The 266334-nt window shown below is 41.9% G+C and overlaps 7 protein-coding genes and 1 non-coding gene across 17 annotated transcripts; 7 read left to right on the top strand and 1 right to left on the bottom strand.

Moving 5' to 3' along the window:
* The first annotated feature begins 8103 nt into the window (after positions 1-8103).
* LOC116317870 (nuclear factor 1 B-type) lies at positions 8104-73331 on the top strand. Of its 6 annotated transcripts, none has more exons than XM_031736777.2 (12): positions 8104-8484; positions 12679-13210; positions 46872-46928; positions 48797-48865; positions 51530-51650; positions 52227-52345; positions 55276-55410; positions 55518-55702; positions 57876-58014; positions 58670-58752; positions 62754-62842; positions 66285-73331. In XM_031736777.2, the coding sequence occupies exons 1-12, from the start codon at positions 8467-8469 to the stop codon at positions 66415-66417; spliced, it is 1680 nt and encodes a 559-aa protein (XP_031592637.1). In that variant the 5' UTR covers positions 8104-8466; the 3' UTR covers positions 66418-73331. The 6 variants fall into 6 exon arrangements, with proteins under 6 accessions (XP_031592637.1, XP_031592638.1, XP_039465382.1 ...); XM_031736778.2 differs by having other exon boundaries at positions 8105-8484; positions 55279-55410; XM_039609448.1 differs by lacking the exon at positions 8104-8484 and adding an exon at positions 9537-10092.
* Positions 73332-109895: 36564 nt separating this feature from the next.
* On the bottom strand, positions 109896-134636 carry LOC116317881 (B-cell scaffold protein with ankyrin repeats). Its single transcript, XM_039609447.1, has 17 exons — positions 134574-134636; positions 133729-133819; positions 133041-133436; positions 129516-129649; positions 129296-129434; positions 128889-129031; positions 127800-127914; positions 126833-127029; positions 119753-119816; positions 119259-119480; positions 117520-117579; positions 115744-115931; positions 112663-112726; positions 112477-112506; positions 112153-112232; positions 111938-111990; positions 109896-111787 (listed from the first exon to the last, which is right to left on the bottom strand). Exons 2-16 carry the CDS (start codon positions 133739-133741, stop codon positions 111958-111960), a joined length of 1878 nt encoding a protein of 625 aa, XP_039465381.1. The 5' UTR covers positions 133742-133819; positions 134574-134636; the 3' UTR covers positions 109896-111787; positions 111938-111957.
* Positions 134637-136140: 1504 nt separating this feature from the next.
* On the top strand, positions 136141-201018 carry LOC116317864 (serine/threonine-protein phosphatase 2B catalytic subunit alpha isoform). The gene is made up of 13 exons (XM_031736763.2): positions 136141-136455; positions 162624-162824; positions 174213-174337; positions 174805-174916; positions 175310-175455; positions 176113-176252; positions 179805-179882; positions 180803-180897; positions 188032-188157; positions 189277-189348; positions 191827-191911; positions 192209-192306; positions 199170-201018. The coding sequence occupies exons 1-13, from the start codon at positions 136395-136397 to the stop codon at positions 199370-199372; spliced, it is 1542 nt and encodes a 513-aa protein (XP_031592623.1). The 5' UTR covers positions 136141-136394; the 3' UTR covers positions 199373-201018.
* Positions 201019-203515: 2497 nt separating this feature from the next.
* LOC116317895 (leucine-rich repeat extensin-like protein 5) lies at positions 203516-210816 on the top strand. The gene is made up of 12 exons (XM_031736809.2): positions 203516-203742; positions 206534-206680; positions 207058-207174; positions 207362-207418; positions 207533-207559; positions 207667-207687; positions 207923-208009; positions 208103-208138; positions 208972-209070; positions 209195-209219; positions 209312-209391; positions 210079-210816. Exons 1-12 carry the CDS (start codon positions 203682-203684, stop codon positions 210090-210092), a joined length of 771 nt encoding a protein of 256 aa, XP_031592669.1. The 5' UTR covers positions 203516-203681; the 3' UTR covers positions 210093-210816.
* A 4906-nt stretch (positions 210817-215722) lies between these two features.
* On the top strand, positions 215723-218122 carry LOC116317889 (DNA damage-inducible transcript 4-like protein). Its single transcript, XM_031736800.2, has 3 exons — positions 215723-215876; positions 216101-216248; positions 216736-218122. The coding sequence occupies exons 2-3, from the start codon at positions 216158-216160 to the stop codon at positions 217224-217226; spliced, it is 582 nt and encodes a 193-aa protein (XP_031592660.1). The 5' UTR covers positions 215723-215876; positions 216101-216157; the 3' UTR covers positions 217227-218122.
* A 5000-nt stretch (positions 218123-223122) lies between these two features.
* On the top strand, positions 223123-243726 carry spag17 (sperm associated antigen 17). Of its 5 annotated transcripts, none has more exons than XM_039603014.1 (49): positions 223123-223360; positions 223815-223955; positions 224452-224511; positions 224643-224771; positions 225150-225276; positions 225380-225595; positions 225724-225878; positions 226073-226216; positions 226788-226857; positions 226986-227104; positions 227273-227473; positions 228771-228875; positions 229002-229152; positions 229256-229450; positions 229574-229611; positions 229721-229837; positions 230114-230268; positions 230442-230554; positions 230649-230716; positions 231010-231270; positions 232620-232734; positions 233039-233179; positions 233308-233418; positions 234510-234667; positions 234795-234897; positions 235235-235383; positions 235493-235607; positions 235739-235893; positions 236144-236306; positions 236473-236927; positions 237062-237247; positions 237461-237600; positions 237983-238113; positions 238337-238470; positions 238566-238754; positions 238878-238991; positions 239158-239209; positions 239335-239443; positions 239539-239589; positions 239882-239975; positions 240073-240184; positions 240360-240399; positions 240515-240579; positions 240893-241020; positions 241510-241688; positions 241896-241956; positions 242153-242300; positions 243367-243499; positions 243580-243726. In XM_039603014.1, exons 1-49 carry the CDS (start codon positions 223253-223255, stop codon positions 243587-243589), a joined length of 6414 nt encoding a protein of 2137 aa, XP_039458948.1. In that variant the 5' UTR covers positions 223123-223252; the 3' UTR covers positions 243590-243726. The 5 variants fall into 5 exon arrangements, 4 of the variants coding, with proteins under 4 accessions (XP_039458948.1, XP_031592612.1, XP_031592611.1 ...); XM_031736752.2 differs by having other exon boundaries at positions 230646-230716; positions 236144-236288; XM_031736751.2 differs by having other exon boundaries at positions 230646-230716.
* Positions 227575-227645, top strand: trnag-gcc. Its single transcript has one exon. It is a non-coding gene; the product is annotated as a tRNA-Gly (tRNA).
* Positions 243727-244048: 322 nt separating the features above from the next.
* Positions 244049-265819, top strand: LOC116317882 (transmembrane protein 151B). Its single transcript, XM_039599564.1, has 7 exons — positions 244049-244605; positions 252742-253062; positions 253697-253831; positions 254102-254241; positions 254340-254379; positions 254557-255550; positions 265815-265819. Exons 1-7 carry the CDS (start codon positions 244537-244539, stop codon positions 265817-265819), a joined length of 1704 nt encoding a protein of 567 aa, XP_039455498.1. The 5' UTR covers positions 244049-244536.
* Positions 265820-266334: the final 515 nt, after the last annotated feature.

The raw sequence follows: 266334 nt of genomic DNA, 5'->3' as shown, positions 1-266334 counted from the left end.
ATGCTTTTAGCATACTCTGAACCACACACACATACATACACACACATACACATAGCCATCATGCTTTTGACCTTCAGCTGTCTACAGCTCCAACAACTAGTCATCGTGGATGGATTTAAAAGATGAGATCGAGATTGTGCATGTGCATGTGTCTTTTCTTTAATTTTTAATGACATTTGGGTTTTAAAGAAATTGAGCATGCATACTTGTTTGCAATAATTTGTCAATATGGTTTATTTTGCTCACCTATTATAATCATCCCAATTCTAAGAAAGCACCCACCAGGATTTTCAGATATGACTTAGTACCAGCTTCCTGAGTGTGCTTGGGGCTTGATATAAACTTTTTATGGTATTTTGGAATAGATTTCAAAATAAAAGAAGCATCCTGTGTGTTTTAATGATGTGAAAACTGCAGCAGAAACTAAAAAGTCTAGCCAGTTCCTTCTTCACCAAGAAGAAGAGGTATTTTACATTTCATTTAAACGGCACTATCGCAAGAATGCCGCATTGGTTTCAGTAAGCCTTAAATTTAATTGGTGAGTTTGGGCTTTGGGATGTTAATTTAAGCGGACCAGTCTGCAGCAGCCAGGGTCAAATGTGCTCCTAATCTCTGCTACTAGTTGGTCAGCTGGACTAATTAGATATGGGACCACCTGCTAGTCTCATGGTCTATGACATCTGGCTGAACAAAAGAAATAATTAGCCACATGCTTCATAAAAATAAACTGTGCTTGGAACAGTTATCATATAAGGATGTTTACCTGTCTAGGATTAGAGTTAGTGGCTTGGCGTGTTCTGCTGCTATGTTGCCCAGGCTAAACTCGGATTAAGTCTACGCTAAGGAACACCGAAATTTATTACTGGAACACTAATTATGAGGCACACGATCATTTTCAGAATTCTATCCATATGGGCCTCGTATCCGAAATGGCATAATGAGCAGAATCACCCCCATCATTAGATATACTTTGCTTCGATTGCTGGTTCCAACATGCTTCCCTACCTGTTGGGGTCTCTTGGGTCTTTTTATCCAGAAAAGTGGACACAAAGCAAACTTAATGTCTTTTTGAGACCTAAAATGACAATTCTTACTTCCTGTCTAATTGCACTCTGATGAAGAAAGAAGTTATTTGTGCAGATTTTCCCCTGTCAGTAACAAATACATGCTAATTAGATTTGTTAGACCTCACTGACTCATGTGCACGCCTCTCCAGTAGCAGGTGTCTGCTACGTTCCTCCATTTTCAGCACCACAGCTGAACTTTCTGAACATGGAGGTATTGATTGGCGTATTGATTTTCAAATGAGCTTTCATTGTAGAAAGTAGAAATCCAATTAAAAGTTGAAGTTAATCCACTCAAGACGATGAAATGTATCGATTTTGACCTCAAAATCAATAAGGTGCACGCCGCTCTGTGAGAGCTCAGTCCTTTCTCCGAAAGAGTGAAGCGCACGCTTTGCATCAACTGAGTAATAGCTCTGGAATGCTGTTGGTTTTTTTTTTTATCTGCCAGGATATCAAGTTACTGAAAGAAAATTCTTTAAATCCATCCAACTGTGTCAATGCTTGCGCTCTGTTCAAATATATGTAAATCCTACTTTTCCTATGACCCAACTGTTGAAAAACCCATAATTACGCACATAAAAATACCTCATGTCTCTATAGAATATACACCCACTGCCACTTTATTAGGTTCACCTTGCTAATCTCATGCCGGGCCCTCTTTTGCCTGCAGAGATGCCTTAATTCTTCGTGGCATAGATTCAACAGGAAACATTCCTGAGAGATTTTTGGTTGATATTGGCGCGATAGCATCACACATTTGCTGTAGAGTTGTTGGCTGGACATCATGATGCAAGTCTCCCAAAAGGTACTCTGTGAGATTGAGATCTGGTGACTTTAAGGCCACCTTAAAGAAATCAGTTTAAGATGATATGGGTTTTGTGACGTGCTGGAAACATCCATCAGAAGATGAGTACATGGCGGTCATAAAGGGATGGACATGGTCAGCAGCAATAGGTAGGCTGTGGTGGTGTTTCAGCAATTCTTAATTGGTACTATGAGCTACAAAGAAAATATCCGCCACATCGTTACAGCACCACCACTGGCTAAGCTATTGATATAAGGCAGGATGGATCCATGCTTTCATGTTTATGCCAAATTCTGACCAGCAGACCAGGGAACTTTTTTGGTGTGGCCAAAATTGGACACTGCTTGCCCAGTTTAGTTTTTTCCTGTTTTAGCCGTCCTTCTCATTGTGGCCTTCTGCTGCTTTAACTCATTTACTTTGATTGCCCTTCTACCAGCTTGAAGCGGTCTGGCTATTCTTCTCTGATCTCTGTCATGAAAGAGGCATTTATTTTCACCCTAGAACTGGTGCTCACTGGATATTTTCTCTTTTCTCTATAAACCATAGAAATGGTTGGGTGGGAAAAATCCCAGCAGATCAGCAGTTTCTGAAATACGAACATGCCGCAGTCACTTAAATCACCTTTCATCCCCATTCTGATGCTCTTTTCGGCCAATGCCTAAATACATTAAATTGGTGCCAAGTGATTGACTGATTAGATATTTGCATTAATGAGCAAGAGCTGAAGAGGTATACCCAATAAAGTGGTCAGTGTCTTGTTTGATTTTTTTTTTGTGTGTCTTTTTTTACTTGCACAGAGCAAATGAAGGAACATATACTGAGTTCAGTCTCCTAAAAAGACAATCTCAGATTGAAAACATGCACACTGAACACAGAAACTCCACAGTATTTAACAGCTGGGGTGTCCAAACATAGGTGGTGCGTACTTTTCTGCAAATGAGAAAAAGTCACGCGGTGTCGAGCTACAATGTTAAGTGTGTTGCTGAGCTAAAGATGCAAACCACATTTCAGTTCACAGGCCTCCTCTCAGCTGGGGCACATCAGTAAAGTCAGTGCACAATAACCTATAACAAAAATCATCTTCCAACTTCTGTTTCCTCATTTAAAGAGCTACAACTTGATCGGCCTGAGATCTCTCAGCTTTTTTCACAATCAGTCAGTCTGCCGTCATTATATGTTCATAACTATTTGCAAATATCAGAAGTTCAGATTTCTTTCTGTTCCTTTCGCATGTAAACCACAGATTTCACTGACACCTTACATTCCTTTGTCTTAAACTCTGAGTGGACATTCGCCTTCCTCTGCTCACTGTCTCCTTGTTGTTTAGGTCACCTCATTTATTTGTTGTAGCTAATGCTAAGTTACTGTTGCTAAGTCCACCCACTGCCCTGTTGTTGGGAAATCCAGCTGCCACGGAGCGGCCTCAGTGAGGAGGATTGGAATGTGGCAGGAGGAGAAAAGGTCTTTTCAGCTGGCATTCAGATAACATTTACATGGACACGCCTAACATCTTAATATATGGATCAAAATACAGTGGGTTCCATTAAAGCCCAGAGACTCTGAAAGGAGCTTTAAAGCAACAGGTCTCTTGATGACTACTTGATATTTATGGCTTTTTTGCTGCTTTTGTTATAAACTGAGGCAACTTTCAATAGGAACAGTGACATCTGATAATCCTTTACCTTAAAATCCTCATAGCAGAGGACCTCAGTATTTTCAGATACCCACACAGTGACATCAGACCGCCTCTGTTGTATTGATAGGTGATTCCCAGCACTGGCAGGTTTGACCTTGGATGAAAATGAGGCTGAGCGAGGGGGGAGGCCAAAATGTCAGCACTGGGTCACGATCAATTTGCTTCTTAACTTTTATGTTCTTCCAAAAATGAAAACGTTTGACTCGGTCCAGATTTTTATTTTGGCAGATGATCATTTTACATGGCAGTAAATTGAGCGGCAAATTTCTTTTTGCATGTTGCTGCAATTCATCTCCAGCACTTGGTGCAACAAATGTAAGAGAGGCAGAGGGGAGGGAGTAAGGGGGGTTAGTGTGGGAGGGGGGGATGGTGAGGGTTACTGGGTCATGGCTCTTGTAATTACCACAGTCAGGTTCAAGTCACTGGTCAAGCTGTTGCTGATTTTTTTTTTGTCTTCCCATAATGCAACATCATCAAGGACTGTCCTACACGTGGCTCAGCATGCCTCTACTGATGCCCCTTTGATTAGGTGTCTCACCCACCGCCGAGCTGAGTTTGATTGGAGCTGAGAGCCCTGTGATGGCTGAGAAACTGACTGAGAGATCCATTAAGTGGCAGCTTTGCTATGATATATCAGCCAGGACGTGGTGGATGGTAAGTGCTCTTTTTGCTCTTTGCCCTGTGCTCTCCCGTCCATGTTCCAGTCTGCGTCTTTCCGTGTCTGCTTCCAAGTCAGGATTTGTGGGAGAGAGCAATATAGTGAGGATATAGTGAGGAAAGCTTTCCTGATAAAAGATTTTGGCTGCAGAGCAAACTGTCTCGTCAAGTTCCTCTCACAGCCTTCATTTTGATCCATTTTTTAAGAGCATCCTTGGCACTGACGTTCGTTTCCTTCAGGCCTGCAGTTTTAACTCAGATCATTGTAAATTGAGTTATGCTTCAGTTTAGCTGCACACAATAGAGGATTTTAAGGTGAGGATGGACTAGAACAATGTTTTTTGTATTTTTACTGGGATAGCTAACTAAAGGAAGTATTCAACCTGCCTTTGAGCATAAGAGCGCTCCTCAAGTGCACCTCTCTGTGCACCCTCAGCAGTGTTAATTTAGTGTTGCACAAAGAGCCCTTGTCCAGCCCGCGCCTTTCCCATGCTGAAGAGGCAACACAGGCTGACATTTCTTTCTGAATATTTATTTACTTGTCCGGGCACAGGCGAGCTTTTATTGTGCCCCATCTCCAGGGTTTAACTTTGTGTGTTTCAGTGTATACGACCCCCCCATTCTTTCCTCGGTTTTTACTTTATTTTCTCCTGTTTTCACTCGTGGTTTGTGAGTAATTTTAATTGGACACTGCACAGAATTACATTTACCTCACGCCGTTATGAAGGATATTAAAAAAAGAATACGTGCTTTTAAGAGTTCGGGATTCATTATGAGCACAGTTCCAAGCAAACAGGGGACAGAAGATGATGTCAAGTACATCACTGCCAGGAACAGCAGTTCATTAAATGTGCATGCTGAAGGCTAGAATAGTGAAGGATTTAGCTAAGATACACTGAGCTGCTCTCTTGCAATAAAAACCGATGTTATGAAAGTAGGAAATTGTGCAATTGGTAGGAAGTTGCAGATCCAACCCATTTAAGCACAAAATCTGTATTGTTTTTCTTGCTTTTTGGGTTTTTTTTGTTTGGTTTTTTTGCAGGAAAAATGCACAATTAAATACACAGAAGCAGAAATAGCAGTAGCAGCGCCCTATATTATATATAGGGATATAGGGATATATGGGGATATATTTTTCAAACTTTTATCGATTCTGTTCCTACTTTGAATGATCTTTTCACCCAAACAACCTCTTACTGACACCAAATGTTTTTGGAAGGGGTAAAAAAGGTCATATAAAAAGTTACAATGCAAAAACATTCTGTCTGTCATGTACAGTATACCACATAAGATCTGTTCCTGGTTTGAAATGTCATATCTCTGCTGCTTTATGTCAGTGATTTAGTGTTGAGTAATATGACATGAATTTCACAACTCTGGGTCTAATAAAGGTCATCTTATCCTATCTTTAAAATTTCCTTCCAAACCATCTTTCTCTTTTTTTTAATTTCTTTTTTAGCCACAAGTCTTGAGAGACTTACATGTTGAGCTTTGTAAGCTAAAGCCAGTAAAATGTGGTGCATTGTCTCAGTATGTGGAATAAGAGGGAAAAGGGATAAAAATCCATATAAAGTAAAGTAATTAAGTACAACCATGCATTCCCCTGATTATAGCCCTTTATTCACACTGCAGCTTAATTAAAATAAATCAGATTATGTACATTTCAAAAATTGTGTTTTGTGTTCTTGTTTCCTTAACTGTGGGACCGGCTCGAGTTTAAAACCATTTGTATGTATATGGTAGACCCAATGGTAGGTCCATGATAACACTGTTGTACTAAAAAAGTATGTTTAGAGTTTGTCTTTCAAAGGTCTAACAATGCTCTATGAATAATAAATGAATAATAAAATGAAAGATGGCTGGATTGCAAACGGCTGACATGTTCATAGAACCGCTGTTAATAATTAATGGTTACATCTGCACTTTTTCTACTGTGACAAGTCAGAGCAGAGCTACAGTAAATTAGACTTTTACTAAGTCAAAGACAATACTTGTGGGTCCTGTGCATGCTTGTGACAACCCATAAGACGACCACAGCATTTGGTCGTCTTATGTGGCCGCAAACAAAACCTCGCAGTTTTGTTTGCGGCCACATGGGGGCGGTAGCTCCATGTTGAGAGTGTTGAATCTGTGAGGGCTCCTGCCATGTGCGCCGGTGGATCGCACGATACAAGGCTGGATTAATGGAGGCAGAGAGAGAATGGAGTCATTATGAGATAATGATTCAGCCTTTTATGGTAACATTAACAGCAAATAAGAAGTAAAATGAACAAAGACTAAAACATTCTAAGAAACACGGGATAATGTGAACTGAACGTATCACAAATTATTTATTTACTTTTATTTTAAATATCTGTTTAATAATGATCTGAAGGAGGGCTTTTAAATCCAAAGGCTAATAGTCAGAGGGACTAAATCTATTCAGCCTCCAAGGAGAAAATAGCACAATGCGAACTGACACACTAACATTATCAGACCTGATTTATCTTTCAAATGGTTATCGATCAGTCACTTTTACTACAGCTGAGTCCTCTTAGTCTTAACAATACAAACAAGCACTGGATACACGTGACTGCAGTGACATTTTTGGATGTTATAAGCAGTGTGTTAATGTCAGCACAGCAGTGATGACAGAGGCACTAAAAATCTATTGTGAGACTTTCCATTCAATTTACGATCACATTTTCTGCTATTGTTGTGGACTGGATGCTCTGTGTACAGTAATGGGCATCCACTGAATGATTATTCACGAGTTTAGTCTTTTGATATAGGGAAGATGTGCAGTCTTTTAAACACACCGAACAACATGTGTTGTTAGTGTTTCTCTGTGGGAACAATTGGATAATATTAATAATTAAAATGTGTTCATATATTTTCTTAATGAGTATTAACTGCATGTCTCATGAACACGATTTGATCTTGTAGGAAGAGCTTTATTTTCTAGAGGTTGTTCGTTTTTCAAGGTCACTCGAAACAAGCCTGATCTGTCTCCCTTTGTCCGATGAGCACTAATAACCCACACACCTTGTAATGACTATTGCTTCCTTCATGTGTGCCTCCTCCACTACTCGGCCAGCCCTCGTGGGCACATCTTAATATGTGAAAACGTTTTCCAGCTATACTTTGCTGTCATTTTACACTGATAATAGCACTACTGCCACCTCCTCTAACTGCAAATATTGAAAATATGAATCTAATTTTCATTACCACAGGAGACTGAATTTAGGGCAATAACCGCTGCGATGCAGTGCTTTCCATCATCACTCAGTAACTATCGCTATTCAGCCCTGCCGTCCAGCAGCAGCCGCTCTGTCAACCCCAAACATGCACGTCAGAGGAGCGGAAGTGAGGGGCCCAGGGTACAGAGTCCCGGGGCCACGGCTGCTGGCCAATGAGAGGCAAGAATGTAAAGGCTATTACAAAACTGCGCTCTGACAAGCTGCAGATAAACGGGTAGCTCGTACCGGAAATTGTAATGTTTTAATTTCAAAATAAGATGCATCACGCCAGCGTATGAGCCGGAGTTGATCTGAATTTGATATTTCATACAAAAATATTAAGAAAATCGGTGATATAATTCACAGTAGGACAATACTTTAAAAAATATGCTGCCACCTATTTGAAGTACTTTTTTTTCAGGAAGACCTTATATTTTTGATAAATTCTTGATTTTGTGAAGAGCTTTAGCGGCCCCCTAAAATGCGCGAATATAGAAGAAATTGAGAATAGCTCTCAAGGTATTTTATATATTATTACAATGCTACTGGATAAATATTTTATGTCAATTTGTTGTTCAATTAATAGTTTTAAGCGTGAATTGTTTTATTTTGAAAAGTCGTATCGGAAATGGCGCTGTTTAGGCTATGTGCGGTTTGACGGTTAGTGCTGAGAGCCGGAGGGGCGGCAGCCAGCCAGGCAGTGAAAGTGAAGGCGGAGACCAACCCAGTGCCGAAAACTCAGCCTCTTCTGGATCACGTTCAAGTTCACTGGACAACCCTAAAAAACGATCCAAAAAAGTAAGACTTGAAGAGGAAGGAAGACAAGAAAAAAAAGAGAAAAAAACGCGAGGTGCTCCTAACTTCTTCTCACCGCTATCTGCCAAGAATTGTCTTCCGGTGTTGACTTTTTTTCTTGCGAGCACTACAAGAGAGAAAACCCTTCAAAGCACAAAGTTGAGCGTGAGAAATGTGAAGCTACCGGCTTGTGTGTTTCAACCAGGCTCCAGGATTCCCCATTAATCCATGCAGTACAGTGCAATGGTACGTGAACGTGGATCATTACTACTTTCAAATGTTGTATAGCAATCCTTGTGTACCATTTTTTTAAAATATACTGTCCCGTCCTCGCGGCTGGTGGGGGGAGAGGAGAAATGTGGAGAAGTGGGTTGACTTTGCAGGGACCACAACACAGGCACGGTCGGGCCAAAATTGTTGTAAACTTGGCACAGACTGTCCCGCAGCCTATGTTAACATCCCAGTCCCCCTTAATCTGGCAAATGAGCTCCGTGTAGACTGTTAACAGCTCTGTAGGGCACACACGTGCGCGCGCACTGTAGCGGCACCGTAACAATGTTTAACTTTGACTCCTTTTAGCTCTACTACCATAATGTTACTGTACACCTACCCACCAAGCTTCGCCCTAAATGAGCACTTCCTAACGGCGTTATTAACGCTTTTAAGTCAGGGAGTTTTATTTTGAGGAGAAGTTTCTGAGAGCACAATATAATTTAATAAATTAAAAACATTTAATACCTATAAACTCATTTAACGGGTGCTAAAGTTTAAGCTAGGTGTCCCTTTTACCTATTGTTTCTAGAACAATGCAGGCTAATTGTGTTGGAAATAGGTTTAAAAAAAAGTTTAATAAAATGTACCTCCCTTTATTTCTGTCCCCCCTAAAAAAAATCATATTTTAAGAAGTTCTCCAGCAGACGTTAACAGGCTAATAAACTACTGCTGCTTGCTGTGTAACTGACAAGCTAAAAGGTTTGTTATCACTGTGAGCCACCAACACTGCGTTGAATTATCTGAACTGGAAACGCAGAGTGCGTGTGTCTTGTTGACACGGAGCTCGGTGGTTAAAAAAGGGTGGCAGCGGGACGTTTTTCCCCCTGTTTGTTTACGTTCGTGTATGTGACCGAGGCTGTGGTCCAAAGTCCCAGAAGGTCATAAAATAATTCTGGTGAAGGAAGGAAGGAGGGAGGTGTGCGTTTATGTGTGTGTGTGTGTGTGTGTGGGGGGGTTAATGAATTTTATGCGGTGTGTTCATATAAAGCCGAGAAGGAGAAGAAGGTGCTTGGAGGGGTTGGATATGGTGTGTGTTTGGAAGGGGGAGGAGGGGGAGGAGTGTGACTGTGCAATTACGTGGGTGAAAAAAGTTGGGTCTGATTTGCTGGAATCGCGCAGGACCGAGGGCGCACTGGTCGATTTCATATCAAGTTTGGTTAAAGCAGGGGTGAACATCCCACACTCGGCGCCCTCTGAAGCTCCCCGTAATGCTTTCATGAGATAACGCCGCACAGAGACGCGCGCAGAGCCCCGTGCAGTGCAGGAGTACGGCAGCGGCAGCCTCGTTTCGCACACCGGCTCTACGAGTACAGTCCGTGCATGTCAACTTAAAAACAGAGAAAAAAAAAATCGCCTGCAGAAAATCTGTATTTCTCTGCGGTGAAGACAATCTCTGGATTTGCAGAAATTCATGGATGTTATTGGATAATTACTTTTGGTTTTTACGCGGATCCACAGAGTCTCGCATAGCGCACAGCGGATCCAGGAATGGCGCGATAAAGTGATCAGAGGAATCGCTCCAAGTACAGTCACTTTCTGTGTAGCCGTCTCGTCATGTATTCCCCGATTTGTCTAACTCAGGTAATTGTGTCTTTTTTTAAAGTTATGCATCTTATCGCTGTGATTTTTAATTTGTATAAAAATTGTCACACGGTTTGTTTGGTTTTTTTTGGTTTTGTTTTTTTTAGCCCGGGAATAGAAAGTTGAGTGTCTGCGCTGTGAATTGCTTTCATAATTCTTATAAATAATACAGACTTTCCCTTGTAAGTAAGTAAATGAATAAAAGATATGGCATTAAAGCGAGGCAAAAACTTCTCGACTGAGATTATATGTTTTTGTGATAAAGTCGTGACATACACACATATATATATATATTTAAATTTCTTTTCTGCGAAAGTCCTAACGAAAGATCGGCTGTGTCCTGTTGGCGCTTGAAGTGCAAATCTTCACACGTTCTTCGCTCTTTACAAACTTTTGCGTAAAGATGAGTTTTAAGATATAACCAAAAGACTCTGTTCTTGATAATCCTTTGTAACTGGTGCAGGTATTTTTCTCTCAGGTTTAATTAGCTTATTTGCGTCCTCCAATAACCTCTCTCTCTCTCAGATACACACACACACACACACACACACACACACACAGGCGCGCACCTCCCGGCCCTGCTTGAGCTGTGGCTATATATATATATATTTATGTATATATATTTTCCAGGCGTATATTTTTATTTAGAATAAAGCCCCCATACTTTAGGGAAGTGAAGTTGGAAGAAGATAAAGCCACTTGCACTGTAGAAAGATCAAACGCGTGATAAGGTTGATTCAGCGGTTGGACAGAGTAGCTGACTGTTTTGGCTGACTCAGTTTTACTGTTTATATTTTACTTGGCATAAGTAAGTGATTGACTGAGATGTGGTTTAGCTTGTACTTAAGAGGATTGTGCTTTTATGGCCCCAGCTGAAGTGCACTGCATAGGCCCTGGCCAAGTCATTTATCTTTACAGCATTTGGCTTTAACCTGGCTAGAAAAAAAAAAATTAACAGAATATTTAAAGTGATTTTGAGCAGGAGTGAAAAAAGGATTTGAGAAACAGTTGCGAGCGAACACATTTACTAGCATTTACACTTGCTTTTGTCATTTTAATTGGCAGCTTTATAGTGAGGAGATGACATTAAAAGAAGTTCTGAATGGATTTTTAACCTCTCTAAAAGACAATGAGGAGCTATACTATTCACAGTGAATATAATACATTTACAAGCTGTTAATGGAATCTGCAACGTACACAGAGTTACCTCTTTCAGTATAATAAATGATCATAATTTGACATTAGTGTACTGGAGCAGAGTTTTATCGGCCAATGGAGCCTGAGACCAGAAATGTGGCTTTTTAGAGGAGCACCAGCAGCAGCCACAGATAGAGCGGGGATTTCTGTGGTTTGCTATAGCCGGCTTGTTGCCTGACTGCCTACAAAAAGAACAATAACTCTTCAAAAGTCTTCCCACCCTAAAAACGCCTGTGTATACTTATTAAATCTGGCATTTTAATGACCTCAAACAAAGATAATTTAATGTTTCCATCCCTCAGCTGCAGTCCTTTCTGCTGATTCCTAGAATTCCTAGAGATTCCCGGAGAACAAGAATTAAGAAATTATACAAATATAATTTATTGTTGAATCAGTGAACCAGTATTAATATTAGCCATTTAATTGCTGAGTTGTTGTAGGAATAACCGCATTTAGTGTCTTTTTTTTTTGTATTTTTGAAGGGGAAAAAAAAAGAGTGTCAAAAAGTTCATAATGACGTGTTTTATTCAAAGGTAACGATTTTGTAATGCAACACAAAGTAGTGTAATATGATTGTAATACGAAATGAGTTAAATACAAATAAATAAATAAATAAAAGTGAGATGGAACATTTTAAAAGTAGGCCGGGCTGCCTAACCTCAACTTTTAGGAATGAAGCTGGGCAGGTGCCATTCCATGTGTTAACCTCAAAGCTTGAAACGATTTGGCATGAAATCCTTTGAGTCGTCGATCAACCTTTGCAAATACCTTTCACACTATTGCTTCATTTGATGTGCCGTCTCTCTCGCCTGCCTGTGTTTTATTCCGTTTTGTACATGAAGCTGGCGTGTATACACGAGGCCGTGTGCATCGTGTCTGAAGGAGTATCTCTCTGACTTCCTTTTTTTGTTTTTTGTTTTTTTTAATGGTTGCATCCCACTTCCAGATTATTGTATTGGATAGTTTGATAAGAGAAATGCAACTGTGTGGGGCGCATGCTCCCTGCAGCAGCAGCAGCAGCAGCAGCAGTGTTACAGGAGTCCCACTCAGAGCATGCTCGTGAAATGCGAGCAGAGCTGCAAGTGCATTCAGTCACCGGGCTTTGACTTGATATAAACGGTGGAATTTCCTTGTCACACCTGCAGCATATCTAGGATGGTAAAGCTAGTGTTCCTAATATAAAGAGATCATTCTTAGCTTGAAGAAACTGCCAGTGACATTATGTGACTGATTATGAGGGATTTTAAAATTGTGGTCTGACTTCCCTTCTGCTTTAAATTAGTAGCTGGGTAAACACATATTTCTTCATGTTTGATGACATGAGTTTCTGATTACGTTTCTCTCCTCTCTCTGTCTCTTTCTCCACACTGTGCCCCTCGGATGCTCCAGGATGAGTTTCATCCCTTCATCGAGGCACTTCTTCCTCACGTCCGCGCCATCGCCTACACGTGGTTCAACCTCCAGGCCAGAAAACGCAAGTACTTCAAGAAGCACGAGAAGCGGATGTCCAAGGACGAGGAGCGCGCGGTGAAGGATGAGCTTCTGAGCGAGAAGCCCGAGGTTAAGCAGAAATGGGCATCCAGGCTGCTAGCCAAGCTGCGTAAGGACATTCGGCAGGAGTACCGGGAGGACTTTGTCCTCAGCGTGACGGGCAAGAAGCCCCCGTGCTGCGTGCTATCCAACCCGGACCAAAAGGGCAAGATACGACGAATCGACTGTTTGCGGCAGGCCGACAAAGTATGGCGTCTGGACCTGGTGATGGTCATCCTCTTCAAAGGCATCCCTCTGGAAAGTACAGATGGCGAGCGCCTCGTCAAGTCTCCACATTGCACCAACCCAGCACTTTGTGTCCAGCCACACCACATAACAGTATCAGTCAAGGAGCTGGACTTGTTTCTAGCATACTATGTCCAGGACCAAGGTAGGTTTCAAGTTCATACTGATTCTCTGTGTGTGTGAGAGAGAGACAGTTAACATTGTGCATGTGCGTGTGTGTGTGAGAGAGAGTGAGTGATGATTTAGCAAGGTCAAGAGTCGCATGAGTTATTTTCTGGCAATTCTAAATCTGCCAGAGGAGCAAATGTACGACTGTGACGGTCAGTACTGTGCATATATTTATACCACAAACATTTTTATTTTTCTAAGCAAGCCTCATTACAAAAACAATGTCATCAAAATTAGATAGGACCATGTATTAACTGTGTTTGCTTTGCTGAAATCCAGCAGCAGCACATATCCCTGTAATTCTCCTGTAATTATTCAGTTACCTTGTACACACACACACACACACACACACACACACACACACACACACACACACACACACACAGGATTGCACAACTGCACACACACTGCATATCTGTTCCATTTGTTTGGAAATCAAGTGGTGGCATTTGTGGAAAGTTTCAGTCTTAATTTTCCAAATGCTGAATATATGAAGGAGTGTTATGTTTTATTAATTCAATTATAAATAAATAAATAAAATTTAATGCAACCTAAGATTAAAAAAAACTTTCACTTGTTAATCTCAATATTTTAAAAACATTCATGGCATTTGTCCCTTTTAGTTTTCATTCCACCATAAAAATTTTAAACTGGGTTGTCTGCAAACACTGTTGATTTTCCATCAATTAAAATGGTAATACATGTGATCAATAAAGAGATTTCTAATAGTAAGTCACATTACAGACATAAAAACACTTTCAGTTATAAAATTTAAAGTTTCAGTTTTTTCTGTTTTCTTCCTTGTGTGTCATGTTATTGCATGTTATTTTCCTGATCCCTAAAAAAACTGGATTCTTTTACATGAAAGATTTAGAGGACACATTTTACACAGTTTAGGTAGTGTACTTTATAAGAGGGTAATAGTTCGTTAAATTAGTTAGAATAGTTTTTGTCATGCATATATTTTAAATTGATGTTTTAATTTATTTCTTTTTCTTTCCAGAATTAATTTACTAGAATTTCTTTCTTTTTTTTCTTTAATAAAAAATAGTAAACATGGCCGTAAAAATAAAAAAAAGTCATTTATGAAAGTCCAGAACAGAAACGGTGTTTCTAGTGTATATATCACCAGAAACTGGTTTACATAGTCAGTCATGCAGACTGTAAACTGGGAGATTTTCACTCAGAGCATGATCAGAGCAACGCCGCATTCAGATCTGATATCTTCCAGGTTCAATGAGTTCTACAGAAAACACTTTTCACAGAGATACTGTGAATGATGTGTTTTTCTTACTCGGATCTCGAATCAGATAACACCTTTAAAAAGCCTTTGAAAATGAAATTCAGGTCTCCTCTGACTGCGAGTAAACACATTTCAGTCATATACATCCCACACTTTTAAACCTCCCATGTGCTGCCCTTAAATCTGCTGCAACCACACCGAATAGCCGCCACTACACTGTGCTCCCATTGAGGGGTAGTGGTATAGCTAGCTCATTATCATCAAACCCTGAGCGCCATTTTGTGTTTGATAAGTGCCAGGGAAAGCAGAAGGCACAGCACAGAGACAATAATGGTTGCCATTGGCACCGGGGTTGGCATCAGACCCTCTTTTGTGTCTTTTGTAGGATGCCACCGCTTCTCTGGTTTACATCTGCTGCATTTTGAACTGCTCGGTACCAACTCGAGAAACGGCATTTAGTGCTGTTTTTTCACAAAACTCACTTTATAAACCAGCCGCTGTTTTAGTAAACTGTATCTGAGTAGAGAGGAAGATCATATTGAAGATTCGTTTCAGTGTTTATAATAAAAGGTTAAAATAATGTCATGTTTTTCTATATGGGAACGATCATTTGCCGCCATCCTCAAAATTCCCATTGAGTGAAATGCTTGGCAAACACCGAATAGCGGGGATCACTCAGACGGCCATCTTTTTCTTTTCCTTCTCCAGTTTTTGCAAACTAAAGCGTCGCCTTCTTTTCTTTAAGTTACCGAGCGGTCCGCAAACCCAGACAATGCAGCCATGTTGTGGTAGCGTGCGGCACGGCGCCATTTTGTTTTACACGGTGCCAGGGAGGCAGGCGAAATCACCAGTAATGGTTGTTAGAGGTTTGGAGGTTGGCATCAAACTCTCTTTGTCTGCTTGCAGCGTGCCTTTGATTCGTTGGTTGGCATCCGCAATGCAGTGGGCACGTTGGGAAAGTTTTTTGACAGTGGCAGAATGGAAGCCGCTGCCTTTGTTCTGCTGCAACTGCACGAAACAAACAAACATACAATCAAACACAAAGAAAGTAGCAAACGGCTCGGGCTGCAACAGAATCTGGTTATTGTGCGAACTTTGTGGGGGGAAAAAAGAGCGAGTTCGGACTGTGATTTTTAATGTAGTTCTGCTTCTGCCGTGTTTTCTAATCCGTTATTTCGCTGCTGTTATTTATTCTGGAAAATCTTTTTTTGTGTGTTACTTTTCGTGAGAAAAAAATGGGGTTCATAGAGTGTTTGTTTTTGATTCTGGTGGGCTGCTGCCTGAGAAAGGTCGGCGGGTTGGCAGCGAGTGTACCGGGTGAATTTTGAGAGGGCACTCAGCTCCCTTGTTCTGGGGCACAGACGCGTTTAGCCAGGCAGAGCTGTAGCACCCATGTGCATGCCCAGATGAATGCCCGCTGGGAAGTAGGCTGGGGGCTGGGAGTGGGGGTTGTGGCATCCATTGTGCCAACTGGCAGGCCGCGTTCAATGCAGGGCCCGGGCTTCTCACACTCACACACACATACTGCCGTGGTAATCCACTGCACCATTTTATCATTTTCCAATAAAACAAGAAGGGGAATTCTTATTTGTTTTTGTTCTTTTTAAATCATCAACTCTCACCTCCTGGATTCATATTTTGCATATCCAGTTTGACAGCGTGATGGAATAGTTGCAATGGGGCATGTAGATAATCATCGTGTCGGGACATGTTGGGACTCTCTAGGCCTCGTTTGTATGTGGTTTTTGTTAGGCTGCTCATCCCTGTTTGTTCAAGCAACTGCAGAAATATACTTATTGTGTTCACTTGTTCTTTCTGGCCATGTATGGAAAAAAGGAGAAATCAGAGAATAACATTGTAAAAAGGCTTTTTTATTAAGACGCATGCGTAATGTATAAAATCGTTCAGTGACTAATCCCTAAAAAGATTTCTGAGAATTTAGAAAGTTGGCAGTGTATTTCCTTAGAAACCGTGAGAGTCGAGGATTGCTGAGGTAGTCCAAATCGGGATGAAAGAAGTCAAGGTCAAGCAGCCTTCCCATTAGTCGTGTGCTGAAAGTTAACGTGGCCATAAAACATCATTACCTTTACTCCCACCCACACACCCCCTGTGATGTAACTTTTTTTTTTCCATGATAGTTTGTAGAAATGGATGGATTACCTCCGGATACAAGCCGCCATGTTAATCAAAACCTTGTTTTACAATTGCCAGGCTTAACCTCTGCCCCTAAGGTCACGACCTTTACAAAGAGATGTGACAGGGTGTCCTCTGAAGTTTAATTGAGCAAAACAGATCAGTGAAAACATGCCTGTGCCGGCCCGGGGCACGTGGAGGAGGAAGACTTTTTGCCGTGGGGGTGGGGGTGGTGGTGGTCAGCAGAGCTGTTAGGGGAAGGGCGGCTTCTCTTAAGCCCCTCTCGTTGAACTCTTCAATCGGGGTCAAACCACAGCGGTCGTGGGATCACCGATGGTCTCTTGGCAACTGTTTGTCTCCGCTCTTCTGCCACTTCTTGTGGTATAGCCGGTGGTCCCTTGGTTCACTGGCCTAAGTGAGGGGGAGTAAGTCCTTGTGATTGTCTCCCGCACACACCCCTCCACCCAATGAACCAGTCTCTCAGGCTGGGTAGTCTGGCTGGTCGGTATCTTCAAGACTCTCCACTGCCTGCTCGCCACACTGCTCGGGATCGCTGTTTGCATCTTGTTTTCCGCCTGGCTGCCTCAGAGGCTTTGGTCAGGCGGCCAGTGCGGAGGTCTGACCTTCTGGGTCACAGTGGAGGTCTGTGACTAAGCACAACATCTAACCCTCCCTGCCTCTCTCCCCCCTCGTATCCCCTTATCCTCCTCTGCCATCAGGAATCACCCCTGCGGCACACTGCCCGGCCAAGTGACTCTCACTCCTTTTCTCTCCCGTTCTCTTTTCTTTTCTCAGTCCCTGGCTTTCCCTCAAGCCTGAGACTCCGACCATGACAGCTGTCCCAGGCCCAGGCGCTTGGCCAGAGAAATGGCTGCTGGGTTTATGCCAGAAACGTGAAACAAAACTTGTTGTAAGGAGGAGCGCATTAAAGACACCGCTGTCAAGTTTAACTACAGTTACTCAACTCCTTGTAAATTTTGTGCCATGATGTTAGAACAAGTCTGGAGAATGGCTCTCATTGCTGTCGAGATGGAGTTTTATTCTTGAACATGAATTTAAAGGAACAAGCTAAACCCCAAACCCTGGGAAAAACCGTAACCACTGATGCCAGAGATATATAGAAAAAAATCTTCACAGTGAACTGCACAACCCTGTGCTTAGCTTCCATGCTGGCTCCCTTATTAGTATGCAATAGAGCCTGCGGTGTCTGGCTACCTCTCTCTCAGAGCCATAACCTATCGAACACATTCTCTCAATCTAATCCACTTAGAACTCCCTCCCAGCTTCACCGCTTGCCTTATTGATTTCCGCTTCCCACTAAATGTCTTCCCGATCCTTTTTCTCTTAACCCGGCAGCTATTTATGTTTTGCAGTGCAGCCTTTCTTTCTTTCTTTCCTTTTCTTTTTTTTTTCGCTTGCTTTCTTGCTCTCTCGCTTATTTTCTTTCTGTATTAATGTCTTCACCCCCTTTCCAGGATCTTTGGTTGTTTTGTGATCTCCATCTGACTTCCTTCTGCCTTCTTTCCTCTCCTGCTCTTTCTCAAAAACTAACCTGGGTGCATTGCAGCCAGGTTGCCTGGCACAGTATGAAGCTTGTGTTATTAGCAGCGGGGCTTTGCTCGAGCAAATACCTCAAGGCTTAAACAGGCCGTGTTACCTCCTTAGCCCTCTTTTGTGTGCCATGTGTACATAAATCTCCATGGAAACAAGGCAACTCGGAGCAGAGGCCACAGAGAAATGTGGATGCTTTCTTTCTCAACAAAATTTACAACTCCCTCCTTTGCTCCGCTACAGTATGTTTAATTTGCTTGTGTCACAGTTTGCGCTGTTGCATCTGTCAAAAAAACGGGACGAGGCCTTTCTTCTGCATTGTGAGGCTCGGGCATTGTGTTGAAAAGGCTTTTCTTGTGTATTTCAGCAGGAGACTCAGTTTTGCGTTCGTGGCTACACTTGGTTAAGGTCTGCAGTTTGTGTCATTAGTCTATGGTTAAGATCTCAGCTTCCCCACACTTTCCCAGGCTTTTTTGGGGAGGACCCCAAATGCATTTCAAATCCCCCCGAGGCCACTTGACTGGAGGACCGGCACCTCCCACTTCACCCGGATAGATTCCCCACCCCCCATCCTGTCTGCCAGTCCTACCAAATGAAGACAAATGGGTACATTCACCCTTATCCCAGACCTTATCACTGTCCTGCCTTACAAAGCGGGCCCTCCCTGCTGCCTGAGCTTCTCCATCCAGTGGCTGCGCCCTCTTCTTCGCCGTTGTACTAGCGTAACTGCTAGAAAAACCTACTGTTGTCCCATCTGCCTGCTAGACTGGTCATGTAAGACAGCAGAGTCTGGAGTGAAAAGAAGGATAAGAAGGTTTAGAGGGAAGACAAAAAGTCTTAGTTAGAGAATTTGTGTGAAGATGTTCTTTGACCTTGCATTTTTTCCAGTCAGTCAGGAGAAAAGCACCCTCGAGTATCAGAATGAGACTTTTATGCAAAAGCCAGTCCCCTTCACCCAGGATGGAGGCTTGTGAACAACCAATGAAGGGAAGAAAAAAAAAAAAGGAAGGGGTAGTAGGTGGGGTGTTATTGGGAACTTTGGGCAGGGACAGACAATCGGAGTGGTTGCCCAGGAGACACTGACTTCTCTGAGCAGCACCCCCCACTCTGCTTTTCCCCATCAAAGTCTTTTCAGGCCAGACAAGGCCGATCAGTGGCCTAGAGTGATGGTTGTCTCTTCCTTTGTCTGGCGTTACAGTACGGCCCATCACTGTGACGGCTCGACAAGACCTGAGTGGAACAGAAAAAGAGGGGCCCGCCATCACAGCGCTGTGCGAAATGTACTTTTGGGTGGGCATGTTGTTGTTTGGGGTGGGGGGCGAATCCCCTGAGAATTTCTTTCTAAAGTCAGTGCAGTGGGTCAGAGAGGGGATATGGTGTCTGGGGCTTGGGAATGGCCTGCTTGGGACGGATTCATCAGCACCCCATTGAGTTGTCAAAGCAAGCAAAAGGAGCTGCACTCCTCCCTCACATATGTTGGGTTGACTTTCCCCCCCCCCCAAAAAAAAACCCTCCCAAATTTAGAAACCAACTGTTAAGCAGCAGAGCAATAAACAATAAACACAGAGTGCATATGTATTATTTTTACTGGCTCTTACAGTAACTTTTTAGTAAGAAAAGTTATATAGCAAAAGAGGGGAAAAGAAGTCATTTACATTTGTAGCATGTACAGCAACACGCTATCTTTTCACGAAAGACAGCATCTTTGAGCAGCAGGGCTGTGTTTGATTAAAGTGAGCCATACACGGAGTAGACAGGAGGAGAGGAAATGTGGACGCTGTTGTTTGTAACGACATGAAAATCTCATATCTCAGGATCACCAAACTGCAGATGTTACACATTTTCCACAGAGGTACTTTCTCCGCTGTCACAGGCAGTTCTGTTTCTCTCTTTACATCAAGGCATTAGTAAAACAAACTCAGTGATTCAAAAGGAGAACAGAAAAGTGCACATTTCCTTCATATTTTCTGTGGAGATGTGCATAAATATGGGAGAATTGCACCGGCATAAACGCAGCATTCACAACAACCCAGCAACTTAAATCAGAAATGAAAATAAACTCTTCCTATTTTAAACCATACTACAAATTGTAATCACAAAATGTAGCTATTAATTATAACTTTTTCAAAATGAAATGAGGGGAATTTTGATGTTGTAGTAATGATGAAATTGTTTGCCCAAAGTGCTAATACTTGTGTTAGGAATGCACTGGTCCAGTGCCGTGTGTGCTCCCGTGATTAAAGCCAGCAGGAGCACTAACAGGATGGTTAATGAAGTCCATTATTTTTCCTGAAGAAGAAGAGGCTTCGTTACCATGGTGTCCACTAAAAGTCTGTGTGACGATCCGGATCCCAACAGCTTGAGTTCTTCTCGAATTGTCCCGCTCTCTATGCTGGCACAAAGCTCCAGCTGGTTGTTTAGCTCACAGGGACTTTCAGAGAAGCGTCCCTAAATTTGACATGCAAATCCAAAAATGTACACATGGAGACCTGCGTTCTCACTTTTACGCCCATATGCACATAGAAACTGCAACAAATCCGACTTGTGGTTACTCACCTGCACTTCTCCTCAAAAGACTGCGTTTAGTTTTGGTGAGCAGCAACTCCTCGCCACTCCGGCAGCTGTCAGGCATAAAAAAGAAAAAGCTGAAAGTGGGATTCCTTTTTAAAAGCTTGTTCCAGATTTACCAAGTCAAGATTGTAATTAGGCCTCCAACATGTGCGCATACCTACAACCCACAATTACACTGCACATTCCTACTCGCCCCCTAAAAAAAAGCCTCTCCTCCACCATCCGTCTCCTAAACCTAATGCTGTATTCTACATTAGTAGGGAAATTTGGCTAACAGGAGGTCATCAGGCTCTTGTTATCTGTGTTGTATCCCACTCTTGCTCGTTGAACAAAACCCAGACGCTGACTAATTTGAGCTCTGCCCAACAGGGCCGTGATGTAATCGCAGATCTTCCCTCATAATTTTCACCGAATTGTTTGCAACCTGTGGTCTGGGATCTGTGCTGGTTTAGCATAGTCCTTTTGAGCAGTTATGATAATGACTCTAGTTGACCTACAGATGGCTAAATGAGTAATGCTCAAGCTCATCATCTCTTATGGGATCCCCGCCGAGTCTGCTCGGTGTTTCCCAGGAACATCTTCATCTGCTTATGCGGGCCCTGTTCTGCAAACTGTTAGACGCTCGCCTGACATTTTTTATTCCCCTTTTTTTTCTGCAAAACTTCTGGCTGTAACTTGCGTTGCCATGTGTGTCTTGTTAAGGGCAGTTATGACAAATGGCAGCAGCTGTACAAACTAATCTCTCTGTAGCTTTCACACATGGCGCCCAATTAACAATGGACCACTGTGGGGCCCTAATCCACGGTGCAGCCATCCTCTGGTCCCGCTTGCTGAGCCAACTGCCCCAGGAGACTCTTCTCCTCTCTGCTCCTGCTAGCCAGCCTCTTAACTCCATTCAGATGGGAGCCGAGGAACACCGCCTTCAGTTGGAGACACGGCAGCCATCTTGTTTGTTTCCATGTTGGGAATCCAGGTTCCTAACGGTAAAGAGTCTGGGTTTTTAATGTCACATTGGAGTGCTTTGGGATCGGGTTGCAGCCCCAGAGAGAAGACCTGTACGTTACATTTGAATGTTTGGACTCATGCACATGCAAACGCGTGTGCTTTCTGCTTGTGGGGCTGTGTGGTATGGAATAAAATACATGCAAGCAGATGAAGTTGATAGATTTAGCAAAATGTCTCATGAACAGGTGGGTGGGAAGAGTTTTTTTTGTTTTTTTTTAAAAATATGTGTGTGATGGTGCGATCCAGATTCCCTGTCAGTGGGCATATTTCCAGTAGTTGCATGATGAAATGCTGTTTCTCCGGGCCTCAGATTGTTGAACGCACTGTGTAATAGACTTAAAGTTCTGGTGGAGAGCGTATTACTCAGTGCGCTCACTGCTTGTGCAAATTTATGGGATAAACTGTGTGAAGGCAAGGGAATGGTAGCCCACAGTCCTTAATGGTTCTTTTTAACTTTGGAATTATACCAACACACACATACATAAACCATATTCATTCAGTTTCCCAGGAAAAGTTTTATTATGACTTTCTTTTCATCCAAGGGCATGTCAGCAAAGCTTCATATGGCTTTGCTAAAGTATCCCTTTTTCAGTTTTACATTACAATTAATAATTCCAGTCCTGAAATACAGTAAGACAACAACCCTTGGATACGAACCAGCATGAAAATTTTTTTCCACATTTTCTCCGCTCTTATCCAAAACAAAGCCACAAACGGGAGTTTGAGACTCAAAAGGAGGGTGTTGAAGGGTCGGCGGCCATCAGGAAAACGATGCAGGCCCCTGCCAAATCTATGACATGAATGAAACAAATGGATGAAGGAAAATGAAAATGGTTGGGGTGTGATCTCTGGCAGGCAGAGCGAAACCAGTGCCAACTATTATGAATGGGAAACTGCTGCTGAGCTAATGAAAAAAAGAACAAAAAAAAAAAAGAGAGAGAACTCACTTTTTTTTCATCCGCCATCCAAGAATAATTAACCGCGGGCAGGCCTTCTGGTGAGGGTGGAGAAAGCCACAAGACACTTGACTAACATCTCACCGCAAAGGAGGACAGCGACACACAAAGAGGGGGGGAGAATAGGAGCAACAAAAGGAGGTTTATAGGGGGACAAAGTAGACTTCTCAGTTACTTTAAGCTGTGAAAAGAGAAGCTAAAGGTGGCGTTTTTTTTAAAAACCTTTAACTGTTTTAAAGGAAGGAATACAACATCAAGTCAAAATGCCCATAAAATCCTAGTTAGCTATTGATGCAGAATAAATGCATATAATGATTAAGCAGTTGGGTGTTTGGCTTCAGTACATGTACTGTATCAGTTGATCAAGAAAAAGTTAGTTCAGCTTAATTTAGATTCATTAATCATCATTTACGAAGCGAAAAATGTCAAACGTTTCTTATTCCCAGCTTTCAGCCTGAGCATTTTTTTTCTTAGTATATGCATCTTTAAGTTGAATTTGCTTGAATCTAAACCTACTTGTCAAGCAAAAACCATAAAAGAAAGATTTCCTTTTGGCTCTGGGAAGCCTAAGACCAGGCGTTTTGACATTTAATAAAAAAGAATCGGTCAAAAAAAAAAAATGAAAACAATAATTTCTTCCAGCCCTACTGTCCTGTCCTGTACTGTACTGTATGTATCTCCCACAGCCTGCTCCCATGTAGGCAGGATGACATGATGGAAAGAGCAGAATGGGGGCCAGATGTATGTTTATATATAGGACCTGACAAGGATATAGAGCATGACACCAGGCAGAGGCGTTACATATCACATGCACACTATCACGTACACCATATCCTATAGTGATAAGGTCTATATGTACAGTATGTTTAGCAAAAAAAAAAAGAAAACCTGGTAACGATGCACGGTGGATAGAGCTTTGTGAGACCGGACGGATTAATGCTGGAAGAAGGTGCAGAGGCTAATTACAGGAGTTAGTGTGTGTAATCAAAGAAGAAGCACTTTAAAGTCTCAGTTTTAGTTGTTTAGTTGTATTTTTTTGTGTGTTTTGCTTCCCTCGCTGAGAAGCCCTAAAGTGCCGGCTTTTATTTTAATCCTTCAGACGCCGCCCTGTAGCCAAGAACAGCAATAGTTTTGTTTTACCTTCAACCCTTGTCGAGTTCGGCGTCTTGTATGCCGCAAACATCGCCCGAAGGCTGACAAAGCATGCACTGTTTTTAGGCAAATGCTCAAAACAAAACGCGGTTTCCCCATTATGGCAATCAAAGCGCCGTTATCGGCGATCAACATATTCTCACCCAAACACAGAGAGGAGAAGAATGCCCCATTGACTGATACTGCCTGCTAGGCTGGTTGCGCTGATCTCCTGAAGAAAAGATCAGTGTCGCTGGTGGACCCCACACTCCTCCCAACTGCCTCCCCTCTCTTTGCCTTCTTCCTGCTATATATGTCTCAATACTTGGGGGTTCTTAGAAAGGGGGAGCTGAAGAAGGCTGCATGTGTGTAAGTGTATTGTCGAGGTGCTGCCTAGGGAGACTATCCCATGCTGGCGGTGTGTGTGTGTGTGATGGTGGTGGGGGGAGCTGAAAAGACGGAGCCGTCACCTGCCAGACTGCTGGAATGTTAATGCCACGGCTCTGATAATTGGATTTTGTACACACCGTCTGTGAGGAACGTCCAGCAACTTTCCCCCTCTTATTGTTCGACCCAGCCCCGGACCCTCAATAGAGCTTGTCTATGTTTATACAAGCACTCACGTCTCAATAAAGACTGTTTACAATGTGTGTGTGTGAGTGAGTGCGGTGTTGGACTTCTGAATCACAGAGCAATTGTGTGTGACGGGTCGGGGGGAGAGAGACTGTAAATGAAAACAAGTCAGTGTCAGATTATCAAAATGTGGCAAACATTTAAGATATTAAGAGATTTGTTGGGGCTTAAAATCAGATTTTTCAAGATTTTGGTGGTGTTGCAGAAAGATTTTCTCGGATTAAAGCCTTTCTTTTTTCAAACCTCATAGATGAACTTGCCACTAACTATTCATCAAATCACTCTAGCAACATTCCTGATCTGCATGTCAAGTCGAAGGTAGACACACCCACTCTGAGGTCAAAGGTGGAGAGGAAGCGCTTCCTATTGGCGAAGTGTGTGTGAGGCGTACATGATCTCAGATCATTAGGGAAGTTATGGCTCTTGTTTGCATTGGGGAGGTGGGGTGCGGGGTGAGCCTGGATTCAGGCCGGGAGCTGTGACGCACTGGTTTCCCCCTCCGTGGCCTCCCATGCTATTTCCACCCAGGCTGCAGCGGCTTGATCTGGTTAAACGTCTCGGCTGCACTGACCTGAATTCCTCGTATTCACCTCAGAAGACCCTTGCCTTAGCCAGCCAACCATCCAGCCATATTCTTTCCCTGCAGCCTTGCTGTGCAGTTAGCCTATGCTTTGTTTGTGTGTAAAAGTTCCTTCCTGTACATAAGGAAGCTATGTTTAAAAAAAAAAAAAAAAGTTATCCTATTTCCAGCTTAATCCCTCGGAGCAGAACTGCTAGGAACAATGACAGCGGTTTTTCTTTTGGCAGAGTGACTTGTTGTGATTAGATAAACAGCCTCTAATTGTATTTAATCTGTGTTAAAATAAGGCATTTGGAACAATTACTTTGGTATGTTTACCAAACAGCTGTTGTGTGGATCCTTTCTCCTTTTTTTCCACATCTTTCGAAGATATAATGGATTTGGTTCACCTCATTGATTAGTGGGGAAAATAAGATAGGCGCTACATTAACTTACGCATGGGTTTGTTTTCAGGCTTCAACTGTTACAGAAATAAAAGCACAAAAATCTATTTAGTTTGGGTAAGATTTCATTAAATTTAAATGGCTGTTAGTTAAGGTCCTGGTTTTCCATTTTGTGTCATTTCAAGAGTGTTCCTCTTTTAGAAAAGACAGTAGGTTATCTAAAGCATAGTATTTATAAATTTACAGGGTTATTCTCACATATGTGCAATTTGTGAATTAACTTCCTTAAGATATTGGCTCCAGAAAAGAAAAGAAAGAGTTGTAATAATATTCTTAAAGTGTCTCACCATGTGTACAAAGACAGAAGCTTATTTCTGCAGGTAGGAGCCCTTCATTTCCCTCCACTGTTTTGCTCTTTTTCCATTTAACCTGGCAGTAGTATACTGTTGCATAAACAATGGCCCCGGCAGCTACCTTTGGGCTGTTGTAGTCTTCCACAGGGCTGAACTCTGGCCAAGTGGATGTTGTTGCCGAAGACGGCCCAAAAGCCAAACACACAAGGCAACCGGAGGCATCCTTTCCAAGAGGCTTGCAGTTGGCGGCCAATACGAGGGGACAGTAGCGTTTGACAGCTCTTGGGTTGTGTGAAGGAACTTGACTTTGAAATTTAAACAGAGAGGGATGATTTGGCCACTGCCCACAAAGTGACGCATTCCCTGCAAATGTCACAACTTAAATGAAACTTGAACCACTCTTAGGAGTGTGGGTGAAGTGCTTGTTTGTGTGTGCGCTGTGCGATTTGACATGCTGCTTGTGTTTAGTATTCATAATGAGGTGTTGCAAAATGCATGCTCTCTGCATATCTCGCTCGACTCACCCACCACCTGTATAAACAACAGTGCTATTGCGAAACGGTTCCAAGGAAAGACTCTTCCCGGGCTTGTCAGAATGAGGTCAGCGAACACTACTCTTTTTCTCTCTCGTTTTCCTCGTTCTCCCTGCCTCGCTCGACCCTGCTCTCTTAGTTGTTCTTTGTCCTTGTAGAGCACAGGAGGAATAAGGCCACTGGATCATCCTGCTGGGTGGAGATGCTCAATTATTTCCATAGTACATCTAATGACAGGACACTTTTTTACTTAATATCCAAAAGGGCGTTATTGTGCAACAAATGTGAATTTTAGTAGTTACAAAAGAAAAGTAGTTAAGTAGCTAAAGGCAGAATTTACTTGGAGGACCCTTGGATCGTCTTGTATGTTTTCTGTTTTTGGTAATGAGGATGGGAGGGTCACTTTATCCGAATTCTCACAGCATGACATCATCTGACCCCCCCTGATCATTTTACCCTGTCGCGGCACAAAAGCATGCTCAGGGACGTAAGAGGAGTTCACATGTATCATATGCTTGAAGTTGAGGAAGCAGCTAATCACACCGCCCCAACCAAATGCCGTGCTCCCAGAGGCACTGGTGACGGACCGCGTCGTGTCTGGAACGCTGTAACAGGATCTCCAGAGAGGAGCACAAAATGGGTGCTTTGTGTCCAAGATTTGTCCAGACAAACTCCGATAAGGAAACCCAACAAGGGCGAGCCAAAGGAGCAGCCTCTGTGACTTGAGCAAATAACCTTTAATCTAGGTCATGCAGCCAGATAGCGTCCACGGCAGAGATAGCCTAACTGCCAGCGGTGATGTTAGTGCTGATGGGAGCAATAAAGAAAAGGTTAACGTGGCCCTTCCTATGACGGCTCATAAAAGTTTTGTTTTTAATGTAAATACAATTTTTTCGTCCGCCATTAGGCTAAATGGGAAGCTGACCTAATTATTAATGAGTTCTCCATTTGGTCAAAGTTGGGGTCGATTCCTCATATGGTCATGCATAAAGTGTTTTTGGGAAGGATGCAGCTGGTGGCATTTTTAAGAACCTCCTACACATTATTTTCAGAAAGGCCCAAACCTTAAACAAGTACTGTTTGGTTAGTTCTGCACGTTGTGGCAATGGACTGATTGCAGCGGTGGCCCCGCTGAGACCAATTCTCTTGGCAGTCATAACAAGACCCGTACACGTCTCCCCTCATAACTGCGGCCAGCCCCTGGGGCTGTGTCAGTCTCCTTCTGCCCACATCTCCGTGCACGTCCCAAAACGATCTACAGGGGAGGAGGTGGGGGGGCAGAACTGGTTCTGCTACACGGACCATATGTGTCGGCAGACCACAAAACGCTGAAGCCATTACTTGGCCCACTCTTGAAATTGAAAGCAGGAGCCAGTAACAGCAGCAGCAGCAGCAGCAGCAAGAGCTAGTTTTGGCTGAGTGTATGGGGGCAGTGTTGGGAAAGCCCAGTCAGATGGTAGTGCTCATGCTGACTTGTTGACGGCAGCAGGCTGCAGACGGCTAATGTCTTGTTGTCATAGTGCCAGCTCCTCCCTCTCATGACTTCTCAGTGATGACGCTTGTCTGCTTCTCTCTGTTTCAAATTTGCTAATGCGTCTACATGTGTGTATGGTTATTGAATCCCTGAAATGGGCTAATAGAGATCTGCTAACAGTGCCTTTTGGATGCTGTAACAGTTCAACAGCAAACTTTTATAGGGAAAAAAATAAATATAACAGAATATACGCGCAAGTGGGGTTGCCATGTTTAGCCGGACTGGTTCCAGTATTTTCCCGCAGTCATTCCAGCTAGAAATGGAAGCTTACCGTGTACAAGATCGCATTACACGCGCTGAAAAAGAGTATTTAAGCAACTCAGCGAGCAGCTCTTATATTAATGATGAAAAATTCGCTCAACAGCTGCCAAGTAATTCTGCTCTTGCACTTGGCATTTAAAAAAAAAGAAAGAACAATATCTTCTCAGCATTAGTTAGCGTCCCCCCTTTTTCTTAAATGTTCATGCTGCTGTGTACCGCACGTATCTAATGCATTAGTTCAGGGTATTGTTTTACTACCGCATACATTATGCATTGTAATTGTTGGTAATTTATGTACAAGACAGGATGATTTGTGGGAAATTTGCTTTTTTGAAATTTCTCATGTGAAAGATGCTGCGCTTGAGGCAGCTGGTTGATTTTATTAGTGATTTATTGCTCGCAGTTAGGTTTGTGCTTGAACATTAACAGGCTTTTTATTCACTGCGCTGTCTTTGCATCTGCATGCATGTTTGTCCTCCATTCTTGACTTAATTCCCATCAGCTGAGTTATGGTTCACTTACTCAACTGGGCCTCGTCCGGTGCCACTTGGTTTTAGGTATCATCTCGAGGCACCATGTCGGGGACGTAACACTGACGGACAAAATAACAGCCTTCTCCTCCCCCACTGGTGCCTTTTTAGAGGTGGCACCCAGTTCTGTTGTGTGTGGCGTTTTGTAATGCATTTATTTATTTCTTTATTTGCTCAAACGGCGGGTGTTCGCAGGATAAGGGCTCACGCAGAAGACTTATCTTCAAGCGCGCGTCTGTCATCTGCCGCCGCAGACAGAGTGTTCTTTCATTCGCTCGAGTGAATGAGGGTTCACAGAGATTTAAGGGCCAGCATTGTTTGTGCTCTGCGATGCTTAATCACTTTTGATTGGACACCATATTAAAACTTGGGCTCTAGAAGGGAGAGAGGCTCTTCGTCTAGAACAAGTACCCGTGCTCCACAAGGAAAAAAAAAAAAAAAAGGAGGAGCGCCGCCGCCTCGCTGGGTGGATGACGAGGACAAAGACACGCTGACAGAGTAAAGCCAAGAGATGGATGAGATGAAGATAGATGAGAGCGAAGGTCTTAAGCAAAGTGAAAGTTAACACTAAGTTAACAGTGCTACTTGCATAAGGCTTGCTGATTTTGTTCATCGAAAAATGCACGTGTTCAGCATTTGCAGCAGTTTTCAGCAATGAGTGTTTTGTTTTGCAACAGTAGCATTACAGGTTCTGCAGCTTTGCTTCCAGCGCCTTATCTTTGCTTGAGCTCAGCGAGTAAAGATGTCGACTTATTCCTAAAGTGCTTCACTTTCCCACACAGCCCCTGCACTCCATTTCACTGCGGCACTGATTACACGTAGTGTTTACATATTCCATAGAGCGCTGTGACAGAGATAAACCTCTCCTGATGCTTATCCCCTGGCCACAATGTGGAAACCACTAAGATATAATGTAAACCAAAAGTCGCAGCTGCCCTTTCATGTCTCAAGTGCCAGTTCTGCGTGCTGAGCTAGACTTTTGAGAGCTTGGCTTTAAGTGGCATTGGTTAAATTGAAGTTAAAACCATCATACTTTTTTTTCTCCTTCTTTTTCTTCTTCTCCATGGAAAGCTGCTTTCATAAGTGCATTTTCAGTCTTTTCACGTGGTATCGCTCAGAAATAGAAGTATGGAGGTGTTTCAACTTAGAAGGTATTGCATTAAACATTTTAAACGTTTAGCCAGCTCCTTTTGCTTTATAATCAGATGTGGAAAGTTTGAGCCGCTCTTTCTGGTAAAGAACAGTGTTTGACATGCATCGTTTAGAGATTTGGGAGTGAATATTTGTGGCTAGGGATATGCATTTGATATGAAATGTGATTAATGATGCACACATCAGCGCAAGAGGGGAGTGTTCGCCATAAAGTAGGTTGTGGGATTATACAGAGGGCTGCACTCAGAGGACGTCTTGCCATTAATTGGCCTGTCTCTCCTGTGGCTCCAAGTATTGCTGTCGCTCTCCTCAGCAGACTGCAGTTTGTACACGTTATCACTCTTGAGGTCCTTCGCAGTAAATGTGTCACAGGGAAATTGTGCTGGCCTAAAAATACCCTCGCATCGTCTCGCATATGGAATTCTGAGTGTCTTGGGCTCGGGGCTCTCAGGACCAGGCGCCGTATTAGTCCGTATAGTCAGCGATGAAACCGCTGCTGGAATAATCAGCGCATTAAAGGATCTTTCCATCTTCTTGAATTCAAGAAGCTTTGCATTCAAAGATTCCATTTAAACATTCATTCATAGTTGACATAAACGTGCCTCATATCCTTTACAGTTGGACTCCTGAGTGTAGGGCTCGCCTCACCACCCTCTCACAGTCAGACACTAAGGGTAGACTTTAGAGAAGATGCTATGCCACAGTTGCCTGTGCTAACTAAGAGAAATGATGTTGCAGTCTTCTTTAATGATAGTGCTCTGTCAAGTCGAGCCGGTTTGTTATGTACCTCAGATCTTCTTTACATGAACACCTCCATAGTCAAATAACTCTACAGTGAGTCTTACATAGCGATCGTCGCTTGAACTTAAATGTGTAAAGGTGCTTTTTCTCTTCACAGCTTTGACAGAGTTGTGTACTCTTTGCTTTGCACTGGCTCTAAGTTGTCCTCATAAATCTAATACTAATCCACCAAGTGCGAGCTCATCCCTCTTAATTTGTTTGCCCGCTTTACATCCATGGAGATGTTCTCCAGTGACATCTAAGCCATCACGTTGACAACCCCTAGTGGCGTCTAATACTCTGACTGATTCTCTTCTATAGCTGCTTTGATGCTCCCTTTTATTATGTTGGATGGGGCTATTTTTTCCCCTCCTCCTCTTGTTTATAAAAGAGGCCCTGATAAGGCCTTCAGTGCACAAAGCTGAACTTGCAGTCTGCTGCTTGGCCACTTGGGCAAAGCTGAGGCCTACTTTAATCAAGACATGAGAATGACCCACTTCATCTTATGCTAATTTGTTTTTTTTTTGTTTTTGTGGGGAAAATTAGCTCAGATTGACTGTGAAGAAATGTTTTTGGTTTGTTTAATAAGCTTATATCAAAGTAATAAATGTGCATTGAAGTGGGCTATGTAGACTTAATTCCTCTGTGTCTTTCTGCCGTTATATACCAGGAACCCTGTTTCCCTAACTCTGTCACTGCATTGAGTATCTTTGCTTCGCTATTTGTGTGAAAGCAGGCCTAAGCTGTTGTAAAGCATAGAAGTGGCCCTTTTACAAGGTGCTAATGGACTGCTAATTCTTGAGGAAAGGCAAAGTGACCGATTCATTAATCCCAGTGTTTACTACCTGTTGCCCTTTGACCTCTGTCAGTCATGGTGAAGTCAAATACAAGTTGTTGTTGTTCCAGCTTAAGCACCATGTTTGTCTTTACTGACATGTTGAGTCAAATCTCCAAATGTTTGTCATCACATATCTGCATCAAAAGGGAAACTGGCACTGTGTTATAACATCTCAAATAATCTGAATGACTGACCTTAAACTTTTCTGTGAAAGTGTCAGAGAAGTTTTGTTTTTTTAGGCTGGACAAGCATGTTAAATTGGAGCCATGCCATGCAGATAAAAGATTGGATTTTGAGTGACATCACCAGCTTCTTAAAGAAAATAAACAGATCTCCTCCCTTTATAACCGGAAAGGTTGTGTGCTCAAAATCCAAAAAGCTAAAATATAAGCCCAGAATAAGGCTGTAAAATACACTTAAAAGCAATGGCAACGATATGCTACATAAGCTAACTAATGCTGATCTCAGAATCAAAACAATCTCTGCTGTTGTTTTGCTGCTCTCCTATGCTCTCTGTTGCACTGTGTTTGTTTTGGAGTCGAGCAGACACATGGTGAAACAGAGCAGAGGAGCGCAGCAGAGACATAGGCTAGGCAAATGCTAATAAATGAATTGTTTGATAAACATAACGTAATATGTTTGGATCACTTTTTTGGGTCATTTTTCTTTCACTTTCACTCTTGTCTTTTTATAAACATTGGGATTGGCAACTTTAACCTCCTAAGACCCGAACTCTTTCATGGCATGCATTTTTAATTTTTCTTTGCTATTTGGGTTGATTGGGACCTAAAGAATGTAAAAACAAAGAATTACCAGATTTTTTTTTTTTTTTACCTAATTTATTGTTTTTGAGAAAAATGAGATCCAAATATGAGGACATTTGTTTCAAATTTTGATAGAACGGTGGCAGTATAATGTCCTCGTAAGTGGATATCAGGCCCTTGTAGAGAAAAATTAAGTATTTTGGTCTAGACGTCCCAAAATGTGATGTCCACATATGTGGATGCCAGGTCCTAGGAGGCACTGACATGAGTGCGTGGCCAAACCTGCTACCAAAACACTGAATGGAGAGGCTCAGATGACAACACAAAGAAAGTGACTACATTCTCTCCTAAGCATGCCATTACTCCTCTAAATCTCTGCAAAGGAAAGACTGGTTATGTCTATATTAATGTTTGACTTGTAGGACCTTTGTGATTTTTTCTCTTCCAATATATTATGTGGCATTATTATGTGATATCACGTCAGACTATAACCTTAGTTGAGGATGAGTGTTAATGAGTCAGTGCCTTTCACACAGTAAAAGTTAATATTTACCAAGATAGTTGTATTTGTTCCACCTCTATCAGACTTGGATTAAAGTGTGCAAGCCTTGTGAATGTATTCCTTGAAAATGTTTCATGGCCTAACTGTCCATGTAAGGCAGCTTTTGTAGTCTCCCTTCTTTCCAGCAATCATCCTCAGATGTATTTACTCAGCCTTGTTGTCTTTATGATTTCCTCTGGTGAAATGTTCGTAAATAGCGGTGGATAAAACGAGCGGTGATTTAGTGACCTCGTCACAATGCGCCCCGCTCCAACGGCCGCTTCCTACCTTTGTGTGGTCGAGGGCTCAGGGGTGCGGCAGCGGATACATGGCCCGAATCCCGGCAGGCTCCGAGGAGGGAAGGAAACCTGGTGTCAAAGGCGATCGCATGCCGCTTCTGTTATCCGAGCAACAGACACTAGCGGTTTGACTCTGCCACAGGTTGAATGCCCGGCTGAGATACTGTTGAATGGATGTATGATACGTTTGGCAACGCGTTTTTAGATATAACAAGTTTTTTGCGTTAATTGGAAACTTAAAATACGGCATTTCTCCAAAATGAAAGCAGCAATAGCAACAAGAGAGCAGAGTCCAGTGAAAAGCGTGTTGCATGTGGACTGCTACTGCATGATTTCTTTCTCCTGCTCCTCTCCGTACAGGCCTCTCCTGTAACCTTGAGAGAAGCCTGCGCAGGCCCCAAGTTCAACGAGTGCATGAGGCATATTTTCGCTGAGCGTGCTTGGACCGCCCCACTAAACCCCTCGACCCCCCATCCCCACCCACCCCTCCCTCCTCACCATACATACAGCTTTTTTTTTCCTCCCCTCCTCCTAAAGAGGACTCCCTGTAGGCCTTGCCTTTCACAGCGGCTGCAAAGGAAATACATTATGTGTAAAAAGAATTCCATATGGTGTCATATGATCTGTGTAATTCTCCCTGAAATGATAAAAAAAAAGTCACCTTGCACTCACAATTGTGTCCCTTGTGAAAAGTTCTGTAGCTTCTATACTGCCCTAAAACCTTCAGTCAACTTTTCTCAACCAGTCACAAACAAGTTTTTTAACAATTAATATATATTATACAACAATTGATGGTGACAAACAAGAGGAACTGGTAACAGTGATGTATTATTCAATAACAAAGTACCTGCTGGAAAGCAGCAGCTTAACCTGCTCAGCGGGGAGTTACTTGGGACCTGTTCAGTTTGATTTAATAACAAAAACAAAACAAGAAAAGGGCACTGCTTCCTTCTTCCTTGATAAACACCTGCAAATCAGTTGCAGCCAGCTTTCTGGAGGTGTGGCTGAAATCAGCTGTTATAGTTTACAGTGAGCCTGGCTGTGTTGGCTGAAGGGGGAGAGTCTGTGGCAGTCCTACGGGTAGGCTGTTCCAGGTAAGCCTTGCCAAGTTCAAGTGGCTTGGACCAAGCCCCACACCACAAATGGGAAGTGTTTCTGCAGGGCTGCCAACCTTGCTCGAGCTGCGACTGCAACAAGTCTGTTGTGCCGTCAGTGTCAGCAAAGAGATAGTGTTTTCTACATGTACATACACATTCAAGCAGGCCCTCAGGAGGAAAAAAAAAAAAAAAACTTTGGCAAGGTCGAGTGTATATATGTAGATGCTTGCCAGGAGGAGGATTACAGAGTCTGCTCCAATGGTGGCCCTTTGATATTCCTTCCAGTTCCCATGATGCAACTGTAGCTAGTGTCAGGAGATAATTTTTTTATGACCTTTAAAGAGATTCCACAGCAAATTAGGTCCAATTACAGTTTGGAATAACTGAAATTCTTAAATAATTGTAGGCATAATATGGCATTAGTTTCTGTTTGTAAGTTTTACCTTTTTAATTAGAATAAAATGATGAATTTGCAAGTTGATGATTCACCATGTGCATTCGGTCTGACTAATTGTTAAAAAAAAGGATGGATGAAAGGCAAAATGAGGACACTGAGGAGTTTGTAGGACTCCAGACAGTGAAAACACCTTGAGGAAAACTTTCTGTGAATATAAAAACCACCTCATCAGCAATTATGAGGTAAAATGGGAAATGCTTGTGAGTGTGTGCACACTTTAGCCTGTTTTGTGTGTGTGAGTGCAGTTGTGTGCAGTTGTGATGAATGATAGAGTTAAGTCAAATGCAAACACGATCACGTTTCCAGAACTTGCTGCTCTGAAAAATGACTCTCCCAGAAACATAAAACATAAAGAAAACAGCCACGCTTGCCTTCCTAAGCTGAACTATAGGGCACTAAAGACACTACCTCTTATCTGCACCTGCAGAATTTACCCCAACCCTGATTGCCCTCTCACCCACCCCCGATCTCAGTTAGTGAACTTTTGGCATCTCAGATAAAGTGGGAAAGAAAAAAAAAACATGCTTGCATGAGTGGAAAGCAAGGGTTGCAGGAGCTGGCTGCAAGGCGAGTGTAAAGGCCCCTGTGGAGTGGCCCTGAGTGGACAAATGCTAGCAGGCTGAGGAAGTGGAGGAAGGAGTGCTGGGAGGCTTGTACGGGGTGGTGGGAGGCGGGTGAGTTACAAAGAAAAGCGGCAAAAGGGGAATTCCTGTTCCTGAACTGAAAAGTGATGGAAAATGTGACTGCTAGATCTTGCTCATGCCGCTCCATGTCAAAACAGCCGAGTGCTGCCGTCATCTGTGCAAATATTTCAAGAGATTATGGTTTGGGAGCCTCGTGGGAAAGGCTGAAGCAAAGAGGAAGGCCAGACTTAACTGAAAGCCTTTCCTTCTTAACTCTATCACAGCAAGAATATAATCACAAAACCACAATATATACGATACCTGCAAACAAACAGAAACCTGCCAGGTGAGGCCCGATGACATTGTTCCGTGTATGATCCTAACAATTTGGCAGCAGCCCATTTTAAAACAAAGGTCCTTTACATTTCCCTTCTACATAGCAAGACTGGGAAAAGCCTCACAATGCCTGGGGACACGGCATGCTTGTGTGCAGGCTACACACAATTGTTTCAGACAGTACGCTCAGCATAACCACAGTTTACTATGTAAATATGATTTGTAATGTTTCAGTGCTCACTGTGATGATAATCTATTCCCGAAACCCTACAACGCTGCTGATGTAACATTCTCTAATCATGTGACCAAACACTGTGGCCACCTCTGTGGATGTCATGCCTCGCTGTAGCATTGTTTATGACTTTCAAAAACAGAATCTGAAATTAATTTAGCGCCTCTCCTCTTCCCACTGTAAGCTGGCGCTGCACAGCCAAACCACATGTTGTTATTGCTGCAGTGGCAGAGGGGGCTGCCTCAGCAGGCCTCAGTCACAGAGAACAGATTTGCTGTCTGTTTTTTTTCCTCGACTAAATGTGTAAGAGAGTTCTGCCTTGCTTACTCATTTCAGTCTGTCTGGCTGTGAATATCTTGCTTAGCGTGCACTTAAGAGCGATTTATAAATCGCGCACTTGTGGTGCAGCAAAGGGAGTACTCTGTTAAACCCGAAAGATCAGATTTGCATTTTGATCTCCTGTAAGACCAAGATGTTTAATCACGATTATGTGGCGCTTTGTTGTGGTAGCGGATGGGCTGTTGAAAGCACTGAGCCTCTGAATGTTTGTGTTTAAACCCTGCATCGGGGACCTGCAACCACAAAAGATGTTTTGCACCTTGACTGCTGTTAGCCGGATATCTCCAGACAGTCGGAGGGTCCACGAGGAGGTGAGGAGCTCCACTGACTCTGGATCACTGCCAAAGCGTTGACCTTGTGGCGGGCAAGGAGCTGTCACTCCCTTTTGAGTTACGTGAGAATCTGTTTTATGACGCTGTTTAATTTAAACCACTGCTCTGCATCTGACCGTGGCTCACCGAGTAAGAATTTAAGCGGTGCAGCGTTTCCACAAGAATCACTTTTCTTTGCAAGAGTAGTGGTTTTGTGAAATCACTCCTATAATTTCCCTCACTCCCCCTAATAGCTTCATTCAATGGTCTTGTGCCAGTGGAGACACCGAAACCCCATTCCCCCAACTCACCCTCTTGCCCCCGAGCCTTGATCCCCACGGCTGCTTTGATTCGGACCAGCTCTGATGGGGCTGAGGGGTGGGGGCTCTGAAAGCACCGTCCTCCAGGCTCATTAAAAGGAAAGGAGGGGTTTTACTGGCAATGCAGCATGCAGCCGGTTTTTAAACCACCAACAAACTCCTCAGTTCCCCTGCTGCAACTGAGCACTCTTTGGAGTGTTGAGAGTTAAAACATCTTTCTGTCATTATTGCACTATTTGGAGTGAGACATTCAAGAAAGGTGAAAGCATTATTAAGCTTCAGGTTCTTAAAGAGAACTTAGCCCATGTGGTGTTTAAGTGAAATCTAAGTATCTAAAAGTTGGATGGAGAGGACAAATGTAAACCATGATTCAGAGTTTGATTGGTGCCAAAGGCACTGAGCCCTCTACCCATGATCCATGTCTGAGTAATAGATCAAGAGACATGATGATGCAGCAGCACAGTAGCTGGGATAGTAAAGAAGAAAGCCCCATTTGCACCTGCCGCTTCATTCCCTACTGGAGTTGTAATGGCAAAAATAAACTGGCTCGACATCTGTTGGCAATGTCAGTAGTCTGTTTTTATGCTTGTAATGACACATTAAACTCTGTGGTTGTTCCCCCCCCCCCACCTCCTTCTCCACCCTATGTCCCGTTCCAAGGGAGCAGTGCCAGCAAAATCGTCTGAATGAGTGCACGCTTTGTTTTCCTTGTCTGTTTTGGGCCAAGATCTGGTCTTAGATGTGGTGGCATTCTATGATCGGATAATTCCTTCCACGTCCCCACTTTAAGGTGTGTGTGGGCGTGTGTGTTTGTGTGTGTTTTACTGCCGCTTGCTTGGCAGACCTCAGGGAGTGCAAACAGTGGCAATGGGTGGCAGGGATCCTCGGTGGCCTCTCATCCAGCTGGAGGAGAGCCATTTTGCCCTGTGAGGGAGCACCCAGTCACCCTGACGCAGCCCGCGGCCCTCGCCAGTGGGAAGTCCTCTTGGCTGAGGCCTGACGTCGTCGTAAGCGCTGACAATCACCGACACATCACTGGCAGAGGCAGAAACGGGCGCAGAGAGTTGCCCAGGCCTGAGTGAAAATTTGTAACCCAAAGGAAAAATTCTTTCACATGAATCACTTTTGATTTCAAAGTGCTCTTACAGATTGGCACATTGATTTTTATTTGAATTACCAGTCAAATAAAGCAGTATTTTGCATGTGTGTTTGCTTCAGGGATAAGGCCTTCAGGGTTTGGTGGTTGGTGCAAGATAAAGATGTAGGTAGCATTGCTTTTCCTAACTGTATTGCCTTATCAGTGCAGACCAGAGCAACATCAATTACATTAATAAAACAACATGTTGTGCATGGATCAGTCTAACTGAGCCAGCTACAAGTTAGAAATCTGGCAGCGTTTTTCCAAAGTTTTCTTTTATACATTTTTTAAAATAAACCGTAAAAGTGTGATACTTTTTAACTGTGTGTGTGTGTGTGTGTGTGTGTGTGTGTGTGTGTGTGTGTGTGTCGAAGTTGAAAGGAAGTAAAATGGAGTTAAACCTCGTTAGTAGCACAACCAAGCTGTCCCTGAACTATGATCTGTTGGCCAACTTGTCTCTCTTGGGAGAGTGGGGAAATTCCCAGACTCCTAAACACCCCCGCCATCTCTCATTCCCTCTGTCCCTCCTCCCTTCGGACCAGTCGAGACGTGCAGGTTTGAACCCTCTATGTGTTTCTGGCCTCCAATGCCCATTGCCACTCAAGCAGCAGGGGTCCGGTGCATTTGTCTCATAATTATCCGACTGGATAGGGGGGTTCTAAAGATGAAAGAGACGAATCACAGAGCTCCTCTGTCAAAGGTCTGTCTGCCTGGCTGGGGGGTTTTGGATCTATCTCCCTTGTCCTCTCTCTCTTTCGTGGCATCCACCGCCCGCCCCACCGCCACCTCTACTCCATCACACACACACACAGAGTCTTACTTTTCCTCAAGAGCTGCCTCCACAGAGCATATTCACCAACAGTGAACGCTCGTGCACAGCCCCCCCTTCTACCAGCCACCCCGCTGATTCATTCACAACTACAAAACTGCAGAAATACCCCCCACCCTCACATCCTGAAAGACTTCAGACTTTCTCCTCTCTTTTTTTTCCTCACCCCCTCACAAGCTCCACCCACCAACCATCAGCTAGCCGCCTACCTCACCCATTTGCCCCCCCCTTACTCCTCCTCCTCTCCCTCATCCGCCTCCCCTTTTTCTCCTCTGCACCCTCCCTGCAACCACTTTCTCCTTCTTCTCCTCTTAACTACTGGCTAGGAGTTAATGGACTGTTTTGGCTAGTCTCCAGACGGTGAGTGTCACCTCATTAGCCTATAGCGGCTCGCTCCCAGACTGCTCCTTGTGTGTGTATGTGTGTAGGAGGAGGACTACAACGACGGAATGTCATTGGTCTGGCCCCCCCCAAACGTCCCACCACACACCCCTCTTACCCTCTTCCTCTCCCCTTCCCACCACTACAATGAATGAGAAAACACGCATGCATAATTAAATCTATAGTCTCGTCCTCACTCCACCCTCCCTCCCCTCCTTCCTCCACAGACGTGCATTTAAGGGAAAAAAAAAAGCTCCTGCTTGGAAGTTTGCCACCGTGGAAAAATAGCAGTGTCTTCGAACCAGAGAGATGTGGCCAACCTTGCACCCTTGTATGGGCCCATTCTTCTTCTTTTTTTATACCCCCGGCTCGCCGAATGGCAGGGTGGCAACAGCGGGCGAATGTAAATGCCACCCGGTCCTGCCAGTCAATTACACCGCAACAAAGCTAATTGTTTGTTTGGTGCATAGCAAAAAAGATGCAGCGTTGGCCATTGATTGGCCCTTTGTCTCACACACAGATGCAGCGCTCTCTTTTTCTCACAGTCTGGACCTGATGGTCGTTTAAGTTGTGGATGATGACGAGACCACACTTTTGGAAAATCAGCTAATCCACGTTTAAACAATTTTTGGTCCAACATCTGATGATTGCTTTCATTATCGGGGAATCTGTTAATTATTTTCCGACTAGCAGATTATTTAGTTTACATAATCAGATATTAGTCCGAAACACTGATTAGAATCTGCGGGAGCTCAAACTTAAGCCTTCACATTGTTTGTTTTGACTTATCAACAGTCACCCGTTCAAAATGTTCAATTTACAAAGATTTGAGGGGCGAGAAAAGTTGCATATCTTCACATTTTAGAAGCTGATACCAAAAAAAAAGAAAAAATTGTTGCTTGAGAAATGATTTTTTTTAAAAAGGTTGAGGATTGATTTAAGTGGTTTCAGCACAACCGGCTTTCATAAATACATTTGCGCATACTTCTGTAAGACAGTGTCAGGGTTGATGGAGGAGGTGAAAAGTTTTGGCTGCAAACTATTTTTTTTTTTAAGCGTCAGGAACAGAGAAAAAGCAGATTTTCGTGAAAGGAAAAGAAAAAGGAATGTCGTGTAAAAAGTGAAAGGAAAGTCCAATTTGTAGGAAAGGGTGAACTGGAAGAGAGCGAAAGGAGGTGGAAACATTAAGTGGGGCACAGTGTGCTGACTGGAGACCAGCCTGCTCATTTTTCATTGGACAGATGAGCCACTGTGCCGCATCGCTGTGTAACGTAGTTCGTCTGCAGCCCGGTTTGCCGATTGCGTCGTTCGCACGGCACACATCGGCTTCCTGCAGGATGTGGCATGCGTGCCCCTATTTGTACACACGCGTATGTCATAGCGTGTGGATGACTGTAAATGCATGCGATTTGTGCGTCCACACAGAGGTGGGTAAACTTTATTTCGCAGCTCAAAAGGTGGGGAAGTTGAATTTTAGATGGATTAACCCTCATCTGCATCCTTAGTTGTATAGCTGTGTATCCTTTTGAGCTTGCCAGGTTCTTCCTTCTCCTCTCCTGGGCCGGTGTGGCTAATGATCCGTCAGGCCATTCAGTCCCTTGTTCAAGGCCCACTCGCCACTGAATACGCTCCCTCCCCGTCCACACTGTTTGGTGACCTCAATGAGGAGCCTGTTGTCCTCCCGGCTCAGTTAAAATGCTCTCCTCTTTTCACTGCCGTGAGAGTTTACGGAGGAGAAGGCACAGAGACTCGGCCAAGAGAAAGAGGGCCCGCTCTTCACCGGCATTAGTATGCAACGATTAGAAACAAACACACACACTGATGATCCGCGCACGCATGGGCATACACACTGAGGCAGCAGCGGCCGTGAGCGTGCGCTCCATTGAGAGACGGGCACAGAGAGATACAAATGAGCTGGGTCACACACAAAATCAGCCGTGCGCACACACACACTGTATGGCTTCTCATTGTTCTTGTCTGGGCTGGGATCCCACTTGATTCCATAAGTCTCAAAACCCTGACAGACCTACTGTGTGCATATGTGTGTGTGTGTGTGTGTGTGTGTGTGTGTGTGTGTGTGTGTGTGTGTGTGTATGTGTCTCCTGGTCTATTGAACAAGTCTGGGGTGTCTGTCTTAGAGAAAAGAAGGCAACATGTCATTGTTCTCACAGACGTTTCAACTTTGCCCCTCTCACTTTCTCTGAGCTTTTTTTTTCACTCATTTGACTGAGTATATCTGTGTGTGTGTGTGTGTCTGTGTGTGTGCGTGTCTGTGTGCAACTCATCCTACTGTACCTGCATTCCCCGTCAGTGGCAGTCATTTGATAGGGTAGCTATCCGGATTACCAGGTGCTCCTTTAAGCCAATAAGAAATACTTGGCTTGTTCCAATTATGAGATAATCATTACAGTGTCACACAGTGTATAGCCGCCACTGCTGCAACACAGTCAGTTTGTCAGAGGAATACAATGGTATCTATATCAGTCTGTGCAGAGGTATCACTGATAATAAAACCAACCATGTGGTATAGAAGAGGCCGTAAGAGCCATTTCCTTTAGACTTTACCACATCCTGCTACGTGCAAAGTGTTGAAGTTCAGTCCTACCAAGTATATGTAAAGGAAGCTTTTCCTCGCTCCTCGTCACAGCTCACCCTCCTTATGAGACAACGCCGTCCCAAGATGGCGTTCCATTTGGCACAGCGTTCGTCTTCCCTTCACCCTCGGCATCAATATCACTCTCCTTTCGGCCAGGTCAGGTGCCAGCCCTATGCAGAATGCCATGCGTGAGTCCTAATGAGGAAAGGGGGGGTGAGATGCCAGAATTTGGTGTGTGTGTGTGTGTAAAGGGAGGGGTCGTCGGTGGGAGGCATCGCCAGTTGGCAGGCTGGCACACAAAGGCTGGCACGATAAGATCCTCCCTCTTCTGCGGGCAGATTTTCTCGCCCATATCTTTTGTTTGGCTTGTTTGGGTTGCGGCTCATCCTGATAAAGGCCACTTTGTTTAGACAACAAAGCGTGAGGGAGGGAGAGAAGGGAAAGATAGAGAGACAAAGAGAGAGAATGAGAGAGAAGGGTTGGGTGGGTTGGAGTGGGGGGTGATGGGGGGCATTAGAAAAGGCGGCAACGGGAGTGTGTGGGGGGGGCACCGGCACAGATGGAAACATTAAAAGAAAAAGAGAGAAAAGTGTTAAAAGAAGGCGACGCGAGAAGGGGAAAAAAAAAGAGCGCGCACTTCGTACTGGATAAGACATTATGGTTGCAGATACACGCTGAACAGTAGATATGCACACAGAGGCGGGTATGAAAAGATACAATAGAGGAGGGATACTGTTGCAGGCACAGGGACAGCGATAGACAGATAGCGAGGAGAAGAAAAAGATTTGGAGAAGGGAGCAGGTTCTGCTGGAAGCCAGCCCGAGTAGTGTGAGGTCATCGACAAAAGCTGTGAATGATAGAAACCAGGAGCAGAGGAGGACACGGGACAAAGTACACACACACACACACATTACATACCAGCACATGTACAGTCATTTATGCACGCCGTCAAGACTTGTGTGACCCCTGTGCTGGACATACACAGACACACAAGATACATATTTGGACTGTGCATTTCCAAGGAAGGACAAAGTGGAGGCTCCCTCACCGGAAGAGGAAAGAAAAGCAGGAGGACACTGAGCAGAAAGTCTGCTCGGCCACATCAAATATTTACTCAGGAGCAGCTGTATTGTCGAAACATTACGCATCGGAGCCGCTCCGTAATTAGGTCGATATTTTCTGCCCCTCTCCCTCTTTCTGTTTCCCTACTTCTCTGGGAGTCCACCCCTCTGCACCTCTCCTCCGCACACTCCCCTCCCCTCGCCTCCCCAGGCTGCTGAAATGCGTCTTGGCTCGGGACCCATGCCTCTGGCAGCCAGAGTGCTATACATGTGCACAGAACCCCGCTCGGCATAAAATGGCTGCCAGACAGGCTTCTCCTCCTGAAATGTCGACAGCGGTATGCATCTGCAGGGCGTGCGTGTTGCGCGTGCGCGCTGTTTTTTTGTGGAGGATATCTGTACGTGTCTGCAAGTGTTTGCGGGCTAGAAACGTGCACCGCAGTAATCCAAAAAAAAAGAAAGAAAGAAAGAGAGAAAGAAAAGGGGAAAAAAAAAAGCAACTTTCCCAAACTATGTGGCTAATTTAACCCACACTGTGTGCGTATGTGCATGTGTGTTCTGCAATTTAGTGGGAACAGAATGGGTATCATGCCAAAAATGAAGAGGGTGGGTTAGGGAGAGTGTGTATGTGTGTGTTTTAGTGATTCTAAAATCCAGGCGAGCAACACACTTGGGCGTGGAGAAACCTCACAAGCACTGCGAAACTTTCTTGCCGAGCCAGATTTCTGTTGCCATTACCCCTAATTGCCCTAATCGTTACAGTGGTATGATAAGTATCCCACCGGACGAGAAGGTGTAAGAACTCGTGGACACATCCAAAATACCCACAAGCCCTTTCTCCTGCTTTTTTCTTCCCCCTGTTTCTTTTTTTTTTGCTGAGTAACAGCAGATAATCTGATTCATACGTGGTACTGTGTTTTTTTCGCTTCCTTCATGAACCGTTTTGTTTATTTAAACAAGTGGCAGGGACGGAGGGTGCCAAGAAATGTTGTTTTTGGAAAAGGGCCGCGTGTGTATATGTGCGCGCGCGTGTGTTTATGTGTGCGAGAGAGAGGCCGCGTGTGTGCGGTGTCTGGCCCCGCGATCGAGCCCTGCCAAACTCCCAGGGCAAAGCCGAGCCTCCTCGACCGCAACTGTTTATTTACAGGTTACACTACTGTTTATTTGAAGACTATCGGATTGGCTGGGCTTCTGCAAAGGACACCTTTTAGATACAGATACCGGGCCTCAGGCTCGTGCTTCACCACATGTTTACTTTGTGCAATCTTTTTTTTTCTTTTTTCAGAATAGCCTTAAAAAGAACGCTCTTTTATATGAAATTTCATTTGATATTTTGGAGTTCAGCACGGTTATTTTGTTTGCATAATTTCAAACGAGCGCTTTATTCAAAAGCCTGTTGAATCACAAGCTAAGACTATTCAATCCTACCTATTTAGTCATTTAAATAGATGTGATAGAAAGTTGATTTAGTGAGGTCGCACTAAAGAAATAAAAAATGCATGCAGAAAACACCACGGGGCATGAAAAGCCCAGAACGAGAGATAAAACGAGCACATCCGCAGACTCCCAAATGTGCGAGCGTCTTATTAAATATTTTAATCAAACTGAAAAAATAGAGGGAGCGTGAAGCTGCCCTTCTTGGGTCAAAGATAAAATGTAATGCAATAGGGGAGGTGTTTCCAGCTCTGGTGCAGACCTGGCAGATGTGCCATATGCTTGTATCCCACCTTGAGTCATCCAGGTGGTCTCTCCTGGTGCTACAGTGGGGCCTCATGCTGGAAGATGCTGCCTGGGATCTCTAATTGCCACGACCATCTGCTCTTTTTGTCATGGTTGCCTGTTCAGCCCTCGAAGAAGTAGAAAAAAAATAAAGGAAAAAGGAAAACAAACAAAAAAACGCACAACTCTGATCCGATCTAAGCGAACTGTAGCAGCTCTCCCACCTCCCCGCTCCTTTTTCCCCTCCCCGCGCTACCTTTTCAGCATTTACCTCCTCCCTACTCTCTTGTGCTCTTTTCTCGCCCCCTGCCTGTTTCTCTCCCTCTCAGCAGTTCTCGGGGAGCCAGCGCAGAGTTGGCAGTCGTAACTAGACTGATGGATGACTCGGAAAGTGGCAATTGGGATGGAGTGGGGGGGTGGGCGGTTGGAGATATCAGGGAGACAAGGCCACTGAGTGTCGTGCGATAACTTTATGGACATGTGCTAACTTCATGTAAAAGTTTGTGTGAGTGTGTGTTTGTAGGAGGAACTCTCTGTGTGTTGGTGCAAGGCAAAGAAAGCTATTTGGCTGATGTCTGAAATTGATTTGAACACGTTCAATGTGCAAGTTGCGATGTAATGCAGATTTTAGTATTGACCAAATCTACTCTAGTAATTTAAATAGCTGATTACTCATTTAAATAATTTAGTAAGGAGCGGTATCATTTGTTTTCTGGCTTCCCAGCTTGTCAAGTTTAGTTTTTTTCTGTTTTATTTCCACTTCAAATTAAGTCTTTTTTACTGCTGATCAGCCCAACAAACAAAAAGATCCATAGTTCGATCCTGAGAGGAGACAATATCCCTTTTTTGGGGGGGTTATGCATCAGAAAGGGCATCCGGTGTAAAAATCTGCCAAATCAAATAATGCGGAGCTGCCCGCTGTGGCGACCCTTTGTGAATAAGGGAGCAACCGAAAGTAGCTCTTTAGGAGAAAGCTCTAACAGCTGAACAGTTCAACGATGAAAGCACAAGTCGCGCTCAAGTTTTCACATGTTTTGGAAGTGTAACAGATCTGTACCGTTGGCCTTTAACTTGTATGTTACGCATACATTTTTTAAAAGTTAAACATTCTGATAAAAGGGGATTTTTTTTCCCCCTTTGCTTAATGTATGGTCCTGTTCCCTCCCTGCTTTGTCATTGTTGAGCTTCGGCCAAGAACATTCTGTTTTTGCAGTCCTGTTTAATAGTCAAATTTAGGAGTGGGGGAACGAGAGAGAGAGAGAAAGAGAGAGAGAGGGGGAGAACGACATAGGGAGAGAACAAGAAAAGAATAAATCTTTCAACTTATTTTTTTCCCTTCTCTTCCACCAGCCTCTCTTTTCCTTCTCTCCGTTGCCTCTGTAACGCAGCTCATGAGAGCTGCGGCAGGAAAAGGGGTGTTGTTCCAAGGCGAGGGTATCTGAGTTCACCGTCTCTGGCTTCTTGGGTCTCATGTTAAATGTGTAGATGGTAATCTCTCTGCTGCTTCTTATTGCACCCTGTCTGTCCCAGGGCATGTATGGGCTTGGACTGGTTTGAACTATTATTGGGGTCCCATTAGGAGCCCCCTGCTAGGCATGGCTTGGTCTTAATATACTTTAGCGTGCGACAGAAACACCATAACTATCTGCACAGGTTATAAATCCAGTTTATACCGATTTTGACTGTTATGCTGCACGACTTATAAGGAAACAAAAAAAGTACCTTTGATCAATCACTGGTCGATGACGAACTCATGAGGAATGATGCGTTACCCTCCCAGTTAGGCTGGTAGGTAAAACACATCAGCGCGCGTGGGCTCATACCACAGCCCTGCGCACCCTAACCGGTGGAAAGAATTCCACTCATGTTTCCTTGTGTTTCCCCACCCCTCCTATCCTCTCTCCACATTTTTTGTTCTGTGCTTGTACCTTGCGCAGCAGGACCAAACACATTTTGTATGCCCCTCACCCCTTCCTCCCAACACGCCCTCAGCCTCTTTGAAAAATTACCCAGAGGTCTGCGGGTAAAAACATTTAGGTTTATAGGTTAGTCCGTGTCAGACGCAGAGCTTTTGCTTCAGTTTACTCTCCCATTAATGATAATCCTGTTCAAACAAAAATGACTTGTTCAATGTGCAGTGGGTGCACTTTCCTCGAGAAACAGATAAGGAAAAAGGGAAAAAAAAACCTTCACGCGCTCGGGCAGCAAACGACTTCTTGCTCCCACAAAGGTGTTACATGTTACAATAAGAAAAAACAAAAATAAAGTCGGTTTGTATAGTTACGTAATTTTCAAGTTGCACGATTTGACCTCTCATGTTTCTTTGCTGGAAATAATCAGCGCTGACAAGAAAATATTTCACTTTCAGCGAGACGTTGCTGCCTTCTTTTTGAGCTAATCCCCGGCCCTTCTTTCTGTGTGTTTGCAGACTCTCAGCAGTCAGGAAGTCCAAGTAACAATGAGCCAGGCAAGAACCCTCTTCCAGGTATGTACAGTGCCAGTCATCCTCCCTCCTGTCATCAGTCCATTGTTTTCTTTGCAGCTTTCCAACTGTACAGCAGCTTATCTACACTGTAACCTACCGAGTTTAAACAGTGTGCTAACCTCTGTGACTGGAAGGGAAAATACCTAAGTATACAAGCTGTGTTTAAGCAAACCCAAGGTGTATACCAGATGGTCTGCTGTGAAATCATCAGCACAAACCAGATTTAGCTAAACAGACAGTTGGTAAATGTTAAAAAAAAAAGAAGTAAAATTCAAGTCAGTATCACTTTCTAAAATTCCCTGGCTAAAGCCGAAGTTTTAAACTTTATGTAGGCTGAGGAAAGAATAACATTTGAGTTCATCACCCCAGTCGGAGCTTCTGTGTTTTCAAAAAAATCCTAAAAGATCTGGAGTGAAAATGTTACAGCATATTGCGCCTTTGGCTGGTAGTTGAGTGCGTCAAGGTGAGCCAGCAGAGCTGAGCTGTAGAGAATATTCTTTGACAGTGCCGTTGTTCCCCTGGACTGACCTGCACTGTGTCGTCACAGTGCTGGAATGAAAATAGTTTGAGAAGTATAATTAGTTTTCTACCTCAAGAGCAGGTTCTGCTGATACCGGTGCCAAGAAAAACATGCTAGCGAGCCAATGACTCAGGCCTGGGAGGCCTTCGGCAGTGGCACAGTTCCTCGCAAAAGCCATTGGCTCACTTGAGGCATTAAGCTTAGTAGGTGCCAATCGAGATGCCCATCTATCTTTCTGGCACAGCCCGAGTGCCTTTGGCTTTAAATCAAAGCAGAGCCAGCTTCATTTGGGTGTCAGTAACTTCTCTGAGTATTTTACATGACTGACAGCATCTGATTAGTGCTGATGAGTTCTGGGCAGGGCATACACACTATAGTGTAAACCAGGGGAGAAAATACACACACACATTAGGGGTACTTTATTTAGTCTGAAAATAGTTTTCTAAAAAACAGAAGAAGAAAAAAATCTGGCTGTGCTTAAATAACCGTGTTCTACCTCATTCAGAGCAGCTTCATTTAAAAAAGAAAACTCAAGCGGTCTAAGGTTCTGCAAATAATCGTTTTTATGATTATTCTTTTCTGCAGCTATTTCATGCTGTTATATAGTAACAGTGTCAATATTTACAGTGGTGAAGTTCTACCTTTGTATTGATCAAACGGGCAGGACCTGCTGTTCAGCACGGACTCGTCTTCAGTTCTCACAGCAGCAGCAGCCTGCGTGTCCTCCGCCTCTCACACACACACACACACACACACACACACACACACACACACCTGTCCTGTCACTCTTTGCTGCGCTGCACAGGAATGGTTTTGTCCTCGGCATTCGTTTAAACATGTCAGGCCAGAAACAAAGCGAGTCACTCTTTTTTCTGACTGAGTTCTCAGCACTTGTGCTTAAAATACTAGATGGAAAAAATAACAACAATAATAATTGGCGCTTTCAGGAAATAGACAGTGTCCAATGCACTTTCCTTTTCCATTTTTCCATTTTTTAAAAACTGCCCGTTCCTAAATCCATAATCCATAAATTATACCCATAATTTAATGTATAATACATTCTTTATAATCTTATGATATCTTCCAAATTTAAAATGTTTTTAAATGACAGTTTGTTTTGTTTGAACAGTCTCCTGACTGAAAGAAGATCAATTTGCATGCAAACACAACTTGAAAGGGGGAAAAAATCATAATAAAAAAGAAGAAATAAAATAGGTTCTTTAGCTCCATCCATGTCTAATGAAATGATTTAATAGCCATAATAAATCTCGTGTTATTGTTCATTTTACAAGCAAATAATTACACGAGTAAGTCACAGCTTCATTAATCATTGCTTATTATATTTCAGTGTATTTGGAAGACAGTTTCATCAAATCAGGAGTCTTCAGTGTTGCAGAACTAGTGCGAGTGTCCAGAAGTAAGTATAGAGCTGTTATATTGCTTTTAATGTGTGTGTCTTTCTCTTATCACTGATCAGACGTGTGGTTATGTTAAACACGGGTGGAGCCAAGCTGGGGCTTTAGAGGTATGTTGACAGTGTAACAGGTTTAACAAAGTTAATATCAAGGTCAAAAAGCTGACACTCTGTCGGTCTATTCACAGGCAACTGGGGTCTAATTAGTGAATAGAACTGAAGGTACGACGATTGAAAAGACTCGTGTGGGTGTGCACACTCTGTGTGTTTATGCGTTTTCATATGAAGAGAAAAAACTGATTTAAAAAAGACAAAACAAAACAAATAAAAGTGCCTTAACCCTCAACAGCCACTTAAAATTCTGTTTTCCTCATAATCTCTGTATTTACCGAAACCCACCACACAGCTGTAGTGTGGATAATCCAGTTTGGCTGGTCTGCTTTTGCGAGAAAAAGAGCACTTGAGTGCACAGCTGTCTGTATGAGCCTGCAATCATCTGTATAGACATGTCTGCCCCGCGCAGAGCCGTTAACCGTCGTCCCTCCAGGACTCCTCTGATAACTGAGGGCACGTCAAGGCACCGTTTACCTGTGTTGCCTCTGAGTTGTAACTGTAGCGAATGTGCCTGCGGTGCACAAAGACCCCAGTCACCCTCAACAACGAGCGTTTTAAAGAAACATACCTCCATGTGTTGTCTGTATGTTGCGCCGTGTTCCAGCTAGTTTTAATCAGCTGGTTAGTGTGGTGTGGAATAAGCAGGGATACTTACATAAATTAGGAAATATTTATTGTTGACTCATTGAGATCACTTGTGAATCAAATATGTCACTTCCAGCTTCTCAAATGAATTTATTTGGGTTTTAAATATGTCAGCATGGACTCACATTTTACATGCCAAAAATAAGTAGCAGAAAATAATTGGATATAGTTTAAGTACGTCTTTATATTTAGAAAAAATCTCTCTGCAATGCTAACAACAAATGCTGATTACATCTGAATTTTTTTGTAGTTTATGTAGTGCATAGCACGTCTCTGATGGAAGAGCGTGAGCCACTTTGTCTCAGCTGTCTCGTTCATTGTGCTGTGAAAGACAGGACCTACTTGTTTCCATGCTCGCACACTGAATATCCTTTTGAAAGACTCTGTGTTTTTGTTTAGTGTTTAATGTGCCCCCTGACCAGATGGCCTCTGAGCTGCCATGTTTGCTCTCATGTGACTGAGCCTGGTTTCACTAAAGCCGACTGAAGTCGCGCTGGAATTTTAAAAAGGTCGACGGACGCACAGGAATTGTCACTCACTCAGCCAGTCGCTCCCTGGGAAGATATCTAAGCAGCCGCTCGTCCGTCATCGCGCTTCTCTCCCAACTCTCCAGGCCCGTTGAGACATTCTTTGAAGTCCATGAAAGGGGGGCTGCGGAGTTCAAGGCTGACTTGCAGTCCTGCATTTCGCCGAGGACGCTCATTAATGCAACAGGAGCCTCGACTGCAAGTGTAACAATATTTTGTCAACAGAAAATGTGGGCATGCACGGGCAACTGTTGAGCGAATTTACTCAAAGTAAATCCTCTCCTGCAGCTGATTCAGAATCATTGTTTATTTAATGTTTTTGTTTGGGGGTTTTTTGTTGTTTTTTTCCGCCCAGATTATTAAATGAGATGACTGGCAGGGTGGCCAACAAATATTGTGCTGAGCCAAGAGGAGAGAGCCATAAAGAGAAACCAGCACACAGAGGAATCGTCGGGAATGTTCAAAGCTATGAATGAGAAAATTTTAAAAAACAGACAAAATAAAAACAATGGTCTCGTCTTCAGCCTCCGCGGGCCGGGTGCATTCCTCCACAGACAGCTCGGTATGGGTAGCAGCGGGTAGGGGCCTTTGCCAGGGCTACAGCGGGCTGCCAGGGTGGAGGCTGGCGGAGGGATCGTGCCAGTGGTGAACCTCAGACCACAACAGACGGCGCCACACACTCCATCCTCTCATCCACTCCAAACCAACCAACCGCTCGAGCTGCAGGCTGCCTTGCGGGCCACACACTGAAGAGAGATAAAGTGAGAGGCAGAGGAAAAAGAGAGCGGGAGAGAGAGAGAGAAGCTGGGTGGTGAACCTCTTTTGTTCTGTAAACACAGGCCTGGCCCCCACTGAAACAATATCCCTCACCTTGACCGCAGTGAGAAAAACAACACCTTTTCCACTGTAAATCATTATGTGAGGAAACTGCCAAGTTTTACGCCCGATGATAAAGAAGTGAAGGAAATGCTGGCGATTGTGAACGTTTGCCACGAGTTTCTTTAGAAGCAATCCGAAGGCGTCGTTTGAACTTTCACAAGAGGCATTTAAGGCAAAAGGAAAAACATTTCATTCTTTAATTTGTTGTAAAGCCAAAAAAAATATCCAGCCAAATAAAAATAACTCGCCTGTTCTAACGAAATGTTGCCGCTGTCTTGAGCATGTTCTTCTCTGCAGTCGCTTTGGCAGACACGCTTGTTAGTCAATGATCAGCTGAGGTATCTGTGATGGTCACACAGTTAAACCTGTGAACAGAGTGCGCTTAATTTGATGCACAAGGCCGATAAAAGCCGATGAAGCCATTGTGCATCTAATTGTGCGAAAGGTGGTCCTCAGTCTGACGGTACTGACATTGATTTCCTTTTCTCTGTGTCCTTTGCAGTGCCCATTACCCACGGTGCAACGGTAAACTTCTCCATGGCGGACATGCCCAGCCAACCCTACTATCATGACCTGAACTCCAGCGTGGGGCTGCATCGCCCCCTGTCCTCCCCTCCTGGCAGGTCAGTGGAAGTTACAGCAACAGATAGAGTTTCAGGATAAGAGCTATTTGGAGATAAAAGTGTTGCTGCAGCATCAGAGTGACTTTGCTTTCTTATCTGATCATTTTAAACACAAAAATGTCTTATTAAATTTAAGGGAAGTGCACTGACTTCTTCCAAGATATTGTTTTGTATATATTTTTGCCAAAATGAACCACAAATGAAACAAAGATGATGACAAATGTGCCTACCGCATTATACTGCATTTGTTTAGTCAGTATAAAGCTGCATCCCTCTGCTTTCCATCTTTATGCTAAGCTAAGCTAAACATCTCCAGCTTAGCTTTAGAGTTAGCACACTAACAGGAGAGTGACATCAGTCTTCCCATCTAACTGTTGGCAACAGAGCAAACAAGGGTGTTTCCCAAAATATTGGACTCTTCCTTTTAACTAAGCTTGTACATAATGCCAGTTAATCTTTGCCAAACATCTTCTCCAACTGCCCGTAAATCAGTATCGACACCATCTTGCGTTCTTGAAAGTTGCGGTCCCCCACACTACTGTCTGCATTAAACCGTAAACTTCTCCATGTGTGCAGCAAAAGGCCCAAAACCGTCAACATGGAGGAGAACATGGACACCAGCCCGACGGGACCCGACTTCTACTCGTCCCCCAGCCCGCCAAACAGTCAGGCAAACTGGCGCGACAGAGACGGAGGTGAGTCTTTTCCAGTATCGTTCTCCTTCTTATTTACATGGTTGTACAAACATACAGAGTGCACGGCCCACGGTTGCACAACAGCATGTGGAGATAATTTGCAGAGGGATGAGAAGATCTTCTGTCCTGGCATGCAAATAGATCTGATCAAAGTGAACACCTAGCATTGTTTTGCAACAGCAGCTGAACTCTCTTAAACTCTCAGCCTTGTCATAACCTACTGTACATCAATGCTGCTCACCTCTCTGAAAATACATACCATGGCAGATACAGCCTCGGGCATCAACAGTCATTATAAATATGTAGATGCATTTGGAGTTGCTGGTTGAATACAAATCTTTGTTCTCTCGCACCTGTCGCTTGTGCAAAGGAAGTAGCGTAGAGTGTCGGCTCAACAGCTTTGAAGTGAATGATTATCTATATGTAACAGTTCACTGGAATTTCCTTCTAAGATTGTGTTTACGCAGCGCTTTCTTTTTCATAAACCTCATCCGGTTTAGATCTGCAGTGAGTTTTGAATAAAAAAGCCAATCAGTGGACTTTTGATGATCGAGTTTAATGCACAGAAGGGAAAGAACTCGTAATAAGCAAATGCATGGGGCTCACATTATAAGGAAGTAGATAAAGATGTGTGTTTCCGTCCGAGAGAGTGCGATCTTCACAGGGCCGCTTGCATGTCTTATTTCGCCGTCTCCCGGTGCAGAGCAGAATTAAGGCCTCGCTGTCCCACGTTTCCAGATCATTCTCACTCTCTGCTGACTTCCTTCAACACTTCGATGCCCACGCTTCATCTGGATTTAACCAAGTGAGGCGGTAGTAAACATTTTGTTTGAACGTGATGAACAGTATCATTGAAAGTAAAGCACATCTCTTCCCCCCACGCCAAGGCCTGCTGCGGTTACTAGCTTCGGTCTGAACTTTGAACACTTCTCTTTTGGTTTGCTCAACTATTTTAATATAATAAGTAGGAAGGCTGAGTGGGGAAAAACACCACATGATACACAGGAGGCGCAGCACTGGTGGGGTTCAGCCACAGCCCAGTGTGGCTGCATGAAATTTCAGCGTGTCATTGTGCACAAGGCCTGAGAGTATGGCTCTGTGTAAACTTAGACACTTGGGGTGAGGAGAAAGGGAAAGCAGTGGGTAGGAAACTCTCCAAAGACAGCCATTACTCTGTCAAGAGAGAATAAATGAGAAGTGGGGTGATATTAAACCCATATGAGTCATACCAAGTGCCAAGCAATTATTTTGTCCACATGGTTGCCGTTTAACAAAACCTCATCATGTAGTGGAAGAAATAGTTTCTTTCTTGTGTTGTGCTCTGGTTAAAGTACTGTACAATTTCACATTTGTCTCCTGTTTTTGCGTTACGGTGTCATATTTACCCCCCTTGTATACAAAATATATTGTTTCCAAAGGACGGCCAATCTGCTCTAACTGCAAGGACACTTTGGACCTTTTTATTTAAACTATTTAAAGTGTTTAACGTCTGTTAATTAATTGTCCAGTTTAATTTCTTGGGACAGTCTCTGAAGCAGTTAATTAGCAGAAGAGAGGAAAAGCTAAATACTTCTTCTGGAGAAAATATTTCCCTTTTTTTTTCTGTTTTTTTACTGGAAACATTAGGCAGCGATATAAATCTTCTCCAAGGTATTTCTTCCTCTGACACAAAATGAAAGCACTTAAGCCTGTATCCTCTTGCAACCTCAGACTGGGAAATCCCCCTGAATTCCAGCCACCTTTGTCGCTCTCTCCTCTGGTGATGAGCGATTTTTCCCGTCACTTGGGTGGATCCTTCCCTGTTGTTAGGAAAAGGGAGGGAAGGACGGTTAACGCTACAGAAAACGTTTGAACAAATGGGGTTTACACAGCCTTTTTTTTTTTTGAGGATGGGGGGGGGGAAGAGATGAATGATGTGAAAGTTATACACCGCAAGAATCTGTGACAGACCAGAAAAGCACTTGATGAATGTTCATAGAAGAAGCACAAGCAGACATAAGCCACTGCCTTTCGCATCTATTTGTTATCACGTTCCCTTCAGACACTGCGTCTTACCATGGAAAATTGAAAACTGCGCAGCCGTGACAGCAGAACATTGCTCACGAAAGTGTAGAGCAGCAATAATGAGCGACTCGTAAGTTGAGTTTGTGCACCTACTTTGACTTCATAGAACTACACGAATTGCCTAAACAAATTCCGTGTCTTGTGCTGAGCCTCCAGGATTATTCATGGGGAATTACGGTGGCTTGTCAAACAGTGTGTGAGGCCAAACAAAGCAGATGTAACACTGTAATATTCTATTTAAGATTACGTGAGGGTCTTGAGATTCCTTAAATCCTATTTGAGCGACCAGCTGCTTTCCGACTGCGTGTCACTTCACTGGATTTAATTGTCTTCTCAGACATGACAAAAGACACATTTTTCATTTCTAGCGGATGTCCGGTGGTTTATAATGATTCCAGAGATTATATGTGATTTTGACCCGTGGGGATGTCTGCAATTTGCAGAGTCCATTTTTCATTTGTGAGTTACATTTGCTGGCGAAAGGGAGGGGGAAAAAAGAAGCGGTCCCCTGATCGCACTAATCCCAAGCAGATCAAATTGTGCTTAATTTCAACCGTAATTCACTTTTGGCATTCAGCTCCTTTCATTCATGAGAAATGGAAGAATTAGTACAAGCTACGGGGAAATCTTTGATTAATTTTCAACAAAAAAAAATAAAAAAAATCTGCAAAAGAAAATATTTAAAAGTTCATTTTTTTCCATTAGGGAAGTCATTTCATGTCAGGGAAGTTGGGAGAAACATTTTTTACTTGAGTCCCATGATTGTAACCTGAAACAAGCTCAACTTTTAGGCAATAATCAAAAAGGCTCGCTAACGTTTTCTGAGCGCAGATTCATTCACGTGTTCGTGTGCCCTTCCCCACCAGCAGAGATGTCCTCTCCTACGATGAAGAAGCCAGAGAAGCCGCTGTTCAGCCCGACCTCTCCGCAGGACTCCTCACCACGACTCAGCACTTTCCCTCAGCCTCATCACCCAGGCCTAACAAGTGTAGGACACAGTGGTGAGTTCCAAATGCTGACTCTCTTCTTTAACGTTTGACTTCATTTCCTGCCTAAACACAGTAAAAGGCTCATACTCTCTCCGCTCCTTTGTTCGTGTGTCTTGCAGTTATATCGGCGAGGAGCCCCCCTCCACACTCGCCGCTGCAGTTCTCGGCCTCGGCTATCTTGCCCCCGACGGCGTCGTCCTACTTCTCGCACCCCACCATCCGCTACCCGCCTCATCTCAACCCTGCTGATTCCCTCAAGAGCTACGTGCCGTCATATGACCCGTCCAGCCCGCAGAGCAGCCAGGTCAGACTTTTTTTTGGTCTTTTCGTTTTTCCCCCTGTGTTTTCAAAAGGCTGTAAGCCAGATCTTTAGCCAGAAGTCGTAGGGTTGTTTGGCACAACTTTCACGGCCTCTAGTCGTTCTTTGTTATATTATTGGGCTCCATTTCCATCCGACAGATTAAAGATGAGAACGAATGTATGAATTACAGCATTTGTTTGTCTGTATTTCAGCATTACTGCCTCACTGGTGCTTTTTGCATCAGGGAAGATTATTTTTTCAAATTTTTTCCACACGAACCTGCTCTAAATATCTTTATATTACAAACCTCAAACTGCGCTTTTTACACACTTACACACAGAATGACTAAATTTGATGGACTCCTGCCTCCCTCCCACTGTAGTACTGGGCAGCTTGCCTTTTTAAGGGGATAGAATATTGGAAAAAAGACAAACCTACACTTAAAATTAATTAATTTAGTGTAAATCACTTGATATCAGTGGAGAAAGTACTGATTTATTTTTGTTACCACTTCATGTGACAAAAAAAGCATATATATTCTGCTTGATATAGAGCTCACGCCAAAGGTTATAGCACATTCCCAGCCTTATATTTGTATTTTTTTTTAAATCAACCACGTGACTCCATAAAAAAAAAAAAAATACCGCACAAACTATTGCAATTGCAGTCACACATGACAAACAATACTGCACGGAGACATGGCAGTAAATCAAATAGCTCTGGGCTTTTCTACATTCAGGGTACACACTGCGGCCAGTGTGCTGGAGAGAGCTAGCAGGCGTCTCTATAGATGAGAGAGCCGTGTGATATTTATGTGAGTTTTATATCCCCGCTGTTCTAACTGTAAACAAAGGCCTCGTAGACGGCTCCATCTCCAGAGCAGGGAGCGGGCTGGAAGTGTGGGGAGGTGGGGGGGAGAGAGGGTTACTCCAGAGAAAAACCGCGGGGAATGATAAAGGTTGTAAATATTTGCCGTTGCCGGGGCCCGGCTCTTGTGCAGAATTAACTGGCCCTCTGCTGGGGTGCTGGAAAGTTGGGGGGGTTGACTTGGCTAGCGAGGTGGGCTCCGGTAGGGAAGAGAGAGCGCGAGGTGAGGGGGGTAGCGAAGGTTGGGGGGGCACAGCAAATAACACAGCGCTTATAATCCCATGGACGAGTGCCAGAATGTTTTTATGCTTGCTTTAACGCAGATTATATTACACTCTAATTAAACATTCTATTCACATCGAAGGGAACCCTGCGGACACAATTCTTTTCCAAAAAGGCCTGTTTGAGTTTTGAACTTGGGGCGGCCCCGAAATGAACGCCCCAGACAGTCTCCAGCCGTCTGAAAGAGTAGCTCCCACTAGCTTCCTTTATTTCCTTCTCCATATATATAGTCCCACTGCCTTTCTTTCTATACTGGCACATTCACGCCATTGTAACAGGTCACTCCACAGCTCTCTCTCCGTCTTTTCATGCCCGGGTCCCCCTAAATTCCATTCATGAGCGCCATTAAAATCATTGTTTAGAATCATGTAGGAATTACATTGTCATTGACTGAAGATCTATTGTTGCTCATGCCCCCCAGAGTTTTGGTAATAACTGTGACAGGACAGCGGCTGAAAGTACTAAAATCCTTTCTTCAGGCGGAGCATTAAGTGTGAGAGTCAGTGGTCCAGCAATCTTTTGTTGTTAAGTGTAAGTTTCTCAGGGCAAACAGAGGCGGTTACGTCCCCCCCGAAAAGGAGGGAAATGACGCCGTGATAGGATGTTCAGCCTCTTTAGTGTTCAGTTTGTTGCATGCTTGTCTTAGTTTATTGAGATCTACCCCACTGCACATTAACAAGGGAGCAAGCGCTTGTAAACGCAAGTCACTGGACACAGTCTGTCGTTTTATAAGGTGACACGTTTTTGGTGGCGGGCAAAGCAAATGCGATTCTTACATGTGGATGTTTAGGGGGGAAAAACAGATTTTCTTTGCTTTTTGTGTTAATTCAGATGTATTATTTCAGTATGATCCTGGTTTCTATTACTCCTACTGCATTATCTTTGAAATAAAAGAAAGATTTTAGGTGTTTTTACAAAAACATGCAGCTCATGTTTGCTGTGACCATTATTTCAGTTCTTTAAAAAAAATAAAGTGCATAATTGTGTTGTTGTGTGTTTTTTTTTATCATCTGTACCCCACCTGCAGCCTAACAGCAGTGGTCAGGTTGTTGGAAAGGTCCCAGGCCACTTCACCCCAGTTTTGGCTCCCTCCCCACACCACGGCGCTGTGCGACCTGTCTCGCTTTCCATGCCAGACACCAAGCCCATCACCACATCAACAGAAGGTGAGCTCCAGTACCTGCTGCCCACTACTGACACACAGTACCTACAGTACAGCAAATACAGCACTTCCTCACCGTGTAGTAGCTCACGCTAGAAACACACTGGATTGTGTTTTTTAACGTAGTGTATAGTCTGTGCTCTGAATTTGCATCTTTTCAATTTGCATCGCACTTAAGGTGGAAAGTCGTTGCTAAGGGCAGCACTGATCTAATTATTTCTATTAGAAAAAATAACCCTTGAAGAGTAAGTGAACATCAGAGTGACACAAAGCTAGTTAGTAGTTTGTCTGTTTCAATCACTCAGTATCAGTATTCTGGTAACCATGCCAACTGAATGGATTTGCCCGGGAGTTTGCTTGTCAGTGCAGCCAGGTGAGACCATAAACCACTAGTGGGGGACAAAAAGAAAAAAGATTTTAGGCTGTGTCTGACATTAGAAGCAAATGCTAAAAAGAATCAGAGTGGACCCAGCATTGAGTCTTGCGGAACCCCTGCAGGCAGTTTTCACTATATGTTTATAGTTTAGAGTATCAGTGGAATTTAACTATGTTACTATGGTTACAGCGGTCAATTCCATGTAAATTCCCGAAATCCAAATTTTAATCCAGACACTTATTTCTGTTTTTGTTTTGTTTTTTTGTGATGCTTTGCTACCCAGGCTACTCATCGCCTGGCACGCCAACGGCTAATCGTTTTGTGAGCCTAAACCCTAGAGATCCCACCTTCCTGCACCAGCAACAGGTGAGGTTTCACCCCCTTCAGCACTCAGCTCACCTGTTCATCTTATCCTTCCATCCCTTCCCACATCTCCACCCATTTTATGAAATCCCTGCTCTCTACAAAATCCAGAAACACACTGCTACTGACTTCTAGGGAGCAGTAAATGATCCCTTTAGATTAGAGCACTTCAGAAGTTCAGATTAAACGACAGATAAGTTGAGGTCAACCGTAGCCGTGGATGCTGGCATAAAAAATTAGCGTTGCTTTCTTTTATTTATTTATTTATTTATTTATCTGTTTGTTTGTTCAAACCACAATTGAACCTTTGATATGCAAGCATAATATTTTCACTTTGGAATTGAGAAGCTTAAATTAACAGCTTAAATTATGCCCATTTTAAACTATCATTTTGAGCGAGTGTGCTTGAATTTAAATTCCACACTTGAGGAAAAAGAGACCTTAAGAAAGGTGAAGGGTCATTGCCATTAGAAGCTGGATGGTACACATGGATGCTTTTGAGAGTGAAATGTGTTCCTTTTTGTTTCCTTTACACGTACTTTAGAAGCTCTCACACGCATACCACACGTAGTCAGCACACTCATTTACCTCATTTACCGTACACGTGCTAAATATGTAGCGTTGGCGTCGGGTGGTTGCCTCAGGACTGGCTACAGGATGTCCTGGGATAGATGTGTGTGTCTCTCTGTGTGTGGGGGTGTGCGTATCTGCGAGGTTAGAACTGTTGCGGTGTTGTCGGACGAGAGAGGGAGAGTGCTCTCCCCTACCCAGTCTTATTGAAAGCGCTGTTCTGAGGCCAAGGCTTTTCCAACCACAACTAATTGAATGCATCTGCACACAGCTACATAATGATCGCTGGGTTTCTCCTCAGCTCACTTTTTTTATGTTTAGTTTGAAAAAAAAAAAGACAAAGCTGGCCTCTGTTTCCTCACTTCTCTTTCTGTCTTTCCTTTTCTCTCTGCCTTTTTCACTTGAATTTCCTAAAATCAGGGCAAAAAAAAAAAGAAGAAGCACAGGGGGGAATATTTGTCAGCAGTCGTGGGATGCTTTTATCCCACTCGGGAGGAGAGGGAGGAGGAGAGGGAGGATTCACTTGGCTGATGTCGCACAGTTTGTCTTCCACATTTCTAGTAGCCCTGCTACTTCTTTCAGTGGGGCACAAAGTGACTACACAAGACAGCGGCAGTCTGAGAGTAGCTGCATGAACTGCTGAATTTTGTCCAAACCGTGGCTCCCCGAGGCTACAAAGCCTTTCTGTTTCAGATTTTGAAATCAGCTAGATATATAAAGATCCCCTCAGTAAGGCCTGTTGGCTCTTAAAATAAAGAAATATAGTAAGAGATTTAATTACTCTAGTTTTATTAGTTAATGACAGTTATGTTTTGGTGGCATAATTCTGTGATTTTATTGCACTGACAAGTCAAAAGATGAATTATTTTGGGCCTAACAGATTCCCTTAGATTTGGTTTGGGAAGCATTTTATCAAAAAGACAGTAGCTTAGAAATGTAGAAGAATGAGAGCCTTGTAAGCATAACAATGATACCTTTCTGAAAGGTTACATGCTATATCCCCAAGAATAAATGTTCTTGTCGGCTTAAGGAAGTCTAAACAGTCCTCGCGTTGATTCATCATGCTTCTGCTTGTCGCAGTTGTTTTTGTTTTCTGTGGTATGATTTAGCGGCCTAGGATCTGGCCCCGTGGAGCGGGGAGAGACACCGAGCCAAGTCCCTCAGGACTAAACACTTTCACCGAATGCTCAGTCATTGTCCTCATCTGGCAATGATGCGTATTGTGTGGGGGGTCTATAAGACTTTACTGACGATGTCAGATGTTTGGTTGAAGCCGTTTCTGGCTAGGCTCGGTAGGAACGAGGACGAGAAGGAACGGGAAAGAGACAGTCAAGGTTTTTAATGCGGTCAGCCTTGTGGCTGGACCGTGGAGGTTCAGTCTCTGTCTGTGTGTGTGATTGATAGAGGCCGTGACTTCCACTGAATCTGTTTCGCATTTCCTCGCCGCTGCCAGAGATATTATTAATTTTTAAAAATAAACCAAAAGCAGAGGAACTACAGTTTTTGGAAAACCCAAGTCATTATTTTAGCCCCGTAGCACACATATGAGTTTCCTGATCGTCATCGAATTACGAATTATTGTTAAAATTATATCTCATTGCTATAAAAAACGTATGTCTCCTGTGATAACTTGTTAATAAATTTTAAAAAAATCTACTTCTCTTCGGATGCCTATTTTAAAATGTGGCACCACCAAAATAGAGATCCTCGGACACACACACACACTCATACTAGGCTTCAAAATGAAAACACAAAACAAAACACCACCACCACACGCTCTCACACCTGCTCTACGATTCCCAGGCAATGAATGTGTGAAAACCCTCCATTCATCTCTCGCCTTGGTTAACCCCTCGAGGGAATGCCACCATCTAGCATTCCGCAGGGAAAGATCCGCGATCAGATGTCATTTGGTATTATCTAAGGAAGGATTCTAATCCACAATCTGCCCGCATCTGTTTGCTAACGTTCCCCGGCTCCTTCCCCTTTTTTCCCCGCTGCCCGTGCGACTCTGATGTGTCGGTGCCAGCGGACAGATGGCGAGCCCCTCGAGGAGCGGTGGCACCGAGCGTCTGGCCCAACCCGCGCATTCTCTCCAAGCTTTTGTCAGGCTGGAGAGTGCGGGAACAGCGTGGGGGTTTGGGCTCCCAGCATTTGATAAATACTGAGAAAACACACTGAATGAAACAAGTTTGCATTGTTTCCTATTCAGTTTTATTAATCAGCCGCTCAAAGCAATTCATCAAATGAAACTGATACATTAAATTGAAACCAAATGACTGTTATTGCGTCAACGTTGCTTAAAATTAATTCCCTTCACTGGTTGTTTCTTGCCATTACTTCACATTTGTTCCAGGAAAAATGAAGGAACACAACGCAAACATCCCTCAATTTAAGTATGGCTTAAGTAGGAAACCATCAGCCCCTACCACCCCTCCCTCCCGATGTGTTCATCCAGGTGCTCGGAGAAAAAAGAACACATTTCTTGACCGTTGCAAATGGCTCTGAATATTCAGCGTATGCGTATATCTGATTAAATCCCTCTTAAGAGCCTCTGCAAAACGTCTGCCACTGCACGAGGAGTGCTAACAGTGCAGTTTTATCCCGATGCATTACTAAATGAATGTGTTGACCACAGGGCAAGGTTAGGTTGGTATTGGCAGAGATAGCTCTCAGCTGGATTGCCGACACGTGCGCTCGCATAATGCATGCAAAGGAGACACAGTTTGTGCGTGGCTTTTTTTGTTGCAGTAATTTGTAATCTGTATGTCAGGTTGGCATGTCTTAAAACGGGGAGAAGGGGTTAGTGTGCGCGCTGACGCGTGCGTGTATTCGTGTGTGTGTGTGTGGGCGAGTGCTGTAACTTCATTGTAATTGCGACCCTTAATCAATAAAAACAGTTAGCTAATGAAAAAAGTCTGCATGCTTGAGGGCATGCGTCCTGAATCTGAAAGTGCACTTAGAGTGAAGCAATCATTATGGACAGGGTGCATGCATCCAGTGGATTGCATGGCTTCATTGGTTTACCAGGTAAAAAGAAATAAATAAATAAACAAGCAAAAACAGTAGAGACTGCTCACAGATGAACTTCCTGTTTGATGCCACTCACATTTTCTAACTAACTAACTTCGTTTTGTTTTTTGTTTTGCTTCCAGGTTAGCTGTTTCCACTAACTGTAATGCATGCTTTTTATTTGCTGTCTGTTTCACCTGTAGCTGTTATTTTATCTCAATAAGTATTAAAAACACTGACTCAGTTTTCATTCTTAGGATTCATTTTGGAGCCTTTTTTAAAAAAAAATCTATTTTTTATTTCCCCTGCTCCTGCCCTAGGCTCTTTTGCATGCATGTGTGTATACAGTGTTGAGTTGTAGTGTAATCTGAAGTGGAAGTTGTCTTGGCCCAGTGATCTGACTGCTAGGTTTCAATTGACAGCTGAGGAAGTGTGACTGGAGCGTGACTCAAAACGGCAGGCATTATGGCCCCAGTGCCACTGACGACACTTTGGGGATTACTTGGCAAAGGTAACCTTTTCATTCTTTCATGCCGTCTCTCTCTGTCTCTCTTTCAGCACATGCACAAACACACAACATATAAGCATTGAAATGAGTAACTCAGTATAATGTATGATTTCCTTGATTGTCTCCTCTTTACGTTCACATATAAATGCAATTATGGGGCCAGTAGCCGTGGCTGTTATTGCTGCAGATGTTAACCTTTTTCGAGATGAGGTCATGCCTTTGATAAAACACACATTTCCTTGTGTCTCCCTCATGTTTTCGTTCCCCCGCCCCCTTTCTGTTGCTTCATCTCCTTTTCCATGCCTTAATAGTTTTATACATTTCCCAGTAACTTGTTCTTGTTTTGCACTTGAGAATTCGATTAGCAGAGGATTCCCTTTATTCAATTTTCCGATTTTTGTAAATGCACACAAACACAAACCTTTTTACGAGAGGCGAAGGTCACTTTCTGGTCATATCTGGTGAAAAGCGATAAATATAAATACCAATATTATATTTCGCTGCATAACAACAACAGCTATAGAAATAAAGCCTTCCTTCCTCTTGGATTTATTCTTAATAAAAACAACAAAATAATGCTTTGATAAAACTAATTAGACCAAATGAAGTCAAAACATGTGGAAATTTTAAAAAAGGAAGTCATTTCAGGTCAGATTGTTAGCCATGTGCGGTTAAGTTGCTCACTGTATTTAAACAAGCTTAGCTTTGTTTAACTTTGTTCTCAAGTCATGCTTTACTCTCTGTAACTTAAAGTTACAGACCCCCCCACCTTCCACACACACACATACACACACACACACACCCCTCCTCCCTCGCTTCCATACTGTATCTCTCCCTCTCTGGGGGAAAACCTGAACCATTTCACCATGGTAGAGCGAGCAAGCTGAGCTAAGCCTTTTCCTGTTACGTCTCCCCTTTCCCCTTTCCCCTGGATATGTACAGTGTGTGGGTGTGTGTGCGAGTGTGTGTGTGGGTGTACAGGTCATTTTGCGCTCGCTGAAGTTACAAATGTTTTTACAAACACAAACGCACACAGCAGAACCCCTTCGAAAGGCCTCCTAATGGGCCAGTAGAGATAGCAGAGAAAAATGTCCCCCGCTGCAAGCCTGAGGTCTCTTTTTCCACTCACACTCCAGCTCACTCCTCCTCCTTTCGCCATGTGACTCGTACAGTAATAAGAAAAGATAGAATAGATCCCGACTGGATTCAGTTTACATTATTACGAGGATGGGGACAGTAATTCTATTACACTTTTTTTTTTTCCCTCTTTGATGGATTATTTACGCCCAATCGTTCAACATACAGATGAGATCAGTTTGATTTCTCCTTTATCTTGCTCGCCCCTTTAAATGGAGCGCTTCACTAGGCCTCTTCAGTACTAGCCCTCAAATTAAAAAGCTGCCAGACTCGCATGTTGCTATTGTGCAGGAAATGGGTCAGCAATCCATTAAGATGCCATTAGATAATCTAATTTAGGGAGCTAATCCTTAAACGAAGCACACTGTATGGCCAGGCTGTGCTCGCGGGGAGTAGAATTAGTGAGCTTTGGGAGCCGGACAGGGCAGGGGGAGACCATCTTGAAGGTTACCTAAGGAAACGGGGCGATGGAGGTCAGGTCTTTTAGCCATGCTCAGGGCTGCTCGTGTGGAGACAAAACCTAGAGGAATCTAAAGCTGCACTGATGCAGGTAAAGATTGCAACAACAACAAATAGCTTCAAATAAAATGTTTGTCTTTATGTTATGTCTTTTTAATTATTTAAAAGCTACAGGGGACAAAATACCTGACTTGTGAACATCTAACTTCCTGTGAATGGGGCCCTTATTTCCTGCACAGTTTGAATTGCAAGTTCAGTCATAGTAATGAGGCAACTGATCCCCCCCCACACACACACCCTAATGCATGCACCCTGCTTATAGGATGCAGGTGCGGACAGGCAGCCAGTTTAAAACTGATCTGTGCAAAAAAAGTGCCTTTTTGTAGCTGTTTGACCCCCCCACACCTCCTAAACAATGTAAGCCATTACCTGAGAGGCGTTTCATAAGAAAAGCGAAACATAGAGAGATAAAAGAAGGGAAGGAAGGAAGAAAGAAAAGGAGAGCGCTGCAGTCCTTGGCCGCTCTGTGCGCTCTTTGTTCAGAAAGGTAGGAAAAACTTAATCCCTCGTTTCCTGTCCGATGATTTTTGGCAGAGTGAAAGAGAGAAGGAGGGAGGGAGGAGGATAGAACGAGGACGGGCTGGACGGTAAAAAAAAAAAACTGCTAGAGAGGATTAGCCTTCAGTCTTTTTTTTTTAACACTTTGCGCACTGAAACGCAACCTAAAACTTGAGTGATGTTTGCTTTTGTTTTGAATGCGTCTCCTCGGCTCTTGTGTTTTCTGTCTTTCACTCTTTATTAGCGACTCGGGCCTCTCGGGCCGTGAGGTGAATTGAATTTGCACTTCCATTGTTTTAAGTAAAAGAGCGGTGACTAGTGATTTGTAAAAAATGCAGACTGGTTGATGAGTTGCTTTTATGAGCCCAGACAGTGTTGTCTAATACTGAAGTTTCACAAAGAGTCGAGTCTCTGCACAGGAGCATCATCAGACTCGAGGCTTGTCTTGTGTTTTGTTTCATGTGAAGAAAAAACCCCAAAAAACAAAACCTCCTTGTCCCCCTGTTTTCCTTTTCTTTCCTTTTTTCCTTTTTTCCTTCCACTCCTGCGTTCCTCACTTTTATCCGTTTCCTGCTCTTTTTTTCCATCCATCACGATTCAGCTGCTGCAACAGCGTGCTGATGCTTCGTATGCGTGCATCGGTTATTGGTGAAAAGTGTAACACAGGTATTTTCATACTTAGCGGGAGTGATGCGAGAGGTGGGAGGGGGTTAGATGAGTGCACACTGGGGCCCTGCGGGGAAGAAAAGAGGAAGGGGGGGGCTAATTATCTGACATCTACGTTGCGCAGCACCCCTCGGGAACAACATGCTGTTTGTTCCCGCTCGCGTTTTCAGTTAGCACCGTTGCTCCCCAGGAACAATCACTGTGTTGTTTTGCCATTAGCGTGAGATGAATAGGGATGGAACAGCTTTGTGTAGGGACCCCCACACTTTTTACCCACAACCACTCCTCCTTCACCGCCGCCGCCGCTACCAATCGCGCTCCTCCTCCCCCCATCGCGCTTTTCTCCACCGCCGTTAATGCACAGAAGAGCGGCTGCGTCACGGCCCTCTCACACGATGTCCTTCACTGGGAATCAAGTGGGATCCCCTCAGCTTAGTTTAACGAGCTTCTTTTTTGTTTATCTGTGTTTGAACAAACCAACAGCGAGACCACGAACCTCGATGACAGCAGAGCTGGTCATTAGCGAAGCAGCGTTCAGGATAACTGAGTGAAAGAATCTGATTTTGACTGCAAACGGCACAGGAGTAATCTCTTTGTCTCTCTCTCTGTCTCTCTGTCTCCACAGTCCTGGTACCTGGGCGAGCTTAGTTCCATTCCAAGTGTCGAACGGGACTCCGATTCTGCCAACAAATGTCCACCAGAACTACAGCATAAACATCATTGGTGAGCCCCTGGTCCCCGCCGAGACAGGGAACTGATCACACAGAGGCCGGATGACCCCCAGGGTGGATGGATGGGTGGGGGTGTTGGTAGTGCGGAGCTAGCACTACAGGTGTCCACAGCCATGGATGAAACCAGCAAAGCAGCAAGCGCTGCATAACCCTCTCTACTATCCCCCCCCAGCCCTCATCCCAGCCCCTCCTTGTTCCCTCCCCACTCCCGTCCCTCCCGATGATGGACACTGGCCCTGAAGTGAAGATGAGGGTTCGTTCAGAGGAAAGAAAAAAAAAACCAAGAAGCTTCAGGTCTGCTGTCTCCTCACCCTGGCCCACACACACACAAACACACACACCTACCACCCACCAGTCAGTTGTTGTGTGTTGCAGAACTTTGCAATCCATTCAGATACTGTGATGTATAGATGCCTTAATGTTTTATTGCATGACACTCTAGTCTCTTAGCGGCGATTCCTATTATTTTTCCATGTTGGAGGAAGATGTAAAATCTAGATTTACAAACACACACACCCACACAAACATGCATAAGTGAGGGGGTCTGCATATTTGACAACCTCTGCCTGGTGGATGGCTCAGAGACTCTAAGCTCTCCAACTGAGACCTCTTGAGAAGAGGCTTTCCCGCATCAAACGATTCACTGTGTGCACCATAGGAACAAAAACTTGTGAATTCAGAGTGTTTCTTCTTCCATTTGATTTCAGTTTACTGTGATACGACTCTTTGTTCAGAAAAATGTGTTGACTTTGTTTATTCTTTACTGCTACTTACTTCATGAATTAATGTAAACACTTAGGCCCCTTTCAGACATGGCTTCACGGGTTTGTCAAAGCGTTTAAGACACCGGTAACTCTTACGTGAACGCTCCTCACGGCAGCGCCGCAGACAGCCTTGGTATGTGCAAAAGGCTTGCTGCATTTGTGGCCGCAAGATGTGGCTGGCGATATTTAGTTCTCTTCGCCGCCACAGACCGTGTTCACAGGAGACATTTCCACATGACAGGATGATGGCTCAGTTTTCATTAAGTGTCCCAGTAAGTCATGGCAAGCTGGGCAGTGAGCAAGCAAACGCAACAGCAGGACTTCCCGACCTTTTTACTTTTTTTTTAAAAATTGGTCCGAGCCAGCAGCATCTCTGAGATGGGCACAGGATGTTCTTCAGTGGCAACGCTGGACGCCAAAAGCAAACCCTCCTGGCTGAAAGGGCAACAAAGTCTGCACAAGTTAGGATGGGTGTTGGTGGGGTAAACTACCATCATCTGGAGCGTCATCCAGCATCCTGACAGATAGCAGTTCCTGTCCTGTGGGACATGTTTTGGCTAAAAACCGCACCAGTTCACAGCTTTCCAATTGTAAAGTGATGGTTAAGAGGTTACCTAGAGCGTTAAATGGTGACACCAGTGGGTCCTCACAGAACATCTGCATGTTGCACCTTTTCCTGCTTTGACATGTTAAAATATCTGCTGTGAAAACAGTACAGGGTCTGTTTACTGCACGGTGCCGCCGTACCCCGCCCTCTTCTGTACGGTAAACTTGTGCGTGCCTGTCTGTCAGTACGACTGAGACCTGCGCCGTGTTGAAAGCTGCCCGTAAATGTTAAGATGCTGTCAGATTAATGGAGAGGAGTGCATGTCTGAAAGGGGCTTTATGAGTAAAGGTTGAGAACTCTAAATGCAGTTTTCAAAACAACACTAAATGCTAGGCTTGAGATTGGACCCCTCACGAAAGAATTAGCATCTCCTTTAAAAAAAGGAATATAAGAAAAAAAAATGCGACAGAGGCAAGTGCAATTGAATTTTTGAAGGGAAGCTATCAGTCTGTCAGCCCTAAGACTCTAAAGGAAGGGGGATAAATATGAAATGTTTTATGGGTAAAATGTTTGAGAAAACATCTGAATTTGATTTCAGTCACGATATCCGTCTCCTTGCGTGGAAAAAACAACAAAAAAAAGTAAAAACATTAAGTAGGAAAGGCAGTTGAAGGCGAGCATTAAAGCTACCTGTGCAGCGCTGAGCAAAACCAGCACTTATTTTGAGCCCTTCCCATCATTATGGGGAGATTTTTTTTTTTTATTTATTTCAGAAAAAAAGAAAAATCGTAAGTAAAGAAAACGAGATGCACATAGTGTAAAAGATTTCTTTTTTTTTTTAATGTTCACGATGAGATCAAGAGCATACGCATTTGGCCAACAGCTTCTAAAGCTTATGTTTACGAAAAAAAGAAAATAAGAAGTGTTAATTCATGGGAAAATTTGTATTATTCATGCAAATGTAGCGTGGGCTTATGGGTAAAGCTACAGTTTGTGCAAGGTTAACTCTAAAGTGGAAGAGGTTGAAAGCTGAAATTCCGAATCCAGGTGGTGGCAAATCCCCGAAATCAAGAATTGCGCGTGGCGTGTTCACGGCCATTGCCTCTCCAGTCCAGACATATTTATATACGAGGAAAAAAAAAATCTCTCCAGTACTCTTAATTTGCACGATGACATATAGTCCACATTACGTGCCTTGCCTTTGAATATAGAGACATCACTACACTTGTTTTTTGCTGCATTTATCATTATAGAAAAAAAATTAACATTTTTATGATAAGAATTGTTTTGTACTCTGAATGAAATTGTTGATTTTTAACTTCATGTACTACTCTATGTCACAGTTACATTGCATATCAAGGCTGTGTATAGTTGCCGTTTTAAAGTTTGTAATCAACCAGCATTTTGTTTTTGTTTGTTTGTTTGTTTGTTTGTTTTCAGTATTTTGGTGGTTTTTCTAATAACCTGTCATCTTTTGTTTTCCTTATGGTTTTTTTTTTTTCAATGCTCATTTCGTTCATCTTCCAGTTACTATTGCGGAGGGTGGAATTCAGAATTATGAAAATTATGCAATACCAAGTTTTGCCTATGTAGGTAGTGCTTATAGATGCGTCAATTATTAGAGGCTAGTTTGGAGATAGATAATATTGTAATGCATTTATTTTGTTGATATCGTTGTTTGTCGTTGTTGTTGTTGATGATGTTGTTGTTGTTGTTGTTGTTGTTGTGGGTGGGTTTTTTTTTCCTTTTTTATCGACCAAAGTGGGGACTGCTTTCTATGCAGTGTGAGACAAGGTCTTTTTTTTTTTTTCCTTTTTTTCTTTCTTTAGCTTATAGGCCTACCGAATGACGGTGAGACATGGTCCCGTGTATTATGAATTTGGGAGATTTGGGAGGAGGGGTGGTATTTTTCTAGAAGTACTTATCTTAAAATGATGCACCCTTGGGCTTGCTGCGGCTGCAAAGTCACTGATTGGTCTACTGTGACTCTTACTTTCAACTTTCCACCTGGGGTGCTAGCATGTGACCTTGAAGGAGCTCTTTTTTCTTCTTCTTCCACTGGAGAGACAGCTTGACTTGAGCGCGACAATCATTTGAAGAAATCATTTTTGCGTAGAATCCCGTTCTGTCTCGGCTCCCCGAGAGCCACAGCCGATGGCGTCGCGCGCGTTTTTCCGAATCTTTACGCCGTGCTATTCTAGATGTCGCCGAATGCAATTCCCAAGTAGATGCCTTAAACACATCAGTGAAGTGGCCTGTGACCTGCGCAACAATCACACACCGACTAATGCTAGTGAGACCTGTTGAAATCAGTTCCAGACAGGCTCAAGCAAGCCTTTAGAAAGTATTTTATAAGTAGTAGATTTGTATAAATGTATATACGATATGCACATATGTCAATTCCTGAGACGCTTCCCTAGCAGAAGCCCCGTAGAGTATGTTAAAGGAAATATTGGACTGCAGGAGTGTGGTGTCTTCTAACTTCCTGTCCAAATGCCCCCAGTAGAAGCTTAAATAGAATCCACTAGGAGAAAAAATCTAGCACTTAAATAGCACATAGGCAATCATTTCCCCCACCCCCCATCCTCGTCCTACAGTGTTCAGAAGTCAAACTAAACCTCTCAGGCGTATTACAGGGCATTATTTATATCAATCGGTACCTTGCCATTTTTATTGTAAAAAACAATTTCTCGCAGAAAGCTGCAGCGCAGCCAGTGCTGCTATGACACCTTTTGCACTCTTTCCCTGCAATCGTGAAAGAAACGTTTTCCTTCGGAGAGTTCCCCCGAGAGCTCTCCGGCGCCAGCAGAGGGCTAAGGAGCAGAAATCGTTGTTAAAAAGTAATCCTCAAGTCAAGCTCAATCTCTCCGTGTTCACCCAGATTTCTCACGCAGAAAGAAAATGTTTGAAAAAAACAAACCGAAAAAAGTCACCCCGTTGTAAGTGCACTGCTCTTTTTTTCTTGGTTACTTTTTTTTCTTTTAAAAGGAAAAAAAACTATAAGTGCTTTGCAGCCTTTGGCCATTGGAGACCCCACTGAAGTGCATTGTCCCCAAGTGTGTGTGTGTGTGTGTGTGTGTGTGTGTGTGCGCAACTTAAAAATGTGTCAGGGTCACTGTGCTGTTGTGCTGGTGTCTGTTTGAAGAGGAGACTGTACATAATGGTAAATATCCTGACTGCATCGATAGCTGCAGTCTGCGGGGCTGAACTCTGCTTTGGCAGCTTGAGCGTGCATGCAAGTGCGTGCAAGTGCGTACGCGGTTGAATTTGCGAGCTGGATGTATGATCGAGTGCCTCCGACACTACACAGCGATAGAAGATGAGGGTCTTTCTGTCGAGGAAAAGAAAAAGCCTGCCGTAGGACAGGAGTTTGTACACTGTAAACTTTCGGGGGAGTTCTTCTTTGAAGCCCGCATTTGTAAATGTTCATTTCTGGGGAAAATGAGTCAATTCCATTTTAGGAAAAAAAAACAAGAAAAAACAAACAAAAAAATGTTTTTTTAAATTTGGATTTGTTTGTTTCAGAGGCTGGATTTGAGTTAGAACTCTCCAGGTTTCCCTGATTAGTGTTTTCATCAGGTGTTCCTGTATGTAAAGATAAAAGAGGGGGGGTCGGGGAGGGAGTGTGTATTCTGTACTGACCCATAAATATTAAGAAACAACAACATTGAAGGCTTTTTTCATTCTTATTAATATTATTTCTGAACTTGGTTAGTGCTTAGATATTTCCATTTGGGAAAGACTTCATGAATATTTGAATTGTTGTTCTTTCAGTAGTGTGGCCATAGAGCGTGTGATGTGATTTATCTCGGGGGTTGGTTTTTTTTTTTCTTTGGAAATGGGTGTGAATTCTTGTCCAACAAGATTGTGGTGTGAGTGTGTTTCTTGTAGCAGCTGGGAAGTAAACCTGTAAGGAAAAGGCCCCAGTTTGCACCTGACCTTAAGTGAGAAGCAGGGTAAAATCTGCAGTGACAAACATCCTTGATGAATCTGTCGGATTGTTGTTTTTTTTTTCCTTTTTCTTCTTGTTCTTAAAAAAAAAAAATCAAAATTGTCGCAACGTGATTGGTGCTGCATCTCACCGTATATCTGGCAAGTTTGGAGCCGTGCGCATCGTTCGCATGCAGGCGATGCTGTTTTAAGAATTTCCTAAAAGAAAGCATCCACTCATTTTGCACTTTTGTCATTTCACATGTTGTCAAATCCTGATGTACTATAGGAAACCCTCCATTCACACTACAAACAAATACTACATGCTTTTCAGGTGCTTCAGATTAGGGTACTGTACCTTCCAGCTGAGCTAGTGTTTCCGGGTTAAAAAGTCAGTGTTCAACCCATCAGCAGCTTCAAGAGCCCCCATTCAGAGCAAATACTGAGACTGGAAAGTATTATTACACTGATCGCTGCGATCGCAGAGAAACAGGACGACTTTATGCAAGGAGGACCTGTGGCACTCATGCAATATGTGAGATTGTTCCTTTTTAACTGAATGTCACACATTCTGTAGGGACTGAGAGGCTTGTACACATGCAGACTTAAGAGAAAACTTCATTTTCATCCTACATGAGCAATACACATCTTCCATACTTTGGCTAGCTGCTAGTCACTTGGCATCAGGTTGTAACGAAACATGAAAAACCAGCATTTTTACAGGATGTAACATTCACCAAAAGGAGACTAAAAGATAGCAATGCAGTGCCTGTTCAAGCTGTCCAAGTGTCTGTTGTATACAATATGTAGAATGTGATAGACTTAACTTTCCTACGTGGCGAGAAGAAAACGGCGTCACACCGAGCAGAATGTGGCAAACGCATCTGAAAATATGCTCTTTATCACTTCTTTTGGTGTTTTTTTGTGATTTATTCATTTTCGAATTACGTCAGCACACGATGCCCACGTCGGATTTGTTCAAAAAAAAAAAAAAAAAATAGGAAATTCTTCTTTTTTCTTTTTCTTTTTTTTCAGGGAGGGAGGGGGGAGTTGGGCGGGAGGGTCAGTGCTACATTAAGCGCAATGACGGAATTTCTTTAGTCACCATTTTTCTCTGCAGGGCTGATTTCTTTTTGGGTCTTGTGGCACTTTTACTTCCCTCTGCGCACACATTTCTATTTTAGGAATCACGGTGGAATCTATATATATATAAATATATAAAAGGAACAACAACAACAACACCAACAAAACAATATGTAAACAGTCTCCAGTAGTGATCGTAGTTACACTGCAAGTGTGTGCAAAGGTCTATGTATGTATCTGAATGTACGTTTTAGAGGACTTTTGGAAAACCTTTTTTTTTTTTTTGTTCTTTTCATCTTTTCATTTACAGTTTAGGAGCCACAGGTGTCCATTGTGAACTGTATAGCAAAGGCCTTGATATCCCTTCTTTTATTGATTTTTATCAACGCCACCCAATAGGCGATGCCTTCAAGCTAGTTACATTTGGTGCAGGGGCTAAAATTGCCACAAGATTAAAATCAGTGTAAATAAGGCTCAACTTTTTGTGATTGTTACTGTTATATCCAGCCTATACTGCTAGCAGCTGTTTTTACTGCAGTCAATTACTGGAAGTGGATATATTTCCTATGCAAAACTGTTTAAACAATAAAATGAGCTATGCTACAAAAATGACTTCATTACTGTGGCTCTTTCTTGTGTTTATTTATTGCGTTTGGTCTTCGCTGATTGTGAATGATTGCAATTTGGCACATAAAAGTCCCAGTTCGATATCTGATGACATTAACTGAGAATGGGTAAGGTGACACAGCTGATGTCTGTATTCAAGACAGCTGGCCGCAAAGCCACCTTTAAATTTAAGGTGGCTTTGCGTGTCGCACAGTTCAAGCCAATGGTTTCTTTATTCACATTTAGACCTGCGTGCTCGAGATGATCCTACAAAGTCAGTAGTAGAGGAAACTTGAGTTTTTGCCTTACAGATATTCTTTGTACATATGCTCACCTTGTTATCTGAAACTTTGGCCATGTTTAATAAGAGCATCTACTCTCACTGGCCTTTTTGTTAGGAATACCTGTTCAACTCCTCATTGAGACAAATATCTCATCAGCCAATCAAATGGCAGCAACTCAGTGCATTTAAGAACATGGTCAAGAAGAGCTGCTGAAGGTCAAACAGAGGATCAGAATGGGGAAGAAAGATAATTTAGATGAGCTGCTCTGAGTATTGCAGAAACTGCTGATCTGCTGGGATTTTCCCACATTTTTCCCACTCAAGGGTTTGGAAATAATGGTCTAAAAACAGAAAATATCCAGTGAAAGGCAGGGTGAAAATGCCTTATTGATGCTTGAGGAGACTGGTCAGACTACTGCAAGCTCATAGGTAGACAACAGTAAGTCAATTGTTACAACTTAGGTTGCAACAATTAGGTTAGGCACCTTTGAGATGTGGTCGAATGGGAGATTCTCATCATGGATATCGAGCCGATAAATCTGCAGCAACGGTGTAATTCTGTACACCTGTACTTCATGTAGGCACACCTAATGAAGTGAGTGTATGAGTGAAGCAAGGGAAAAGAAAACAATTAACATTATGAGTTCTTTACCTAATTAAGACAGGGCTACACAATGTGAGTGTGTAAAAAGATTTCAGAATACCCACACACATGCGCATTGGTGAGGTGTTTTTGGAACAATACATCAATAGAAGTATATGCAAAATGACATCAGCTCAGTGAGGGCACTGACCATACTATTATGGTTAATGTTTGCCATTTACCGTTCAATCACAAGCATCCATAAAACTGCTATTCAAATATAATCCAGATATGGGTAGAAGGAATCGAGTTTACCTGGAACAGACATTTAAAAAAAATGATTGCTGATTTAAAGTGAACTCAGTGAGAAAAAAATCTTTTCTTGGAAATAATAAAAGAGCTTCACTGAACCCATACTAATGCTTGTGTACATGTGAGTTTTTGCTGTGTCTGTACTCCTTTGGTGAACGCACACATCATCACCTAAAGCTTCTATCTCCTAAAATCCAGAGTGGCAGTCTGTGAAACATCTAATCTAATCTACAACTACCATAAAAGAAGATAATACATTATCAGTAGGTATGACAGGGGGTTACTTGGATCTTATAGACCTTAACATCATGTAGGTAATGTGAATGTGTCGAAGTGTCCACAGTATGCATTCAATAAAAATTCATTGCATCACATTCCTGAAAGCAAGTCCCAGAGACCAGAAATCCTCAAAGATGTATTGCAATCCAAGACAACTGTAATGTTCAGGTTCAGGTTACGTCACTCAGGAAGATTTCTACGAGAACTCAGACTGGAGGAGGAAAACAGGGATAGAAGCTCTTGCAGGGGTGGAATAAGGACAGTGTCAGATCAGAGGAAAGACGACTATTTGACTTTAAGTATTAAACTAATTGGATTTCCTTGATTCTTAGAAGTGTGTCTGTGACAGTTAGCTCTGAAAGCAAACATTAGTTTTCATGTCCTGGAGAGATCCCATGACCCCGCATACCCATGCTCCATCAAGGTATTACTCCAGCTAATCTGCTGTAATACGCCAATCCCCAAGGAATGGGAGACAGACTTCAGTGCTCGGACCAGAGCACAATCGGTCTGCTGGGACCTCGCGGGTCACACAAGGTAAGATCCATCTGGGTCACTGTGTCAAGCACATGAAGCTCTGATCGAATAAGCTTTTCTAATGGGATTGAGGACATTGAAAGAGGCAAAAGTCAGGCTAAAGCGCCAATTAAGTCTCATTACGGACCTGTGTGATGTGCTCAGGGCTCAGCTGGACACTTGATGGCAACAACAGGAACTGTCAGTTGGTGCCCACAAGACCAGGTGCCCTGACTTCAGCACAGGCGCCCTCCTAATGGTGGTTAAAGCGCTGCATGTTGCATACCAACAGCAGAAAAGCCCACCTGGCCTCAGGCACAAACCAGAGTTCATTTGGCTATCATTAAAGAGGACCAACAATGTGGCACGCTGATATAAAATTACCCGATCTATAATGGTAATCATTATGCCATTTATCAAAATTGGCCAGTTGAGTCAACATCTGGCTTCAATAGGGGGCTCTTGTCGGTGAGGGTCTTGGCACAGTCTTGTACCCTACATATTTTCCACTCTCTTTTATCAAGGCCTGCTGTCAGTGATTTGACGAAGCTAAATAGATGATGATTTGGCCCTATTATCTTTCGCAGGACTCAAGCAAAGGGGATTTGTTGATTGCTTTTGTGTTTGTCCTTTTTCCCCCCCTTTTCTCTTTCTACCCATATAGATCCAGGAGAGGTAACGGCGTCTTGTGGCTCTCCAACGTGTGTCTGACTGTGTACCGAAAAGAGGATGGCGAGGGGGAAAGCACAGAGAGTACTCTCACACAAACCTGTGAGTGCAGGGGCTGGACTGAACCGCTGGATTCAAGCCAAGGCCGGCACAAAGAACTCTGTCACATCCCCAAGTTTTATGGGAGGAATATAATCTTGTGTGCTGTTGGAATCAGGTAATGAATGAATCTGATCCTGTCGTCGTTTGGCATCAAAGTACGAGTGTAATGTACTTTATCTAGCAGGAAGTAATTAAGGCAAACTTTGCAGTGATTTATATTACTAGAGTTTGGTGCAGATACTGTTGACACTGCTTATGATTTCAATAGCAAAAGGAAACTATAAAATAGATTGCAAACTGTCAGCACTGCTCTCTCTCTGCAAATAAAACCCACAAGGGGAGAAATTTCAGGAGTCAATGTTTTGCTTAAATGAATTGTTTTGTGGAAATATTGGACTGATACACTTTCATATTTGTCTGCTGAATATAAAGCTGCAGCCAGAAGAGATCACCTTCTGGCTATACCTCTGAAGACCATGAATAAACACTGGACCACTGCTGAAGGGATTCAAGAGGTGGCTGTAGCTCTACGGGTTCTCAAAGCCTAATCAGAGTAGCTCACTATATGTAACAGGTTATGTTTTTGGACTGCTAAGTTAGCCAACTTAGCACTTGGAGTGCTAAGTTAGCAGCTAATGCTACCTAGCTTCGTTAGCAAGGTTCAGGCACAGACTGTATGAGCATGTTACAAAAATACACATATTAGCTATTAGCGCTGATAAATTGATACTTGAATTTCAATCACACAGTGCTTGCAAAGGCACCAATGCCACAAGCATGGTTGAGAGGTCCAGTTCTGTGATTAAAATTAGCTGAGGTGACACCTAGCATGTATTTGCATCTAACTTAAACTTGCAGTGTGTAAAATCTCACCAGTAAATGTCAGTAGATTGCAAACTGCCATCAGCTGAGTCCTGCATTCTTGCCCCTCCTAATTCAAACGCATCAGGTGGTCGCTGTAGGACAAAAAGGTCTTGCCGCCGTTCCTCTATGTTGCGTTTAGGCTGTCAGGTTGCTGTTTACCTCAGCTGTCAATATGTGTCCATGTTTATTTACTCTGGAGAAGGCTGTAAAACTTTGTTGAAGGACTTAGATATCAGCTAATGAGTCACTTCTGACCAGTGGCGGCGATACCGAGGTGAGTTTTTGACGATGTCCTGAACTTTTCTGTGGTTTTGCCGCTGCTAGCTGGTGTTAGCCTCAGTTGGTGTTACTGAAACTGTCTTTTAAGTGGATCTAAAATGGTTAGACTTGGACACAAATAAACTCTCATATGATGTGAGAATTTAATGAAACTGTTTAATCAGAGGGAAAGTGGGATTTTTTAGGACGCTCGAGCCTAACGTTAGCTAGCATAATGCTAGCTTAGAACCATTGGTTGATGTTTAGTCAGCTCGTTGTCAGCTTTGTGGAGATGGGAGGGTTGCATTTTTAATCTGCTGACAATAATTGGGCCCACGCCTATCTATTTTTGATACATTAATTACAAAATTTTGAGAACGCATCAATTTGTAAATTATTACATGCTAATCAATGCATATTTGTTAGTTTAACATCTTTTTTTAAATTAAATAAGCTAAAAAAGTGGCTTTCTTTATCTTTAAAAACTAATACAATGTAAATTTATAAGTTTACAGCTGTTATAAAAGAGAAAAGGCGCTATAAACAATTTTTTTTTTGCACCAGGCTGTAGACAGCTGCATTTGTTCTATAAAGATGGGTATTTTAACTATCTGTTGTCTGTGAGAATTCACTCAGAGACGTGAATGTCTATTTAAATATTTCCCCCAAAACAGTTGTTTTAACTAATTAACGACAGCAGGACTTGCTTCGCTAAAAATATTTGAGACTTGTAGCGTTTTAGGAATTTCGCAAAAGACAACCTCTTTCAGTGAACAACTTCAGCCTTCATGAAGGGACCCTCAAGATCTCAGGCAACAGCCCGCGTTTGTTTGCAAAAATGTAGTTGAAGAGAGCTCTGGGAATAAAAGAGGGCTGTCTAAAAATGCACTAGTCCTAAATAGTGCTCTCGGCTCTGTGTATTCCCACACAAATTTGCATAAATTTCATAGTCTAAGTCATGGACTGTGGCTCGAGCGTGTTATTAGTCTATCTATAGGTGGTAGTACAGACCGATCACACTGAGCCTTGTTGTTATCTCACTGAAAGCACCCCGGTATTACACCCTGCGGATTGAGAGTGGGTTCTTAAGATCGTGGGATTTGTTCACATATTAAAGCATGTCTGTTTGGATGCGCGGAAAAGAAACAGGTGTTCAGCGTTTATGTGTGTGTGAGAGGGAGAAAGCGGGAGAGCGCCTGTGTGTCTTTGTGTTTTCCTTCTGATGTTTGTTCGAAAGCGCGCACGCACATGGGATGAGAACCCATCATTCATGTGTGCGTGTGTGCGTGCATTTGTGTTTGTGTGTGTTTGACTTGACAGAGGGGTGGGGGGGTGCTTTATTGAAAAGTACTCCTCTCCTCCCCTGTTCAACATGCTGGATTAGCACCAGCAGTTTCCCATGGAGCCGTCCCTCCCAGCCCCCCTGCCCATTTGCATAAGGCGCAGACAGGCGGAGATGTGACAAACAAACCTGGCACACACAGTGCCGGCTGCCTCTCGTACGTGAACTCTTTTGCCTCTTTCTCGCCTTCACAAGAAAGAGACACACAAGATAGGGCTCGAGCGAGCCCACCTGCGTACGCGCTCCTCGGGATAAAGATGTGTTTCCTGAGTCCAAACTCTGCTGCATAAATAAAATTAAAAGCAGCGCCAGACTGCAGTTTGAGGCCTGTATTCCTCCGGGTGATCATAGTGATTCACAAGTGCAGGAATGTGAGCGGCTCAAGGAGGTGAGAAGAGCTTTCGTTGCTCTGTCATTTGGACAAAATTCCCCCTGAATCAAAGTATCCTCCCCCTCGTTTTTCCCTCTTCCTCCAAGATGGTAATGTTCACCTTAAAACATCTTTACTGTACTGTAGCTACATAACACAGCACTCTGCACCGCTGTCTGACCGCCAAGTTCCTATCAAGCCCCTGATTTATGGCGCTTGATGCATTCCTTGGCCCTGGCGAGCAGGCAGTTTAGCTGAAATATGAGACGAGATGCAGAGAACACACTCAAAGTGAATTTCATTCCAGCCTGCCTGCATACTGCAACGCTGCTGCAAGCCTTCACATTTTAGCAACCTGAGGGATTTTTTTTCCCGTTCTTTTCTAAATATTTCAGCAATGTGGCCCGTCTGCCTCTTCAGCATGTTGCGTTGGGAAACAATAAAAGTGACCTGTACCCCAGATGTCATAAAGCTCACAAAACCCCCTTTTGTTGTTGGTTGCGGCGTGCAGCTTTCAGCCTCCCAAATTACACCGGCATTAAAAACTACAACCTTCCCCTGTCTACTTACATGCAGAAAATTGCATGCAGATGTATATAAGAACAGAGAGCAACACCTTTTAAGTCGTATTCTTTTTCTTCTTTTTGTTAAATGGCTTTTTTTGCTTTCGCAGCAAAGAGCTGTAATCAATCAAAAAGGCTTTAAGGGGCACTTTGTCTTCATTTGGGTCTTAATGTAAAATTGCTGATAAACTCAAACGAGATAAGCAAAAGCAGACATTTGTGAACGGGGACGAGTCCGTATACGATGAGTTCACTGCCGCGCCTGCTTTGCTTCGTCTGCTCCCAAGTTACAACACTGTGATTACATGCTTTATTAAGTGCTGAAGTGCTCTCCCTGAGTAAAAGCAGATGTCACCGCAAGTTCTGTCACTGAGTCTGGATCGGGGTGCCTGTGGTCAGTGTCTCAGCCCGCCCGGAGCTCCCTGCGGTTTGCCATCAATTCGGCTCGCAAAATCATCGCCAAACAAAGTTGGTGAAAAAAGACAGACCAACAAAGGGCTTTTTAGAAAAAAAAACAACAACAACAAAAAACCTCACTGTATGTTTCTATTTCTCCGAGCATAATACAATATCAATATACAGGATGTTAGGAATTAAACAACTGTTCAAACAAACGATATGAGGCGAAAGACAGATGTTCGCCCGCTGCACAATAATCTGGCCTGTTATGAAAAGCTTGCAAGTTAAGCAAATTTCTGCTGAACCAGGAACCGATTTGTGTTGCTTTAGAAGCGTGGTGCACACCTGCCGGCGGTGCCGCTGCAGACCCAGTTCAGCAAGAAAAACACGAGTTTTGCTGTTTGCCGTTCGCAGGGAGAGAGTACAGTAACCGTCCATGGTGCCCTTGCGTTGTCATGCACGCTCACGCTCGCTGAAGCGTCCTTGAACAGCACGCTGCATCCATATCAGCTTCTGCCACAAGCTGCTATTCGGTACACGGGGCTGACCTTTGACCTCTTTTTGAAGGAGAGCATATCGCTTCACACACTCAGTTAATAAACAGATAAATAAACCAAGAGAGAATAACAATAGCCCTCTTCTGACTTTATGAAAGCTCGGATAATTAGATTAGCTCGCTTCGCTTTGCTTGGAAGTCTCATCCTGTGACTTACCTCCTGTTTCTTTTCTTGCTAATGTTGAAGTGTCTGACTTTTCCTGCCCTCTTCAATTGATAAGTTGATTGATTTTATTTATGATGTCTAGCCATTTATTCCAGCTACAAGAAAACCTTTGGCAGAAATGTTGATATTTTTCACCAAAAATAGTTTTTTCTTTCTTTTCTTGAATGTCTTTCTCTAACACTGCACTATTAAGCATAATATTATAGTACATTTTACTACATTAGGCCTAGCAATAGGCCTAAATTTGTCATATCAAAGGGACAGATCGCACTAAAATGACGTAGTTGTTTTAAAACGCATAGGTTGTCATCCATCTCGATTGTCTCGATTGTGGGAGTTGTCCAGTTTTGGAGTGTTTTGGAGTGAAGGGCTCTTACTTTGTGCTAAAAAAATGCATTTGAAAAACTCGGCAGTCTCTTTCTACAAACCGCGAGTAGGTTACTTAAAAAAGTCCGGCAGCCGTGCTGTGGGGAATTTAAAGTGGGAGCTATTATCTTTCTGCTGTCTGCATCTGTCAACCAAAAGAGTTGCGCAGCTAGTTAACATTACAGCTCAGCTGGTGTTTACAACCTGTCAACACAGACTGTAAATAAAAGATAGATGCAGCCGCTGTACGGTTAGTAAAGTATTGTTTCTTTCTCTTTTGGTTTTTGTTTTCTTCTTCCGATGTCATCTCCATGTTTTGAAAGTGGACCTAACAAGCAGAGCTGTTAATCAAACAGCAGAGCATACTGTGCTTTTTTACTTCTTTTTTACTTTAACAGAAATCGTAATGAGCAAAATCAACATCATGCTGTTTTCGGTATGATTTGAAACTGGCGACTGACACTGTTAACTCCTTATGAACGTGTGTACTGAGGGCGTGGGACAAAGGAGACAAATCTGTTCCCTGTAAGCATCTATACCAGTGTTTTCCAACCACTGTGCTGCAGCACATAGGTGTGCCGTGAGAAATGATCAGGTGTGCTGTGGAAGATTATCTGGTTCCACCCGATTAGTACTCTAAGCTACCAGCGTGAGTAACGGGCAGAACAATTACATTCTCTTCCACTAGAGGGCAGTACAACTACCTGCTCTAATTAAATGGGTTGCCAACTGCCAGTAGAACAGAAGAAGATGAAGAAGAAATTACATAATAGTCACGCTGTTAGACGACGGAGTGCGTAATAGCAATACATAAATATTTGAAAAGAATAAAGTAGTCAATTTCGACCCAGATGAAGGCCCTAGCATGTGTAGGTGTCAAAAGAAAGAAAACAAAGGTATACTGGGGACAAACAGAGCCAATTCCGCTGTGCCTGGTGCGCTGGGAAAATGCTTTTTGTGACATTTTTGTTTGGCGGTGTGCTGTGTGATTTGTCTAATGTGAAATATGTGCCGTGACTCCAAAAGGAGAAACACTGATCTATACAACCAGAGGAGTGGCCTCCTGCTGGACAGTAAAAAGAATGCAGTCATTTTTATACAGGCTTCACTTTCTGTGGAAGCCCGTTTCTGCCACTAAAAAATAAAATAAAATAAAATAAAAGTATCCATCAAATTTGAGTTATCCTTCTCAAAATTTTGAGTTATCTTTCTCGAAATTTTGACAAAAATAACTCGAAATTTTGAGTTAGCATTGCCAGTCAGTAAACTACGTGAATGACGTTATTTTCTTGTTACCTGGAAGGATATGGATCTGAAAACCGGATTGTGAGCTACCAATTAATGGCAACAAATTGGCGTTGGCTGATAATAACACCATGTGATTCAGCTAATAACACAAGGATTTCATCATTTGTGAAGCCACGCTGAAAATACGCAGCAATTTACGCATTCATGACTGGATGTAATTGTGGCGTGGGTGTGGTCTCTGGCCGGCTGCAGAGGAGGGGTGACACAGTGAGCTCCCGGGGCGGCGCAGGGGCAGGGTGAACAGGTGTGCTGGGATCTGAATGTGATTGTGACTCTTTATATGTTCACAGTGACAGTCGGAGGGAGAGGAGAGCGGACGTGACAGCAGAGAGCGGGAGTGTCTGTGTCCCGGTGCAAAACGAAAACCACAGTTGTAAATAAAAGTATTGCTGTCATCACACTCGTGTCCAATGTATGCATAACGGGTCAAACGTTACAGTAATACTGGTAGCTTAGCTGTAGCATTTGTAGCTGAGGGCTTCAGCTTCCGGGTGACAAGGAAATGACGTCATTCACGTAGATTACTCATAACTCAAAATTTCGAGTTACTTTTATCAAGATTTTGAGTTATTTTGTCAAAATTTTGAGTTAATAAAAATAACCCGAAATTTTGAGAAAGATAACTCAAAATTTCAAGTTACTTTACTTTTTTGTTTTATAGTGGCAGAAACGGGCTTCCGTACTTTTCGGATCTGGACACCGCGTCACCTTTTACATCATGTCTGTCTCGGTGAGACAGTTATAGTGGGTGTATTTTGGAGGAAAATATATTTTTTCAGTAACCAGGTACTGATTTCTGTAAAAAGTCATTGCTGATGAGTTTTTTCAGAATTATTATTTTAGAGTGAGACCCATTTATTTTTATTTTTATGTTTAAGAGAAGGCAAACAGATATCTCAGGAACCGGGCCAATCAGACCAAAGCACTCTAAACAGCTGAATCCTGGCTTATCTTAGGTCATATCCCACCAATATCACAGCACAGTGCTTTTTCCGAGGAATGAACACATCGTATGTTGTCAGGTGTTTTCATTCCTGAGAACAAAGTCACTAATAACTATTTATGCAGAAACCAAATGAACAACTCAAGGCAAATTATTTTCTTCTTCCCATATGTGTTACCCAACACTCACAGGGAACAATGTTAAGGATTTACCTACCATAGTATTAATTAATCATCGCACATCTGTAAGCGTGTATGCCCATTTCTGTGCCTGTTAGTTTGTTGACTTGTGTGTGTGTGTGTGTGTGTATGTGTTACAATGGTGCTTTGGCACTTTGGCACCTGCGCTACATTATAAACCTAAAGGCTTGGATAATAAGCTGCAGGTGCACTCCTGGCAACCAGGGAGGAGATGATGGGGTTGTGGATGGTGGTAGGGGGGTGGGTGGCACTGCTGGAGTGTTTGTGTGAGTGTGTGCTGGAGGGGGTGGGGGGGAAGCTGGGTCACCTGCTGTTGTTGGTTGGCGCTCAACATTAGCAAATATATGACGTCAACTTGGCTCCTATACCTCGTGTACATCGCACGCCTACTGGACTTTGTTGTTTTTTTAAACTTCTTCCAGGAAACTGGCTTCAAAGCGCTCAGGAAAGAGAAGCGTCCGTTTCGTCCATCCATCCCTCCTCGTCCGCGCCACTGTCAATAATTATTGATGTTAATTACCGTGATGATTAGGGTAATTTCTTTATGGCTTTGTTGGCAGGTATGCAAAGCAAAAACGGGCCTGATGGAGCGGGCTGCAGCAGGGGCTTCTCGCATTGACGCCGCAGAGTCGAAGTGACAGCCAATAAGGAGACAATCTACTTCATGAAAATCTAATTATGTGATGAATGGTGCAATGTATAGACTGTGGCACGGTAATATTATACTCCCACCTGTGAACGTGCTAGCTGGAAAAACTGTTTATGTTGTGGGCTGGCTACTTTTTTTAAAAACACTGCTAATACCTTAAAAGTGGTGTCCACAAACTTCTGCCTTACAAACACGAAATCTGTGGATTCAAATGTAAAAATGAACCTAAATATAAAGCTTCAAGCATAACAAAATAGTTTTGTGTTACTATAGCTTCAGAGTCTCTCACCTGCTTAACATTTACTGTACTTTCTGCTCTAGCCGGGCTATATTCTCCGTTAATGGTTTCCAGACTTGGTCTTGGCTGAAGCACATTGTTGTGACTCAGCCAGATCTCTCAAAACTGTGACTGACTTAGAAATGTTTGTATGCTTTAGTCAAGAGTGAATATAGATGTTCTTGGTTTTCATACGATCTGAACACCACCAGGGTCAGGTAGAGCCACAAAACGGGGCTGAACTTTTTAAGGCTTTAAAACTTTCCCCGAGTGTCGCGTGTAAAATGGCCCTGACAGCCTTCAGCTGTGTATTCTTGTCATAAATTGTATTAGCTCTGAAGCTGTTTGCAGCTTTACATTAATAAGGACCGTCAGCCCACGTGAAACGTGCTGTCTCGTTATGAAACATATCAAAATGACAAATTTGAAATCCTTGGTTTAGAAGAAAGGTAGTGAGGCAGCGTGCAACATATGGCGCCGCGCGTCCAAACCTGGCAACAGGCAATGGATTAACAATGAAGATTTGCTCTAAATGAAACAAAAACCTCTCTCTCTCAAAAAAAAAAGCCCGTCATTAAAAGGGCTGCAAGAGCAACCTTCACTTTCATGTGCCCAGGGGAGTATATGAGACAAGAGAGGGAGTCCTTTTTTGATTCTTCAGCTGCATTTGGAGAAAGACTGGAAATGCATTGAACTCTTGGATCTTGTCATCCGTGCTTTCCCATATGGCGTATGGATCTGGGCGCAGATCGAAGGATGAGACACACACAAAAAAAGAAAAAGAGTCCCATATGTGTGTCTTTTTCTCTTCATTAGCTCCCAGTGAAACAGAAGTACTTCCTCAGCAGCTTGATTGAAATTAATGTTGTTAAAAATGTCAATACGGACGCAGCTCATTCACTCGAGGACCTGACATCACAGAGAGTTTGACATTGCGCTGCGAACAGATTTGAATATGTGGAATAAATGGCATGTTTAAGTTGCCATCCTTTCTTTCTCTCACTGCTATTGGTAAAAGTGAAGGCAGGACCTGTCACCCCTCTGCGCTTAAGAACGAGCCCTACGGGGTGGAAGAAATCTCCATGTCGAACTAACCTGACATGAAACTAAGAAGTGAAGATGCTCTTTACACCCTATATTAACTTCTAAGAATGTACTATGAATTGAAGCGTGTTTATTTACATATTTATATGAAGCATGCCACCTAAAACCTGCTTTAAGTGAATTTTCCCAGTAAAAGCAGTAAGATTCATTTCTGGTACATCGACACCTGGGGGACATTCCTCGCTCCTCGACAACTACAGGCTTCACTGTATTATTTGAGTATCTCTTATTTGAAGCAGGTACAGTGTATGGTTGTTTTATCTCGGTGGAAACAGCTTCCTGCTGTAGCTCGATAATGGTAAGAAAATGCTAAGTCTAAACCAAGCAGCTGCTTCTGGGGATGCTAATATTCCCCCCTACACTCTGTAAGGAGAGGTAATTTTATACTCTACATTTATATTCTAATATGTATTACAAAGATATATTTTATTAAGGATGAGGCAGCTTTGAGTGACAGGTAGACAATATTTTGTAATGTTAATCACTCAGCTGCACTTAAAGACTCTCTAAAGGACTCTGCTGTTCAGTTTTTGTTGCAAGTATCTTTTGTGTTAGCCAAAGTTAGCATTCCGCTTATTAGCGGCTAACTAGCTAGCTATTGCTAGTGTTAGGTGACAGTTCCCCAGGCAACTCTTACCTCTTCATAGAGTAATGGCTAGCCAAAAAAGGATGGAGATAGCAAGGGTTACAAAAAGACTTCAGGCCCTATTGAAGTTATAAATGCAGCTTTCTGTCAAGACAGTTAAGTTGAAGAATAACTTAAGTCCATTTTAAAAATCGTTGTCATACCATATTTCAAAATGGAGAATTATCTGAGGATTATCGACTATCGTAAAATGCTCCACAAGTGACTTTCCCCTTTATTGTCATAAAGAGATTTGATTTAGATAAAAAATAACAAAAAGGAAACGTGAAAAGAGTGTGTACATAAAATTTTTTAATATATATTTATATGTATTTATGAATATATTTTGTAGTTTATGCTGTGTGTGTATTGTAAACTACAGCCTAGTTGTTGATATGGTTGGATACTTTGTTGCTGACTGAAATCGCCACTTAGGTGGTTTCTGAAGTTTTGAGCAAACCTGACATTTGCAAGTTTAAACATTTATGACCTCCACCAATCAGAGACATTGCTTTTTCAGTTCAGGACAGTAAGATAGAGTAATTCTTTTCTACAACACCGCAAGTAAAATGAATAAAATGCTATAGCTCGAAGTAAGTCTGCTTTGGATGGTTACAACTTTTTATGAGAGGAATTTTACTACCCCAACTTCACCGTTAAGCTCTATTTTACCAAGCTAATTGATGACATCTGTGGCGGCATCTTTTAAAACCAAAACAATAAGCAGAAAGAGGCAAAAATGAAAAAATGCTAGGTATACCTGAGGGATGATCTTCTCTTCTTCACTCCGAGTTAGATGTTTTTACGTTACATATTACACAATGGCTCAATGTCATTTGAGCCATTGTTTACCTAAGAATATGAAACTAGGCAGCTTTGAGAGACATTACATGTTAATACTTGTAGCTTTTTAAAGCACAATTCTTCCAAAGATTTTGAGGAATACATTTCCTGCTGTGGTTTATGAGGTAGAAGCCCCCAAAACTTTAGGATTCAGCTACTTAGGTTCAATCCATTAATCCCACAGCTCTATTCCCACCGCGGTGACCCCTCCCTCTGTTAGCCTGAAACAAAGTACCCATTGTACCAATGCCCTCATTCTCCCTGCAAAACCAACACCCTTTTAAGGATTTTCCTATCCCAACCCCTTCTAACCTAAACGTTAAATTAGTCACATCCAGCCGTAACTGAAAATCAGCGTATATATGGATTTATTTTACCTGCCAAACACCACTTATCTAAATCGTAAAATTGCGTTCGACCTTATTATCTGCACAAAGCACTTAAAAGTTACCTGTGCTGTTATTGCATTTTGTCCTTTCTATTTTGACTTTCAGTTGCTGAAGTTGCTGTAAACTTTTTATTTTGGGCCCTTTTTTTTGTTGGAAAGCAGAAGCTCTCCTTGACATTTGAGGAAATTAGGTGGGTTGCTGCCGTCATCATGTGGGCATCTTTATTCACAGATGTTTCACTCACTTAGACCTATGACAGCTTCAGAGGCCCGACAGGAAATTCCAGCTTCCTAAACTCATTCGGTTATGACAGCATTTTCTGCGCAGAAAGGCACGATTTTTTTCTCCCATAGACGGTGTCGGTTTGCACATGCCCCCTCCCGCTCACCCCGCCTTGACCCTTTTTGCCTACGTCCTTAGAGGGATGGGCATAAATCTGCTGTTACCTTGAAGGTGTTGACACTGGGCCCAGCACCAGTGAATTGCGCTGCTGCCTCAATTAGCCACTCAGGATCTTGTGTCAGAGCCATGAGGACACGGGCGGTGATGTGATACCCTGCAGCTGAAGCTCTGTCACTTACCTGGTTGCTTCATAGTGTGCCTTAACATATCATGTGCCCGCAACATGCTAACACATATATGCTCTCATCTCTTTTTACATGGATCCGGCAGAAATGTGACCACGGCGGGTGAGGCGGTGGGTGGTGGGGGAGGCCTCTGCAGGTCCTCGACTCCTCCTTAGGTGAGGAATGTACTTTTCTAACCAGGCCTAACAGGAGGTGGGAGGGGGGAGAGAAAAAGTTACAGCTGATGTGATGTTAGATATTCTCTGGAAACTAGCTGTTGCCAGCAGGATTAAGGTTAAGGAGCATTCTGGTGCTAGATCTCCGCTTAGGGGCGTCTTGTAGCTCGGAAGGAGTAGTGTCGGCAGAAGGGGGCGAGTGTTCCTCCCCGTTACCCCCTAGCCACCCTCCTCAAACTGCCATCTGATGTGAGGTAACATGTGAGGGCGAGCTTCCATCTGTCCACGGTATACGCTAGCAGAAGGTGCAGCTAATGAGGCTTGATTTGCTGCTGCACCTGCCTCCAATCTGGGGGGCGATGGTAGTGGTGGTGGTTGAGTGTGAGGTTGTGTATGTGTGTGTGTGTGTGTGTGTATACTGGGGATGCTCTATCTCACCAGCCTCCACTCCTCTTCCACCCGCCCCCTCTCCCCCTCTAGGTGTAATCATTGGTTAGCTTGTATGGGAGCGCCTGCAGGTTGATGGACCCTGGGAATTCATTAGGAAGTAGGTGAGGCCTTGGGTTGAAAGGGCCTTTTGACCTGCCTCCAAACACCCTCACATTACAAAGCAGAGGACGATTCAAAGGGAGAGGGGAGTCAGCCAACTTGTCGATGCGCCTTCCCTGCTATCACGCTAGCCCGTCTTTTGTTAAAATAAAACATTTTGACTCTCACATTGTTGCCGTTTTTTTTCCCCCCTTCAGAAAATCGATTTATTCAGACACAACTCGAGCGCCAGTTGAGTTGTTGCTTCAGAATTAAAAGCAAATTGAGGTTGATGAAATGCAACCAAAAACAGGATCTTTCTTTGGTAGCTGCGGATGAGATTGTTTTCCTTCCCAGATGGTGTTAGGGGGAGGTGTTATGTCCACATGTTAAATGCAGCATGTTTATCCCCCTTCCCTGTTCCCTGTCACAGATACCATTTGATACAAGAGCTCTTCAGGGGCCAGTTATTCCAGGCCATTGAATCCAGATCAAAACCAGCCCTGAATTTTTCTTTTTTTTGGGGGGGGGGGAACGACTCTGTTTTCAGCTCCTCGTTTCTTTTCTTCACTGCTTCTTCCCTGGCTCGGTATTACGAGGCCACAAATATGACCACCTCTCTTGGGTCGACTTGTCATGCAAAACATGTAATTGTGAAAGTTTTTCTAAATATGTTGTTTTTGGCAGTAAATTTCAGACATGGTGGGAAAACGAGGGGGAATTCTGCACCCTGCGGTTCGATGTAAGTATTTTGGACGGGGAAAGGACACAGAGAAAACCAAAGAGAAAGAGCTTGTTGCCCCGAGGCGGCACTTATAACTGGTAGTAAAGCCATCACTGGGAAACCGTCTTTAGAAGCGGCGTGAATAATCGACGGGATGATGTCATTGCCGACAAAAAGCTGTGTGCCACTTTAGATTATTTTCAAATTAGCTCCTCCATTCAGAAAGGACTTAAACGTGGAGGCCCAAATTAGAACTCGCATATTAATGACTGACCTGGAAAGACTTGTAATGCTTAACATATTCACTTTTCATTTGGAGATTAGAGATAACACTCACAATCACCAAACATCCTGGGAATCGACTCAAGGATGTTCTTAGAGCTAATATTTTGACTTTTACCTTCTCTCACATGAGCGTGCTCGAGACTGTGAAGGAGATCGGCATCCTTGACTGGCATTAGAGCCGTTTTCATCAAAACTTTAAGGCCGTATTTTAAGTCGCCTGACAACAAAACAAAACAGTATGGACTCTATAATGGTACTTGAGCCCTGCAGCCACTCCATAAATTGCATTTTAAACTCATCCCCTCTTCGAAACCTCTAAAAAACAGACATCAGAGTTGAGAGCTGTTATAAATCAGAGCTTCGTCACCAAACGAGTCGAGAGCTGAGATAAATCCAAGTCCTGTGCTTAAATTATGAGCCAGCTCCATGGGAAAAGAGTTTATGCTGCGAATCTGAGAATGCTGATCATCCCATCGGGCTCATTTGTTTACTTTTAAATTCCCTCTTTTGTGGGTTTGGAATTAGAGCAATGTTTGTGCTTGCACTGGCCAAGGGGGAAATCACTTGAGATGTGATTAAGAAAATGGATACTGCCCTCTTCTGGCAGCAGCAGTAATCACTTCTAGGGAGTAAGTAACAGTAATTTTATTGAATATCAGTGTAAGCTGGCATTAAAGTTGCATCTTATAATTACAGCAGTAATCAGTGCAGCGCAGAACAAATCACCAGCGCACAAATGGGGATGTTAAACTACTTATTTGAGCATTTGTAGTACTGACTGATAGTGAAATGTAACTGTTAGTGTTGTTTCTCCATAGTTTTATCTGATTACATAGAGATCGTTTTTACAATTCACATAAGACTTTGGAGGGGAGGCCATCGGGCTCCAACCAGGTAACTGTCCAAAGCTTTTAATGACCACTGCAAATCATTCATGAAAGCGAGGTATAAATCCCATATGTTTCCTCTGCCTCGCTCTTGTGTGTAACGGTGCTCCAATCTTGTGGCTGACGTGGGTCAGATCTTCAGGCAGGTGGCTGGGAAACGGAGGCAGATGGGCCGAGCACGCCACCACTGAATCTGTGAAGTTCTCTCTTCAGTTTCAAGCTGCACCGATGGACCCTTGAATTATTACCGGGCCCCCCATTCATAATTAGCCCGGGCCTGGTGGAGACTAAAGCCCCACTAATGACGCCTTTGTTGCCGCTGATCTGCGGCGCACAATCAACAAGAGAGGACGTATGACTGGAGAAGCAGTCCCACACTGAGCGATATCGTGCCTTTAGGGCAGCCTCTCTAAAACAATCACGCACGGTTTCAGCTCTCCCCTCGTTAAAGATGAGTGTTCACACGGGGCGTGAGACAGAGCGGGTATGTGTGACTGAGGGAGAAAGTGACGCTTGTAGGTCCAAGGATATGCCAGTTCCCACAGGCAATATGTGGCTTTTGATAGGCCATTAGTGTCTTTAGTGTTAAAGACTCCTCCAGCCTATAACAATCATATTGAGCCTACATTAATCTCTCTCTCTTTGTCCTATAATTATATATAATAATTATATATATTTAAGTATGTACTCCAGCACCATCTGGCACTTATCAGTTTTAAATGTTTTTTTCTAGAATATACTATATTTTAGAAACTATTTGTCACATTTATAAAATGCCAATAGGAGGGCCTTTTTAAAGCTATAAAAAGTAGATACTATGATACTATATGTTAAATTTAGAGAAGCTTAAATAGAAGCTGAATTGTTGCCATGTTGTATTTTCATTCTTTCTAGCATTTGAGTGAATATTGATTGACTAACAGGGAACAGGCTCTGATGTCAAACTGTTCTCACTGGACTTAAATTTGATATTCAGACAATCTTCATTCAGACACAAAAGACACATGTACAAATCTTATTTTAACTTCATTTAAAACCCCAATAGTACATTTTTAAAGCAGGTTGAAGAACATCACCTGTTTTCTTGATGTCTTTTAAGTCTCCCCCTCCTGTGTGTGATCCCCGTGAATTTGGAACAAGTCAGTCTGCAGCAGACTTTAATAAAGTGTAGAAAAACAGTTATCACACATGCAGAAATGCTGCATTAAAAACAGTCAAAATGTTCTATATTTTTATCTATTGTCTTGTGTATAAAAACATTTATGTCCGAGTAAGCTGCTGTGGAGTATTTGTAGGAATTTTTTATTTGTGTAGTGAAATAAAAGTGTAAAGTACTATTCATGAAGTTACACAAAACTACAATTTCATTAAATATTCTCTTTTTTTTTGTCTGATTGTCACTGAAAAATATTGTGTAAATATACAGTACAATTACTGTTTAAATTGGGGGAATCATAAAGGAAAGGAATTTTCCGTATGAATTTTCCATGCATATTGTGATTCACCATTTAAGGAAATGACCATAAACAAAACAAAAACTGATGGAAAAATAATAGAATATTTTCATTTTTTATAAAATATAGTGTACACATGATTGTTTTCTCCCATACTTATTGGTATTTAAATAATGTGCGTAATTTCAAACATCTATTACATCTACAGTACCTAAGGCCTATCCCATTTTTGCCACATTTCACTACAACAAACACCATCCCACTGCTTCCATCTGCCAGCTCTTCTTCACCTTCTTCTTTGCCCTTTTCACCCATCATATCAAAAACACTCAAAAAAAAAAGAGAGAACCCACTCCCACTGATGAGTGCAAGGTCACACATAGGTCTGAAATAATCTCCTACTTTTTTCCTCTTGGTCACGGCACTCATCTTCTACCTGGAAGTGAGTTGGAACGGAGCGGCAAGGAAAGGAGGGAGGCGAGGATGGAAGAAACAGAGCAGGAAATGAATCGCATCTGTGCTTTCTTTTCATATCAAGGACTTCATTTGACTTCAAAAAATGTTTAAGTATTATTTCATATGCATCACGTCCACATTGATGCTGGAGTCATTTAACATATGAGACAAACACAGTTTCCTTTAGAGTGCGCACTTGAACATCACTTGAGCCTCCGCTGGTGAAGGAGACTGAATTTGGCAGCTCCTGTCATCTTGGCAGCATGGTGGTACCAGCATCTGTTTCTGACTCACAGTGGCATTGAGAAGCTGGAGGAGGGAATGGATTTATTTTTTACTTTTGGGAGAAAACTTAAAAAATCCTGGTCAAATATGAAGTGTCTAATGGCTCTTAATGTCTCGCGGGGATGACGGCAAAGTGTTCCTTTGTTTGGTGCTGCAGTGGAGGTTTGTTGCTTAGTAAGAGAAGTGTGCAGATGTGCTGAATGAAGCTGAGGGTGCTTAAATCTATCCAAGAGGGGGTGGATCCCAAAGTCCAGAAACTTGGCTCTTTTTCAAATCAAAGTGTATTTGTGCATTTATCAGTCAGCACTGACATCCTGTGTTAAAAGATTTCTCTCCACCCACTGGTTAAGTCCAGCTTTGAAGTCACATGTGGAAGGATTACCAATCTATACATGCCAAGGCAGGGGTTAAAAAAAAGGAATATACTCTGGATTCTTCTTAATTATTTCTCAGAGTCAAAGGAGTGAGTTGTTGGCTTTGACAGCACAGTCAATGAAAATGAGCTTTAGGATTGAAACACAGAGTTGGGACATTGAGCTAAATTCAGACAAACTCAGCAGCTATTTGGATTTGTCTTGTGTTGTCAAAGGTTATACTGACTTCACCCTTGTGTTTGTCTGTTCTGTTACTTTCTCTTGCTTCCAATTTAATTTTGAAGATTTTTTCCCGTCTTGCCTTTGTTCTCATTCCATCCTCATTAGTGTCCCACTGAGGTCGCCTGTGCCTCTGAATGAACACAATGGAGCTGGGACTGAGTATGGAGTCAGCATATCTCTGCTCCTGTTCAACCTATATGCCAAAGAGATCTTTCGGAATGCTGGGCTTGCTGATAGCGAATAAGGATTTTGTATTGTTGGGGGCCAAAATACGAACAACAACAAGATAACACCCTTTTAATAGCAACCAACACCCAACGCATGAATAACCTACTGAGAAAGCTATGGGACTACTACTCAATATCAGTGGTCTCCAACCTTTTTACCAGTTTAATGTCAGACAATATTTTCACGGACCGGCCTTTAAGGTGTCGCGGTTAAATACAACAAAATAAAAAGCTACGACCAAGACAAAAACTGTGGTATTTTGTAAATATAATAATAAACTCAAATTCACTGTGTAATTGTGTAACTTTATTAGCAGCGTCCTCCTGAAATGCGCCAACAACATTGAGAGTAACATCCTCCTCTCTGCCCCTAAATGCTCTCTGGTCGCTATGGTAACGTGTAAATATTTCTTTCAAAATAAGACACACAACTACAACACGGGAAAAGACCCAGGGAAAGCGAGTTAACGATAAAAACCCTGAAAACCATAAATTTCACACCCGATTCTCAACTCTCAGGGCCTGGTACCAAATGACTCTGGCCCGGGGGTTGGGGACCGCTGCTCAATATGTCTAAACCCCCAAATCCTAGCAGCTAAAAACTATACCTTCAACACAGACAACGAGAAAATAGAAATATTCAAAAATTTTAATAATGAGGCCACATCTACGTTGGAAATCAAAAGGAGCAACGAGGAAATCACTGCATAAGGTCTTCAAATCTAAGGACATTTCTCTGATTAAAAGAAGACTTACACATGGTCAGATTTTTTTCGTCGTTATCAATAGTTGTGACAGTTGGACAATAAGAAACCAGGGCTCAATGAGAAGTCAGTGCTTTTGAAATGCGGTGCTGGAGACAGATTTTATTAGTACTGTGGACAACCAGTAGGACAACCATTCAGCTGTGGAAGAAATCAAGCCAATAATGTCACTGGAAGGACAAATAAAGTAACTACGACCTGCTGAATTTTGGACACATCATTAAAAAACAAAATTACAAAGGGACATCATGATTGGAAGAACAGAAGCAACAGGGTGCAGAGGAAGACCAGCAACGGGTTGGCTGGACACCATTTTGACAATGACAGGAAGTAACTTTGGATGGACTTGATCGACTCAAACAGGATTGGTCTTCCTGTAGATTATTTATCCACCAAGTCAATGTGGACGTGGCCTTAACTATGCCTCTTTACTCGTCTCCCTGCTGCAAATTTCGTCTTTTCTCAGTCTTTGTTGGATCATTGCAGCTCCTACCTAACCTGCTTCTTTTCCTCTTGCAGCAACTTTTATCTTATTTTTTCATAACGTCATTAAAGACAGTTATTTTATTTCCTGATTCCTTCACATCCTGCATGTGGGTCCATTAAAAAAGCTTAAACATTAAAATCCTGACAGGCTCAACTTAGTCTAAAAAAAGCTATCTTGGCTTCTTAAGACAAATAAACTAATAAACTTCACATGTTTTTGGTTCTCAAATCTTTTCTCAATCATTAAAAGAAAGAATCCAGGTGGAATTTAGCTGAAATTAAACGTAACATGATTATATATAATCAATAACTAAGCTTCAATAGCTACTTTTTTCCCCCTTGGTGATCCATCAACAGCCCCCACCCTCCACCCATCCAAACCCTTTGCCAAATGCAAAAAACTGTAGAAATGTTTTATGGTATACCACATGGCCATCACTGTAATGTAGCCCCAAAACTCATCTCTACAGAGATTTAAAACTTCTCTCTTTTTAATGACTGCCTGACAAGTGTTATGTTGCCAACATGTTTTCCAAGATCTAATAACTCAGCCTTTGGCTCACAGCTCTTTTGAAACTGATTGTTAAGATGTTGTTACAGATGTGCAAATGCTGCGAAATTAACAATATCTGAGCAGCGCGGCTCACTGATTACATTGAAACTAAGATGCAGGAAGCCAGCTGTGGAGAAGCCCTCTATGGTTTTTGGCATGTTGGAGCCACTATTTGCAGCCAATTGTTCGAGTCTCTGTTGTTTCACAGATCTGAGCAAAAGAGCATGCAATGATACAGCAAACTGATTAAAAGAGGACATCACAGCACTTGAATGTGCATTTGTGAAATGAAGATAAGAATATTAGGACTTTATAGAGAAACCCCGAGTGTTTTAGATTTGTGTTATTCTGAGAAGTTTTGCCGAAACACATATTTTTATTACATGCCAGTGTTAAACGCCTCATGGAACTATTTAAAAAGGGATTTGGAAAAAAAGGCCAGAAGCTAACAGTTTCCAGATAAGATTCCACTTTTCTCAGCACTTGCAGTTCCCCTGCTGACCTTCCTCCTGTCAGAAGAATACACATTTACCTCATCAACAGTGCGAGGCTCCTTAAAGGAAAGCTGAAAATCCATAATGTGAAATGTGATTTCTTCTTGTTTCCGGACATACTTCTTGTTTCGGGGCAAACTCGGGGCAGACAGCCACTGTGCCTAGTAGATTAGACTTCTCCAGTTCTTCCTGTTTCATTCCATCCAGGTGCATACTGGGAACGCTGCCATGTATATCCCTCGGTGCACAACAGTACAACGCAGCTGTGGAAGCCACCTAAATTTGATTCCTCTCGTTGTAGCCTAGCAACGGTGGGTATTAACGCACACAGGCTGGATGGGTGCAGTTCTGGTGCCAGAGGCAGGATGGGCGCCTGGTTGCAGCTCATTGGCAGATGACATTGAGTGAAAGCTGGCATTCTGAGATTAGGGGATCAGATGCTCACAGCGCTCTATGCAGGAAGTAGGATGAAATGTAAAAATCAATGCCAGGAGGGCTTGACAGGTCCTTTACACTTGACGTGCAGATGTACACAGATACGCCATACATAATGTTGTTACACAGCGCATGAACCCGCATGTTTTAGTTTGCTGTACACTCTAATTTGCTTTTTGGAAAGAGAAATTTATTATCTGGTGATGTAAATCCGAAAATGAGCATTTCAGAAATCTGCTATCCGATCTTGGCTCGTCCTGCAGATAAGACATTTGAGAAAATATTCTGGCACGTTTCCAATAGACGCAAATTCCTACCGTCACCTTTCCTATTGATCTACTCAGAGTAAATAAGCTAGTGTTTATACTTGTTGTGTTAAGAACATTGCACAGGGGTGTCCTGGCAGCTCTGCTGTATAAAGTGTGCGCCTTGTAAACATGACTTCCTGGTCTGAATCCAGGCCAGGACCTTTGTCACTTGTCTGTGTTGTGTCTGTTCCACCTGCAAAAAAATACCATGCCCACTCCCCTCAAAGCAGCCTTTGGACGACGCGGCCAACAAACACACCTCTTGTGGATTTAAAACACAGCCTTCGCCAGCAGCACTTCCACTGGCTTGAGGCCGCTGAGCGGGGGGAGGCTTCTCTCCCCTGAAAGCATTGGCAGCTACGCTAGCTTCTGTTTTCTAGAATACCAGATGCCTCACGCCACATGCTTCAGCCACTTTGATTTCATCTCTGTGCAGTTGTTGATCAGATCTGTCTCTGTTTGACACAACCTGCCTCCCGTCTCCCTCGTAACTTTCATCTTTTCCATGCCGGGCAGGCAGGCGGCCGCGGCTGTCTTGAGATGTCACCCGGTGACGTGCAGTGTCCATCTGGTATACGATGTAATGGGCCTGGATGAATGAATGGCCAGCCACTCCACTGCTTCCTTTATGATTCTCAGCAGTGGTGCTGTCCAACTTTGATTCCCCAGTTATTAGGGAATTGAATTCCCCACTGAGGCGACGCCCAGAGGAGAGGAAGAGAAAGAGACACACAAAAGGAGTGTGAAATCTGTGGCAGTGCTACAGAACATACTGCACAGCCCACCACTGCTCTCTTCCTGGAGCCTCTTCTCTCTTTGTGTTACTCTGTAAACACATTTGCACCACAGCCACTGCTTCAAAATGTAAAGATTTGCAGCAGCAATTCATTGTCAGGCATGATCTAGGGCGTTAAAATGCATGAATGTTGACTTTTGACATAGGTGGAGAGGAAGTCACTCAGTTTGAAGAGCAGCACGTCCTCTGAAGGTCACATAATGAAACAAACATCCTATAACAGAGACGGAGTAAACCAGGTGGATAACCCTCAGGGGATTTTCCTTCATCTTAAAAACTATTGACGGTTTCCCTCTGAATTTAAAGGGCTCCTACTGGATCCCATCACAAGGGGATTAAAAAGGAAAAGGGCAACTGGGATCACTTGGAGAGCAGACCCCTTCCACTTGAGCCAACACTCAAGCAGGGATGAAGTGGAGGCGTAGAGGCAACCCAGAGGGAAAGAGCGCAGAGGGAAGGGAGAGACGGGGAGGTGGCATAGTTTGGATTCCCAATATGTGTCCAGGGAATCCGAAGTGAGGCCAGATGGCACAGGCCTGCCGGTCTTTGGGAATCACAGCATACGGCGGCGGGATGCATGGCAGAAGGTAGCGGGAAACAGTGCCGGGGTCAGCTCTTGATGTTGGACGCTCCCCGGAGCGGTTCCTTCCATCCCTTTGAACAAGAGAGCATCTCCACACAACTGTGCCGCTTCTCTGCTTAATGCGGCAGTTGACTTCAAACGCAGCGCTATTCCCTCCTGCCCAAAACCTCCCGAGTTCGAAACATATGTTATCAGACCCGATGAAAACACCGTGCCAATAATGTGCCACCGAGCGCCACGTATGGACATATGTGTTCTGTTTCAGCTGCAACTTTCATCTCGTACAATTTCATTCGACTCGCTGGCGGAGCCGACATGTGGGAGCTACGTCACAAGGCCGGAGCGAGGGGCGGCGGCGTTTCGAGGTGCCTGTCGTGGCAGCGTGCTTCGCCGTAGACTGAAGCACAATATGATGGCGGCCAATTATATATCAGTCAGCTTTCGGAGACAGATGTCCAATATAACCTGGTTAGCGCTAATAGGCAGATTTTTAAACGAGTAATTATTCATCGTTCGCAGACCAGTAAAAGAGACGGATGCTAATATCTGATGCTGAATGTGTGTGACAGGTGTTACCACCGATTTCCCTCAGTCTCTCGTGGCAGCCACCACTACGCAAACATCTTAAAACATGTCTGCATCCACGTTGCAGTGATCTCACATTTTTTGACACATACTCTTTGACTTTGGGGAAGAAGCAGCCCTGTATGTGCATACTGATTATCTGCCTCTATTTCTGTCGAAATAACAGTTTTTTGGAAGCCAAGTGTGGTGTTATGCTTGTTGTTGCATCTCCATATCTGTGTATAGACTAAGATCCCCTCATTATTCTCATTAATGGTCCATCTGTCATCTTGGCAGAAGCCCACTGGTATAGAGTTAGCTATGATTAACATTTAATCTATATGATTTTCTAATGAAAGCAGGGGTACCGCACTCGGTAATGATTGATTTGTTTCGCTTTTTTAATAATGGCTCGAGTTGTTGGAGAAGATGTTTCACTGTGTGCTGATTATGGTGCCATTGTTTTCTTAATTTCATAAAGTGCTGCTTCTTAATCTGAATTTCCTTATTGTGTTTTTTCTGAAGTCGTCATTGTGCACGTCGCAGGGAGAATGAAAACGCTGTCACTCATGCATGAAGTGCTGTTTTGTGTTTTTTTGTAGTTTAGCTTGTGACATGTCAATTTTCCGAGGGCCATCAAAAGGATTACGGTTTTCAGTGAACTGAAAGTTCACACACACTGTGCGTTTGATCGATAATAAAACAGATTTGGAGAGTCTGTCTAGTATTTCTCTGCAGGTCGTACAAGTGCAGAATAAAAACGACTAGGATTTAGTAAGTAATTAAGATGAGTCGGTCACATAATAAAGAAACAAAGCAAGTATGAGGTCAAAGTCGCGTTTGATCTGTTTTGCAATCTGTATTCGAAATTCGCATAAAGAACAACTGTAACAGGAGAACAAGGAACAAAACAGGTAGAGGAAAAAAGAACAGGGCTGCTTATACTATAGGTGCCATATGTGCAGAGCAGCAAGGAAAAAACTGCAGTAAGATTACACCGCAGAAAACCAGAACTGCATTATCATAATCCCCTGGGACACTGCTTAACTTCAGTTTTACCATCTACAACAAACTAAAGCTACACATGGAAATTTCCCAGATCCCAAAGCAGTATCTGTCTGAAAAACTTCTTTGGTTAATTTTAAAATAGCATTAAACACAGAAAAGCTGAAGAGAGTCTTAAGCTGAGATCAAACATCGACATTTATTTGTCTTTGATTTACCAAAAGAAATCAATGGGATGCTAAACAATAGTATACTTAATAATGTGTTAAACATCCAGCACTTTTTTTTTTTACTGAAGAGCGAAACAAATAAATTATACTTTTCAAGTTGCAGTGATTAAAGTATGGTCTAATTCACAAGTACAATTCAACTAACACAATCTGACTCACTTTTATTGAACACAGTCAGTAATCTTTCACAGTACAGGCTGGAAAATTCAACCGAACCTCGACCTCTGCGCTAACGACGTCTCTAATAGTACAGGGAGTCAGGTGGTCCAATTAAAGAGAAGAGATTAGAAGTGGGGGTTGTTCTTGTGTTATTCCTATAAATAAGTGCATCAAAAGTCTTCTTACTGACGCCAAAGTCTGCACTTCAACAAAAGTGATTCAGTTTGTGTCTTGATCACAAGAGCGGAAGCTGGAAAACAATTCAAGAGGACGCGAGTGTTCACCGATCCACATTCGGACACTTTGTTTACAAGCAGGGGAACTCTTGACATGATTCTTGGTGTGATCAGCAAGCAGCACCAAACCAACTTCAAAATAAAAGAATTGAAGTTTTTAAAGACTAAACAGATTTTTCACATGTCTGGGACAAATGAGAGACAAAATGCTGAACACTATATGTAGCTGAAAAAACAAACTACACAACGTCACCAAACCTGTGGCGATTGGTGGATGGCTTCTGGGACTGGAGGCTTTGCTACTAAGGGAATCAAAGTTGTATTTGGGAAATTTTAGGTGAGAATATAAAAGGAGAGGGTTGGTGATGCAACAAGACAGTGACCCTATATTTGTTCGTGTGTTAATACCCAAGTCAGATTGTGTTTGTCTTCAGTTTGGTTGTAAAGAGCCAGTTTGGAAATCCCGGTAATCCCAAATGGTTAGCAAACTTTCTCTTTATGACACTAAGTTGTGTTGCTGTTGTCTGCATGAGAAACAGATCTGTAACCTTCCATAGGCTCACCGAGACATCTGCTGTACATGGCAACATGAATAGAGCTTTTGGCTTGGGTTCAAGGCTCCGAGAGTGCCTTTTGTCGGTGAACGGTCTATTGTGGGTGGATAGGAGGATGGTGTTTACGGTCGCCGCTACCTCCATGGCCCCCGCAAGGAGGATAATGAGATACAGTTGTTATCAGTGACAGCCGAGGGCCACGAGGAGTTGTATCGGCCCGGTGCCTCGACTCTGATCCTTCCAGAGTGGGAGGCAAGATTGGAATGATGCTAATGTTCACTTGAAAGCCTTTCTAATTACTTCTTAGTGGGAACTGCACATGTTTAACTGGAGAGATGTGACATGAAATTTAGCATATAGTTAATAAGCTGGTCCGACTGGTCATTTTTGCGCTATTTTGCTCATTAGTAAGTTGCATAACTTGCATTTTAATTGACCACAGCTAGTGTTAGACTCTTGAATAACTTTAGCTAAGTCTAAATTTAGCTAAAGATACACAAGGCTAGTAAAAAGTTGCTTAGAGATGTAGTTCTGTAGGTCAACATATAACCTCTGTGGATAGAAGAATAGAAGTCAGCATGCAAATCCCTCTCATCTTAGTGACTCATGTTAAATTTCCCAACTTAGCAGCAGAAAAAGAAAATTATGTATTAAAGCCTGGTGTAAAAAGTGGTATTGTGGTATGTGACAAAGTGAATGAGCAGCAGCCGAACACTTTCATCCTCACCACTTGCCTCATAAATATGAATTTTATACACCACAGTATATTATTTTCTACATGTGCTTATTTGCTATGTTTTGCCATTGCCAAGGTAACACTGCTTCACTTACTATTCTGGGTTTGTTTGTGTTAGCATTATGTTGCAGTTAACATCAAAGCAATTCCACAGATGAAGGCAAATACAGTCTATCTTTTATTGTGTTGTAGATGTTTCATGTCATTTATTCCTTTGTTCATACTTTACTATTGTTTCTTTGTTCTGAGCCGTAGTGGAGGTAAAGTGTTTGGGAAGGAGGCTCCTCCGCATCTCCTGACTTTTATAGTGCTGGTGATTTCATGGTCAATATGACTGGGCTACATAAAGTAGGAATGTTTTCTTTTGTGTGAGTTTTTTCTTGTCTGGATCACTGAATCACTTGTCAAGAGTATTTGTCTTATTGGGAGCTATTTAGCTGTGTAAATTAACAAGTTATTGAGTTACAATTGAAGTTCAGTAAAACACAGAAGAAACAGAAGAAACACACAAAAAAAAAACCCTACACAGAAGTATTTTTGTGGAGACATTAACACAATGAAACAGCTGTGACAAGCTAACAGTGACAAGCTAACAGCTAACGGCTACTAGCTAACATGTATATATAAAATTATATGACTTATGAGATTAAATCACATATTACCTGCATCTTTTTCTACCTTTGTGTTTTATGACAATTTGTTATTTTCTATCTCTGTTGTGTTTTATTTAACTTCTGTTGTGTTTTGTGTTTTTCTTTTTCTGGGTATTTCCTTAAGCAGTGGTGCTTTTGACCTCTCAGGGCTACCATAGATTTCGGGAGTTTTTGGTTTGACTTTTGCACATCATGAAGAACACTCTAAATAAACTACTCATCTCTGGGAAAGCATTTCAGCCAGACTGTTTTACATGGTGCAAGGACAAAAATGTTGAAAGACTCCTTTAAACTGTATTAAACTTTAAGTTATGCATATTAGGAGCATGGCAGCTGGCAGGTAGGTTTTCAGTACATGCGGTTGTAGCTACTAGCTGTCTGCTAAGTGATGTCACAGGGACATTTTTATATAGGCACAATAAATACTAGAGCCCTGGGCTAAACTAATGCTTCCCACTGAGTAGGTCTGTGAATATTAGTATAATGGAAAGTATTCAAGCATTACTCTGTAAACTGGCATACTATTCGGCTGACAGAGGTCTGGTTTAGAATTAAGATGTTTTGATCTAAAATATACCTTAGTTTGAACTTTGACATATCTTTTACTCACCCAGCCTCGCTCTAATCACAGATGCCATTCATTCTTATCTCAGTGCTCAGACCAAACATAAAAGCGAATCAGTAGTAGAACCCTTCACCCAATATCCTTGCTGGATGTAGCACAACATCTTAATTGATTTGTTCCAAAACCAGATGAAGTGACTCACAAAAATCTGCACTATATGCCCTCAGATAAGTGCAAAAAAAACAAGATTTCTGCTTTGAAGAGTATCCAGCAATTATATGTGGTATTTGCGGACAAACACCATTGTTCATGGAATTTAGGGTCGAAGCCGAGGCCCTTACAGATGATTTATGTATTCAGCTGGGGATGGGGGAGGATAAAATGGGCAAATTTCATCTGGCTGTAGAAAGCTCCAGCCCAGCGGGCCTAGAGAAGGCTTAAACATAAGCAGGACGGGTGCCAGGTCCTCTCCTCGGCCATTGTGCTTTAATTAACCTACATAGGAGCTGACTGCTTAAATGTGCAATGATAGATAAGGCCCCTTGGATGATTGATTTATTTACTGCACATGCTAGTGATTTCCATAACATTACAAGCCATATGAGGCACAAAAGTCATTAACGCTCAATATGGCCGTCAATGTATACAACATACAGTAAAACCTGCTTTCAGGTGGAGGTAAGCTAATAAAAACGCAGTAAATGGAGGGGAAATTTTGGCTTGAAGATCAGCCAAGGTCACTGATGTTCCAGTAAATAACAGCGAGGACAGGAAATGATGGAGAGATGTTGAATTCACGACTTTTGGAGACATTGTTTTACAAAAGCACACCAGGTCTGGCTTTGTCAAGTGAAGTCTGGCATGGGCCCAGCAGCAGTCTGAGGCTGTGATTGCAGCCGAACGTCTCCATCAGAGAGCACTAGAAGGTAACGGTGGGATTAAAATGGGCACTGCTGGCACATACAGGCGGGCAGGGTGTTTCTTTTTTTTTTTTTTTAGCTAGGCCATTGTTCCATATGTGCTCCACCTGCGCCTCTCAGAGCCTCGCGCCAAACACACGGCCGGCAGGCTCCACCATCCTCGCTGATTGGAAGTTGCCATGGTGATGCTGGAAGCCGGTGCTGAAAATAGGGGGGGTGTGCTGTAAATCTCAACATGGTATTTTTTTAATTTAGGAAATTGGCAAAGGAAGTGTAGTAAATGAATCGGCGTTAATAATAATTCACATATGGGACAAAACACAATTAGGCTGCTTTTGGCTACAGGCAAAGAGAAGACAGCTCCCTCTAAAATGTGATCTCATCTCATCAAAGGCACTTCAGCTTTCCCAGTAGTCCTGAGTGAGCAGATAGTACGGCTCCATGTGATAATGATGTTTATGGAAATAATATGACTGAAAGTTATCACTGGACACAAAGAGCAGCGAGATGGAGACATCAATCATGCAATGATGACCCATAAATTGATTCCTTATCAGCTCGTGTAAATGGATGGAAAGAGTGATTCAGTGCTTTGGTTTATTAAATAGAAAACTCAATTTTTTCTCCCTCCCCCTGTGGAATGCTCACCCACTACCAGTGCTGTTTTGTTTCATAAGTTAGCTTTTTTTTTAAAATTTTTTTTTTATTTTTTTATAAATTTGTTTGGAGTGCAGAGGAAAGCCGAGCAGCAAAGCTCACCCGTAGCTTTTAATAACACGATGGCCACCATCCAGCTTCAGACGAGTCCTGGGATTGGCTGATCCCTTCACACTCTGGCACCTGGAGCAAGCCTGAAGTATATGTATGTGTGTGTCTGTATGTGTGAGTGGGAGAGGGAGAGGGTGAAAGAGGCTGTCATTGGTGGCTGCACTATTGGAGGCGTGACATGACGAGAATCAAAGGCCGTCACCTGCAACCGAGTGAGAAGAAAAATCATTAAAATGGTTTCAGGCCAAAAGCCTTTGCATAAAATCCGAAAACTTTTAGTTTGGGAGAGGAGAAAAAAAACATTTTCTCTTGGTTTTAAATTCAAAGTTCAAAGTGCATTCAAGGAAATTCTTGGCTTAGGTTTTGGTATTTGCAGCAGGTGTGAGGGAATACGTGAGGAGAAAAACCTTCCTGACTAAAAGTGTCTGCGCTCGAGTTTGTATTAAAAAGACAAAGCCGCAGCGCTGCCTGCAACACTCAGTGGTGACCCACGTATTTGCTTATGATTGGCACCCCCCGTCTGAAAACGGCTGTGCAAATATGATATGTACATTTGCATGTTTGTTGTCATTCATTTCACCATTAATCCATAATCCAAACTAAACTGGCGGTAAACAGCATTGCGGGGGGAGGTGTTTGATTGTTCAGCTGTGGCTCCAGGATCATCCAGTGATACATGCAAAATGGGGCTTTGGGTCAAGATCACAGCACAGATAGAAACAGATCAACAAAAAAACATCTCTGCCGTTTTCTCTGCACAGAAATCCTCAGCAGCGTTTTCTATATTTCTCACGTTGGTGTTGTTTATGAGACTCCTGCGCCGGCTTAGCCGGTGCGGAAGTGACCTTTCCGAGTCATTGAAAATGCAGAGTAGCTACAGACAAACTGACCTGCAGAGGAATTAGCCGCTGCTCCTTTCGTCTCCTGCAAACCCAACAGCTTGAACACGCCTGGGCGCTGCCTCACAAAGGCGCTCTACGGAGGAGGCCTATTAATCTTCCCAAAGCCTCAAAAAAGCAAAAGAGTCAGTGTGGGCCCCTAAGTCTGGTGCCCGGGGCCCTCAGAACGGGGGTCCTTGGCAGGCTCTGTGGGGTCAGTCTTGGCCCTGGATCAAATAGGTGGGGGTGGGACAAGGGCACAGGATGGTGTACCTGTGCCCTTTAGCAGATGCCAGGCTGAGGCCGGCTCCGGGGAGAGGCGAAAGGATCATTCCTGGTGCTGCTGGCCTTCACAAACATCAATCAGGATGTAGCTGTCCTTCCTCCATCATTAAAGCGGAGATAGAAAGAGGGTCATTTGAAAGCGCCGCAGCTTCTCCGTCTGATATTTAAGGGCCCGGAGTGCGACTGAAGAGAGTGAGTGACACCTGTGATGCCGCCACTGCATTACAGAGAGAAATATTTTATTAGGAGTTTAATCTTCTGATACATGAAGCGATAACAGCTGACAGTATAACATGCAGATTGTGAGCGTGAGTAATTATTTGCCTGCACTCTGAGTAAATATTGAAGCAAAATAGGCCCGTTCCATATTTTGAGCCTCTTGCGGCATGGAAAAATAGCAAGGAATGAATGTTAAATCTTCAAAAATATAAGTATTTAGTAGTTCCCTACAAAGTTCTCCTGAAACACATTACACATACTGTTGCAATGGATGATATATTCCTTCAGAAAGATGTGAAAGGAAAGAGGAAAGGTTGTAAAATTTGCTGGCTTCTAGTGGGTGGGGCTTTTAAATTAAATCAGAGGCCCAGGTGCAAGAAGGCAGGAATGAAGGGGGGCTTTTTCTTTTTTTTATTTTACTTTAACTGAGCCAACACCTGCCTTTAGCTTGGTTTACCTTTTTAGGACTGGCCACAAGCAGCAAATCTTAACAAGAATCTCTGCATTAAGTACTATTTAGGCCGGCTGCTGGTGCTGAGAAATCTACTTAAGCTAACCTGACTTAAGGTAAGCCCTAAATAACCCAGTGCCAGCAACCTTCAGTTACTTCCTGTAAATCCTTTACAGGCACACCCGGTGTTAAAAAAGTAGAGCTTCTAGTCATTCACTGTCATGTCTTAAATGTACATCCATGCATTCAAGTGTGTGTGTATTGTCAACAGCGTGCACCACACCCAGTGTTACTCGGAGGGTGTAACAGTCTGTCACAAACGTTAAAAGTTAGGCACTGAAATAATCTTTTATAAGGGAAACATAAAATTATAAAGTGCTGTAACTGAAAATGAATTAATTACTCAATAAACTCAATTATGCAAAACCATAAATTGATATTGCTCATCTCAATATACAACATAAATGAATGAGACCAAAAATAAATCCAAAGCCATTAAATAAGGTTACAGTTGTGAAGCCTCGAGTTGTTTTCAACATCGCCGTCAAGCCAGAGGCACATCTGACCGAGGAGCTATTGAAGACTGTAATTTGCAAAATAAGCATCTAGTTGGATTAAATGAGACTTGAAACAGATATTTTACATCATAAATTAATGAGGAACCTACTGGGGTCAAAGATCAAGGGACACAGGGGCTGTTTTTTTATGGTCTAGAGTCTAGACAAAAGGGACTTTTTTTTGCCACCAGTTGGCAATCAGAAAGAACGCAGGTTTAAGGCACTCCTCCTTAAGCTTCACTTTTCCAGAATCTGCATTCTTTTAAAAGAATTATACATGTGGCATTGGCACAGATGGCATCACGGAGGAAAAAAAGCAAACAAAACACCAGTTCTCTGCACAGCAACTCCGTCTACCGTGGACACAATTCACGCAGAATCTACCTCCAAATCATCATTTTATTACAGTCCAGTGATTTATTCTGGTACATTTAAATGATAAAAATGTAACTTTCATCACATTTTAGAGCGCAGAGATTCATAATCAGTAAGATAAAACTAATAAATTCAGATTATTTCCTGATGTGTCTCCTCGTGTCTGTTTGACTGTTTGATCCCTAGGGGTGTAGTTTTGAAGTCAGCATATTTGTGGAGGGGCTGAGGTAGAAACCAAATGATGATTTTTCCTTAAATAAACAGTCTGTAATCAAGTTTCCCAAGCTCTAAATGCACAAACAATAAAGAGGAAACATTTAATTTGATTTCTGTCAAGTAAATCTACCAAAAGCGAAACCCTAAAATTATCCTGTTATTGCCTTAATGCTTCACTATCCTTCAGCTGGGCCTAATGCCTCTTAAACAAACAGACCTTGCTCAGGCTTTTCAGTGTTTGTAAGGACTTGTCAGAATAGATGTACCCTGCTGTGGCTGCTGCTCTTTTCCCCCCACAGCCTGCGAGGACTGAACAGAGCTCTACTGTGCCTCGGCGGACATTGAAATTCCCCCGACGTTTGTACAGTGAATTCCATTTCCTTGCCTTTTGATTCATACTTCTTTTTTCCTCCTCCTTTCCCCCTGTGAAGTACCTTTTTGTCCCCTGTTTGAACTTGGGTGAAGAATTCATCTGCAAGTGGAGGTTGGGGGTCAGACAAAACGGGCGAACTGAATGACTTAAGGAGCGGCGGAAAGGGAAAAATATGAGGAATGGTGGCATGCATTGACAATGAATAAGATTAAATAAGGTCTGCAAGTGATGGCTTCCTCTGTTAATGCGATTAGTGGAAGTGGGCTGTTTATATAAGCGTTAATGGGAATTCAGTTGAAAGAATTAATGGTGATGAATATCCAAAGTTCAACCAATCCGACCTATGAAGAAGAAGCTCAGAAACCGTTACGCTTTAAAAACATTGTTTTATTATTAATGTTCTTCTTTATTCGCTATAACACGTGCTCACAAGAGTTATGGCAGCTGGTCCGCGACACAAACTCATCTAACTGGAAGCTAAAAAAAGAAAGTCAGCATGAACTCCTGGATTGGACGCTTTGTTTTTGCTCCTGTGCCATACACTCTAGCTGCTCAGCTTTTTCTTTATAATCAATGCTGTCCACATTTACTGTTGAGGTCAGCTCTGAGCAGCTTGTTCTCATCGCAGTGAGGTTCATCTATAACTATATGCGGTTTGTGGATTAGGGGATGAAAGAATGCCACTGACTGTGAAATTGCCTGATTTTTATCGGGGATGTTGGTGAGCAGCTGTGCACAATCCTCTGCCCTAATCTCGGGGCTGGAGAGGGGACCGGGCAAGGAGGGGAGGTGTTTGTGTGTGTTTTTGTCTCCCTGCATGTGTGTGTGTGTGAGAGAGAGAGTGTTGCGTGCATGCCAATGTTGGAAAGGTTCTGAATGGTTGTGTTTATGCATGATCCTTCAGAAGGCTAGTTATCCCTGATAAGTTATCCCAGTGTTGTCCCAAAATCGGTGGTGCTACAGGGATGCAGGAAGGATTCAGTAGATGACTGTGGCGACAGCTTGGCTTTTCATGTTTCAGTTGGTAAAGGCCAGTAAAAAGATATGTCATAATAATATTATTGATGCATTGACTGTATAATCCTGTCTCTCCACTATCTAACCAAGTCTAGTCCTGGAATAAGGATAGAGAGGAAATCTAATTAAAGTTCATGTTGCATAATAGTGAATCCATAAAACTGTATTCTGTCTACAAAGTTTCATATTAAATTAAATTCAGTTTGACTTAGCACTGAGTCACAACAACAGTCACCTCAAGACACTTTATATTGTAAGGTAAAGATCCTAAGGTAATACAGAGAAAACCCAGACAACCCCCTCTGAGCAAGCATGTGGTGACATTGGGAAAGAAAAAATTCCTTTCAACATGAAGAAACGTCTGGAAGAACCAGGTTCTACAACTTCCTGTCCATCTATTTAAGGAGACAATATGCATGGGGCATTCGAATGTCACTAAACTCTGTGGTGTTGTGCTCAGTTTACTGTTTTAGCTCTTTTGAAACAATCCTCAGATATGCAAAAGGCCCAGCAGCAACTGGGAGGCAGACAATTAGCAACTCAGTCATGGAGCATGGAACAACTACAAAGCGGGATATTTTCCTTAGAACGAGCCAAAATGTTCCTCTCACCCATAGCCTCCTGACTTTACGGCAGTAAAGATATTCACAGGTGAAAAAATGATTTTTCATCTCCGTTTCTAATTTTCCTCTTAATGACAGCTAGGTGATTTCTTTTTATAGTTAATAATTAAATTTAGGCTTACTGTTAGGCATTATGTAGCAAGTGGAAGCTGCTAACTGTTTGCTAATTACTCTGCTAGTTACTGAACTGGACCTCTTTACAGTTTTTGTGGTGCTGGTGCCTTCTGGACCATTTTTAATGGAGTTAGCTAACAAATAGTGTGGTTTGCCATGTGGCACAGCCCATTCAAAAAGTCCATACTCTGTTTTTGGTATTTGAAGCTCTAGTATTTTACTGAGTTACTTAGCCTTGCTAGCCAAACTTGCTAGCATTAGCGGAAAACTTTACACCATCTTTTCTAAACATGGTCACTTCTGGCAAGTTTGCCATTATGTTAAATTTGAGATTTTAAATCACACTTTACAAAGCAATGTGTGATGCCATAGTATCTTTTATTTAGCCTAGTCTATTATTCATACATAGAGTGGTTGAAAATATATGCTAAAAAAACAAAAAACAAAATAAAGTGCATTACCATTTATTACTATTTGAAATGTAATTAGTTTTCTATTGTATATTTATGGATTTTTTTAACAATGCATTGAATTTTACAATTTATGGAAATTCCCATAAACTTCTGCAAAAAGTAGACAATGTACTGGCAAAAAATTTGGAGGCGATTTTACATGTTTTGTGGATTTATTGTTTAAATGTCTATACTTTTACTAAAATTTGCACACCACAGTAGTATAGCTCTTTGGAAGTCATGTTCATACATATACATTTATGCAATTAAATGTTTTAGAGATTTCAAATGTTTATAGTAAAATACACATTTGGTAAAAAACTCCAACTCACAATTGTATGAAGTGTGACCACTTTTTGTGACCAAAAAGAAACAAAGTTACAGAATAGAGAAATACAGAAAGTGTCATTTTGGTCAGTTAAATAACATATACGATCAATGTAGGAAGTGTGTGTGTAGATTTATGTTTCAGAAACATCACAAGAATTTTTTTTTCAAAGTGGATGCAGAGTACAGGGTTTGTCAGTCTTTGATCGTGTGTTTGATGTATTGCTGCCCACATATAGAAGCATGTTTTGTGTGGGCAATGCATGCCACTGAAGTTCTCTATCTCCTTGTCTCTCTGACTAGGGCATTATTCCATGTGGTGGCGCTCAGAAATTTGCATACACAATGATTTGAGGCCTATCTCGGTGGCCGTGCCCGATGCACGGACTGAAATAAACTCAGCAGGTGACAGGCAAACATATGCCTCGAATGCCATGGGGTCCCGAAGCCGGATCATCTCCAAAGGCTAACTGGCAGGTCTAAGTAGAGACGGCATTAATACATATTATTCACAAAGAGCATGATTGAACAGAAAAATGTGCCCGGCGTGTACCCAGCTGCTTTGTTGGCACACAGCTCAGCCTCTGCCTGGGTTTCAAGACTGAGCTTGGATTTAGCCATGCATTCACTGAATTCCCCATGCAGCTCTTATTCATTCATTCAAGCACAGGCAGGGCTATACCAACAAACTGGTGTCTGTGAGTGTGAGAAAGACTGTGCTCATATGTGCCAGTTCCTGAATGGGTGTGTAAATCACAGCAAATTTAGATTTTTGACAAGTATGTACCGTAAATATTTGCTGTTCACAAATGTGATTGACGTGATTTAAAAGCGCCGTTCTAAGAGGGTATTTATTAAATTTGTAAAGCACAGAGATGGCTGCATTGTGGCAGCTAAACAAAACGATTTTCCTGGCAACATCAAGCTTCTTTTACCCTAACATGCCTAATATTTCTGCTCTTCGCAGTAAGCCGGCTTACAGCATTCATTTTCTTTCCTTCAGATTCATATTGACATTTCTTGGCTGACGCGAAGATCGAACACATGCTTCCCGTTTGCAGCCACAGCAAGAAGTAATTAATTGATGTGCTCATCTTCTGATTACATACATCAACATGTATGGATACATTTTTCCAAAGCTTGCCACCCAGTCAATAGGAGGTCACAGGTGCATCTGTACTTACAGATGTCTTCCAACTGTGGGTGCGATGGCTATATCTAGAGATATGACGCCCTCTAGAGGGAAACATTTGGAGGTTTTACATGCCGAGACTTGCTGGTGTGAGAGCTGCCTTTCTCTAGAGGAGAAGCTCATAAAAATGAGAAACACACAATTTCCTCACTAATTATTAAAATTGTGGTTGAGTTTAAACATTTACAATTGTGAGCGAATTGCTGCAAATTCAGTGACAGAAAACCGTTAGAAGCAGTTTAATCTACAAAATTACAGGAATACTAACATCTAAGTTTTCAAAAAGCAAAACTATATGATGCTGAAAATCTGTCACTGTATTGTATATTACATATAATTATTCAAACTGATGCACTGATACAAGTTATCCTATAACAGGAGGGATAAGCTGGATATGGACTGTGTAACATCCTTTCACTTCACATTTCTCTGAAAGAGAAAACAATAAAGGTGTTTATGTATTACAACAGATCATAGCAGGTATAATTCATAATTGAACAGAATATTAATAGTGTCATTGGAGCCAAACAATATGAAAATATAACAGAAAACATGAGTCTGACTGGATTTCATACTCACAATCGATATAGGACTTGCATTCACCGTTTTTCGGATTTTCGAAAAAAAGCCGACTGCAAAAGAATTAGGTGAATTGCTGCATTATTACATTTGCTCACTGGGACGTCAGTGTACAGTATTTTCTTTGTTTCAAGCAGAATAATCAACAGATGCGATTAAATGATATATTAATGCAGCTGAGCCAAACTGTCCTACTGCAAGTGAGGTAAACGCACCTGCTGTCCTTTAAGCGGCTTGCTGTAAAAATCAGACTCCGCTGGTTGGTTTCCTCTTTGACTTCCATTCACCGCAACACCTGGGGGAGAAATTATCCAATATGCACTGCTGAACAGAGAATCGTTCGGTAAAAGAAAATAAAGGACTCTCATTTAGCGCTGGTGAAACTCACTAGATCAAAACACTAGGCACTGGGGATTTGATTAAATAACACTTCCCGGAGGATTAATTTCCCAGCACTGCGACTGGAGCTCGAGAAACTACAAAGGCATGCAAACACTGGTTTCCTCTGCGCGCGCTGAGATAAGTTTTTAAAGACTTACTTGCCGTGTGATGAACGATGTTGATTTTATCTGTAGGGAGAGAAGACTTTTTAAGCCATTTACAGTATACAGTTTAATACACTCATTTGTATCGGGGTTATTTAGTCCATATACTTATTATTTTAAAGAAAACCAAAAAGTCTCTGCGATGACAGCACAGTTTAGCCCACATAGCAGAATATTTACCATAGACGCTGTCATCTGCCTCTCTGTTGTTTATGATAGTGGCTCTCAGATGGCTCAGCTTCTGCTGTAGAGACAAAGATCAGTGCTTCAGTATTAGACTGACTGTACAGAAGGCATCCAGGTCTTTATACATTCTGAGATTTCCATGATGGATCCGTGTTATGTTTACACTGGCTAAGACAAAGAAAAGAGCGCGTTTCGCAGTCTCGTCATAAATCTTTCGGTGCTTTCGTGGAGGTCCAGTGGAAAACATACTGCAAATATAGTCCAAGTATGCAACAACAGAGCAGAACAAAAGGGCGGAGGTAGTTTTACTGACGATATTAGTCTGCAGACCAATAAATCTGCTCTCTCTACTGCAATGCATTTCAGAGAGCAATATACTTTTTACTCTTTTTTTACATTTATATCCTGGGAGGTTAAGTTTAAAGTGAAGTTTAGAAATTTAGCCTTTCCTGCATTGTTAGCGATTACAGCACCACATTTCTTAGCTTGCAAAACAGGCGACATTGGAACCACCAAAATGCATGGCTCAGGGCTTAAAAATAGGACTTTACAAACGATGTTGATGTTAAGGTGCTACCTCGATCATTTATCACAAAGTCTGTTCTAAGATGTGAAAACTAGTAGGAGTTAGATCTGAAATTCCCAGATGAAAGCTCCTCATATTCAAATTTGTGTAGCAGAACTGGTGACTCTTTAGTTGGACTTTGATACAGTGCGAATCCTGTGGCTGTACTGATTCTTCTCCTCGAGTCTTACATTTTGCAGGTATTGTGACTTGACTTCAGTGTTAGGCAGGAAACAAATTCCTTTAGCTTCTACAAAGGCATCTACCGCTGTTTTACAACCTCATAACCTGTCTGTGTAACGCACAGCAGTGCACCGTAGACCAGACCTTAGAACTTGCCTCAACAGGAAAAGCACAGGTGTTACTAATAACATTAAAAATGTGTCTCAAAAATGAGACGGTGAGCCAACAAAACCGGGACCCTGAAATGAAAGCAGGTACATGGAATTAGCGCATCATCTGTTTTATTATTTCCTACTCTGACGTGCCAGAAAGTATTAGGCGAAAAAGGTTTGTTAAGGCAGATGGAGCCCGAGCACTTCATTGTAAATTAACATTTATATTAACTGCAGCCTGATGAAATTTACAGTACTGTGCAAAAGTCTCAAACCACCCTTCATGTCTTTATATTTTGCAGCAATTTATTCAAAAATCTGAAAACATAACTGGAAAGTGTATAAGGAGTTTGTGCAGTTCTAATGAGCTCGAAAGTGAGTATTTAGCACGACCACCTTTATTTTCCTACACACACACACAACTCTCTGAGGCAAGCTGTCTTGTCAATAATCCTTTATTTATCCATGTAAAAATCTCATTGAGATTCAAATCTAATTTCCAAGAGAGACCTGGCATCATGGCAGCAAAAGTCAAAACACAAACACACTAGTAATTTCTTTAAGGAACATATAAGGGTTAAGTAGTTATCAGGAATAGTTCTTCAGGCTTCTCGAAGGACATTCAAAGCTCCTCTTTGGATGTTTTCTGCCTTTTGTTCTGTTCTCTGGCTCGATGATCCCACATTGCTTCAGTAATGTTGAGGTCAGGATTCTGGGGAGGCCAATACATGACTGATTATGTTCCATTATTTGTGTTTTCCTTTATCCAGTTATGCTTTTACTTTATTATCAGGGTGTTTGGGATCACTGTCATGCTAAAAAATTAAGCCTTTTTCAATCAGACACTTTTCAGATTGAATTGTATGGCGGATCAAAATCTGATGGTACTTTTCTATGTTCATAATTCCACTCATTTTTACAAGATCCCCAACACCATTGAAATGCAGACCCAAACCATGACAGAGCCTCCACCCTGTTTTACAGATGGCTGTAGACTCTCACAGTTTGGATTCATTACTCTATAAGATGTCTTGCCACTGATTTTAAGTCCAAATTGGGATACCATCTCTTCCTGTTTCCCTTCCTTTAATAAAACTCCTTGACAGCTACCCTTCCACTGAGACCATTTCTAAGGTATCAGTGAACAGTTGATGGATCAGTGGAAGGTCCAGATGCATCTCATGACCTGTGTTAGGTCTTTGGTGGATTATTTTTTTCCTATTTCTTAAGGACTTGACTTTCTGTACTGCTCACTTTCTGTAGATAGTGTCACTTCTTCTTTTTTCCCCCACTTCTCCAGTTTTTTTAAGTCTTTTATGGAGGGACGGCACATCAAGCCAAGGTATGCCAAGTTTACGGCTGATACCTCTTTGGGAATCACCTTGTTGGTGGAAAACTACATTACTTTCCTACCCTGGTGTCCTAGTGTTGCACAGTTACCTGATAATGAACGGATACACCTTCCCATCATTCCCCTATCTGGAACTTAACAGCAAGTAACTTGTGTTGTGCTTCAACAACAACATAAGACCCCAATGCAGGGTAGTTTGCCGAAAGCTGTAGATTTGACAGACTTATTTTTTAAGGCACAACAGCTAAAACCACCCAGTACATGTGATATGTGCCGTTTGGTGTTTGAAGAATGTGTGCGTAGAGGCTCCTCGAGTTGCAGATGTAGAAAAAATAGAGTAACTACAGGAAAAAACTACAGCGAAATATTGTAAACATCATTTCTGCTACTTTTTGGTGCGTAACAATACTAGAAAACAGTACCATGTCAAAATTTACATGCTACACAAATAAGTGTACAACAAGAGTGTGATACAAGACGTGTCTGAAATGAGGAAAACTGTTAATTTGATTTAAAGTGAGCTGCTGAAAATAAGAAATCCTCCTCTTCAAATGTGAGTTTGTCATATTTTTGGCCCCTCTGGGTTCCTGTACAATTCATAACAGAAACCCTATTTTGAATCAGCGATTGTTCACTTTCTTTTTTCTTGCCTACAGAGATCTTCAAAACCCGAGGGACTGTTTTCTTTATTGTGACACATGGTTCCCCAGATGCATACAACACTTGCCTGATTATTCAGTATTTGTATTGTGTTCAGGTTTGGACCTGCTTGCTTCTTTCAGATCCCTTCATGTGAGTTCGGTCAGAGCGTGCAGCGATCCTACCTGCTGCTTTGCATCCAAGTCTTTCTGAACATGTTGCCAGTCGCTGAAGAGCTCGAGAGCCTCGTCCACAGTAAGTGAGCCCGCCTTCACCTGCTGCTGGAACTCAATGAGCTGCTGAAGCCCGTCTATCTGGTTTGGCACAAAGGTGTCGTAGGTGGTAGAGGCGCTGCCTTCTCGCCCGCGTGCTGCTGTAAACGACAAGCCCGTAAAAACAATAAGCAGGAATTTTTCAACATGTTTACTCCTGTAGATTATAAAATAATCATAATGCAAGTCCTAAAATATCCATCCATAAATTAAATAGCTGATTTCTAGTTGGGAGAAGATAGAAGGAAGAAAAGCCCGAGTGTAATATCAAAGCAGCTGGTATCCATAGTCGGGTAATGTGAGTTCGCCCAGCACATCTGTGATGTCTGTGAGTCACGGAGATCGTAAGTAATTTTCGTGGTGAGTGTGATGATCTGTGGACCTGTCATTCAGTGTCACTAATGGAACAGAGAGGCAGACAAATGGCTTCATCTCTCTGTAGGTGCTCACTATTGCAGTTCATCCTTTTTTTTTTAAAACTTCTTGGCATGTGGCTGTGCTTAAATCATTTTATTGCCTTTTTTACTGCCTGTGTACCCATTACACTGCTGCTTTAATTACTGCCTTCCCCATGCTGATTACTGGAATATTAATCAGTTTAACAGAACACTACAAATTATTTCATAGCGTCTCCATTAACTTATATCATCCAGCAGGTAATTTTAATAGACAACAAAAAAATAGAGGAAAGTATTTATCCAAAAATGATTGGCACAGTCTAATCTAAAGTGACGATACCAGTCGTAGCCAAAGAGGGAAATACAAGCAACTGTTTAAAAGACATCGCAAGCAGGAAAAAAGCATTCACTGCTTATTCTAGCTGCAGGGCTTGTTTGTTTCAAAGTTAATGAACCGCGACTGTCTCTGTCCCAAACAGAGCAAAGAGTAAAAAGGCAAAACATATCAAAGCTACTTGCATTAGTATGCAGGCGACTGCTTAGTCAAGCCTGAGAATAAAACCCTGATATATCTTCAGGATTATCTCGGCATGGGTCTGGAGACTGCAGATTTTTAACAGAAAGTCTGCTTTACTGAGGGCATGAAGTTTGAAAGATGCAGATGTTTGGATATCTCAGTGGTCAAAGCTTGGATTTAAAGCAGCACACAGGCAGAAATAAGGGAACGCTATCGGAAGAATGTCTTTATGCAGTAGTAGTTAATGGAGTTCTAGCTCTAGTTCAGGGGTCTGCAAGCTGGCTCGCGTGCCCTTCAGCTGTGGCTCATGTGAGCTTTGAACAAAAAATATTATAAACTATATGAATAGGAAAAAAGATTACATCTGTCATCCATCTGGCTGTCTAGCGGCTAAAGTGGCTCTTTTGATGTTGGAGGTTGCCGACCTCTGGTCCAGTTTATACACACACAGCCCCCAAGCCACTTTGTTGGTCCGCTTGTTCAACTGTTCATTAGTGCAACTAATTTAAGAGTCCAACCCAGTACCTAATAAAGTGTGTATGCATTTAAATGATACCAACTGAAGGGCAAATTGTATATGATGAAACAGGATTAGCACTGTTTTTTGTAAAGAATCACAAACGACTGGTTAGCACTGGTTCCCTAGTAATGTTACATAAGTTACAAATATTCAAGTAAAGTCCACGTACCTTAAATATTGTACTAAATGACTGTTGTACGCATTGATCACATGTTACTTATTACTCTTATTACTATATATTACTCAACACCTACCTTGTTTAGAGGGAAGTGAGTAGAGATCTCCATCGCCTGGTGTTTTCTTCCTCTGGAACACTGTTGATACACAACAGTTTTATGTAACATTGTGCTAATAATGTGGTAAATATCTCTGTAATTTTCCACTAATTATCTTATTAGATAATACTACTAGAATGACGAAAACCAGATCTGAATCTAATTTCTAATTTGCGCCTGCATTTTAACTGTCCTGCCACACGATGGAGCCATGATCTAAATTTCAAAGCACCCTGCTTGTGGCTTGTTCGTAGCTTTAGTTAAAAAAAACCACCCAGCACTGTTTCAGAAATGACAAATGAAATGACATCTGAATATATGTTTAAAAATCTCGAAATAAGAAATGCAGGATCTTGGCTCTTTGCAAAGAGACACAGTTGAGCTCTGAATTGAGTTAGACACTCTGAATGATGCTTTTGGTTTCCTGTCAGCGCTCTGAATGAAAGACTACACTGTTTTAGCTGTCAGAGGCGGGGGAGCTGCGGCCGTGTGACCAACGCTGGATTTCAAATGCAGCATCCACACCCTGGAAGATAATCCCAGCCTCTGACTCCGTCCTCTGTGACAGCATCTCCTCTTTTCCACTTCATGCTCAAACACGACCTCTCTTTCCTGCCTCGCTTATAATACAAGCCCGGCTTTGTGGCTTCATTCGGCCTCGGAGTGTCCATGTATGTTGCATGTGCGGAACTGCCTGCCCATGGGATTGAATTTCATTCACGTTTTCGGCCTCACTGAGCCCGAGACGTCGCAGCTAACAAAAGAAGACTCCTCAGTGTTTCCACTTGTGCCGTGTTCTCCAATAACTGGCTGGTTGCCTAATCCTCCACCGAGCCTCATCTCTGCCCTCACATCTTTGACTGCGGTGGTGGGAGTTAGGGGCAAAATGTGATCCTTGTGTGGTTTGAAGCTCCTCTGTCTCAATAGATGGAAACCTCAAAATCCCTCTCCTTTCTCTTGTGCGCTCTGGGGACAAGGACGATGGAAAACATGTGTAATGACTTATTCTGGCTGACTTGGCCTTGGTCTGGCCAAGATTGGTTGCAGATGGCAGCCCGGTAGTTCCCTCTCTATTACTGAGAGGATGGTTGGGGTGCAGAGAACTCAGTGGTGCACTCAATTCCTTGTTTTGCTTCGTAAATCCCACCGGGAACGGGGTCGGCCCAGTAGATACAAGCAAGCTCAATAAAGAAAAGAAAGAGGGGGGCTATTTACTGAGCCGCTCTAATTAATTTTGTGCATTTTGAATGCACGTGAATGCGAGAGGCAGGCGTAATATTGTCTGCGGTAATAATTAATTGCGGCCCCACGTGTTCATTTTTGCATTTGCGAGACGGAAAAAAGAGAAGCCACAGCTGTTTTAATGATTTATAAGCCTTAATAATACCAGTCACTTTTGGATGTTTCATCTTCATGAAATATTCACACAGCTGTAATTGAACAGTTAGGGACTGCAGGCTCTCAACGCAGGCAAATGGGTCTTTCTCCAGACTCGCTCGTGTTTGTTTTGTGACGGGGAGCGACTATGTTCTTGCGGTTTCTGAAATCAAAACAAACTGCATCACAAAGCAAGCCCTCTTTTCTCTATTCAGCGCTCTGCTGATGGTGGCGATGCACATTCCAGGCCCTTCCTCCCCCCATCCTGCATAACTCAGAACCAGAATCATCACTATTGTATCTGTCTGAATGAGTGATGCAAGAAAAGAGTCTCAAGTTACCTTGAGTGATGTAAGGGGTTTTGCTGTCCATCAACTGGGTGCCTTCAGGCCGGGGTGTGGGTGCTGGTGGGCGGTTGGCAATGACCACCGCTTTTGCTTTAGCTGAGTTCAGGATGGTGTCGTATTCACCATTCACCCCCAGCGGTGCGTAGAGATCTTCATCCTCCCCCTCTTTTTCCTCCACCTGTTGCGGTTTCTGTGTGTCTGTGATGGAAAGATTCCCTGAAACACAGAGTGTTTACTGCACTAAAGCCTCAGAATCATAATGGATGCTGCACATGCCGTTTTTTTGTTTTGGCTTTTTTTTTGGCCACTTGTCATTTCACAGCTGATCAGAAGCAATGCTACACGATGTCCCCATCATCGAGGGGAAACCACTCAGTGGTCGGAAATGAAAGGAAACACAGCGTAATCATATGCCGGGGGACATAAAACAATTCCATTACTGGCTTTCCCTCTGCCCTCCCTCCACTTCCCATCAGTTGCTCACTCACCTGCATTGCACATCATTTCGTACACGCTGGCGTCGTCATTGTCCCCGCCTGAGCCGAACATATTCTGCAACAACAACAGAACACCGAGATGCATTTCATGCGCCTGTCCAGGAGGCAATTTTAAAGGATATTTGTCATGCATTGTGATACAGTGCAGCAAAATGTGAGTTTGGTAAAAAAAAAAAAAAAAAAAAAAAAGTGGATTACTCCTTGGCTCGCCCTCCCTACTTTGCCCGCCGGCTCTTTTTCTCACCTGCGTTCTTAGGCTTAGAAATTGAAAGCTCAGAGCACAGATGACGCTCCACACACCACCACAGGCTGATATCTTCTTCCGTGCATGATTTGATATTCAGCATTTCATGTCAGCTGTGACAAATGTCCAGATTATTAATCGAGCTTTCTCACAGCATCTGTTAGGATTTGTGGAAAAGCAATTTCAGGGGGCTATAATGTGAATTACAGAGGTGTGCTTGTTACCCCGCCTGGTGGCTAACAGAAATCCGTTTTCTCTCTGACAACAAAAGCCGCAGTAGACTAGGCCTCTTCGCTAATAGCACGCTGAGGGACAGACAGGGGTATGATCAGGGTAATTATGAAATCAGACTATCTTCCCCTTTCAGTCTAAACATATCATTTAGTGAGCAATTCAAGACCCCTTTGCTCCATATCAGACCGCATCTATAATTAGGATGAGAAACAGATAATGATTTGCTGCCATATTTCAACTTCTGATAGACATGCACATTCTGATATGACTAACAGAAAAAAAAAAACCCAATACCACTACATTTTTAAATAAAAAAAAGCTTTTACTGTTTTGTGGCTTTTGCAGCTATTTGATTACGGCAAAAAAAGAGTGAATATGCAATAATATCTATTGATTGCACCTGACCCCGCTGCCGCTTTAAGAGGATACGTTTCGAATGCAGCAATGTAAATCTGCAGAATGCATGAGATACAGCTCATTTGGATCAAAACATCCACCATATAACCCGCCCTGCTGTGTGTGCCGTTCCCAAGCAACACAGCAAATCATGACTCAATTAGAATATTGCACTGTTCCGAGTACTGCAAATTACACATTGGCTGCCATGAATGCATTACTTAACAGTAGAGGTTCATAACAAGCCCAACAGGTGGAAGGGACGGGTTAATTACCACCACTCGATCATTGAATTTTAATAGTCAGATGCTGTGCCGAAGCACAGTGTGGTATTTTCAGGGGTAATTCTGGACCGAGGAGGGGTATTTGTTTACTAACCACAAATGCTAAATCATTTTAAAGATGCTTGAAACTGCAGAAGCCCCACTCATTCCAGACAAATTCAATATCAACCTCCGCAGTGCAGACAGTATACATCTAACATGGGATAAGGGCCGTAAATCTGCCTTTAACGGCTGAAATGGCCAATTCACGAGCTTGCTCTCCGCTCGGCTCTCAGCTTTAGCGTGTTAGCTATCTTTTTGCATACTGGTGTCAGGATGGGAGTGTTTGATGTGTGGCAGATTGCAAAGTGTAAAACTGAACATCACACAAGTGCTGTGCAGTTAGAAATCTGTCCAACTTGTTGTTTTTTTTGGCATAGAACAGCTAGTTGAGCTGGCGAATAAATACTTCACACTTCTGTATAGCTAATTTTGCTCAGGAATGTGTTACCTTCGCACTTTTCTTTTCACACAAAGCCAAACATGTATTATTGAAGGCTAACACAGCAAGCATAAATCAGTTGTGCTTACATCAATCTGCTGTCAGTGGCAACGCTAAGATGTCGGTTACATGTTTACCATAGTTGACCTATTCTTATATTAAATAACAAACAACTGGGAATAATGTTCCAGAGGGAGAAGGGTTTTTTTTAAACCAACATTTTACTGTAAAGAAAATGCCTACTTTGATATATCAATAATGAGTGACTGCCCCAACACTGAATTAAGCTAGCACTAGCTTATGTTAACGAAAGCGTGTATCAGACAGATGCTGATAGTGACATTTTCCAATGGCTCATCGTATGTGTTACTTTGTCCTAAATGAGGCTATTAATTATTTGTTCATTGATTTCCATGGAAATCTCACACGGCATACAGTTAGCATCTCAGTGTTTACCTGAAACGCCGCTAAAAAATGTGTAAAGCTGCACGTGGGTGTTCAGATGAACTCGTTTTCTGTTAGTTAGAGGACATGTGGACTAAGGAGCAGTGAGAAGAAAAGACTATGCAAAGTAAAAGCTTGACTATAGTTGTAATATTCACTGAAAACATTATACAACGTTAACACTTTAGAACTTTTATGTTACTATCAACATAAATTGACAGTAACATAAGCATTATTGCACAAAAACCCATCCATTCATCTACTTTCTTCCACTTACCCAATTCAGGGTTGTGGCGATTCACGCTCACATTCACAGCTATGGGCAATTTAGACTCACCAGCCCAACAGGTGGAAGCCCAGTTAACCTAACCCCACTAACTTCATGTTTTTGGACTGCGGGAGGAAGCCAGAGTACCCAGAGAGAACCCACACAGACACACGGAGAACGTGCAAACTCCACACAGAAGGACCTGAGCCACATGGTGGATTCAAACTCAGGAAGTTCTTGCTGTGAGGCAACAGTGCTGACCACCAAACCACATTAATAACCCCATATCATAAATACAGTTTGAGTAAGTTTGAATTTAGTTGTGATTTCACTGTGTAGAGATCTGTTTCCACAGACGTGCATTCGAAATCCCAGCTCCTCCTGAGGAGTGTAGAGGTGCTTCAGTGGATAGCCACTGCCATATCTACGTGTATATGTCTCTATTAATATTTATCATACTATGCTGAATAACATCGTCATGCTAACATTTGCTAATTAGAAACAAAGTCGAGAGATTCATCATGTAGGACTGTGAGATAAAACAACAACAACCTAATCTATTTCACTAGAAACTTTGTCCAGCTGATTGAACGATGTACGAATTCAGGGTATTGCTAAATTCAGGCTTCAGCTTCTTCAACCTGTTAATATCTGCAAAAGCTTTTGATGGAGCTCCATCCAGTAGCTGAGATATTTCAAGCATTTCTAAACCAGCTCTGCTAGTCTGGATGAATAAGGGCTAAAAGTGCTTGGTGCAATGCAATGGACATGCAACATATAGTCTGGTAATGAGTGCTAAAACAGCGTTTTACTTGAGGAATATACAAATGTTACGCAAATCTCTGGAGCTGACGCATATTACCGTGCAGTTACTAATAAACCGAACACCTTATGCAAAATATGGTCAGTTGATATAACAAATCTCACGACCAGAGTCTAGGACGTAACCTAATTTGGATTTTGTGAATTTGAATGGGTGGATACACGAACAACACATAAAAAGTTCTTTGTAGCCTTCGGGTGGTGCAGTTGCTAGCTGATTTGTATTTATCGAGTTGTGCTCTGCACTCAGAGCGCACACAGTGAAATCTTGTAGTATGAGCACAGAGTCCATTGAAATGCCAAGTGACACTCAGCCAGATTTGTGACCCAGTTCTGAAATATTAAATAAGGAATATGCTGGCTTGTGTTAGTAATTGAGTGAGCACATTGCAGTCTGAGGACATAAACATTGTTGATACCAGCGGAGCATTTTCTATATTTGTATTCTAGTTATGCTCTCCCTGAATAATTCAGCTTTCCCCTCTGGAGCAGTTCGCAGCTAATTAACAAAGAAGTGTGGTGCCGGGGCAGACTAGTGGATCTGACGCAGGCGCTGTGAGTGATTCGGCCCGTCTATGAAGCAGGGGGCCAATCCATCTAGGATTTATTGACAGAGTGCTGCTACCCTGACGCCCAAATCACTGATGCATCATGGGTTGATTAATTGGAGGTGGTGGGGGGAAACGCTGCAGATGATTTAATGAACCGAGGACAAAAAAAAAAGGAACAAAACCCACAACACAATCATGGCTCTCATAATTTCTCCTCCAGGCCACATGCAAGCACAGTATGTGTTGTTCTTAGCTGTCAAGATGAATACCCTCCAATAAAAACTGCCAAGAAATAACACTTTCATCTGTGTGCTGTATCTGATGTCTGTTAGGTTGTAGCTATAGACTCCTTTTTGATAGACCTCCGTATGACTCGACCGCTCCCCTGTCAGTTCCGCTCCAACGACTTATTGTACGCTCACAGCGAGCACTCGCTAGACCACTCTGATCGAACCTCGCTCACTCTGCAGTCACTCTCAATTAGCAGCGTTGCTAGGGGGATAAATACATTTGCAACAGCTGTTGGAGTGCCAGGGTTTTCTATAGGTTAGCCCGAGGCATTAATAAAGCAAAAATGTGTTTGGCATCATAGGGAAAGATGAGGGGAAATCGACATTTTCTGATTGAGCATTAAGTCACAGTATGTCTGAAACAACCTGATTGTAATTTGTCTGATTGGCTGCTGTAGCTTTTATTTTTTCCTCTGTTTCTTTTGTTCTTTGTCTTCTGTGCCTCTCTGTCTGCGTCTCTTACCTCCTCTTTTATTTTGAAGTACATTTTCCATGTTTTTCATTCCTGTCGTTGTTCTTTTGTTTGTTATATCTGTGCTTCATTCCTCTTCCCCACAGAGTCTATTTAGTTTATGCTGTCACATGAAGCTGGTTATCTGCTTGATAAGTTAACCCAGAATTTATCAGTCTAGCTATGAGTGTGTTCACATAAAAAGCTGTGACATCTGACCACTCACAAACGGATAAGTCTGCTGGCAGCATAACTGTTTTTCCATCACAGTAATATTTGCAGACTCTCCTACTATCGACACATGTAAGTCTTTCAGCCACGCCGATCCTATTTTCCAGACAACTGCCTGGTCAGTAGGCGGTGGTTTTGTATCTGTTGATCTCTGGAACATAACCTGTTCTGGAGCAGGTGATCTCTGCAATCTCTTAAGAGGTTAACAATACTGAAAATACACGGTTAACCCTGAAGTTACCTGAATAAGCCCAAATCCTGCTTCGCAACCGAAGCCTCTGTTCATCATCTTCTCTTAAGCTGATTTTTTTTTAATTCCTTTTGTGGGGATTTTTGTGTTTTTCAATTCAATTTTATTTATACAGCACCAAATCACAACAACAGTTGCCTCAAGGCGCTTTATATTGTAAGGTAGACCTATATATAATAATACATACGGAGAAAAAAACAATAATCATATGACCCCCATGAGCAAGCACTTTGGCGACAGTGGGAAGGAAAAACTCCCTTTTAACAGGAAGAGACCTCCGGCAGAACCAAACTCAGGGAGGGGAGGGGCCATCTGCTGTGAGCGCTTGGGATGAGAGAAGGAAGACAGGATAAAATACATGCTGTTGAACGTCCTGTCTCCTTCCCCTCACCCGCAGTGCCGCCCTTAACTAATCCTGGTTCTGTTCAACTTGTCTTCCTGTTAAAATTGAGTTTTTCCTTTCCACTGTTGCCAAGTGCTTGCTCAAAGGTTTTTATTTTTGATTGTTGGGATTTCCTCTGTATTATTGTGGGGTCTTTACCTTTACTATACAAAGGGCTTGGTGTGATTTGACGCTATATATCCATAAATGTTGATGTTTCTATTCAGGTTTTGAGGTGTCTCTCTCTGAAACACTATTTGTTTTCATAAGAATGAGTGTACATCTGTGGACATGTGTGGAAAACATACTTATCCTTACTGATACAAAATAACACTTTTATGTATAATAACTTTTGTTTGCATTGTAGCAAAACCTTTTATTGTGATTATTTGCTTTTCTTCAGTGAGGTTAACAGCTAGCTAGAGTGAACATGTGCGGGTTTTTCATTTCATATTTTGTGGGGAAAAAAAGATGGAAAAAAGCCAAATGTTAATCTTTCAGCTTTAGAGCTGCAGGTAGGAAGATTTGGTAACCTCACTTAAGAAGCTCATGAGCAATTAAACCTTGCTCACTACCTCACAACAGTGTACCAAAGATGTACCGCTCCTGCTAAAATGAATACACTGAAATGCTTTTGAGGTGTACTGACAGCAGATGTGCAATGTTGTGTAATATTTGTATCAGCATTTGCATTACACTGAAAAAAAGGACCTGCTGACCTGGCTGTAACACTGGGTGCGTGTTTTTGTTTTGGTTTTTTTGTCTTGTTTTTTTTTTTAAATATATATATAAATAATGTCCTCACGGCCTAATGAAATTAGTATCGGAAAGAACATTATGATCCCACAGGTTTATCAAATAAAGTGAGGTACGTGCACGCAAGGAATCTATTAAATCTGGATTACCTCTAATTAGCGCGTGAGAGGCTAACCTGCGGCTCAGGCGCGAGTGCGTCTGCACAGCGAAGTGGAAGGTTGAGCAGGAAGATGATCCCCGCATTAACATGACAAAATGGCAGCTGTTACGCAAGGAAATTTTTAACATTAGCGGCCGCATTAATTGTCTGAATGTATGCAGACGACCTGAGCTTGGAGCCATTGTGCACGCATGAACAAACACGTCTTTCTAATCTCTGTGGGGGTGTTCCATTAGGAACCTCACAGGCCAGATATATTGAAGATGAGAGGAGGGAGCCCACCATCCATCTGCTAACTGAGTCATGATCTGGATATAAAGACACAAGTTAGGAGGGAGTGTGTTCGCCCCTCCTCGCTTTCAATCCTTCCTATTCTCTCCATTCCTTTCATTATTGATAAGGGACCAGTCACTTATTGTCCTGCTGCCGTACTCATTTCAGTAAGAGCATTCCTAAGTGCTGCGCTGCTTGCCCCGGCTGTTAGATCTCAAGAACAAACGTGTATCTTGCTATTTTCCTCAACTGTCAGCAAGTAACTGCAATTCAGCTTACCTAAAATGACATCCAAGCAGCTCTGTAACAATGATTAATGGATTCACAGCTTTTTATTAAACTTAGAAATCACTGAGCCTGAAAGCTACAATCAGATATTATGATTTTTCTAATAATGTCTTATGAATGTCTTGCACCTATGGAGGGTTAATAAGCCAGAAACATGATCTAACTTGTTGCAAGGATCAATTCCACATGGAATAAGTGTCAATATGAGCTCAGAAGATGAAACACACACAGCGAGAGTGAAAGAACGTTTATAAGGACGTAGTTACCAGCATCTCTTTCAGTATGACGTGAACCTCTGTGTGGCCGTGACTCTTGGCAATCTGAACGGGAGTCTGTCCGTGACGATTGGCCGTGCGGAGTGTTCTTACAGCACCTGGACACTGCAGGAGCAGGCTGGAGACATTTCTGAAGCCGTACCGAGCGGCGAAGTGGAGGAGCGAGGGCACCTCTGCACGGTGGAGCTCTGCAGGGGATGTTTGAGAGTTTAGGTCTTGGAAAGGAATTTCCATCCATTACATTAAGGCTGAAATTGAAAATGAGCTGCTGTATCACGTAATAGCAGCAGATACCTCTGCCTTGTGATAACTTGACGGCGATCTAGTGCAATGTGGGTAATCTAACACATCCAGGAGCGTCAAAGAAAGACAGCTTGGAGGTACTTATTGACCTGTTTGTCATGGCAACATTTCCCTGTGCCCTTTTCAACAGAGTTAAGAATCAATCTCAGTGGCTGATGAAGCCATCAATCTGCCACATAATGAGCCAAGTAATAATGGAAGGCTTTTTTTCCCCTTTCAAAGTGGATACTGCGCTTGATGCAAGTGGGACCTATTTCAGCTGTGTGCATTATGTTGAATTCACGTCATTGCTTCAAGACATGGTCAGGAAAGAGAGAGTTAAGTAGGCATTATACTGCAGCGAGGCGTTAGCAATGCAGCAGCTAATATAAATGGCATGATCTGACACTTTCTGTTGTCCTAACCTGCCGCAGCTTGTATCAGTTACACGTTAGACGTGTTGATTTGTAGCTTCTGTCTGAAGGGAAAATGTTTTCCACACAATTAGGGATCGTGTAACTACTGTGGTTTGGACTGTGGATCTTCTGACAATCAAACAAGAGTTTTGTTTTATATATTTTATATACCAGGTTGGGTTTTTCTCTCATTGTGATTACTCAGCAGATGCTTTTTAATGTAAAATTCAGAGTAAGCAATCCGCCATGGAGAGCTGTACCTCTTTCAGGTGCGTTTTCACACTGCAGTCCTTGAAAGCCTCCCGTGGGCATGTTCTCCAACAGCATGGAGGCCAGTTTCTGATCCAGCGTGTCCACAGAGGACACCTGAAAAGCCTGAAATGCAAACACAGTCTAGTGAGTAATGGCTATAAAGAAAAGCTTGCAGCCTTTTCTCTTAATGACCAGGCTGGAGGCCTTTTATTAGTTTTATTTGATGACCAAATTAAACATATAGATTAAAAAAAAGTACAATGGAACTGTTGTTGATGTTATACTGAATTTACAGTAGAGAGACCATAAAAATGCCAGGTTGAATTTTAACCACACACACATCAGAGGCGTGTCCGGGCCTTTAGTTTGAGATTGTCTTGGCAAATTCTTCTGCTGGCATGCCTCGAGTGTGCCTCTTCAGCAAAAGGGAGCTAATCAAATCAAGTGTTCATGGCTCCAAGACAGCTGAAACCTGCTGTCCTTTAATTTCAGAAAGGAGACGGTGAATGGTTGTTCATAAAACACCAGAAGAAATATGCTGATTCAATCTAATGGATGTTTTCCCACATCTTTGTGCTTTTAGGCCGTGTTCTGAGGTAGTGACTGACTAATTTCGATGAGTGAGTTGCATAATCGTGAGTCACTAAGTAGCATTGCGCAGTACCTCAGAAGAGTTACTTCTATTGTTAAGGGGGAGTCTGGAACAGCAGTTAAAAGTGCTCTAAACATGAGTAACTTAATGATTGACTGCAGGTATTTAAATATATTTGCAAGTCCCACTGCTCTTTCTGTGCACACATATACTGTGAGGTATGAGGCAGTCTTTAGTACAATTATTTAATACAAAAAACAAATGTTTTCTTGTTATAATGGCTCCTCAATTTAATTGTCCACCTCTATAAAAATAGTTGGAAAACAGACTCTAAAGAAAGGATGCGGAAATAGAAACAGCAGATATCATTGATGTATGTATAATGAGGAAAAATTCCCAGTTCAGCACTGATCCTTTCTGGCGGAAGTAGTGGAATTTCCCATTGTAAAACTTAGATAAGGCATTTATTCTTTATTCTTTACCCAAATATCATTTATGGCTTTACCTGACACATGAAATCTACAGGGTCTGTTACCCTCGACAGCAGACAGGCGATTTCCTCGATGTTGTTGTAGTACTGCAGCTGTGCATCATTCAGCGGCACTCCACCGCTGTAGACAGTCACTCTTACATTTCCTGCTGGAAAATCTTCAGTAAAAACACACAGATAACACACAGGCATGGTCAGAGAAGATACTGAGATTTTTGTGTGTGACGAAGTTGTTATCGCGTGCCAAGAAGTTACTTTAGCAAACAGCCTATTGTCTTGGTTCAACTATTTAGTCCTTTGTATACAAAGATAAATGACTCATTCAAAGAAGATCACTTCGTAGGACTTTAGAGGCTTCACACAAGACAGAATAAAGCTTCATTAATCATACAGTCATCACAGTATTTTTTTGTTTTGTTCACCTGGGGCGCTGACACATAGGATCCGTTCATTCCAGCGGAGAGGCTTCACTCTTAGCGTCCGACTCTTACCCGTAAACTCAACTTCAGTGTCAGAGCCAGCCACCTCATTTTTCAGGAGAATGAACACTTCCATAGAACTCTACCAAACAGACAGTACACATGTTACATGTGCTTTGTGAGAAAAAAAAAAGACTTACTAATGACTAGATGAGCTTCTCACCCCACAGGGAACTCTGGAAGGAACGACCATAATGCTGGATCTGGCGCTGTCAGCTCCAGACAACTGCATCTGCACCCCCTTCAGCTCTGATGCTGATGGTTTGTGTGTCATGGGGTTCATATTTGCTGCTGAGGCTGAAAAAGATAGACACTCAATAACATGCTGAACTATGCACTGAGAATTTCTACAAAACACATTTTTCAAATAGCAGTAGCTATCTGAAACATGTGTTTTAGTTACTGGAAGATCCCAGATGGTTGTTCTGCCACTTTGGCACAAGCTATAATATCTTGCCGACAGTCAAAGGCATTGTCAAGGTTTTCGACAGCGTTATGCAGCCACTGGTGGTCACCAGAGAATTAGTTCCTGTAGCATCAGAATAAGATTCTCGCAGTCGATTTTTGTGGAAATGTCTAAGCACGTACCTATACTGACTCTGTACAGCACCACAGTGGATCTCTCAATATGTGAACTCTCAATATGAGGTCTGCTGGTCATACTGTTTTTCTTTGTTTCTTTGTTTCTTCAACCATCGTTCCTACATCTGCTTCACATTTGATAATCAGGTGCTGGAGATAGCAAGGCAGAAGGCTGCAGCAGTTCACATTGTCACCATCATGCTCCCGACTCTTAAAAACCTTGCCACCTTGGAAACACTCATCTGCTGCCTTTAGAAACCTCCTGCCAAGCTTGCCTACTCATCGGTTCTCACTAACCCACTAACTAACCTGCTCACCAGCCAAACCACAATCTGCCTATTGGTCTCGCTAACACTGGGTTTGCCACCAGCTGCCCACAGACCCTCCTGTCTGGCAGAGCCCCCAATGTGTGACACTGTTGTGCAGCAGAACCTCCCCATGTCCAACCCAGTAATGTCCAACCCAGTCTTCTAGTCTTCCTAGAAGACTAGTGGACATCGCAGCAAATTGCTGAGAATGCTGAAAGAAACTGTAAATAAACCCAAGAGCTATATTTCAGATTCTATGTGCCTCAGTTAGCATGCTAAATGTTAAAGGTCATGACGGTCCAATTACAAAAAAAACTGAACAAATGTGATTTGTTTGGAGGGGTGGTTTGGAGAAAGGCTCTTGTCTCTAAAGGAACATGACAGCAACGCTTATGTTTACAAAGTTGCATCTGAAAAAAACAAAAGATTTCTGGAATAAGGTCCTTTGAACAGATGAGACCGACGTGGAGATGTTTGATCATAATGTGTAGCGTCATGTTTGGAGAAAACCAAGTGTATCAACACCTCATGCTAACTGTCAAGCACATTAGTGGAGGGGTAATGGTTTGGGCTTATTTTGCAGCCATGGGATCTGGGCAACATGAACTCATTGAGTTGACCATGAACTTCTCTGTATACCAAAATATTACTTAAATATGAGGCCATCTGTCATGCAGCTAAACTGTCTGAAACTGAGCTATACAACAGGATAATGATCCCCAGCAGAGCAGCAGAATAGTTGATAAAGAAAAGGATCTAGCTGCTGGGCCAAGTCACACTCCAGACTTCAACCTGATTGAAATGCTGAGTCCTTAAGAGAGCTGTGCGTAAACAAATGCCCACAAACCACAATGAACTGAAGCAACATTATAAAGAAGAGGGTGCCAAAATTCCTCTGTGATGATGTGAGAGACTGAAAAATACATACAGCAAACAGTTAATACTGCTGCTAAAGTGGTAGTGCTAAAAGCTGTTGAATCGTCGGGTGTAATTTTAAGACCTGGTGAGAACTTAATGTTGATTTGCTGTCATGTCCTAACATGTAAAACCTGGAAAAACTGGCAGAGGCTGTACATTGGCTGTATGGCTGCCAGGGGAATGAAGGCAATAGTGTTTACTGACGATATGACTGCTGACAAAAGTAGCAGGATTTGTTAAGTGTACAGGGTTATGCTCTCTGCTCAGATTCAGCCGGATGGCTTATGACCTAAAGAGATACTGCAAAGGTTTTCTCATGGCAAAGAAATTGACTGTTCTTCAATTATCAGGTCAGTTGCCTGATCTCAGCCCAATACAGCATGCTTTCCAGTTACTGAAGACAACACTAAAGGTAGAGGCCCAACAACAAGCAGCAGCAGAAGGTGGCAGCAGTAAAAATCTCAAGGGCAGAAACTCATATTTGGTAAGATCCATGGGTTTTAATCATCAGGTTTTCATTGACTGCAAAAGATTTTAATTGAAGTATTAAAAACAGTTCTTACATTTAAAATGACATTAGTCTGTCCAACTAAAAAATTGGAGCCTTTATATAAAACGGCTGTAATTCCTAAACAATCAGCTTATGTTAAACCCCTTGATTTCAAGCTTCATGATGTTCTCTTGTCATTTACTTACCTAACCTAACGTGGTAAATAGAGTTTTTAATTTGATGATTTCTCATGTGTTTCAAATAAAAAATCTAAGCTCTCCTTTTTATTGGAAACAGCCTGACGCTGATGCTTGTAGGTACAGAAACCAGTAAAGAAGTGCACTTACTTTACGTGGGCTACGCACTCAAACTCATCAAACACCCACATGTCTGTTGCATGTGTCAACAAACAAACAGCTTCATCCTGCATTAATAGTGAAGGTGCTTCTGGGTTAAAGTGTAACTGTTTATAGGCTCCCGCTCTGAACCACTTCTCTGTACCGCTGCAATGAAGCATTGCTGTAAGTGCTATTGAATTTGCATGGCTCACAATGAGTAATCAGTGGTGTCTGAATTTGCATCAAATGTTCCTCCTGCTCCCACACCTGTTTAAATAGAAGCCCACTCCTCCGCTTTATGGTTTTATACAAATAGTGTAATTAGGAAAAAAACGGGAAAGGAGGCAGAGGATAATTGGCGGGGCAAATGAGGACATGGTAGTGATACACGCAGTTTCACCAAAGATGTCTCTGCAGCTGCTCCTAACAAATATTGGATCTTCAAAATGCACAATTCTCATGAAAAAAACTGAGTAAACAGGTTTCGAAGCTGCTGCTCGGGCATTCTAGCAAATAACGAGCGCTCGTCTCTCCTCGCATTTATTACAAGGGAACAGCAAGGACATTTGTCCTAAAGGAAGGGCAGGTTGAAAAAGCTGTTCCGGGTTTTCAAGGCTGAGATCAGCACTGTGCCAAAAAACATGTTTTTAACTGTCTGTTTTTAACCGTAATGCATTGAGATGTTTTGTGTTAGGAGTGTTTGGATTGGAATAACAGTTGGAATGATGTTGAGCTCAATCACAAAATATGAGATGTTACAGAGTTGCGGGGAAACTCAGGTAGTATTCACACCTGACTGGTTCATGAAATAAGATCAGAGACCTCATGGGTGGGGCGGGGAGCCGGGGGGGGCAATGATGGAAGATACTAATAGTTCAGTTTTACTCATTATCCACTCTGCAGGAAGTGGTTGATTTATTTTTACCCATTCTTTTGCACTTTAGCCAATATTAGCATCCCTAAAGTCCTATAATCTTCTACCAGGCTAAAGACAATGGTACTAACACAATATATGGTCAGTGATTTTAAAAAGAAATAAGCCGCTTCCATACCTTTTCTCACAGTGTCCATCACAGTGGACAGGTACTCAGACGCGTCTTGTTCACTAGAGATCTGCGTGCACTCATCACCGTTCAGAGGCACCAGCTCTAGCAGGGGGTTCAGGCTCTCCACCCCACAAAGCAGAACCACCACATGAGCCGCAGGACTCAACACGCGTCCCAGGAAGAAGCGTTTCGTCGGGCAAAGACCCTCCAGCAAGCCCTTGGAAAGGATTAGGAGCTTGCAGGTATACTGGACGAGCCTCAGGAAATCACCCTTCGGGGTGGTCGCTGCAGCAATGTCATAGCAGCAGATCCCGGCCTCTGAGATGGGACCAGTGAAAACTGACTGTAGGTAGGTAGCCCATTGCTTTGCCTCAGTGTCGTAGACGATCAGCAGATCCCCAGCTATATGAAGAAGAAACTTTATGGTTTCAGTATTTTATGAAACAACATAGCAAAATTATCTAGACTTTTCTGGAGCTGAGCCACATAGAGGTGAATTGCCAAACTAATCCCTGTTTATCTAAATACATAAAAACAAATGAAATACAGAAATTATTGATCTGGTGATGACAACAAAATCAATCAAAAAGCATTAACTACAAAAATCACATACTACACAATCATTTTTCACTATCCAAGATAAAATAGACGTAATAATGGGCTAATTAATAAATAATATGAAAAAGTAGCCTACCTGTGTGGCTCATGTCTGTGGTGCTGCTTGTGTGCAAGGCTGACTTCACAGTAACTGGATGGCTATTGTCAGGAGGCGTGCAGATAAGAGGCTGTTTCCGTGCCAAAGCAGACAAAGACTCAGCTATGATGACCAGGAAAAAGTTAGGCTTTGATGTTTTGCTTAAAATATACATAAATAAATAGCTTGATATACGCTATGAAGTTAGTGTAATTGAGAAGTTACACAACTTTTTACTTTTTGTCCTTTAACGTGATTGGAAATTCCCCAACAGACCATAAGGGATAAGGACATCAGAGGTTTAGTTTTGCTCTTAAAATGATGCTGACACCATAAAAGCTGGCGTGTTGTGCGTAAAAGGGAGTTATAAATTTATAGTCATAAAATACGATGCTGTGATAAGGCAACGCTGAGGTAATGGAGTAAACATTAGCTAAAGAGAGCGGCACATTAAGATGAAGAAGATTATTGTCAGTGTTTGATTACATCTTTCATGCTAAAAAATCTAATTTGTGTGGAGCATTTTTGAGTGTCACCTTATCACGTTATATCGTAGAGATGCCAAATACGCCAAAATAATGAAAAAAATCACATATAGCCAGCTTAGTTTTTATGGTATCCCTTATAAAGACAAAGTAGGCATTCAGGTAAGCGAAAGAGAAAAACAGAAACCAACAAAAGGTCATCGTCAAGCAGAGCTTGAGTCACAGACTTGACCGGAGTTTAATTAAGCCGGGGCACAAAACAAAGTGTTAGAACCCGAGGCGTGTTAAAATTAATGATCTGATGTGAATGCCTCCCGTACAGCCAGAAGTTTAAAAAAAGAAAAGGATTGTCTGACCTACCAGGCACAAAGCTTCTCATTGAGAGAAATGTAAAAGTTAGGGCTTCATTAACTGCCTCCACCTGCCAAACAACTGACTCATACCACACAGGTGTCTCATTAATAGCAGTTTGCAGCCGTTTATGTCCTTTGAGTGTTAGAGGGGCGACTGAAATGTACAAGTCGAGAAAATGAGCAGGTGAAAGTTGAGGTCTCCTTCATGCAAATCACTGGCGTCGTCTATCTGGTGACTCACCGGCCACAGATCTTCCTGTTCCTGTACACGCAGATCCAGACTGGTTCACTCAGATTTATTCATTTGTTTTTATTATCATTATTTTTTGTTGCCAAACTACGCTGATGAAACCACTAAAACAGAAAACTATTGTATTCTGTATGAACTATTCTGCATTTAGAGGAAGCCCAGCTGAACATAGTAGACAATGAAGCGACAAGTACCTAAAAACATGTAGTCAAATAAAATGGCCTTAAACTTGACCTCAGATCAATGACTCACTGTGTACAAACACATGAAGCTGCAGATCCTGTCCTGAGGGTGGTGCCAGTGGGAAAGACATAGAGTAGTTGAAATTAAAAAAAGGTTTACCTTCAAGGAACCATGAATGTTCCTAGGATTTTCTTTTAATTAATTAATTAATTTATTTATTTATTTTCAGAAAATGTGTCTGTTAGACAGGACAAGGTACAAATAGGTGAAAAATATAAAGAACAATCAGTATAAAAAGGTGTTTCCCATATGTGTTCAGCTGGGTTGAGATCCAGTCGCTGTGAAGACTGCCCCTCATAACCTGTGAGTGGTTACAGCCATCAGAAGAAAACAGATTCTTCATATGATTAATGTGATCAATAGGAGCCGTTTTAAATTGATTTCCTTTGATGGTTCCCTCTGGGGAACATGTATACCCAAACCTGGCAACCACATTACCCTGGATCATAACAAAGTCATGAGAACCTTTCACTTTAAGGGTCAAAGGTGAATTCTTTTTCGTCACTTTGTCACATGCTATCTTTGCAAATATTGATTTAGTGTCCCAGGGTTGCTGCAAGAGGATGCACAAGGAGAATCTGATGTAGAAAGGTCAGGGGGACCTCTTATATATCAGCATTAAGGAATCCTTTACTTCTCAGTTACTGTGGGAATATTTTGCTATAATCTCATAAGATTTTACTTCTGAATTTTTACTTACGTCACAATATGCAATGAGACTTTTTTTTACTTTTATTCAAATCTGCTTTGTTTTGTTGTGTGTGTAAATGACTTGTAAATACATTTTTTAAAGATAGCTAAACAGGTGTAAATCTTTTGAGAGCTAATTTCCAGCTGTTTCACCAATCTTTTCAATATGTTGACAGAATGTTTCAGTTTTTATGTTTTTTAAAATGTAAATCGTTAGGGACTGTTTATTTGTGCAATTTAACCAGTGTATACATTCATATTTATCCATACCAGTTATTAATACCAGACTGACACAGAAACAGCCCTTTGATGAAAGTGGATGTACGGGCAGAGGCAAACTGTCATTCTCGACCAATGGGCGAAGTCGCTGTCACCAGGAGGCGGGTCTTGCGAGTCAGCACGTTCGAGTGCACACTGCGTTGAGACAACTTGATACAGAGTAACAGTAAATCAGACAGAGCTGCTCCTACAGCACCAGCAGTGAAATTGTAACCCTGTTGCAAGTATTTTTGGCCGCTGATAGGACCGAGTGAGATCACTGCGGTCTCTTTCCTCGGATAGACTCAAGAGTTGTTCGGCAAGAGCAACGCAGGGACCGTTTTCAGTCTCATTTCTGCCCTATCTTAATTTTATATCACACTGGAAATGTCCGAAAACAAGCCGAATGATGAACCGAAGTTATCTACGACGGACAGGGTGGTGAAATGTAAGTGTTGCTTTTCGTGTCATACTGAAACGAGACGCTACCACAGCTCTGGGTCTGACCAGCACAAGCAGACTTGAAGAATTCACGGTCGCAGCAACAGCGGGCGGCAAATGTAGTCGAAAAAAATTGTTTGCTGGCTAGGGAGGAAGAAGGGTGTTAGCCGAGCTATGACAGCAGCAGTAAACTAGGAAGTGAGGGTAACTCCAGTTTGTAGACCAGAGCATGAATTCAGCATGAAATGTGTCACTGTCTGTGCGCGAGGCGTTAGACGTGGTACAGCCGCTCATCTGTAAATACTCGGGGTTTTTTTTTTTTTTTTTTTTTTGCTGTTTTTTCCCTTATTATCAGTGAATAGCATGCTACCAGCGGTGTGACAGATGCATGAGCGTTTCGATTCATATACAGTGCACAGGTTTACAGTATGCATGCAGATGTTGCACAACCGTTGCATTCAACACCAAGGGCGATTTTCCCTCATTTTGCATGCATCGTCAAACAGTTATACCAAGGCTCCTCTTTTCTCTCTCTCTCTCCCTCTCTCCATTGCATAATACTGCTTGATGTCGTCTATTTTGTAATCTCACATTTGGGGGTGTTCATCGTGTGCTTTGTTCGTGTCACACGGGGTGGTTCTTCCTGCACTCTGTGTTTACACGTCTGACATTCCACCTTTGCAGTCTACCATAAGAATGCAATAAAGATCATAATCGAGGCAGCCTTCCCTCGAAATAGGACCAGTGCAGCCTACCCAGTTTCGTGTCACTTGACGTCTCATGTGTACTTAAAGGCAGCACACTTAAGTTGCAGCATTCAAGCCTATTTCTGTGTTAGCATGTGGGCACTTCAAAGTGAAAAATAGCCCCCCTCCTCCTTTCTCTTGTTGGAAGACAAAAGCTTTTCCTCACAAGTGAGATGACAGAATGTGTTTACTCCTGCTTGCTGGCAGTAGTTACAAACCCCCAAAATCCTCTGCAGCTCCAGCCCAACAGGCATGTGCAGGGATCACAGTGTGCACACACACACACACACAAACACACAAAAGGGGACTGTTGAGTGATTTTTATTCAAGTTTAGCTGGTTGAGTTCAGTCGATTGAAATGATTGGATCACCTCTGAGCATTAAACGTCAAGATTTCTGCAAGAAAGTTGGAAGGAGTCGGTCTGGGATTGTTGACTCTGTGTTAAAAGACGAGGTTGTGCACCTGGTTGCTCAACTCAGTAAGGAATACGGCTCTCCCGTGTTGCTATCTCGGACTTAGGACTTGACACTTGAAACAGAAGAAAACGTTTAACAAAGATATCTGCAGCCATTTCTTTGCAGCTACATTTTGCTCCAAAAAAATAAGGGGTTGAGTGTTAAGAGTCACTGCATGTCTTGGGTGCTTTTTGTAATGAATATTTCAAGAGATCATACCCCTACAGTCTCCACCAACTTGAAGGCTAATGAAAAATATATGTGACAAGCATAAGTTTTAAAGAGACAACAATATCACTGGGTGACCGGTCTTCTTGCATGGATCTGAAGCTACATCTTCCTCTGTTATGCAGAGGAGACGACACATCTTCATGCTCGGCTCTGTGGATATTAATCGGGTTGAAATGTATTGATTAGACGTTAGAGGGCCATGTCAGTTAATCTCGGAGGCCAGTTTACGTGGCTCACTTTTAAACCTTGTGTCAAGCTCAACAAAGTAATTTTGCTCATTTTTCATTCATCAAGTTTCGAGGACTCAGTGTTTTGGTAATGCATCAGTATTATGACAACACAGGCGCTAGCTGTGTACAAAGCACCTCTCCAAAATAACTGCAGGCTATAGGTGTGAAGTAATTTGTTTTCAGCTGCCTAGTTTGCCGTGCTACAAGGTGTCAGTCCAACTTATCATAAGTGCTTTGCATCCACCTGTTTTCAAAATGCATTATCATAATGCTCCTGTAAGCCAGCGCTGCATAGTAATTGAGTTTAATCAGCTGAGGCGAGAGAAGTTGCTTAATTTTTCTTGTGTTTTTATCACTTGCAGGAATAAACATGTGAGCAATTTCCAGTATATATTTCAACAGACTTAACTGTGTTTGTAGCCGGTTTTTTAATATTGTATATAATGCTTGGTGGATCATCACTGGATGACCATTTTATTTAATGCTCGGTTAATTAAGTGGAGTTTAAATAAGGATTATCCTGGGTCTTATGGTAATCCTGATTATTTTGTCAGAATTTGTGGTCATGATTTTTTGTTTTATTTTGCTACAATTAACAGCAAAGCTTTTTCATTATCAACTAATGAGTCATTTAGTCTTTTATTTTGAAAACCCTGTTTACATACTGATATTGCTGAGTTTTGTCCAGCACTGTATAAGGCAAAGATGTAGCAATGTCACATAAAAAGTTGGTAATATGGTTGTCATGGTGCAGTCGTGACAACCTCAGCACGCCAAAGTAAAGCAAGCGCACTAATAGTGTTTTTCCATCAGCGACCGAGAAACTGGGCCTCTGAGCCCCCAGCGGTGCGCTGGGCGCTTCTCTGCAAGTTGGGGATGGATAACATCTGACATTTGACTTTTGAGAAGAGGCCCCCATGCTCAGACATGCGTGGGCTGGAGAGACGGCGGTGGTGACAGCGGCGCGATGCCAGTCACTGATCCCAGCTGGAAAGCCGAGTCATTTATAGAACAGAACATTAAGTAATGCCACAGACTTGATCCTCGCCTTACGTGCGATCACCTGCACACAGACCTGCCGCTTCGTGGTCATAAAGCGACCTGTGTGCCATCACAGTGTTTCTTTCTAATCGAGTACAAGCGCTGTGTATTGCAGAGCTATAAAATTACCAGTCGTGAGTAATTTTCCTTGAGGTGTTGTCATTCTGAGTAATATTTCCTCATTACAATTCATAAACCTTGTCATCGGGTTTGTTTGCATGGGAATAGGATTGCTGTGAGAAAGTCAGGTGATTTATAACCATCGAGGTTGTTTATAATTTTAAACCTGTGCCAGTCTGCTCTGTCTGTAATTTGTAAAGTTAAAATTTCAACTGGGAGTTTTAATTTTTTTTTTCGGTGACGTTTGTGTTACCTTCCACTCGTACTTTGGTTTGGCACGTAATTTCTTCATCTTGCGAGCAGTCACTTTTATTCAGAGCGAGTAAGGACGTACATTTGTTGCTTTGTGAGACGGAGACAAAGCAATAAAGATGGCATCAAATTGTCTTAATTAAATTGGAGTTGCAGAGATGTGATGAGACAAATAAAATACACTCTGTTAAGTTGTGTTTCTACTAATGAATAGAAAGAACCCGTTTGAAAGCGTTAATAGAAGAAGAAGAGAGGCACTTTTGGGCATTATTTTTATTTCACTTAAGTGTAGTGGGATACAAAAAAACAGTCTCTGGGAGCTTAAACATAATGTTGGGTTAGTAGGTTTGTGAGTAATCAACATTTCTGTGATCAAGTTATTTTTTTTAAGGGGAGTTGTATTGAGTGGCTGTATTGAGACAGCAAACAGATTGTAGCTGCTCCTGTGTGCGTGTGTGAGTGTGTGAGAGCAGCAGTTAATCTAAGGCTGCGATTGGTCAGACAGCTGACCTGTGGGTTGCTTGAGCCGATGCTCTAGAGCAGGCACTTAAATGTCAAATTGTCAATTTCATACCGAGTCTAGTTTAATTATCTTGGGAAGGAAATATCATCTTGATCTAAAAAATATATTAACCGTCCACTATCGAAAAGGAGTTTGGGAGGCTCCAGCTGCTGTCTTGCGTTGCGTTTCAGTGCCAGCTTTCCCGAGTTATTCCAGACAATGAGTTTGCAAGATTTAGTTTTTGCTTTCTGCTTTTAAACTCTTGAGAAAAAGTTAGTAGGTCACTTTCCTAGGTTTCATAAGTCATCAGGGCTGCCACTTTCCAATTCCTTGACATATCTCCTTCGCATGCGAAGAAGTCTGGGGTTAGGAGCCTGAGGGAGGGTGGGCCAACTCCTCCACCTTTTGAATCTTCTGACAGCAGTCCACTCACTCAGCTCAACTTTGAATTGTCTCCCATAGCTGCAGCAAGGTAACCGCACTAGCTATTGGTGCCTGTCATGTATGTGCTTGTCTGATCTCCTGTGAGGTTTCCTTTTTTTTTTCTTTTTGAGATTTGATGGTTCTGATAACAATGCATTGCATCATGGCCTGAAAGGGAAGACCTGAGCTATCTCTGTTGTGGTACAACAGTAAGATATACGGTCTGCGGTATTCCAAACCAGAGTAAGTGCACCTTTACTGCTCATTAGATTAAAGAGGAATTAGGCTCTGTTGTGGATTTGGGGCACAGCAAAGCAGCGGATTTGGACAGATTAAGCTCCATATAGGGGGATAAAGGCAGCTCTGCTCAGAGGTTGTAATCTGACTCCATGCATTAGCTGCTGCTCTTGCTAATTCGTGTGAACAAATAGATGTTGGTTTTTGAGGGGAGAAAAAGTGTTTACCTACCTTTGCATTTTCAGGTTGTTGCTAAGCCTGTGCGTACATTTTGGGGATTTTCAATCCTTTGAACTTGTGCTGTTGATACACTTGTCTAACCAGTACACATATGTTATATATGTTGACATCTTATATGTTGATGGAAGCAGTTTTACTTTTTAATGTAGCTGCTTTCTTCATAAGGTGCCTTTTAAGCACCAAATGTAAAAAATTTAAAATAGCCCGAGTAGCATCTGTGAGCCAGTGACTATAACTGTTTTATTGTTTTTTGGGGTTAAAAAAAATCAACCTCTACATAAACAAATCCTCAATTTTTTCCCATTTCATGGCATGTACACACCAACACATGTTGCTGCTGCTGCTGCTGTGAGCTACAGTGGCTAACAAAAGCCATTTGCAGCAGAGGCAGGAGTTATGTGTCATTGGATCCCTCTCTAGAGTTGGTCACAGAACAGTCACAAATCAATCAATATAGTGTCTGCAACACATGTAACTACAGGCTGCGCTCCCAGTACAATGAGTGTGGGGGAGGAGAAGCTAACCCAGTGAACTGGGAGCAGTCAGGTGGCTGGGTTATATTAGAGGCTAGTAGAGCAGTAAATCTGCTTTCTCACTTTGACTCCTACTTGGAGGGCTGAGCATGGACAGGCTGCGAAGACACTGAATTTTTATAGGAGTTGTGCATCCGCGTCTGCACACTCGTGTATACAGGCATGCACGTTAGCTGCAACACTGGACACATAAAGTTAATTGAGAAAGCAGATTTTGGTAGAATTTACATTAAAAAAACATCTGTGCGCAGTTGTTTAGTAGATTATGTTTAGCAAAAATTGGGGAAAAAAGTTTGTCAAAGAGCGTGCGTCATTGGCTGAACAACACTCAGTTCAATCAGCAAGCTGCTAAATCGTTATTTGACTTGATCCTGCAGTAATTTTGTGCTTTTTTTTTTTTTGTTGCATTTTGTCAGTAACAGTTTGGTAAGTTAAAATTATGACTCAATTTGACAAACTTATGCTGGGAAAACAAGTGAGTCTGTATTTCGACTATGAAGTAATTGCTTGGGGGTTTGCGAAACACGAAAGACTGAAGTATAATTAATTCCATGTAACTATGTTGAGCTGTTTCCCACTCATAAACTTCACCTTGGATGTGCCTCTCAGATAAATTAATGGCCACCCATCTGTATTCGGCAAGTTATTTGAGCACGATGTGTGTGAGAACGATGAATTTGGATTACTTTGTGGATAATCGCCCCATTCTCTATTTTGAAAATCTGTTAACCAGCTGCCTTGTATTATTCCTGCAGCCTGCCTCGCCAGTCACTTTGCTCTTTTGGTGGTCTTAGATATCATTCAGCTGCTTCTTCAGTGAGAGGCTTATCTTGTGGTCACATCCAATAATAATTCAAATCATCGTGGCAACGTTAGTTTTTGTTCTGCTGTGGAAACACGCTGCACCAGACCGGATGACCACTCAAACCAGATCCTGCTAAAGGAAAACGATAGATAATATAAATTCTGGATGAAGTTGTGGGTGTGAAAAGTCAAACATTACGGGTCAAACTGAATAAAACCTAAAGTTCATTTTGTGAATTTTGGTCATTCTAAGTCTGAAAAAGGAGCATTGTCCATCACAAGAGTGGTTTTGCAATCAGGTTCGCCCGCTCTCCTCTCACATCTGGTTTCAAAACACCAAGATGGTGACTGCTTCAAAATGGGACTTCAGAAACCAATGGGTGACATCACAGTAGCTATGTCCATATTTTTTTTTCACAGTTTTATGATGACAAATGCCTGACCTGCCATTTCATGCCGAACTCACAGAGGCTGCAGAACAAGGACTGCAGGCCAGGACGTTGTAGGTTGGAGTTCAGTATTGACAGACTCATGGGAGAAGCAGCTGATCAAGTTCATTATAATTCATTTAAGAAACTCTGAGAAGTTTGAGAATTGCCAACAGTTTGATCTATTTCATATGTGAGTTTGCTAAAATCAGAACAGTTAGTTCTATTTTCTTGTGCAGCGTCAATGCAATTGAATCTGCATAAGTGAATGAATATATCAGTTACAGATAAATGTTAACACCTCCAGCTTTATCCTCTGCACAAAGAATCGCACTCTCTTAATATATTTGAACCTGCATGTACGTGCACACATGGCCACCTTTAACTGCTCTGTGCATGAGACAGTTTTCACTACCCTGAGTAATGTTTTGTGAGTCCAAATACAATTTCTCTGCAGTAATGTGTTTATCTAGGACAAATATCCTGTGTGTAGACGCACACAGTATTTTGGCCTCAGTTTTCATGCCATGCTATTTAGCAGAGGAGTTTCCCTGTGGTGAAAACATACCTGCATGCTAAATGGGAGACTCGACTTCCTGGATTAGGTCAAGCCCCTGCATGGTGCTGTGTGACAGATGCAAACACAGTCGCACACTCTCCTGTGCTGGGCCAGGCAGTTGTTTGTATTTAAATACGAGCAGAATGAGTAAAGCCATCTGCTGGTTGCCTGTAAATGGTAGATTAGTAAGCGGAGAAAGCCATCCACAGGGGAAAGGGATGTTGTAACTTTTATGCCCGCTCATCAGCTCAGCGCATGCACAGGAGGGGAATGACACGGAAAGGGTACACAGTATGTCATGGCTAATGTCTGTTTGCGATTGCATCTCGCTGTTATCATAGTAGCATCTGCACTGGTTGACACCCACACACGTATACATACTGAGGCTAATGCAAATGTGACCTGTTGAAGAAGAGATGGATATGCTGTTTTCTTTTCATTTCCAGCACATTGGAGTTTGCACCAGGGAGCATACAATAAACTCAGCAGATGTAAAACTCGTATATGTTATCCATCATTATGACTTATCAGGGAAAGGTAAACCTCAGCTATGAGGAAGTCTGATACGATGACTCTAGTTTGCCTTTTTTTTTGTCAGCTCGACACAGTGAAAAGGGACGAATTTCACAGGAAGACTGAGAAGAAACGTTGCTTCCTGTTAATTTCCCTGTTTTCCCATTGTGTTTTGATCATGCTGTCGTAGCAGAGCGGGATTTTACGCAGAATTCCTCGTTGCCTTCTGGGTGTAGCATTCCACTGTAGTGTTTGTTTTGGCAGCGGTCTGGTTTGGCACGTCACTGAAGCACCGGGAGCAGTATCAGCCAACATGGCATCAGAATTTAGACATGTTGCCCCGGTGGTTTGCGGCCAGTGACGCGTTTCAGCCCTTAAAAATGCAGTTTGACATTTTCCAGGCCAGGACCCATAGCTATGAACCAGTAGACCATTAAAGTAAAGTATCTGTGGCTCTCGTATTAAATACCGTGTGTAGCAGCTTCCAGTTGTCTGGCTAAATTAATGAAAGAATCCAAGTGGACTCACCATCCTCCCTCACCTTTTTATTAATCCTTTTATTTCAGCGAGCGCTCGAGATATCTTTTACCTGACGAGAAACTCCGTCTTTAATTAATCATCATCAGATTTTATGTATATACTTCAGTAAGGCTGTAACAAGAACACACACACACTGAAATATTTATTTATGTTTCTGCCTGAGTGTTGGATAATGCGATTTAGTTTTAAGGAATTTAAACAAAGAACACAATTCATTTTCACTCTTTGCTGAGAAAAGTCAAAGTCTGCACGTTTTTGCTTTGCAAAAATCATATTCATTGGGTGTTTAAGCACATTGCATGCTACGTGGCTGCACTGTGTAGGTTCATGGTGGATCTTGGTGCGTTAGATTACAATCCTGGTGCACCTTTTTCCCCCCTTGTTCTTCCAGGTGTTATCAGCTTACTAGTTAAAGTACCCAGCTTGTGGACGAGAGAGAAACTCCAGCTATACAAATACAGCTGGAGGTGAGTCGAGGCCCCAAGGTTTATTTACCCTCATTCACACGCGTTAATTATAGACCACCTGGCTGAAAATTAACCCTCTTATTCCATGTGCTTGTGAATTTGGCGTGTGCTTATCTTGGATTACCTCTGGAAAAAAAAAAATCTGTCGTTGGTTGTTGGCGTGTCCTATAGTTGACCTGACAGGAAGTTGTCTGGTGAGACTGGCGTTTGTCTAATGGGATATGATGATGTTGGCTGAAAGGCTTTATCAATTCAGCCTTCAGGATGTTACTTCAAGTTTTCACCTGCAAATGTTTTAAACCTGTGAAACATTTTTTTGTTTGTTTTTCCAGTTTTACTGCCAAGCTGTGTTTTTTGTGCTCAAAAAAGGACAAAGAGGTGTTAAGTTTGCCCAAGAGCTGATGATTTCAGGCCACTCAGTCACTTCCTCCCACGTGGAGAGTGGAGCAGGAGGACCACTGGCTGGCCCACTCACTCAAAACATTGCAGAGGCTGACCGAAGCCAGAGTCGTGACTGTGATGTGTCTCTGTTGGTGAGAGGGGGGGGGCTTGGGGTTAGGCCAGCTCTAGAGGTGGCATATATACACACACATAATGTTCCCCTGCCTTTGCTGTTTCGTCTTTTGAATTAGGCCCCAGAGACAATTCGGAAAGCTCCAGTAAATTTCCTCTGGGATTGCTCTCCACGTAATTGCAAGTATCTTGTTCTAAGTTCCATGATAGACCTTAGCTTTGGCAGTAACTCAAGGCAGAATTTGGCCTCGGCTGTTGCCACGTCAAATCGAGTCCAATCATAGGGCAAACTGATATCCCATTAGTCTGAACTCACAATATGCCTCGGCTAGCCAGATTGCGGCGAGGTTAGTGTGTCCCATGGCTCCGATTGATTATGTGCCTGTCCAAACACCACCAGAGTGCCATACATTACAGTGACCAATCATTTGTGCATCCTATTCCCTGTTGCACCCAGGTTATAAATATATATATATATATTTTTTCTTTGGTTGTAAACTGGGCCTGCCACTCAGGAGCAGTTCCATTTTTGCTTTATTGATTTGCATGCAGGAAGATCTTTAGCAGACTGCTGCTGATGCACTAGTCAGCTGTCACTGTCGTGCCTGTTCATACATGTGTCTGTGTGTTCTCAGATCGTGTAGTGACGACTCTGAAAAGCGTCAGATGCGAGGATGGAGGAGGAACCTCTCATTCCACTCATTTTTGTGTGTGTCTTGTGCCTGCGTATGTGCGTGTGTGTGTATTAAATTTAGTGAAAACTGAATCATGAAACTGTGGGAGACGTGTTGTTTCAGCTAATCTTCACTCCATGTGAACTCCCGAGCCAAAGATGTGATCTTTTGTTGGTAATTAATACCGTTGTCGCACCCCAGTCCTACACACATATGCTCCCTCGCTGTCATGCTCTTGGCAGCCTATTTATTGCTTTTGTATATCATGCAAGCCTTTCATAGTAGCCTGCCCCCACATAAACTGGTAAGGTTGCAGAGTGACACAGCAGCTAAGTGGTGCACAGTTACTGCTGCGCTGCAGGTTTGGGTATGTCCACATTCATGTCACACAGTCTCAAGAATACTAAGGAGTTCGATGTCTTTGACAGCTTTGCTGCCGAGGCTCGACAGTTTCACAGTTAGCCTTTTTTTCCTGTTTCTTGTAGAAATGTCAGACATACTGTACAAGACCGATTATTTTCTTGTTTTACCTGCTCACTTATTTTTCTGTCTCTGTCTTGTATTCCAGCAGTATATTTCATATTACTGTCTTTTTCCTCTATTTAGCTTCACTTCATCCATTCCTGCTTTCAGCCGTGACTGCAGTGTTTTTTTTCTAGGCCACTGTCTGTATTTCATTCAGCATTTCCTTTCATTCCCTTTTGCGCACTTGCTTGCTCAGGCTGCTGCTCAACTGTGGCAGACCCACGCTGTAACACACACAACGCTCCAGGCCCGTCTCCCTGTATAGAACGTAATCCGATCTCTCGGGAGGAATGTGGTAAGCCTAGGGGACGGCCAAATCGAGGTACAAATCAGCTGGTCATCCAGCAGATTGTGTATCTCCAAGTAATTTTAAGCGACACTTGAGCAGTAATTAGAACTGTGGACTCAATTTAGCATTTAGCCTCCACTGCGCAAAATTCATGGTTATTATTTTATTTCAAACACTCCATGACAGCAGGGATTTAAGACAATAGTTGTAAGCTGAATTAAACATTAGTCGAGTACTTTCTGTTTTGCAGCCAGCAGTTAAGAGGGCCAGAGGCTTCATTTTAGCCCAACAGATGGTGCGCACACAGTACAGAGCTATGCAGTCCCACAGTACTGGGCTGCAACACTGCATGGGATGTCTCTATAAAGCCTGTTTGCTTTTGATGAAAGTAAATATAGTGTGTGTTAGAGCAGCAGATAACGTAAACACCCTGCCCAGGGTATGTGACAGTGCGTTTTGTCCTTGTTTGTCTTTCGAGAAGGAAGTGGTTACCTGAAATTTAACCCCAGTGTTTTTCCTCTTTCTTTATGTAAACATGGACGTTATTCAGCATTTACAGTGCAGCGTGATCCGTTCTGGGGAAACCCAGAAACTGTTTTTAATAATTAGAGGGAAAAAAACTGACCCTCCACCCTCCTGTGTCTGATCTGAAAATGTAAGTGCAATAGAAGAAAGTCAAGACTCCCTTCTGGCACTCAAGCTGTCAAGTGAGCTGAACATACTCTGTGACCTGATCCTCAAGAACACATGAACCTTGGAGCAGCCCTGTTTGTCCCAGAGGGATCAGGGGCATGACCCAGGCCGCACACTGCCGTTTGATCCACACAACCCAGCAGTGCCCAGAGTCTTATAAAGGCGCTGTCCATTGCTTATGCTCTCATCTTTGATTGGATGCTGGCTGGCGGATGGCTTTTCAATGCGATGCTTTAACTGCCTTTAATCTCACGGCTGCTAGCAAAGCCTGCACAGATGGTGCTTCAGCATAATACTCCTTTAGTGAGTTTTGAAAGTGCTTCCTCTGCAATATGGGGGTCAGGCTGGCAGCAGGGAAGGATGATTTACTTTACAGTCACTTTTAGCCCAGAAGAGTTGCATAATAGCAGCTACTTCAGGAGCTTCGTCAAAGATTCTCCTGATATATAGAGCTCCTCTGGGGTGCTAGCAATGGCGAGACAAGATGCGTGTGCGTGGTTAGTGTGGAGTTATTGCTCTTGCTGACTCAGAATTCCTTTGGTCTTTAGAGAAGTAATTCCTTTGTTGCCCATCCTCTCTCCAAGTCCAGCCACGTGCTGCTTTTGCTTTTCTTTCTTGGCAGTCAGGTACCCCTGCTGGCAGGAGAACCCACCACACCCACACAATTTTGGCCTAGAAACAGCGATAGGCTTGAGAGGTGGGCGTGGGTAAGGGGGAGAAGGAAGCAATGGCAAAGGAAGGGAACTCTTAGGGGCCTTGTTGACTTGGCAAGAGGTGGGAGGAGGTGGCTGGCTGCGCCATCCCATTGCCTCACCACCTGTCCCCTGAAAAACCACGGTCAGTCTGCCAGAAATAAAAACTCTGCCATGGACCTCTTGGATGCAAATACTTGATCCCACAAAAATCCTTGCTATAATATAAGTACTTTATACGTTCAGTATTATTTCTTTGCTATAAATACTTTCAGTACTTAAGTTGAAGCATTTTGTTTGCCATTTCTGACCCATCCTAGTTATTTTGACACGGCATGGAGGAATGCCGTTTCACATATGAGATGTAGCTATTCTTGTGTGGCGGGGAGGGTTTTCCCCAGTCCACACATCATTGTAATAGTTGGCAGTGCGGTATTCATTTTCAGATCAAACAGGTAGCGTCCCCAGCTGAGAAGAGTGGGGGGGTGGGGGTTAATTAATGATGAGGAATGTTATCTACAGCTCAGGCTCTGTTTTATTTGGGTCAGCCTCAGGTCTGGTATGCTCCGTTTACCAAGTGTGGTTGCAAATATAGACTGGCCTCAACCCCTCTGTATGTGTCTAGTAATTGCATTCTAGAAATGCCAACATTGCGGCTGCCAACGAGCCCTCCTTGGGAGGTGCGATCACGCCTGTTGAGGCATATTATCTCTGAGGCAAGCTGTGAATGAGTACAGAAAACACTGAAGTCAGTTGGAGTTTCTGGAACGTAACAGTATTTTGCTATTGATTTGCGCTCCATATTGTTTCACGTTACATAACACCGTATCCAGTTAGATTCTTCACTGTGTCATATGTATAGATTTGCAATTGGATATTTGATGTTGTTGTGCATCTTGGTCCAGAACTTTAACTTTCTCAGGTGATAGATGAAATGTCACACAGTGTTGTATATAAATATGGTCCCAATTTTTCAAGAATTCATGAATGTACTCCATTTCTTTATATATTTAATATTTTTTAGACTTCTCTTTATAAGGTTCATATGTGTTTAGAAATTTTTACAAAGGTCTGGCAAAGCAGCTTCAATAATGATCTCTACAGCTGATATCGACAAGCAGTGAAATAGTGATTTATTTATTTTCTATTTAGAAACTAAGACTGGGTGCAGAGTAATACATCATGTATTATATTAAAAAAGATTATATTAAAATCACTATAGACAACGTTCAGTGTTCAGTATCTTGCTTGCTGTGAGTGTACGTGTGTGTATTGCACGGGTATCCTGAACATCTGTGAAGGCACCATTAATGCTCAATCTTGTGTACAGGTTTTCAGGGAGTGTCTTGCATGTTTCAGCCAAACCACAATTTCCAAGTAGCCATTGTGGTAAGAGTCAAACTCTTACCACAGTGTGGTAAGAGTTTGACTCTTGAAACTCTTGAAAAAACAAACAAACATATAAAACAACTGGAATTACCTGCTATTACATCTGATATATGTAATAATTTGGGGGGGTTATTTTTGTTTTTTCATTGAAGGAGGCCCTTAACTGTTGACAGTGCTATGAATAGAGGGGTAGCAAGCACATCCGTGTCCATACCCATGACTCGTGTTTTTTATGACAACATCTCCAACCCCAGTTCATCTGCACACTGTGAATCTGTATCCTGTCCAGCCACCTGTCTGCTTGTCACTGCGCACTCATAGAACAAGCCACCAACAAGAACCCTTTGTAGAGTGGCTGTTGGCGCACTCGCAGAGCTCTCCAAGGTTAGTGGGGACATATGTTCTCGATAGACCTATGTCGTCAGTCCTTCCCAATACAAGCGCCAGTCGACAGCATGGTGGAGAGTGGCGCAAGACTCACACAAAGGCGGTTCTGTCGATGTACAGGGCCAGATTTTTGTCCAGACCGGAATATAAACATGTCCACCTAATCCCTTCTCAGCTGCCTGACCTTTGCCTTTACCACCTGAAGAAAAGGTTGAACTTGTAGTTTGTCATTATGTCAAAGAATAGACATGAAAGACCTTGAGGGTAATCACATTTCATTAGATGAAGTTGTGTTGAGGTGCCTTTGTTTTTTTTTGTTTTTTGTTTTTTTATGGAGGCAGCCTGGATTTAGCTTTAGGTGTTTTGTAGATTAAAGCATGTGAACATATCTAGTAGCTTTCTCTTATTGCCTGTAGGTGAATAATTAAGCCCATTAAATATTAAACGTAGCAGGAAAAATTAAAGGCGTTGGCTGCCTCTGAAGTGCTCAAGAGCAGAAGAGTACCTTGCATGCACTGTCAAGGCCCTAAAAACATAAGAGAACCAATTAGCATGTTGCATTCAATTTGTTTCCTTTTTTTTTTTTTTTTTTTTTTTTTTTTTTTCAAGCTGGTGAATAGATGGTGCCACACAGCATTACTTATCTATCTGGCTGTGCCACAGGTTGCATTTGGAACTTGCATAGAGCAAAGCATGCACCCATAGCACCCTCTCTTCCAGATCCTTTCAGCCTCCTCCATTGTTCCGTCTCTGCTATGCTCCAAAGCTGATTACAGCGCCTTCTCTAATGAAAGCTAATCCTGTGTCACGGCATTGTGTAGGAGGAGGAGGGGGGCAGGCCTGAGCCAGCAAAGCTAGCAGGGAATGTCTTCTTCAGGGCCTGTCAGAGTGGCTTTCAGAGGAAATGCCAGAAAGTGTTAACGTCTCCACAAACCTGCAAATCCGAGTTTTACATGGAGTGTTTTTTTTCCTCTGCGCTGACCCATTGTCCCTTACTGACTTCTACACAACAGCAGCAATTTCTAAAATCCTCTATTAATTCCCCCTATGCTCACATTAGTTGTTCAAAATATTTATAGGAAAAATATAGGTACACTTTAAAGTGTTATATACAGAGATTTTTATCCTTATGCCATTTCCCTTCCCAAGTAAAGCTTCTATAAAACCTATAAACTACTTATCATGGGAGGTAGCACAAGTCCAGGGATGTACAAGTGAAATCAGTGTGAATCATATCAAAGTTGGGATTGAGGTCTGAATGAATCTGCATTCAGTCAAAACAAGACGTTGCTCATTTTATTTCTTAACAGGATGTGTTTACATAATCCCAGCTAATCTTCTTACATACACCCACACAACAAACAATGATCTTGTTAAATGACTTTGTTTTAATCGATTTCAAAGGGGGAAGAGCTGTAGCTCCTTTGAGTTTGACTTTTATCTACTGAGCACAGCACCAAAGTGCTCTCCTGGAATAAAAGCACAACACAATCTCATATTTATGTGCTATAGGCTGTTATAATGTTACATTATGCAGGATTGTAGTAGCACAGCTTATTGACATGACTTAAAATGTTAAGCTACCTATGGCATACTGAGATGTGCCATGTTTAACGGTATATGGGTTTCTTAGGTTGAGTTTTATTTACCTTCGTGTTAGATTAGTGACGCTGTGAGTCCATGCGTGCAGTGGGTTGCTGGCTTGATGTTGAGCCCCATCTCAGCACAGAAAGGCACATTGTGTTATTAAAATAAAGCACAACTGTGCTCTCCTGCTGTCAGCAAGTTTATGCTTACTGTGAGACAAAAAATAATGAGCAGCAGTTTGAAATTTTTCAAATTTGAGTACATTTGTCTCAGTAGATTTCTTATCAAATTTAAAAAGAGGTCATTGCTGTGATTAGTTGTGATTGCAAAAAGTAGTAGGATTTACCTGCTAATACACACATGAATGTAATTATATACACCATACAATTTAAAAGAAAATGTGAAAGTTTGAACAGAAACGAGGAGTTTAGAATCAAAAATAAATAACTTAAGTACATCACTCAAAAAAATGAGTTGGAAAATGTAAAAATTAGACGTTTATGCAGATCCTGCTCTAGCTTTATGTGCATAATAATCTGATACAAAAATAAAATCCATTTTTCTTTTACTTTTGAGTGGAACCTATGATTATGTAGATCCCAAGGGAAGTTAGGCCAAGGACAAAATAAAAAATACATTTCTAAATTTATTGTCCAATATAATACTTTTAGCAAAAACCATGATGTTCAGATTCCCTGAAAGAAGCGTGAAAAGCGTTTTACCTTACACCTGGGCCCTTGGTTTAATGGTAGCTCTTTCACTGTGTGACTGTATAGCTTTTCTAGACGTTGAACTGTTTTATCAGGGTGCGGCTCATAATTTACTGTAGGTAATAAATTGTGTAAATACACAGGGACCTCCCATTATTGGACTGTGACTTGGTGAATATATTTTTTTAAAGATTGCCAAATGCTCTCTTTTTCATTTTTTTTCATCCATGATGCATTGTTATTTCATTGACTTATCTTTCACTCTCCCTGACTCATGCCCTTCCCCGAGTCCAGCTCCAAATAACTGAAGTCATTTGCCAGCAATGATCTAGATCCCTGGTGGCCTCTGACTGTGTCATTGATCCACTGCTCCACTGACGGCTTACCACACACCCAACCACCACCAAAAAACGCTGCAGTAGGAGATCCCTCAAAGTGCCCGTTGACCCCCATCCCCCACCCCATCGCAGTATCTACTGCCTGCTCCCTTCTATCCATCCTTACATGCATATATATATACATCCACCCCTACATTCACCCACGTCAGCCTCCCACGCTTCAGCCCTTACCTCACTAATTAATCAGAGACTTAGGCTGACTAAGTGCTGTCTGAGCACCGGTGCATTTTGATCACCTACTTTTGCAAATGTTTTCTGCATTTCTCATCTAAAACCTGTTGAGGCGACAGCAGGACCAACGTTCACTTGTCACTCATGCGGACTTCGCTGTTGCCCAGGTCTCTAAAACACTGCTGAGGGCTATTTTCTGTCAGAGCTGGATGGTCTTTGATAACCCTGTCAGCCATGGCAGGACGGATGCAGGTATGGGGTGTGTGCCCGGCTTGTTTAGTACACAACCTGTCTGTCTTAATAATGAGCATACCTCGATAACTGTCGCTGATGAGACCTCCTGTGCAGATGGACAAACATGCATTGAACGGCCGTCAGATCCACTGTCGCGCTCCTGTTTGTGTTCACCGCATTTTTCTAGCATGTCATTTTTAAGCATGAATATATATATAATTTTCAGAGCTTTATCGACTCTGTGCAGAACGTAACATGCTGCCAGCAATTCATTTTTAAGCCAATATTTTGATGGATGAAAGATTAATACAGAGACTCTACAGCACTGTTTCCCTGGCAACCCCTTTACTCACTTTTATCTAATATCTCTCCTGTTTGTCGATGCGATTTAAAAGCTTATTTCTCTGCAGCAGATGATGATGGTCAGCAGCACTTTAAAGTACAGTAATGGCACCCTGGAAGCAATAAAGCAGAAAGTTGGGGTCTTTGCAGCTATGGTTAGTTATGACTGACTGAAGGAAAGAAAAGTAGATCTGGTGGGATAATCTCGTTGATTTAAAAACTTGTTATGCAAAGATAAAATAGAGCCAAAACATGAAATGTCTGTATGTCTGCGTTCAGACTCGATTCAAACAAAGAGCTCGATTTAGATTGCTGCTTATCAGCCCCAGTTTATTTTTAAATTTATCAAACTGTGGCTTCTGTGCACCACTTAGCCACGGATGACCAGCGAAAAGTGCAAGGAAATCTCAAAGAAAAGAGCCCGTGTAGCTTCTGAGAGGGCGTTCAGCAAATATTAACGCATGAAATTAATGTTAATTTAAATGGAGTAAGATCAGTAGCTCCAGGACCTGTTTGTAATGAGGCACAGTTTGAGTGCTTTTCCTCCCTGACTGGACTCTATACACAGTTATGTGTAATTTCTCCTAATTCTGCTGACCTGCTGTTAATTTAAATGAATGAATTGAGGGAAGCAAAGACACCATTTTGCTAATGTTCGGAAATGTGTTATTAATTGCAGGGGACACATTAAGCAGTACGGGAGTCCAAATTATTAATTTAAGGGAGCCATTGCTCATTTGTTAACATTAGAAATGTTATCTTTAATACCTGCTGGGCGATCTCCATGGGATGAGATGCCAGCCCCCTGAGTTTTTGTTGACTGTTCTGCTTGCCCCACCCACCTCTTGTTGTTGCATGGGTCTGTATAGTATTTTATCTGATGCAGCTTCTCTTTCTCGTACTCTCCCTCTCTGGGAAAGTGAGTGCTATTGGCCCTGCTCTCCTTCCTGCCTCAGCCAACCAAAAGTAACGCCTACACCTCCATAATGGCACAAAGATATAATCAGCAGACTCGTATCATTGAACTTCAAAGCTATGCTGTGCTAAATGTTGTGTTTCGCCTGGGTTCATAGGTATACGTAGTAAAGAGGTTCACACCACTTTCCACCACCGTTAGCCCTGAAGCCCACGGGCCTTCTAAAGTCCTCACTGAACAGAGTTCTAACATTACATGATCTTTATAAATCTTAATATGATGGTTATATAATATAGTGGTAGTAGATGAAGTCGACCGACGTATAAATATCGGGCTTGTGGATTTAGTTGTTGCAGTTTTCAGTATAAGCAGCTGATAAACGACCAGGTTTTGGTAAGAAAAGAAAAATTGCAGTCTAGAAATTTCTCATTTCTCACCCACATAGCAGCAGATTCCATTGAGGAATTTTTAAAGGGCTACCTAGATCAGCCAAGTGTCATTATGTCCTTATATTTCTTGCCAGTAGCTGATTTAATATTCTTTTTGAAATCCTTTTTGTAATGAAAAAAATATACTCCATTATTACTGTGGACTGACATTTGGGTCATTCTGCAGCTAAAATCTATGTTGTGTTAGCTTAATAAAAGATATCGAATCTTAGGAGTGCAGACTTATGAATTATTGATTTACTGTGTCTTAGGCTTTACAGGTGGGTTACAGAGACACAGAGCTGTTAAATACAGCAGTCTCATCCGTGACTTGCAGACATCACACTGCACCCTTTGCGTGCGAAAGATGGGTTATTGTAGATCATTTCTCACCTTGTGAAAGTAATTTGTGGTGTGGTTGAAGTGCTGCAGTTCTTTGTTGTTAGTAAATCAGGGTCTCAATCTTTGTGCAGTATGCATGTCAGTTAACCAGCTTCCGAATGGGCCGAACCGTGTAAAACCGGAGCAATGAAACAGCTTCTAAATGACGTGAAGTTGAGGTGTTTTCTGCTGTACAGTATGTCCTTTGTTTCCTACCGCCTACAGAAGCTCATGCATTCTGTTCATCCTGGACTCCTACCCCACTCTAATTCAGTGTTGTTACGTAATTTAATTAACAAACCCTGACTATCAGTGGAGAGTGAGTTGCACACTCTCTGTGCCCCTTCAACACTTGGCAGTCGTCCTCTATGCATACAAGACGCGCAGTGGGTCCTTCATCACTAACAGGCTTCCAACTGGGGGATAGTAACAAACCAAAAAATCTGCACTGTCGATCGCAGGTTAATCTCATATGCAGATATTGCAACTGCAGTGTAGCATTTTTTTTTCAAAGCGTGATCTCACGTTGTGCAGCTGGATGCATTTCTGTTTCGTTTTTCCTTTTTAAACATACTGCATGCTACTTTGGTTTTGTGTCTTACCTGCTGCTGGTATTTATGTACCATTTGATCAGATAGTGAGTTTCCACTTGATGCATTACACCGAGATCTTGCTCGCGCTGGCAGCCATTTACCTTGCCTCAGGATAAAGAGCACTGTACCGTCATTCAAAAAGGCAAATGGATCTGGCGAGTAGTCAGTACCGCTTTGTGCGGGTAAGGAAGCAAAGTTATAGATCGGTATCGCGCTTTAGATCAGACACCGCACCGCCTTTTGCATAATAACGTCTGGCTGTGCATTCAAATGAACTCTGTTATTCTATACTTTGTATGAACTGACCTTTTGTTGCACTCACAAACAGTTTCCTGAATCTTTGTTCTGACTCGGCTCTCTCTTGTCATGCTGAGATTTCCACTGAGTCCTAAGGGAGGGGAAAATGCTGGTGCTGTGGCTTGTCTGGTGGAAGGGGCCCGGATGGTTTGATGTGGGAAATGACAACCCAAGTCTCGCCCACACTCGGGGAGGGCCGTTGCTGCATCATGCCATGTCAGCTGTTTCTGTGGGGGTCAGTTTGGCATCTGCTGGTAAGATGCTGTGTTATGCCAAAGTGGTTGTGGACGTGGAATTGGAAGAATTTCTCACAGGTCGCTGGGATTCTCTGCATTCAGTCTGCTGTGTTTTTATGGTTTTAATGGATTTTTTGCTTTTAGAAATGGCTGATCGTTGGCCTCCATCCCAGTCCAGCTCAGACTGTGCCAGCTTTATATGTTTTTGTCCAACAGAGGTAGTAGGTAATGGCTTATGCTGCATGATTTTCTGCATCAGCTAAAATTAAGCCATTTTCTCATGTGCACTGTGTGAAAGTGGCCTTTTCCTCAGAGCGTCGTGTGTGCTGCCTCCTGCTTGCTCTGTCCTCCCCTCACCTAACACACCAACCCAGTAGCATGTTAATACATGTGAGGAAAAAAAGTTCTTTAAAATAGTTCAGTTTGTGTTTGAAAATGACTTTAGTTTATGTTTTATTTATCGTTCAGTTGGTGTCTCTAAGTGGCACAAGTTGGATATCAAATGACTGCATTGTGTGAGCAGCCTCGGCAGTTTTCTGATTTGCAGAAATTGCTCTGAAAAAAGACCGAACGTGATCGTCGTTGCGTCTGTTTGCAGTCTAAGGTTTCGCACACACCTTTCACAAAGCTGCCGGGGCCGAAAGGAAATTGATGCGCACCAATTGTAGCGACCTGAGCTGCCGGATCAGGCCAGACTAACGGTTGCACTCCATGTCCTTCATTAAACGGAGTCAGGGGTTGGTGAGCTCTGCAACAGTCCGTCTCTCTTTCTCCAATTAAGCTGATCTGTCCAACACCGTATGACTGCGCACCTCCCGCTGTCTCATTCCTCCAAAAGATTGCCTTAGCGGTGAACTACACCAAGCTCACAATTTCCAGCTGCCTATCTTCCCACTGCTTCTCAGCAGTTTATGCTGCACTGCACCCCGTGGTGCCGATTCTCTCAAAATTCACACCTGCATGTCTGCTATGCGGTGTGTAGTTATTTCATGATTGCTGCATGCACGAAGGTGGCTGCGGGGGTCGACGATCTAAAGCTGGATGACTTTAAAACCTGAAGTACATCAAATCATTTACCGTTTGTGTGAACCTGACTGTAGTTTTAAATTTATTTTATACACACTTCAGTCATTTAGAGGTCTATTAGGCTTACAATGAAATGCCTGATGAACGGCTAGCTTGGAAACTGTAATACTAATCTGAGACAAATTACCACGGAAAGTGAAGTCGGAGTCCAGATTTCTTTTTGCGTTTTATTTTTTTTTAATTAAAAAAAAAAAATCCTCTCTGACCCTCTCTCGCTCTCTCATCCTTTCTTTCTCATGCCAGATTTGAGGCTGCAGAGCAATTTCCCCGTTACATAACAGAAGAGAACAGAGAAATGTTAAAATTAATGAAGGCAAAAGTGAATGGCTAATGGAGACCATTTCTGACTCATACTTGGGTTTCAGGCACATCGCCGCAGGTCAGTTTATGCTCTCACGGTTATAAAGCATTGTAAGAAAAGATGAATAGATGCACAAGATTATTTGCAACAATCAACAGCTGCTGTCTGGGGAAAGCCCCGATACCGCTGATAAAGGCTGGGTTTGGGAGGAAAAGGATCAGAGAGATTTTTGCCGTGTGATTCTTTATAATAATGATTATATAATACAATATCTGACACCATCATTTATTCTTGTTTCTTTTTTATGAAAGGAGTATATTTATGTCTTTATTGAGTTGTTATCCATGTTTTTTTTTTGTTTGTTTTTTTTTTAAGACAAATTCATTTTTTGTAATACAGTGCTGTGCAAAAGTCTTGAGACCCTCCTCATTTCTGTGTTTAGGTTCCAAGGACTTAATGCTTTTACACACCGGATGCGTTAAAAAATATTTTTTGTCACCTATTCATAATGTAGCCGTTCAGTTTTGCTGGAGGAATTTCAGATTGTTTTTATTTTTAAATTTTTTTGATTAATTTTTGAATCAGCTCGATATTCCCGAATAAATAGATCTGACCAATCAGACCGTTGCGTTTGGCAAAAAGTGTGCTCATACTAAAAAATGCACACCGCTACTGAATATATAAAGATTTGGAAATGGTAAAATAAAACTGTTTTACTTCACACACAAGTGGAATTTCAAATCACATCATTTGTTCCAGTTTCTTTAGCTGAATCTACAGATAACAATTTGGTTGCCATAAAATGTTGGGAATCCCAAAAACGTGGGATGTCTCATTTCATGTTATTGAAAAAACTTGAGGATACTGGACAAGAAGTAGTGCTGGGCTGTTTTAAAAACGAAAGATGTGCATCAGATGAACAGTATCTGAAAATCATGTCCTAAAGAAATGGGAGTAACACATTCTTCTTAAGAGTGTGGAACTGATCATTACAACGTGCCATGTAGTGTTTTGGCAGATGTGGGTGTTACTCTTGTTAATAAGGGAGCTGTTAGAAATTCCACAAGGGGAAAGTTCACAGTGTTTCCATTGTCATGACTGTAGGAAATGGAAGGGTGATGTGTTAAGAGACTGCTAGCATGCCAGCACCTGCAGCTTTCACACAGCGTATTTTTATTCCGGAATAATGTCTTTGGTGTTTGGATTTTAGAGTGCGTCATGTTCTGTCACTTCGGTGGGAAGTGGGATCACTCACGACATTCACAGTGGTTACACTGTTTGGGGACTATCAGTCCCAAAAATGTCTGTAAAGTCAACTCACCAGTTGCCATTGTTACTGCATCAGTTACTGGTTATTTTGGGGGTTTGGGGTTCTACTTCTTTCACTGACTGACTTACTATTAATTATTATCTACAGGAACCAAATAACTATTGCAGCTGGTAGGTACAGGGTTTTCTCATGTAGTTTTCTCATAAGCTCAATAGGTTTACCGTCAGGTATGTTGTTACACAGATTTCGTACGTCACTCTGCACATGAATGATTTATGGCTTTGTCCTGCCACTAACTGTCATTCCTCATAATCAGAGTGTTTTTCTTTTTTCCTGCACAAATGAAAAAAGAAAAATGGCTTGGTTTCTTCTTATGCAGTTCAAATTCAACAGCAGCGCAGTTGTGGCAAACAGCCTGGGGAGTTTACCTGCATTGCCTAATTGGCTAACAGCGTGGGATTAGGGAAATAATTTAAGCACCTTACCCTCTACTCCCATTTGACAGTTGGATTGCGTTTAGCCAATTAAAGCAACTAATCCTTATAGTCTCCGGTTCATTCCCCGAAAGTATCCCTCCATTGGTCATTCTTTTGTCTTTTCCTGGATTTAATTTACAGAGTTTGCATAAGAACTTGTCACATTTGGCAGCTATAAGTAAAAGGTTTTTCTGTATTTACCTGAAATCTGAAGTGCACCTGTGTACGAACTTTGACATCCGAAAGAATTTCGGTGTGTGATATGTAAATTTTGTAGCACTTTTCAAATAAAAAAACTCTTTTTCGTGCTGCTTTTCAATCATTATCTGTGAGCTAATCATGTCGCAGATTCGTGGCCTAGCTGTCATTTTTAAAAGCTTGCTGCTCAGTTTAAAAATGCCCCCAATTAAGTTCAGAACACTTGACATGAATGTAAACACTCAATGTGTTCAACAACTCAGGGGGCTGTGCTTTCTGCTCGTTTGCCACCATGGAGTCAAAAAGTCCCAAAGGCTAGAGTTGCGTAGCAGGTGCTCACAGGAGGGCAACCTGGGGCTCTGGTAAATCCGTCTCAGATGGGGGAATCTCTAAATGCCCCTGACACCTGAGCAAAGACATCGTATTGTATTATTAAAGATTTATTTCAAGCATCATAACTATTTATTTGGCTTAAAGTGAGTTTGTGGTATCTGCCTCCTTCAAACATTTTGGTTTTACGTGTTTGAATTTACAAAGGAAACTGAATGAGTTGCATTAAAATGTTTGATGTTGGAAAACTTGTGTTATGTCACACAGATTCTCAAAATAGCATTTATGGGAAAAATAATTGCCAGGTAGGTAGAACAAGGCTTATTTCCGTGTAGCTTGCCAGCATCATAATTATGACTTTCAGATATCAGAAACAGCTTTCAGCTTCACTTCTTTTCTTTTTTTTTTTGGCTTTTATAGCTCGTGTTTCTAAAAGCAAGTTGGGACGCCTTTAAAAAGTGAATAAAAATGGAACGCATTGAAATGAGTACAAAGACGGCACATCGAATGCTGTCCTATCATTACGGGATCCTTTTTTATAAGGAAGGACGTGGACGTGTTTACCGCCGCGGTGCATGACCTCATCCTATAGCAGCCCTCTTAAGTGTTAACTCAAAATAAACATTTGTGTAAAACTGAAAGCAAAACGTTTCCCAATCTTTCATGTCAGATTTAATCTTCAATAGGTCCGACCTCCTTCGCTGTATTTTCCTGTCATCATACTTTCCAATGCTGGCAGGTCTGTACTGCAAACATGCCAGTTTAGATGGAGCCATGCTGGCATTAAACATGCTGGATGTGCTTTGGTGTTGTCTTGCTGAAATAGGGAAGACCTTCCTTTGTCTGGATAACAGCATATGTTGCCGAAAACCTGTATTTATTGTTAAACATCGATGATGCCATCACAGATGTGCAAGATATCCATGCTTTGTGAACTAATTCGCCCCCATGCGGTCACAAATGCTGGCTTTTGAATTGTGAAGATGAACTGTCCACGATTGTTGATTTTTTTTCTTTACTTTTGTCTCGTCCTTTGCAACTACCCTCAGAAAACCCCAGAAACTATTCCAATGGTCGTCAAACCGTGTCTTTATTGATCGATACCCAGGTGTCAAAAGTTGTCAATTAGGGCTCCAGGAGAAATCGTCAGATGTTATGAAGGGAACGAGTTAAATGCGTGTATAGTTTTAACATGTATATGTGGATGCGACAAGACCAGAGGACTGAAAATTACAGCCATTTAGTTTTTTAGATATCTAAACATTAAAACCTTCTCTGAATCTTTTCAATTAGAAACAATACTCTTACATTCACCCTCTCACAGGGTTATGCACCTCCGAATTTACTACTATTTTTAAAGTGGCGTTGGGAGAGAAGTCTAAGTTATCAGAAATTGTACATCCTGTCTCTTTCACCCTGCTGATTTTACATTTTTACACACATAGCAGTGCTGAAAATACCCAGGGTGCAACTGTGCAAGTCCAGTAAATTTGTAATTTCCACATAGACCCATTAGAAACTGGAGCTGAGATCCCAAATGTCATCTGTTGCTAAAGCTCACTGTGACACAGATAAAGTGCTGGCCTGATTACTGCTGATGTCACCTTCAGGAAGGATGGATGCTGGGATACACGTACACACCACACATGTACACAACAAACACAGACACTAGCTCAGCAGTATTTTCTTCTGGTTTTGTGGATTAGTCACCTGTAAGTTGTGTGAAGTGTGAAGTCTGACTAAGAGCATGATGTATATTTTAAACTGTTGAGCAAAAAAAAAAAAAAAAGGGAGAAAAAAACATCATTTTGTACCTTTTATTGTAAGTAATATGTTTAGCTTTCATTTAATAAAAGCATTGGGCTACTAAAATCGCAATAATATGAAGTCCAGTTTGAAGAGCGTTTTTAATAGAAGAAGACTAGACCTAGACTGCAAATCCCTGTTTTGAATTAAAATGCGTGCAAATAGCATTGCAGCTTGCGAATGCATCAGTAGGATTCCAAATTACTGGGGAACATTGAATTACACTGAAAAGCTATCCCTCATAAGCCACTAATTATGGAAATTGACAGTTACAGAGATTTGTTGAGGATTTGGATATTGTCTGATTTCCACAGTGCCTGCAAGACTCTGAGGAATAAACCCAATTTTACTCTTAAAAAAAGAAATAACTGTAGCTGACAAATAAGTAAATGCTTGTCAGGCTGAAGATGATATCTCTGTTGTTTCAATCGAACACAATAAAAGGGAGCACACTGAAGTATGGAGCTGGTTACACATCAAACCCTGCATATACTGGTGTTTTTGTCCTCGCAGCGCAAGCTTTTAATGTTAATAAAATAAAGATGTCTCGGTTCTCTGCCTCATTTTTAATATACAGTCTCTTTTCTCGTGAATATTGCCAAGTAAACTAGAAAATGTGTGGGTCTGTAATAAATATTGAAAATTGAATGACTCACAGATCATAGCAGCAATCAGGTAAATTGTCTCAGAGGGTGGGCTGGAAGCATGGGTGTGAGCGCTAACTCCCTCTCCTGCAGGGAGCCGATCCCCTGGAAGGTACAAAGTACCTTCTAATCAAACAGCTTAAATGCAGTTTTCTCAGTGATGTGGAAATAACTGTGTATTGCTGTAAGCCTTTTGTCAATGAAAAGTGTATTAAAGGACTGTAAACATGGTATGAAAGTACATCAGTTCTAATGATTTTCTTCAATTTTTTTTTAAACCCTTGCAGCTGTCCCCTTCCCCCCCAGTCACCGGCTGACAGCTAAAGAGGTGTTTGACAGCGATGGGAAGCCCAAAGTGGACGTGCTGAAAGCTCACCTAACCAAGGAGGGCCGTGTGGATGAGGCGGTGGCGCTCAGGCTCATAGGAGAGGGCGCCGCAATCTTGCGTTCAGAGAAGAACCTGCTGGACATTGAGGCTCCTGTGACAGGTCAGGGTTCAAATACTGCATGTGTTACTGCAAACCAGTAATCGACCAATAAAAAGTTAATAATTTTGATCGGATGATCTGTTTCACTCCAGAAATAGTAGTCAGAGTAATTATACAGTAGTCAGCTGATGCATCTAAGATTGTATGCAGTCACCGCAACTAGCCAGTGCTGCAGCCCTACAACTTTACTGGACACCAGTGTGTGTGTCACTCATTTGTTCTCTACTGGTGCAAATGTGACAGGAAGTTGTAACCAAGTACAGTGAAAAGTAAGACATGACTATCACATAAATAATGCAAAACCACATTGTGCATGTGAAAGTTAACCTGTGGGCAAGGTAGGTTGTGCCAGCACTGAGATGGGTGTGTGCAACACACATTTCAACATCTTTTGAAACACAGTAAATTTACTGAAGATGATCACCAGTTTGTTTTTTTGGGGTTTTTTTCAGACAATAATGGAAGATTTGTTGAGCTATTTTTTTTTTGTCTGCTAAACTTTCAGGATTTATATTCATAGTCTAATGTAAAGACGTCACTGTGCACTTACAGAAATTTAAAAGGGAATCATTGATTAATTGATGATCAAAAATGATGCAACATCAGGGAAACACTTAGCTGCTCACTCACAAACTATAGTCTTTCCAAGAGGGGACACTCGGGTGGACACCACTCAAATACTCTTTATTCCACAAAATCCTACATATCATGACCTACATTCATTTTTCTCTTGTCTTATTTAGGCTCCATATATCTAAAATGCAAACCTTAGAACCGCCCCACAGCTATAAGAAGAAACAGACTCAGTCATCATCATTTACCTTAACAAACAACGGATGATGATTCACTTACAGACACTTCCCAGCATGTTTCGCACTGTGTATTCCAAGTATTCCACCTTCCCAAACAAACGGTAGCTCACAGTAACCTACAATAACTGTTTGTTTTATTTATTTGCAGGTATAAACAATATACAGATACAAGTTTTTAAAAACACGCCGACACAATGGAAGAGAGAGCTGAATGTTTACAGCAGTATAAAACTTAATTTTCCTAATTAACTGAGTCACTGTTTTACCAAGCCACACGTGGGCCATGTCGATAACCAGAGCAGTGTATTTTTAAGAAACACTGCTTCAGTTCATCCAATTTGGCAAAGCTAACGAGCAGTGTTGCATTCAGTTACTAGGCTGAGTCTCAAAGCAATGCAGAGGGACATTATTGAAAACATCTGCTAACCTTGGAGAGAGGTAGTATGACACATCGATCGTTGTTGTTTTAAAATGACTTATTAGTCATTGTAGTTTTGAAAAAATGTAGAAAAACGTCATTTTCATTTCATTTGCTTGCTTTAGCTAACAGTTTACAGTTTTTACATTCAAAGCAGCTAGTAACTGAAGCTTAGCTCATTCAGCCCCGTCACACGCTGCTGCGGGAGGTTCGCTGATGCATATGCACAAATCCAGCGCGTCCATTGTCGTCTTTTCTTCCTGGTCAAGTGCCCTGTTCCTCCATTAGACTTTCTGATGAGGCTTCTTTGATGTCGTAATCAGAGGCAGAGACACACTCAGAGGATCTATGGCAACCAAACATTTCCTAATGTGAGATCATTCCCACAATATCATCCAGAGAGGCCTGCGTTCATATTTAGCAGGCATGGCACTTACTTAAATTCATCAATGCAAATACCCCCTTTTTTTAAAAAGCTGTTCATTGTTTTGTCTTAATGGATGTAGACCGTTATGATAACCCTTGCTGTTTGAGAGAGTTGAGGTAAGCAAAAAGATGCAAACAGACTGCATGTTTTCCACGTCTGTCTTTGTGTTTGCAGGCACCTGAGAGCTGTAAGGTTAACGGATGTGTTTTTGAACACAGCTAGATTCCTCCAGTTTGAGCTAAACTAACTAAATAAGTGCATATTCGTACTAAAGCCGTGGGCTGTTTGTGAAAATTAATCACGTTCACTCTCTGGGCGTCTTAATAGGGGTTAGAGGGTTAGGGGTTAACCCTAACCCATTTTAAATCTGACACTCCAGGTGTTTAAAAACAAAAAACAAAATGTGGTTCTGGGTGTGAGACAAATTAGATAACTAGCACGAATAAACCTTATTGGATTTTCTGGCTTTATCTGATCACAGTGTGGATTCCTGTGTGTAAACATGCTCCAGTGGTGACCTTCCCCAGTCAGGTCGCCTTTTTAAAATCTGGTACAAGTTAACATGTTTTGGTTCCAGATTTTACAGCAGTTCAAATAAGGGATTAGCCAGCAAAGCCTCCTCTCTTTGTTGTGTTACATGGAAACAGTGGACAGCTTCTCCTCTATGCGCGAGCCACAGATCCCGAGGAGCGGTGCGCGTTTGGTGCACTTGTGTACACGAGTGCAGCGATGAACCAGTTCTTTCCCTCCCACTCAACACCCCTGCCTCAACCCCTCTCCCACTCAGTAGGCTTGGACAAGGATTTCTCTGTTGCGCGTGCTCATGCGCCTGCTGTGTTTCCCTCTCCGCGCGTGCTCCTGTTTGCTATAAGCATTTCTTTGTTTTTGCTCCCATTCCCTCTCTGCCTGCCATGTTTTGACTGTCTGTGTCACGGTCAGGAGCTGTTTCTCTCTGCCTCTCTCCGCGTTAGCAGGCCTCCAATTCCAACATGACACATGGTCAGTAAATTAGTATGTAAATATTTATCATGGATGCAAAGCACCACGACATGTCAGCTACCTCTCTCTCTCTCTCTCTCTCTCGTAGTCACTTCCTTGTTGGGCCAGATGACAGGTGGGGTTTTTCATGAAAGGGAGGGGGGTGTGTGTGTGTGTGTGTGTGATGAACGGTGCTGGCTTAGTGTACTGAGTACAAGCTGCTCTCATGGCCTTCACACAAGTCACCCATCAATAGAGCTCCTACAGCCACATCACCAGGCAACAGCCAGCTTTTAAACTATTCATACACATTTGCAGTGTGTGAGCTCCACTTTGCGCAGGGGCTCTGTCATGGTTTCCTTGAACAAATCATCTTTTTTTTTTCTTTCTTTTTGTTGTGTGTTGATGTAACACTACATAGCTGAGTATAAAATGCTCTAAGTTTCCCTGCATCTTCCTTTAGATGTTCGTATCTGATAAGATTAGAAATAAATTCGAGAAATCTGCAAAGCATTGTTGGTAAGGAAATATTAAGACCTTGGTTGTGGAATTTCCTGTATAGAGCTTAAAAAGCCTCCTCCTAGACCCTGATGAGAGTGGCAGTTTTATGCGCATAATGTGAAGTGTTTGCTCTGTGCAGCATTACAAGGTTGTTGAATATTTCCAATAGGTTCTTATGCAATAGTCTTATAATGAGAAATGCACTTGTATGGACATTAGAGCAAGATGGATAGCATGTATGGTATTTGTACATATGGGCCCTGCTTGATTTTGTAAAACGTAACAGCAAATGTAAACAAAAAAAAAAATTAGAAGATATTTTTTCGTAGATTAGCAATCCTATAAGTTTACTGCAAGCCAAGCTGTGCAGTGTTTTCCAGAGAGCTGCATAGTATTTGTGACAGTAGTAGGTATTGGGTGCACTCCAATCGTTTTAAATTGAAAAGAAAACGTATTGTGTAGTCAGTATAAGCAAGACAGAATACATGTGTTTGAATGAGAGGGAGACAGGTGGCAAGGTGAAGTTGCAAGCTATCCAAAGTAGCAAACAGTGCACAAGAGAGGTGACGAGAGTGCAGGCAGGGTGGAGCGGGTGGAGATGAGTGTCGGGGTAGTGAGACCTGCTATGATGTACGGTTAGGAGATTGTGGCACTGACAAAAAGACGGGAGACTAAGCATTTGCATATGTTTATTGCAAATGGGACAGCTTAGGTTCAGCGGTTTGGAGACAGAGTTAAAGAGCTATGGCTGAGGTAGTTATGTACCCCCATGGATATACTGGACTTTGGTAAGATTGCAACCTCTAAATGGAGCAGGAAAGCGGAAGTTCCTCATCCAGTGAAGCCTTGAACTGCAATTGGCCACAATAGTCCCTGCTTTGCTGTGCAGCTTTGGATCTTGGCGTAAAACGGGGATTACTGTGGCCGACTCCAGTTTAGGATAGTACAGTTGGCATGATCTGTCTGATCATGGGAGACCTGAGACAGCTTAATGACATTAAGGGCTGCCTCAATAGCAGCTTAAACAGGCCGCCAGTAGGAAATGCAGTAAGGAAAAGAACTAGTTAATTAGCAGTGACTGAGCTTCCACTAATTAATCCACTGAATTGAAGACGTAAATTACAAAGTATATGTGCCAGTGGTATACATGACCTGCCCATGTAGAATATATGTGGGGGAAAGCATGCTGTGCATTTCATTGTAATAATATCTACTCAATCATAGGCTGGAATTCCTCGATGTCCTCCTCAGCTCAATCCTGATAGCCGCTTGAAGAAACATTGTATAAACAAGGGTCCTTCTGACACGGGTCAGCTGTAATTTATTTTTGAATATGTTTTGATTAGGACATTTATTTCCACCATGGTAAGACCATTACAAAGGTCAACCCAAAGCCTCTTATCCAGTGGGGATGACTGGTTTGGAGCCACAAAAAAGGTATGGTATCTCGTGTAGGGCAGCTCGGAGTATCTGGTTTTAGAGACCAAGCTTTCTTCACATCCATGAACACTTTCAGTATTTGATTGCATTTTTTAACTGACCACAGTTTTGTCTGATCTTTTGGTCGGGGCTAATCTGATCATGGAAAGGTGTTTTGTTTTTTCCCCCTATGTGAAGTAAATTAATATTGACATTTTCAGGGTTTGGGGTTTTTTTCCCCCTTGATTTCTGAGGTCATCATTGATAATATTTGTCAATACTGTCTAGAAAAAATCCATTATTGGCGAATCTCCATGGATATGGATGGTGAAAGGTTATAGTTTTTAAGGGTTGGGAACTATTTGTATTATACCCAGACAAAATGAATCTAAATCTGACTGAAATATACCTGACATATTCTATATTTAGTTCTGTTGCTTTACTTTAATGGCAGCTTTCATAATATTGCATTCAAATTGATGTTTAGAACAGACTGCGTTTTCATAAATGCGGGCTGTGCAGGATGTAAGCCCTTAGCGAGAATCATAAAACCGGGGGTATTGTTATCATCCAATCTCAATCAAAACACGATCTGACACAGTCTGTACCACCGTGGATTTCACTCGCTCAATGAGCGCGGCCTTTGGAGTGGCTTGTGTAGGTTCTGAAGCCAGGTTGTGTAATGCCCGCCACCCACTCAATAGCTGCTGCCCGCTGATATGCTGCTACTCAGGGAGATCACTTTAGCACACAAGCAGTAGATGGCCAGAACGAATTGTTTCTCACTCCAGATAATGTACTCCCACCTGCTCTTCTTATGTGGGCTTTGGTTCTCACCTCTTTTTTGTGTGTTGTATGACAAGAGGGAGGGAGGCAAAGCACGTCTGTAGGTGTACTGGAACAGAGTGATGGGTGGATTGTGTGTTTGCTGCGATAAAGCGGAGCCCTGAGCTGGAGGAGTGAGCTGCTGTAGTGTTACCGTTTGATTTGCTCTGACCAGTGGCGTCCGGGCTTGCACACATGAGACAGCTGCAGTTCACAGTGACCGTCACATCGGGTCTTTTTGGCCACCGATTGAACTCTTAACATCACCGCATCACCCCGCTGTTTTCTTCAGCAGCAAGCGATAGCTTTCCAAAAGGTCAGCTGGAGCCCTCCCACACACGGTGTGTTTTGCATTCGCTTCAGGTGAAATTGCTGTCTCTGGCTCCCTAAATGGACTTCTAAAAACATATTGTATATTAATTTTCCTGTGAAAACTGGGAACGCTTAATTTTGATAGTAATTACTCTCGTGGTGGTCATCCATTCAGGCAATATCGTATTCTCAGGAGCACGGTTTATTGTGAATAGAACATTTAGTCTACTGATGAGATGGTTACTTATGTTGTACCATCAGCCTGTGTGGTTTTATACAATAGCTGCATTGGATTGCTGCCTCTGGTGATGCTCGTAGAGGTCCTCTATCAGGTCAGGAGCAGCTTAGGTTAGCCTTTTTATTTTCTCGAGTGATATTGACTACCATTGTTTGGAGGATTTACTGTCTTGGGGGTGTTTCCATAGCGATAACCAGCCTATGAAGCTATGAATCACTAGGATTTCCGAGTTGTGTTGACCTTTTTAGAAATGTGTTCATTTTTTGTTGTGTAGAAATTCAATTAACACCTAATGCGTATGCTGGAGTTTGAATATTTCAAGTCAAGAGTTAAGTCTGCATAAAACTGTCGAAGAACACAGTAGTCATGTAGGTTTTAAAAGGTCAACATTTTTTATTTTCCTACCTTTTTTTTTTTTTGCAATTTTACATAACGAGTTTATGCTTGTGCCTTGGCTTTGCATATACACAAACCTGATATTCAATTAAATTTTTAATACAGTGTCAAATCACAACAACAGTCGCCTCAAGACGCTTTATATTGTAAGGTAGATCCTACAATAATAATACATAGAAAACCCCAACAAACATGTGACCCCCTGTGAGCAAGCACTTTGGCGACAGTGGGAAGGAAAAACTCTTTTAACAGGAAGAAACCTCCGGCAGAACCAGGCTCAGGGGGCGGTCTAATATGACCATCCATATTAAGATATACCAACTTCAGTTTGTAAAGCTTCTGTTTACAATTGGGAGGCAGCCAAAAGAAATTTGGTGAACTGAGGGGCTGCATCAACAAGAATGTTGCTCATGCAAAGCTACTCCAGTAGAGCCTAAGAATAAAAGTGTGGAGATGGAAATTGGAATCGTGGGTTTCATTTAATTATCTTTTTTTTGAGCATAAGACAAATATGTGTAGCTCTAATTAAAACAACTAAGGAATCAACATGTGGGCATTTTAAAACGTCAAAGAAAACAATTTGAATTGTAATTTTAGTAAAATCAAACTTTTAACAATGATTTAAGAATAGGACATCGTTGTCAGAATGAATCAATAAATTATCTGTTGGTGTAAAAAAATAAATGTCACAAGGGAGACATGAGGAAAAAAATGGACCTTTCTGACGATGATGGTTTAATTAGAAGTGCTGATCATCATGATCATCTATCATATCTGATAGACAAAATATAATCTACGTATCCAAAAGTTTGGCATTGCTGTAAAGTTGGTGGTCACTTTGTGGCCTTAAAGCACCAACAGATTGCAATGAAGTATTTTTCCCTGACTACATACAATTTAAAAAAATAGTGGCAATAAATAAATTTTGTGCAACTAATATTTATTAAAGCTCCATTTGAGTGTTTTTTGTCCCAATAAATCACTTTCACAGGAACTTTACAACAATTGAAAACAGACCGGCGCTCCTTTGAAGTATACTTAGCTTGATTGCAAGAGAGAGTGAGGACGTCCTTAGAAATGGGACTACAACTACAAGGCCCCTTTTAAGTTGGTCCCCGCTGTGGATTTAAACAGTTACTCTGTGTGGGTTTAATAAAAGACAAATGGTAAAGTAGAGGTTTACGATACAGTCACGCAGAGCTGATTCTCAGAGCTGTCTCACGAGGCTCGTAACCTGAGATAATTGCTCTCCAACGCTGTCCTCCAGCTTCCACTAATTGGGTATCTCTGTGAAAGACTTTTTCACTGGCTCTTATTGTATTTCTTGCTCCTAGATACAGTTCATAAAGCAACGGCCTCGCAAAAAGAAAGTCTGTGTCCTTTTCAAATTAGATTTAAATCTATTCACCCTGTGGTTAATTACTCAATTAGCCGATTACTTGAAGAATAGATGAATTGAGGTGCGCTGGCTATGAATGCCATGCTTATCATCACAGTTACTGTGATGGTGTTCAGTGGATACTGGTAATTGGTATCTTTGTGTTATTTGTGTGTTACATTTTGCAGGTATGAATTTAATTAAAAAACTTACCTGACTGTATTTGTTGAAACCTGAGGCCCTAATAACACATTCGTCCATGAACATCTCCACCAACATATATGGAACTATTTAATAGGTGTTATCACACAGTGTGTAAAAGACCCACACAGTGACGTCACAAGAAAAATTCAACCCCTTAAAATGAGCTGAGGAGACCGTGACTGTTTCTTGTATCAGGCTGTAAACTTGTTTATTTTTGTTGGTCATTTTAACATGGGAGTCTGCAAAGATTAAATCGCCTTTCAACCATAGACTGTATAAAACACTGGCGTAGCTCCCAGATTGGAACAATTAAGCCAGTGTCGAATTGCCTTAAACTTGCAGTCTGTGTAAAGACCGAAAGCTGTGATTGCAAAAAGACATCTAGTCCTCTAGAAGTCTGTGGGAAAGCATCTTTCTGCATCGACCTCACTTTCTGACCAAACTATTTCCTAAGTCCTTTCACATAGAAAGAAACATGTACTGTCTTTGCTTTGCACTCTGCCTCAAGTGGCCACTAGGGGAACTGCAGTTTTTGGCACTTGGCATAAGGCTTTTCAATCAGATAATCGACATCCCTCAATGTTGTCACTCATTGTTGTCTAAGCAGCTAATCTCCTGTTGCTTCTGTTCGTCCTGTATCCTGGGGGAGTGAAAAGAGTATTGGATCACAGTGATAAGAAACTAATTCAGATTGAATCGGTGTGCTGGCTCATTTCTGACACAGATGTCATCGAAGCCACACCTGACAGTCGGTTTATCTCATACCTGCTGTGCTCTTTGTAAAAAAATCTATATGATTGTGATTAAAAGTTACAAGATAAAGTCACTGATTACTAATGAAATGTGGTATGATGTTCGTCAAAGCTACAAGCTACCTCTGCTGGCGCCCTGTGGCATCTGGCCGGGAGTTGTTGGCGAGTGATCCTTTGGGTTGTGTGGTTTACAAGGTTTCTAAAGAAGTTTCTCAAGTATGAATCCACAGTGCTCGAAAACTATGCCTCTATCAACCTGTCAGGTTGCGTTTTACAAGCTTTCCTGCCCAGACATATCATGAATGTTATGGTCCTGAAACTGAGACCAAAATATGGAGTTTCATATCACACTCGAGCTGTTCCATTTCACAACAACTTATGAGATAGTGCCTCTTATCGTTCGTGTGGACAGCATATGTATAAAGAATGTAACTATATGCTGCTAACAATCATGTCGTCACATCGCCTGTGCTAAAAAGCCATGTGGGGCTGTGTTGTTTAAAGAATGCTTTAAAGCATAAACTGGAAATGCACCAGAATAATGAGGTTTGTTTTTGTTGATGATCCAGTAATGACACCATGTGATTGTGACATCTGTTTGATTCTTGATTGATTTCTTTCATATTCATCCTACCTCTTAAAATAATTAACCTAACTGTGGGTAAAGTATTAACCGGACCTATGATATGAAGAATTAGTGCACTCCCTAATATATGTAGTAAAAATGAGTATGTGAGCACCAAGGATTTACGTCACCATTTCAGTGTCTGACAAATGTTGAAATACGTCCCATCTCCCCCTCTGTTCCCATTTTGTGTTGTTGATTAATGGACTGAATAGTTTTAGCAGAACATTAAGATGTCAAATGAAGTTGCCCTTTGACCTTTTACATATAAAATCACACTCCTTCTAGGAAGTCTTGCTACTCGGTATCTTGGTAACGCCCCCCGGAGGTTATTTTGGGCAGTTATTTATTCCACTCCACAACCACTTGCGTCAGTCCAGCAATACCATTGGCTGAGTATGTTTCCCTGCTTGGCTGTCTTAAAGAAGACAATGGCTCAGGAGAGGTGGGTGATTCAGCAATGCCCATGATCCAAAGTACACAAAAAGGAGGAAAAAAAGATTGTAAAGTCCAAGCGCTGATCTTAACCCCAACTGTCAACCTAAAATTATGATGATCTGAAACAGGTTTTCAAGTGTTCTGAAAAGCAGATACAGGAAGGGTTTGATGGATTGTTGCAGGATTACTAAATTAAAGAGTCCAATCTGCTCTGTAAGCATAAAATCTTTGTGTGGTCTGATCCAGAAATCCTGGTTAATCCAAAAGCTCATAACATTTATTTTTTGCAAGTGATGGAGTGACAAGATAGCACCGAAGGCACCTACTTTGTAATTGTCTTTTAATATTTGTTATGACAAGCCAGATTTTTAGTCACAGTTAACTGGGGAAACTTAGAAATGAACACAGCTGGAAGCTTTCCGGTGGTTTAAGTTCAGAGAAATGTTAGTTTATTTGGCAAAGGTCAGTGTTCAAATTAAGTCTCGCAAGCCAGCTGAAACACCTGAAGGTTATAAAGAGATTGAAAGAGGATGGGGTGGAAAAGCAGGGCGTGGAAAGGGACACTCAGTTCTTGTGATTCCTTTCCATATTGGACGGAGATTTTATCAAGAAAAAGGTATGCACCAAAGTATTACAGCATGTTAGAAGAAAGATGGCAGATGCACTCTTAACAATTTTTGCAGGATTTGATTAAGAATCTCTTTGTAGAAAAAGTTTGTTTGGATTATTTCTTATTTATCTTGTGCAATGGGATAAACGCTACATGCAGAGTTATTAGGCAAGTCATAATTCCCATGATTCACTTTATTGTGTAATACTCTCAATCCAACCTCAAAGTTTAACAATATAAAAGTGAGTTTTGTTATCTTTAGGAGGAATATAATTATGCATATTATCTGGACATAATAAATTACAGAAAAGATTTTTCCAAATTCGCATCCTCAATTTTATACAGTGTGTGTATATAAAACACCGATGACGTGGTATGTCGGTTTCTAGAACTATTTGGAAGCAGCTCGGCCTCCAAAATGTGTCCAAAGATCCTCATTTGGTCATTTTTGAAGCGTCTGCTGGCCAAACAGTGGGCTGCTTGAAAAACGAAAGAGAGAAAAATCTAAATATGACCATTTTCATCACTGCGGACATGTTGTCAGCAGTAGTTCTCCCTTTTCATTTTCCATAACACTTCTGAAATGTTCTTGGCCCATCAACCTGTAAACAGTTGCCATGTTTCAGTAGTCTTTACCTTGGCTTTTTGGCATTTAGTAGAGCTGAGGGACAACCAACAGAGTCAACAAAGTGCTCTGCAAAGCTGGTAATGGTGTGGGTGTGGAGCCCGACTCTCTGACAGCGGTTTCAGAAAGGATGCAATCCAAGTTGCAGTCAATACCGAACAACCGTTCACGCCCTCTCCATCTTCCTCTACATCTTGTGCTGATCAGCCACAGGAGCGTGTGCAGCAAAACACTCATTCTCACACGATGCACTGCAAAACAACACACCACTTGTAATGCCTTGTTTGTATTGTGCATTGTACTTTTTAGCTTTTGAATATTTAATTTAACATTTCACATAAGAACTTTAGTTTTACTTCTTTCTTTTTTTTTTACATAGAGAGTTTACATTTTTATCATTCATATTTTCTTGTAATTGACCTTTTTCCAGTTTGCGGAGACATCCACGGGCAGTTCTTTGACCTGATGAAGCTGTTTGAAGTAGGAGGCTCACCAGCATCCACGCGCTACCTTTTCCTGGGGGACTACGTTGACAGAGGGTATTTCAGTATTGAAGTGAGTCTGTATATTTGTTTTTGTCCTCACCAGGGCCTAATCAAGTGTGACACACGCCATGTGCTCGGCTGAAGCTGTGTTTATTAATAGCTTTCTCTCAGCGTAGATCAAATCAGGCTGCAGATATTGTAGTGGTAATAGGCTTTTGTAATAATTTCAAATGTGGCCTGGAAAGCAAATGTCACAGCGAGGCTTGGAGTTAAATATAGAGAGATTTTAAAATAAAGCAATATACAGATATTTAATCTGGGAATTTGCTTATATGTGTATATGGCCTGAAACATTATTCTTTTATTAATAAAAGAATAATGTATTGGCGTGTACCATGAGCACAAAATGCAGAACTACTTTTATTGTACCACTCTGTGAAAGTGACACGATGTGACTCGATGGTTTTATGCTTCCAGCCTTTTAGAAATATGACAAGCTAACAGTTTCCTGCTTTCTTTTGTTCTGCTTTGTTTCAGTGTGTGCTGTACTTGTGGGCCTTAAAGATCCTTTACCCCAAAACACTGTTTTTGCTGCGTGGGAATCACGAATGTCGACATTTAACAGAGTATTTCACATTTAAGCAGGAATGTAAGTAACACTCGCGCACTTAATGTTTCACCTTTTGATATAAAGCGAGTTAGTCTCTGAAGCTCTGCACGGGGAGGGAGGCAAATTGAGTTATCCTTGCTAAAAAGCTGTTTATTATGTGTGCAGTTCAGCCTCTGACCTCAAACGTTCGCTTAAAAGCACACTCTGGCCTGTTACAGGATTCAGCCTTGATATTTGTACATGTCAAAACTATTTCTGTTGGATTCGGACGGGATGGGGGGGAAAAAACCCAACGAAACCCGACAAAAGGGAAGTTTTTGGAACTGCGGAGAGCCTTTCCGTCCGAGGCCAGTGAACTTCCCTGATGTATGAGAGCGCCGTTGTTTGACTTGGCATCCTCTGTTCTCCCTGCCCCGTTTCTCCCCATGACAGGTAGAATTAAGTATTCAGAGAGGGTGTATGACGCATGTATGGACGCCTTCGACTGCCTTCCCCTGGCTGCACTTATGAACCAGCAGTTCCTGTGTGTACACGGAGGACTATCTCCAGAAATCACAAATCTTGATGACATCAGGAAAGTATGTGTCTGATTTCTTTTTTTTCCCCTTAATTTTAATAAAGCTACAGTCCTGTGTTTTAGCATGACATAGCAACATTGCTTGCAATGAGTGAAGTTATTCCTCCGGATCTGTGTGCAGATGTGGACATGGTGGATTGTAAGCAGCAGTCTGGTCCTACCTCAGATTAAAAAATGTTGAAGAGTCAGATCCAGCTTTCAGACTAATTCAATAATTCTAAATGGATTTTGTGGCTGCAATCAGAGGGCATGCATAATAGAATTTTCTCTATTGAAGTGTCCATCATGCTACCCATCCAGTAATCCACGAGCTTTTGTTGGAGAAAGAGCTACGCTTGCCTGAAAGCAAAGCCATTTATGTTCAGCGCTCGAAAAGAACGGCTGCCAGTTTTTGCAAGTTTTTTCAGGCCTTTCCTTGAAAGTTCCTTCCAGGTCCTGAAAGACGAGTGGTGTCTTTTGACACGTCACCCATATTGTGTTACCTCGAATACCATTCAAAATCCCTTCAGCAGACATGTTACTTAATTATGATCATAGCTGCAGTCGCCAGCTCGGCTCTCGCAGAAGAAGCAATCTCTCCGTAGCAGTGCGAAGACTCCGTGTGTCATATTTCCATTCGAACAGACTGACGGGAGTCTTGACTTTTCCCCTTCCACAGCTAGACAGATTCAAAGAGCCCCCTGCATACGGTCCAATGTGTGATCTGCTGTGGTCCGACCCCCTGGAGGATTTTGGGAATGAGAAGAGCCAGGAGCACTTCACACACAACACAGTGCGAGGCTGTTCCTATTTCTACAGGTGAGTGTGTTCTGTGGTGATTTACAGTCATGTGATTTATTTATTTATTTTTAAGACATTTGTGTGTGTGTGTTTGTTTTCTTTTTGGATTCCAAGTAGCTGTCAGAAGGAAAGCGGCTTTAGTTTACACAGTTACATTCATCTGCAAGCCAACATTGTTTTTGTTGGGCAATCGGAATAAAAACAAGATGTTGTTGGCGGTATCTTAGAAACTTTCGGTGCTCTTATTCCGCTAAGTAAAACTAAATAACCTGATTAGTTTTACTTTGTGTTTTTTTTTTTTCCTAAACAAAATATTTGAACTTGGAAGGGTGAAGGAGGGGAAAAAGAGTTAATAACTTCTCTCCTCCCGTCTCACAACGTTCACGCCTCTGCAACGTCTCAGCTGTGAGACGGCTGTTAGAGCGCGCTGTGCAATTGAGAAATCACAAAGACTCCTCCCTAGACTGTCGCCAGTATTTATGTAACCCACATTACCTTCAATTGAGCTGAGTAACTGAACAAACTGAGGAAATGCTCGGAGCAAGCGGCTCCCGCTGTCACAAAATGTAATGAACTGGCACATTACCACGAGGCGCAGTCCTGCTTCTAAATGCGCTCGGCACTCCCTCCACTCATTACGGCCTGAGTGATGCTTGCTTCGCCCTGGCGTGCCTCTGGCGAGCAGCAGAAGTCGTTGGAGATGTCCCCAGGCTCCTAATAAGCATTTTCTCATGTTCTTTTTTTTTTTCCCAGGTGTTTCATAACTACTTACTTAATAGTATCTTAATGCTCAGAGAATGAGTGAGTCTTGATATTGCAGATCAACAAGTGGTTCTGCGTTAAAAGAATATTTTACCCACACGTGTTGTCACTTATGTCACTTAACTGACCAAAAATGTAAGCTCTGCGGCCTTTTTGCCTTATCGACAGATTCGATCACATGTTGGTGTTGTATCAGCATCCCAGTTAACCTTCTGCCACTCCGGTCAGAATTCCTCTGGAGTCTTTCTTTCATCGTTGTCCCCCCGACTCCATCTGCCCAGGGGATTGCTGCTATTTGGCATCACATTGAGTTTCAGGATTTATGAGACGGTTTTAGCCAGACCGAGAGAGAGCCATTCCTCAATACTCCAAACCTATCAGCTTCTTTATCCCCCCCCCCACACACCATCGCCACAGGCACGCTCGTAACACTTTTACAAACGCTATTCAGGCGTGAAATTGCACATGTTTGAGATATGGCTGCTTTTTACAGACGCCTCCACTCGGTAGTGCGTATGAATAAGCCTACAGTGAATGTTTAAAAAAAACAAAAAACATCTGTAATCAGTTCATATAAACAACTTTAAAGCTTTAATTTTAACCTAGCGAACGAGCAAAGTTTCCTCTTGGATCGCACATGGCGAAGTAATTTCTTGTACATCTCTTCTTGTTGTCCAAGGAGCACATTAACATCTGTGCCCCGTTGTTGGACAGATGGGAGACGATCTAATCTCAGAACGCAAACTGCCAAAAGACAAATTAGGCCAAAATGTGTCTCGACTACCAAACAGCAGCATATGGCACATATCTACATCTGCTGGAGGAAATCAAGTGAGAAATCAAACATTTATTTCTAATTTCTCGTCCCCTGTAAAGAAAAACAAACTCATTGCGTCGTTAATTCCTTCATGGCATCTGCTCTCTCCTTTCACATGACTCCCAGCAGAACGCACGGGTTCTTGTGTCTACATGCGCCACGATTGTTGATAGATTTCTCCTAATGCTTTCACTTTTAATAATTAATCTCTGCAGCGAGCGTGGAGTAAGACATCCAAAAAAAACAACCAGTCAGATTTAACACTTGCTCGTATAAATTTGCTTGATAATGACCGTGTCCCAGAACGACTGTACAATAGGAAATGTAAAGCTGCAAAATGCTTCTCTGCGGATCACACTTGAACAGAACTCCACAACAGCTTATCAGAGCCATTATGAAACCTCAGCGGTGCTTTGCGTTGATTATAGAGAAGTCTAAAAAGCTATTTTAAAATCAGCAGGTTTCGTCGTGCAGCGGTTGCTGAGGAAAATGTCTCGTTTGGTTTTGATTGCAGCGTGTGGGTGGCGTTCATTGTCGGGCAGAGGTGTCGAGCTAGGATGACAGAACCTAGTTTAAAATCCAGCCTGTATTTTATTCAAGAACTTAATATTACTTCAGTGAATCAAAGAGATTTGAGCTTTCAGGGGTGTTCATTTCAGGGTGCACTTTTGTGTTTTTAACTTCTGAGTTGAATAAAAAGGGAGAAAAACTAATTGGGGTGTAGAGTTTGGCCCAGAGAGATGGGGATTTGAAGCAGACTGACAAAAAGCATTTCTAAGTAACTGAATTGTAGCAATGATTTTAAAAAAAATCGAGAAGGATGTTGTAACCCAGAGTAGAAGAAGCAGCGGGCAGCTGTTGTGCAGCGCCCGGGGACCAGCTCCAGATGTAAGCCTCGGTCAAGGGCGCGACGACAGAACATCCAGCCTAGTTTTGACGGCAGGGGAAGCTGCTCTGAGATCAGGCTCCACACAAAAGGGCCCTGTCCTTTTAACATCACGAATGATATTTCAAATGCTCTCATTTAATTAACTTCTGCGGCTCGCGCAGGGCTGTAAAGTGCCTTGAAATTTCATCTGCATCGCCGCAAGATGCCAGGGGAGGAGAGAAAAAAGAGAAACCTCTTGAATTTCGCCGCTGTTACTGTCGAATAAATCCTCCCACACTGAAGTGTTTCACATGTTGCGCGTCGGTGTCACTCATTTATTGCGAGTTGTCACTCACTTTGTGAATCGTGGGTTTCTTTGAAATGAACAAAACCTCGGCGTCCACTGGGGTTTTATTTTATTTATTTCATTTTTATTCGCGTGCGGGGTTGAAGCATCTCTCAAATGTTTGATGGGGAGGTTGTTTTTCAAGAAAACCTATAATGAGATCATTTTGTTCTTTTTTTTTTTTTTTTTTTTCTTAAAAAAAATAAATGATTTTGAGGAAAGGATAACCAGTGGAAGCTGGCGCTGCAGGATGGCAAACTGCAGAGTGGATCTCTGAAGCCTTATTGTACTGCAGTATGCTGGCAGTAAGGGTTTTGGTCATGCTGCTCACAAACTGAAAAGATCAGCTCAGGCATGAAACAATGCCCTGCTTTTATTCCTTAAAGTATTTCACTGTGTGTCACTCCATAAAATAAAATCCAGCATTTGAAAAGGGTCGCACTCCTCTTATGTTCTGAACCTTTTTTGAGAAATTAAGTGCATTATTGGTGATTATATGAGCTATGAGTTATCATTCCTTCACTCAGGAAGTGAAAGAGCCTGCTTTAAATTTCAGGTTAGATGTTAAGATCACCTTTAAAGGCTTTCATAATAATCTTTTGAGATGATGTATTTTTATTCAGTGTGCGGCTGGTTTTAGAGCTTGGCCACTGTTTCCCTGGGTGCAATCAATAAAGAGCCATGACTTATTTGGTTTTTCTATTGATTGTCCTTTCTTGGTCTTTCTGGGATTTTTCTTGACATGTGAGTAAACTAAATACCTCTTTTATTCAACAGCTACCCTGCAGTCTGTGACTTTCTACAACACAATAACTTATTATCTATCATCCGGGCCCATGAAGCACAGGATGCTGGGTGAGTGCTGTGGTATTTTGTCTTTTCCCATCCCACTGTCACACAGCAGAGCGATTCAGACGGGGGTATTAAATGAAAAGCCTTCCCCCTGGTATCTAGGGGTTTGCTCCAGTCTGTCTGGGAGCAAGTTCAGGGCAGCCTGATCTTTGAGAGGAGCCACGTTAATCCAAGAAATGAAAAAGAAACCTCCGTGAGGAGCGAGCTGGCCAGATGTGAAGCGACAGGAATGATTCATGCAGCTCGTGGTGCGGTTTTAAAAAGTGTTGCGCATTTCACATTTAGACACCTTTACATTTTTAACTACCCAGCAAATTTTTTGGCACAACAGGAGGTGTGATAAGCATTTAATCAGGATTTCTACAAAAATAAAGCCTCTTTGAAATGTTTTTGTGTTTTTTTAACACTGCCAGGTGGGTGGATGTGTCAAGCCGATCTTCCTCTAGGCAAGGTTAAGACAGTGGGAGGCACAGCAGCAAAGTTGTTTACCATTGCACTCCCACTGGGTGGTCACATGGGACACCTTGGCCCTCAGTTGAGATAGCTGCCCCAAGACACCTCAGACCACACATCATTAAGTTAATGGCTCCCATTTAGACTTAATTTGCAATACGCAGTGAATATGCAGATATTTTTTTATGTCTGCAGTCTGTGGTCTAATAAATCGTCTAGGCTAGAACATGAAGCTTTAGTCCATTCCAGATATAAATACGTAGCATTCCCCATCATCAGTAGCTGTTAGTTGCATCAGACTACTCAGAACTTGGGACTTCAGCAAAGGGATTTACTCTGTGGAGGCACAGTGAAATATTAGGCCATAAAAATTATCACTACTAATCAAATCTCAAGGGTCAAATGCGGTTGAGTAATTCATGAATGAATAGTTGAAATGTTAACTGATGCTTCTCCCTGGAACTTCACAGATACCGCATGTACAGAAAGAGTCAGACCACTGGCTTCCCATCCCTTATCACCATCTTCTCAGCACCTAACTATCTAGACGTGTACAACAACAAAGGTAAGAGCGTGGAATTTGTCGTAATCAGTCTCCTGTGGCTTGTAGCTTTTGAATACCAGATTGTGACATGTGGTTTTATGACTTGCCTAAGGCGACATAATATTCACTGTCAAGTCGATCCAGGCTGTAGAGTTGTTAGTGTCAGATTTGTTAAAGATGAATGACAGCACTGTGACGTCTCAAAATGCTTCGAAATCGCTGCAGGATGATTGTAGATATAACTGATAAGATTATGATTTTGGGGAGGTGATTTGTGCAGAATTGCTTTACATTCATAAACTGTATAAAAAGACAGACGCAGCTTCTATATCTCAAAAGTGAGGCCAGTGCAGACATGGCTTAACTCTTTACTGCTTAAAATCCTACTAGGAGTAACCTTAGAGGTTTTTCTGAAATGAGTGGTTTCTGTCCTGTTTCAGGTCTACTTTTAGAACAAAATGACTGGGTGTGGATCAGAAGTTTGTGAGGGTGGTCTCTGCCTATGTGGCCACCCTTGGAAAAACCCAGAAGCTATTCTAGTGGTCATCACACGAGATCTATATTGATATATATTCCAATAGAGAACTCTTCCTCGGGTCAGTGGTGTACACAAAAGTTGGTTTGCACTATTTTTCCAGAAAACTGTGCAACATTGATTTTAGTCAGGTAGTTTTGGGGAGGGAGCTGGTGTGAAGTGGCCTGGTGCCGCATCACTTGGCACCTAGCGACGCCCGATGCTGTGCTGCGGTGCCCGCACGCCGAGATGGGCTCGCCTTTGTGCTGTGAGTCAGCACTTTTCCATGAGAGAACAGACAGTATCTGCTTTAACTGTGGGGGCACGTTTGGAATGGTGACATCGGTGGGAAAACCACAGGAAATGGGAAGGAAAGAGTGATGGGGGCTAGTTCGTGCTGTTCTGCAATTCCTCTCTTGATGAAATGCCACATCACCGCAGTGGTTATTACACATGGAAGTGAGGGCTGTCCTATTTGCAGGTGTGTGCCATCTTTGATGAGACATTAGGTTACATTTGTTTACTCTTTTTTTTTTTTTAAGCTGCCTCCTTCCCTACACAGTGAAGATGGTGGAGAAGTGTGGCACTGTGCCTTTGTTTATTATTAGAAACCTATTTGTTCCATGCCAACTAATCTTCCTAGGACTCACAGTCAACACAGCACAATCCAAACAAACAAAGTGATGTGAAGCACGTGTTTGGGTTTTTGTTTTGTTTTGGTTTTTAAGTTCTGGCAACCAATTGCCTGGAGAATCGTTTAGTCTTCTGGAGATCATAATGGGACAGCCGAAATATCAATTTTTCTTCCCGATTTTGTCTCAACGCTTCTTTCAGATGTAGCTGGTGGATGTTCAGCTGATTAAAATACTACCCAGGGCATTGGTGGTTATCAGACAGAAAAGATTGCTTTGTGTTGTTTCAGAACTGACTTCATTTAGACATAAAAATATATCTTCCCCCAGAGTACAGGGTTTAAATAAAATAAAATAAAATACAATTTCTCAACATTTACTCTCCGTTGCAAAACGATGCACACTTTTTGACTAAATCCATTTTCTTAATGTAGCTACAAGCAGTGATGAAGGCAGCCGTGCAGTTCAGTAGAACACAGTCGTGATAGAAATGTGATCTAATCATGTTAAAAGCTGAGCAGTAAGCAGTGATATTAAAAAAATTGCTTTTTTGCTCATTACAGAACATTAACAGACACAAGAATTACTTATAGATATTAGGTTAAATCCATTTTTTGCAACTTGCTGGTTTTTATCTAGTTTTTTAGAATTATTTTTGTGTTTTTTCAAAATTTAAGGATACTTTTCGCTTGGTTGTAACAAACACTTTCTAAATTTTCAGTACAACAACTAATGTGATGCTTGGCCTCTGTGTTAATTTTAGTAAAAATGTTTCCCCCTTAAAAAATAAAATAAAAATGAATTGTGACATTTCAGTCTTTAGTGGGTGTAAACCAGTTTAACAGTCTGTCGTGAAGTTTTCTGCTTGATCTGATCAGTGTTTCGTATCTAAAAACCGGCCCTAGGCTGTTGTTCAGAAGTCTCTATATAAACACTCTTCTAACCTCCACCGCTGATGGTGTTGGATGGAGACCTGGATAAATTAAGGGACAGTTGCAAATCACTGTCGGGTTTTTAAAACTTCACAAATATGAGTGGGGAAAGGGAGTAGGTCCCAGCCACAAAAAATAAAACACTCCAACTAAAAGCTCTGAGATTTCATATCAACACTAAAGCAAATTACTTAGCTCCTATTCACTTGGCATCCACTTGAGAGTTACACAAGTCCCACATTCCTGTTGATGCTCTTAACGAGTGCTGTGGGTGGGGTTCATTGGTAGAAGTAAAGCCCCTGTAATGAATTGCTGTGCTCTTAGCTTCATGCTGGAGCTCCACGCACACTGAGCAATGGCCCTGTGATTGATGGCCAAACGAGTGGGCGCATAAATTTTAAAGAGGAGGGAGGAGGCATCGGCAGCTCCCATCAATCCCGCGTTAGGGGGTGGAAGGATTAACCAATGATACCTCTCCACGTGGGGGTAAAAAAGAAGAGAAGTGCACCTCCTATCAGAGAAGAGGAGGTGGAAGATATCTGAAGCAACACAAACTGACTCCTTTCCCAAAAGTAGACTGAACTTACTTGAAGGCTAGTTAGACTGCCGAACACATGATTGAGGACTTAATTCTATAAATTCCAGCTTTCGATGCCACCCCAGCCCTCAGTCCTCCTTTTTTCATTGAGTGTCAGATGCTGACCAGCTGTCCATCACTGCTCTGACCCCTTCAACCTTTCAGTAAAAAGTGACACAGGCGGTTGTGACATGGCAGAGGGAGGCTGTGTGAAATGAAAACTCAGCAGCAGTGATTTTGCAGTTTTCACTGTTTGATCTTTCTCGGTTTGGCTTCGGAAGTGACTGCAGTGGGGAGAGAGAGAGAGATGGAGTAGGGTAGAGGAAGTGGGTGTAGTTGGCAGTTGTACACTTTGGAGATTGCTTGTGCTTTTGTGTTAATGGAGTGCTTTGTGCTGCGTCATTATTGACTGGTCCAGAAAATCAGCAACTAAGCCCCAATGGTTATGTTTCTTAGATTGGAGTAAAGTTAAACGACAGTGGTGCTGCACGAGCTCTTTACATGAAACATTTACTTCATCCACGAGACAGTTAAAGGTTGTTTGATCCATCTCGCTATTGTCTCTTTCCTTCCTTCCTGTTTTCCTTTCAATTAAACAGAAAGTACCTGTTGACATCCCCTTGCAACTAATTACATACAATGCAAACTGGAAAGTAAGACAACGAGTGGTAACATCAGCAGCTGTATTGTATTGTAGGGCAGTTCAGTTCATGCATGGATTAGAGCCAAAGTGGAGCAGATCCAGTTTGGCTCTAGTTCACCGAGACGTCGCACATCGTGAGGACACACTGTGATGCAGCAAATGCTCTTATTAATTTCTTAAAGTTCAAATCATTCGTGAGTTCTTCAGCTGTACATGGACAGCACAGACCAATTGCACAGCAGTCACTTTGATATCAAATGTTAGGCGGACAGTGCAAAGGTTATTGATGAAGGTTGCGTTCTGTTTAGTTCCATAGCCTCGGTTGTTTGTGATTAGTACCGCCTCTTTCCCCACTATCTCATACCAAAATGACTGCTCTAAAATCTTTTCAGTCCCTGCGGTCCACGCGTGTGGCGTCAGCTTCTAAATGGCTGATGTGAAAAGCTAACCCAGTGCAACTTTATACGCGAGGCATTAAAGGCAAATATGTAGTCAGCACCGAGTGTCGGAAGGACAGCGGGAATCTCCCCCTGGTCTCAAAGCAGATTTAACAGTCTTCGTTGCCAGGGAAACCGACTGGAGGCACTCCCTTATGAATAATGAATGAGCAGGCGTCTCTTTGCAATATCTGTGTTACCGTTGCAGCAGGCTTGGCCTCGGCTGCCCTGTTATCCACCGTCAGAGCAGCAGAGCCCTCTAGTGGCTGTCATGTAGCATGCTCTGGCAGTGGACGCAGAACTCTCAGCTGGTCCGTGCAAGCTTAAGTGACTTCCATCGTATGAAAAAGCTGCATATAATTGTGTTTTATAGTGGTGAGGAAAATAAAGTGCTTTAATGTCACCCTCATCTGCCCTGACAATACAGATGAGGGCACTGAATACATATTTGTCTCTAATGCCTCTTGTATTTTAAAAAAAGAAAAAAAAGCCTGAACAAGTGTGTTTGTTTGGTATGAGGCAGGTTGCTGGGTGTCTCTGTTCCTTTAAAAGGAATCCGATTTGAAGGAGCGACAACAGGGGAGCTGACCTTCTCCCCCGCTCTGCCTTTTTCCCTCTGGGCTTCCATGGCTGCATTCAATCAAGTGCCTCAACGATGTTTATGCAGTATGTGATGTTTATGCAATGGCTGCCCACGTGTGCGATTGCTTTCATGCACGCCAACGCGCAGGGATAAACACCCACAGCTCCGTCTGAGTGGAGCGTGTCGTAGCAATGCAGCGCTGTTCTTATTAGAGCGGGTAGTAGTGTTTTGCTGATATTGATAATAATCCTGCATTAATTATACAAGTGTATGGATGTTCCCCTGCAGGAAAGTTTTCTGTTTGTATTGTGTTGCCTGGCACTTATGAGTGTTTAAGCATTACTTGAGCACCACTTTCAGTGCATACTACACACACACACACACACACACACATTTGTATCAGAACTCTTACTGACCTGAATTGTGTTGTTCCTGAGGTTAAAGCTGCCTGGATGCCAGGTTTGATGACTTGCTATTCTTGAGTCTGAGAGGGGCTCAGGCAGGAAAGTCCCCCATGGTGACCCTGCCACAGTATCCGCTTACCTTAGATCTGGGCCACCAGACTGGCCTTGTGTATTAGAGAATCTGAGGCTGCTATATACAGCATGGATATATTTATGTTTGGCAGCTCTCATGTTTTCCTCCACACCCACGTTAACACTGTCTAATCATGGGTGAGGTCGCATGGGACACACTGTGGCCAGTGTTTTAGAGCTGGTTTCTGTGTGCGTGGATCTCAATTATAATGAGACATTTTGTAAAATAAACTGAGAAATATACTGTAAAATATACCAAAGATGGCACAAGCAGGAATATATACTGGTGAAATGCTGTGTCTTCTTTTTGTTACCTAAGATTTACCTGGCAAGTTCATAAGGAGTGACACATACCATGCCAGCTGTATAATCCTTTTTGGAAAAGCAGGTGCTGTCAAGTAGGCTTAAGTTAAAGACCCAACACACAGCATATTTGTGCTTTTATTCTGCTGCTCTTTCTCCACCCTTACTGCGAACACCAGTTACCACACCCATTCGAGTCTCTCCTCTTAAATTATTAATCTGAGTAATTGAAAACCACTGTGTGTGGATTTTTTTTAAGGCAAATGTAGATTTTTGTAAATATTCTCATGGGCAATCCTGCAAACCGAAACTGCTCTAAAAATAAGAAAAAAATAACATATGAGTTCATATATCGATTGCCTAGAAACTAAGAATACATACTTTCATTACAATAATGATCATTATTGTGTCTAGTACCTTACTTTTCTATCTATTCCTTCCTTTCCTCCTCACCAGGAACTGCTTTTCTGTTAACCAGTGAAACGTGCTCGCCCTCATGAGCCCAAATGCTGAGCAATGTGTTCTGAGAGGTTATTCATGTATCCAATCCTTTCAAATGACAGACGACTTTCACCGACTGGGGGCAATAATCAATGCGCCGAGGAAATGTTCCAGAGCATCGATTTTTATTTTCTCCAAACAGTTACCTTCGTTTAGATGCTTGTGCAGTTTGCTAACTTTCATTTGCAGAAATCAGTTTGTACTTTTGCATTTAAATGAGTCCTTCTGTCAAAGTGAGAGATTGGCACATGCTGACTGTGTAGATATCACCTTAAAGTGGCAAAAAAATATCCGCCTTTTAGTCTTTGTGTAGGTATTTTGTTCTAAACCGTTTTATTCACCATCATCTCCAGAGGCTGACTGACAGCATTTGGCAAAATGTTGAGCGACGTCCAGGTTTCGGTGTCGACGTGGATGACAGTTTTGTCCACTTTTTTCCTTTTTTCTTTTCGGGCAAATGGCACTCTGTAGTTATCAGTGGTTTTGTTGAATCACACCTCCGCACAGCACCTGCAGCTAATGAATCATTAACCAGGAACAGTAAGCGACTTTTAACATTGAATCCCACATCAAGTGTTTCATAATGCGACTGAATTAATTCGTTGTTTTAGGTTTTTAAAGAAGAAATGTTCAGGCCAGTCCCGAAATGCTTTCTTACTTCAACTAAAGGGGGAATAAAAAGTTGCTTGTGAAGAATACATTACTATTCTTCCAGCGATTGCTCGGATGTTTGTTTCTTTTGTGTGTGTACCATTAGCTCTTCAGCTGAGTACTTTGAGGGCTATTCTCCTCAGACCAAGTGTAAGAGCCATCTTGACAGTGAAGGCTGTAAGTGGTGGTTAGGAACAGGATAGAATCTAATAATGGGCCTGGACCACAGTGAGAGCTGAGGCCTCTTCATCGACATAAATCCCAAATGTGTCATAAAATCATAAATCAAAACTTCCATTATAGACTTGGGTGGTATCTCTTTTTTCATACTTTGCTGACATTTCAGAGGAGTATATTATATTTGTTGGGTGAAGTAACCACAACTTTCTTGAGGGAGATGGTACACGCAGCTTTGCCCTTGCTGGCGGACGGGTTTTTATCTACAGGATTAAATCTAAATGCTTCCATTGGGGGTTTTTTCTGTCTTTCACAGCTCACTGAGCTCAGCTGCCTTGTTCCACCAGTAGAGACTGAGCTCTGCACACTGCAATCCATGACCCCAATACATCTCTATATCATTTAATTTATTTAGAGATGTATACTCCCTGGTTTTCTTTATTTTGTGACTGTATTGAAGATTTCTACATCCCATAATACCCACAAAGCTTATTGTCTTGTTACATGTGGGCAGAGACGTTCTGGAAACTACGACAGTTTAAAGGAATATTTTGTTACAGCTATTCATCTTGTTTTTCCGGAGATTGGAAAGAAAACAGGATTTCATTTTATTTAATACTCTGAATTTGGATTTGCTTTAACATCTTTCCTGTTTTTTCCAATCCCCAGCGGCAGTGCTGAAGTACGAGAACAACGTGATGAACATACGACAGTTCAACTGCTCACCTCACCCTTACTGGCTGCCCAACTTCATGGATGTTTTCACCTGGTCCTTGCCATTTGTTGGTGAGAAAGGTGAGTGTGCATGCACTACATTCAGTTTCTTTTAGTAATGAGTGAAAGCAGTTCTTGTTTTCATTCTTGAACGGCACTTGTCCTTCTGATTTTCATGAATTGCTAATGAAAACAGCCCGGCCTTGAGAAATATAGCGTGTACACTTTGTGCAGCGAAATCACTTTGCGGTTCATACATAAGATACTTAAAGCGGAAGATTTACGAGCCAGAAATGTGCTTGTGTGCAGCGTTATAAGTAAGTTAGAGGTAGAAGTTGGGACGAATGGTTTATTTTTGAACAAGGCACATACACTTAAGGAAAAATAAAAGGGGAAAATTGGAGGAAAGTTGGAAAATAAGCGTGTTTTGAATGTTTTGTTTGATAGTTTCCAGTGGACTGGATAATCTAATAGCAATAGGAAACTTTTCCAGAGACAAAGGCAGCAGATGCTCAATCTCTGTGATCTTAAGTGAAAGGATAGACAGTGGAGAGCCAATCTGGTTGGATTTAAGTCCTAATGCAAACACGATTCATTCAGAAATATGCTCCAATGTTGCGCCATGTAGCACCCAATAAGCAACCAAAATTATGTATAGATGTCTAAATTCTTCTTGGAGCCAGTGTTTGTCTCCCTGCTTTCTTGATCAGAAGATAAACTCCAGCTTTTCTTGTCTTTTTCCTTCTTTGTTTTTTAACCATTTGCTGATGAGCTGCAGCTCCTTGTTGAAGCAGGAGTATAATGAGCAGTTGTGAGCTCTATATATACATGTCTATATAAGGTAAATTGCAGATAAGTAGAAGTCCATGAAAGTTAGAAACTGCCAGACATTAGCTGTGCTTGTCGAGGTCTTGGTTGCTTTGAAGATTTACTGGGGTTAAGCTGTGACACATCTGTGTCAATTAATCACACATAAGTATGACTGATACACTCCCTCCAGGAAGCTCAATTTAGGCGTGACCCCTGCTGCACACAGCCATTCCTGGCAGTCTCACGAGGTCACTGATCGGCACAGCGAACTGCATGTGCGTGTGTGGAAGAGTTAATCGAGTGAACCCGAGCAGCCCGGAGTTTTTCAGCCAAGTGGTTTATTAAATATATGTGAGACGTTTTAAAGTATGCTTCTCTTTTCTTGTACAGTGACGGAGATGCTAGTGAACGTATTGAGCATTTGCTCCAATGATGAGCTGTCAACTGAAGAGGAGCTGGACGGTAAGCTCGGTGGTTCAGTTTTCTCTGCACTTTGCCCCTGCTCCACTAGAGGGCGTATCAGACGTTCATTATTCAAAAACTCATACACACACAGACTCTTACTTAGTTTTTACATGTGTGGTTTTCAGAACTTTACATGTAAAAACTGTATATGCTTTAAAAATATTAAACACAGAGAAACGTGACGGTCTGAATGACTGAACTCAGCAGCTTGAATATGAAGACCCTTATAAAGTCGCAACATATCTGTCAGTATTAAAACAAAAGGCTTTAAAATCCTTTGAGGACAGTTTTTTCAAGTGTTGCTTTCTGCTAAGTTGCTTGGTTAATCTATGCTAGTGGTGAATCTGAGTCATCTGTTTGATACCAGCTTACAGCTTATGTACACGAGATGGCCAGTTTTCCTCTGCCTGCCCCACCTCTTACTGCCAAACAGGAAATGATCTCACCAGACCCCCTCCTCCCACCCCCCTTCCTCCTCTTTCTTTGTGTTTACTAATGGTCACAGTGTGCATCAGTAAACCCAGGATATGTGTCAGGATCTCAGCAGATTTCCACCATGTCTGAGCTCCTTCTGCACATCTAAATGCAACGTTTCCTTTAATCTACTGATCAGGGAGCGTAGATTGAGATTTGCACAGATCACGTGCAAGACCAAATGTTGTGGTTTATAATGGTTTAGAAATATTTTGGGGTTTTTTGTTACTATTTTTTCCAAATTCACAAAGAGAACCTTTCTTGCTTCGTTTGCTATTGAAGTTGTGATTGTAACTATCGTTGTAGAATAAACTGGGTTTTACATGTGGCTCATTTTAAAAGCATTTCATATGTGAAAAGCTTAATTCTGATTATATTGATAAGGAAGTTAGCACAACTCGTGCACTCGGCCGTTCCTAAACATTAGTAGCTGTCCTCTAACATCATTTTCTACCAACTCATTCATGCTGATTTTAGCTGATCTCATTTCTTGCCACTGCTTGTTTCTTGTTTAGTTTCGCAGCCATTTCCATGCTTGTTTTTATTTTATTTTTTTAACTGTGTTGACATTTGAATTGTGTTATGTTTTCTTTCTCGCTCATGAGCTCCTTTTTTGTGCCCTGTTATGATTTCAGATAATCCTTCCTTTGACCCGCTCTTTATCTGCTATGGTTTCCATGGTTTTCAGTTGCCATTATGTTGATGTTTCCAACCTCACTAGATATTTCACATCTCTCTCACTCTCTCTTCCCCATGATTATCTCATCTAATTTCTCTCTTTTATGTTTTCCAGAGTTTTGTGCTCAAGGCATCGCTTTTGTTTACACTCGTGCTTTCTTGCCTCTTATTTCGCCGTGTGCTTCCTCTCTTCCACCTCATTCATTCTGCAGCCATCCACTGATCTCTCTGTCCTTTCTCTTGTCTTCTCTTCTGGGGGTGTTTCATGAGAAGGACAGCTAATATATCCCCCCAAAAAAGGTACAAACACTAGCTGTACTGGTGTGTGCAGAGAAGGACAGACTTTTGTCCAGTGCTTGCTCTCTGCATTTCAGAAGTCTGTAAACTAACACCTCTGTTTAAAGCGCCTGCTAACACTTCTGCTGAGGCTAACTGTGGTTCTCAGTTAAACCGAAAAATGGGTCAAAAGTGTAAACAATTACCCACTCCTGTTTGAGGCAGGGCCAGAAAGGGGAAGAAAGTGTTCAGAAGGGTCATGCCTTGTATCTAAATTAGTCTTTGTTGTACACAATAAATATATTCTGAAGAATGAGCAACCTGAGGATGGCAGGAATAGTTTGAAACAGATCCTCACACTGTCAGCTGTGTCCCTTACCCAGCTTTACTCCATGCATCGACTTCATTTCTGTCCCTTGTACATTTTCCAAACTGGGCCTTTGGGACCTTGAAACTGTTATTTTGCAGTAGAGGATCTCTTTAAAACAAAGTTTCCAGTCCAGGAAAAATCCCGTTAGTCTCCACCGCTAAAACACAGCACAGGAAGGTTTAAAGAGCGTGCTTATCGAAACATGCTGAAAACACTTTGGACAAGGTCAGAGCCATTCAGTGATGGAGAACAGTGGCTTGTTTTAAAAACGCTTAAGTACTCTCTAGGCAAAATAATCTGTAAGAGTCAAAGGGACTGCAGCTCACAGTACGTAACACAGCCGCAGCATGAATGCACTGAATGCTGAGAATTACTCAGATGATGTGATGTGTTTATAGATGCAAACCATTTTCTGTAAACCGAACTTAAGACTCCAATAACAATGTGTTTGCATTGTATTCGTCTGCTGCACTCCTGGATAAACTAATAGTCCAAGAGACGTGCTCTGTTTTGAGTAGACTCACTGAATTCGATGATCTTTTAACGAGGCATTTGGGGGATTAAAACAAACAGCACATAGACTATGCGGTGCATTGTGCGCTCGACTTCCAGAGGGCGTGGTTGAGTTCAGATGAGTCACGGGTCGTAAGAGTTTTTGCACTTTCTCAATCTTGCAGGTGCCACAGCTTCTGCACGTAAGGAGGTCATCCGCAACAAGATCCGTGCCATTGGGAAGATGGCCAGGGTATTCTCTGTGCTCAGGTAAACGCATAAAAACAGTGTTGTTGTTGTTGCGTTAAGCTCCATTTACACATCCTTAGACATCTGCGCTTGAATATATTATTAATAACTTATTAAAGTAATAAATATGTTACTTTAATATTTCATATTACAAATGATTTCTGACTTTTTTTGTTTGTTTTTTTTTTGTTGCTAACTTAGTAAGGTGGTTATGTAGTTATGTGACTGCCCAAAACTCACATTTTGGATGTTTTTCTAAATAAATAAAATCAGCTCTACCGTGTAAATAAATAAAATGCTGCTCGGTTAATATTTCAGAGAGGAGAGTGAGAGCGTGCTGACGCTGAAGGGTCTGACGCCCACAGGCATGCTACCAAGCGGAGTGCTGTCCGGAGGCAAAGAGAAGCTGCAGAATGGTAAGTGTGTCACAGAGACCCCCCACCACCAGTGGATTCTCACACCAACACATTTTCCCCTTACACAGCAGAACTCTCAACAAAGTGCAAGCTTAGTGTTTACAGAATACTGCAAATACAGAATCCTTCACTTTTCTCCTCATTACCTATACTGGAATTTCAAAATGTTAGCATAGTGAAATGTTTCTGACAGTGTCAGTCTTTTTTATCTTTAGTTTAATTGTTACTAAACAGCAACAGTTGCTCCTTGTAGTTTTTATCAACATAGCTGGAGTTCATTGTCTTAGTTTTTCTGCACAAATTAGATATTCCCCTCTCCCTAAACAATGTCGAACACATTCAGCAGATTTTTATTTATTTTTTAAATTTTTTTGTGTCCATGTGTCCCCTCTGATCTGGCATTAATACCCTCTCTTCCCGTCCTTGTCTTTCACTGTATTCCACTGGGTTTATCTCAAATATTACCTGTATCTTTTTCTTTCTCCTCTCTCCCTAGAAACTGCAGGTATAATCAATTGTGCAAGTATTCCATTGTGTGTTTTTCCTTTTTTTCTTTGTGGGAAAAGATAAGAGCGCAGTTCACTCTCTCTCATGTTAAATTTCAAATGCTCCCTCAATGAGTTTGGCAAGCTGCTGCAGCAAGGAGATGAAGGCTTTTTTGCAATCACCTTTACGAACGCTTTAATTGGACACAAACGTTCACAGCGCTGATCAGATCTGAGCGCTAGTAGAGAATCTCAGCAGTGCTCTGTCAGAATAGACTCGGGTCTCTGTGAATCAAGGGATAAAACTGTATCGACACAAATAAGTGTAGAAAAAGGGATAGCTGCCATCTGCCTTGTCATTCACCGAGTAAAGCAGAAATCCGGACGACTTCCCTCTCCTCGCACAGGTTCTCACCCTACATCAGCTAGCACTTTCCTGAATACACACCTGTCTCACATGTCTCTACTTTAAAAACAGATGTAGCATAGTGTTAGTAACCTTTATGATGATTATGATAATAAATGTTTAATCATGCTGTACAGTATGGTGTACAGTACTTTAGCACACTTAATCATCAGACTGTTTCTGTTTGGTCCTCGTGTAGCATTACCTACTTAGCCACTGGTCATACCACACATGTAGCAGCAGTCGTGCAGGTCTATAGATCTCAGTAAGATTGTGTTTATTGCTTATTAACACCCCTTTTCGTTTCTAATGTATAAAATACTATTGAAATGGTGGAAGACTTTACTAAAGAACCACTTGAACATATTACATAACACCATGTTGATCAACTTAGTGCGCACGTGTCCTTAGACGTGAGTCTGTCAGAAAGAAAGAGCCTCTAACTAAAGCTGACAGTTCTGCATATCTCTGTTAGGAAGGATGCAATTATCCTGAAAGCCTAGCATTCTTTCACAGTCATTTTCAGCATCTCTACTGAGCTTTTAAACCAACATTAAAGTGGACCTATCATGCTCATTTCCAATATCATGGGTTTTTTTAAGGTTTTTTCTGGGAATCAACTAAAGTAGCTCTGCATGATTCATTTTTAATCATCATTTATCTTATGCTGGGCTGTGTTGCTGCCCATTAGCACATGCCCTGTCTGAAAAGAGCTGCTTGAATAGCAGGTGGGTGGAGCTTCTGTGTTATCAGCCGGGGGAATATCTGACCTCATTATTTGGAACTTTGACCATGTCTGGTATGCCCGTCCGGCATTGGAAAACAAGGGAAAGCATCGTGGGTCCCCTTTAAGTTTCAAACAGGTGTTTCTGCTGATGACCTACATGACAATAGTGCTCTTAAGGATTAGCGTATAAAGTATATAAATTCAGAGGGATTTGTTTTGGAAGCAGCTGACACTAAAGAGAACTGGGGTGAAGGTAGAGCGATGTTCAGAGATTCCTGTTACGACATTGGTAGAATCACACTGCTGCCCTTAGCACATCAGTGTGCTTCTACTCTAATGTTGACTCCATCAGTCATACTCTTTAAAGTCTCATGCTATTGTGCCCTTTTTTTTTAAGTATGTAGTCTTCAGTAGAATTTAGTCATTACTTTGTTGTCACCCTTCGCCCCACCCCCCCATCTTTGTTAAAGTTGACTCTGTACAGTTTTATCGTGTGTTCGCTTATTATCTCGAGGATGACTGTAATTGATTGGTAAGTGGCTGAAAGGTTTCCTCCCCTCACACGTCGCAGAAGTAAGCCAGCACTTTTGATATTTAATATCAAAAGATGCTAACCCCGCAGCTGCAGATGCTACTTCATGTTGCACACAACACAGCGCTAACGGCGCTCCATGTTTCTGTGGTACTTTGAGCTTTACAATAACAGTTCAGTCACGGCCAGAAACCTCACAACTGCACGCGCACCTAAGTCTTCTCTCTGTTTTCCATTTGTCTCGTTTCGAAATGTACTCTTTTCTTTGAGTACAGAAACACCTAATGCATCTGCAACTCGCTAAAATTGCTGTCGATGTTCATTCTTGCAGTTTCCATTTTATCTGTCACACATTCAGACCTTTTGTCAAACACATTCAAAGTACCTCAAAGATGCAATCCTCTCCACGAGGTTTGGTGCTACATTCGTGTATCGCCTTCCCTTTACAGATCTGGAACTAAGGCTCATCCTCTCTCCTCTTCCCCCCTCTTTCACCGTTTCCCCTGTTTGCTAACATCCACATGTCCTCTGTCATAAAATGTGGAGATGATTTTTAACCTTTGTTGTCGGCATTGGCTGTCTTTGCTGCTCATTGACTTGTTCCTGGGACAAAATGAACTCTCCTGCTCACTTCTCTCATTCATTTTGCAACCCCCCTCTTCTTCTCTTCAGCTACTATTGAAGCTATTGAGGCTGACGAAGGTAAATGGGTCTGGCTGCCCTCTTCTGTTGCTTCTCATGGCAATAGACAGGGGGCTGTGCTGGGTTTTCATCCATCTCGCTGGTGCTTGAATAGAGTGTGTTGGGTGTTTGGGCTAACAAATTGTGGCATAGTATTAACGGAGAAAAAGAAGTAAGTAAATTAGGAAATCCTGTGGTCACATGTTTGAAAGGGGAATGTCTTTCATAGCACAGATTTTATAATCACAAAGGTCATCTGTGATTTTGAGTGAGTGCAAAGCAAATTACCACTCGCGGTCTTCCTCGGAAATCAGCGCTAGTCTAGGCCACAATCGGTTCATCCACAAAAACTCCTCCGTTAAGGATGTTCTCTGTTAGAAGTTAAAATAATCAGCATGAAATATCAAGATAAAGAGAAAATGCACATTCACACTTAAGTACATAAGTATCATCAGGTCATCTGGCAGCTTTACCAAGCCTTCACCAGATACCAGAGGGATGGACTGGAGCAGCATCCTTAAAGGTCCTGAAAACCTAAAATTTTGAGGGGTTATGTGGCGCACACAAGCCAATAAGATCCTTCGTTTTTTATTCAAAGGAAGCTGCGTCTTGATTAATGTTGAAAAGTGCAATATTGTGCAAAGGTCTTAAGTTGTCCCCCATTTTATATTGTCTTATATTGTTTCCAAGGAGCCAGACTTTGTTGCAATTTTTAAGGTGGTCTGGAGCAATACTTTTCCAGGCACTCCATTTAGAGGCGTGTCTGTTAGTACCGCTGAGCTATGAGTCTTTCAAGTGTAAAAAGACACCCGACTAAAGGGATGAACCAGTGTTGTGTCTACACATAACAGACAACTTATTTAAAAGCCTATTTTAAATAGTATCTTTAGGCACGTTGTTACTAGCAGCCTATCACAGAAACACATGAGATGAGTCTCAGAACTGTTATCCAAACAACTTGGTATGAGCCCTTAAAAAAAAATTGATAAAACTGGACGAAGAAGCGGTAAATCAAGACTTTTGCACAGTATTAGATCTGGCATGAACTTCTCCTGAACAAGCCTTAACTACTTCAGACCAATAGGAGAAGCACAAAGGTTATATCGCCATCATGGATTCTGAATTTGGCCTTTCCCGAAAGCACTGGTGCTAATGTTGTGGTACTGGTACCAGTATTTTTCCACAGCAAATGTGTGCACCAGATCTAGATGAGGCACCATGTAAGTGAAAAATGGCCCAAAGTGTTCTAACCCCACCTTCCTGATTAAGGTTTTCACGACCTTAAAGAGGAAGTAGGTCCTGTAGCGTTATTGGTGGAGTTCACCTTGACAGGATATTGAATATCATTTTGAAGTAACACTTAATTTCCTAATGGAATATATTCCTAATGTTACCAAGGGTAATACTTTATGTGGTAAACTGTACTTCTTCTCTTATCTGGGCATTGAATGAACTTTTCCAGAGGAAGGTACTTCAATGAAATTACTCATCATAGTTTAAATGATTAATGTAATGCTCTTATCATAGTAGACAGCACGCTCCACCTCTGCTCTGCCCTCACACAATGCAATGAAGTCTTGCTATGAAAGCTCTTGATGGTTTTCCCCTTTGAAACAGCTGAAGCAGTTGTGCATTGTTGTTGCTGTTTTATTTATGTAACACCTTCCTTAGAGCTGAATCTGAATTGGTAGACGCTCCACAGGAGGCTTTGAAATCCAAATTGGACGCTCCCTAAAATCTGCTTTACTTGCATCGCCTTTGGCGCAAGAACAACCTCAACTGCGAGCTAAATAGTAGTATGCCAGCTGCTATTTACATTGAAATTGTCCAGTACTTCCTCTTTAGCCCCATAGAGGACAGTCCATTGTAGTGTCCAGACTCTTCTCTGCTTCTCTCTCCATGTGGATCCTCTGTGGCCCTGCTGTGTCGTGTTCTTTCCTCTGAGCTGCTAATAACCTGTGTCTGACCTGTGCTATGCAGCAACACAACTACGCTACCCATCACACCCTCCTCTCCACAATCCCCAATTTGTCCTCTTAAATCAAATCCCCTCCTCCCCTTGTCACACCCCCATTCTAGTAAGAAGAGTTTTCTTATTTACAATCATAGTCTTAATCACCCTCAGTCTGTATGAAAGGTGGAAGTAACAAAATGTTTTTTAAAAAGTGCTGAAATAGAACTCAAGCTGAATATTGGAACGATTCGTTCTTGTAACACTTAAAGTATCCATTGACTTGAATGAAACAGCCTTGAAGTGCTGGTTTTATTCATTTCATTGGTGTTTCTTTGCATATTTAAAGGGTTTTATCTCCATTATTCAGTTTAGTTCACTCAGTTTTGTATCATATTGCGACTTCCACCCATCATAACTTCCAGTCAACCTTCAATTGCTGCATGCTTCAAGCAGACTAAACAAGTCGTTAGCACCCCAAGTTCCTTTGGTAGTGTCTTTGTACGTGAGCTCAGTCTCAACGTGGTTTCTATTTTGTGGAAGTGAATGTCTCAGTGGGCTCCACTCTAGTGTTTCTTTTTCTCCTCCCTTTATTCTTTTCTTGTCTCTTTGATCATTTCTCCCTCTCCCTTTTGTCGTTACAAAAGCTGTGATGTGATGGGGTGACCTGGATGTTTGGGGTCTTCAGGTGTTCCGCGATACGGCTGCGTTGAGATTTTGGTTAATATCCGTCACATTCTTAACTTTTAACATGCACAAATAAGCATGACAAGATGGCCACGAGATGGTCTGCTATTATGGATATTGTTGGCACAGTGAAAACCTGTCGACCCTGATGCCAGGAAGTGCCCTTTGTAGAGTTAGAAGGAATATGTAATCGTTTCATCTGTCAAGCGACATTATCAGATAAGTTATATCCGTGTGTTGTCACATTATTAAATTGTTTAAATACTTTCATATTGCGTTCATGCCTTATTAAACCATTAATTGTTTAAAATGCTGCACAACACATGCTGTTCTCCATGAAAAACACAAACAGTAACAGTGGTTGAAGACTTTGTCTGGCCTCATGAATAGCAAAGATTCTTCTCGCTTCATTCATCTTCAACCCCAAAAAAGTTCAACTTTTAGATTTTTTTATTTCCTGGGTGGAGTTACAAGAGAAGATTCACAACACTCGTGTGTGTCAGTCACAGCTAGCTAGCTCAGCTTAACATCCAGCAAAGCGCTGATGTGCACAAACTCCCAAATATACTGGCTGTGACCTGCCTGGTATCCACTTATAACTCATAGAAATTATCAATAGAAACCAGAAAAAACAATATTTTGTTACTAGCCTGTAAACATTCCTTTGGTAGTCTCCTTTGATTGCCTCGCTTTTGGTTCCACGCTTAAAGGGCGGAAGTTTAACACTTTACAGTTGGTTTCATTTTGTTGTGTTAGCCTCAATCATTCATCCTTGTTTAGTGGCTCCATAGTGTAGTGGTTAACACATTTGCCAAACACGCAAAAGATGCATGGTTCTAGTCAGGCGGAGATTCTCAAACCCCTAGAAGAGTTGTATCAAAAAGGACAGCTGGGGTAGAAATCTGAGGATATCAACACCTTGCAAAGAAGGTAGCAGCCAAAAGAAACTTTGTTTCATGTTACTAAACTAAGCTAACCAGATTTAAAGGGTAGGATTTAAAAAAAAAATCTTCTCATGTGACCCTACCCAAGAAAGCAAGTATGTCTGTTTTCCAAACCTACACATGTGTGTCTGGAGAGATCGACGCCATGCACTTATCATATCAGAGATCGCCTTTAGATATTCAGTTTTCATGGATTAAATGTAACTGAACTAGCCAGCAGCTCATCAGGTGCAGTCTCTGTTGTCATTTTCTCAGTAAAACAACTTTTTTTCTCTCACAATTTCAAGAGCAAAGCAAATATAATCAAATTTGGTGATGCACGGGTGAATGTGAGCGTGATCCCCCCCCCTTTCACCCCCATTCTTTTAATCATTTAAACTCTACCCCCTATAAAATCACTCCTAACTCTCTTTCCCCCCCTCCCTCCCCTTATTTCCTGCATCTCAACAGCAATCAAAGGCTTCTCGCCTCAGCACAAGATCACTAGCTTCGAAGAGGCCAAGGGCCTGGACCGCATCAATGAGAGGATGCCTCCGCGGCGAGACGCCCTGCCTTCTGACGCCAGCCTCAACTCTCTCAACAAGGCCCTGTCCTCGGAGACCAACGGCACAGACGCCAAGGGGAGCACCAGCAGCGGCAGCAACATCCAGTGAAGGCCCAGCAGCAAGGCGCCACCTTGGCCGACGGGGCTGCCTCGCCCCCCAGCCTCATCGCGGCCCGCCACCACAGAAAAGGGGCAGAGGGTGAAGGTGTGGGATGGAGGAGGAGAAGGAGTGTTGGAATGTGGAGGGGGGGAGGCATCTATGGCTCATAACGGGGGGACATCTCACTTGCTAGTCTTTGGATATGCCTTCAAAATATTAGTTCATAGTCAAATCTGCTAAGTTATTGCCAGGTCACATTTCTGAAGGGTCAGGCCGTAACCGCGCTTGACTCACCTCCACACCACAGTATGTCAGAGAGGGAGAGAACGATGGGGGATAGAAAGAGAGAGAGAGATCTTAAAGGTGATTCAGTTTGTTTCCTTTTTCTTTTTTTTTCTTTCTTGAAAGACCCTTGCTCATTTACACCGAAACGGAAAGTCGTTTAACTTCTTACTAACTATCGTACGTTTACAAAAATACAGCACTAAAAAGGACAGAACATGAGATAATGTTTTTAACATATAAGGGTGTACAAACTAAATAAGGACTATTTATTGATAACTTTTTGTTTTGCTACTCTTATAAAATAGCTCTGAAATTAATTAGGCAGTCTTAAAAAAAAAAAGAATGTTGCAATGTTGTGGAAATGCCAAATAATGGAACGTTTTATGGTTTTGTACATATTATGCTTACCTCAGGTTCTTTTGGTGTGTGCTTTGACCTGATTTTTCTGTATAATGGCTAAATAACTCAGTAATGAATACCTATTTTCTTGAGTTTCATAACTGGAATTTACACTTAACCTATCTATCATTTGCAGATATGTTTATTTTTTGTCTCTTTTGGAAGGGGGGAGGGGGGGAGGGTAGATTTATTGTGGCTTGCTGGAAATGAGTGTTATTTTTTTTTCTCTTTTTAAGTATTGCGAACAAAGTAAAAATAGAGAAACTATATTGTGTAAAAAAGAAAAGGAAAAAAAAGAATACAATAAAGTGTCTGCCTATGCATGTTTTATAAAAAAAAAATCAAACAAAAGGAAATAGAACATCTGAAAACTCTGGCTGTGGAGGCCTGTTTTGAAATATATTGCGCTTTAGTGAACATATACTGGAAACGTATAACTGCATACTTTCAATTAACACCATGATGCTCTATGCCTTCTTTTTTTGTAATTGAAGCATTTAATTATCTATGATGGATGAGAAATGAAATTTTTAACCTGCGCTTGTAAGTGCACACAGTCCAATTAAGCATGTTTGACAATTCTTGTGAGGTGTGTGGTTACATGTGGAACTCCAAAATGCATGATTAGCTGTTTGTGTCATATAACAGGTGAATCGGTTTTGTTTTGTTTTTGTAAATGTGCCACAGAAAGTGTAATTTGATTATTATTATTATGACTATTATTTGGACCTCTGCTTTGTATATCAGTTACAGGTTTGATACTGCTCAATACTTTAAGATGAAACGAGGAAAAAAAACTTAGATCTTTTTTAAGAACTGCTTTAAGTGCCCAAGTAATTCACTACACGACATGAAGCCTTGCTTTTGTAATTTAACTTCAAAACTGTTGGCAGATGAGGCATGCACTTGCAACTATGAAAAGTATTTTATATAACTGTTCAATAAAAATGTGCATGAATTTCAACTTGAAATGAACCTGAATCCTCCTGTGTGTGTAGTGAATGTGTGCGTGAGGCCGCGGGTCGGCCTGCATGTCGTCCCGCAGCGGATTTAAAATGCGGTGTGATCAGGTTTGTGTTTTCCAGAGAGATTACAGGAAGCCCACTCATGTTCTGTGTAATTTAAACCTGTGAGGAAAGCAAAGACGGTAGAGGTGTGTTATTTAATTTGCAGCTCAGAGTTAAGGAAGGGAAAAGCGCCTGAAAACCGATAGAAATCATCCTCATGTCATTATATATGGTTTCATATAAGTTCAGTGTCCTCTCAGTGTGACTCTCCTCTACAGCTCCAGTCAAACACAGCTTGGCTCAAAGCGCTGCGGTTTGTAAATAGGAAATTGCTATTTGGCAGTTCTTCAGCAAAGGTGTTTCCTCTTTATCAACCTCAGTGACTTCTTTGATTAAACTCGGGAGGCCAAGCTAAGATTGTATAATCACACTTGTTTGTGAGAACAGGGATCTGCAGCCTTCTTTCTTTTTTTAAATGCATGCAACTGCCACTTTATTAGCTACACCCGAGTTGGACCCTGAGGTGTTGAAAACATTCCTCAGATTGACGTGACAGCATCGCACAGTCTCTGCAGGGGTTTTTTTGGCTGCACATCCATGACGCGACTCTGGTTTGCGCCACATCTCAGAGGTGCTCTGTTGGATTGAGATCTGGTGACTGGAGGCCTTTCGAGTAGAAGGAACTCACTGTCACGTTCAAAAGAAGTTTGAGATGACCTAAAAAGGCAGCCGTCAAAGGATGGGTGCGCTTTAATTAAAGAGATCGACATGGTAAGCAACAGGTAGGCTTGTGGGTTTTAAACAATGAGGAAATTGACACAAAGGGGCCCAAAGTCAATATCTCAAACACATTACAGCACCAGCAACCTGAACTGCTCATACAATCCAGGATGGAGCCATGCTTTTATGCTGTTTATGCCAAATTCTGATCCTTACATGCAAATGCAGCATGAGCTCAAGACTGCACTTTGCAGTTGCAGTTCGTAGCTGATGGGAGTGATGTTCTGCATACCTTTCTTGTAACAAGTGGTTATATACTGGCAACAGTGCTGCCTTCCTGTCAGCTAGAAGAAGCCTGGTCATTCCCCTCTGACCTCTGGAGTCAACAAGACATCTCCACCCAACTGCTAACTGCATATTTTCTCTTTTTTAGGCCACTTTCTGTAAACACTAGAGATGGTTGTGTGGGGAAGTCCCAAACAGCAGTTTCTTAAATACTCATACCAGCCAGCCTGCCAACGACAAACACATTATATTAAACAAACACTTCAATCACTTTTCTTACTCATTCTGATGATTGATTTGAACTCCAGTGAGTCATCGTGACCATGTCAACAGGTCTAAACGCACTGAGCTGCTGCCACGTGATTGGCTGATTACACATTTGTGTTGACGAGGAACTGAATAGGTGTACCGAATGAACACGTACATTAGCTTGCAGTTGAAGTTTACATTTGATTTTGGAAATATCAAGCTTTCTGAAGATGTGTTGGGAAAATATGTTACAGCTACTTCTAATTTATTGTCAGTGGGAAAAAAACCCAATTTCTAATTAGTTAAACAAAACATTTAAGTCATTCTATATTTTGGCTAAGAAGTCCACTTCTCGTGTGCCTAGTATCTCAAGTGTCTTTCTTTTGTCTTTTCAACAGAAATCAAACACAATGTTTAAATGAAAGGAAGTAAACTCTGACATCCTGTTTTTTGGGAGGGCCCAAAAAACAGCAGTTTGGTTTTGTTGGGGGTGGGGGGTAGGGATATGGTAGGAAACAATCTGAGTTTTTTTTTTTTTTTTTTTAATGGTTTTTCAAGTAAAACGTTTCAAGTAAAAGCAGGCAGTGTTCAAAAGTGAAGAACTTATTTCGTCTTTGATTATAACCTCAGTCTGTATAAAAATCCAAACTCATTTTGTGATGCTTTTGCAAAATAAAAGCTGTCTTGATTTCATGCATCGGTCGATGTGTGAATGTGTGTTACCACCAACACGCCTGGACAACAGGTTTTGTGAAGACATTGTTTAACAAACGGTGGAGAATTGCTGGCATCTCTGCAGCTTTGTCATCAGTTCCAGTCATTATTTACCAATCTGATTCTATCTCTCAGTTTATGTGTGTGCGTGATGACTGAACTGTGTAGTATGTTAATGTTTTCCAATGGATTAAGGCTTGCAATGTCACCCCTATCAAAATTTACCACACTTACTTCACCGATTGCCGACTTAACGCACAGCTCTGGCTCGGTGTAACTACTTTTTGAAAGATCTAATCTCATCTGTTTTGTCCGATTCTGCTCCGTTCACTCTCCACGAGGTCTCTCCAATCTCCTTCACCCTCGTTAAGTGGTGTCAGAGCAGGAAAAAATAAGCAATGGGAGTTGCCTTTGCGTTCCACCACATTATAAAAAACTGACATGATTGTTAAATAGACTCGGGATTGAGTGCCTGCCTTGTGTTAGTCTCTACATCCACCCAGTTTACGTCAGGAAGGGAAGCCAGTGTATTTCCTCCCCTTCTCTATCTAAAGGAAGTGCCAAAATAAGCATCAGCAGCGGAGCGCCCAGGCTTGGACACCTTTCACACAGGCCACTCGAAGGGAGACGTTTAAGGAGTTCACAGCTGCAGAATCGCCATGAAGTCCGTCAGGGTTTTTGCTGTCCTGCTTCTAGCATCTGCCAATGTCTTCACACAAGGTAGGGCGATCATTCACACCGGCTGCGGCTTGATCACATGCTGATAGAAGTCTTCAGCACTCTTTAATAGTTAGCAACAACCTTGTTTCTGTGTGGGGACCATTCTGTAGAATGGCTGCCTTCACTGATTTATAGCAGGCTTTGTATCAAGATGACCGCCTCCACAGTTGTGTTCTGCTTTGGTTTGAGCACTGGTTAATGGTGCTTCCCTTTAACCCATGCGTTTCCTCCTTGGTATGTGCAATGATAAAGATCACAGCGATGGTCAAAAGTCACTTACGTTACTTTAAAGACATCCACTCAAACTTTTTGCTTATCCAAGGGAGATAAACTTGGAGCACATTTTTATGTGATTGTGTTTCTATGCCTCCAAATCTTAACGGAAACCTTCAAACTAACAAATCTGACAATTAGTTTCTGATTTTTGGTAAGTTTAATCAAAGCGAGTGAACAGATGTCAGATACGAGTCAGAACCTCTGGGATGAAAAGCACCAGAGTGCCACATGGCTACTGACATGTTGTTTTTTTTTCCTTGTGCAGAAACAAAAGAACTTGGAAGCTTGTCTGTGCCGAGCAGATAGGTGATCTAACAGCAGATAGGAAGTGCGAATCAAACCGCCCCCTCTATCACAGAGACAGCAGATTATTGTCCTGAGCCTGACAGGTCCCAGGTGACAGACAATCTTCTTCCAAGGTTTAAGCGGTAAACAAGCTGGAGGAAACGCCCACGCCTGGGCCATTATAATTATCTGTGTGAGATTTTGTTCCGCGACACATAAGGAAAAGTAATGAAGTGTGGACCTGGTAGGATCCGAAACTCTCTGATGCTGGCAAATCTTTAGCTTTTGATCTTTAAACTTGCTTTGAAATACTTGAGGCTTGACTTGGATTTGTTTACGTGAATTAAAGGACTGAAAAGGCCACGATGCGTTCAAAACAATTTACACATACTTAACATTTCACTTTACCTTGATTTACTTGCACGAACTTAAACAACTCTCTGAATGATCCAACATACCGAAGACTCGCCTCGTACTCTTCCTTTAACGACTCAAAGACCTGATTCGAGACTCGCCTTGAATACTTTAGAGGGAGTCTGGCAGGGAGACTTGATTTTCCTTCCTGACCAGATTCATGAAAAACAGTCTGATCTTTGTGCGGTCAGAGCAGAAACGTCCTGTTAGCCATCAAGCAGCCAGACTGCAGTGAAATGCACTGAATGGATTCGCGGTCGACAGCAGGAAGCTTAACACGGGTCAGGGAGCAACAACTGTATATGTCTGGGACAGGATGCAGCTTCACACTGCTGCGACACTTGGAGCAGAGGATATCCACCTCGACATGCCGTAATCTCCTTCTCTATCTAGGCTTTTCACCCCCTGTCTGACACGTTTGACCCTCGGTCGTCTCAAAAGCTGGCCTTTAAAGTTGCGCCAAACACTCACGATGCAGGACGGCGGTCAGAGCTTGTAAAGCAAGCCCGTGACTCAGTGAGCAAAACTGGGCATAAACATCTTTACAGTTTCAACCAACAATACGCAAGCATAGCACAAATAATAACTTACTGTAATAAGAAAAAAGAAATACTAACCATTTTCTTTCTCGGTTGGGTATTTTTAAGTATAAAGGTTTGTGCACATTAGAAAAGAACAGCAACGATGTCACCTAAGTTTTGTGACTTGTAACGAGCACAGTGTTGAGGGGAGACAAAGAATACCATCGGAAGTCGCTTCAGTCACTTCCGATCAAGGAAGTGACTGAAGCGACTTCCGATGGAACCAAAAAATTCCATTCCCATGAGTAATTATGAGAAATGCGGGGTTACCAAAGCAACCACAACCCAAAATCTTCAACGGAGACCATAGAGGTGGACTATATAAGCTGTAGCCACTGCTGCACCACCCGTGAAACCTCAAGCTGAGCATTTCTGCTGGAGCCATCTTACTGTTTTATAACCTGACGTGACGAGTGCGGGCCTGATCTGATGGTGAAACCAAAGACTGTACATAAAAGATAGACATACCTTCCAGCGTATGCAGAAATACCTTAAACCTGGATCACACAGAACAATCCAACCAAAGAAGGCACTCAGGAACATTATAAGACAGACATGCAGTCAAAGAATCCTGAACTGACATCTGGAAAAATTTCCAAACAGCAGATCTCATGACAGAAATATAACAGCAATCAGCAAAGTTTTCAAGAAAAAAATTAGATTTAGACTTCTGATTCTCTCAGTGTAGTTTTTGGTTTACTGGTATTAAAATTTAATTGAATTTAGATAATCCTTCAAATTCACTACTCAAACTGATTCCCGAGGCAGGTTGGACTTAACCAGCTACTTAACCAAGTGTGGCAACAGTGAAGGTTTTGCAGGGCCCCTGGGTGGAGTCTGCCCCCTACTCTCTCCCATCCTTCCTGTCTACTCTCTGAACTGTCCTGTGAAAATAAAGGCTAAAATGCCAAGAATAAATCTTTCAAACAAAATCAAATTGCTGTTGACAGAAGATTTTCGGTTTTTAGATGCAATGAGTTCAACAGTGAGCTGGTGTTGCTTGTAGATTTTCTCTGGATAGCGTGTTAATCTCTCTTGAAACCTCTCCACAATCACAAATATCTTTAAATAACCACCAAAAGACTTTTATGTGGACCTAATCAAATCATTTTTCTTCACTTCCTTCATAATTTCTTCATACCACGCAGAAAATGAGCCAAACTGACCTCCTATATTATTTTTCCCCCCAGATAATATGAAAGTATTTTCATGTCTCTGTCTTAATCTTTTCACAGAAGAAAACTTAAACATAACCGCAGCACCAACAATAGCACCGGGACCGCCAACAAATCCACCAACAACAACAAATACGACAGCAGTAAAGGCAAGCACAGCAGCACCTCCCTCTCTTCCTACAAATATGACCACATCTCCTCTGGATGGTGAGTGTGTCTTAAAGCCCTCTTCCAAATTTCTTTGCATTTCACTTTGCTTTATTGTTCTGTTTCATGGAATTTACATGCATCTCCTGAGCACGAAAAAGGTTTCTCAAAGCTCACCTTAAAAAACACTTTTAGGACACACCTGTAGATGTACAAGCACGGTTTGTGACCTTACAAATACTCCAGTATGCAGTTTAAAGACATTTAAAATAAGGTGGATTTAATGGTAATAAATAATACAGGGTAGTAAAGGAAAAACCAGGACAAGATGGTGTGCTTTCAAAAACGAGCTAGTTTGGGTTAAAGACTGCTTGTTTATTTTATCGTCAAGCTCCAACAGATTTTCCTACAACCCTTCATTGCATTCTGTTTTCTAGGACACATGCCTAAAGCCAATACTACGTTACCTACTACTGCTGCTGCTGCTGCTACATCCGCATCCACCCAGAATGACTCTTTGACTTCTGAACTAATGAACAAGACAAGCAGTGGAAGTAAGGCTCTGTATGAATTTATATGACATATGTGGTTTGTTGAAGGGTTTCTACATGTGCTTTAGTACAGAGAGGATTTAAATGAACTTCATTTTGTATTCAGAAATAATGTGTAACAATGTATATGGAATGCAGTTTGACATAGATACTTTTAACATATTTCATGAGGTTTTTTCTTTTTTATCAGCTCCCACTAATGTCTCTCAGAGTGAGCATTCTGGCGGCCAAAGCAGAGCAGGTCCAGGTAAGTGTGGCACATGTGAGCTCCTCAGTGATAGGCATAGGTTTCTTCACTTGTTACAAAAATGATGACTATGTTTGAAGCGTTTTTCTTTTTCTTTCTTTGTTTTCTGAACAGATGACACCGATCCTGGCCAGGACTTAGGTACACAAAATATGATCATGCGTTTTTTTTAAAGCATTAAAAACATATCAAACAACTAAAACGGTTTGTTTTTCAAATGAAACAACGCTGCTCTTTACTGTCCACAGGTAGCCCTACTCTTGCCCCAGGTACAGTACTGTTTGTATCGACATGACTGTTTGCCTCCCTCTCTTTCTTTTTCCTTCTGTGCTCTCTTCTCTTATTGATAACCATCCTTCAGCACTTCCTTGTTGAAAATGTTGAAATTAAAAGAAATCCTCAAACGGCTCCACACATTATAATTGAAACCAGAACCAGAGTAAAAAAAATTAACCAAGTTAATTTATGAAATATATAAATAAATAATGAATCTAAATGTGACAGGACAACAAACCACCAATGACTCTCAAAGCAGATCTTCAAGGACAATATCACCTCCCACTAAAAGACCCGCTCAGGAGAACAGTCCCGGTAAGTGATCCTGTGTGCGAGTGAGCTAAACGTGAGGTCACGAATGGACGTTCCAACCGTGTTTAATCAAATCAAAATGTGTGTCGTTGAAAGGTTCTCAGGCGGGCCAAACAAAGGAGAAATCAGCAGGTAACAAAGCTAATCAGTTTGACTTTGCACACCAGGGATGCAGCAGCTGCAGCCTCTCACAGCTGAATCTGTACGGAGGACCAAAGCTGCCAATAAAAATATAGACACTAAATAAATGGTATATGATTAAATGCTAGCAACAAGTAAATGTAGATATTCATTCATTCATTTCATTTTCACTGAGTCATATTGAATGATCTTGATATGTAGCTCTTCTGGTCCTCCATATAATTGACTTATCATCCAGAGATGAACATGAATGAATAGACTGTGAGTATCGTTTGTTGAAAAACCTTGAACTTGAAAGCACAAAAAAGCTTCAGAGCAAAGAAAAAAATGGATAAAGAGTCAAAACAGAAAACTAGTGTCCTACTGGGGATTACACTATCAGCAACACTGCAAGCAATTTGGGATTCCTGATTACATATATCTGATGTGTGGGCAAAAATTCACGGTAATTACTGAGATTAGCATTTGCCCAGCCCACTGACTCTGCCACCTCAGAGGGCTGAATCATTCCACAGCAGGGCTCCAAAACCTTTAAAATATCCCAATAAAATCTTGTTTTAAAAAAGGTCACATATTATGTCGACAGACTTTTGAATTTATTTATTTTGAACTTTTTAATGATTTGGGGGATAAAACTCTGCGCTGCAATGCAGAGTTCATGTTCACGGGCTGGTAGAAGGGCCGTTAAAGGTCGAAAGTCCAAACTGAGTCGTGCTGCAGCTGCTACATCACTGCTCTGCCCTTTGGTTAGACGCTAATGTGGAAGACGCACGTCACACCAGATGGATGCTGATGGCCGTGTCCTTCATGTCCCCCTCCCTCAGATAAAAAGCTGTGGTGGCTTGTGTTGCCCGCCATCCTGGCTGTAGCTGCAATCGCCATCGTCCTCAAATTCAAATCCAAGAAAGTCCACAACCCCACAGGTACATGCTCTGCCAGGACGCCCATGTATGAGTGCTTACACTGGGATTTATCATTTGAAAAATTATTTTAATTCAAACAAGCGTGTGTGCTTATCAATGCCTTCTGTTGTCTTCTGCTGAACAGAAACCGTCGACACTGGAACTGAGAAGTGAGTTTGATATTAAAAGATCAGACAGATTACGCCATTTTCAGGGTGTGTGAAGAAAAGCCAAACATTTATCTCTTTAAAACCCTTCACAGCGCATCTTTCCAGAGAGCTGACAACAGCAAGGATGGCGTCATGCTCCTCGGAGTTAAGTCATCAGGAGGAGAAGAGAATGGTGAGCCGCCTTCCCTCTATTTCCCGCAGCAGGTTGCTCCCAACTTCCCTCTGTTTGCGCATTCTTCCATCACTTGGAGAAACTGTTTCTCCAGACACCGAATTTCAATTATCCCAGGGAAGTGCTAGGCTTTTAATATCCTCATTGTACTGTATGGGGCTTCTGGGGCTTTAGCTGGGCAGCAGAAGGTGTTTCCTGTGATTTCTCGCCCCCCGCCCTCAAACAAGCAGCAGGGCTTGAAAGATAGGGACTTCCTAACATAAACGCAGATTATTTTGGACGCGACCTATTGTGCACTGGGTAAATGTCAGCGTGGCCCCACATGCTACGGAGGCGTGTGCGTGCGCAAAGGCACGAGCACATCCACGGGCGCGCATGTCAAGCATAGTTTGCGCACACACCCTAAGTTAACCTGCTATAAAACACAAGCTGGCCAACGAATGCAATGCCTTCCTTCCCAGTCAGGCCTGGATGCCTTGGCAGGGAAATGGAATAAGGCTTCAGGAATTCTGATGAGGAAAAAAAGAAGGGTTTGTTTTGTTGCAGGCTGCTGGAGTGGAGCTTTAAATCAGCAAACGCATTCCCACCAAACACAATAAGATGAAAATCATAATTTAACGGCCCTTTTGACTTTTCAGGTTGGAAAATCAGTTTGATGAATTGCTCCTGCTCTTTTGTGTGTTTCAGCTGAAGCCAGATAAGAAGAGTCACCATCGTCGCCCACACACTAATGGTCTGAGAAAGCTGTTTCGATCCTAGGTCTCCTTTTTTTTAAGCTGTAATGAAATATTTTAATTTTTTTTTAATAAAAGAGGCTTTCAAGTGTGATTCTGTATGCGGAGAGCAGTTTTATGAAGTAGGGCGTGTGACTGCGATGATAAATCTTAAAACAAATGAACTTGATCTCAAAAGTAAGGACTGCAAAGCTCATCTAAAGAAGCTGACCCGCCACCTATTAAATGACAATGGTGACTTATTATTTATGCAGCCTTTATTTGCATCCGGTGCAAACTACTGCCGCAACCATGTTTCCTGTGTAGTGACCCCAGATCCTTCACATTAGTCTTATCATAAGCTTTATAACTCTGTAATCATCCTTTCGTTACGTTCTTACCTGCCATTTACTTTTTACTTGCCTTAAGCCATTTTGCTGATTATGTAGGTTTGGGGTTTGTTTGATGTGCGCTCCATATTTGCTGTTAGGACGACTTGTTTGCGCGTGTAACTCAGCTCACATAGGAATTTGCTGCAACTGAGGGTCTGTTAAATGTTTTTGTGGGTTTTTTCTACAAATGTTGCACCAAAGCACACATAACTAAAGCAGATGCAAAAGGCTGTTTGGATTTATAGACACTGGAACTGCTTTATGCTTTGTGGCTGGACTTTGTCATCATCAATTTCCTCAATAAATCACTAGAAAATGTCTTTTTTGTGCTGCCCTGTTTTTTAACATATGTATACATATGCATCTTCTGATAGATCTGAAATAGCATATAGGAGATGTTCTAAATGGATAATTAAATCATTAAAATAAATTAAAAGTTCTAATTTATATACATATCTGCAGGGTTTATTGTATTTGATTGCGGTTCTTTGTGAGCTAGCTGCAAGGACACCAATGGTGTGAGTTGAGTGATTCACCACTAGAGGGAGACAACAGGTAACTCAAGAATGAAAGGGCAAAGAAATGTTCTTGGCGCTGCTTCATAAGCTGCTGTTTATTGCAGCCAGGTTCTAAAAGGGTTGTTGACAGTGGAGTGAGATATAAGCAACGAGTGTCAAACTCTCTCAAGGATTGGGCAAGGATTGCCCACCACACACACCTCTCAGCTTCTTCATATCATTATCCTGCAGTGCGTAACAAATAAGTTCAACAGCCTCCCTGCCAGGTGGTGTTTTGAGTATAAAACATCAGAAATAAAATCTCTCATGACCTCCATTTTGCTCTGATTCACACACTGCCCTGTTAGGTCTGACCGTGGCCTTCGTAAAATGAGACCGGGTGACAGCTTGGACTGTGGGCACGTTTCCATCAAAGACACAGCGAGCAGGTTGGCAGAAGACCCTCCACACACAAATAAAATGCGCTAACAGCTGTGGCCGGGGCTGTGACATTCAGGGCATCATGGCGAGCTTTCTTCGCCATCTCCCTCTCCTGCTCAGAGTGTTTGTCACCCCTTTTCGACCCCTTCTCCTCTCTTGACTCTAAATAATCAATATGTATCTTTACCTTTGATTTTCTCCCACATGCTTTTGTTCCTGTTGCTTACAAACCTGAATCCTTCTGTCTTTTTACATTTTAAGGCACAAGTCTTCTTAACTAAAAGTGCATGCTTCGCAGAATAAAAGGAGATCATCAGAGTCTGAATATGTCAAAGTAATCCTGTACTCTGGGATAAAAATATGGAGTCAGAAATGAGCATAGCGGGCCTTCTGCCATTTGAAACATTCACATGAAAGTTGAGTCATTTTATTTTAATAGCACATTTAAAAACAGCAGCTTTACAGTCGATGCATTTAGAGGGGACAGTAAAACAGTGCATCTGAGGAAGTAACTGGCGAGGATTACAAAAACGGATGAATAAACTATCAACGCATCAAAGATTGTTAAAAGCTGTAAAAGTTTTTAAGAAAAGGTCTTTACATCAGCTGTGGGACACGATCTGAGCTGAAATGGGAGATTCCTCTAAATCTGGGGGCAGACAGCTTTAAATCCGAGAAATGAATAAAGAAGTCTGACAGGAGCAGTTGTGATAATGACCTAAGTGACCTGGGGCAGAGTACAGTGCAAGCAGATCAGAAATGTAAACCACTAAAGGCTTTAAAAGGCTAGGAAGGGAGCGATGCGCTTTCTTTTCTTAGCAGCTGTTAAAAACCAAGCTGCTGGATTTTGGATCGTTTGAAGTTGTGAAATAGTTGAATGGGTGTCAGCCCCGGACACAGCGCTTCACAGATGACCAGCCAACAAGTTACAAAACCATGGAGTGGGGATAAAACTGTACTTTTTTAATATTGCTGAGATGTAAACGATACCTTTCAGAACATTTTTCATTTGTTAATTAAAACAGTTCAAGCTGCCTGTGAAAACAGAGATTTTGAGCTCACAGCGCGACACATTAAAGCCTTTTATGTTTGAATTTCTAAAGTGATAAATTAAAGCCTTCGTGACCCACAGACTTTAAAGAATAGGTTTAACTTTTTTCTGTGTGTATGTGTGTAAGTCATTTTTTAAATGTACAGTACCGTGCAAAAGTCTTGAACCACCCCCTAATTTCTTTATATTTTGCTTCCAAGGAGCCAAACTTTCAGTATTGAGTCTTTAAGACCACTTTTTAAGAGTTGTTAACTGGATACTGGCTGCTTTTTCACTCATTTTCAGTCCAGTGCTTGTACCTGACTATTTTCAGAGGAATGCTTTGTTTGTTAAGCCACTTCACACCCACCAATGAATCATTCAGACATAAAAAGGCACCTAACTCAAGGGATGAACCAGTGCTGTGTAACAGACCAATTTTTAATTGTATCTTTAGTCACTTTGTTACTATCAGCCTGCCTCTAAAACACACAATTTGTTCAGAACTATTCCTGAAGACAAAAACTCTGTCTTTGGCTTATATACTTGCAATTTCCATGTATAGTTGCCTGTTTGTCAAACAAACACATTTATTGGTCTTTTTCATTTCCTCCATCTGCTCATGTGTCAAAGACGTTGCTAAACTATAAGATATGTAAGAGCACGTTAAAGAAGAATTTATCTGAGTAAGTTATAACTACTTGCTCTGCTGTGCTGTCACATTATGACAACTGTTTCCTTAGAGGATCTCAGCAGACAACCAGCAAAACGCAGCTACACACCGATATGAACCCCGGCACATGCAACCTGCTTTCTCCTGAAATGCAACTCAGCAAAAAGCTTCTTGTTATTCACTTTCCTAGAGGGGGCAACGAGGTGCACGTTTTACTGGATGGAGGCGAGTCCCAGATCGGCATACCACGTGTCCTCAAGGGGATAAGAGAAGGCTCATCTGAACCAGAATGGATTAGTAACCCAAGACCCGACACGTTTCATCTTTTGCTTCATTCAGGGAAACAGGAGTTGGGGAAAAATTATCAAGCAGATTCGGATTTGACTCGACTTACTGACGGGGGGTTAAGGTCAAACGCAGCAGTGCCTCATATTACGGGCCTGCTCTCAGCTGTTTCAGTGGAGCAGATGTTTGACGCACAAAGCAAAACGAGCAGAAGTGGGTTTGATCTTACGCAGACGTGCAAACGCACTGCACCTCCTGAACTCAGGCAAAATGTTACTACACACTTGTTAACAACGGCCACAAATGCATTCAAACTACTTGCACAGTATTTTAAAAATGCTTGTGTTGTAGACACTGCATGAATCAGTTTGCTGCTCCATTTTCGCCCAGGCTACTGCAACTAACTCACACTGCTGCAAATTACGACAACACCTGCAAGATAAGAGCCAGAGCTTTGCAGGGCAGGTCTCGGACACAGTGTCTGGAAGAAATCACACACGGTGTCCTCTTCATGGCAGATTTTCAATATGTCATGCAGCTGACACTCGAGATGATAGTTTTTAGAATATAGAAGTGTCTAAATTATTTTAAACTTTACTCGATGACCTGAATAAATATCTTGTCAAAGGAATCTCTTCTTGCTTGTAAATTTTAATTGCAGGGTGTAAAATGTTGATTGCTGGCTTTGAAACGATTAGATACGGAGTTTTATGTGCTGGACTGTGCCCTAATACAGATGATGTTAAGAGGCACTGCATAAGAGCTGGGAAATTATTTTACTTCTACTTGTAATCTACCTAAAGTACAAGTACTCCTTATTCAGAGCCCCTGACCCACTTCTACCCTTTAGACAGCTACTACGACCTTGTATATTTTTCATAAATGTCAGTCCAAACCTCATTACCACCGCCTCCATAATCACAGCTCTTTCTGTCCTTGCTGTGTTTCTCTGCACAAAAGTTTAACTTTACCAAAGTCCTTCCTTACCTAACACTTGTCAGTATATTTCTGCATCTACAAAAGCAGCAACATTAAAGAATGTGACTTTTTTTCCAGGGCATATCTAGTTCCCCCCATGTGACCGGTGGAAAACGCTTGGTCTCGCCGTCTCTCCCTCGCCCACTGGATTCCATTACCCTTTAGCCAGCAGAGCTGCTGGGGGTAAGAGGGTCAGATCCAATTACTGGGAGAAAAACTCTGTTGAGACTGTGAGTGGTGAGAGATAAACCGCTGATGAACTGAACAACTGTGCTCGCCGCGTTTCCTGCCAAATGTATACACACAATACAGTAAGACAAGACATTTTTGGCTCAGCGGCTCTATAGTCAAAGGGCTTCCTCTTGCCTCACATTCCTGAAATTCACATTTTGATCTGGTTTAAAAGAATATCTGGGGAAATGTTTGCACACTTTACTCATAACTGTACTTTTGGGAAGTGAAACCCACTCAGACTTCATCTACTGATCTTCTGTGTTGGGATGAAGGTCTTTCATACGGCAGTGTGTCCTTTTGATGAGGACATTGTGCACTCTGTGTTTGGGGTGAGGTTTACAAAAAAATGCATTTGACATGAAACCAAGGGACTTATTTTCAGCTTTTGACTCAAATTTTCAAGCTAGTACTGTTGTATCAATACAGCCAATAAAAAAAAGTTACATTTCTGTTAAAAAATGCTGTTTTTAAAGGGCCCACATGAGAATCTGGGACTGTTGTGGAGGGCCACCATAATAAGTTCACAAAGAGATAAACTTGATACTGAACAGTAATGAGTTCAGCTTATTGGTGCAGTCCCAGTCTATCATGTGACACCTTGTGAGTATTAATTAACCACCCCTTCTTTAAAGTGTGTAGTTTAACATTTTTTTTCATGTGTTTACTTTTTCCTTTATTCGTTTACCTTATTGATTACAAAAAAATATTTTGCGTTTTCTGATCAAACAGCACTATGAAAACTCACGTGGCTTGGTTACAGGCTTAAACATAGCTCGAGGTCTCTCTCTATAATAATAATGAAACAGTCATAGATAGCTTATTAACATTTGCTGGTGAGCCATAATCTACCAAACAAGTGGCTGAAGTGTTGAATGCATATTAAAACACGTTTCGGGCGAAGTTAACGCTTTACAAACCTTCTTTAAAACGAATACAAAAACGTTACGGTGTATTTTCTTGCCCACGTAGCAACACAAGAAATCCCCCCCAAGTATTGGTCAATGAATTAATTTAAATGCTATTTTGTAGCCAATCGGAAAGGAACTGTGTCCCGCGTTCAGTGCCTGATTGGTCAAGCCCTCTGGTCAGCTGAGTAGACGAAGGTATAAATAACCCCCAGAAGTTTCACCCCGTTACAGTACGTTTGACTGTCAGTGTGTGTGTTTGTATATGTGTGTGTGCGCGAATTTATTCATGAGGAACCGTCTAAACTAAGTTATTTTGTATTAAATAATATTTAAGGTGAGTTGTTTAATGCTGCGAATGAGTGTCTTTTAAGCTAGCGGTTAAGAATGGAGAGGTTTAATTAGTTATTTGTTTAGGTTTTTTACGGCTTTTTATCGTTAAGGGCTACATTTTGAAAGTTTTAGCATCCTGAGGTAGCTACCTCAGTTAGCCACTTGTTTAATTATAGCTCAAACCATCCGCTTGGACTGACACAATGACGCTACCACGTCTATTTTCAGGCAGCTTTTCTAAAACCACGGGAAAACGGCCGACTCCAGGAGAAACAGGCTATCACCATGGTTGCTACGAGCACGTTAAAGCCCAAAAGCAGCGAGTGTGTTTCAGAATTGGCGGATAGAAGATATGACCACGGTTGCATTGATGCAGGTGAGCTTACTAGTGTTTTCTTTTTGTTTGTGTAGCTAACCTGCTAGATGCTGGATACTTCTAGTTGTGCGCTTGTTTATCCCTGTGTGGTGCATGGCTGCAGCAGTGGGGAGGAGGAGGGGGCGGGTACAGATGAAGTCATCCCTTCAGTTTGTCTGCTAAACAGCAGCCCACGATTAAAGGCAAATCTGAGGCTGTCTTTCTCTGCACATTGCTACAAGATTGTGCTGCAGAAACATGATATTTTGTGGGTGTGCAGCTCAGACTCTTGAGATGGTATTTCTTTTTTAAGGGACTGTTGACACATTCGCACAAGGCAGCTGAAAAGCATACAAACACAGACCCATGCCTTCAGTCATTGGTGGAGTTGAAATCTTGAGATTTGTCCCAGTTGACCTCATAAAATACCTTTCAATTTTACTGCAGCTGATATGATTAAGTCAGGATTATCCGACCTTTAAATGTTTATCTTGCCTTGTTTTCCCAGGACTGGACTTCTGGGATCACTGCTTAGATGAGCCCCAGAGGGCTGCAGATGCCACTGAGGACAGAACCTGTCAGCAGCTGGCAAAGATGTTTGAAAACTGCCTTTCGCGGGCTAAGAAGACAACGCTACACTGCTCCTCTGTGCTGGTACCAGAGAAGCTAACGCGGAGAATAGCTCGTGAAGTCCTGCGGCTGGCATCTTGCGAGCCCTGCGGCCTTCGCGGCTCTGTTCTGTACGTCCACCTGGAGCTGGACAAGGGATGCAAGCAGCTCGAACGCATCGTGTACGATGCCACCGTGGTGCCTACATTTGAGCTGACTCTTGTTTTTAAGCAGGATGGCACCGCCTGGCCCAGCCTGCGGGACTTTCTTTTTATGGGAACCTGCTTTGCGCCGACCTTTAGGCACGCACTTAAACTGAGTCCAGGTTTTCGTCTCGTTAAGAAAAAACTGTACTCCTCCTCGGCAGGTACCGTGATTGAGGAGTGCTGAACTTTTGTAGGGATTGGGGATTTGGATATTGGGTTTGTTGTTGGGAATTGCACTTCTGCCCAAATGTAAATGACACTTGAGTGGTGTCACGTTTTCTACAGTGTTTTTGTACATCGCAGTGTTAACTATTAGCCAGTCAGCTTTGGATGTAAAGTCAGAAGCTTGTGCATCAGAAAGCCTGATTGTTCTGATTCAAGTCCTTTTTTTTTTAATCAGTAAAATTGTAATGTTCTTGTTGTTTGTGTGTTTTATAACATGCGTTGCTCAAACACCATTTGAAGTTGTACTTTTTGCAGACGAATGTAAACCTATCCCAAAGTGTGAGAGGGACATACTGTCGGGTACACTTTTCTTAAAGACACTAGACACTTTCTTGAGGCATCTGTGTGTTTCCAGATACGTTGAACGCTCAGCCACAGCGAGCACACACAGGGCTGAATAAGAGTCTGACATTTAGTCTGTTGGGGGCCATATTCTGGTTGTGTGATGCTGTATTTAGGGCTGCGATTGTTTTTAAGACTATGTCTTGCGTAGATGCTGCTGTCATGGTGTGGGTCTTCCCACACTATAGGGGAATATGTGGATGCCTTAAATCTCATGCACATTTTTTTTCACACAGCTATGTCACAGCTGCGTCTCTTTGTAAATGTTTTATTGCATTTTTATTTTTTTACCCCCCCTCTTCCGCCTGATGCACCTTTTCAATGCAGAGACTTTATAAATTATTAAAGAATGGTTCGCCCAAGTGATGTGTATTTGTTTTAATAATTAACTTGTTAAAAAAAAATCCCAAGTCCCCCTCCCCCTTTTATTTTTTAACTTTCCATTGTTTTTCAAATTTGATGTTGAAACAAACTGAGTTGTCTGTTTGGACAATAAAATCACTTTAATGTTCATTTTTGATTCCATGTGTGCTCTTTTCTCCATTCTTATATTGCCATGGATACCCTGTCATGGCAAAGCCTGCTAAATGGGGATAATGCACCTTTTAGACAGAGCAACAGGCGTTACAAGATCTTGACAAGAATGTGGCACTTACTTCCTCCATCCTGCCTGTGACATCAATCTTAAGTTTAAATTAAAAGCTGTTTGCAATTGTTTGTAAGTGAATAGGTGCATAGGAATAACCAAACCTTTGTTATTCAGTTGTGCATTTCCAAGTATTAACGATGACGCACGCTATCACAGCTCTCAATACTGTTGTAGAAGTCTTTGTGCTTAAGTTTAATAAGATATTGATCCTTAAAAGCTTAAAAATGTAATTTGTTCTGCAGGTTTGCACATGCCACTCTCCTGACTGCTCATAAAGCTCACTGGCTGCTGCTGTGTGTACCTGCAGTGTTTGTGTGACATTTCTCTCATTGTCTTGAATGGTTGGGATTTTAAGAAACTTGTGAGAAATCCGAGTGAGATGAGCAAAAGATTATGAGACTCGTGCATGACAAGATTCTTCCCAGTTTTGCTTTAATAATCAATTACTGTCATAATTGTTTTTTACATTTGTGCAAAAGTTTACAAGTTATGGCAACACGCCGGTCATGCTCAAGTGGCGAAACAGGCCGCAGGGGTTACAGCAGGTTAATGGCAGAGTCACATGATGTTGTGCAAGATGCACTGCATACAGTCCTTGTGCAGGACAATGAAGCTCTGATCGTCTGGTTGGCGTCACACGTAACAACCTCTGATCCCGTTGCTTTGCTGTGCTAATGTGGGTCAGCAGCGCAGATCTGAACTGCGAAGCCCATAAACACAAAAGATCCACAAAGAATATGTGCTATACTGTTCATCGCTATGTTTAATATTTCTATATATACACTATCAATCACAGGTTTGGACACACTTTGTCATTTAATTGTTCTTCTTTATTTTTTTTACCCTATTTTTTATGTAGCAAAGAAAATAACTCTAAATATGTTTTTGATGTCTTCAGTGAGAATCTACAATGTAAATAGTCATGAAAATAAAGGTGTCCAAATTTTAGACTGATAGTGTACTACACTTGATTATTCATGGCCGGAAAAAACAGGTTAAATTGAAGCCCAAGTTACAGTCTAATTTCCTCCTGTCCCCATTGTTATATAGATTTACTTTAGGCCTTCTCATTCCACCTACTACATCTTACAAGGATCTTTGTCAATAAGTCCCTTGCAACATTAGCATTTGCCCCTGATTTATGGTCCTTGTCCATGAAAAGGCAGAGTTGGCAAATCCTCCTACTGAGGGAGGCTTTGCCATAACATCTTGCCTCATGGAAAAGTACTGAGGCCCTTGTCATGCTGCTGCAACCAAAAAAGAAAAAAAGGAAAATCTTAGCTGCACTGTACTGGCTTGGCAACTCATTTGCTGAAGCTAGTAAATCTGCTTGTGGTGCTCGATATCCTCAGTGTCAACATGATTCATCTCAGCCCTGCTCAGCGTGAGTTACATCGACGGTTGTGAAAGGGGTCTTTTACCGCCACAGCTGTGGAGTCGATCACACCGATCAGACGGATGCATACTGCTTACCCTGCACAAACAGCCTACAGATGTTTATCGACTTTTGATGCCTCTCCATCCCCACGGGCTTATCCGAGTTACCGGATAGGCCTATTTGTTCCTGACTCCTGAGAGATGAGCTGGGCTTGATTCCATGTTTCCTCCTGACCCGTAGAGCAAGGTCTTTCTGGGAAGATGGAAATCTGATGAACTTACTAAAAGGAGAATGCATGCCACTCTGGGACCCGGGGTTATCTTGTAATGCAGATATGTTTATCTGATTGTTTGTTTATGTTCTAAGTAAACAATACCTTTTCCCCATTGCCTCATCATCTTTTGGGTATATCAGTTCACAAGCAGACATAGCATAAACATAGAAAAAAAAACCCAACCAAACAAAAAAACAGGAGGCCCTTCTTACATTGGTCAGTATCCCCATTTGGAATTAGGTAATAAGTGATTTTGGATCAGCTGCCCTGTGATGCTGCAATCTTTATCTCACACCAGGAAACAATAAAATTCTTAAATGTTAGACGATAAAACTTTATTTGAAAAAACTTTATGTTCAGCTTTGTTTGCACAGAAGAGAAAAAATGAGCCCTCCATCCGAAGAAAGAAGAAGAACGTGTTAGGTGGTTGGGTTGAGTGTTCAAGCTCATGTTTACGAGTTTCATCACATGATGTTTGGGTATCAAAATACATATCTTTAAAACACTTGACTCTTGCTGCCATTGGAGCAGGCAGCATGTGATGTTCAAGAGGGAGATGTTAAATCTGCTTTGCAAAGTTTCAGTAGCTGTAGGATGTGCTGTGCCGAGCTTAATTTAGCCTTAAAAGTAAGAAGATAGTACGGTGACTGTGGAAAAACACCAACGTTTGCAGCGCTTTCTTTTTGGATTAAAAGTAGACGTTTCTTATCAGCACTGTGTGGCATGAGATATGTTTATTTAGTACGAGTCCCGCCTAGTGTAATATCCTAATCATCTTTTTCTGAAGTATCCGAGGGGGTTGTAAATTTAAGAAATTATCAATCCATGACACAGTATCAAATGTAGGATGACGTGAAGACTCCAGCGACAGTTTCCCTAATACTTAAACTGTCTTCACATCATCAGATCTTTGTCTTCTCCATGCACCTTGGAAGTAGGTGAAGTTGTGCCATAAAAATTTATTGGACATGTAACGTAGATCTAAATGTAGAAAAGTAATTTTAACTTTTAGAAGGACAGTATGTATGGTAGGACCGATTTGATGGATTGCATTACAATGAATGCATTTCTGTTTTGGGTTATTTTATGCTCACATTTGCTCCATTGCCATGAGTCTGTAACACTCCTTCCACAAATACATGAAGGTGCTTATGAGCTGCAGCTGAACTATTGAATATGTGTGGAAAGCTTAGCCTCTGAATGATGTTAAACAGGTTATAAATACGTGATTTACAATTTGTACCTCGAGGGTGTAATAAACTGTAATGAACGTACAGGTAGTACCTTCCCAAGAATGTGACGTCATATTTCCTTCCTACTGAGATATTTGATATTTAGTTGTGCAAGGTGCATTATTTTGAGTAGTGAGTGAACCGAGATTTTAAATAAACTCTTATGACTGGTCTTGGACGTAATGAAATAGCCCCTGCAGGCGCATGATGCACAAGTTTAATAGCAGTGCAGGACTAAAAGAAATGGGTATTTTGAGATGTTGCTATGCTATTTTCAGTATGCGGACTGTTATATGAGTGTCACTACAGTGTTTATGTGGCTGCTGTGTGTGACCTTTGTAGGACACTGCCTCTGGAAGGTTTGGAGATGACAGCTCCTCCATAACTAATGAACCCCCCCCCTTCAGCTTCAAGCACAAATTTCTCTGGCATCTCGCAGGTGGGCGTTGTCTCACTTCTGACCTTTTAAGGCAGAGCTGATAGAGGTTTGTCACCTGGGTCATGCCAACCTCATAACTGTGCCCCATTGTGTTTATTAGGAATTTGTGCTTGGGTACAAAGATGTAGGGATGCATGAAATTCTTTGTAATATGAACAGAGCAAGAAAAATTCAGCTAAATCACTGAATGCGTGCCCATTAACAGATGCCCAGTAGATATATAAGCCCTCATTTTTACACAAAGCATTTTTTTCTGCTTTTAACATACAAAGCCAGAGTAATGTGTGCAATATAAACATTTTGTGAGGATATGTGCCAAGAATAAAAATACCTCGGAAACCAGAACTAAACAGGCAGTCTGACCCTCGGACATGGTTGGGGAACATCTCTCATGTTTTTTTCACTAGAAATTATGGGTTATGGCTGGGTTGCACTGAAATTAAACAGGGAGTGCTTTTGGCATCACTGATTTTTATGTTTTGTCGCCTTCCTTAAAAAAAAATTAAGTTAAAGATTAGTAAAGCAAAGTTTATGCCAAACTACATGAGAAGTAGTTTAAATGATATTTCAGTGGACAAAAATCAATAGTATAAATGCACAAGTTTACTTAAAACAGATAAAAAATATGCTATTCCTTTTAAAAAGAAGATCAAGCAGACCGATTGAAAAGAATATAAATAATATTATCATGAATTGCTAATTACTGTCTGAGAGTGTGTTGGGGTGGTAAAGTGGTCACAACCTCTTTAGATTTATTATATCTGTGTATTCACCTAATTAGCATTTAAAGTCTTGTTGTAAAGTAAAACCTTGCCAAGGCTGGTTTCTTTTTTCAATACTGACTGGATTACGATTGAAAATAATGAATATATGAACGTTGAACTGAAGGCTCTTGTGCATGGCTGCTATATTTAACCTTTATCTTGTTACCTAGCTCATATTGTAGAACAACTGTTTCACCATCCTTTATAGGGATTTAAAAAGGTGTATGTGCCGTCAGTATCTATTCTCAGTTGCTGTGGATCGTTGTTTCTATCACAGAAATTAACCAGCTGTTTTCAGTGTTCACTGTCTGGGCACAGTGACAATACTGCTCAGGTTTGAATCTATTAAACTGGTAAATGGGAGCTCTTTTTTGGTTAGGTTTACGAAGACAAATGCTTTGAACTTAAGAACTGATTACTATGTACTACTATAGATATAACAATCACTGAAACTGTGTAAGCAACGACCTAGATTCGGTTTGTAGTTTTGATTCATGAGGGGTTGTGACTCTGCTGTGAAAGCGCAGCTGTAGACAAAGTATAATACGGCCATCTAGTGGAGACAGGAAACGACAGCAACATTAGACTAAAAGGTTATGTCTTTAAGAACGAAGCAGATTTTATTATATTCTAATTTTTGTTTTCGTACCTTTTTACTATTAAAGTCGAACACGACGAAACAGCGAATTTGTAAACAGGGAGGCGCGTTCCATCAAGCTTTTGTTCTGAAAGTCTACAGGAAGTCCCACTCTGAAAACATTACTTGACGCTCGTGCCCTTGCGGTTACCAGGGGCAACATGAGCACCAGATGACAACTCACAGTTAGTAATCTAAAGTTGATCTCTAACTCGAAAATTGCATTACTGTTTTCACTGCTCTGTGTTGTTGAATTACCACTAAGCGGAAATGCCACCAAAGGGAGCTAAAAAGGGCTCTGCTAAAAAGTCCAGTACTGATGGAGGCGCAGTAAACAAGAACTGGGAGACTGGTCTCATCAAAGCAGAGTTTGAAGAGGTTTGTCGTCTCACTGACCACTTTATTTGGCTGAACTTCAATATTTTGTTGGAAACATTTATATGTTTTTCACACTGAGTGAATCTCACAGTTTTTTCACAAGGCGTTAGTCGGGTCTAAGGGCAGGTTGATTGGTGCGCGCGTGCGATTAGCCAGCTCAGGCAGCTTCCATTTTTCAGACCGGAAGTTATAATTTCGACATCCCTAAATGTCATTAGTAAAAGTTGTTGCAGTGGCACTTCTGCTTCTTAAACGTTTTTTCTTCTTCTTTTTTTTCTTTAACGTAATTTTTTTTTTCATTTGTCTTAGCATAAATTGCACCATCACTGAGCCTAAAGCGAGCTGTCAATTAACTGCAAAGCAAATAAATATAAACATGATATAAAATAATGTAACCTGTGACTGGGTGTTGTGTATTGCAGTAGTATATCGTAAAACGTATTGCCCTTCCCAGGAATCGTGGCAAGCATGTGTGTCTTTTGTGGTTGGGAGTGGTCCGCAGGAGGAGGAACTGATCCAGGCTTTGTCCTTGGCTGTACAGGAACCACAACGCAAACTTTTCACCTTGCTAACTTGGGACGACACACTTGCAAAGGTACCCCAACTTTGATTAAATTTACTTTATATTAAAGGGACCTGTGGTGTTGATATACCACATTTTATATTTTATTTTTGACTCTACTAGACTAGCTTTACATCATTTACAGTTAAACATGAGCCTACTTTGTCTCAAACGTCGCATGGATGTGTTAGTGAATGCGTCGTGATGCTAATACCTACCAGCCTACCAGCAAGAAGGTCGTGGGTTCGAATCCATCAGCAGGATGAGCCTTTTGGGTGGGTGTTTGAACCTACCTGGCTTTCTTTCTGGGCGCTCAAGGTTTCTCCAACATTTCAAAGTGCGCCCCTTTTAGGTGAGCATGTGGTAGTCCTCGTATTTGACTGGGAACCTGTACAGAGTTGACTCAACAGTTGCGCTTAAAACTGGCATGGACCTTCCAGAGCTGTGTTTAATATTGCTTAATAGCTTATAGCTTAATAATGTATCATTTATGGTATATTTGGTAAAGTAAAATCCTTCCTCTTTACAGATCCATGAGCTGGGGAATCCCAAAGCAAAAAAACCCGACGATGCCCCCATGTTCTATCAGGTATGCTTTGGAAATTTTTACAGGAGTGACTCTGTGCACCATGGCAAAGAATAATGTTTTTTTTATGTGACGTGTTTCAGTGTAACACTCATTGTTGTGTGTGTATTTATAAGTGTATGTGTTTTGTGTAGGTTACAGAGCCAGCTAAACTGCTGCTCGATGCAGGAGAGGGGATTCCCTGTGACCTGATGGCAAAAATACTGAAGTTCCAGCTGCTACTTATCAAGGCCTGTGATCAGCAGAGGTCAGATGCTAACCAGGTAAATGACTTGTTATTTAAGTGATTCTTATTCCTTTATAATTAATTAAGGTGTTGACAGGGTGTGAAATTTTGCTTTCAGTGTTATCTTACTAACACTACTAACATCTAGTTGTTTTTAAAAAAGATTTATTGTAACTCCAAATTCTTTGTATTTTTGTATTCGTATCATACCCCTGTAATATTACATTCTTCATTTGTGTTTCACATGTCATGTGTACATGGCCTATGCTTAATGGTCAAGTATTGTTTCATTCAAGACAGCTTTTGTACCACCAGTGATATGATTCTGAGTTGTAGATACAAAAAAAAAAAAAAAACCCCAAAACATTTGAGATGTTCCTCAGAGTCATGTTTTTAAAACTGTTTTATGTTTAAGGCTGAGGGGGAAAAGACAGCATTCTCTGATAAAAAGGGAAAGGGTCCTCATACACCGGTGATACCACCCAAGGAGAAGAAGACCAAGCTGAAGCGCAGGGGTGACATTGAGCCACCTACTTTTAAAGGTAAAAGCTGATGAAAAGCTAAAGTGGTAAAAATTAATATACTTGTTCAGGTTGTTTCGTGCTTTAAAATCTTGTGCGCACTGATTTTGTCTCTTGGTCATAGACGACGAGCCAGAGTGGGGTCCTCAGCACTATATTCTAATGCTGGGATTCTACCAGCCGCAACTGATAGCGGGGCTTGGTGCCATAGGTGTTCATGTGTCTAATGTCATCAAATTGTGTTTGGAGTTCTCCCAAAATATGGAGAAGCAGCAGGATCACCAAGACAGCTGTGAGGGAAATGAACAGAGTCTCAGAGCTTCTCCAGTTTTTGATGCAGGTAAGGAGTAAACAGTAAATCTTCTGTTTGTTATCTTCAGTAAATAGTAGATTTATTGTATGTTGTAACAGAAGTATAAGACATGTATGTTTACACTGCATCATCATTTTTTCTGTGTGTATCAAAAGCTGTGCAGGAAAGGAAGTTGAATGAATTCTGGTCAGGTCTGAGATCAGTTTTGGACAGCGGGCCACCAGACTCCAGGCTCCATGATGTGGTTCAGCTCAGCTACACTGTTCCTGACTTCTTGCTTCCCTTTGACTCGCAGGACCCTGAAACTGTGGTGAGTAAATAAGTGTTTAACATATCTATTCTCATTTTTGAGTTTATTAGAATATTGCATAATATCTTGTTTTTCTGTTATTCAGTTTGAATTATATATTACATATCTGCTTTGTTTTGTTTAAGTATCACATGACATGTGACCTGCTTTTTACTTGAAATCCGTGTCTGTGTGTGGCTATACTGTGTGTCCAGCTGGAGTTGGGAAGCCAAATCTTTGACGGTGTGGCCAGTCTTATCTATGACTGCCTAGACGTCAGAAGGCAGTATCAGCAATACCGGAACAGTGTTAAACTCATCAGTGTGCCTGCTGTTGTGAAGCACTCAGAGCCTGTGGAGGTAAATATATGTAGATACAGTTAGACACCAGTAGTTTTCTTGAATGGATTTGTTTTATAAAATAGGCTTGTAGCAGAGGATGGTTTCGATCCATCGACCTCTGGGTTATGGGCCCAGCACGCTTCCGCTGCGCCACTCTGCTTACGCCTCTGATGTGATTCAAACCCACAATCCCTGGCTTAAGAGGCCTATCCATTAGGCTTCATACACTGGTGTTAACCCACTAGGTACAAACCAGTGTTCACTACCCTGCACTTAACCCTCCGTTTTTGGCTTTATCAAAACCAAAAACAGGGGAAAAAAGATTTTCAATTACACTAGCAAAATAAAAGTGTTGATATTCTGGTAGGTAAATGTGTGGGGTTTTTTTTCAAGAGTATTGAGGAGGATAGATCTAGTCTGAAATTAATCCTCTCACAATCAGATACCACAGCTTTTTATCTAAAAACAACAATCCAGATATGACCCAGGACACCGGTCCTGAACCTCTACACTGACATCATTGTTTTTCTTTCTCTTTATTTGTTGATACTTGTCAGAATGGAGATGATTTTTCTGTTCCTTGTGCCAGGTTGTGTCAGCAGCTCCAACCCCACTCTCCAAGAAGAAGTCAGGTCAGGAGGAAGCCCCAGGAGACCAGGGTGAAATTTTGTTATTGTTATTGTTCCTCTGGACTATTTTGGTATAGTCTTGTTTGGCATTTTGAATTAAAACATCCTAACGAGACCCTATCCTTTCTCTTTATTTATGGTTTCTTCTTGGTGGACAGAGAGCAGGCTCCTTCCTCTCTCTCTAGATGTGGACATGTGTTACTATAACAACCTGCTGGACCTGGTTCCTCCTGAGGCTTGCTCTGTGCCTTTGATCTTGCACTGTATGTTGGAACAGGTATGTGTGCATTTGGTTTTGTGAATGTGCAGTTTTGCTCTATCTCTTACTGTGTGTGAAAGAAGCATTTCCAAATATGGTCGATGGAAAAACGTTGTGTGACTGATCAATGAATAGCTAAAATGAGGACTGAGGACATATTAGAATTTGTACAATTTGTGTCTCTAGGTGGTGATTTCTGTAGAGCAGTCCTTGTCTGCCCACCCCCATGTGGCTGAGGACTCCAAACTTCTCAGCGGGCCCTGGTTAGACCACCAGCTGGTCAGCTATATGCTCCAAAGCTTCTTGCCACTAGTACAAAAAGAAGAGGAGAAACTCTATGTATTAAACAACCTCCTAAACACAGTACAGAATGAAGAGGATAAGAAGGTATAGTTACCACTGCATAACAATACACACCTAGAGAAATCCAAAGAACAAGTGCTGAGAAGACCACAAAAAATCGTGAAGCCTCCAGCTTAGTATGTGAAGCATTGGTGGTTCAGTGGTAGAATTCTCGCCTGCCACGCGGGAGGCCCGGGTTCGATTCCCGGCCAATGCAGCAGCTTTTTTTTTTTTTTCTTTCTCTTCTCCTTTTAAACAGAAGGCGCCGACTCAAAGGAAGACAAGGTCGTATTTCAGTGGGCAGGATTAGTGTCAGACACTTAAAGCTGAATAGCAAATCCCCACAAGCTTTTGTGTTATAGTAATAGAGCACTTGCGGCAACATTCCCCAAGTAGGATGGGCTTGGTTGTGACGTATGGGGGATGGGTGGAGTAAAACACTCGGTTTCCTGAACATGTGACAGGAAAACTATGTCATCTATTGCTTGTTGTTTATGCATGAAAAGATTTTTTCATTTTTACAGAACAAAAGGTTTTGGTTCTCAAAACAATTGTATCTTTAATGAACTCAAACTCACATTTAAGTCATAACTCAGTCATATGTATGCATTAATAGAAGAATCAAATTCCAAATCTAATTCATCAAAATGAATCATATATGGATTCTTCAAGAAATAACCCAATATAATAATGCTTAACACATCCTTATTGTAGAGATTAATCAGAGCTCCGTAATGCTGAAATAACACGTACAGCACCGAGTAACCATACTACAAATACATACCAGTGCACCACCAGCAGATGGTGCTATATTCAATGTGTAACTTTAGCAGAAATATTGAGGATATTTCTGTATATATGTCTAATAAATACTAATACTAAGAAACCAGCCATGAGCTCAAAGGAAGAAAGATTTTGGAGGGTAGGACAGGATTCCTTTAAATGACTTTGCTTCCATAAGCTCCTTTTAAACATTCACTCTAATCACGAAAGGCTTGAAGCTGCTACTTTATGAACATATGCATATGCATTAAGCTGGCTTTTTATTCCTGCATACAGGAAATTCACATTACAGCACCAGCATTGTTCCACAAACCCATTTTTGACATTTTAACAAATTGTTACCAGGATCTGTTGCTCATACCAGCAAAGAGAAATTTTATCTCCTGCTTAAGTGAAAACTTGATCAGAAATTAACTGCAAATAATGATGTGAACTTCTATCAGAAAAGGTTTATAAGCTCCAGTTTAATAATGAGTTCTGGGTTCTCATGTACGCTTAGAGCACAGTATACAATTTATTAATGTTGCACAAATTTATTTTCTTTGTTTATCTGTGCTAGAGGCTAGTGGCAAAATTTGGAGCAAGGGAGACTGACAAGAAGACTGAGCAACCTCTGGTTATCAGACACCATGATGAGCGGGCCCAGCGCTTCAGAGACATCAGTGTAAGTTATTTTATTTTATTTTAAAATTAAGTTTTTATGTTGTCCATGTGATGTTTTACAAGAAAATGACTGCCTGGTTTAACAAGAGCTGCTGGGTATTTGTGTACATGCACGTGACCCTCTTAGGTGGTTCAGGATTTCGATCCGACAGAGGTGGAGTTGTCCATGATGAGACTGTCTCCGGTATGGGAGATGATCGAGTCAGCCACTCAGCAGAAAAACAGAAAATCTTGTTGGATGTCCATCAAACAACAGCTACAGCACTACTGCACAGATGGTCAGAACCTGTGCTTAAGGCCTCGGGCCAACTCACTGTACCTGCTTACAGTAAATGTTGGTGAATCTTGTGATAAAGTTCTTGGTTCATCGGCTTCCTACAGATGATGTGTCATGGCCCGAGGTGGAGCGTTTTTTTCATCAGAGCGTCTTTGAGGCTATGCCGCTGTCCGGGGTGGATCAGCAGGGTGTGTTACGTGGAAGAGCAGATCCAGCACAGCAGCAGACATCAACAGTAATCCCCTGGGATGACCCGTTATCCTTTGCTAAACAGCAGCTTTATAACATGAGGAACAAAGGTCTGATGTTATATTAGTTAATTTATGTTATGACAGTGGCTTACATGCATGTTACATTTTACAATTCACTCATGAAACTCCCTACATAATGGCTTTACTTCACTATTTTTATTTTAACTATAGATCCAACATTTCTTACTGAAGAGCCTTCCAACAGAGAGGTATTATTCTTATATTTATCTCTCTCGCTCTTTTTTTTTTTAGCTTGCTTTAATTTAAAAAGAAAAAAAGAAAAAGAAAACAACAATGGATCCTGTATTTTTCCCCCAGGAGCAGAGTGGTAGAGTGTGTAGCCACCTGGACTTATCTGACATACAGAGCTGTAGGTTGAGATCTCTGTTTCACTGGCACTATGCTGAGCACCACAATGCCACCGTCCTACCTCAGGTGATATATCTGTTTTATCTTGTTAAATGTGTTAGTGGGGTCACATTAGACGTGCTGTGGTTACTACACGTTAAGTCTCCTCTACTCTGAGGCTTTAAATGTAGAATTCAAGAGTTGAAAATGGATTTACTGAGCAAACTAAACAAAGTTGAGGCTATACTTTGCAGCAGCCATCAGAAAACCATAAAACAGCACCATTTTATGTTCTTTATGTGTTTTTACCTAAACCAGTTTGAGGCATTTGCTTGGATATTTTGACTTTCTTCTTTGGTGTAGTTGCTCCAGTTAGCATCAGAGGAATACCGCTGCTTGGACACCTTCAGAGGAAACCATAACAACATCCTATACGTTTTTTGCCACAATCCCATGAGTCCTCAACGCCAGTCCAGGGAGTTCTGGCATGTGGCTCTTCACACCGATGTCAAGTTCAGGTGTGAAATGATGCTTGTTACAAGAGGAATAGTAAGAAATCTTTTGCTGATTGCTTCCATGGATGTACAATGTTCGTGTCATAGCAATGTGTTGGAACTGAGTACTCACTCCTGGATTCATTAAAGTGGTGTAATCTGCAGCTCACTCTACATTGTCCTGTCTGTCTGTACAGGAGTTACTTTGAGCACGTGGCAGATACTGTTTCACACTGGACGAGACAGGAGGAATCAAAGAGAGACACAACGCAAGACGGAAACGACACTCCAAAATCTGATTCTCCAAAAGGTATCGTACTGATAATGATCAATATGTGGCTCTACCAATGTAACCGAGCTTACCTCTGTATACATATAATGTTTTTTTCTTCTTGGACTAGATGAAAATACTGTTTGTTCTTCCAAGGAGGATGAGAGAATGGAAGTCTTCATCAGAAAAGGCTCCCTTAAAGTCAGTACAAGCTAACACACAAATCCACACATGTGAATCTGACATGGAGAATTTCATAGACCAGTCTCACTTTTTGTATCCCTCAGATGCTTTTTCACAGAGCAGTTAAGTAATAAATTCACGAGTTCAAATTCATGGTCCAGTTCTAATAGTTCCAGTTGTCAGTATTTTATCTGTAAAGTACGTCTAGAGATAAAATAAGGTTTTTCATTATCTCGGGATAGAACACAGCCACATCAAACTACTTTAGAGTCACCAAAGTGTTACATGGTTACAGTATTATGGTGTTACAGGCCTGGAAGTTGGAGCAGGAGCGTCAGAAGGAAGAGGCGATACCCAAAAAGTCAAAGAAAGAGGATTTGCCGAAAGATAAGCAGCAGAAAAAGGAGGATAAGTCACTCGACAACAAGAAAAAGAAAACCTCTTCTGATGGCAAGAAGAGCAGGCCGGGAACGGAAGGCAGCTCAGCCAACCCTCCCACAGAGTCAGCTATCACAACAGCACCCCCTGTGGATGAAGTTGTAGAAGTACAGCAGGCAGAGGAACCTTTCAATGTGAGAGCACACACGCTAGAACCCATTACATACAGGGTTCGTACGGGTGCTTGAAATCCTTGAAAATGCTTGAATTCTAATGTCGTCTTTTCAAGGTTTGAAAAGTGCTTGAATTTCAGATGTGGTGCTTAAAAGTGCTTGAAAATGTAACTGTATTTCATTCACAATAAATAGCTATCTGATTGAATTGTTTTCTTATCAGATAGAGAAATAAAATGAGACGCAAAAGCAAAATTTCCCCCCCTGGGCTGCCTTGCGTCTGTTTCAATATAGACCCGCCCCTCCCTCGGACAGTCGGGGATGAGTGCGCTAACATACCTGTAGGTTGCTGTTTTAATGAGTGTTTGATGGAAAACAACAATGGCGGAGTTTGCGTTCTCCAGTCGCATGATAGGTGAGTGCTAGTAAATAATTTTCCAGTACGCGAACGTTACACATGCTATTTTTTTTTAATTATGATTATTATTTTGCTAGCTATCAAACTCACTGGAGAAATGATTGAAATGCACTGAGTGTGATGCAGTATGGCAGCGCTATTATGGAATATGCTGTGAACTTAGCTAACATTACTTAGCAGTAATATGAGTTAATTTACTCAAGTGAAAGCTTTAAACATTAGCCCGATACATAACTAGCTAACTTAAGGCTTTCTGATTAACCCTCTGGGGTCGACGGACCCAGAGTCTCCATTTCAACTTGGGTCTAACGTGCGGACTTCAAACTATATACCAGTTTTTAAATTGTGTTGATAGGTCACGTAAAACCGATGTTTTTGGGGGGTTTCTGAATAAAACAGTGGCGTTTCCTCCGGGAAGAAACGGTAAAAACGGCGTTTTCTAAGGAGAGCGCTAGCAAACACGCTTTGCTTGTGAGTGAAAAAGAAAAAAACCTTCCCTATTGGTGGAAAAATGTACCATGTCGACCAATCAAAAATGATACGGCAACATGTGGTATTTGGTTGTTGGGAAGAGAGAGAGAGCGAGTGAGCGAAAAAGAGAGAGAGAGTTTTGATACGTGAGAGATTTGTGACGTTTATCATGTTTGGAGTCTCAAGTTAGTGCGTTGTCTTGTGTAGTTAGTGTGTAGTGTAGTCGTTTTGTTTTGTGTGTCAGTTCTACTAGTGAACGTCACAGTTGCTGCAACTGTGTGCTGGAAAAGCTTAAAAAGGGACCTTGAAAGTGCTTAAAAAGTGCTTGAATTTGACCCTGAAAAAAGCGTACGAACCCTGTACATAACTAAACTCGTGTTTTGGTTAAAGTCTTGCTAAGTGAAACAGCTCTGTTCAGGTTAAGTAATAAATGACTCCATGCATATGGCCGTACATGTTGATGTGTGTGTCCAATGTTTAGGGTTTCATTGGCTACATCATGGATGGAAAATTGATCCATGTGTCAGGTTGTCTCCAGTACCTTTTCCCTTCCGATGGAGGACGTGTCACTGTGGAGACAGTCAGCTTTGTTCAAGGTACAGGATCTGTCTGTGTTCTTCATGCATCTAAGCAGACCTTCAAATACAAACTCACAAACAGCTTACTTAGACACTATAGAAAACTCCAAACATGTGTTATATCTTAAGATAACATAAAAAGTTAAACCATTCGTACAGTTTTTCTCCCCCTCCCGCAGCTTTATTTCCCTAAGAATGAAAAAAATGTTGAAGCATTTATTAGCTTTGTTCCATTATTAGACAAATGGCACCATAAATCAATGAAAAACATAAATAAAGCAAAGGTCAAATATTCCTCAGTAACACATAGATTTTCCTCCAGGTTCCAGCCAAATGAAAGTCGTTGTGAAGAAGGATGGACATCATTTCTACACACACATCAACCAATTTGTTGTTGATCCTGCAAAATGTCCCCCTCATAACCAAGACAATAAAAACATTGAACCAGAGAAGGACTGTAGAGGTAAAGATGCTGTCTGTTGTAATTTTAGGTTACCTTTTTATACACCTGTGTAAATACCACAGTTATTGTGAATGATCCATGATTTATAGTCTCATTTAGTGTGCGTGTGTGTGTGCGGTGTCTTTCAGTGGTAGAGCCTGTGGAGATAAAAACAGTGAAGCAGGGCTCCTTCTCAGCTGTGCTCGACAATAGAATTCGTCTTTCATACAGTTTCTACGGTCCCACAGGAGAGCGCACAGGTATTATACTCAGACATACAGTACACATTTATAAAAGAAAGTATTTTTTTATACTTAAAGTTGCAAACAGGTTAAATACAGTACTGAATAGTTAATAAACTCAGTGCTCCTGACATTTATTAAGCCTGGAGCATCAAGTTTAAAAGGCCTTGACTGTACGGGTAGCGTAGTGTTTTTGTTTCGTCAGACCTGCACTTTAGTAACCCCTTTGCCCAGTTATCGATCCATCCTTGGCTCTTCTTCTTTTTCTTCTCTATTTGCATTTTATCTGCAAACTCAGTATTCTTTTTTAAGATTATGCAGATGGCATCCATTTCTACGCCCTAGTGAAAGACATTGAAAGAGGGCAGGATACATCAGGTGACACAAATGTCAGTCTATCTTCACTGTGGGTCAGGTCTAAATCACTGTCCAGTAATGCTTCCTTCAGGGCGCATTTCAAAAATTTCAGTGCTTCCACACTCGCTCTGACATTTAGGAGGTTATATGTGCATTAATTTCATCCTGTCTGGACTTTGGAAAATTATTGTGTTCAGGATTGTAGAAAAGAACACAGACAGACAAATGAACAGAATTTTTAACAACTGCAATTAGTTCAAAACACTTTTTTTTTAAATTTCAAAACAGTATCTTGTGTTTAGGCCTCCTTATACTGGTTACAAATAAAGTTTTAAGATTGATTTTAATATTTTTAATCCCATTTAACTTTAAACGGGATAGGCTCCAGCTTCCTCACAGCCTGAATCGGATGAGCAGAAGAAAGCACTTTGTTGCTTGGCTTGAGTTGCTACAGCTTAGTGCCTTGCTGATGGTCTGAAACTGGAACAATCCATGCCAATCACTATTTCAGACTGGTTCTTAATACTTAGCTTTTTAAAATTTATTTAATCACTGCATATTATATATTTCCTTTTTACTGCATTGATCATAAGCTTTAGTTCTTGTTGTCACTTGTTGTGAGCGGTTTCTGTTTAATGTCCCATGTTGAGTTAGTTTGTCTCTGTTTGATTTATAGTCTTTGTGATGTGAAAATCCCTTACATGTTATTAAAGTACTTTTTAAAAACAAAGTTATTATTATTGTTATTATAGTAATTTCCCAGGAAATCAAAGGCAAAGTACCAGAGACATCTATCCCAGACCCCATTCATCTATCTGCCTCCATCCACTGCTCCAAGGAAAAAGATGTGGCGTCAGTTCCCGCAAAGACACAAAGCACATCCAGTCAGTTCAGACCTCCAGAGCCCCAGGTTAACACACATTTACATGTTTACAGAAAATAATGTAGATTCATGTAGACTATATGTACGTGTACACATAGATTTTAACCATAAAATATGTTCTGTCATTAGACTAAATATGCAATGTATGTCTAAGGGTTGTGAAGGCCAACCAGCAGAGCAATCAAATTTGTTCAACGGTCTCAGCCTCTCTATTCCTAATGGCCTCATGCTGCAATATCTGCGAGAAGATACACAAGGTCAGTAATGGATGTGTTTAGAATTTATAGTACCTATGCAGTCAATTTTGCAGACTCCCGTCCTTGGTGCAAGTAGGACCCTGTTCGTGCTCGTAGAGACTCATCTGTATATCTTCTGTGCTCAAATTGACCTGCTTACCCGCTTATGTGCCGAGACTAGTGCCACATTTTGGTGGCCTATCTACAAATAGCTTGAATTTAATGAATGTGTCTTTCATGAAGTTTTAGCACAACTTTCTGCATCTACTATAATCCCATTAACCATTCTGCATATGCTAAAGAGTCATACTCAAATATATATTACATGATTTGTGTGTGTTTTTGTGTCCATGTAAAGAAGGAGGAATTATGGTGAGACAAAGCTTTCCTCTTCATGGCAGAGGAAAGGAAAGACATCTTCAGGATACATCCCTCTCCAAAGAATCGTCCCATACTATCAGCAGCCAGGGAGCTGTGATCCGTTACATGAGAGATGGATCCACAGAGGTACACTCATTCATACTGAGGCACATATTGAAGTAAATATAAAACTGACTCCAGGCAGGTAGTTCGCTAGCCCGTTTTTTCTGGCTTCTCTTATTTTTTTGTACTGCAGGTGCTGTTTGCTGATGGCTCAGTCAGTTTCAGTCAGGATTCTGGTCCAGTGTGGGTCCCTGACTCTGAGGTTCAGGAGCAAAACTTTGATCAGGAATCTGAGGACAGCAAGAAAGGTTAGACTGGTGTACCACTGAATACAAAACAGCACTTCTGTCTCGTAATGAGTGTGACGGGACGCTTGCTGGGAAGATAATTAATTTTCAGTGGTACAGTTATACTCTCTTTGCATGTCGTGTCTCTGCAGAAGAGGGCTCAAAGGAGGGGACTAAGGATCACAGAGGGTGTTGGTTAACTACAACTCCATGTGGAGATCGCATCTGCACTGTTGGGACCACACACAAACACATGCCAACCACGTCCCTTCTCACTTATAAGGCTACTGACCCCATCACCCATCAGGCAAGAAAGTACTATTTCTTCTAAATTATACAGGCTACCAACATTGCAATTAAGTCCATAATACAAATGTGAGAGTTAAAAAATCCTCACGGTGCTTGGGGGCAGAAATTTCATTTCAGAGTGTTCACACTTTGATGTTCTCTGAGTACCTTGAAGTATATGATATATAGAGAGAAATGAGACTCATTCTGAAATCATCTTATGCTTTTCATCGCTAACTTAGCTCGCTGACTCTGGTTTCTTGTGTTAGGTGATGCTGAACCGCGAGGATCTGGTGGTTTCTGTCCAGAACCCAGATGGGTCTGTAATTGTAGAACATGCAGATGGAACCAGGATCAGCAGCCTCTTGCAAGAAAGGCCAATGAATGCAAATCGACACTGTTTGCTGCGCACTGGTGACCGGCAGGCACACAGTACATAGATCAAATCCATACTCAGCAGTAGACCTGCACTTACAGATGACTACACAAACATATGCACAATATATGCAGTATACATGCTATCACCATTAAAGTACATTATAATCTCTAAGCAGATTTTTATATCTGATTTATGTTCCTGTGTCATTTACTTTTCCAGGACAGCAGCCAGGGAGTGTAACCCCTAAATCAGCCTCTCAATGTGCAAGCGACTGCACTGAGTGTGTGGAAAGCATTGCTGGGGACATGGATGTCAAGGACACTTGTCTCAATGGAGACATCAGCAGGAGCAGTGCAGGGAATGCATGTGACCGGGAGGGAGCTGTTCATGTGTGCACAAATCTGAATCAGTGTGGATGTATGTGTGATGAAAGTACTGAAAGTAGTGTGCATACGAATAGTGAACAGGGTGTGTTTGCTGAAGACACTGCGACTCAGAATGTTGAGACTAAAGGGTGTGAGAAGGATGAATCAAGGATGCCTGCTAAAGAGCGGATGGTGTTGGTAGAGAAGGAGGGCTGCGCCACAGTAGTGATGTACCCAGAGCGTCAAACGGCTCATATCTTTTTAGCCGATGGAACGGTCGTCACTGGGAACAATCAAGGAGAATACGAGGTGTGTGATTTGCCAGCAGATGGCACCAAAACTTAAATAAAAGCGTGTAACTAGTGACTTTAAGACATGGACAAGGCTGCACTTTGACACTTGTTTGCAGAACCGTTGATCCATATTTGTACTTTGTACCCAAGGTGTTCCCATCCAGTGTAGGAGTCCTGTCCATCAGAAGTGATGGAACATGCGTGTACTCCTCAGACCCACTCGTAACTCCAAGTCCAAAGGAGTCTACTCCCACTGACCAGACAGGAATTTACACTATGAGTCATACGGACAAAGTGGCCTGTGAAATTACAGACCCTGATGGGAACCATTTCCAGGTCAGTTTCTCTGATCACAAGATAGTGAGCCTATGTTGCTGTGCAGGTCTTTTTTAAGGTGGTTAGCATAGAAGGAATGTGGGAATTTGGATCTATGAAATAGTTTGCTATATTCTTAAAGTCTCAAAGAAAGACCTATGATGGGAAAAAATATAGAAATTCATTAAACTTGTATTTTTTTTACTTTTGGTAACATGCTGAACTTTGTTGCAGGTTATGGAGGATGGGCAGATATCTGTGCTAAACTTGAGTCCTGCTCCTAGCATGCTTAAACAAACGGAGGAAGAGCTAGAAAAGGAAGAGGACAGTGAAATGGATGGGCCTCATGAAAAACCCAGAGAGCAGTGTCCCAGGTAGCTTGGCTGATTGTGTGTGTGTGTGTCTGTGTGTCACCATGGCAAAATGCAATTCTGGAGAAACTTAAGCAACCTAAAAATGCCCTTTTGACTATTATTTCTGTGTTTACATGAAACAGCCATCATGTAATAAAGTTGTAGTGACTACTGAGAACTTGTATGTCAAAATGTCAGCAACATCCACTCTTATTTCAATTGTTTTTAATTGTCCACAAGATCACAGAAAAGACAATTCACAGGGCATTTAGTAAGAAAACTCTTATAAACTGTATTTGTTATGTTTTTTTAACTCTCTAAAAGAAAGGTAGCAGAAATGAATGCCAAATAACTAAACTGATGTATTGTTACTCCAAGTCTGCAAACGTATTTTGTCTTCCAGGTTGTTTCTGGTGCATGAGGATGGCTCAGGCACTGAACTGCTGAGCTCTCAAACTGTAAAGGAGCTGCTCTACCAGGCGTACTTGGACCCTACCATAGCACTGTTGAAGGAACAATTGGCAAACACACAAGGTTTAATGTCTCCTACATAAAGAAACAACTGGAGTGAATAAAATTGTTCTATGGTTTTCGTTAAAGAATGTCCCCCCAAAAACTTCCACATACTGTATGATGACAATTAACTGTCTCTAATGTTGAGTGTACTTTTGTCATTCTGTTACATCAGGAGATGGATAGGAGAAACTATTCAGTTAACCAGGAAGTAATGTGAGGTTTGTGGGTGTGTCTGTTCCAGATGAGTTTGGCATCACTATCCTAAAGCCCAGCCACCAGAGTGTGTGGTCTCAGTGGTTGCTTAACAAACAGAACCCTGAAATTACCCCTCCCAACCTCAGAAACCGCAGCTGGCATGACTTCCCCGCAGTAGAAGTATAGACATGCTTACACATATTACACACACACACAGAAAGAGAGAACAGCACTTGAAATTCATTTTCCTGATTTTGCATTCCTCTCAAATCCAGAAGAAGAGTCCAGGTCCTCCATTTGGTACTGACGTAGTGTATGATTTGGGTCTGAGAATGAGGCCTGCAGGTTCTGCAGTACATCATCGGCCTGTCAGGAGCTGCCCTAAGGTCCTGGAGTTGAGAGAACTATACCAGCACCGACCACTCACCACACCACTCAAAAATACTATAGACTCACGATTAAAGGTAAAATTATTCTTTATCATTTGTCTCCAAAATTGGATTTTTGTGCTAAAATATTTGAGAAAGACCTAAATCATCCCATTGATGTTACTTCAGACATATCTAGAAATTTGGCTTTTACTGCAGGAATACATCGAGAGTTTGATGGAGAGAGAGCAACGGTCAGAAAAGATGAAAGTTAAAGACCCTCGCTCTGAGGAAGAGACTGCCCATGCCAGTGATCTCATCAATCTGATTTTGGTAAGCACACACACACACACACACACATATTGAGTATAACAATGATAATGTTTATAGTTTTAGGGAACACTGTGTGGCTCTTTCCCTCTACTACATACTGGCTTCTAAAAGTAAACCTCATACTATAATACACAGGACAAAAGCTGACTTATATTGCGCTTTGTAGTCTTTTCCAGAGGAAGATGATGTCAGTCACACCATTGATAGGAGGATTTCAGGTTGGTAAGACAGCATCTGTAAACCAGTTCATTTAGTTATTAGAGTTGGCTTGTACCTGATTTAGTCCTGGTTTGGTCTCAGAATACTGAGGGGAAAGTACACCTTTTGTTGTATGTGTCCACAGAGGATGTAGCCAGTCTGTACAGCCAAGGAATCTGTGTCCCAGCTGAACAGTCAGATGTTTCTCAAGACGTTGCCACGGCACAAAGTGACAGCCTGGAGAAATTAAACAGGCACGTGTGCTAAAATAATCTCATCTTCACTAAGGTGAAAGTTCCAGGTTTTAAACTGTGTAAATATGCTTTTGAAATGCTCTTTTTCTTTCCAGTTGTACCAAAGAAAAGAATTCAAAGTGGACTGAAAAACTTGCACAATACAGGTAAAAACATTATTACTGATTGTGAGTAATTGACCTTAATATAACAAAGCAGCCTTTGCAGCTTAGCCTTTTTTAGGACTTGTATAGGACTTAATCTGGACATTTGTCAGTCAAATTGGTTTGTGGTAATTGTAGAAATGGCTCTCAGCCTCTCTTTTCCTGAGTGGGTTTTATGACCAGAACTAGAGCTACTGCAATACTTCAGTACTACTAACAGAAAGATAGAAAGAAGTACTGCCACTGTTAAAGTTTGTATTTGTTCTATTTTTCTATTCTTGTGTATGTATTTTAGGCAGGAGATGTGTGAAGAGAAGATCTACAGAGAGGCTCTGAGGAAGAGGAGCGTTGTTCCCTTTTTCCACCCAGAAAATATTCCCCTGTATGAGGTACTATATTCTCTTAACATCATCTTAAATGATTCCCAGTCGATTTTTTTTCTGTGCATTATAGAAAGACACAAAGCACCGTTTCTTATTTTTTCAGAGTCTGCTACAGCAACAAATACCTGACATGAGGAGTTTGTCAATGGCTCTCCCACCATTTCCCAAGTCGGACAGTACTGAGGGCTTCCTGAAAGATGCGCCACAGGAGGAGAGTAAGTTACGATACCCTTGTCAGGATTTACTAGAGGCTACCAAAGTATAACTTGTTTTAAAGATGTTTTTTTGATGGGAATCTTCCCAAAAAAACAACAGAATAAATTAGTCTTAATGGTGAATTCAGTGACATGAATGCTGTTTATTAAACTACATTTGTGTTTGGCACTGCAGCTCCAAGGCCTTTAAACCCAACACCGTCTCAGTCTGCAAGGTAATAATGAGCAAATTATGTTTTGAACCGTTTCTCCTGTTTAATTTTTCACTCTGTGATTTAGCTACTTACAAAACTGCCGTCATCAGTGCTTAATGTGTGTTTTTTCTTTTAGTCATTCAGCAAGAAGTAGCAGGGTGCTAGAAAAGAGACCCACCAACCCCACACCTCAGTCTGCTGGTTTGTTTCCAACCTTCTCATGTTTTATATTACTATTAATTCCTGGACACCTCACCAATAATGCATCAAATATTTTTTTAGGACAGAAATAATGTAAAGCCACTGTGAACATACAGACATAGACCAGTATGATCAGTCAGAAACTGCACTCTGTGAGGACAGAAGCAGAATTTTATTTAAATTTATTTAGATCGTTGAATCTCTCCCAGGACTTGATGGCTCAGTACAAAGACAAATAATACTGTATATGATTTACAATTCTATGCAAACAATGAATTATCCTGTGTGTGTCTGTGTGCGTGTACACGTCCAGGTGAAAGCAGTTGGAGGGATTCGTCTAGGAAATGCAAGTCACCACAGTTAGATGTCAGTGGGAAGCCCAGACAGACTACAGTCACACTACCATCCTCTGTCCTCGGCTCTAAATCCTGCAGTGCACCGGTACAAAATAATTTTTTGTTTTTTGTTTTTTTTTAGCCAAAAATGTGCTGGTCGAGTTTTTGTTTTGGGTGGTTCCCTAGTATTAAACTTGCGATTGGTTAATAGTATTACCACCTATGGGCTCAATGATTAAGAGAAACTTTGAACTCACATTCCCCTGAACCATTCCAAGAGTTCATTTTTTTTGTTTGTTGTTTGTGAAAAGTAAAATGGCCCTTGAAGTGACCTTCAGAGGATCTATACGTTTGTGCCATAATTATTTCATAACCTGAAGGATTTTTCTCCTCTCTCCATCATCAGTGGGGTGAATAAATCCCACTGATGATGGTGCCTTTTTATCGCTGATATCCTGTCAAATTGGGAGTGTTAAAAAAAGATGTTCCTATAATACCATTTTTACACATACTTTACCCTATATTTTTATCACGGCACTATCAAGCTGCCAGTTTTTCATTGTTAACTTTTCTTTGTCTATGTCCTCTGTTGAAGCTCCTGCAGGCGGAGGAGCCAGTGAGGAGGAAGTGTCAAACAGGCTCTCTTTCTAATACCAGTGCCATCGTCAAGGGCTTCCAGCTCATCCCATCGAGCGTAGACTTTGGCACGCTGAAGGAGGGCACCTCCTCCACCATTACTGTTGTGATGAAGAATGTTGGTTTTGACATATGCAGGTAAACAAGAGACAGATAGAGACAAGTGACAAGTGATTTTAGGTTTTTTGGGTTTTTTTGTAGTCTTAGGTCTTGTTTCAATTGTCTTTTAGTACCGCGGAAAGAAATGAGGACTGTTAGGTGGAGGAAATTTATGGGTCACCTTCAAATCCAAAGGGAAAACTCTGACCTAACTATTTGTGGTTTATTTCACTCTGTCGCTGCCAGGTTCCATGTGAAACAGCCTCCTCCTGCTACAGGCCTCCGGGTCATCTACAGCCCTGGCCCTGTAAGTTTTCATTTTGATGTTTAATATGAAATAAAAATGTTATGTAATATAACATTTATATTAATGTTCCAGCCACTCTTTTGTACTTTAATGTTATTGAATTAATTGTATAAATGTTCAAAACAGCTTGTTTGTTAAAGGGTTAAATTCTACTTCCTTCCTTCTCATAGACATATGCGGTGTCTTGTTTTACTAGGTGGCTGCAGGTCTGCAGGTCGAACTGCAGGTTCAGCTGTTTGCAATGTGTGCTGTCCAAGCAGGGGAAGTAGAGCCAAAGAAATTAATCTCCCAGGAAATTATCATCCCTACTGAGAAAGACATCCTCTTTCTGCCGGTCACTGCTAATATCCTTTGAGCACCTAAAGAAACACATTCAGTTTAGCTTTTAATTTTCTTACTAGAAAACATTGTTTAAAAAAACAAAAACTTCTCTTCTGACTTCTGAAATGACTGAGAGAAAAGTTGTGTATAAGAGATCTGCCCAGACTCAGTGAGTAACCAACACCAAAATTTCAAACATACATGTCTGAAACAGAATCAAACCCAAAATAACAAATAGAAAAGGACTGTTGCAGCTTTCTTTTGCTACACAGTGAACGGTATTTTCAAACAATGGCAATGTCATGTCTGAAATTGCTTTTATGCGCATCATTTTTACCTGTTATTGGTAAATGCTAGCAACAAATTCACCTGAGTTTAGCACAAAATGCAAAATGAAAATAGAGTAGACCTCAGCCAGCCTACATTCACTGGTTTCACAATTGACCGTCACTTCTAATACGTTACCATGTGGTAGTACTACGTTTTTGTTTTTTTCTTTTGTTGTGGTGACATTGCTATAAAAAATAAAAGTAATCCACCGGGTTTTTAGCTCCACAGATGCCAGGAGTGTTTTAATTCTAGGAAATACATAAAATTGGTGGGCTGTGAGGCAGCTGCTCATTCTTTGATTCAGGATGTGTCAAACCCACGCTTAGGCAAGCGTAATGTGAGTGTGTTACATGGTGACATCGATAAGTAAAACTCTGGACTAGCAGAGTTCCAGTTGCAGTGTTTATTGTGGATTAGAATAACTCCCTTTGGCTTTGTAACTGAAGATGATTTACTTGTACATATATATATAAAAAAAACCCTACAAACCCTACAAGAAACGAAATATAAAAATTACAATTTAATAAGTTTATTTATGCATGACACATTCAGGCTGCTTGCATTTTACTTTAATATGAGGTCTTGTTGTTGCTTAGGTTGTTGCCTAGGTTATTATTCCAGCCTCAATTTCTGGTTAAAAAAGGATTTCTTGTGTAACTAAGATTCAAAGTTACTGCTGATATGAAATTTCATGAAGATGAATGAAGATTCATGGCGTGTGTGTTGAAAGAAGTTATGTTGGTCCTTAAATAATTTCACCTATCCTTCCTGAGGGATTATATGAAATTTGGCTAAAGGACCATAGCAGGGTCCATAAAAAGAACATCTCCAAGGTCTTCCAGGCTTCCAGCTGGGCGGGGAACCGTCCTGATCAGTCCCGCAGTAAACGCAGGTTAGTGTCTTACACCATGAAATAACATCTTTAAGATTCAGACAGAGGATGAGTCACTGATAAAACCGTTTTGTTTTCAGGACATATTAAGGACTCCAGCTTCTCTCAGTCAGCCACCTTCAACTAGATTTCACACCTTTTAAGCCTTCATCACATTATAACCATCTCACGTTTGATTATTTCCCATAAATTGTGATGTTTGATGTGAAATAAAAATATTAACCGAAGTAATTGAGGCAATTGAATTCTTATGTGTGGCCGTGTCTGCTTATAACACATTATGATAAATACCTGCGCTACCTAATTTAATTTGGCTCGTACTGTACGAGTTAGAGCCGTGCCTCCTGAGTGTGGGCGCGTGTCTAGCTCTACGGGGGAGACTCGCGCTTGTGCACGTGATCAGGTGAATAGATGGGGCGGGGGTTGTTGGTATATGACGTCAATGGGGACCCAGAGCAAGGTGCAAACACGACCGAATAAAGTTAAACGGAGACGGACATTCGTGTTTTGGTTGCCGTACTTCGATGCTGCCCGTTTCTCCTCTTCACCTTTGCGCAAAAAATCTAACAATCGGTGGTGTGCAGCTGGAGAAATCCTTGACTCCGGTTGCCCCCCACCCCCCTGCGCTGTCGGTCACGCGCTCCCACGTGCACATACACGCGCTTGTGTAGCTCGAGCATCACTGGAGGTGGCGTCAGCGGAGACGGTTGTTACGGAGGGTGACGGGGCTTTGACTTTGGCTGCTTCGTGCCGTCTTTCTGTGAGCGCGGAGCCGGAGGATGGAGCAGGTGGAACCAAAGCAGTAAGCGGGGTCAGCGCGAGAGGATGCGGACGGGAGGCACGGGCTACCTGTAAACCAGGAGTAGATGATGCCTATTTGCCGCAGGCCCCGCCATCGTGAAATTGTATACCGACTTGCGGCGGATGGGGTGACCGAGCTCCCTGCTCCGCCGGGGAGGTCCCTGCCTTCGGAGGTTACCGGGGTGGGAGCTGCCTGTGCCCCGTTCTGAGGAAGGGAAGGAGTGGCAGGAAAGAAAATGCAGACGGAGGAGGAGACGGCCGCCGCAGAAGAGCCCATTTTGGAGGAAGGGTCGGGAAGAGAGCAGGTAAGGACATTTTCTGTTTTTTTCCTGTCTCCTTGGGGTTTACATTTCAAACAAGGGTCCAGTTTACCTAAAAGTGCACGTATTATCGCTCATTGAAGAACTATCTATGGCACAATTTCTGTGTCATTGCTTCCCAAACAACCTGCCGTCTCCACGTATAGTACATGCATTTATACGCTTATCAGTGTGCTGTTTCATTGACAAAACATGTCTTTGCCGTTGTTCCCTCCGTGATGCCTCACGCAAGGACACGGAGGAGCTTGGTTTAGTGTGAGTGGAGATCAGGCTGTGGCTTTAGTAAACAGATAGGAGTGGTAGGGGGCTTAGTATTGATGCGATATGTCTGACAGGGCTGCGTGATGTGTTACTCTTGGGATGGATGGTCTTTTCTGTATAGTAGACCACGTCTACCTACCAGCTGTCACCACAGAAGTGCAAGAGAGGGTGACATCACAGTTTAGCCACACACCCACCTTTCAGCCAGAATTACACAAGGACACGTAATGTGAAATCACGGAAAATCCTAGCAGTATGTCAGGATTTTCACCCCGGGAGTTACAATATGTTACAGTGTACCTACTCAGCAGTGTGTTTTCTTCTGATTTTCAGCTAATTTTACAAACACATACCAACCTCATTAGCAGATATCCTTGTCCTTATTACACACATCCCTAACTACTGAAGCCTGCCTCCTGCTGCTGAAAGTCCTCACACAGGGCTCAAAGGTTTATGTTTACATCTTGCCTTGAATCACTCTGTGATTATTACTATATTACCAGACTTAGAACAATCAGCATCATCCACTTAAATGCACTTTATCATGAAAAAAAAAATGCTTTAGGAATACAGAAGGGTACAATACATGACATTATGTAAGTCAGCTGGCAGCAAGAAGTTATCATAGATACATCTGAGCATGCTGCATGACTGTCTGTACCCACTGTGAAACAGCACGTTGAGCACGTTGAAACAGCACATTTAAAACGTATATATAATAATGTTAATAATGTAATTTACCAGTGGAGTTTATGACAAGTTTACTAGCTTGACATAGGCTATTAACACATTCCCACTGAGCGCAGTTGAAGACAAAGGTGGGGTGTGTCGTAATGCAAGCAGCCTGCCAGAGGCAATATGCTTGTGTCACACTTGGTGGTCAGGTGAGGCAGTACAGGGCTCCCAGACTCTTGGTCACATGTATGAAAGGCTGCTACTGTTATGTTAGTTGTCCATTAAATAAAAGCCCTTTTTTGTTTATTTGAATTGCATATCTGGAAACATTCAAATAAAAATCGCAGTGACAGATTAACTGAAGAGAAAATGAGAGGCACATCATTCATCTGTCAACTGAGTAGTCCATTAAAAGACTACTTTGGTTTTATTGGGCTTTAAATACCTTGGTTGGGTGGCAAGCAGAGTAAGTGTATTAATTGTCCAAATACTTTGAAATACATAATACTTGCAAATAAGGACTAATAAAACTGAAAATAAGAGATAAATTAAGCATTTGGCACCTGAAAAGTGATAATTCATAAACCAATGGATGTAATGTGTGGACTAAGAACGCCGGTTAAAAGATGCCTTTCACTTACAGTCCTCTGTCTGTATCCATTCCTGCAGTGCAGACAGTGCAGTGTAATGCAATGATTTCAACCTGCATCTCTTCTCTGCCTCCATTACTCTTTTCATCTTCCCCTCCTGGTTTCCTTCCTGTTTTTTTGCCCAGTGGAGTTTACAGCCTCATCCTCCTATCCCCCATCGTACTCAGCTCTCCCACTCAAGCGTTTCCACACTCATATTTCCCTCAGTTGCATTCACTTTGCCCCACATGGGTATGCATACATGTATGCACTCTTATGCAGGCATTGCTACAAATGAAGCAGAATTGAATGATTAAGATTTAAAATTGCAGCTCATACTTCTCCATACATAGAAACACTCGTGCCATATTTCCATTAGCAGGAAGGTTTGTCACATCAAAGCAGGCGTTTCTAATTTCCTTCTAAGTTTCACTCACAAATCATGAAAACTACATTCTACCACATGAGACGCCGCTCAGGAGGGGGAGGGAAAACTGTCATGTGAAAAGAGACAGAGGAGCTGAAAAAGCATGTAAACTTAACAAGAATAGAAACGAAATGTGTCAACAGCCACAAAACCTGACTCGACAAAGAGAAACGTTACAACTCGCTGAGAGATAAACAAGAATAGCTTTTTCTAAATTAACACACAAGCAATGCTCTCAATTCTTTGTTTGAATGTTTGTTTTCAGTTATTATGTTTAATATTAAACATGATTTTTTTTATTTTTTCATGCCTGTGATAGTATCTTGTTGATGCTGTTGTTGTCATGGGCTACAATAACAGTTATATATTAGCAAAGCAATGACCTTCTACATACAGATTGAGACAAAACTATTATACTGAGAGGTTTCTGTGAAAACTTTTAGCATCCACCATTCGGGTCTACAGTATTGTAACTAACATGGATCCAGGCTCACGTATAGGCCAGCCTCTGCCTTCACTGATATTTAATTTATGAATAGGAGATGTCATTGTTTGGTGTGTAGCCTCCACTGAGCACACTCCAACACAGAGCAATAATGATGATAGCGTTATGAGTGTATGATGACACACTGCCGCCACATCAAGTGGTAATAATTTGTTTGCTGCCACCGAACAGTTAGTAGAAACCTGACATCTCCAAATGACTCACTCCAGTTGTGTTGAAATGACATAATTTTTTAGCAGAGCACTGTAAGCATCAGCAGCACATTTTCCTTTCTTCGCTCCCTCACTTCATTTGCCACCCACACGCTAGGATTGCTAATTATAGCTGCTCCAGTCACACCTAACCAGCTGAATCAGTATGAGCTGAAGGACGGGAGAGCAGCGCACGTTTTCTATTAGACACCTTAATACGGAGAGAGGGTTGTACGATCCTTTCGTGCGAAGCGCACAAATACGGTTAACGGGAAAGGCCTGTGAGTGTTTCAGTTAGTAGAAGCAGGATGTATCGGATGTTTGCTCAGGATGTTTAAAATTAGTTCTTTAAAATCTTGTTCACAGATCAAGCTGGTCCAAGATATATAAAAAACAGCCATCTGTAGTCATTGGGGTGCTCGGGATGCTCCTCGAATGTAGATTGTGTTTTGAGCCCAGCAAAACTTTGTCAAGTAGTATGTTTTATGCATATTTAACCCTGAAACGATGTCATTAATGCAACAGAATATGTCGTGTCAGAGCCACTCGCCCTCTTCAAAAGAGCTTCTAAGGAGAGCAGTTCAGACTTTCAGTATGAAATAGGAAAGATGACACCCTCCAGACTGGGCTATATAGATTTCTTTGCATAATGGTGTCAAGGAAACTGAGATTTCACTTTGATCTGTTACAGCCTACAGAGGCAGCTTTAACAGACACAGGATCACGACACAGCCAGAGTTGTTTTTATAGACAAAAGTGTTGATTGTTGGTCAGTCCTTCAGGAGGTAGGTGGTGGGCAAAAGTCTTGAGTCACCCCTCATTTCTTGCAGTACGTAAGGGAAAACAGATTTGTACAATTTGAACAAGCTTGAAAGTAAATATTTTAGCGGGTTCAACACAACGATTCTCTTAGACAAGCTTTCTTGTTCTTTCTTTAAGTAGTCTTAAGGAATAGTTCTCAAGGCTTTTTGGAGGACATTCAAAGCTCTTCTTTGGATGTTGGTCGCCATTTGTTTTGTTCACTGTAACATTGAAGTCCAGGCTCTGGGGAGGCCAATCCATGACTGATGGTGTTACATTGGGTGTTTTTCAATCCAGGTATCAGTTTACTGGATCATTGTCGTGCTGAAAAGTGAAGGGTTTTTCAATCAGACGCTTTTTACATGGTATTGCATGGTGGATGAAAATCTGTTGGCACTTTTCTGCATTCATAATTCCATGAATTTTGACAAGATCTCCAACACCGGTGGCTGAAAGCAGCTCCAAACCATGACAGAGCCAAACTGCGTTTTACAAATGGCTGTAGACACCCACAGTGTAACTCCTCTGACCTTCTCCATCCATACATACGTGAAAACTATTTGAACCAACATCTTCACATTTGGATTCATCACTCCATACGTCCTGTTGTCACGGATTTCCAGTCCATTTCTTGTGTAATTCGGTATACCTCAGCCTCTGCTCCATTTCCCTTCATTAAGAATGACTTCCTGACAGCCACCCGTCCACTGAGACTGTTTCTGATGAGGCCTCAGTGTACAGCAGATGGATCAACTGAAGGTTCAGTCTCTCTCAGGTCCTGTGTCAGATCTTTGCTGGACTTATTCTCTTGTTTCTTAACAGATACTGTTCAATACTGTTGTTTGTTTTAGTGCAGACACAACACTGGTTCATCCCTTGAGTTAGGTGCCTTTTTATGCCTGAATGATTCATAGATCAGTGTTAAGTAAACAAACAAAAAACATTCCTCTGAAGATGATATATAAAAGATCAGCATTGCTAGATGTTAGTGGAGTCTATTTCACATAGTTAACCTTACTCTGCATTGAATACAAGATCTGATTGTGTTCATTCAGTAGCAAAGAAAGCATTTACTGATGTCATAGGTCAATGTTTGCAAACAAAGACAGTATAAATGTTGGACGTAGCTTTCCATAGCTATAACTGTGAAAAGACTTTCAGTCTCGTAGGTGTATAAGAGCTTTCTGACTTGACCTCTTTAAAGATTTTCCTGAAGTGTTTATGGCACAGTCAGTCATTTTGGGTCATACTGATCAAAAATAAAAAATCATTAAAAAAGAATCGTCAGTGAGAAAGCTGTTTCACGATCAGACCCACCCCTCTCGTCAAATCCAGTTTTTAAAATCCAAGACGATAAAAACGCTCAAGGATTCAAAACAGGACTTCAGAAACCAGTCGATGATGTTGTAGTAACTATGTCTTTTATTCCTTTCTATATCTTTTATACTGTCTTATGATTCAACCATAGAAGCCAGTCGCTGCTAGCAATTACATTAAACACAGGTTTAAGGCAGCTCCACGTCACTGGCTTCAGCTTTTAGAGCTGGAATCTCAGTCCATCTTTTAAGTACAGTCTATGCCTGAATCTGCATGCTTTCAGAGGACACTGAGCTGTGGCTCCCGTTCATGCTGTAAATCTCACCTAAGTTGTCAAGCTGTCGTTTTAAGCTCTCACATGGTTATCGAGAATAATAAGTCGACAATAATTAAGGACACACAAATGCAACACGCCTGGTTTCTGCTGCTGATAATTATTCATGAATTGGGTATTGACAATAGCCTTCCAAATCCCCTGCTAGTATTACTGTTTTTTAGTATTAAAGCGTTTTGGGTTTTTTGAGTAAAGTTTTCTTTTTTGCTATTTTTGTAGTACAAAATCTTTGTTTGTTTTTTTCTAAATCAGTTCTTTCAGCAATCCTTTGCCTCACCTAAAAATATTTTCTGGTCCACATGGTTGCACACTGTTTTTTTATTGTTGTAGGCTCAAATATCCTGGTAGAGCCGTTATCTCTAAGAATAATAATTACTAAGGAGGTGTTATTAGGAGCTTTTCCTCCTTTGAAGTTAATTCTAATCCATCAAAGACTTTCAGTTTTCTTAAGACAACTACTTGTGTGCATTGTTGCTGGATTTGGAATTTGACCCTCCATTAGTGGCTGTGTAATAATTAAAATGGCCTCTCAGTCCCATATATGGTGTATAATTCCCATTACTGTAAATAGCTGGCGTCATGCAGAGTTGATGGTTGACAGAGTGCTCTGATGTTTCATCTTTCACTGGAATTTGTGTGGTGACTTACGGCACTGGTTTATTTGACTATGCTCACTAAGTCGTGCTAAAGCTCTGGCACTCGGGTGTTTTCACCTGTGGGAAAGAGAATGGCTCATACTGACAAAAGCTGACTGGCATAAGTGCTCACAGGAATAATCTGACTCCTGTCTTGGGGCTGATTGTACCCACACTGGCATCATGGCTGCAGATTCTTGTTGAAAATGCTTGACACATTTTTTTTGGCACTGCTGGAGTATTTTCTTTTCCTTTTGGGTAATAGGTAAACGACAAAAGAGGTTTGGTGCCAGAAGGACAAAATAAGGGCACAAGAGGGAGGGAGAAGGTGGAAAAGGATGGATTTTGGCAGTGGAGTTCCCTGGAGAGAGGTGCAGTCTGTCACTGCTGCTGGCTCTTTAGCTTCTCTCCCTCTCTTCTCATCCTCCTCTTCTTATTTAGCTTCCTTTCATACTTGGATTCATGAAAAGTTCATGACCGTTTCTCTGTCTCCCCTCACACTCCTCATCCCCTCCCCCTACGCTACACTCTTAGCCCAATCAATCCACTTAGAGACAGACTTTGAAAGAGGATGTTACAGAGGAGACATGGAGGGTGGGGTTGGCGGGCGAGGACAGAGTGAGGCGAGGTAGAAGTTGTGATTGGTGGGTACAAAATGCTTGGGAGCTGGGGGAGAAGATTTGGGGAAGGAGGAGGAAAAAGAGATTGCATAAGAATAGACAAATGAAAGAAGATGTGAATAGGAGAAGCATTAAATATGATATGAAGTTGGTACCACGGATCATTTTCATTTTCTTAAAAGCAGCAAACCTATTTTTAGGATCTTAAGGCCTGCACTTGGATGCTTTTTGGGAGCTTTTGCAGAGTGATGACAGACTGGTGGAGTGTAGATGCCCTTCTCTCTGCCTTTCACTGCTCGCCCTTGACGTACAGTAGTGAAAAATGAAAGTGTGTGTGTGTACAGTTAATGTGAGCCTGAGTCTGATTGCACAGTCACGTATAGAGCCAAAAAGTAAATCATTAAAGGTTAAGGTAAAGACATATTATCAGCTGAGGATAAGGTAAGATTTGCAGTAACATTGGTATATATTTCAGCCAAGACGCACAAATGTCCTCTGAAATCATGGGTGCACATTTGTGCGTGTTTGTGTGCAGTGCAGCCACCAAGATCTGCTAGCAAATATAGCAAATAGCAAATTGAGGCTCTGTTGTGGTGCGCAGGGAGAAGGTGAAGGATATGAGAGTGTGTGTGAGTGATATACTGTAGAAGGAGGGAGGAGAGGGGCCAGTGTGTGAGACAAATGGAGGGCGTGATGTGCTGACAGGACGAGCAGACTTGACTGAGAGGAGGAAAGGACAATGGTGTCATCCCATCTTTTTTTTTTCTTCTTTTCGTCATCTGCTTTGTTGCTCTTTCGCCTTGTCGCCTTCACCACAGGGAAGACATCAACGCAGACACAAATAAGCACCCTTTGTCACATGAAACAGTTCAGGTGTGTGTTAAATGTGTTCCTTTCTCATCACGTTTTTATGAGGTATGCACACATACATGCATAATAAACACGTTTGTTTGGTTTTTTTTCCTTTTGGCACAAGCTGTCTATCTTTCTGTCCTTCATTCACACACACACACACAAATTGCAGCAATGCTGATATGCTCTTGATGTTGGAGCGGAGTCAGTTGGCTAGAGAACCGTCTAGAAGCATCGTTCTCATCTAAATTATTCACATACTCTCCGCTGGCTGCATTACAGTGCTGAGAAACGTGCATGCTGGCGTGAGTATGGATAGAGATAGCAAGACTGAAAAGAATGAGGTGCATTAGACCATCTATGTCTGTATATCTCAAATGTGTGTACGTACATATATGTGTGTGTTTGAGTGCGCTGTAATATGATGTCTCCACAGTGCAAGTAAGGCTGTGTGCACTTAGAGAGTGGCATAAGCAGTGTGTGTGTGTGTGTGTGTGTGTGTGTGTGTGTGTGTGTGTGTGTGTGTGTGTGTGTTCCTAATATGCAGCACTTATCCTGTGATGGGAATGGGGCAGCGTAATGCATTCCTTTGGTCAAGACCTCAGCTTACACACTTTCTCTGTAATGTGACACTGTTTACCAAACAGGAAGAATATGGTTATTAAAACCTCAGCAAGTACAGAAAACCTGTGTTGCTTCCTTCACAAACATTTTGTGTTCAGCAGCAATAATTGTCACCTGTCTGGCTTTATTAATGAGGCATATTTAGAAGCATGTTGTGTTATTTATCACTTTCGTGGCTGTCAATGTGTGTACTTAGAAATTTGTGAAGTCTTGTGGCTCAGCTGTTTTTTTCCTCTCTGTGCCTCAACAGCAACGGCCAGTCCAACAGTCTCTGGCCTCTTCCCTTTGTCGGGAGTCCCACTGGAAGTGCCTCCTCCTGACCCTCCTCATGTACGGCTGCTTTGCCACGCTGGCCTGGTGCGCTCTCTGTCGCGTACCCGTTCTGGGCTCCTCCTCCGTATCTGCTGATGGCACCTCGGCGGCCTATTACATCCAGCAATGGGAAAGTCCGTGCTCTAGTGGTTATGTGTACATCCCACTGGCCTTCCTGGCCATGCTGTATGTCGTTTACCTGGTGGAGTGTTGGCACTGCTTCTCCAAGACGGCCATGTTGGCTCATGCTGAATTCCAGGTATGTGTCAAAGTTATAGCCTGTATTTTGAAAGTGGGTGTAATTGGCTTGAGTGAGGTGATTCCAGCATGAAGCAGAAAGGTGCTGGAAGAGAAATCTAGAAAGACCTGTTATTAAAAAACAAATCTGTTCACTTAGTGATTGTTTTTTGTGTCTGGAATCCTTAAAATGGTTAAACCAGTAAAAATAATGATTAAAAAAAGAAAATCCTCACTTCAAGGAAGCCTGAGTTTAATGCAGTTTATTCCGATTTGTAATATTTAATGAGGAGAGAACGTCATTATACAGCTTCCTTCCCTACATGTGGAAATGAGCTGACCGAGGGTTTGGTTGTTTTTTGGTCTGTTCTGTCCTGTCTCCAAACGTACAGCTGTTTGTCTGTGTCTACTAAGAAGGAAACGATAGAAGGACAAAAATAATCCCACAATAATCAATCCATCACCAGCCTGCACAGCTTTAAACTGTATGCAGACAGTAAGACAACTGTTTCTGCTTCTGCTGTGATTGCACGTTTTAGGCAACGTTGTGTCTTTATCCCGTTTTTAACACATTAAGCAGCAAGTTGGTTGTAGAAAGTATACAACATTTTGACATGTTTTAAAGCAGCCTTGTTTTACCTCATTGTTTTGCACAGGAAGTATATGAGCGTGTGCAGAGACTTCAGCAGGCCACACCCTGTATTTGGTGGAAGGCCATCAGCTATCACTACGTGAGGAGGACCAGACAGGTGACAAGATACCGCAATGGAGATGCATATACGACCACACAGGTGAGGACACTTTTCCGGTTCCACACACTCATGTTTCACCCTTTCTCTTATCTTGACTGCTTTTCCTATAGTGAATGTTGTTGAGCTGTGGCAAACAGCTGTGTGCAGAAGGCAAAAAATTCCATACAGCTGAGTTTTATTCACGCCGGAACATAGTTTGAAAAAAAAAATGTCCCTCTAGGATCACAGATCCTGCCTTCCTTCCTCCTCTCCTTTTTTCTTCATCATTATTCAACATCTTTGTCCGTGCCCTGCTTTTTTCTTCTTCAGGTCTACCATGAGCGGGTGAACACTCATGCCTCAAGTTCTGAGTTTGACTACGCCCGCTATGGTGTCAAAGACGTGTCAAAGGAGCTGTTGGACCTGCAGCAACACCCTGCTGTTCGCCTGCGTTTCACAAAGTGTTTCAGGTATCAGCGAGACATCAAACCTGTATGCCTTTGATCGTTAAAAGGTTTACCTTCTTTTTAAGGTGAAATAGATAGTGACTCATTTTTGTGTTCTTTAGCTTTTCAAGTGCACGTGCTGAAGCTGCCTACCTCACCCAGGTAAGATGTGAGGGACCAATGCATGCGATTGCGATTAAGCTTAAACAAATGTCCATTTTAATTTATATGAAAAATATCAAGCATTTGAATCAGTAAATTTCTCAAATATTGGTAATAATTTAGCATTAAATCTTAACCAGTGTTTTACTTTTTGATTTTTTTCTCTGTAATTGCAAGCGAGCACGCTTCTTTGGGGAGAACGAGGGGCTTGATGACTACATGGAGGCCAGGGAGGGAATGCACCTTAAAAACGTGGATTTCCGCGAACACATCCTAGCATTCTCCGATCCGGCTCACCAGCCGTGGTTCTCCAGGCACAAGGTGTTTTGGCTGGCTTCAGCTTTCCTCCTGTCGTGGCCGCTGCGAGTTGTGTCGGAATACCGCACAGCGTATGTCCACTACCACGTGGAGAAGCTGTTCGGGGAGGACGAGGATACCGTTGGGGGAGTCGGCGGAGGAGGGCCAGGCGGGGGTGGAAGAGGGGACGGGGTTGAAGGAGGGACTGAGAATGGAATCCACCCAGGAGGAATTTCGATTGGCATCGGTCTGAATGGGACAAGCTACAGAGCCATCTCTCGTGTCAACACGGTGGACATGACAGAATTGGAGTGGCACATTCGCTGTAACCAACAGATGGTCCCGAGCTACTCTGAAGCCCTCCTTATGGACTTAGACACGAGTGGGGGGACAAACCCTACAGCCTCCACACCTATCTCTGGGCCTCCAGGCATCACTCCAAGCCAGGGGACCAACCCTCCTCCTCTGGCTTTGCCTGTGGTGTTCAACTCGGCTTACCTCCTTCAGAGCTGCCCCCGATGCCGGCGGACCACATCGAGTGCCAGTCTTCCATCCAGGCTAAGGGCTCCAATGGGAACCACAGCCCTCCTTAACGCTACAGTGGCAGGGATCAGGGCAGCAGGGCAAGGAGGTGGGGGTATGGGAGGGAGACTGGTGCTCAGTCGGAGCGGGTTCTCTCTCGGGAGACTTGGAGGTGGGCGCCAGAACAGCCTGTTTCATTCAAGAAGCATGGGGGGTGGGCTGGGAGGAAGTAGGGAAGATGGAGGAGGAGGAGGAGGGGTAAGTGGCGGAGGGGGCGGAGGTGGTGGAGGATTCCTTGGGTTAGGTTCAAGACAGAACAACGAGGAGACCAGAGGAGTGCTTGAAGGGGAAGGTGACGATGACGAGGAAGAAGAGCAGGAGCAGAGGAGGAGGGAAGATAGAGGAAGAGGAAGGAGAGAGAGGGATGAGGAGGCAGAGCAAGACAACGCAGGGGGAGGAGAGGCGAGAGAGGGTGAGAGGGATCGGCCTCCATCCTATCAGGATGCGTTCTTCTTCCCCGTCCTCATTATACACGGCGAGGAGAGCTGCCATGCCGGAGACGACATGTGATGAAGAGAAAAATAAAAACACTGAGAGCGAGAATGTACAGGCACAGGCTGAGGGAGATGAAGGAAGAGAGGAAGGATGCATAGAGAGAAGAAAGGATTCAGACAGAACACAGTGAGAGAGGTAAGAAAGACAAAATAGGAGAGATGTAGGGAAAAGAGAAGATACTGTCAGAGGAACTGGGAAAGCAAACGGAGGAGATCTGACAAATACAGTGCATACTGTAAAAAGTCAGTAAACCCACTAGATCAGAAGAAGAGAGCTGATAGAGAGTGCAGCAGCAAGATGAGATAGAGTCTAAGAAAATGAGCGAGGGCAAGAAAATCTTTGCAATTGTCGATGTTAGGGTGACGGATTGGATAATTTGGAAGACTGCAAAGTTAGGAATGTCTATCTTCAGCTATATCGGAGCAGGAGCAGGAGTGGGAGGGGTAACAAGTCTAAAGATAGCAGCTTGGAGAGGCAGTGGAGAGACACCAAACCAGCTGAGAGGTAGTGGAGTTTGTTGTTGTCTAATCTTTCTTTAACACAAATGAAAGACTACAAAAGGGGATTTAAAGAATGATAAATAGAGAGAGGAACTGAGAATCGGGCCAATTTAAAGAATCAAAAGCGGGAATTGATAAGAGGTTCTAAATAATTCAGATGAGGGAATAAATAGATCATGTAAAATACAGCGTAGTAAAGTAGAGCAAAAGACATCAGCATGCAAGAGAAGGAAGCAGGACACGCAGGCTAAGAAGAATCCAAAATGGACACAGACCAGATTACCCTAAATCTCATTTTTCCATTTGACAGATTCTTAAAAGCTAGAAAATAAAATTATCCAAAAGATAATCACAAAAGGAGGAGGGGGGGGAAAGATGTAGGACTGATCGCAGACACAACAGCCTCTGAACAACAATCCTGACCTTGAATCTAATCAGGAAATCCAAATATTATTCGAACAGGTCCTCGTGAGAAGATTCAGTCAGGTTCACCGTATGACCTCACACGGCACCTCTAACAGAAGGCAGTACAATAAAAGAGGAGAAGCATTGATTTCCTCCCCGTCTCGTCATGCTGTATTACGTCTTATTTCACCATTAGCTTCCCCACCACTCAATCCATTACTGTTATAGAGCCAATAGAAAAAAAAAAAACTCCATAAAAGTAGAGCAGTTGCTTCCTCTACTTCTCAGCGCTGCCCTGCCCGTCTTCTCCCCTCTGTCCATTTTATCACGTCCTGTCTTTCCTCTTTCTATTGTTAAAAAACTAGTGAGGAGCATCATATATTTGGAAGAATCAAACGTTGCATTAACACAGTGAACTTCCCCATCCTCTCACCCCACTCCATCCTTCTGCTCCTCCTTTTATTTTTTTTCAAGCGGTTGATATATGACACCCTCCTTGCTCCTGTAGGCGATGAGATCGCATTTCCCCATATCACATCTCCCCGAGGCTGAGGTTTCCTCTCAGTGACCATATTTTATAAACCGGATTTTTCCCCCACTTGTGTAACGTTATTGTGACCTTTATGCCTGTGTATTTGAAGGGGAAAAAAGCAAATTATGTGGGTGATAGAAGTGACTTTACCGAAAAAGTAACAGCTGAAAGGTTTGCCACAGCAGGTTTGATTCTCACATGAGCTTTAAATTTCCCCAGTGATGCCAGTGTAGTTGTTGTTACACTGTAACAACAAAGATAGGCCTGTATGCTACGAAGAAAACGCAATAACCCCAAACCCTCCTCCATATCAATATACTATGTAGTACTACATGTGGTTAGGCATGGAAAATGACCTCTTTATCTCATTTATGTCCATAAGATTGGACTGCATGGGAAATAACACTTACAGTAAGCAGCAATCAGAGTTTTAATTGCTTCCTTTTTTATCGCACAGACAACAAAATTGCGAATGAGGAAATACAGTATGAGGTTAACTCCCACTAACGATCTGTCATTATCAGCCCTGTGAAAGAACTGTGGCCCCAACTCTGCTACCTCCTACTCTCTGAGAATCATCTGCAAATAAGAAACAGTGCTCTCTGAAAAACATCGCCTCAGCATAAAATGTGTAAACGTTTGCTGGCATAGAGATGCATGTTAGCTACTAATAGCTGTGTAGCAAATATGGCTATCGTTGCAAAACGCAGTGCCAAAAAGTAGCGATCGATGAACAATCTGCACCGATTCAGATATTTTAGACGTATGTAGACAAGGGCATGGATAGCTGTGTCCTACTTCCTGAGTTGTCACGTCTCAGCCCAGGAGAGGCAATCGGCACAGACAGTGAGACCTTCAGTGCTTTGATGCTGATACTTTCCAAAGCACACTAAACACGCTAAAGTAGTTAGATGAACATTTGTTGACCTTTCCTGCATAGCGCCCTTCAGAGGTCACTCCAGCCACTATCTGATGTCGGAAGAGTCTCCCTCGTTCTCTCTCTCTGCTTCCTGTTCACAAGGGAATGAAAAGCACACGGAAAGAGCCAAGTAAAGAGCCACGAGGCAGAAACAATGCTGGATCAACTTTGCGAGCAGTAAACGGACACGTTTACCACACGCAGACACGGATGTGGATCGAGCAGAGACAACGGGGAAAAGTTCTCTCATTGCAACTTTCTGGAGAGAGAAAGTGGAGCATGACTGCTGACCTGGTTTGGCGTAGGGGACACATACATGCGCGCACACTCTGACACACATTCGCACACACTGGATCTTGTGTAGCTTTTGGGAGGGAATCGGCGCAAGGAAGCTAACGGACGAAATAATGGGGGGGAAGGAAAACTGGCGAGGAGCGAAGAAGTGGAAAAATGCTGAAAATGTGAGATTAAAATGACAATTATTTTTACATAATCAGTCATTATCTCAGTCTCTTGACCTGTGGATAAAACTGACTCCATTAATGTCCCGAAACAAAAAGAAGCACTGGAAAAAGCACCGAACACACTTCTGTGTTCATTTATTTGCATAATCGCATTGTTCTCACTAATTCTCGGAGCCTGTTATTTTATTTAACTGTAATAACGTGGCTACTGTTCAGTATGTGTTTTTGATCTTCGCGGTGAAAAGTAACGAGCTCTAACTGAAAATCTGAATCTGTCAGTTCAGTCAGTGATTTGCTACTTTTATATCATCTACATTTGTAGACGTTTTTTCAGGTTGTTTAAGTGATCCAGATGCTTTTGTAAGCTTACACTTATCTTTGCTGGTTTTTATTATTATTATTATTATTATTTTTGTAAAACTGACAATGCTCCTGGCCCAGTGAGCTTGGGTTGATGAGCCTCAAGTTGTGGTTTGGATGCAGTTATACTTGCTTACAAGTCTTATTTGCTCATTTGTTCATCTTAAATAAGTGTATTACACTAATACTTGTTGTTACTGGATATTTATATCATGTTTTAGTATCTCTGAGTGTGTCAAAAGTGTGTCAGCCACTTCAGGTGTGCCAAGAGATCTTTGTGCCCATGATGTCTTACACAAACACACACACACCCACACTCGCGCTTGCATGTTTAGTCACAGCAGTAAAGCGGCCATTATAACAGCTTGTTTTAGACTAGAGTGGCATTCATCCCGAAACCCATAATCACCGCACACATGCAGTCTCCAAACACAAACATGCGCGCACGTACACACACACTGAAAGCATGGAACTTTCCTGCTACGCTGCCTTTGTGTTGCCAACGTTTTCTGCTCAGGATTTCAGTTAATTGCTGCGTTCCTGCGACAACAAAAGCTTTTCTTCATAAATCCATCAACATGCCAAAGCAAAAAAAAAAAAAAAAAAAAAAAAAAAAAGTAAAATAAGAGAAAACTTACAGAGAATGCCTGCGCTTATATACATGCACATTAACAGCTCACACAGGTGGCTTCACCAGATCCACACAGTGTGCAATAGTGTGATCTGTGCGCGTGGACTGTGGGGCAGAAGCAAACATTTACATGAAGCGACTAAACTTCATCATCAACATGCACATTTTTGTTTGTTGCAGATGTTTGTTAATTGTTTCATAGCTGAGGTGCTGTTCACATGTAAATCCACCTAGAATGTTTTTAATACTTGGTGGTTTGCCTGATAGAACCTGGCACGTGACTTTCGTCCACCAGATGGCAGCAGAGCCTTATCTATATGAAGGTTAATGGGGATAAACCACCAACAGCGACTCAGTGTAGAAAACAGCTGCTGTCCCATGCTTTGTGGGTTTGAGACTTAAGCATCTGTACACACCAGCTGGTGATGTGAAACCAGGTGATTTGTTTAGCTGCAGATTTTCTTTTTTTAAATTTATTTATTTATTTTTAAAGCACATGCTTTGACATCACTGGTTGACATCGCTTGTGTCTGATCTGATTGTGCTTTAATCATCTCAGCCTCTGCTGATTTTATTCTTTTCCTTTAACTGTGACTGAATGTGTTGCCGAGCAGTATTGCTCATACCCCTGCTTCTGGCTGGACTTGTGTATGTTGCTAAGCAGCTTTCTGAACGTATAACCACAAGCAGTGGGCGCTACGGTCATCAAAATGACGACATTATTAGACAAAGACATTTTTACATTTTGTGACTTAGCTTCCATATCACCTACACAAACAACTCATCGTCTGGCCGTTTTGCGCTGCACGACACAAAGCGACACGGAGGAAGTTGGACTGTGTTCAACACTCCTCTTCCTAGAGCACCCGAATGCACGACGGTTTCCTTTCTCATACACGCTTTTCTTTCTTCACTCGGACACAAAATCCTGCTCTCATTTTCCACCGTTTCACCAACGTCACCACTTGAATATCTTATAAAATGCTCTAGCAATTATGACCGATGTATTGTTGTCAATACTGTTACTGTTTTTCTCGTGGTCATGGGGTGAGTCGAGTAGTCATACCAAGTTTGTCAAACACTGTAAAAAACAATTTAAAAAAAAGTCTAGAAATGGTTTGACTTGAAGTCACGTGGATTCCAGCTGCATGATGAGCCTTCATTTTCATAAATACCTTGCTGGCTAAACAAATACAAAAGTGTGACCAGGTTTCACACATGGATTTCTTTGACTCTGTACATGTTGGACTGTCGAAATGCAGCTGAAGTTGCTGCGTATACAGACAATAATTGTAATATTCATACATACTAACAAGCATTTTGACCTTTGACCTCAGACACATCAACGTGAGTTGCATTAAGTCTCCCTGATAACAGCAATTACAACAGCAATGTTCTGTTCACGCTCTTTTGGGAATGTGTAAAAGCATACGTCTAACGAGCCCTGTGTCCGCGGCGATACAGTATCAGTGCCCTTTGTTTTTGCACTGCAATAAAGAGCAGCTGTGTGTTGCTGATGCAACGATGTGTCACCACCTTAAGGCAGTCAGCCCGCTGCTCCGACACGAAAGACGATAATTAATAGCACAAAAAATGGTGGTCGTGTTTAAAAGCTCAAACGCATATAATCACATCTCTGTCGTCTCGCTGTATTTACGTGTCAGTAAAAACTCCTCTGAAGTTTAAAGCAATATATAATTATCCTGCAGATACACAGTGTCTGGTTAAAGGCTAATTGTATGATTGAGGTCACATTATAGTCAGGCTGAGTTTCAAAATGTGTTAATGCGGGTTAAAGACGCAGTAAACGTCGACTGTGTCGCCTGACGTTATTTAGTCTGCTTTGTCGCCATGCGAAACTTTCCCGCTGCCCTGTACGCAAGCTCTCTCGCTGTCTCGGCGCTAACTTCACATTTCAGTTCACATTTCCTTTCCTGCTGAATATTTCATGCTGCTGGATTGCGTGTGATCGAATGTCAAACAAACGGATTGTCACCACAGTGTAGTTGTAATGTACATGCAGCCTCTATGGGTTTGAAACAATAATGTCACATACAGCGCGTTATTGTCTTACACAGTGATGTGTGAAGCCGAGACTGGGCTTTCTGTTCAAGCACCGTCGAGCAAAATGTCCTCGGTATTTAAGCTACTTACTATGTAACTGATAATGAGATTGTCAATATCACAGCAGATTAAAGCGTTTGTCACTGGCCTGTTTAAGATAATGTGATTTCATTATTTGAGCGGATGGTGACTGTGAAGGTAATAGAGACGGCAGCAATAACACTGTTAACTGATGCGATCCTGGTGATGATTAATGATGATTAATTACAATGGAAGTTGGAAGTTACAAATAAAGTCAATCTGCTTGATATACCAAAGTTTATCTTGTGAGATTATTATCCCAGTCACATCTCTGTCATTTTAATAGACGTTTACAATCCTTGTGCTGAAGTGTTTCTTTCTTTTTTGTTTGTTTAAGATATTCAGGTCTTATTTGATTCAATTCCGAAATGGAATAATCTCCCCGGTATCAGTGTAAAGAGTCTAATTTCTAACAGTTTCTAACAAATGAAAACGACATGTGATTTAATCTGCTTTGTCATTTTAAATGATCAAAACATCAGTGTCAGAGAAACTATTTGCAGCCTGTCTCAGCTCTGATAGGGTAATTCAGTTGTGCAAGCACGGAGAGACGGAAAAAACTCCCTTTTAACAGGAAGAAACCTCCAGCAGAACCGGGCTCAGGGTAAGAGGCATAGTACACTCTGCGCACATCATCAGTTTGTTTCAGGACTAATCAAGAGAGACATTTCCCGATATGTGTGATAGCAAGTCCATAAACCATGTTTTTGAATGTCTTCAGATTGTCTAATTAAGAGAAAAATTGAGCTTAGCTCAACAGCTCAAAGGCTTCTAAGTTCCAAGTAAAATCCAGATTAAAATGTTTGATAGTTTCATTCTGCCATTTGCATTGTATGTTGGTGAAGTATGGGGTCCACTCAGTCATGTCTGCATGCACAATTCTGCAGATACATTTGTACACAGGAAAAGACCAACAAATGTCTGTTGAGCAGCAGTAGATACATATCCATCCATTTTCTTCTGCTTAGCTAATTAATTGAGGGGGGTTGCCAGTCTGTCATAGGGTTATTACAGAAAGACAGATAACCAACCAAAGACTCACCAATTAACCTAACCACACTAACTTCATATCTTTGGACTGTGGGAGGAAGCCAGAGTACCAGGAGAGAACCCACGCAGAGAATATGCAAACTCCACACAGAAAGGCCCAAGCCAGGTGGTGGATTTGTACCCAGGACATTCTTGCTGTGAGGCGACAGTGCTAACCACCATAACACCCTGCTGCCTGTAGGTAGGGGACCCACTGAAACTCAATTTTAAATTTTAATCACCTTAAATCCAGCCTCCAAGACACAACCTCCCAGCTCTCCCCTATATAAATTGTTGCTGACACTAACTGCCCTCTCTCTAACTCCCTGACCAGTCTCACAACATCAGTGCATTGCAAACACTAATCAGATTGAATCATATAATGCCCCATTGCAAAGGGACACTGGAAAGAAGAACGCAAAACACCAAAGCAGACATGTATATGTATATGTATATATATATATATATATATATATATATATATATATATATATATATATATATATATATATATATATATATATATATATATATATATATATATATATATATATATATATATATATATATATATATATATATATATATATATATATATATATATATATATATATATATATATATATATATATATATATATATATATATATATATATATATATATATATATATATATATATATATATATATATATATATATATATATATATATATATATATATATATATATATATATATATATATATATATATATATATATATATATATATATATATATATATATATATATATATATATATATATATATATATATATATATATTATTATCTTATTAACTGTAATTTGATTCTTTGCCAGTAGTGTTTTCAGAAACTGTCATGTTAATACAACCTTTGAACTAAACTGAGGTCCACACAGGAACAGGGAGAACATGCAAACTCCACCTGGCTGGTGGATTCAGACCCAGAACCCACTTTCTGTGAAACGACAATGCAAACTACCAGGCGAGCCATTACCTTTACATTACTACCATTATTATCACTTTTTTCCTTCCATCCATCCATTCGCTTCCGCTTATCCTTTTTCAGGGTCGCGGGAGGGGCTGGAGCCTATCCGAGCTGTGTTAGGGCGAGAGGCGGGGTACACCCTGGACAGGTCGCCAGTCTGTCACAGGGCTAACACGTAGACAGACGATCATTCGCGCTCACATTCACACCTATGGGATATTTAGAGTTACCAACTGGACTGTGGGAGGAAGCTGGAGTGCCTGGGGAGAACCCACGCAAACTCAAAAAGGAAGACTCAAGCTTGATGGTGGAATTGAACTCAGGACCTTCTTACTATGAGGCAACAGTGTTAACCACTGTGCCACCTTGCTTCCTTCCATGATAAATAAATAACACAAAAAATACAAAAGAGTATTTCTGCTTGCACTGTTTTTAACATATGAAAGTAGAACTACCAGAAAAATACAGCAAAATGTAGTATTACATGTAGGTCACACTACTCCTCAACACTGCATACTGGGAGGTGGCCCAGTTCTTCTGGAGTTCGACTTCAGAGTTGAGACCAAAACAGTAATAATTTTTGTTTTGATCTCCCAATTCTAAATCTGTGGAGACGTCTTCAAGGAAACCTGAATATCAGTTGTTTACTGTATTATATCGAGATGCACAAAAAAAAGGGTCAATGACGCTAATCTTTCTTTTATCTCAGTATTTTGCAACAGAGTTGATGGCTGCATTTCTAGTTTCTGTCATTTTCATATCAGTTCAGAAAAGCCAGGCTCGGTAAATTAATCAGGATTAATAATGACTAGCTGCTTGCTCACATTCCTCTGTTTAAATCGACTCGCTGTATAATAGATGAAAAGCCGTGTTATTGATGTAGGAGAGGCCCGGTAGTGTGCAAAAGACACACTTATGTTCGCATAAAATATTCACAAAGGTTATTTCCATTTCTGCATCATTCACAGGCTGAGCACAACAGGCTGGAACATATTGATCACGTTGGCAAAACCGCACTTATGCTTCCTTTGAATGGGCTTTGTTCCCATCATGTTAAAGCGATTGTGATGTGAACTTTGTTTTTCCTTCTCTGTAATCTCACATCACTGTAAGATCACAGCACCATTCTGCTGTACGTGAAGCTTCTGTTTTGCTTTGATTTTCTGAAACTGCACAGCTGAGGTGTAGTCATACATTTGTCATCTGACTTGTTTTCCATAGGTTTAGACATCAAAGTACTTTAGGCAAAAGCTTTTGTCGGATCAGTAATGCACCGAGTCAGGAGATAGGAAATTTCACTACAGGTTTCCCATCCCAGGGGAATGTCTCCGAGCTCCACTTGTTTGTTTTCATCAGATTTTTCATCTAAGAATGACTCTGTTCGATGTTTATGAAGTCAGCGGTTGAGCACCGGATCGATACAGCAGACGTGAATTGCTTCAAAAGTAAGCCAAAATTCACATTCTTTCATATATTTTTTTTAAACCACTGTATATCAGAGTTGCAGTGAAACAGTACGTGGCTAAAGCTGACTGCACAGTGCAAGCTGTTGAGTCAGACACTAGAGGCCAGCAGAGCCTTTGCATTGTGTTTCTCGGTTTGGATGTTAGGCGTGTGAGCAGAATTTCAAATCGTCCTCCATTTCAAAGAAGTGCATGGTAATGCATGTGGAACAGCCACAGGTATGTTTTCATACCTATGGCTGTTCTCACAGCATGATTATGTGACACTACAACTAAACTGGAAGCCAACTGTGCTCCAGCAGAGTGATATAGAAACTGCCACATCGCTTACATGGAAAATGAAGAATCCACTTGAGGTGGAAACATTAAACTTAAAACAACTGTAGCTTATTGATTTGTTTTTTTTAATCTACATCAGTGGAAAATGAGATAAATTAGAATTCAAAGTAAAGTGGTTTAAGTGGTCTTGTCTGGAGGGGATCTTTAAGTAGTTCTATAGCATAAATTGTTTATCGTCCTAGTAAAGAAGTGTATGTTTTCTTACTTTAACACAAACCTCTTGCATCACATTTGTAACACGTGCATTCTGCTTTTGTGTTTTTTCAGGCTGAAGAAGCGTCTCATATTCTGTAGATCTACAACTACTCTGTAAGTATAGCTTATTTATTGAGGCCTTCTGTGTACAGATTATTTGCAGACCAATGATAATAGCTCGTGTGTAGGCTCTTTAAGATTAAGCATTCAAATTCTGCAAAGACACTGGATGTCTGGGGAAATACATGGAAACATATTGCTCGCTGTTTCTGGCAAGCTAGCCGGCCTGCAGGATTGATTTGACCAATAAATAGGAAATAATACTTGATGTCAGCTGTTAGAGTAATTCACTGGATCGACAACCACAGCCCCCACATTTCTTCCGTGGCACTGATATCTGTGTCTGCTTGCAGCCATATGTTTCCCTTCCATTCGCAGCTATCGGCTGCCAGCATTGCCAGTCATTCTGACGCTTGATTTTCCCCCACAGACCTGGCTTTGTTGTCTGTACCGCACGGAGCTCCTGGCTGCACCGGCGGCTGTTTGCCCAGCTCCTCCTATTGGGCTGAAAGAAACAGTGCGGAGGGGGGCA

The sequence above is a fragment of the Oreochromis aureus genome, linkage group 3 (genome assembly GCF_013358895.1).
Source record: "Oreochromis aureus strain Israel breed Guangdong linkage group 3, ZZ_aureus, whole genome shotgun sequence".
NCBI classification, from domain to species: Eukaryota; Metazoa; Chordata; class Actinopteri; order Cichliformes; family Cichlidae; genus Oreochromis; species Oreochromis aureus.
This window is presented reverse-complemented; position numbering and strand designations above follow the sequence as displayed.

Bases quoted from the DNA above. Each gene is read 5' to 3' on its own strand.
- LOC116317870 (XM_039609448.1), top strand. From the start codon at position 10,066: ATGTATTCCCCGATTTGTCTAACTCAG. The intron at 46,929-48,796 runs GTATGTACAGTG...ATTATATTTCAG, and splicing joins AGGCAAGAACCCTCTTCCAG to TGTATTTGGAAGACAGTTTC. The intron at 52,346-55,275 runs GTGAGTCTTTTC...CTTCCCCACCAG, and splicing joins CTGGCGCGACAGAGACGGAG to CAGAGATGTCCTCTCCTACG.
- LOC116317881 (XM_039609447.1), bottom strand. The intron at 129,435-129,515 runs GTGAGAAGCTCA...TCTGTTTGGTAG, and splicing joins CTTCCAGAGTTCCCTGTGGG to AGTTCTATGGAAGTGTTCAT. The intron at 127,030-127,799 runs GTACAGCTCTCC...CATCCCCTGCAG, and splicing joins TGAAAACGCACCTGAAAGAG to AGCTCCACCGTGCAGAGGTG.
- LOC116317864 (XM_031736763.2), top strand. From the start codon at position 136,395: ATGTCCGAAAACAAGCCGAATGATGAACCGAAGTTATCTACGACGGAC. The intron at 136,456-162,623 runs GTAAGTGTTGCT...AAACCCTTGCAG, and splicing joins GACGGACAGGGTGGTGAAAT to CTGTCCCCTTCCCCCCCAGT. The intron at 191,912-192,208 runs GTAAACGCATAA...TTAATATTTCAG, and splicing joins AGGGTATTCTCTGTGCTCAG to AGAGGAGAGTGAGAGCGTGC.
- LOC116317895 (XM_031736809.2), top strand. From the start codon at position 203,682: ATGAAGTCCGTCAGGGTTTTTGCTGTCCTGCTTCTAGCATCTGCCAAT. The intron at 206,681-207,057 runs GTGAGTGTGTCT...TCTGTTTTCTAG, and splicing joins GACCACATCTCCTCTGGATG to GACACATGCCTAAAGCCAAT. The intron at 207,175-207,361 runs GTAAGGCTCTGT...CTTTTTTATCAG, and splicing joins GAACAAGACAAGCAGTGGAA to CTCCCACTAATGTCTCTCAG.
- LOC116317889 (XM_031736800.2), top strand. From the start codon at position 216,158: ATGGTTGCTACGAGCACGTTAAAGCCCAAAAGCAGCGAGTGTGTTTCA. The intron at 216,249-216,735 runs GTGAGCTTACTA...TTGTTTTCCCAG, and splicing joins CCACGGTTGCATTGATGCAG to GACTGGACTTCTGGGATCAC.
- spag17 (XM_031736751.2), top strand. From the start codon at position 223,253: ATGCCACCAAAGGGAGCTAAAAAGGGCTCTGCTAAAAAGTCCAGTACT. The intron at 230,717-231,009 runs GTCAGTACAAGC...ATGGTGTTACAG, and splicing joins TCAGAAAAGGCTCCCTTAAA to GCCTGGAAGTTGGAGCAGGA. The intron at 232,735-233,038 runs GTACAGGATCTG...ATTTTCCTCCAG, and splicing joins GACAGTCAGCTTTGTTCAAG to GTTCCAGCCAAATGAAAGTC.
- LOC116317882 (XM_039599564.1), top strand. From the start codon at position 244,537: ATGCAGACGGAGGAGGAGACGGCCGCCGCAGAAGAGCCCATTTTGGAG. The intron at 253,832-254,101 runs GTGAGGACACTT...TTTCTTCTTCAG, and splicing joins ATGCATATACGACCACACAG to GTCTACCATGAGCGGGTGAA. The intron at 254,380-254,556 runs GTAAGATGTGAG...TGTAATTGCAAG, and splicing joins AAGCTGCCTACCTCACCCAG to CGAGCACGCTTCTTTGGGGA.